The 288358-nt window shown below is 41.5% G+C and overlaps 1 protein-coding gene across 1 annotated transcript; it reads right to left on the bottom strand.

The window, feature by feature from the left end:
- Window positions 1–65059: 65059 nt before the first annotated feature.
- Window positions 65060–275346, bottom strand: TGFBR3 (transforming growth factor beta receptor 3). Its single transcript, XM_070746579.1, has 17 exons — window positions 274895–275346; window positions 228794–228970; window positions 178942–179123; window positions 153949–154086; window positions 123473–123656; window positions 110407–110569; window positions 108012–108159; window positions 99007–99196; window positions 97854–98155; window positions 96467–96619; window positions 92801–92941; window positions 91683–91853; window positions 90307–90606; window positions 85733–85850; window positions 81179–81217; window positions 74685–74792; window positions 65060–67912 (listed from the first exon to the last, which is right to left on the bottom strand). Exons 2-17 carry the CDS (start codon window positions 228852–228854, stop codon window positions 67791–67793), a joined length of 2520 nt encoding a protein of 839 aa, XP_070602680.1. The 5' UTR covers window positions 228855–228970; window positions 274895–275346; the 3' UTR covers window positions 65060–67790.
- Between the last annotated feature and the right edge of the window lie 13012 nt (window positions 275347–288358).

Raw genomic sequence — 288358 nt, 5'->3', positions numbered from 1 at the left:
ATCTAGATGGGATTCCTTTCAAGAGCAGGCTAGCAACCAGCCTTGTCCAGACACGACATTCAAGGTTCCAGACAGACAGCTCAAAAGTTCAAGCACCTCTATTAAGCCAAACTGTTTTTCCCATATCAAGCCTCTGTAAACACAGCTGGATATTTATCTCGTCCTCTCCAAAGACCTTCACAATCTTTTCCAAGTACTGTACAGACCTTCAGACATAGTTACCTTACTGTGTAAGGGCTATTTGGTGTGAGAGCTCAACTGTTTTGTAAATAAAGTTGAAACAAAAATGCAAGCCCTTTGTCGTGCGGAAATTTTCACAGATGTTAGCAGGACAGCATTTCTCTAATCCAGGAAGATGTTCCAAGAGGACTGTCCGTTGCTTGAAATAATATTTATGAATATGAATGCATTTTTGCCTCGTGTAAATGGAGAGTGGGACTAGCCTCTTTAAAAATAAAATAGCTAGTCTACTTCAAAACTCTACTACAAAAAGATATTGACAAAATTGAACGGGTCCAAAGACGGGCTACAAGAATGGTGGAAGGTCTTAAGCATAAAACATATCAGGAAAGACTTCATGAACTCAATCTGTATAGTCTGGAGAATAGAAGGAAAAGGGGGGACATGATCGAAACATTTAAATATGTTAAAGGGTTAAATAAGATCCAGAAGGGAAGTGTTTTTAATAGGAAAGTGAACACAAGAACAAGGGGACACAATCTGAAGTTAGTTGGGGGAAAGATCAAAAGCAACATGAGAAAATATTATTTTACTGAAAGAGTAGTAGATCCTTGGAACAAACTTCCAGCAGACGTGGTGGATAAATCCACAGTAACTGAATTTAAACATGCCTGGGATAAACATATTATCCATCCTAAGATAAAATACAGAAAATAGTATAGGGGCAGACTGAATGGACCATGAGGTCTTTTTCTGCCGTCAGTCTTCTATGTCTTCTATGTTTCCTTTAATGTCTACTAATTTAGAACTCTGTCTTCTCTGACCTATTGTCCTACTGGTGTATTGGGGCTCCAGCAGTGGTGAAATCCAATTTTTTTTACTCGTTCTGTGGTCGTGGCTTGGTGGGCATGGCTTGGTGGCATGACAGGGGAAGAATACTGCAAAATCCCCATTTCCTCTCACTCCTGGGGAAAGGATATTGCAAAATGTCCCTTCCCACTCTACTCTGGAGCCAGTCAGAGGTGGTATTTACTGGTTCTTTGAACTACTCAACATTTTCACTACTGGTTCTCCAGAACCTGTTAGTACCTGCTGGATTTTGCTCCTGGACTCCAGCTGTATTAGTTTCCCTGTTTGCATGGATTTTTGCTGCAGTTCCTAACACATTCTAAGATCACTGTCTCAGAAAGAACTAGCTCAAAATTGTCAATATCAGAGGTGACTTTCTACCAATTTGGACTGGTTCTACAGAACCGGTATTAACTTGGTGACCTGGGTCGATGGAACCAGCAGTGACCCAAGCATACCACACTTAAAAAACAGAATATAACTTCAAGTAAATCAAACTTCTGTGAAATCAAACTGTCCACTTAGGAAGCAACACTGATTGACAATCAATTTCACATGCTGTTGTGCAAATGGAATATTCAATGAGAATATGTCGTTCATTCAGATCTAGGATGTGTTAGTGTTCCCTTTAATTTTTTGAGCAATATAGATTAGCAAAGAAATGTCTGCTTGAAGATAAAACTAAACTGATAAATTCATGGGGCCAGCTGTATAGTTTTCTTGGAAACAAGGCAGAAGTGGGTTAACAAAACATCTTTTTTGGACTTCCCAGTCTATCCCATAGCTCTGATTTTTCATCATCCTAAATTTTAACCAGGTTAAAAAAAACAACCAAAATACAGTAGATTAGAAAAGACAGTTAAACAACTAGGATCTTAATTCCACCTATCACATAATACTAGTCTCTTCCACCCAAAGCAGCTACTCCTGGGCCTATGAGGCACAGGAAAGGAAAATTGATAATAATGTGTATGTGGGCGCACGTACTCACAAAATATACGCACACAGTCTCTTCTGAACACTAGCCAATCTTTATAAACACTTCTGCAGTAAAAGTTTCTCAACACATCCAGATGGAGATGGCATTCATCCATGTCTGCTTTCATTGGGCTTGAAAATATCTCTCATTTAAAAGTCAGCGTAAAAGTTAGGGAGAGTGAAACTTTTAACATCTTCATAATGAGCGTGACAAAAGAAAATATTTTATTTATCATCGACTACGTGAAGCATTTGGTAGTATATGATCCAATTGCAGCATTCTTTGCCCTAAACAAATATTTTATTAGCAGAATTCACAGCTGACATGTTTATAGGAGATCAGCGTTTGACAAAGCTGTGTGCTTTGTATCAAGTTTTATAGGATATATAAGTTATTTCTTTCTGGCAAGATTTTTTTTATGTATATACTAATAGAATCTACAATGGAAATCCTTTAAAAAAAGATAAACATTATCACAGGGTAATACCATATAAGGTCAGTAAAGATCTTTCTATTTAAATAAGTAACCAACTATTTATACTTTTATAAGCATCTGCCCTATTTTAGTAAATATTTGGCAAAGACACTTGATTAAAAGAACAAACTGGCCTTCTTTAAACCTACTTACTTGCTATAACTAAATCCTCCACTTGTTCAATCAAAAGTGAAAAAGAAAAAAAATGCACAGTTTAAGAAAAAATACTCACAATTTGTAATGGCTCTACTTCATTTAGAAAAAATGCTGGCATGCTTCTTGTAATCATAAAATTTATTATTTTTTTATTACTTTGTAGTAAAACACACAATTCTGATACAGTGCTACTATTCTGATACAGTGGTACTAGTACAGTATTGGCAGTATTGGAATATCTACGGGACCGTCTTCTGCTGCACGAATCCCAGCGGCCGATTAGGTCCCACAGAGTCAGCCTTCTCCGGGTCCCGTCGACTAGACCAGTGATTTTCAACCTTTTTTGAGCCGCGGCACATTTTTTACATTTACAAAATCCTGGGGCACACCACCAACCAAATTGACACAAAATGACACCCTAAGACACTCTCCTCTCTTTTTCCATCCCTGTCTCCTCCCCACCCTTGTGTGTATGTGTGTATACACACTCTTGAACCAATTCCAAAAACAGGTGAGGGCTGGGGGTTTTCTCTTATTCTTTGGTTGCTTTTTATCATATGCTTTAAATCAAGACTCAATTCTCTCTCTCTTTTGTTTCTCTCTCTTTCCTCTCATTCTCTGTCTCAATCATTTTCTCACTTCTCTTTTTTCCTCCCCCTTTGGCTCATTTCTCTCTCTCGCTCCCTTCCTCTCCTTTTCTCTTTCTCTCTCTCTTGCTTTCTTTCTCTCTCTCTCACTATTGCTTTCTCTCTCTTTCTCTCTTTTCTTTCTCTCTCTTGATTTCTCTTTCTCTCTCTCTTTCTTTCTCTCTTTCTCTCTCTCACTCTCTCTCACTCTCTCTCTCAGCAAAAAGTCGCGAGACTGGAACCTGAGCTTCCTTCTTCGCGGCTCACCTGACCATGTCTCGCGGCACACTAGTGTGCCACGGCACACTGGTTGAAAAACACTGGACTAGACAATGTTGTCTTGTGGGACCCAGGGGAAGAGCCTTCTCTGTGGCAGCCCTGGTCCTCTGGAATCAATTCTCCCCAGAGATTCAAACTGCCTCCACCCTCCTCGCCTTCCGCAAGACTTTGAAAACTCTATGTTGCCAGGCATGGGGTAACTGATGTATCCCTAGGCAAGTAAGATTTATGTATGGTTATGATTGGGAGTATGGTTGTTTTTTTTAATGATTTAGGGTTTTCAGTCATAGTTTTAATTATTGGATTTGTTATAAACTGTTTACTGTTGCTGTGAGCCACCCCGAGTCTTTGGAGATGGGCGGCATACAAATCTAATAAATCATTATTATTATTATTATTATTATTATTATTATTATTATTATTATTATAAACAGGGGATGGGTTCCACTTACCATTGCCACTGGTTTGCATCACAATGTTTTGCACACGAGCACTTGCTATGCTCAAGCACATGTGCGCACTGCGCAGCATTTTGTGCAATTTTACATCCATACATTCTCCGTTGCTAGAATTGGCCTGCATTTTATCTTAGGATGGATATATGTTTATCCCTGGCATGTTACTGTGGATTTACCAGCCACATCTGCTGCAAGTTTGTTCCAAACACCTACTACGCTTTCAGTTAGAAAATATTATTTTACTGAAAGAATAGTAGATGCTTGGAACAAACTACCAGCAGACGTGGTTGGTAAATCCACAGTAACTGAATTGAAACATGCCTGGGATAAACATATATCCATTCTAAGATAGAATACAAGAAATAGTATAAGGGCAGACAAGATGGATCATGAGATCTTTTTCTGCTGTCAATCTTCTGTTTCTATGTTTCTAACACAACAGAAGAGCTGATCAGCTATGCTTCGGGCAAAGGAATAAAGATTGGTACAGACCCGGGTATGGATGGGAGGGCCCTTTTACAAGCAGCAGAACAGGAAAATATAGTACTTCAAAACAGTAAAGCATTTGCTAAAAAAAAAAAATCACAAAAAAAGATGGCGGTGCCATGGACTGACACCAGTCGATTCACTTAAGTGATGTCACTAGCGGGTTGCTGCTGGTTCAAAAACTGGGAGGAACCCATCCATGGCTATAGATTATTAACTCTTTAAAGTTAATAATAAAAAAAAATTGGGGGAAAAATTAGCTTTGGGAAAAAATGTCCAGGGATGGAAAACGGATGATAGGCTATTACTCCATGACAAAGTTTAACAAAATTGTAATTATTTTTTTCTTTAATACAAACAGGGCACCACAAAATTCCCACATCACTATCTAAGAAATGAGTGAAGTATATATGAGCAGCTTCCTATTTAAACTAGCTGAATTCATGGTATTGATTATTGAGAGGTACTCAATGGAACAGGGCTGGAAAGGTGAGAAGATCAGGTGAGAAGGTCAGTTTAATCACTGGCAGGCTATGGATATCTGCCCAATCAAACTAAGTGTTGCCATTGGGTCTACTGTCCTCTAATCTTTGCCCAACCTGAACAATTAGTCCGATTCAGCAATTGAATTGTTGTCTATAGCTTTGCTGAAGCATCGGTTTGTTGTTAATTCTTTGGTTTTTGAAAGAAATTTGCAAGGCACATATAGATTGATTTGAATCCTTCAGTCACTTTTGGGGCAATTTTTATGTATTTTAAAATGGACCTTCAAGTAGCCTGAAATTATTTATTTATTTATTATTTATTTATTCGATTTCTATGCCGCCCTTCTCCTGAAACTCAGTTAAGATGTGTGACATCAAACTCATCAGAAAAAGATGTGTTAAGAGATAAAGATGACATTTGAAACCAACGGGATACATTTCTTACACAGGAACAGGAAACTCTGAAGGTGGAGCCCAACAGAGGGTATAAAACTCAGGCACTATCAGCATCTTAGCCATTCTTTTCTTCAACATACAGTGATACCTTGTCTTATGAACTTAATTGGTTCCGGGAGGAGGTTTGTAAGGTGAAAAGTTCATAAGACGAATCAATGGAAAACCGATTAATGTGTGCAAGGCCAAAATTTAACCCTTTTTCAAGCCAAAGCGTCTGTTTTTGCACTGGTGGGATTCCCCTGAAGCTCCACTCCATGGGAAACCCCACCTCATGACTTCTGTGTTTTTGTGATGCTGTAGGGAAATCCCAGGAGGGGAATCCCAGCAGCGCAAAAACAGGCGCTCTGCTGGCAACGGAAGTCCAGAGGTGGGGTTTCCCAGCAAGGGAAGCCTCAGCGAAATTGCACCATTGCAAAAACATGGAAGTCCTCGAAAACCCACCTCCGCACTTCTGTGTTTTTGCGATGGTGCAATTTTGCTGAGGCTTTCCTCGCTGGGAAACCCCACCTCCGGACTTCCGTTGCCAGTGGAGTGCCCGTTTTTGCGATCCTGGGATTTCCCTACAGCAACGCAAAAACATGGAAGTCAGGAGGTGGGATTTACCATGGAGGGGAGCCTCAGGGGAATCCCAGGATCGCAAAAACGGGCGCTTCGCTTGCAACGGAAGTCCAGAGGCGGGGCATCCCAGTGGCGGCGGTAAGTTCGTAAGGCAAAAAAAGTTTGTAAGAAGAGGCAAACAATTTCCAAAACCCAGGTTCATATCTCAAAAAGTTCGTATGACGAGGGGTTCGTATCACGAGGTACCACTGTATTTGAGGCATATGATCCTCCTTTTCCCCCAGCCCCTCAAACCATGTGGTCCTGCTGTCCACCATTAAAGCCATCTTTCCAAACAGCCTCCATGTTTCCAGTGTCTTCCCCCCCCCACTTGGAACCAAATTCAGAAGGACATTTCTTTCAACAAAACCTTACCAAGAAAATTTCTGTCCAGGCAGTCTCTAAGATCAAGAGACAATTGAAGAGAAGAAAAAAAAAATAGTCCCACAGAGAGAAAAATAGTTTCATCAAGGAATAAAAGAAATACTCTCATACAGAATTAGTCACACAAAAAACAATTCATATCACTTGGGTTTAACCTCCTTAGTTTATGGTCATTTAATATAATAAATAACCTTTGTAAAAGGCCTACATATTCTCCAGGGCACATTTGTGCTCAAAAGCACCATACTGCTAACTTTGAATTAGCAATAATTAAAATGCTGGTGGGGAGGAAGATCTAAGGAGTAAGAATGTTTTGTTAAGTGAATAAAAAAGAGAAAGATTTTGTTGCTTCATTCCCATAGGAAAGATAACGGCTGTAACCCCATAAACCTCTAACTACCATCACACCCATTCTTCAGCCCCCAGGACATTAGTGATAGAATAAATCAGGGTTACTTAAAAGATAAATGTTGCTATGTAGAATTAATCTCTATTTCAGGAGTAACCGAGATATGGAGGAAGGGTCACCTCAGGAATGAAATATATGCTGGAGCAATAATCTCAAAAATGCACAATAGCAAAATAACACTTTGAATCCTTACAAAGAGGGCCCAGTCACCTCTCCATTTCTCCTACTCATTCTTCTGTCACCAAAAGATTAAAAGCTCTCCCATGTGCCTTGAAATCAAAGTGTAGCGCCGTCTTAAGTTGCACCACAAAACTGATGAGCCTTGAGATTTTTTTTTCAACAACAACAAAACATATCTGAGGGTCGTTTTGGAGAGATATTGTCATGGGTGGGAAGACTGAAGGGCAGAATTTTTGCTGACACATTGTTCTCTTGCTGAAAAAACCACACACACACACACAGAGTTAAATATACACAAATGTCATTCTCAACTGAAGTACTATTATCAATTGTGTTGCTTGCATGACCTTCAGGGTTCTGTAAACTTTTGGATATAGTTTGCAGGCCTTCCTCTTCACAGGGGTCAACTCTGAAGGCCTGGAATGAAGGCAACATGCTATCATGCCTCATATGGATGTCTATGCAATTTCTTAGAGTCAGCAGCAGATGAGCCCTCTGATTCACCCTGCTAATAGTGTTAAAAGTTAACTCTTAATGTATGCAATCTATAAATAAAATGAGAATTTTCTACTTATAAATAGAGATACAGATAATCCTTGTCAGAAATAATTTTATGGCTTGTAACCATGGGAGAGGTTGATGTAAGCCATAACCAGCATGTAATCATGGGTTTGCTAATTTATTTATTTATTTATTATTTAGATTTGTATGCCGCCCCTCTCCGCAGACTTGGGGCGGCTCACAGCAAAACAAAACAATACATGACAAATCTAAATTATAATTTAAAATATTTTAAAAACCCCATTTACTAAACAAACATACCTACAAACATACCATGCATAAATTGTATATGCCCGGGGGAGATGTCTCAGTTCCCCCATGCCTCACGACAGAGGTGGGTTTTAAGGAGCTTACGAAAGGCAAGGAGAGTAGGGGCAGTCCTAATCTCTGGGGGGAGCTGGTTCCAGAGAGTCGGGGCCACCACAGAGAAGGCTCTTCCCCTGGGGCCCGCCAACCGACATTGTTTAGTTGATGGGACCCGGAGAAGGCCCACTCTGTGGGACCTAATCGGTCGCTGGGATTCGTGCAGCAGAAGGCGGTCTCGGAGATATTCTGGTCCAATGCCATGAAGGGCTTTAAAGGTCATAACCAACACTTTGAATTGTGACCGGAAACTGATCGGCAACCAATGCAGACTGCAGAGTGTTGGTGAAACATGGGTATACCTAGGGAAACCCATGACTGCTCTCGCAGCTGCATTCTGCACGATCTGAAGTTTCCGAACACTTTTCAAAGGTAGCAGCAACCTGATTGGCTGTATCCTACATAAGAAGGAACACCCTTGCATGGGTGTGATTTGTTACAGAGGGTGGTTTGATATAGAGTGGTTTGTTATAGAATGGTTTGTAGTTAGTGGTTAGTGCTTAGTGGTTGCAGTGGTGGATATTATAAGAGTTATATGAAAGTATTGTATGCAGTGATGGGCTCCTACCACATTGTGAGCGTGGCTTATGTATTTTGTTTCAACATCTTTCAGTACAGATTGGGTGCTCTGGGGTGGAGCTCCATTTTCGCTACTCCACTGCGTCGTCCCCCCCGCCCCCGGTCCGGGCAGTAGCCTACCCTGATTACACACAGGCACACAAAAATATACATTATCTACTATATAAACTGTATGTGTACATACAACTGTACATACCCAGAACACAGAAGGGGGAAAAAGAAAAAAAAAATCAATTTTTTTCTACCGGTTCTGCGTACCTGACCGTACTCGTAGGAGCCCATCACTGCTTCCATGTTCATTGTTAGCAGGAAAGCAGCAGCATAAGCAAACAGCAAATGAAACTAAGATAGTGCTTGATTGTGACATATACTATACACATGCAGGCATTTAGGTGGGGGTGTGTCTGTGGACCTGGACTCCTGAAAGTGTGCTTTTGCATATCGGCTTCTGGATGGGGAGTACGTTTGATCCAAGTCTAGCCTGTTCCGGCTCAACCTCATCCCCAATGAAAATGATTACATCTATCTGTTTTTCCTCCCTCCCAAATATTCCCAATATTGTACATATAATAAGCAGCCTGCTGGGCACAGCCGGAGGCATATTACAGCTTTAATGAATTCTAAAAGGATATGCCTAACATTTTAAGCACGTTGGGATCAGATATAGTAGTAAGGAGGGAGCTTTGAGCTTAACACACACACACACACACACACACACACACACATAATATTCCTGAAACCGCCCCTGTGCTGTGTTTGTTTCTTATCACAGCGTGTTTCCTTCATGTGAAAAGGTATTTTGTCAGCAGTTTATTGCCATTAGCTTGTTTAAGCTGGGAATGCCTTTTTTATAAGCCAGCATGGTGCTCCCTAGATCTCCAGTGTGCACTTCAAAATAGAGGAGCTGTGTATATAAAATGGTTGCCGGGATAGATGGAATTTTTACAATCCAGCAAAGCCTTTTCTGCAATTAATTGTATGGATTTGATGCATGTGTTCTGCATTAAGTTTCATAAGAAATGAATGCAATACCACACAAAGGGGAGTAAAAGCAATGTTATTTATTAAGCGTCATTTAGGCTGGGTTTTCTAAAATATGAGGGTGTAGTGCAATGTTGACCAGATGGTCTGATCTATGGGAAGCCCAACAGGCCTTTAAAAACCATAAAGGTCCCAGTATACACACTGGTTATAGGAAGATTGTTATGACTGGTGCACATACTGTCTGTCGTTCAAGCTACTCCCACCTGGTCACATGGCCGACAAGCCACACCCACAAAATAAGCCACACCCACACTGTGGCAGTAAAATATTTGGCTCCCCATTACTGGGTGTATTTGTACCTTGCTTTGCAGGATACATAAAAGCAGTGAAGGGCTACCAAAATTTTTGCTACCACACTGTGGGTGTGACTTGTACAAGATGCCCTGCATTTTCTTTCAACTTCTTTTAGTGCAAATTGGGTGCTCTGGGGTGGAGCTCAATTTTTGCTACCTCACTGCGTCGTCCCCCCCTTGCCTGGCAGAAATCCACCCCTGCATAAAAAGGTGACTGGAGCATTGCAACGCAATAAAATTCCTCTAATAGCCCATAAGATCCAGGATTATTTGTTGAGCTGCCTCTCTCCAACAGCATCTGTCTATCCTGCAGGCTCTAATAAAGGGGGTGCACTTTGTATCCCCTATTTGAAACTGCCATCTGATGGTAGGCCTTGTCAGTAGCAATTCCAGACATGGCTTTATGCATTATTTGGAATTACACAGTCTTCCTTTCCTGTTACCAACTCGGCCAACTAATAACGAACAATACTAGACTCAACAGCTGCCTCGATCTCATATTCTGCAACAACAAAAGTGCAATTTATGGACTACAAATAAAAGAACCCTTTTCCAACAGTGATCACAGCATGATAGACTTCAGCCTCAATCTAGACCATTGTAAGAATCACCTTAATATTGGGAAACCAAAGTATAACTTTAAAAAAGCCTATTATGAACTCATAGATGCCAACCTCACAACTCTTGACTGGGAAACTCTATTCCAGTGATGGCGAACCTATGGCATGGATGCCACAGCTGGCATGCAGAGCCATATCTGCTGGCACGTGAACCCTTGCCCTAGCTCAGCTCCAACATGCAAGTATGATTTTTGGCTTACACAGAAGCTCTAGGAGGGCGTTTTTGGCTTCCAGAGAGCCTCTGGGGAGATGGGGGAAGGTGTATTTACCCTGCCCTGGCTTTAGGGAAGCCTTTGGAGTCTGAGGAGGGTGAAACACGAGCCTACTGGACCCATCAGAAGTTGGGGAACAGGCTGTTTCCAGCCTCCTGTGGGCCTCCAGGGGGTGGGGGAACCTGTTTTCGCCTTCCCCAGGCATTGAATTATTGGTGTGGGCACTTGCGCATGCGCGATAGCATGCGTACACACTCTTTCGGCACCCGAGGAAAAAAAGGTTCGCCGTCACTGCTCTATTCTCTGGCTGCAACACTGCTGATGAGCTCTGTAACATCTTCTTTCTCAAAGTCAAAAGAACTATCAGACTCAGTGGCAGATTCTGCTTTCTGCCGCTATCGGTGGGCTTCCTGTGGAGCTCCATAAACCCGGAGCGCGTGTGCTCGCATTGGGGTGAGATTTTGGCAATTTTCGCTGTTTTTTTTAATTCCGCGCATGCGTGGAAGGAAAAAAATCAGCGGAAATTACCGCTTGGGTGCATCTGCACACAAGATTTGGCTTCCTGTGCATGAGTAGGAAGCAAACCTCACTCTGACGCATGAATGCACCCACTGGTCAGCTGGAGATGCTGCCCAGCTCCATTTTCGCTACTGTAACGGCATTTCCTCTGTCCATGCAGCAAACCAATACTCTCTTCACTCTCCCCCATTCTTTCTTTGTCTCTCTCTCACTCACACACATGCACACACACACACACAAGCAAACAAACACACAGCTTATATTTGGGGAGTGGTGGTAGCAATTGTCCTATGGGACTGAAAAGAGGAGAACCGAACTTTAGCAGGCTTGACGATGGGCTTTGCCTCCTTCCATCTCCAGCAAATCTGAAGAAGGACTTAAAATAGAAAGGTAGGTGTAACAAACAGAATAATTGCAATGACATATTTTGAAAGCTGAAAATTATTAGAAGAGCATTCAGAAAGAGGCTGGAGAAAAAAAGCCAAAACATTTATGTCTGTCTGTCTGTCCCTCCGCCGTCCGTTCATCCTTTCGTCCGTCCATCCATCCATCCATCCATCCACCCAACCAACCACCCACCCACACACTCACCCACCCACCCACCTACCTACCTACCTACCTACCTACTGAGTGATGGATTGCCTTTATTATTTCTAAAAGTAACTCAAGGTGGCGAACATGCCTAATACTCCTTTCTTCTCTTATTTTCCCTGCCCTGAAATAAGACCATAGCAATAACATTTAGACTTATATACTGCTTCATAGTGTTTCTACAGCCCTCCCTAAGCGGTTTACAGAGCCAGCATCTTGCCCCCAACAATCTGGGTCCTCATTTTACCCACATCGGAAGGATGGAAGGCTGAGTCAACCTTGACCCGGTAGTGAGATTTGAACTGCTGAACTATAGCTAGCAGTCAGCTGAAGTAGGGCTGCACCACTGGCTCACTATATATTATGAATGTGATTAATAACTTTTGAAAAGTATAAACATTAGTACAGTCGCTGATTTTCCTATTTGTTTTGAACCTTTAAAAACATTTCATCCCATCCAACGGCTACATTCAATTATATTTTATCATTTAACACAGCAGTCCTCACCCTTTCTGACTCCATGAGGGTGGCAGAGGATGATTTCACGTGTGGTCCCACCACTTGTGCACTTTTGGAGCTTCATACATGCATATGCTTGTCTGCTACTTGCATGGCCCGGTTCCCAACAGGCCACAGATTGAGTCCAGGCTTTAAACCAGCGGGTGAGGACCACCGATTTAACAGGCACAAATATTAGCATGTTTTCTCCAGCCTTTTTATGACTCCCATTTATCATCTCTTTGTCAGGTTTTATATTAATTTGTATTTATTTATTTATTTATTTTATTTATTTTGTCCAATACATAATACACATTGAAGAGAATAGATATGTAGTAATATAAATAAAGAAAAGGATAGAGGAAAAGATATAAAAGTATAGGTGAACATATATGAAAGGAAGAAAAGATAAATGAGATATAGGAGAGACAATTGGACAGGGGACGGAAGGCACACTGGTGCACTTATGCACGCCCCTTACTGACCTGTTAGGAACCTGGAGAGGTCAATCGTGGATAGTCTAAGGGAGAAATGTTGGGGGTTAGGGGTTGACACTACTGAGTCAGGTAATGAGTTCCACGCTTCGACAACTCGGTTGCTGAAGTCATATTTTTTACAGTCAAGTTTTGCTCCACAACACACATTATTTTCTGGCTAAGTCTTATTTTGGGGAGAATACAGTATTAAAATGCATCTGTCTGGCCGATGATTTTAATTGGGGCTTATTTTCCGGGTATGGCTTATATTACAAGCATCCTGAAAAATCATGCTAACTCTTATTTTCCAGTTGGGTCACTTTCAGTGAAATACAGTGTTAAACTAAGCAAATCCAAATGAGTCCTCATAGTTCCCTCATTAAGAAAAGGGAACAATGATCTTATACTTGGTATTTTAGACTTACGTCCATGAAATTCTTGGTGCTTCCTTTTCAAATAAAAACTGCATCTCCTGCTATGACCTCTGCGCCCTCTTGAAACTCTTACTCTCCTATAACGCAGGGTTTACCTTCCCGTTCCATAAATATAAATAAAAGATAAATAAATAAATAAAAGATAAATAAAAAGGATAAAAAGCAACCAGAAATAGTGATACAATTGCCTATAGGAGGGTTAGGTTGCATCTCCCAAACCAAATTTCTCCTCTTCGGAAGTTCTGCTGAAAAACTAATTGCAATCAAAAACCACACAAAATCCTTCCTCGTTTAAGTTCCAATTGCAGTTAGAAACCCAGACAGTTGGAATCCTATTCACTGGCTGATGCCTGTGCAGCATTGCATTATTTATCCCAAGTTCCTAACGCTTGCCATCTCTTTTGAGTCAATGTCTACAATTTGGGAAGGAAATGTTCCCAAATGTTAAACCGTTTTCCTTCTGTCCACCTGATGCGCAGACCATTCTCCCCCATTCTTCTGTTCTTTTTAAGCACTTTAAGAGTTTCAAGTAGGAAAAATTAAAAAAAAAAAACCTAGGAAAGATTGCAATAAGCACAGCTGGAAATGATTGAGATGTACCCAGGCAAACTGTTAGCAGGAAGGCTAGTATTTTATGCCAGACACTTGCTTTCAGAGGGGTACACCAATAAACAGCTCTTCCACCTAAATGGAAAATACTTTTGAGTAGAAGAAAATAGCAAAAACAAAACAAAACCAATAGGAGAAGAATAAAAGGAAAATATACCAGCTGCTTCCCTACACCGTATCTGGAATACGACTTGCCAATGTGCCCGAGAAATAATAATTTAAAAAAATTCTAAAAGGGATGAAACAGATCAAAGTAGGATTTGTATACCCGTTTATAAATTGCAAAAGGTATATATGCCGTTTGTAAGTGTGTATCTTATTTCTTTCTCTTATGCCTGTGGAATGTTGGACAGCTATTCTATACTATTTGGGATTGCCAGTGTTTCCCAACTTTGGCAACTTGAAGAGATCTGGACTTCAACTCCCAGAATTCCCCAGCCAGCATTTGCTGGCTGGGGAATTCTGGGACTTGAAGTCCAGATCTCTTCAAGAGGCCAAGGTTGGGAAACACTGGCCTAGACCTATTAGAGAAGGGTGGCAAGAAGTGCAGATTGTTATCAACTGGCTGAATATTTTGTGCATACAATCAAGGGCCTTCCCTCAGAGGTGGAGGCTGGTTAGATGGAATCTGATGACAGAAGCAACGTTTTGCAACGTTTGCTGAGAGGCTTTCAAGGAAATGGGTGGGATGCACTATGATGTTAGTTTTGCCCCTTGTGGCCTGGACCTCTGCCCCATATGAGTCCATTAATCTGCCATTTTGACATCCTGGAATCTATTTTGGTTTTCAGATTAAATACACTCATACCAAGGTATCTGCTTAATTGTTTATTGTTTGGGGGAGTTGAGTCAACAGGGACTGCAGCATGTGTTTGACTCAGCAGCTCACTTAAATCCTTTTTCTCCTTCTCTTTAAAAGTCCTTTGGCTCTATGGTATAATTCAGCACTGGCAGATCAAACTTGAGTTTCAGAATATTTTCAGATGGACATTGTGCGATTATTAAAACTGGTGCAATTTTAGCAATGATTTAATTTGAGTTCTTGGAGCATTAAGAGAAGGGTAAAGTTCTCCAAAACGACACTATGAGTTTTATTTCTTCGATATCATTAAAAAAAAACACATTTGATTTCCATCCAGGTTGGAGAGCGTGGAACCATTTTTGTCTTTCTTGTGCTGCTTTTAAAACTTAAAAGGTTGAGGGGGAAATTAGCATCTTGGATTTAAAATCCATATTGGAGAAGGAAGGGAATACTGTTTGGTTTTCTGTTGAGTTCCCTTTTAAGACCAATTTTTTTAAAAAAATGTTTTGGTCAGCTGTTCACTTACTTCTCTTCCTATATAACAAAATAGATTTATTCATAAATACATTTCTTCCTTAATCCCCCCCCCCCGAACACTTTTATTTTGGGTGAATTTAAAGTAAACCACATTTGAAAGGTTGCAGTTGTCATCCTATGTAATTTAAGCCTGAAAAATCTTAAATCGTTTAATCACACAAAGAGTAATGGGGCCCATGATTAATAAAATTTTGCCTTGCTGACTAATAATACTTGTTGTATTTTTGAACACAGTTTTTATTAAAGTCATATTATGACTCCAGTTATTTAAATCAAGTTATGACTTTAATTTCTCTTTAACATAAAGGCATATTTTTTCATTGTCTTGAACTTTTGCCTCTGAGAAATCAGCATAGTGAAGCAACTATCCTCAATATTTGTTTTCTTCTGAGGCCTGCACAAAGACCCCAGCACCCTGTCAATCAAAGTCATGACTAAAAGTTTATTCACTCATTCAGGAAACAAAAACATCAGAAACCATTTTAAAATGGTTTTGGCATCCTCTTTGAAATGTGCTTTGGCATATAGGCCGTTCCATCACATCGGAATTATTTTCCATAGGCAGCAGCAAAGAAATCCCTGGCAAAAAGACACATGTTTCTTGTTTACTTGAAAATAATTTGGGGTGAATCCATAATGCTAGTACCATATGTACAGTGGTATCTCTACTTATGAACTTAATTCGTTCCGTCGACCAGGTTGTTAAGTAGAAAAGTTTGTAAGAAGAAGCAATTTTTTCCATAGGAATCAATGTAAAAGCAAATAATGTGTGCGATTGGGGAAACCACAGGGAGGGTGGAGGCCCTGTTTCCTCCCAGGAGATTCCTAGAGAGGCCTCATGGAGGCTTCTCCCTGCCTTTTCTTGCTTTGTTTCCTGCCAGGAGATTCCTAGAGAGGCCCCACAGAGGCTTCTCCCTGCCTTTTCCGTCCCTGTTTCATCCCAGGAGATTCCTAGAGAGGCCTCATGGAGGCTTCTCCCTGCCTTTTCTTGCTTTGTTTCCTGCCAGGAGATTCCTAAAGAGGCCCCACAGAGGCTTCTTCCTGCCTTTTCCGTCCCTGTTTCATCCCAGGAGATTCCTAGAGAGGCCCCACAGAGGCTTCTTCCTGCCTTTTCCGTCCCTGTTTCATCCCAGGAGATTCCTAGAGAGGCCCCACAGAGGCTTCTCCTTGCCTTTTCTGATTACAGTTTCAGAAGCTCGGGTTTGTAAGTGGGAAATGGTCCTTGAGAAGAGGCAAAAAAATCTTGAACACCCGGTTATTATCTAGAAAAGTTTGTAAGTAGAGGCCTTCTTAGGTAGAGGTACCACTGTATATATCTTGATGCAGGATTTAAAAGACACCCTAATTCTTTGACTTATATTCTAACTCTAACCTATTTTCTTTTGCAATAGTTATCCATTATAAGGGCAGTCTTGCTGGAACTGAACAGAACCCATTGAGTTTAGTGTTGTTATTCATCAGTAATCAGATGCGTTTGAAAACTAAGAAGCAAAGCATAAAAGTACGGCGAGTTCCTTCTTCCTCTAGGATGAAGCAATTAAAGTCAGTGTATATTACCTTACTAGAACCCTTTAAAACTCCTGTTTTATTCCTGGTAAATCTAATTTTTCTTCCTGTGAGGAAGCCCAAGGAATGTATACAAAGCAATGTATACTGCTCAAAAAAATAAAGGGAACACTTAAACAACAGAATATAACTCCAAGTAAATCAAACTTCTGTGAAATCAAACTGTCCACTTAGGAAGCAACACTGATTGATTTCACATGCTGTTGTCAGCATATTCGACTTTGTACAGAACAAAGTATTCAATGAGAATATTTCATTCATTCAGATCTAGGATGTGTTATTTGAGTGTTCCCTTTATTTTTTTGAGCAGTGTAGAATGATATATCTGAATTGCTCCAAAGAACAGTCAGAAATGTCAACATCATCTTAACTCAAAACTATCATTCTGAGATGTTGTAAAGGAACAGCTCTCTGGAGTGATTTGTCATGAATCTTAATTTTCTCTTGAGGTCAGGATAAACCAGCCTCTTTCATTCCAAGCTTTTAAATATTCTTTTACTTCCAAATTCACCTGGTCTTTCCCACCCCACCCCTTCCAAGCTATTTAATCTTTGAGTCTCATTAGCTGATAAAACAGCAAGTACAGGAAACAGGAACTTAAAGGATTATCTAAATTAAAATGGCTTATCAATTAAATTCATAGTCAGAAGCAAAGCGTAGAAGGAAGAACTCAAATACCGACACTATTAAAACAGGAGAACAAAGAATATGTTAAAAGAGAGAGAGATGAATCAGCTTATGGGGAACAAACTAACAAGATTGCTAGACAATTAATCATCTTGCAATAAAGAAAAAAATTGGCATCTCTTCTAGAGGTATTTGCTGTTCTGTCCGCTAAAAGAAAGCAAGTGATCTGTTCACCCAATCTTGAATGACGGTGACTCAGAAGAGGAGTTATTAACCGAATGTCTTATGTTACATACAAAGGACATCATTGCAACAAGATATGTGAAACTCTTTCTGTTTCTTCTAGGATCATGGGCAAAGTTATTCTTGGAATATTTTGAAAGCCTTCTTCTAAAAGGGAGGGAAGCAAAAAATGATGCATTGAGCAAAACTTTCCTGCAAGAAGAGCAGAGGATGTTTGTTAAGCATTGTGCACAAATGCTCTTCCAAGCACCCCCATATTCCAAGCAGGGTTTTTTGAACAAGTGCTGCTGAACAGCTGCCCACTATTTCAAATCTAACCAAGCTCTTTCTGGACTTAGAGGGGGTCAAACAATGAGCCAAAACTTTGTTACATTTTAGGTCAGCCAGAATCTCTTCCTTCCACATATAAATGTAGTGGTCCTGCAAGATCAAGGTATTATCAGAGGGGGCCAGTTTAATCCCTAATTCCAGAGACATTGCTCTAGAGAATGTAGCCCAGACTCCAATTTTATTTGATGTTTATGATCACAACAAGATACTTGGAGCAAGGCCTTTAAAAATTTGGACTGAAGCTGCTCTGTGGGATTTTGGTCATAGTAGCAAATCATAACAGCTAATAGCTTTACAGATGTTTATGACCTCCTGGATGAGGACACTTTAACTGTAAGGACAAAGCAAAGGATGGTTTTTGAAAGCTTATGAGCCTGAGTAATAATGACTCAATGTTATTTATTCCAGGAAAATGAAGGTATCTAGATAACGTACCATATTTTTCAGAATATAAGACACACCCCGAAAAGAGGCTGAAAATTTGAGTGCGTCTTATACTCCAAATGTAGCTTTTATTTAAAAAGATTTTTGCTCCAACCCTAATAAGTTGCTAATGAACTTTCTGGATTCCTACTCCCTCTGAAGAAGTTTTTTCCCCCAGTCCTAAGTCTTTGCAGGCTTGTTTTCATTCCTACTCCCTCCAAAAAAGGTTTTTTCAGCCCTAACAAGGTGCTAACACTGTTACCTGCTTGCAGGATTTTTTCAGTGCTCCTCCCAAGTGTTTCCCCCCAACCCTAAGTCTTTGCAGGCTTGTTTTCATTGCTATTCCCTCCAAAAAAAGGTATTTCCAGTCCTAACAAGGTGCTAATGAGCTTCCGCTTGCAGAATTTTTTCATTGCTACTCCAAAGGTTTTTTTTTCAGCCTGAAATCTTTGCAGGCTTGTTTTTGTTAATGAGTCAGAAAGAATCAGCAGAAAGAACAGAGAGAACAGAGAGGGAGAGAATCATGCTTTCTGGCTCCCTCTTATGGCGATTTGCAACACTCCCTCTTAAAGCTCTAGTACTTCAATACATATACACATTCATTCTTAGCTTCTTTATATATTGCAAACCCAACTGTCTTGTACAGAGTACTAACATTCTCCCCTTTGGGTGGTCAATATATAACACTTTACATTTTCAGGTTATAACTTTCACAACATTCTTTATGCTTAATAGCACCTTGAGCCTTTGTAAATTGATCTGCAATATTCTTTTCAATTGTACATTATTCTAATTTAATCATGTTACTTTGTACACACTGTCTAACATTGAGATACCTTAGGTCAGTATGCTTTGACCTTGTTTTTACAGGTAAACTATTAGCCATACTAATTGCAAATTGATTGTCTTCATGCACAGTAAATGGCTCCTGTACAGTAATTCCTATATCCTTAAACAATTGTTTATAATACAGTGGTACCTCAAGATACGAACCCCTCGTCTTACGAACAACTCGTGATACGAACCCGGGGTTCAGAAAAAATTTGCCTCTTCGTGCGAACTTTTTTCGTGTTACGAATGCCAAACCCGAACTTCCGGGTTCAGCGTTCGGAGGCTGCTGGAAAGGCGCCCGGCTGTTTTAAAAGGTGACAGCCGGCGGCGGGGCTTCTTTCCGGGTTCAGGAGGCCACTTTGGGGTTTTGCCTGGGAGAGAGGGCAGGAGGTCTGGTGCTGGGGGAAGGAGTCAGGAAGGTCCTCCTGCTCTCCCCGCCCCAGCGAAAAACACAAAGATGGTCTGACAGGCAGGGCAGAGCAGCCTGGAGCAAAGGGAGTCTGAAACTGCCGGCGGCTTCAGCTTCCCATTGCTCCGTGGGCGGCGGCTGACCGCCTTTGTATTTTTGGCTGGGGGGGGGAAGCAGGAGGCGCAGGATCGGCGGGCGTGGGGCAAGGCAGCAGGTCTGCATCCTGGGTGGGCGGCGGGCGAGGAGGCGCGGGCGAGCGGGCCAGCGAGGGTGCATCCAACTTGAGGGGCTGGAGGGAGGAAAGCAAATGTCTCTCTTCGTTGCGCTGCTGCCAGCATGGCCTGGTTGGCAGCGGAAGATGTAACCGAGCCCATGGGGCCGGGCTCCGTGGCGGAGACCGCTGGCCACTCAATCGGGTCGGCAGGGAACAGAATGGAGCCTTCCGCGGCGGGGCTGGTAAGGGGGGGAGCCGAGGGGGGAGCCGAGCCCAGTCCCGTGACATTCGCTTTCCTCCCGCCCGCAGCCGACTGATCGTGGGCTCCTTCGCAACCTCGGAGAGCTTCCTGGGCATGAAAGCTCGCGAATCCAACATGGACGAAAACCAGGAAGCTCTCCGAGGTCGGGAAGGAGCCCACGATCAGTCGGCTGCGGGCGGGAGGAAAGCGAATGCCACGGGGCTGGGCTCGGCTTTCCCCCTTACCATCCCAGCAGGCAGCCGCCGCAGAAGGCTCCATTCTGTTCCCTGCTGGCCCGATTGAGGGGCCGGTGGGAGGAAAGCAAATGTCTCTCTTCGTTGCGCTGCCGCCAGCATGGCCTGGTTGGCAGCGGAAGATGTAACCGAGCCCACGGGGCCGGGCTCCGTGGCGGAGACCGCCGGCCGCTCAATCGGGCCGGCAGGGAACAGAATGAAACCAGAAGGGGCAAGGTGGGGGGGGGGGGAGAATGGGAGGCTCAGCATTCCGTCAGTCGTAGCGCTGGCTGTCAACTTTTCTTTTTAGCACTGGGGAGGCAAGTCAGCTCCTGCCTAGTGCTAAAAAGAAAAGTTGACAGTCAGCGCTGCGGCTGACGGAATGCTGAGCCTCCCGTTCTACCCCCCCCCACCTTGCCCCTTCCGGTTTCATTCTTTTCCCTGCCGGCCCGATTGAGTGGCCGGCGGTCTCCGCCACGGAGCCCGGCCCCGTGGGCTTGGTTACATCTTCCGCTGCCAACCAGACCATGCTGTCGGCAGCGGAACAATCACCTTCCTCCCGCCCGCAGCCGACTGACCGTGGGCTCCTTCCCGAGCTCCCTTCCTGAGCCTCCCGTTCTCTCTCCCCCCCCCCTCGCCCCTTCGCCTCCCTGTGTTCCTAGGAGAAGTGCTGGGGATTGAGGTAAGACAGACCTTCTGCTCCTCACCAGCACTTCTCCTAGGAACACAGGGGGGCGAAGGGGCTAGGGGGCGGAGAGAGAACGGGAAGCTCAGCATTCCGTCAGCCGCAGCGCTGGCTGTCAACTTTTCTTTTTAGCACTGGGCAGGAGCTGACTTGCCTCCCCAGTGCTAAAAAGAAAAGTTGACAGCCAGCGCTGCGACTGACGGAATGCTGAGCCTCCCGTTCTCCCCCCCACCTTGCCCCTTCCGGTTTCGGCGTTCGGGAGACCGCTGGGTTCCCAGCTGTCTCCGAACGCCAAACACCAAAGCCGAACTTCCGCGTTCGGCTTCAGGAGACAGCTGGGAAGTGGCGCGGCTCTTTTAAAAGGTGACAGCTGGCCTGGGGGGCTTCCTAGCACCCCCCCGAACCCTGAACCCGGGTTCAGGGGGGGTGCTGGGAAGCCCCCCAGGCTGGCTGTCACCTTTTAAAACAGCCGCGCGGCTTCCCAGCAGTCGCCGAAAGCCGTTCTTTTGCGGGTTTTTTTTTTGGTTGCACGGATTAATTGACTTTACATTGTTTCCTATGGGAAACAATGTTTCGTCTTACGAACCTTTCGTTTTACGAACCTCCCCCCGGCACCAATTAAGTTCGTATCTTAAGGTACCACTGTACACCAATTCTGTACACATTAATGATAAACTTGAGAATTCTACTTCCAGAGCACATAAACTAATATGTTGTTGCCTAATAGATTTCCATCCTATTAAAGCATTACCCAACATTTCAACTATAACTGATGTTGACTTATATCTGTAGCAAAACTTGTATCAGGATATGCAGTTAACACTAGTTCATTTCTCAGTTCTAAATATAAAGAATAATGTATTGTATGCTTTAAATATCTAATTATTCACTTAGCTGCTTGTCAATGCTTTTCATTTGGTTCAGCATTATATCTAGCCAATTGATTTATGCTGTAAGACAGAGGTCCCCAACCTTTTTTGCACCAGGGACCGGCTTTAAGCTAGACCAGTTTTCCATGGCCCGGTGGGGGGGGGGAGCTAGCTGTCAGCGGCGCCGTAAAAGGGGCGATCAAGAGAGGAATGGGTGAATGAATGGACGGAGGGTGGGAAGGAAGGAAGGAAAGAGGGAAGGGACAGGAACAAAAGAAGGGTGCAAAGGAAGCAAGGAAAGGTGTGAAAGGGGAGAGTAAGAGAGGAAGGAGTGAAAGAAGGGAATGAGGGAGGAAAGAAGGGAGGAAGGAAAAGGAAAGCAAGAAATGGAGGGAGGAAAGGAAGGAAAGAAAGAAAGAAAGAAAGAAAGGGGGAAGGGACAGGAACAGAGGAAGGAAGCAAGGAAACTTATGAAAGGGGAGAGTAAGGGAAGAAGGTAGGAAGGAGAAAGAAAAGAAGAAATAGAGGAAGGGAAGGTAAAAGAGAAAGAAAAAGAGCAAGAAAGAAAGCAAGAAAGAGAAAGAAAGAAAGGCAACTTCAAAGAAAGGCTCACTGAGCATCTCTCACTCTCTCTCTCTTTCTATCCCTCTTTCTTTCTTTCTCTTCCTTTCTCTCTCTCCTCTTCCTTTATCTCCTCTCTCTCTCCCTCTCTCTTTCTCTCCCCCCTCTCTCCCCCCCTTCCCTCTCTCCCTCTCTTGCTATCTCTCCCCCCTCTCCCTCTCTCTTTCTCCCTCTCCCTCTCTTTCTCTCTCCCTCTTTCTCTCTCTTCTTCTCACTTTCTCTCTCTTGTTTTCTTTCTGTCTCTTTTGCTTTCTCTCTCTCTCTCTTTCTTGTTTTCTTTCTCACGCTCTCTCTCTCTCTTGTTCTCTCTCTTGCTATCTCTTTCTCTCCCCCCCTTTCTCACTCTCTCTTTCTCACTTTCTCTCTATCTTGCTGTCTGTTGCTCTCACTCACTCTCGTTCTCTCTCCGTTCTTCTCAGCGATGACGCGCGCACGCCCTGCCCGCCTCACCTTTGCGAGAGCACTTTCGCCCCGGGCTCTCAGCAAGGGGGTTTGCAGGAGAGGCGGGGCCGGCGAAGGTGATATTGAATGTCGGGGGAGAACGGGCGGTTGCGCGCGCTCCCTATCCCCCTGCTAGCCCACTCGGAATATTCAAAATAAGAAAAGCCTTCGCCGGCAAAGGTTTTTCTTATTTTGAATATTCCGAGTGGGCTAGCAGGGAGATAGGGAGCGCGCGCAACCGCCCGTTCTCCCCCAACATTCAATATCACCTTCGCCGGCCTCCGCTGAGGAAAGCCTTTGCCGGCATTTCCTCTCGGCGTCAAGGAGGTGCAGCGGCGGGCGGAGAGAGGGAAGGGGGGGCAGCGGCGTCCTTCCTGGCCTTGGCGGGCCGCCCAACCCTCCCCACCTCCTGCAAACGCGGCGGGCGGTGGGGGCAGAGCGAGGAGCCGGTTCCGGCGGGCGCGGGGCTTGGCTGGCTGGCGGGGGGAGCGCCGCTGGTGGTGCGGAAAGGCCGAGGGGGCCCTGGCGCCGCGGACCGGCTGAAAAGCCCCAACGGCCCGGGCCCGGTCCGTGGACCGGCGGTTGGGGACCTCTGCTGTAAGATATTGCACCGTGCTGATTTTCTTTTAATTCCAAATTTTTAAAAAGTCAAAAACAAGATGGCGATTCATGCAGTGTGTTGGAAACTCAGCTTCTCTGCATGTGCAGAAGAAAAAAACCTGGGAAAAAAAATCATTAAAAAATCATTTTTTTTTTTTTAAAAGATGGTGGCGCCGACAGACCAGTATGGACCGAATCGGTTCTGTGATGTCATCGTGATGTCACCAGTGATTTGCTACCAATTTGGGCAAACTGGTCTGAACTGGGAGAAACCCACCTCTGCCCCCAATCCTTAAAATCCTATCCAAAGAAGTGTTAGCTGAAGCATTTAGGTCCTGCCTAAAGGTAAACTGCCTACAAGGGAAACAATTATCTATTGTAACTTCAAAATGAGCGGAAGATGATTACGGTTGAGTTGCATAATAATTGGAACAGATATGCCATTTTTGCAGTCTGGATGATACCAGACAGAAGTCAATTGTTTGGGCATTTCGTACATGTCAGTACTTAACTGTCTTAATTTAAGCCCAAAACTAAAAGACAGATTTTTCTATCATGCCCAAGAAGAAACAAGTTATGGTAGAAGATTCTATTAGTCTTGTATAACAATAGACAGGGATGGGCTGCTAGCTGGAACACCTAATTGGACTCTCCCCCGCAGCTCTGGAGGTACCGTGAGTTTGAAGGAATTATGCTTCTGCGCCCATATAGGTAGCAAAATTGCAGGTGCGCCTGTGTTCCTTAAACTTTTGTCTCTTAGGACCCCTTCTTTTAAAAATTATGAAGAATCCCAAAAGAGATTTTGTTTATTTCAGTTATATTTATTAAAATTTTAGATTGACACATGTCCTGTCATGATTTTTAAAATCTTAACATTGTATTATTTAGAACTAAGACGCCTTAAACAAGATCTAAGTATTGCCCACAAGATCATATGCTGCAATGTCCTGCCTGTCGGCGACTACTTCAGCTTCAACCACAACAACACAAGAGCACACAACAGATTTAAACTTAATATTAACTGCTCCACACTTGACTGTAAAAAATATGACTTCAGTAACCAAGTTGTCGAAGTGTGGAACTCATTACCGGACTCCATAGTGTCATCCCCAAACCCTCAACACTTTACCCTTAGATTATCTACGGTTGACCTATCCAGATTCCTAAGAGGTCAGTAAAGGGTGAGTACAAGTGCATTAGAGTGCCTTCCATCCCCTGTCCTATTGCTCTTCTATATCCCCTATACCTTTCTTCTATTCCTATATCTCTTTTTCTATTCTTTCTTTGATATGTTCTATTACTATATCTTCTTTTCTATTATTTCTTAGATATATTTCACTATGAGTAGTATCTCCTCTATAACCTTCATCATGTATTTTACTATGTTATACAGTGATCCCCCGATTATCGCGAGGGTTCCGTTCCAAGACCCCTCGCAATAATCGATTTCTCGCGATGTAGCGGTGCGGAAGTAAAAACACCATCTGCGCATGCGCGCCCCTTTTTCCATGGCCGCGCATGCGCAGATGGTGTTTTTACTTCCGCACCTGGGAAGACCCAGCAGCTGAGGAGCCGCCTGCCTGCCTGCTTGTCCGCCGCTTTTCCGCTTGTCTGCCGCTCTGGGAGTTGAAGACCCAGGGAAGGTTCCTTCGGCCGCCCACCAGCTGATCTGCTTGGCAGCGCAGTAGCAGCGAGGAGCCGAAGATGGGGTTTCCCCATTGCCCACGCAAAGGGGAAACCCCATCTTCGGCTCCTCGCTGCTACTGCGCTGCCGAGCAGATCAGCTGGTGGGCGGCCGAAGGAACCTTCCCTGGGTGCCACCCGCCGCTCGAGAGCAAGAGGGGGAGAGATAGAGAAAGAGAGAGAAGGAAAGAAAGAAAGAGATGAGAGAGGGAGGAAGAGAGTGTGAGAGAGGAAGAAGCAAGATAGAGAAAGAGAGAAAGAAAGATGAGAAAGGAAGGGAGTGACGTCATCGGGTGGAAAAATCGCGATATAGCGTTTCGCAAAGATCGAGATCGCGAAACTCGGGGGATCACTGTATACCCACTAAAACCCTCATTGTGTATTGGACAAAATAAATAAATAAAATTATTTTTCAACATACAGTAAACTGGCTGGCAAACAATTATGAATTTGTGGGCCCCTGAGAGAGGGTCTTGAGGAAGCCCTAGCAGTCCTTAGACCACACTTTGAAATACACAGAAATAGTTCCCTTCCTTCCCTTCCCACCCAAAAGGTAAAAGATATATTTGGCAGTTCAGGCCTCTTAAATAGTATATTATAAACAAAACAAAACCAGAGCCTTTTAATAGCAATTGCGACCATTCAAGCTTTGTATCTTCCTGGAAATTTCAGTGGAAACTTTAGGAAATACAAAGCAAATGTCTTCAATTTTGGCCAAGCCCGCACAATGACTATGCTGTAGGGTTATGAGCTTCACATCTCAAGCACAACCAAAGGAGGCAGTGAAGTTAACTGTTTTAATCACTTGCATCATTCATTTATTCTGGGAGATATTAGAAATAGGACAATAAAAGCCACAGGAAGACGGATGACTGGCAGTGATTGTCTTCCAAGTGGAAATAAACATAATCAGCCAAACTAAGCACTGATGTGCTTGGTGAGTTCAGATTGTGCCCTCTTGAGTTTGTTGCATCCAGGAAGTGGACAACTGGAAAAAGTTAGCTCTGTATTTAAACAACTTTGCTTTGCATCTCAGGAAGTGAACTCTGGTGTCTCTCCAGATCATACAGTGTAGACTTTTAGCCTTTTACCAAAGATTTATGTGGGTGAGGAAGCCATACATTGGAAAAGGATTCAGTCTTTCTAAATGGTTACAAAGAAGGAAAGAAAAATAAAATTACTGTATAATAATCTATTAGTTATGAAAATAAGAAAAATGAGATTATTAAAATAATGATATGTTAAAGGTATATATTGAAACAGATGATTTGAATTAATTTAAATATTATAACATTGATTAAAATAAGGCGGTAAAAAACATAACAAATGTATATAGATAAACTAATAACCAGAACTAATTTTTCTATGCCGACTATATTTGCCCTAACAAAAACAAAAATGTGTTTAATGGACTGAAATGTCTTAATTTTAGCATCTTTTCAAAATTTTCTTTTTTTCTTTTTCTTTTCTTGTTTGTTTTGTAGATGTGATTGTGTTAATGTTTGTTTATGTATTTTTATGTATAACTTTTTAATGTTTAAACTGCAATAAAAACTATTTTTTTTAAAAAAGGAAAAGGATTCAGTCAATGTCTTCACAGTTAAGGCAGGATTTCTCTCTCGTTCTCTCTCTGAGCATTCACTGATATATATATCTAAAATTGTAAATACTGTATTTAAATACTGTATCTAAAATAAATACTGTGTGGGAAGGGTTTATAAACACTTAAAACAATGAAAACTTACCAAACAATTACAATATAAATACTTAAATAAGTACTATCAGTCGATAAATTCCCCATCGCGGATTTCACCTATCGCGGCCAGCTCTGGAACATAACACCAGCGATAGGTGAGGGACTACTGTATACCTAAATTGAAAAAGAGAAAAGACACTTGTTGCTGCAAAAAGATTGGTAGGGATTGCTCCCCCATTCTTATCCCTATCCTTACTGTAATAACTGGAACTCACGTATAATTCAGGCCGTTTATTTTAAGAACTCATGCCAGAGCAGGCAGATACACACATGAAAGGTTTCAGCACAAGCATAACATTTTATACAGCAGACAGGCTGAGGAGCCAACCAATACAGAACAGCATAATCTCCCGCCTGCATTGTTACTTAGTAAGCGCGGCCAATCAGCACCTTGGAGAAGGCGCCAATCCCCGCGGCTTTCCCTGCTGCCGGTCGTCAGGCAGATATAACACTCCTTTCTTCTTGGATGGAGCAAACGTAATCCTTCAAATAGGCGGGTCTTTTTGAAATCCTGCTGGAGCGTCTGAGTCCTTCCTGACACGCCGGCTGGGCCTCCCCCTCTGTCAATCTTTCCCTGTGCGGAGAAGCCTCTCCTGCACAGATGTCAGGGGCAGGACTTCCTAAGTCCCTAACTTGGGGTGGTAATGGAAACACCTCTCTTTCCAGCAAGCCTTCCCCTCTCTCTGTGCCCTCCTGATCTCTTGCCCGGTCCACCCTGATTTGGTCTAAATGCCTTTTCCAAACCCGGCCATCCCTTAATATTGCTTCAAAGGAACGAGGCCCTAATGCTCTACTTATGGTTGCCCGCTTCCAGTTCTGCCCCCCTGCGTATGCCCGCACATACACCCTGTCACCTACCTCTATTCTCCTTCCCGCTGGCTCTGGCCACTGTGCAGCAGGGGCATATAAGGGATGTAACCTGTCCAGGGTAATCCTCAGCTTCCTGCCCATTAACAATTCGGCCGGAGTCTTACCCGTTGCCACACATGGCGTGGAGTGCTGGGCCATTAGCAACTCCGTGACTCTCTGGTGCCACGACCCATGTGGCATCCGTTTGAGGGCATCCTTGGCAGAGCGTACCATGCGTTCCGCCTGCCCATTTCCGGCGGGATGCCAAGGAGATGCCAGGGCATGTCTGATGCCCACAGCTGCTAAAAACGACTCAAAAGCCACAGAAGTGAATTGAGGGCCATTGTCCGAGACAAGTATGTCAGGGAACCCATGAGACGCGAACAGCGTTTCCAAAACTGCCACAATAGCCATAGACTGAGTAGACCTCAAGCGGGCCACCTCCAGCCACTTAGAGTGGGCATCCACCACTATTAAAAAATTCTCGCCCAAAAAAGGACCGGCCAGATCAATGTGTAGCCTTGCCCATGGCCCCGCAGGTGGCTCCCAACTCAACGCTTCTGCTCGGGGGGGAAGAGACCTACTCTCTTGGCACACCTGGCAAGCTGCCACCCGCTGTTCTATCTCCTTATCCATGCCAGGCCACCACACATAGTCCCTAGCTAGCCCTTTCATACGGACAATGCCGGGATGTCCTTTGTGTAAAACAGACAGAACATGTGCACGTTGCTTGGGGGGAATTACTACTCTACTCCCACGGAGCACACAACCCCTTTCCACTGACAGCTCTATCTTGCTACGGAAATATAGGGCAAATTCTTCCCCAGGAGAAGAGGCAGGCCAGCCTCGGAGAATCCACTGCTTAACCCTGGACAAAATTAAATCATTCCCCGTCTCCCTGGCTACCTCCGGAGCTGCCAATAAAACAGGCTCATCCCCAATGGCCAAAACCGTGCTGGCTGGAGCAGGATCTGACAGGAGCTCAGTAAGGGGACATCTACTCAGGGCATCTGCGTGAGCAATGTGACGGCCAGGCCGGTAAGTCAACGTATAACAATAATTGGCTAAAAATATTATCCAGCGCGACATGCGCGGAGACAACACAATCGGACTCTGCCTGTTCCCAGCTAGTAACCCTAACAGAGGCTGATGGTCCGTGACGAGCTCGAAATGCCGGCCATACAGATAGTTGTGGAATTTCCGCACCCCCGCAATCAGAGCCAAAGCCTCTTTATCGATATGCCCATAATTCCGTTCTGCCTTAGCTAGAGTGCGGGAGAAGAATGCCAATGGAGCCTCCTTCCCATCTGGCAACTTATGGCTCAGCACCGCCCCCACGCCGAACTGTGAAGCGTCGCATGTAAGAATTAAAGGCAACGTTGGGGAGTACTGGGCAAGTACACTGTTGGAAGTCAGAATTTCTTTTACCGCCAAAAATGCGGACTCTTCCCGCCGCCCCCAATGCCAAACAGCTTCCTTATCGAGCAGCCTATGGAGCGGCTCAGCGACCGATGCCTTGTGAGGCAAAAATACGGCATAAAAATTTAATAAACCTAAAAAAGCTTGCAGCTCTTGCTTTGACTGTGGCCTCGGCGCCTCCTTAATTGCTCTCGTCTTGTCCCCTGTGGGGTGGATTCCCTCAGCATCTACTGTGAAACCTAAAAATTCCACACTCGGGACCCCATAAACACACTTTTTTGCCTTTAACTTAAGGCCAGCGTCTCTAAACTTGGACAGTACCTGTCTCGTTCTCATTTCCAACTCCTCCACCGTCCCCCCAGAAACCAATACATCATCGAAATAGGGGACGGTTCCCCCAATTCCGTAGAGCAACCGCTCCATGAGCCCCTGGAAAATTCCAGGGGCAATAGACACCCCGAATTGAAGTCGGTTGCACTTAAACACCCCCCGGTGAGTAATTATCGATTGCGCCTCAGCAGTTTGGGGGTCTACAGGTAACTGCTGGTACGCTTGCGTTAAATCCAGCCTCGCGAACAACCTGCCCTTCCCAAGTGAGTGGAGCAGCTGCTGCACCACTGGCAGGGGGTAGGAATGATGTGCAAGCGCCCGGTTGATAGAACATTTATAATCGCCACACAAGCGAATTCCCCCATCCCCCTTGACCGCGATAACTACTGGGGTTTCCCATTTTGCCTGGTCAATAGGCTCCAAAACCCCTTGGCTAATTAATCTATCTAATTCTTCGTCCACTTTGGGCCTCAGAGGAATGGGTACACGGCGGGGTTTAAGTCGGACAGCTGGGACACTAGGGTCTAAGCTAAAAGAAATCAAAGAGCCCTTGTAACAGCCCAGGCTGGAGTCAAACACTGAGGGAAATTCCTTGGCCCACCTGTCAAAACCCGTCTCCTCCCTTACAGTATTCACTCCCGTCACAGATAACCCCAAAGCAGTAAACCAGTCCAGCCCCAACAAATTGGCAAAAGGCCCATTCACAATAATTAAAGGTAGTTTGCCAGAAAAAGCCTTAAATTGAACTGTAAAGGTACCCTCCCCCACAAGAGGAATGAGAGTTCCCTGATAGTCCTTGAGGTTGAGCTGACACGGCCGAAGCTGAGACTTCCGTAGCGCAGGAAAACATCGTTTTGCCGTTGACCAGGACACCAGGGACCGGGCGGATCCAGTGTCGACTTGCATCGGGCAAACAGTGTGGCCCAAGCGCACACACACAGAAATCTTGTCCACCGCGGAGGACGTCTTTCGCACGTACGCTGTAGTTGAACGCGGAGAAGTGAAAATAGCATTGCAGTCTTCCCGGCGAGAATACGAGGACCGTCTCTGCCACCGAGAGCCTGAGTTAGAATAGTCTTTTTGATCCCTTTGAGCCGGCGGAGGAGATCTACGGGACCGGCAAACCTTAGCAATGTGCCCTTTTGCACCACAGCGCCAGCAAGAAGCACCACGGAAAGAGCAATTTACTCTGAGGTGTCCCCCTCCGCACCCTCGGCAAGGAGACAGTGGAGCCCGGGGCCGGTTGGGTGGCTGCTCCCGTCCACGACTCGCTGTCAACCGACAAACTTCCTCCTCAGTAGGCGCCGCTGCCCCGTCCACATCTGCAGGAACCCCTGGCTTATCTGGGGAAGGGCTACTTGGCAAGGTGACATTGACTGAAGAGTCCATGGCAGCCACAGATTGAGTGGACAATTCAAATGCCCTGGCCTCTGACAAAGCCGTGTGAAATGACAAATCCTGGATGGCCAATAAACGCCGTTTGAGGCGACCATCTCTTATGCCAAATACCAGTCTATCAAGGAGGTAATCGTTCAAATCCAAAAACTCACAATAAAGAGCTGCTCTGCGTAAGGCAGCTACATAGTCATTTATCGATTCCCCCTCACCTTGATTCCTCTGATAGAATTTATACCGTCGAGCACAACGGGAGGGAGCCGGGGCATAATGATCTTGAAGAGTTTTTAGAAACTCGTCCCAGGGCACATTGTTTATGGAAACCGGGGCAAACAACGCTCGAGCTGTCTCGAACATTTCCGTGCCGCAAAATCCGAGGAAATAAGCCCTTTTGCGGTCACCAGAAATCTCTGAAAATCCATTCGCAATTAGAAAACAGTCAAACCTGGCCACGTATGAGTCCCAGGTCTCCCCTTGTGGATCAAAGGGGGGAAAAGATACGTGGGTAGACATTGTGGTAAGTATATTTACCCACAATAGTAGGAATCCTCGTCGCCAAATGTAATAACTGGAACTCACGTATAATTCAGGCCGTTTATTTTAAGAACTCATGCCAGAGCAGGCAGATACACACATGAAAGGTTTCAGCACAAGCATAACATTTTATACAGCAGACAGGCTGAGGAGCCAACCAATACAGAACAGCATAATCTCCCGCCTGCATTGTTACTTAGTAAGCGCGGCCAATCAGCACCTTGGAGAAGGCGCCAATCCCCGCGGCTTTCCCTGCTGCCGGTCGTCAGGCAGATATAACACTTACTGTTCTCCTGGCATGTCCCAACCACGCATAATTACAGGGTAATTAGTCAAAACAGACACACAGCACATGATAGAAGGAAAACAAAATGTCTTTATCAACAGAAAAGCAGAAACAGCTCCCTTTTTAAATGTCAAAGGGATTTTCTGGTACGCACAAGGCACAGGTTAAATGCAATCCAATTTCTCACCCAGTAACTGGGAAATTGAGTCCAATTCCAAAGTCCAGAAATTATACACACAGTCTTGAACAGGGAAACAGCAAACCACGATCTTGACGAAACTATGAATCAATTAAACTTCCACGAGGCTAAACCAGCACTATCACTAATTACAGCAGCCCCACCCAACCACAGGTGGCCTCACTTATCTCCTGTAATAATCCTTCAGTTGTTCTCTCTTATGCATCACTCTACACGTGCGTGGGTCCGTCATAAGTTCTTGTTCAGAATCCAGGGATGATAAGGATGATTGATCTCCTCCTGGGCTGTCTGCCAAACTCCCCTCTTCCCTGTCACTCACGCTTCCTTCGTCAGAGGAGACTTCGTCGGCAGATTCTATTGGGAGCAAAATAGGCCTGTGGCATGTGGATGTTTCCCCCACCTCCACCTCCATATTCCTTGGGGCAGGAGCTGGGCCAGAGCTAACCACAACACTTACCCATGGCCTTTTCATGTGAGAGATTGAATATATAGAAGGTCCTAGCACTACACAAATGTGCAGGATGTATTTTTTTCTACCATTGTATAATTGTCTTTCGAGCTAGAAAATTAGCACTTGATTTAATACTCCCGCAGAAACCTAAGGGAGCAATTTCAGTTCATTATATATCATCAGCATCAGTCAGTCAGGAGACAATGTAGGTGTAAAGAAGCCTCAGATAACTTTCCTTACAGAACTGAGAAAAAAACTCCACAATTATGGGTGGCTTGGAGAATTGTCCAGGGTTCAGGGACGGGTTCCACTTACCTTTGCCACCATTTTGTATCGCAACGTTTTGCATACGTCCCTTTGTGCGAATTCACTTCCGCACATGCTCAGAAGGTGGTTTCAGCCCGAAACAGAACTGAGGAGATGATTGGCTGTGCTTTGGGCAAAGAAATAAAGATTGGTATTAACTCGCAGGTGGGAGAAGAAGCCGCCCAAACACCAAACAAATCACCGAAAATTACAAAAAATAAGATGAAGGCGCACACAAATCGGCAAAGACAGAACCAGATCTGTGACACCATCACCACATCACCAGCGGGTCACTAACGGTTTGGGCGATCTGGTCCAAACTGGGAGAGATCATAATAATAATAATAATAATAATAATAATAATAATTTATTAGATTTGTATGCCGCCCCTTTCCGAAGATTCGGGCCGGCTCACAACAACGATAAAAACAATATTATACTGGCACAAATCTAATATTAAAAAAACCCAAAACCCCTAAAAACCCTATCACAATTAAAAACCAAACAGCACATACATACCAAACATAAATTATAATAAGCCTGGGGGAAAGGTGTCTCAAATCCCCCATGCCTGGCAGTATAGGTGGGTCTTAAGTAGTTTACGAAAGACAAGGAGGGTGGGAGCAGTTCTAATCTCTGGGGGGAGTTGATTCCAGAGGGCCGGGGCCGCCACAGAGAAGGCTCTTCCCCTGGGGCCCACCAGACAACATTGTTTAGTCGACGGGACCCGGAGAAGGCCAACTCTGTGGGACCTTATCGGCCGCTGGGATTCGTGCGGTAGCAGGCGGTTCCGGAGGTACTCTGGTCCAAGACCATCCCTGCCACAGATGCTGTTTGGTAGCTAGGACGTGGGCTGTGGCAAAAGCATTAGCTTTGGAGTATATATGCCATTACATCATACAAGCATGTTATGTTTCATCCACTTTCACTAAATGTTTCTCAAGAAGGAACCCAACTAGCTGAATTAATGAGTTCTCCTTTAAAGTAATATACCAATAGTATCATCCTTTGCAGTAATGGGCTCCTTACCGGTATAGGGCACACTGTACAGAGCTAGTAAAAACGGCAATGCGCACGTAGCTCTGGGTGACCAGTGGGCAGGCGTGGGCGTCCCATCGAGAATTTGTTTCTGCGTATGTGCAGGAAGCAAAATCTTATGAGAGGAGGTGCGCAAGAGAGAGATGTCAGTGATTTGGCTACAGAAAAAGGGGATATTTTATATCCTAAGCTGCATCAACAGGGGAATACACTCCAAGACCAGGGGAGTCTTAATACCACTCTACTACGCCCTGGTCCGGCCACACCTGGAGTACTGTATTCAGTTCTGGTCACCACACTTCAAAAGAGACATTGAAACTCTGGAGAAGGTGCAAAAAAGAGCAACCAAGATGATTAAGGGATTGGAAACCAAGACTTACGAAGAGAGACTGAGGGAACTGGGCATGGATAGCCTAGAGAAAAGGAGGGCCAGAGCGGACATGATAGCAGTCTACAAGTATACGAGGGGATGTCACAGAGAGGAGGGGATCACTTTATTCTCCAGGGCACCAGAGGGCTGGACGAGGAACAATGGCTTGAAGCTGACCAAGGAGAGATTCAACGTGGAGATAAGGAGGAACTTCCTGACGGTCAGAGCGATCAACCAATGGAACAACTTACCAGCGGACATTGTGAACTCCAACACTCTAGACATTTTTAAGAAAAGATTGAACTGCCACTTGACTGGTGTATTGTAGGGTTCCTGCTTGGGCAGGGGGTTGAACTCGATGGCCTTCATGGTCCCTTTCAACTCTAACAATCAATCAATCAATAAATAAATATCCTGTACCACAGGATATCTATGAGACCAAGGGTCTCCAAAGTTGGCAACTTTAAGACTTGTGGACTTCAACTCCCAGAATTCCCAGGCTGGGAATGGCCAAAGTTGCCAACTTTGGAGACCCCTGTGCTAGACCAAAAGTGTCCTTGCTTTTTATCATTGCTGATTTTTCAGGAATCAGCTAATAGACGTTACAGAGAGAAAGATGATTATTTGTAGTATTGTCTATTTTGTCTGGCAGAGCAACAGGAAGTGATTCTTGGTTTTGTCACACTGCTTTATGTTAGCAAAATTCACATAAATGCTTGATTATTTTTTGCTTGTTCACTTGATTGCTTGTTTTCATGCTATTAATCTAGTTTTCTTCTAATATTTCATCTAAGAGCACTGAACCCTGGTAAGTTATATGTCAGCCAAGTTGGTTTGTTTTAATATGTACATTTTGTACATGCCCACACAGATATACTAACAAAAGACTGGTAATTCTGTAATTAAATCCCAAACAGGATTCCATTGTCCACACTCTTCTCTATTTTCTCATGGCCCTTTTTTGCTCTCCCCTCCTCTCCAAATGTTCAATTCTCTTCATATCTTAACAAATGATTCTCTTTCCTTTTGAGGCTGGGCAGCTCTCAAACATGTCTCTGAAACTGTATATTTGGCAATACCCATCTCAATTTCATAGCATAGCCTTTTCATTTGAAGATATTCAAGGCTTTTAAATGGCCTTTTGTGTAGCTCCTTGCCTGGTTTGATTGTTCCTTTTCTTAATAAATGGCTCTCTTTGTTTGGAAAGCCTCCAGTTACCTCAGGTATTTGGCACTCCTTACAGGCTTAGGAAAGAGTCTCTGAATTAGACTAGAAGATCACCTAAAATCTCAAGCCATTTCAAGGTCTCCATTCCACCCCATGCATAGGGTAGCCTATATCTTGAAGGATAGATTGAAGCATAAAGACAGCTATGTAGGTCACAACAAAAGATTATCTAGTCCAACACTGTACCCTTTGTGATGAAATGGGCAGCCAAATGTACCCAAGGAACTGATAATCCAGCTGGGTGATTTTGAGCCAGTCCTTTTCTCTCAGCCCAAGCCATCTCATAGAGTAGTTGTTGTGGGGAAAATAGGAGGAGGAAGAAGGAATGTGTTTGCCACACTGAATTACTTATGAGGTAATAAAGGCAGGTTAAAAAAGCACACCAAATAAATAAATACAAGCAAGATGTGAGGCTGATGTTCCTTATATAACTATTGGTATTTGGCCCTTACATTCCATTTATTCAATGTTATCCTCCAGCACAAGGGAAAGCAATCATGTGTAGGTCTCCATATTAAAGGTCTCCTTATGGAGCTATTGAACATAATGTTATGCTTATCATATTTTTTCAAGAAGCAACAACATTGTCATTTTTAGTTTATCTTGGAAGAAGATTGTGACAATTTTAATATACATTTTTCCTATCTTTCTGTCTATTATCTATCTATCTACGTATTATCATCACTTGTCTATTATCCATCATCTATTTATTATCTATTTATCATCTATCTATCTATCTATCTATCTATCTATCTATCTATCTATCTCTATCATCATCATTTATCATATATCTATCATTATGTTTGAAAATAGATTACATGCTCTTTAAAAATTGTAAAAAAAACTCTCCCAAAACGCAGTCCAAATTCTTTGCTTGGAAATATAGGATCTATAGTATCCATATTCTACTTTCAATTCATGTCAATTGTATGCCACCCCGAGTCTACGGAGAGGGGTGGCATACTAAGCAAACAAACAAACAAACAAACAAACAAACAAACAAACAACAAACAAAAAATAAACAAACAAACAAACAAACAAATAAATAAACAAATAAATATAAATAAATTCCCTGCATTTGTAAATTATACTAAGCCATTCATTGTTTTAATCGTAGCACTTTGGAGAACAAACTTTTATCCTGATGGGGAAAATAATCTTGATTTGATTTGTTAATTCTTTGTTTCCTAATTCTTCATTTTTTAGTTGCTTTGTATCCGTAGTTTCATTAGAAATGTTGTTAAATTCCCCATCTGGACATGCAATCAGTAAGCCAAAAATAAACCACGAATGTAAGATGTTCCATGTTCTAAATCAAGCCTTTGCCCCCTAGCCCCTATTTGCACATTTTGCAGAAATATAAACCAAAAACAAATAACTACCAGGGAAGAATAGAAGGATTTTTTTTGCATGTAAGAGTCTACATGGGCAAGCTTTAATTCTGACACTGAGAAGAAATCCCTGGACTTAGTGTTGCGCTCACAAGATTCTCATCCTGTAAATTCTGTGTATTCCTTCCTCTTTTACAGATGGTGTGCCTCAAAGATCTAGTGAAAACAAAACAAACAAAAAAAGAGAGATTAACTTAAATTGTTCATACTGCTGGCCTCTTGTAGGGCAAAAAGCTAGAACCACTTAGAAAATTTACCAAGCGTTGTTTCCTATGAAAACATTCTCTAATCAAGCCGCATGATTCTGGCCCGAAGCTGAGACAGGACATGCATCAGCAATCAAAGAAAAATCTGAAAAGAAATTTTAAGTAATACTTTGATAGATAGTCATGAAAGAAACAAATATCTCCCCCCAAGAGCTATATTATTCATAAGATATCAAAAGTTCCCAGGAAGGAATGGTATGGTGTGTCTCAAAACATTAAGATCATTGGAGAACAAACTGTCAACGAGATATAAAACTAATGGCACCAAAAAAAAATTGGGAAGTCATCTTTCCCATTACCGATGCATCTAAAGAATTTTCTTCCAGCTGTTTTCTTTATTAGTACTATAAGTTAACAAATATTTTTGGGCCCCAAATCCCCAAAACTGAGATTGGCACAAACATCTTGCTTAAAGAGCCCAGGGACGAGAGAATTCCAGTCGCCTTTTGAAAGAAACACCTGCATTTGCTGAGGGACTGAGAGAGTAGAACAGGAAAAGGATAAGGAAGAAACTTTGCCAGCCGATCTTCTTGACTTGGGGGCTGACAGCTCTTTGTGAATGCCTGGGATTGCTTTCCTCCTTTCAACAATTTTCTGTGCCATAATTCATCTTTTTTATGTCCTTTGTTCTTTTTAGGCCCGTTTATAAATTAATACGCAAAGAAACACATGCAAAATCTCTGTTAGAATCCTAATTCCCCATATATCTCCACAGCAACGTACCGCAGGTCTGGTTCAAATGTGTGAGTCAGCACAGGGCCCCTTTTAAACATGAGGGATATGAAAGAATTTCATAAATAATTCCACTGGAAATGAAATGGAGAGTTCTGTTCCCACTAGATAACATGGAGTCAGAAATGCATCTAATTTTAATCTTGCCATCAAAGAGATGTCTGAAAAAAGGTACACAATTGAAAGTTAGGTGCAAACAGCGGTAGTTCTCTTTTAAAAGAGAGCTTATATTAAGGGAATTTATATTCTAAAATTCTTCATTAGGAAGATGTACGAATCCCAGGGTAAAAGCGTGGGGAGTTGTATTTTTTTTTTAAATTGGAGTAAAAACTGGGACAAATATGCCAGTAACTAGTTATTCTCGACCTGCGGTCCATGGACCCCTGGGGGGAATGATATCATCACAGGGGGTCCATGAAGGCTTGAAGAAATGTTATGATTTAATAAGCCTTGGGGAGAGTCCGTGGCAGAGGTGGGCTGTTAAGGTGGAACGGTGACATATGCTCACTCCATGGCTCTGAGTGCTAGTGGAGTCCAGTGCAATTCTGCTACTGCACCTGGGCAGGTAGAGAAATCGCGCACGGACACGCAGGTGCACCACACTTCAGGAGATTTTTGAAGGATGGGGTCAAAAAGTAACAGCGTCACTCTCAGCAATGTTGCATGATTCTATGAATAGACTATGTCCAAAAATATATTTTTAAAGAAATTATTGATGTGAAAGAGAACATCTTGGATGCTTTTCAAGAAAAAGAGATGAAACAAATTTTGCCTGAGGCAGAAATATCAGAACATAGAAATAGTGGGAAATGGGGAAAATAAACTATAAGACAGAGCAGAAATACAAATGACAAGCCAAGAGATTGACCAGAATAAGGACTTTTTACTGGATTTACAAAATAAATTGGTTGAAGCCTTGAAAAAATTAGTTGAGATGGGAAAAAGAAAAATTGAAGAAGGGTCAAATCCCATAATAGCATCTGGATGAATTACAGATTGATTGAGAGGAAAAATGAAGGAATACAAAGTTGGTTTGTTTGATCAAAATTAAAATAATATACAGTATAGTGTGTGTGTGACTTACGTTACTTAAAATGAAAATTGTACACTTTGGCTTTGGCTTCTCTGTTCAGAAGATGAAATAATAGGACATTATTTTACCTTTCTACTGGCTTTGAACAATGCTCTGGGTTTTGTTGTATTTTCCAGAAATGATTTAATTGCTGGATTAATAGTAATATGCACATTTTATAAGGCATAATGCAAAACAAAGAAATCAATACAACCATTATAAACTAATCTAAAATTTAATTCATAACTCCTAGGCAAATACTGACATTGAAACAACTACAAGCAGTCCTTATGACAGTTCATTTAGTGACTGTTTTGAGATTACAGCAGCAGTGAAAAAAGTGACTTATGAACAAATATTCACACCTATGAGCCTTGCAGCATTTCCATCGTCACGTGATGAAAATTCAGATGCTTGGCAACTGAGACGTATTTATGACCATCATATGATCAATCAACTTTTGCAACCTTCTGATAACCAAATTCACTAGGGAAACCAAATTCACTTAACAATCGTGTTACTATCTTAACAATTGCAGTGATTCAATTAACAACCATGGCAAGAAAGGTGGCAAAATGGAGCAAAACTCACCTGAGAAATGTCTATGGAGATACTTAGTCATCCAGATGATGTTTCAAGAGGCAATTGGACTTCCAGTTGCCTCTCGAAAAAATCACCTTTGGGATCACCTTAGAAATGTTTCACTTAACAACAGAAATATTGGACTCAATTGTGGTTGTAAGTCAAGGACTACCCGTAATATATTTAAATCAATACCTTGGACAAGATCAAGTTTATACGGATCTACAATCATTCAAAACAGATCTTGGCTTCTCACGGACTGTAATTGCACCAAGTGTAAGCACCTTCTGAACAAGTGTGGTATTGCCCATTAAATCACATTGCTATTGAAAATATAGTTGTCAATCAGCTTTGAAGAGTTGGCAACTTTAAATCCATCTTGAGGCATTGTGCGAAGAGGAATCCATCGTAAGATGGGTCTGTACGTCAGCAGTTCAGAGTCCACAGCATGTTTTTCTCTGTTCAGTTTTAGATGTAGGAGCAGGGATGGGCCAGGCCCAGCAATGGTGGGAACGCCATTACACTAGCAGAAATGGAGCGCGTAGTGTAAGTTAGGCAGTGGGGACGGAGCACTTGGGCTTCTCCTGGTGGAGCCGCTGCTCATGGCAGGGCAGGCAGAGGGCGGGCAAATGGGCAGGGCAGGCGGGGGGAGTAACTTACCTGATTTTCTCTGTTTTTGGCTTTTTTGCTTCTGCGCATTCACGGAAGGAAAAAAAAAGCCAGAAATCGCACGTTCTCGCTGAATCCTGTGCTGTATGTCCACGCACGCTCTCAACCCCATTCTGGGGGCACCGGGAATGGTGGCCTGTCACTGGGTAGGACGTTCGCTTTAGACAATCTTAGCAACAGCCACACTGGTGGGGAAATTGTGGCAATGACAGTCAACCCATCAGAAGAGCTACCAGGATGGGAAAGAATGACCTGTATATCCCCAAAGTCTAAAAGCTACAACGTTGTAGAATGTACAAAGCAGGCATAAAGATCTGTAAATGCCAGGATATTTGGTGCAAGGCCCGAGGCATTTCCCCGTAGCCATTACTGTTTCTGATTCTTCTTCCTGCAGTGCCTGCATATAGGGAAAAAAAATATGAGAGAGATCTCTTGTTACAGAGTCTGTTCCATATCTGACAAGTCAGGCTTTATTCCTGGGATGCCCTGTAGCTTAAAGTTTGTACGTTTTTTCTCCCAAAGGTCAGTGTGCTTTTTGTACATTGCCCAGGGACATTTATTATAGAGGAAACCAGAAAGAACAACTACCAAAAAAAAAAAAGCCGCTAAGAATTATTAGAAGCTGTCAGAAATGAAAAAGAAGGAAGTATACGAGAGAAAGCTGTTTATTGAAAATTGCTGGTGGGAGTGGGAAATTCCCAGTAGAGTTCAAAAGATTTATGTGCATCCAGACACTATCAAATGATGGGAAAATGGATCGCGTTGGAAGGCCAGGCACTGCTTGGAAAGCTGGGGTTTGAAAGTGGATATTAAAGGTCGAAGGTATCCTGCTGACGGTAAAGACCCTAACGATGGAATGTTTTCTTTTATTAGCGTCAAGATACACATCTCAAAGTAAATAGAATAATGTAAGCATTTGCCCTCTTACTTTTCTCTTTCTCCTATGGCAGCGGTTCTCAACCTTTCTAATGCCGCCCGCGACCCCTTAGTACAGTGACACCCAATCATAAGTCTAGCGCCAATTCTCCCAACAGAGGTTTAAGCTGATTGGCAGGAAGGTCAAACACCCCCACTGTAAATGCCTGATTGGTCAGATTGTAAAAATATGTTCCAAGGATCCAGAATAGAAGCTTTAGTTCCTAACACCATGGGAAATTTGTCTTTTCCCATGGTCTTGGGCGACCCCTGTGAAATAGTCATTTGACTCCCCAAAGGGGTTCCGACCCCAAGGTTGAGAACCACTGTCCTATGGAATGCCCAAGTGCTTTCTGGGTGTATTTATTTTAGGCCCTTCACAATAATTGTCTTCCAGCCTAAGATTTAGAACTGGAAGCTCTGACCGGAATAGAATTTAATGAGGTGTGGGCAGGAGTGAAATGCTACGGGTTTGGCCACGTTTGGGTGTACCGTAGCACCGGTGCATCAGAGAACCGGTAGCGGTGGCATTTTTTGGTTGTTTTTAACCCTCTGCACATGCGCAAAGCCTTTTGTATATGCACAATAGGTGAAAAATGTGTGTGACAGTGGTGCACACTCACAAAGGGTGCACTTCCAAACTCGTAGGGAAAGTAAATAGATTTCACCACAGGTTGTGGGGTATACACTGCTGTGGCAACCCTACATCAGAAGGCTGACCTTCCACTAGTGTCGCATTTGTTAATACTGATTTACTTATTTTTATAAAGCAAGGTACACACCGCCTTTCATGAGAAATATTTTCCCGGGACGGCTCAGAAGGTTGTAAAGAATAGAATGGAATGGAATAGAATAGAATAGAATTCTTTATTGGCCAAGTGTGATTGGACACATAAGGAATCTGTCCTTGGTGCATATGCTCTCTGTGTACATAAAAGAAAAATATACATTTGTCAAGAATCATGTGGTACAACACAATGATTGTCAATTCGCAGCTTAACTAAAAACAGCTGTTAAAAATGCCAATGGGCAGACACTAATGATTTTAAGCGGCCAAAATTAAAAAAGCAAAAGCAATTAAATCAGCTACGAATCGACATCGCAGCTCATTCGCTGACTTAAAATATTGGCCTTGGAGAATAAACAGAGGCATCGCCGATAAACTGGGAGTATGTGTCAGAAATATTGAATTTGGGCAAAGCATTACAAGATTTAGGGGTGCCACACTATTCTTGGGAAGTTTTCTGCTTTAAATTCTGCTTTAAATTCACAAAGGCAAGTTTGAGCAGCACACACCCCTCCCTGCAAAATCTACAAAAGTTTGAGAAGTAACATTTGGGACTGTCCATTTATCAGGATACAAATGACACTAAGAAGTAAACTGCCTATGCTTTATTTAAATCTGCTTGGACTAAACTGTAACTACTGAAAGAAAAAGGAACCCCAGTAAACATATTGGACATACTATAAAAATACAGTAAACCATAATATGGACAGATGGATTTTGGGGTTTTGGGTAAATATCTCCTGTGTTTTTTGTAGTATGTATCTGTGTTATTATTAAAAAATTAATAAAATTTATTTTTAAAAAAGTAAATACCTCCTCCTTGATAACTACTTTCTAAATAGAAATTAAACACAACCAAATAAATCAGATAGACTTTGTAATTTTGTATCTCTCATGTGTAATTAATACAGTGATATATAAATATACTTTGACATCATGATTGTTCTAAACTTTCTGTCAATCATGTTTAAAACTGTTCTGTGTTTATTAAGATCTGCTTGGATTCAACTCTGGTCTGTAACAAAGAAAAAGAATTTAATCTATTGCAAGGAACACATACCCCTCCCCGATATGATTCGTCCCAATTTTTGGTAAATATTTACCGTATATACTCGAGTATAAGTCGCTCCGACTATAAGTCGAGGTGCCTACTTTTGCCACAAAAGCTGGGAAAATTTATAAACCCCTGTATAAGTCGAGGGTGGAAATGGCAGCGGCTACTGGTAACTTATAACAATGGAAACCAATAAAATTACATCAATTGAGGCATCAGTAGATTAAATGTTTTAGAATATTTATTTCAAAGAAAGCCAGTAAACTAGCTCTGTTAGTTTAAAAGAGGGTAAACAGGTATATATCCCCCCAAGGCAGGTATAGGCAAAAAAAAATGCAAATACCTAGGTACTTACCTCAATCCCCTGCTCCTGCTGGTTTGGGTTAGGGTTAGGATACTTGACCTCTCCTTGCCTCAAAGAGATACAATTTCCCTCTATATTTACTATTACTGAACATCCAAAATATCCTTAATTCTATGTATATATGCCATATGTGTAAATAAATATTACACACAGGCACACAAAAATATACTGTAAATTATCTACTATATAAACTGTACGTGTATATACAGAGAGAGAAAGAGAGAGAGCTCTTGTAAAATTACGGTATATATGGTACATTCAACCTCACTTACTGTAATAGGAAAAACAAACCCAGAGTCCACTTTCTGCCACACAATTAACCATAACCAGAACATTACACATGTCTTCAGATGTACCGGTACTTCCCTAGCTTGCACATCACTGTTAGAGCTAGGAAATGTCATGGATTGACTAAAATGTGGTGATTCTCACTTAACAATGCTTTTGCTTAACAACAAATTTTGAGCTCAATTGTGGTCATAGGTCTCTGTCTGTCTGTCTGTCTGTCTGTCTGTCTGTCTGTCTGTCTGTCTGTCTGTCTGTCTTCCTTTCCTGTCTGTCTGTGCCCCCCTCCTCTTCCCTCCCCGGGTAAATTACAGAGTCAATACTGTATTGTTTTTTTTATTTAAGGTTACAAAGCAAATGAAGAATCATTTTGAGTATTCTTTAAAATTTCTTCAGTGGGATCCATAGCTAATCTGGCAAAAGATTTTTCACCTGGCAAAACTTTATATTGTTGACATTAGGCACAGCCAGACAGATGTCTTAAAAGGCAAACAAACTGTCAAAAAAGTATGTTTTTTAAAAATATAATATTTTGGTTGTTGAATTTAATTCTGCCTTGGCGCGGGGCAGCCCCGCAGATGAGTGGCTGGCGAGGACCACGCATTCCCATCTTTGTGTCCGCTGGGGTTAAAGGAAAGTTTAGGGACCTCCGCCACTTGGATAAATGCCTCGGTGGTGACATTCTGAGCGTTTTTGCCTCCCCACTCCGAAAACCCCACTTCTCGGCAGCTTGCCGTGGCTGAGAGGAGAGTGATTTTAAAAGGCACTCTCAGCTTGGGGTTTTCTCCCCACTGAAATGTTTCTCTCGCCACTGATAAATTGCTCGCCCGCCACCCTCAACACCCGCTTTGTCCTCGACCCGGCAGAAGAAAACCGCGTCCTTTCCTGTCGCTCTCTTCCCGAGAGGTGGGGGGGGGGGTATTGAGAAGACAGAAGCAAGAATCCACCCCCACACACACACACCGGCTTTTCTTCCCTCTAGCGCGGCATTGGAGTGGTTGGCTGGCTCTTTTGCTTGCGGGGAGAGGGGGGAAAAAGCTGGTAAAGTGGGGGTGGTGGATTCTTGCTTCTATCTTCTCGCCACCCCCCCCACACCTCACTGGCTTAGGAACATCGTTGCCTCCCACAGCCACTTCCCCACGCGCTTCGGATGTTCCTGCCTCTCCTACAGCGAAGACAGGCGGCACCTTCCCGAAGCACTCAGCTAAGTGGCTGGGGGAGGGGCTGGCCATTTGCCGCCTCTCTCCGCTGTAGGAGAGGCAGGCGCAACCAAAGCAATGTTCCAAAGTGGTCTCCGGGAAGCGACCGAGGGAAAGGCAGTCGTCTGCCTTTCCTTCAGCTCTAAAGAAGTGGCAACTGCCCTGCCTTCCCCCAGCCGGTTAACCGAGCGCTTCAAGTTAACCAGCTGGGGGAAGGCGGGGCATTTGCCGCTTCTTTAGAGCTGAAGGAAAAGCAGACGACTGCCTTTCCCTCGGTCGCTTCCCGGAGACCGCTTTGGAACATCGCTTTGGGAGAGGGGGCAACTGCTCCCGGTTAAGAAGCAAGAATCCACCCCCTAGCCAAATGGCTTTTTTCCTGTTTAGCCCATAGGCACAGAGGTAGCTATGAACATTTAAATCAGAGGCAGAATAGAATTCAAGTGGGAAAAAGTCGTTTATTCTCAGGATAAACTGTTAGAAATGAAAGTTTAGATTTCAGAAAGTGGCTAGTAAAGAATTCATCTCCAGTTTCATATATGCATGGGTCATGAAGAAAATGTATTTATGAAGTCATTAAGAGTTGACAATGACTTGATGGAACATCATCAGCAAGTGTGCATGTCATCTTCTCTTTCAAATGCTACAAAAAACCTGCCCTTAAGTTTTTGAGGCCTCACAAGGAAAGACTGCAACAATAATTAGATACTGCCAAACTTTTTGCTGCCACACTGTGGGTGTGGCTTATTTTGTGGGTATGGCTTGATGGTCATGTGACTGGGTAAGAGTGGCTTGCCAGCCATGTGACCAGGTGGGAGTGGCTTGAACGATCATCATCGTTCAAGTGAACTGTTAAGTCATCGACTTACAACCACACCAGTGTTACTCGCTGGGGTGACAATTTGCTTCGCATTTCCCCTGCTCTCCTTCCTGGGTTGCCCCTGCCTCAGGCTGGGTAGATAGGCGAACGGGTGCATATCAGCTATTGAGAAAAGAGGGGGGAGGAAAAAGGCCCCCTGAAACTCCTGACGGTGCTGGTCTCCCTGCCACTTTCTGAGAAGGAGGAGGAGGATGGGAGAGGGGATATTTAAAAATATTAGAAAGCTGAGGGAGAGTAACAAGGTTAACAATGCCTTTTCCTCTCAACTGCGAGTGGAGTGAGGGCTTTGCAAAGGGAAAAAGACCGCAGCCCAGACCGCTTGGGCACAGCTTGGCTCGACTCTCCTTTTCCCCCCTGCTGCTACTGTGTGCGCATCACTTTTTTCCTCTTTCCTCCTTCCTGGCCTCTGGAAGTGACCACGTGAGGCTGGAGGGGAGCCAGGCAGGAGAGAGGGAAGCTCGTCTGAGGCCAGGAAGGAGGAAAGAGGAAAAAAGTGAGGAACGCAGATGCAGCAACAGCAGCAGGGAAAAAAAGGAGAGCCCACCCAAGACCGGTAATCCTGGAAGTGACTGTTGCCAGTCAGCTGGAACTGCGCACACATATTCATTTCCGCCAGTGGAACTGTGTTCCACCCTGTCCTGCCTGCTGGGCACCCCTGGGTGGGTTCCACTTACCTTCCCTACCAGTTCACATTGCGACGGAAATGCATATTTTGCACACGCACCCTCACTTCGCAAAACTATTAGTATCTGACTCTGTTGTTCTTCAAAGTCTATAATTCTTGTCCAAATTTCAACATCTTCATCAATGACCTGAACGAGGACATAGATGGGGAACTCATCAAATTTGCAGATGACACCAACCTGGCAGGAATAGCCAACACTCCAGAAGATAGGTGCAAAATACAGAAGGATCTTGACAAACTTGAACAATGGGCGCTATCTAACAATGAAATTCAATGGAGAAAAAAGTAAGGTTCTACATTTAGGCAAGAAAAACAAAGTGCACAAGTATCTGTGGTATTTTGCTCAATGGTAGTAACTGTGAGAGGGATCTTGGAGTCCTAATGGACAACCATTTAAACATGAGCCAGCAGTGTGCAGCAGCTGCCAAAAAAGCCAACACAGTTCTAGGCTGCATTAACAGAGGGATAGAATCAAGATCACATGAAATGTTAATACCACTTTATAAGGCCTTGGTAAGGCCACACTTGGAATACTGCATTCAGTTTTGGTCACCACAATGCAAAAAGGATGTTGAGATTCTAGAAAGAGTGAAGAGAAGAGCAATAAAAATGATTAGGGGATTGGAGGCTAAAACATATGAAGAACAGTTGCAAGAAGTGGGCATGGCTAATTTAATTTAAAAAAGGACCAGGAGAGACATGATAGCAGTGTTGCAATATCTCAGGGGTTGCCACAAAGAAGAAGGAGTCAACCTATTTTCCAAAGCACCTGAGGGTAGAACAAAAAGCAATGGATGGAAACTAAACAAGGAGAGAAGTAACTTAGAACTAAGGAGAAATTAGAACAATTAATCAGTGGAATAGCTTGCCTGCAAAAGTTGTGAATGCTCCAACATTGGAAGCTTTTAAGAAGATGTTGGATAACCATCTGTCTGAAGTAGTGTAAGGTTTTCTGCCTAAGCAGGGGGTTGGACTAGAAGACCTCCAAGTTCCCTTCCAACTCAGTTGTTATTATTACTAAATGTGGAATTCCTGAGAGCCCTTAGAGAGTAATGCTTTTATCGCCTTGCAGGATTTCTCTTCTTTTCTTCACCTCTTCTTTTAACAGGTTGAGTAGGTATGGCTACACTATACATTTTTAATCTGGTTACTAAATAAGTCCATTGTCTAGCTTTTCACAATGCCATAAACGAAATGAAACATGCCTTTTCCATACAAGGCTAACTCTTAAACAAACATGCTTAACAAGGTTAACACTAACAGAGCTTAGCACATCGTGTGATGGCATCTGCTCAGCTGTTATCCAATCTGTTTAAATGCGTGATATGAATACAACCAGATAATAAAAGTTAAAAATAAAACCACAAAACCTAGATAGTTTACATCATCTATACTTCTTGTCCTTTTTTAAAAAAAAAAAGATTGCTAAGACAAAGAAAAGATTCCTATTTTATAATTATATGAAGGGAATTGAAGAGATAAACTGAATGAATCTGCCTTGTTACCCTGTATAAATTTTAAGGTTTTTAAAATTTATTTTAATAAATTTATATGTCGCCCAACTCCTAAAGGACTCCAGGTGGCTTAACCACAGAATAAAATATTAAAAACATCTTAAGCATTAAAACAATTAAAACCCATACATTTCATTCCATGGTCAAATCTTGCCAATTACTAAGTGCGAGATCAACAGCCTCAGGCCTGCTGGAAAAGCCAGGTCTTAACTGCTTTTCGGAAGGCCAATAGGATGGGGACAGTCCTGACGTCCGTAGATAACTGGTTCCAGAGATCCCTTTCCTTTCATGGTTGCATATTTGGAGCCTGCCTGATCCTATCATCTTTGAATTATCTGGACAGTTCATCACTTAACTCATCTTCTGACTCACTTTCTGGATCTCCTTCACTCTTAAATGAACGATATACCTCTACTATGCATTCCAAGCTTGGGGAGAGTTTTCAGAATGGCTTAGAATTGAAACTGCTAGATGAGGAGTCGGCAACCCATAGCTCCGGAGTCACATGCGGCTCTTTGGGGCACCCTGCTGTTGCTCCCTATCCCATCACTGGCTGATCTCATCCTCTCCCCTCCCTCACCTCGATTGAGAAGGTAAGGGTGATGGCAGGAATGGAGAAGCTGCCGGGGCTGATTGTCCGGCACTGGTTGAGGAACATTAGCCACCCCTGGTGCTGGCTTTCCTTCAGCTGACCCTCCTTCCCTTCTCACAACTCCCTGGCTGGCTGTGGTGGGACTAGGAGGGTGCACATGCGCGGGGAGACTCTGCTGGAAGCCGCGGAGCTGCGAGAACCTTCCTTCTGGAAGTGAGAAGCCACAGGGGGCAGGTGTCTTCTTGCTCAAGGAGGGTCTTTGGATGTGGCTTCACTCCTGCCCCAAGGATTTGGTCCTCGCCTTGCTGTGCACCTGGATGAGGGAAGGAGGGGGAGGAGGCTCACATGCAGGAGTGAAGTGGCCCTGTACCTGCCTTTGTCCCACATTTCCGCATAAGGCAGCTGTTGAATACTGAAGTTCTGTAATTTTCTATATCTAGGTTAACTTGTTAAAAGGTGTTGTTAAGCAGAAATCGTAATAACCCATAGGAATTGTTTACCTGCTTCCTATTGGTCGCTGTAGCAGGCGCCAAAATGGAAGAGCTGTCAGCCGCCGGTTGTTGCTGGGTGAAAGTCTTTAAATAGGAGCGCTCCCTGTCTTACGCGCCTCCTGCTTCACTCGCGCCTGGAGTGAAAATGTTTCAGCCGCTCGTTAAGTGCCTAAGAGAAATAAAGAGTTTAACTTGGAGACCGTGTTTCTCGGTTATTACATTGGCGACGAGGGTCTTAGAGGTGATTTTTTTTTTAGAAAAAAATCAGTATGTCGACCCCTTCCATTATTCAGCCTCCGGAGCTGTTTGACCCAGAGAGGTCCACTTGGTCGGCCTATATGGCCAAATTTGAAATATTCTTGGAAGCTGCAGGTCTGCATACTGCTGAGGATAGCAGAAAACGTGCCTTATTTTTGAACTGTTGTGGCACGCACATATTTGAGTTAGCAGGGACTTTGACAGATCCTGAGCCTCCTAATGCTGTGCCATGGACTACGTTGCAAACTAAATTGGCTGCTCATTTTAAACCTACTAAGCCAGCGATAGTCTACAGACATCAATTCTCGCGTATGGCTCAGTCGGATGGGGAAACAATTAACCAATTCGCTACCCGTTTGCGCACTATTTTGGCGAAATGTCAATTTGACAATCCTGAGGCAAGATTGACGGACGCCCTTATCTTTGGAATGCGGAACGTCACGATACGAAACAAGCTTTTAGCAACTGAAGACTCGTCCTTAGAGGACGTGATTAAGGCTGCTCAAACAGCTGAGGTAGCTGAGGCTGCTGCAGCTGATTTAAAATCTAATGACAAGCTGCAGACAGTTTTTAAGATCTCAGATACTCAGCGTGCCTCTGCCCGCCGCCAGAATGACTATCAGCTCTCCGACTACGACGACTACGACGAACACTGCTGTCACCTGCGAGGACCTCCAGACAGACAAGCCCGATCAACTCTTCCTGCCTGTGCCGGTTGCAAGGGTCAACATCCGAGATCCCGATGCCCCTTTAAGGACGCCTTTTGCCACAGATGTGAGAAGAGAGGCCACATCGCAGCCGCTTGCAGAGCAGCCTTGCCCGATGACATCCCTTCCAACCAGGGTCAACAGCCTGCTTTTTCGTCTCAACGATCCTACCGTCCTTTCCGGCCACAAGGACGGGGGTACCGAAGACCATGGAACGGCAGAGGTAACCGCACTCTCATTGACTCTGGGATTTACCCTCCTGCCCCAAATAAAATTATTGTCCCCCTTTTCTTAAACCATCAGCCATGCCATATGGAGTTGGACACTGGCTCCAAATATACTCTAATGCCATGGCATAAATTGCATCTGTATGTACTGGGTTTGGCACAGGACTCTTTACAGCCTTTGGACATTTCAATCAATGACTTCCAGGGTCACCCTATTAGGGTTTTGGGTAAAACCAGGGTACCTATAACCTTTAGGAACATTCACCATGTTCTGCCTATTTTAGTTGTGGAAGGTGCTAATCACTCCCTTCTGGGTTTGGACTGGATGGCTCCTTTGGGGTTAGGGGTCACCGGCCTGAACAAATTGACCTGTACAACTGTTCCTAATTTTGTGAATGAATTCCCTGAGGTTTTCCGTGATGGCCTGGGTACCTTTAAAGGGCCTCCCATATCATTCTCGTTAGATCCTGCTGTTCCCCCCTTACGGTTAAAGCCACGCAGGGTGCCGCTGCCCTTACTCAGTAAGTTGGATGCTCAATTGACTAAACTGCAAGCACAGGGCATATTGGTACCAGTTGAACATGCTCCATGGGAAACCCCAATAGTAACCCCACTTAAGCCAGATGGTTCACTTCGAGTTTGTGCGGATTATAAGTCAACCATTAACAAGGCACTACAGCACAACTCGTACCCTATTCCAGTAGTGCAGCAGCTGTTGCACACCTTGGGTTCTGGTAAAATCTTCGCGAGGCTGGACCTTGCCCAGGCATACCAGCAGTTAACCGTTGACGAGGCTACTGCTTTATCTCAAACTATTGTCACACACAGAGGTGCTTTCAAGTGTACTCGTCTACAATTTGGGGTTAGTGTTGCTCCTGGCATTTTTCAAAGGTTAATGGAGCGCTTGTTAGGGGGCCTTAATGGGGTGGTCCCTTACTTTGACGATATATTAATTTGTGGTGACAACTCTGACCAACTGCATACTAGGATCAGACAAGTACTCACGAGATTGAGGGACAAGGGTTTGAGACTGAAGCCGGAAAAATGTGTGTGGGGAACTCCCTCGGTGGATTTCTTAGGGTTTCGTATAGATGCTGAAGGCATACACCCCACGGAAGAAAAGGTGAGAGCCATCAAGGAGGCCCCTGCCCCAACCTGTAAGGCGGAGCTGCAAGCCTTTTTGGGGCTATTAAATTTTTACTCTGTTTTTTTAAAACAGAAAGCCTCTGCAGCTGAGCCTCTGCATCGACTCCTCCACAAAGGGACATCGTGGGAATGGGGTGAGAAGGAACAACGGGCGTTTAATACTGTGAAAGATCTATTGTCATCCCATAGTCTAGTGGTTCAATACAGCTCGACACTTCCCCTGAGGCTCACATGCGATGCTTCTCCGTACGGGGTGGGTGGAGTATTGGCCCATATCTTTCCGAATGGTCAGGAAGCCCCGATTGCCTATTTTTCGAGAACGTTGTCTGGGGCTGAGCGCAATTACGCGCAGATAGACAGGGAAGCTTTGGCATTGGTGGCCGGGGTGAAGAAATTTCACCACTATCTGTTAGGGAAACCTTTCCAACTAGTGACAGACCACAAGCCTCTCTTGGGTCTGTTAGCCACGGGACGGCCAACCCCTCCTTTCATGTCTCCCCGCATGTCCCGATGGGCTATCTTTCTAGCTGCCTATGATTACATACTTATTCATAAAGGAGGATCTGCTATCAACCACGCAGACCGGCTAAGTCGCTGTCCATTGGGACAGAGGGTAGAGGACCCAGCTCCAGCATCAGAGGTGCTCCTCATTGAGTTAGATAGGACTCCTTTGGTCACTGCTAGGGAGGTTCTGCTAGGGAGGTTGCCTTAGAAACCAGGCGGGATCAGGTTTTGAGCAGAGTTTTGCATTATATTCTAAAAGGCTGGCCATCAAATGGAGACGACCCCTCAGTAGGGGAATTCAAGACAAAGCGGCTGGAGCTCTCGGTTATGCATGGTTGCATATTATGGGGGGAGAGAGTAGTCGTCCCCGCTGCTCTGAGGCCTCGGGTGATGAAAATGTTGCATGAGGGACATCCAGGGGTGGTGCGAATGAAAGCATTGGCTAGGGGATATTTATGGTGGCCTGGCTTGGACAGAGAAATAGAGAATTGGGTGGCAACATGTGGCCAGGGCCAAGAAACACGGCCAGACCCACCTAAAACCACCCCTGCACAGTGGGACAGTCCCCAAGGGCCATGGTCAAGAGTGCACATTGATTTGGCAGGGCCAGTAGGGAACAACATGTTCTTAATTGTGATTGATGCATACTCAAGATGGCTTGACATAGTGCTGTTAACATCTACCACCGCATCCGCAGTAATAAACGTGCTAAGGAAATTATTTGCAACGCATGGGTGTCCAGACATATTAGTCTCGGACAATGGGCCCCAATTTACGTCTAAACAGTTTGAGGTGTTCTTAGCTAATCTAGGGGTCCGTCACGCACTCACATCTCCCCACGTAGCCTGGTCGAATGGAACTGCAGAACGGTATGTTCGCGTGGCCAAAGAGGCCATTAAGAGGTCAGCTCCAGGTGACATGCAGGAAAGACTAGATACATTCCTGCTGACCCAACACATAACGCCCAGTTTTGCTACCGGAAAAAGTCCTGCTGAGCTGCTTATGGGGAGAAGGTTGAGGTCCTCCCTTGATAGGCTGCACCCCTCCTATATTAAATTAAAACCGGACAATGTGTTAATGCCTGAGCGTGCAGTGGCTGTGGGGCAAAATGTATATGTTAGAAATTTTGATGCTGGTAAACATTGGGAAAGTGGCATAGTCCAAGATCAGAGGGGTCCCAAAACGTATATGGTCAAATTACTGGATGGCCGCCTCTGGAAGAGGCACATAGACCACATTCGGGGAAGAGTGGAAAAAGCCGAGAGCGGAGGAAACAGGGCTAACACTCATCCACTCCCCACAGGGACTTACGCGAGATCTAACAGGAACCCGGAACCAGTGGATTGGGACTTACCTGGGGGAAATGGCCACTCCAGCGCTGTCCCTGCTCTGCCATCTCCTGGGCGTGGAAGCAATGCGTCTGCTGGACGCGAGGAACCATCTTCGTCGGTGGACACGCAGGTCATGAGCGACCCCCGGCGATCGGATCGGACCCCTCGAAGACCAACTCATTTGGACGATTTCGTTACATATTTGTCCGAGTAAATATCTGTAAAACTGACCAGAAGGGGGAGGGGTGTTGAATACTGAAGTTCTGTAATTTTCTATATCTAGGTTAACTTGTTAAAAGGTGTTGTTAAGCAGAAATCGTAATAACCCATAGGAATTGTTTACCTGCTTCCTATTGGTCGCTGTAGCAGGCGCCAAAATGGAAGAGCTGTCAGCCGCCGGTTGTTGCTGGGTGAAAGTCTTTAAATAGGAGCGCTCCCTGTCTTACGCGCCTCCTGCTTCACTCGCGCCTGGAGTGAAAGTGTTTCAGCCGCTCGTTAAGCGCCTAAGAGAAATAAAGAGTTTAACTTGGAGACCGTGTTTCTCGGTTATTACAGCAGCCTTCGCTTTCTGCCGCTTTTTGCTCGAACTTATGTCCTCCCTGCTTGGCCAAAGAGTTGTGGGGGTGGGATGGATACAGCAAGGCAATGGCCAGATCCTTAGGGCAAAATTTAGAGAAGCTGTCTCCAAGGATCCTCCTTAAGCGAGAAACCGTCGGCCCTCCATGGCTTCTCGCTTCCAGAAGAAAGATTCTCATTTCCCCGTGGCTTCTAGAAGGAGAGTATCCCCACGCATTCATACCCTCCTGGCCCCACCCACAGCCAGCCAGGGAGTCACAAGAGGAGGAGGATCGCCCGAAGAAAAGCCTCTATTGTGAGTGGGGATCGTTCCTCAGCAGAGAGAGAGAGAAGGGGAGACAGAGAGAGAGAGACAGATGGGTGGGGACGAAGGGAGAGAGAGAGATGGAGAAAGAAAGATGGAGAGAGAGAGAGAGAGAGAGAGAGAGAGAGAGCTGTTTCCCTTAGAAAACAGCCACAAAACCTCGATAGACATGACTGGAAGTCATGTGACTTGGTGGAAGTGAGTGATGTCAAGTTGGCCACATTCACCCAGATTTTATGGCTCCAGGTATTTTGTTTCTTCTGGGAAACAGGTCCAAATGGCTCTTTGAATTTTTAAGGTTGCTGACCCCTGTGCTAGACTATCAATATAATTTAGAGACTATTGCTCCATGATCAATTGCGTTGACTAATTATTATGCTGTCTCCTAGTAATTCAGTCAAAACTTGTCTTTAATTCCTAGAAAAGGATCATTCTGCAGTCAGTACAGGAAAACCAGCCAAGAAAATATTACATAAAAGAAGGATAGTCTGCCTATTTTTGCAGCACAGAACTTTTGTTTTTTTCAAAGCATAAATATAGCGAAGCCCAAAAGCTCTCAATTCCACTATGACTCTTTGGTTGCACAAGTGCCACAGCTATCTATAGTGGTGGATTTCAATCTGTGCTTTCAAGGCTCTCTTGTTGGCCGGCCAAGACTGAGTTACAATGTCAAGATGTACCTCAAGAAAGCCACATTTCCAATCTCACCCCAGTCTGTGTTTAGGTCAGTCTCCTCCCCACTCCCTCCCTCCCTCCCTCCCTTCCTCTCCCCATGTAACCTAGAGAGAAAGGATGGAATAAATAATAAACAAACATATCACTAGCAGCTGTGGCCAAGAATGCTGGCAAGTCCAAGCCTTCTTACTTGATAGCAACTGTTATTATTTTCTAAAAGCAGACTGACTCCCAAATAATCCATAAGGTGTCATGGCTGGTAACCTATACACACTTCTAAACCTAGGATGATGACACTTCACATTTCCAGGAAATTCATCAACTTTTTAGTGGCATTTTGAAAGGTTTCTGACTGTAATGTAGAGGTGCTACTTGATATTCATGATCCTTTTTGTGTAGCCCTGTAATTTTCGGAGTATAAGATGCACCTTAGTTTTTTGGGAGGAAAATTGGAGGTGAGGAATTCTGTCCCCTTGGTATTTATCTGGCTAGTCGTTAACCTGGTCTGTTGCAGCACATTAGTTCGCTTGCTGGTTTTGAGATTAGGGATGGTGGGTGGATAAACTTCAGCACATTCGTTTGCTCGATGGTTTTGAGGTTGGGGATGGTTGGGGCTATGCTTCTAAAGTACAGCTGATTGTCAGAGGGAGTAGCAATTTGATAAAACGGCAAAACACAGAAGATCACTTAGCGCGTGTTTGGCCTGAAAAACAGCTTCAAGTATCGGGGGCAAAGAAAAAAGGGAGAAAGAGGGAAAGACCTATTTGAAAGGATGTATAGAAGCTGTAAATTAACTGTTAATATTAGCTGTATAAGTATGAATAATTATTATGCCCGGCCGGTGAATTACTCCCCGGCCCGGATTTGTCGCAGGGCCAGGGAGACACAGCCCTTCGGCGTAGCCGCCATCTTGGGGGCCGAGATCTCGCGAGATTTTGCGAGATCTCGGCCATTTCTGGAAGCATCGGCCATAGCCGATGATGTCGTCGGGGGCGGAGCCTGCAAGCCCTATAAAAAGGGCTGTGCAGGCTTTGGGCCTCCTTTTTGCCCCGACGACGACATGTGAAATGTAAACTGACTTGTCACGTAATGCTGTCCACTGTTTTTAAATGTTCTTTGTTTGTCATATATATTTGTAAATAAAAACTTTCATAAACAAAAACATGTTCAAAAGCAGAGCTGATCCTCGGAGGAAGCTCCAGTGACTAAAGCAGGCAAAGTGAAGAAGGGGTAAGAGAAGGCAGCAGCTGTTCCAGGTAGCCATTTTGGGCACCGTGCGAGCGTTTGGAGGTTGAAAATGCAACGCATGGAGACCTAAAACACAAGCCATTGTCAGTGGCAATCTCTGCAGCCAGGAAGGGTAGTGGTGTAGCCCGCCAGGAGCCCCTGCAGCTGGTAAGCTGATGCTGACAGCGAAGAGGTGTTCAGAAAAGACTGATTTAAACTGCATTTGTGTTTGACGACTACTAAGAAAGCTCATTAATAATCCTTAATTAGTAAAATGAGGGTTTGTACAGACTTAGTGTGTGCTGCATTTTTTGTGGTTCGTAGCTGGGGCCGAACAGGTAGGGGGCAGCGAGTGGGCAGGGCTAGATTTGGAGTATAGGTTGCACCCAAATTTTCAGCCTCTTTTAGGAGAGAAAAAAGCACAACTTAGACACTGAAAAATATGGTACTTGAAAGTAAAATGTGCAGTCATTATTATTTGTGTGCTATAGACACATCATCATATGTCTATAGCACACATATGCATGGTTTTTAAGTGTTGGACCTCAACTGTTTTTAAATTGCTTTTAGAGATTTTAATTTGTATGTTTTATTTCTGGTAGTGAGCCACCTTGGGAGTTAGGTGGCATACAAATTAAATAGATAGATGGATGGATGGATGGATGGATGGATGGATGGATGGATGGACAAACAAATAATGTCATTAGGAATCACCTCCATAATCCTTCCATTGGGCACCAATTCAACATGCTGATCTCCTAATCATGTTTTCTCCAGGTTGAAGAACCCCTTGTTGAGTGCATGACTCCAGGGAACCATTCAAAATCAAACCCATTTTTTCTTTTGTCTGTTTTCATTGTTAAGATGTGAGTACAGCCAGCTGGGGAATTCTGGGAGTTGACGACTACCCAACTTCACGTTGCCAAGCTTAGAAAACAACAACTCCGTCCAATGGAAAACTGGCCAAAATAGTTCTTCACTTACGGTTTTCTGCAAAGCTGTAAAACCCTGGCTGCTTTGAATGGCCCGTGGCAATTGATTCTAACATGAAGATGGAAGGCGGCATTTAGGATATTTATATCTTGTTCATTTTTAAAGTATTCCTGTGTTTTTTTATCCGCATTCAATATCACACAGAGCCAAAGGTATACATTTCATAAATAACTAAGCATAAATATTTGTATGCCGCTGTTGTCAGACCTTTAGAGACCTAGCAATGACTCTCAAATTGCTAGTTTCAAAACAGACAATTTGGAAGGGGGGGGTCTCCAACCTTGGCAACTTTAAGCCTGGAGACTTCAACTCCCAGAATCCCCCAGACAGCTCTGCTAGAAGTTGAAGTCCTCCAGGCTTAAAGTTGCCAAGGTTGGAGACCCCTCCTCTGGAGCACCAGGATGGAGCTGTTGCCTTTGGCTTAGTTGCGAAAGACTTGTGTGCCTCTTACTTAATTACTGAGTTAATTTTATTTATTCATTCTAAAAATGCGCTTAATTCTAAATCAACCCCAAGGGCTTGCTTTGCACCTCATGTAAATCCATGAAAATGAAGCCAACAAAACCCCAGCCCAGTTTTATGTGAATTGAGAAACAAATCCAGCAATAAATCCAGTGAAAGAAATCTTTAATATCCCCTTGTGTTGGTACTGGCTATGGGGGTGGGGGGAAGACAATGTGAAAATGTTTTATCAGAGATTGGGGATGGATAAGAATTCCCTGCCCCACTTCCACACTCTTCCATTGCTTCCTTCAACCTGATCCACAGCAGTCTTTCCATGCAAGTGGTGTGCTACAAATTCTTAGACAGCCTTGATAGCACAAATGGGAAACCACCACTATACTGTAGTTTGCTGTTGCACGCATGCAACTGATAAGTCACAGTGGAGTTGACATCTTTTGAGCTTCCTCTATATTTATGCTTTGATAAAAATGGATCTATGCTGCAGAACTAGGCAGAAATCAGACCTGGATTTTCCTTGGCCTGTTGGCAACCTAAGCTTAAGATCGAACCTAACAAAAAACATTTAATGGAAAGGACGTTAACCTCCTATTGATAAGAAGAAGACAACAGATGGCTGCACATCTACCATAATAATCAGCAATGCCACAGTACGATCTTGTTATTTCTGGGTCTACCTCCACATTCGCTATTATTTTTCTTCTGCTCTATTATAAGGGTAATACTATGTTGCTGTGGAGAATGTTATACTAGGACAGTGATGGCAAACATTTTTTTGCTCGGGTGCCAATATACGTGTGTGCCTACACCAGGGGGGTTCTAACTCACCTTACTACCAGTTCGCTTCCTCCTGAGCCTAATGGGTGTGCGCATGCGCAGTGCAAAAAATAAAGTCAAATTAAAAAGTCAAAAAGAAGATGGTGATGCATGTGCGGTACTGGAAACTCGGCTTCAGTGCATGTGCAGAAGAAAAAGGGATTTTAAAAAAATTAAAACAAATGAGAAAAAAAGATGGCGGCACCCAAGGAGCAGCACTGACCGAACTGGATCTGTAATGTCATTGTGATGTCACCAGCGGTTCGCTAACAGGTCCAAAACCATTTCTGCCTCAGATCCATAATGCAATGCCCTCCCTCTCCATGCATGCATGTACAACCCCCCCTTTAAGGTGCACAACCTCCTCCTTCAGGGTGAAAAACGGCCTAACGGGCCTACCGGAAGTTGGATTCCGAACTTCCGGTGAGCTTGTAGGGTTTGTTTTTTGCCATCCACAGATTCCAGAGGCTTTCCTGAAGCCTGGGAAGGGCAAAAACGCCCTCCCTCACCCTCGGGAAGCTCAAAAATCAGCTGGCCAGTGCACTGAAACTGACATAGGACAACATCTCGCGTATCCTCAGATATGGCTCTGCATGCCATATGTGGTACACGTGCCATAGGTTTGCCATCATGGTACTAGATCGTTTTGGACTTGTTTCACAGTAAGAATTTGTCACTGTTTTGTAACTGTAATGTTGCTGAAGAACAACTCTGGTGCACCTCTTGTAAGCACACCAGGCTAGAAAGCTTGATGATCAAATATATCCGTTCTTGTTCAGATTGAAACTAAAGAGCAGAAACTAAGATAGAAATAAGAAACTGCTTTCACTTTTCTCCTTCTCTCTCCAATATGGTATTCCTTTTAGTGGGGAAAGAGCTATCTGTTGGCTCCTACAACACTGTCAAAAGTTCAGCATCACAATGATTGTGTTATTCACAGTATAAAATAATTTTAAAATCAAGCTGAACTGATGTTTCTCTTCCAAGCTCACTATACATGGTTGCATTACGTTTATTTTTTGAATAATTAAACGACAGCTTCTGGGTTTTCCCAACCTTTCTCTTTGGCAACGATCTCCAGAATAAACATGCCCAGTGAACCAATATACGTAAATAAGTTGTAACAAAAGGTCCACGAACACAGAGGCCCCAATTATTGCTTCACTATAAACTTTCCACATGCAGATTCCCTTGTGGCTTCCAACAAATAAGACAATCCTTGAACAAGTAATTTAAGCTCTGGCCCTTTTAGGAGATGGGTGATGTCATTGACTTTTATATGAGTTTGAGCAATCCAATCCATGTAAATGCACTTAAGTGCGGAAGGCCTGGTCTACAGTTATGACACTGGGAATAAAGAACAAAAACAAAGGCAGCAAGCAGGCTTCAGCTCTCATAAATTTTGGCCTTGCAATTACAAGATGACTTATTATAGACCTTTATCAGAAGAACATGGCCTCATATTGTGCCTTCCTCTAACCCAGTGTTATTCTGTATATTTAAAACTTTGTTTAGAGTAAAGGCAGGCTCTGGTCTGTATTCTTCTTGCAGATGACATTTAGTAATCATTTCGATTATCAAAGCACTAATTTATTCACAAGCGTCTGGCAGGAACAAGCACAATGTACTGTACAGTATTTGGTTTTCTGAGCACTGTTCTAAGATATTATTTTTGTATACTTCATTTTAGAAAGGGTCACAACTCAACTGTCCAATCAGATAATTATAAACCATTGTTCTTAAAAAACAAGTTGCATTTTGTTGTATTAGCCTTCCAGTTGAATGCTGCCTTGTAATGTGATGGTCCTGTCTGCAGTTTGGGAAGGTTGGAGAACTGGTATTTGAAGTATCTGGTTGACAACAGGTGGAGAACATCTTTCACCTGACATTTGAAATCATTGGCAAGGCCTTACTTCAGAGTTAATGTATTGTAGCCATTATTTGCAACCATGGAAATACCAGTGTCTTAATTAAATCAATACACAATGGTTAAGATTAGAGGGATACTGTCAAGGGTATTGGATGCTTTCAAGCGGGTGAAAACTTTGAGCTGTTTTAAGCAGTGGAAGTAAGTCAAGGAGATACTAATGAAGAGAGATACACAGAAGGAAGTACTCAACATTATGGCAAATTGTGCCCTTCCCTGGTTTTAATTTTTCCCAAGAAGTGTGATGTAATGGTTATGTGGGAATGACCTTGTGATAATGAAGAACCACAGATTAGACAACAGTCAGACAAGTTGCAGCTGAGTGTTCAGAAAGAAAAGGGGGGGGGGCTGGCAAAAATCTCAGATGGGACCCTCCCTAGTGTCTTGGGTTATAAAGTTGACAGGGGAGAGATGTACTTTCAGGACTTGTATGATTCTATTACTGTAACTTTAAAATAAAGTTAGAATTAGCCCTTCTGTGCAGTTTGTCTTATCTGGATTACTTCCCCGAGCTGATGTGGTTCTCAAGACCATCCTTCTTTTATCTAATATTTCAAGTCCCCTATTGGGTTTGAAGAAATTGTGCTGTTTGAGAATCCCCTTGTACGAGATGTAAGACTCTGCTTAATAAAAGAAACACCGAGTTTTATTAATAATTGAGATATCTTTATTAAGCACAGAGAACACAACGTAACATTACACGGCTTTTTATCAAAACTGTACAACTTATCAAATGCACAAAGGAGGGCTTTTGTATTGTTTTGTTTTTCCTGGAGGGGGGGATTGAACCAGGCATGGACATAAAAGGGGGTCATAAAACTGGCCACAGGGATTTAAAAGGCATATTTTCCAGACTAAAAAATAATAATAATCCCCAAAACCCAGGTTTCTTTTCTTTTCTCTAAAGGTTAAAGTATTTACGTTTGGAAATGGTCGACTCCAAACCGTGAATCAGTCGCTTCACGCACACCCCAGGTCGGACAAACAAAACAGAACAATTGCCTCATTAAAAATACTCTACTCACACGGGGTGCAAACCAGTCTGGGCCACCGCTGTTTATTGTCCGTTTATTCTAATGAGCTTGGCAGGCTAGGACCCCCAAGGCCCCTTTGAAAATGGGGGGGGGGGATTCAGCAGCAGCGGGGCCCACTGAATTGCACTTACAATCAGCAAGAGTTTTTCTTTTGAAGCCTGAGGTAGATCTACATCATAGAAAAGACAAAGACACACGCGTACAGACAGAGACCATTAAGGGGCGGAAATAAGGTAGAACATACAACCTTCTTTTTTTAAAAGAAAAAAAAATCTGCAGAACGTAGTGTCAGTTCTACACAATGCATGGCATGTTGACAGTCAACTCCACAGCCGCCCAACGTGAAAATATTTGAACGGGCGAGAGCTTCGATTAGACAGGTATTATCAACATAACAGGCAAAGCAAGAATGAAGTTTATACATTGCCAAAATAAAGTTTACAACACAACTCTTTTTTTTTCATCTTATCTTATTTTAGTAGTTCTACTATTGGCAAGCTTTATAAAAAAATACGATCGGATGATGAGGCAAGCAAATATTTATAAGTATATCTGGGTGGGAAAGGCGGCAATATAGAAAGTATGGTATTTAAGGGTTGTTTTTTTTAAAAAAGGTATGTCTAAGGAGTCTAATTTTTGCTTTCACTCCTCAGGGAAGGGGTCACTTGAGGTGATATATTTATTGGAGGCATCAGAAGAATTTTGTCAAATTGCGAATAAGGATAATATTTTTGAGCTAGTTGACAAATTTTGAATTAACACAAAGTTGGGCTGGATTTAAACAACCCTTTAAAAAAAATTCAAATACTGTACTGTATTCATTTTTAAAAACACACATACAGACACACACACACACACACACACACACACACACACACTATATGTGTGTGTGCGTTGTTGGTTCAACTTAGCAAAATGGTATACACACTAACCAAATTTAAAAAGTTGAAATAACTGAAGAAGTCTTATTAAAAAGGATCAATTTGGTGTCCCCCAATAGATATTACAAGGATTATAGCTGATTGTACACAAATGTTCTGACAAAATTCCTACAAAATACCATATCATAAATCTTTAAAACCAAGTTTTAAAATGTGTTAGTGTGGCACAATATATTCACAAGAAGCACTGCTATGCAGCATTAAATAGTATACAAGAACTACTATCATAAAAAAACACAAACTTTTAGTAAATAATGAATGGCATCATAATGCAAAGCTTATATCTGTAGGGAAAAATAAAAGACTTCAATGACTGTGAAAAAAAATGCTTGTGGCACAGTTACCTGTTTAAAATAGGAAATCCCTTAATATAGACCTTTATTACAGTCAAAGACCATCAATATAATATTAATAATAATTAAAAAACACTGTTTTTTAGAATTATTATTAATATTATATTGATGGTCTTTGACTATAATAAAGGTCTATATTAAAGGCTTCTCTGTTTAAAATATTCTTTCTTATTTGGTGTCTGGTTTTATAACAGTAGTTACTCCCTTCTTCAATATTACTACTATCAGGACTTCTATAATTCAACTGAAATAGACAACAATTCACTGGACTAAATAGTCTACTACTAACTGATTGCCTCTAGGTAGAACTACAACTCCCAGTCAACATATCCAGGCTGGACATTCTAGGAAACATTCAAACACATCTGAAGGATTGAGAAAGGACTGTCCAATCAACAATATAAGAATTTTCTATTGTTAACAAAGGGCAAATGACAAAATCAATATATAATAAAACTGAGCTTTCTGTAGGGATGTTTAAGTGCAGCAGGTTTGCTCTATTCATTCTATTTTAACCGTTTATATAGGTCCAGGAAAATGTAACTTCTCTAGGTGTTAAAATGGAAATAATTTGTATGTCAGGAACTAAAGAACTTCTTTTTAAGAGTAGTTTTCAATAAAAATATTCATAATGCAGCATCTTTCTAAAAAAAAAAACCATTTAAGCATTTTACACAAAATGTTTAACACTTTACTCCAGGAATCAAATTAATAATAATTCTATACTTCTACTTTTTTAAAATCTAAAAAATCAAAATAGGGGAAATAACTCTTAGACAAAGCCACACAATTCACAGTAACCACTTACCCAACTTATATAAAGCCATTTAGATTTAAATATATGTATTTTTTAATATATACTTATATTTTATGCTCACATTTAATATAATAGAGCTATGATTGATTTAAAGACTCTAGTCTTCTCTGAAGACATTTTAAAGGTTTTCATACATAGAATATGATTGCATAATACATTCAGCTGAAGGTTAGGCAAAGCGCATTCTTTTCAAATACACAGGTAGCATCTTGGCTGTCTGGACCCTTCCCACCAACCCAGTCCTACAAACACTTAGGTGTGGTAGGTAATTGTTTTGTCTGATTTCTTTTAAATACAGTGGTACCTCTACCTAAGAACGCTTCTACTTATGAACTTTTCTAGATAAGAACTGGGTGTTCAAGATTTTTTTGCCTCTTCTCAAGAATCATTTCCCACTTACAAACCCGAGCCTCCGAAACTGTAACCGGAAAAGGCAGGGAGAAGCCTCTGTAGGAATCTCCTGGGAGGAAACAGGGCCGGAAAAGGCAGAGAGAAGCCTCCATGGGGCCTCTCTAGGAATGTCTTGGGAGGAAACAGGACTTCCACCCTCCCTGTGGTTTCCCCAAGCGCACACATTATTTGCTTTTACATTGATTCCTATGGGAAAAATTGCTTCTTCTTACAAACTTTTCTACTTAAGAACCTGGTCACGAAACGAATTAAGTTCGTAAGTAGAGGTACCACTGTACATTCCAAATCTGCCCAAATCTTCCCATTTGATCATTTCTGTACCAGAATTTTATTTTTCATTCATTTTTATTTGTCTTTTAAAAAACCCTGCGCCTTGGATTTCAATTATGAGTAGTAGTCTTGAGTATTTTAAAAAACAAAATGGGTTCTATATTTGGTACCACCATTGGTAGTTTACCTATGCAGGAAGTTAATTACAAGGCTGCATGAAATGCAACCCCAAAAAGTGGTCCTCTCCTAGGTACCAACTTTGGAATATGCTCTTGGAGCTGAACATTAATAAAATTGACAATTGAAAATGTTCCCCATCACCAGGTGAGTACATTCCATTCGAAGGGGTGGAAAAGCTATACCTACTTTAGTTGGAAGAGAATTTGTAGCTCAGAGTTGAACTGTAGGGTCTTTAGTGCGCTCAGAGCTTGATATACCTCCTTAATCTGTTTCTTTAGCTACTATTTTAAAAAATGGGATCAGAACTGACTGCTGTAATTGGACTTTTGGGAGTCAGCTAGCAATTCGTTTGTGCCACGGACAGAAGTAATTTTAATGGAGTGGAGAAGTGGGGGTGTAAACACCAGCTTTCTTTGGACTCTACTATGAGCAAAACCCATCCGGGCATTGTGCATTTATAGCCACTCTTGACCTCTGAAATCCTAGCGCACAGTTTCACTCAAATTAGCTAAGGAATCCTTTCCAACACAGAGGTCATTACTAATCTATACAGCTCTTACAAGTCTCCAATGGGGACACAAAACAAACAACAAGCTAAGACTGGAAGCAGGTAATCCTTGCTTACTGATGGCCTCATTTAACAACCATTCAAAGTTAACAACAGTGTTAAACACTGATTTGCGACCAATCCTTATATTTACAACAGGATCACCATTCAGGTGTTTTGCAACCTGTGTGAATTTACAACTGTTTGCCATTTGCATGCTTCACAACTGGCTTGCAATAGTTAAGTAGAGAAGCGGAAGTAAAATCATAAATTGTGGTCACATAAACTCAATGACTATGGCATCTAGCAAAGGTGTCTCAAAAGTGGCTTGTTAAATATGGAATACCTATGTCAGACTTGGGCAAGGGGTGGCCTGAGGGCTGCATCTGGCCTGCCCGCTGTCTGTGACCGGCCTGCCCGCTCTCTGTGACCAGTCCGTGGAGGTCGGGGTCCATTCCAGTGCGAGGATGAAAGAGTTAACCGCGTCTGCCAGGACTCCTCCGGTTCCTGCTTTCCTCAGGAAATCAAGAACCGGAGGAGTCCTGGCAGATGTGGTGAGCTCTTTCATCCTCGCACTGGAGCGGACCCCTACCTCCTACCAAGAGTGGCCGAGCACAGAAACCATGCAAACACTCCAGTGCAGTGACTGTGGTACACTGTGTTGCCGTAAAGCAAACAATTAGGGGTCTGTAGAGTGGGTCTGGGTGTTTAGGCCAGGCCAGGGTTTGGCCCTCTAAAACCATCCCAATTTCTCATGCGGCCCCTTGGCAAAATTAATTGCCCACCCCTGACCTATGTTTTGGAAGGGCGAAAATCTCAGGAAATTTGCTACATTCACAAGACTTTTGTTTCCTCCTCATAAAATTTCAGGCGGGATTACCACAGTTGTACAGTATTTTTACATGTTTAAAGCTTCTGATGGTGGCAACGGTGATAATAGTGATAAAAACAAACTGATTCATACAGAAAGTGTTTGCAAGCACTAGTCTAACAATTTGTGAGGAAAGGAGTAGCATTTATAGGACCTCAACACATATTTAAATACCTGTGTGGAAATATTTTTTATGTGGCATGGTTCCAAGCATCCACCAATATGACCATGCAAACTGAATGTATGCCATCTGAGCTTAAATGAGCACAATTTCTGATTCTCTTGCAACTGACTAGTAAGTTGCTGTAGTAAAAATTCAGCTACAGAAATATGAAAAAATGCTAATGTCTGAAGCTATTAGAATAATGTTTCTGATAATCTGCAAAGGAATAACTGTGCTTTCATTCTCAAAATAACAACATAATATTTTTATAATTTCATGCCACAAAGTGTTACTTTGATGCATTTCCAATCCCGAAGCTGAGATGAGTTGGAATCAAAACATAAGAAAGCTTTTACAGGGGACATCTTATAGCTCTCCATGGTATAAATCATGAACAATAGCATGATTCAATAGTTGCCTCCACTGAGCACTAAACAAATGGAAAACATGATAGAAAACTGGATCCACCATATTTGACCTTAGCGTTTTTCAATAACTTAAAGTTAAAAAAAAAGCTATCTATTTTGAATGCAGAACATTCTCACGGGGAACAGAACTGAATCTGAATATTATTTTATACTTTTAGAAGTGAGCAATATATATTGAATGTGTCATGTTAAGCATGGCCACATGTATTCTACAAATATCTTCAGATCAAAATCCAATAAAAATGAATGTCTTATGATAGACGTCTTTGAAAAGAATGTAAAGCTATCTAAAAAAAATGTATCAGGGAACCATTTTAGTTTTTGTAATCTCCCTTCCTTTGGTGAAGCCTATTCAGGCATGCCTAAGTTCAAAATTGGCCAATGAAATAAGCCCATCCTGAACTTCCAAGTGCAATCATAGTATAACCCACCCATGGATGCATCGCTGGGCACGGCCTTTACAGAAAAAACAAGATTTCCCCATGTACAAAAGCTGTGGACCATCCTGCAGATTCACTCAGTGGAAATACATCTACGGAGAAATGTCTAACACAGCAGTGAGTAGTTAAATCTGCAAGCACATCTCACATCAGGAGGTCTCCAAACCTTTTGGCAGCAGGGACCGGTTTTGTGGAGCACAATCTTTCCACGGACTGGGGTAAGGAGGGTGGGGAGGAGCACGAAACTAAGATCCCACGCATGCGCAATTTAGAGAAGGGGTTGCACACCTGTGAGAATCTTATGCCTGACGATCTGAGGGTGGAGCTGAGGCTGTGACACTAGTACTGGGGAGCGGTTGCAAATACAGATGAAGCTTTGCTCGCTCACCTCCAGCCGTGCGGCCCAGTTCCTAACAGGCCACAGAGTGGTACCATTCCGTGGCCCGGAGACCCCTGCCTTTCAAGGCTGTGAGACAACACCATGTGATGGCTTAACGCAAATCGCCACAAAACAACGAGCAGGTGAAAAGCATTCAGGATACAAAGAGTGCCTTGTAGAAAAATGTTAGGTTGCAAAGGTGAGGCTAGCTGCTCCGTCCTGGGAGGGAGGGGAGGAAGGTAGTACTCAGTAAGGGGGGTGGGGAGAACTGGAGCAACCATTAAAGCTACCCTAAGTATCGAAGCAAGCTTTTGGATATATGAGAAGGAAGGATAAGTAATTACAAATATCTAACCAACATGTATTTTTAGCCCCTGTATGCTCCTTTCATTTCCAAAGCTTCGGTGGATACCAATCCCTTCGATGGAGAACAGCACAACCAGGGGCAAAAGGCTTTCCAAAGTCAAGCTCAACAATTTACACATTGACATAGCTATGGTGACTTGCGATGGGTATCAGAGGCAATCAGTTTCAAACACGGCATTTGAAACCACCCTACCTTTGTGCCCAATGGGGTGGGGGAATGAGGGAGGTTAAGGGGGGGGAAACACCAAACCCCCTTCCCCAGCTTATGAGACTGAAATCCCTTTGCCAACACCTGGCATCTCCTGTACGTTTGCAAAAACTCAGCCCTGGGATTCTCTGGAGACAAAGCAGCATTTACAGGGGGTTGGGGGAAGTTGTGTTTCACATTGAGAACGCGTGGACCTTTGTACCCAGTCCACAGCTGCACAAAAGGAGGAGCTCCGTCACATGTTGCCCTAGCATGCGGCGGGAGATTCAAGGACCGCGGCATTTTTCCGGAAAAAGCCGGAGGGAGGAGGGGAGAGAAGGAAATGCTTTCTTCTCATTTTGCCAAAGAATCCAAACCAATGGAAGCAAAAGGCAACAAACAGCTGTTTTTGAACCTCTGGTCTCCGATGTCACTGCAGGTGTTTCCATCCCGCCTCCTGTGTTAGGCCCTGCTGTTGCTGGAACAGGGGGTGCTTTGTGTGCTGCCCATGCTGTGGCCTGCACTGCTGTTTTCAGAGGGTGGTGGCGATGTGGGGACCTGCTGGTGACCTCCTTCTGGGTTGCCTGGAGGAAAAGAAGAAGCTCAGAGTTACTTCTACTGTCCTCATACTCTCCTGGCCACCCCTGGAAGGGGAGGGGAGAGAAGTTAAGAGAAGGGAAGCTAAGGAAAGGGAAGGGAAGTTAAGAGAAGTTAAGGGAAGGGAAGTTAAGGGAAGTTAAGAAAAGGAAAGTTAAGGAAAGAGAAGGGAAGGGAAGTTAAGGAAAGGGAAGGGAAGTTAAGAGAAGGGAAGCTAAGGAAAGGGAAGGGAAGTTAAGAGAAGTGAAGGGAAGTTAAGTGAAGGGAAGTTAAGAAAAGGAAAGTTAAGGAAAGAGAAGGGAAGGGAAGTTAAGGAAAGGGAAGGGAAGTTAAGAGAAGGGAAGCTAAGGAAAGGGAAGGGAAGTTAAGTGAAGGGAAGTTAAGTGAAGGGAAGTTAAGGGAAGTTAAGGGAAGTTAAGAAAAGGAAAGTTAAGGAAAGAGAAGGGAAGGGAAGTTAAGGAAAGGGAAGGGAAGTTAAGAGAAAGGAAGCTAAGGAAAGGGAAGGGAAGCTAAGGAAAGGGAAGGGAAGTTAAGAGAAGTTAAGGGAAGGGAAGTTAAGAAAAGGAAAGTTAAGGAAAGAGAAGGGAAGGGAAGTTAAGGAAAGGGAAGGGAAGTTAAGAGAAGGGAAGCTAAGGAAAGGGAAGGGAAGTTAAGAGAAGGGAAGCTAAGGAAAGGGAAGGGAAGTTAAGTGAAGGGAAGTTAAGTGAAGGGAAGTTAAGTGAAGTTAAGAAAAGGAAAGTTAAGGAAAGAGAAGGGAAGGGAAGTTAAGGAAAGGGAAGGGAAGTTAAGAGAAAGGAAGCTAAGGAAAGGAAAGGGAAGCTAAGGAAAGGAAAGGGAAGTTAAGAGAAGAGAAGTTAAGGAAAGGGAAGTTAAGGGAAGTTAAGAAAAGGAAAGTTAAGGAAAGAGAAGGGAAGTTAAGGGAAGTTAAGGAAAGTTAAGGAAAGGGAAGGGAAGTTAAGAGAAAGGAAGCTAAGGAAAGGAAAGGGAAGTTAAGAGAAGGGAAGTTGCACCGTTTTATGTAACTTTATGTGCAAAACCAATATAAAAATATATTGAAAAAAAAGAGAGAAGGGAAGTTATGGGAAGGGAGGGGAGAGGAGGGGAAGGGAAGAAGGGTTTTCAATTCATTATCATTTATCAAGGTATCTTTGTCCTTGTTCCAAGCAGCTAACCATTGACAGACCAATTTCCCCCATGTTTATTTCCCCAAGGACTCTACAATTAATGTAATGGACTGCCCCAAAGGTATTCAGTGGGATGCACAAATTGGAAGGCATTCGAATCTGTAGGTCCTGGGTCCAAGTCCAGCCTTTTGCCCCTCCCTCCCTCCCTCCCTCCCTCCCACTGTCTAAACAGAAAATGCATGAACAACTCTCTCACATTATTTAGTGAAATATTTGGGGGCTCATATGTTTTTGGTAGCAGGGAATAGAATTAAGGCTGATTTTTTTAAAAATATTATCTCTTTTCAGTGTAACCAAAACAAACTTTGGACTGTATCCTGGGTTTAGATCAAGCGTCTCATTTGTGAGGTTACTTTAGGATTATTTTTTCAATCCCATAACTTTAGGCGCACAAAGCTTTTCCTCACTCTCCTTTTATTTCCTGAGAACTTTGTAAAGCTTTCTTAGCTGAAATCAAAACAAAACACGAGAGCGTTGAGGAGAGAAAAGCCACGATTTCTATATATTCAAGTTTGCTGCTTTCATTCCCTTAATAGGGCCCCTTCAGCCTCTCTCTGCCAGGAAAACGATCTGCAAAATGTAGAACTGGCCGCATCCCCTACCGCTGGGTCCTATTACAGCGATGTTGTCACCCAGGCTACAAACCACTCTATTACACAGCGTTGTGCACCAGCCTCGGCTTATCAGCTGCAATCTGTATAGATTTTGCTCCAACTCTGTGTCTGGGAATACCTTGTCGTCTTTGGGGAAAACGGCACGCACAGCTGTCAATATCTGGATGCCAAAAAAATAACCGTCTCGTGTTTTCGCCCTCCCCTGTTTCCTCTTGCTAGCAAACTTGCAACAGATGCATTGTTTCCCCTTTCAACTCTGGGGTTATGCCCCCTTTTCTCCGTGGCACGGATCTCTGCTGAAATTTAAATCTTTCTTCCAGCATTTCCTCCTTTTATAGAAAACAAATCCCTGTTTTTTCTGTTGAACAGCCTGTATTTTTTGAACTGCTCACCTATCCGCTCTTAAAATACATAAAATACAGGCTAAATAATAAGTTTGGTTAATCACCACTGCATGGAAAATTGAGCATAAATAGATGCTACAGTTGAGTGACAGCCCAAATTTCATCCCTTCCTGATCCCATCGTGCGGCTTGTCACTGGGAATTTGAGTCTTCAGAAATAAAGCAGGTGAAAAATACAGGTAGTCCGCCACTTACAACAGTTCATTTAGTGACTGTTCAAAGTTACAACGGCACTGAAAAAAGGTAACTTACAACCGTTTTTCACACTTACTAAATAATTATTAATTATTAAATTAAATGGCAGCATCCCCATGGTCGTGTCATCAAAATTAAGAGGCATGGCAACTGACGTGTTTATGACAGTTGCAGTGTTCCAGGGTCATGTGATCACCTTTCGCAATGTCAATGGGGAAGCCTGATTGATTCACTTATGAACCGTGTTAAAAACGAAACGACTGCAGTGATTCGCTTAACAACTGTGGCAAGAGAGGTTGTAAAATTGGGCAAAATTCATTTCATGCAGCAGAAATTTATTTATTCATTCATTCGATTTTTATGCCCCCTTCTCCTTAGACTCAGGGCGGCTTCCAACATGCTAGCAATAGCACTTTTTAACAGAGCCAGCATATTGCCCCCACAATCCGGGTCCTCATTTTACCCACCTTGGAAGGATGGAAGGCTGAGTCAACCATGAGCCGGTGATGAGATTTGAACCGCTGACCTGTAGATCTACAGTCAGCTTCAGTGGTCTGCAGTACAGCACTCTACCTGCTGTAAGCCACCCCGGCTCACGTGTGGTCGTAAGCCAAGGACTACCCGAATGTCGGTTTATGAGTTGTGACAAACAATGAATCTTATCCACAAGGATTTTTGCAAGCAACTATTCCTACGAGTAAGCTATTCCTTTATGACCTATACAGCCCTACATGGCATCGGACCAGAATATCTCTGGGACTGCCTTCTGCTGCACGAATCCCAGCGACCGGTTAGGTCCCACAGAGTGGGCCTTCTCCGGGTCCCGTCGACTAAACAATGTCGTCTGGCGGGACCCAGGGGAAGAGCCTTCTCTGTGGTGGCTCTGACCCTCTGGAACCAGCTGCCCCCACCCTCCTTGTCTTTCAGAAACTCCTTAAAACCCACCTCTGCCGTCAGGCATGGGGGAATTGAAACATCTCCCACTTGCCCATGTAGTTTCTGTGTATGATTCGACTGTGTGCTTGTTTTTTATATATTGGGGTTTCTTTTGGATTTTTTAACCTAAAACTGTAATTTAGATTGCTAAATATTAGATTTGTTACTATGTATTGTTTTTTACCATTGTTGTGAGCCGCCCCGAGTCTACGGAGAGGGACGGCATATAAATCCAATAAATCTAATCTAATCTAATCTAAGCGTCCCCTGCTGCAAATTTCTGAGGACAAAATGTACCATTTTAAGCCGGTTGGAAAGGAAGATTTGTTTCTGAAAAGGATTCTTGCCACCGTTTGTCCGAACGCTATTTAAAGGGGATGTTTTGGTAAATGTCTCTATCCCAGCTACAGGCTGAAAAGAATCTTTAAGCCACTTATAGTCATATACATCTGAGTGCAACAGCATGTTCTTTATTATTCACACTGATGAAGCCTGCCAATATGGCTCCCTTTCAAGCCAATCTGTTTGCTTTTTCTACCCTCAGTACACTAAGTTCGCATACGCCAAACGTTATGTGTTGCATTCTCCCTTTTTCTTCAGTCAGATCTTATGAAGCGGTGTCTTCTAAGTTTCCCATCAAGTTGTTTGGGGGCTGGGGGAAGGGATGGGAAGAGCAGGTTGCATAATCTTGTTATTTGGAAGCGAGAGATCTTCAGAGGTGAGAGTTATATACGTCTTAAAACGGCTTGCTTTGAGTTCCAGACTAATAAATAATAATAGACTGTTCTTGGCCCTTTGCATTAGCTGGATGGACTCGTCACGTACAAGGAAGGGGGTGGGAAGAGGGGACATGTTTTCTGTACCTATTTGTTGAGAACTCCTTGGACAGGAGCATAACTTTGACATCTGAAAGAGTCCCTTGTATTCAAACTAGGGACGGGAAAACTAATAAAAGTTCAGCCAGTGAACTAAGTCACCGCTGAATAAATTTCTCAAACAAGGCTTATATGTTGTTTCCTCTCACCAAACAGGTGAAGAGGGCTTAAGAGAATTATTCCAAATTGCCTCATCTCTTCCCACTATATAGTTGTTATTATTATTATTATTATTATTATTATTATTATTATTATTATTATTAATTGGATTTGTATGCCGCCCCTCTCCGCAGTAACATGTAACAATCCAATTTAATAAAACAACTAAAAACCCTTATTATAAAAACCAAACATATACATACATAACTTGTAATGGCCTAGGGGAAGGAATATCCTAACTCCCCCATGCCTGGCGACAAATAGTTGCAGCAGGAAAGGACATAAATACATTCAAATGATCAAATATTACCTCAGAAAACCAGATATACAGTATAAGGCTCAAATACATGCAAAGTCCCATTCCTTTCTATTTGTTTCTCACTTAAACACACAGATCCCGAGTGAACAAGCCACAATTAATCGGAATTTTCCATCATGTCTGATTCAGGAAACCATGCTTAATAACTTCAGGTAAGACAGAACTTGCTATTATAGTTTAAAATTGTTTACCACATCCTGGTTTGTTTGGCAGCCATTAGTTTCTGATTTAAACAGAATTTGAACTTGCAATTTTCTGGCTTAGTGATCCGGGGTGGCTTACACTTGTAGGAGAATTACAGTAAGTAGGAGATTGCTCAAAACTGGACACTGCTTTTTCCAAACTAACTGTGATTCATAAATGATAGGAAACAGGATTCAGATGTATCAAGGCCAAGCTGTATACTTTAGAAATCAATGAGGCATTTAAACAGGAAAGTAATGTGTTCTAACTCTTGTTAATCTGTGGCAGATGTTCGGTTTTAAATGGACCTTCTCCTTCTATTACTGTACTGCAAGCACAGCAGAACGAATTTCTTAACTGAAGTGCTTATTCTGTTGCACCAGAACTCTTCTACTTTATGATTTTAGGAAATAAAGATTGTCCTTGCTAATAATTTCTTCCACAGAGGACCAGCAATTTATCGCCCACCTCCCAAATACAATATGCACAATTTCTACCCAATAAATAAAACGGATTAAGGCAGTAGCGGGTTCTAAAACCCTTTACTACTGGTTCGAATGTACAGAAGTATCCCGGGTGAGTGGGCGGAGCCTGTCACTGCTATCAGTTCTAAGAAGTGGTCCAAATTGGGAGTAACCCACCACTGGATTAAGGTAATGCAGCAATCTAGATACAAAGGACAAAAATGTGATTTGGAGCATGTTTGGGCATGCATCTTACATCTGTGGAAAATACCTTAAAGCCAAGTATCTCTTCCTAAGATCTCATTTCAGCTGCAAAAGATAGCCACAAGAGCCCAGGAAGAGACCATGTTTGAAAATACTCATATTTCATTCTTTCAAGCAGGTCTCTGCAGAGCCCTATTGTGAACATTGTGGGAAAGCACAAAAACTGCATTGGAAACTGATTAGAAAGTTAATTTACCCACATCAAATTAAAATCCCAGTGATTGATACCAGAGAGAAACATTGAGAGGTGCTCTCTTTTTATCCAAAGAACTACAGAAAGATTAGGATCAATAAAGTCATTGATAGTATGTCTCAGTTTTCAGTTATAAATCAAACTTTCCTTTATGGGATCTGAAGGGTCTGTGAAAGAAATTTCAATTCCTAAGAAATGTGTCTACACAGTTCCATTCTTTTCCAGAGATCATTTGCGTACGATTATTTGATTTGTTCATATTCAATTTTATGTGTCAAAGTTGAGATGTTGTACTTCCATATGTAATAACAGATCAAATCAGAGTATAGCAACCCCTTGGCTAATCTTGCCTTATTTAATCTTGCCACAATCATCTTCTGAACACATACTTTTTCTTAATGGATCTGTAATGTTTGTTTATTTGACTTGGGTTTTCTCTACCAACTTATACCCAACCATAATAAGGATCTATCATTATATCCTTCACAATGAAATGAAGAAGTTACTGTACGTATGATTGTTTGAAAGAAAGTCTCAGGAAATTCAGATATTTGGCTACAGAATGGTTGCCTCAATCTCTACTATGACATATGAATGCCAATTAACATATTTAAATGGTTTTTCATTTTCCATTCAGATGCAAGATACAAAATTCCACCCCTACTTAATGATAGCTACATTTTTCTCTGTCCTTTCAGTGTGTTAGCTGCAATTCATACCTCTTAAAATTGCCATGTTTGGGGAAAAAAACACTGCTATGGTGGTCATTTCATGTAGTTATATAAATATTCTCCATACTTGAAACTCTATTGTTTAAAAAGAAATCCTTTTAATGAGAAACTATTGATCAGGATAGGCATCTATCGTGATCCTTCAGAGGCTTTTAATTTTTCAAAGTAAATAAATGGCTAGTGAAAATGGTCAGTGTTACAGATACACAGTGCAATTTGGGGAAAAAAATCGTACTCACCTGTGCGGGAATAGATAAACCATAAAGCTCCTGTCAGCAGCGCACCTATCATAAAAGCTGCAAAGGCAATTCCCACAACCGTCAATGTGTCCAGGCCTTGCACAACAGCTGTGGAATTCAGAGATTAGAGAGAGAGAGAGAAAAATCAACACATTGGCAATGCAAAATCAAAGACATTTTACTTGCATTCAGAAAAAAACAAATAATAATGGGACTTTTCCTCCCCTCAGTGGCATTTTGTAATCAGGACTCAGCACCTTTTGGGGCTCAACAAATTTACCTCAAGGTCTTTTTGCCTCAAGTTGGAATGTTCTGCTCCTTCTCTCTTCCCGACCCAGATCAGTACAGGTAGTCCTCGATTTACAACCAGTGTTGCTGTCTTTGGCACTACTGGTGTGCCCTCTGAGGCCGTCGCAGGCGCATTTGGCGAGCGTGCACGGACCCGGGGGCATGAGATTTGGCTTCTGTGCATGCGTAGCACGCGAAATCTCATGTAAACATGTGCATGAGAGCGAGATTTTGGTGATTTTCAGTGATGTTTTGGCTTCCGCATGTGTGCAGAAGTAAAAAAATTGGTGAAAGTCACCAAAATCTTGCTCTCACGCACATCCTCACATGATATTTTGCTTGCTACGCATGCGCAGGAGCAAAATTTTACATGCACATGTGCGTGCATCAGGGACGCACAGATGTGTGGACATCCTGGAATTTCCAACCGGAAGGAGCCCTGGACTGTGTAAGCAGCAGCCCATCACTGCTCGCAACCATTCGCTTTGTGACTGTTTGAAGTCACAACAGCACTGGAAAAAGTGAATTATGATTGTTTTTCATACTCCTGAGCATTGTAGCATCCCCACGGTCACGTGATCAAAATTCGGACACTTGCCAATTGACTCAAATTTATGATGATTGCTGTGTTCCCGGGAACATCTTTTGAGATCTTCGTCCATGTGGATGTCAGATTCACTTAACAACGTTACTAACTTAACAACGTTACTAACTTAACAATTTTCTAACTATTAACTATTTACGGAACTGCCTCCTCCCTCATAGCGACCAGCAAGGCCCCACAGAGTCGGCCTTCTCCAGGTCCCGTCCGCCAAACAATGTTGGTTGGCGGGACCTCGGGGAAGAGCCTTCTCTGTGGCCGCTCCAACTCTATGGAATCAACTGCCCCCAGAGATTTGCATTATCTCCTCCCTACCGGTTTTCCAGAAAGCTGTTAAAACCTGGCTTTTTCGGCAGGCCTGGAATTAAGATTGATTGTTAGCAAGTATGGTTTTTTTTAATGATATATGTGATTTTAGTGATGTTTTTATTGTTTTTTACTTGTATTGTATTTATAACTGTTGTTAGCCACTCAGAGTCTATTTTGGAGTGAAGGGCATATAAATTCAATCAATCAATCAATCAATCAATAATAAACAAACAAACAAACTACAATGATTCACTTAACAGATATGGCAGGAAAAGTCATAAAATGGGGCAAAAAAATAACTTAAGATCTGTCTCGCTTATCAACAGAAATTTTGGGCTCAGATGCAGTTGTAAGTCAAGGACTCCCTGCAGATGTTCAAGCTGCATGCTGATTCTGGCAACCCAACCAGGAGAAAGCTGGGTTGAAAAAAGCGAGCATGTAGATTTGGGATCACATCATCAACTGAAAGGAAATTATAAACAACACTATTTAATATATCTAGTGCGGCCCGTTATTTCACAAGAACAAAGCAGAGAAGCAGGATGCAATTTTAAAATGTGCCTCTCCCATAAGCAGCTTCAGCCTGGTGGGTTTCCTGCTGATTTCTGCTTGTTTTTAAGTTGGAAAGACCAAAAATAGCTTACTTCTCTAATTTTAGCCTCCTTAAGTTTTGAGCGCATGCACCCCCCACGCTTTGTGCCTTTGAGGTAGGGCAGGATAAACTCATTCAAATAATGAAAGAAGGCCTCTGCCAATTCCCTTCCGTCTCCCCAACAGCAGCATAATAAGTGGGGAACGGAAAGGCTGTCAACCAAGCAGGAGTGCCAGCTTGAAAGTCAGCAAATACATAAATAGAAACAATTGTGTTCCACGTTTTGGCAGCAGTTTTAATTACGGAAATCGGTTCCAGGTTGTAACATGGAGCCCGCACTGGGAGAGGCAGGATAATCTGTGTGAGTGTACATCTGGTTCCTGAAAGCATGGCTTTGAACGTGTGCTGAGCAACGGCGGTCACTCCCAGCCATTCGCAACTTTCACTCCTTTTATGCGAGGAGTGGAGCTACGGGGTGGAGCCCCATTAATTTTTATTGAGGTTTGGCTCTAAGCGGCATATTTCTGGGGCAGGAGTCAAATGTTCCTGGTTCTCTCATGCCTGTGGGTCTTTGAGGAGCTGGACGCAAAGGGAGCATCAGGCTCTGCACACCCATCCAGATGCCATTTGGGTTCTTTTACCCTCTGCCCATGCGCAGAGGGTAAAAGAACTCAAATAGTGGCAACTGGGAGGGTGGGTGGAGCCTCACGCTCCTTTCGTGACTAGCTCTCTGACAACCCACAGACACAAGTGAACTGGGAGCATTTCACCCCTGGTCTGGTCCACTGTACCCTCTAAGCTGCGCGTGTACGTGCACATGCATCCCAAAACACCCCCCTGTGCACCCTTTTCCAAGGGTGTGCAAGGAGCCGTGGCCGCCCCTGCCCCTCCCAGAGCCTCCGGCCCCCTTGCACCCCTAGCTTCTTGTCGTTGCCCCCTGCCCGCCCACCCGATCCGCCTCTCTTTCTCCTCCGCTTCCTGCTTTGGGGTGCGGTTCCTCCTGCAGTGGGAACGCCCGCCCCTCTTGCAGTCCCTTTGCTGAGAGCGCTTTTGTCCCGGGCTGTCAGCGAGGGGGGCTGCAGGAAAGGCGGGGCAGGCGTTCTTCTCACAGCGGAGGCAGGCGAAAGTGATTTTCAATGTCGGGCCGGCGACGGTTTTTCTTATTTTGAATGTTCCGGGCGGGCTGGCAGGGGGATGGGGAGTGTGCGCACCTGTGCGCCCAACATTGAAAATCACCTTCGCCGGCCTTCGCTGTGAGAAGAACGGAGAGAGAACAAGAGAGAGTGAGAGCAACAGACAGAGCAAGATAGAGAGAAAGTGAGAAAGAGAGAGAGAGAGAAAGAGGGGAGAGAGAGAGAAAGAGAGAGAGAACAAGAGAGAGAACAAGAGAGAGAAAGAGAGAGAGAGAGAAAGAAAACAAGAAAGAGTAAGAGAGAGAGAAAGCAAGAGAGAGAGAGAAAGAAAACAAGAGAGAAAGTGAGATAAAGAGAGAGAGCAAGAGGGGAGAGAGAGAGAAAGAGAGAAAGAAAGAGAGAGAGAGAGAGAAAGAGAGAGAAGAGAGGAAGGAAGAGAGAGTGAGAGAGAGCAAGAAAGAGAGAGAGGGAGAGAGATGAGAGAGGAAGGAAGAGAGTGAGAGAGAGTGAGAGAGAGGAAGAAAGCAAGAGAGAGAGAGACAGAGAAAGCAAGAGAGAGAGAGAAGAGTGGAAGGAAGAGAGAGAGAGAAATGATAGAAAAAGGGGAGAAAAAAGAGAAATGAGAAAATGATTGAGGCAGAGAATGACAGGAAAGAGAGAGAAACAGAGAGAGAAGTGACTCTTGATTTAAAGCATATGGTAAAAGCACTTAAATAATAACAGAGAAAAAAACCCCCAGCCCTCACCTGTTTTTATTAATAGTTATAGTTTTGGTTTTGCTGGTTGTTTTAGTTTTAATAGAAATGGATTTTGGTTTTTTTAAATTATTAATTTCTTTTAACAAAAAAGAAGGGATTTTTTTCTTGTTTGTTTGTTTGTTTGTTTGTTTGTTTATTTATTTATTTATTTTTCTATGCTGCCCAGTCCCAAGGGGACTGCCGCTCAGACACTATACTTTTCCGCCCACACCGGAAAAAAAATAGAGGGAACATTGATCTGGTCACTTTTATTTGCCATTAGTTTCATTGGATGGCCATCCTAAGACGGAGTGCTGGCCATCTCTACCCCTGCTGGATTCCCTAAGCCTACTGTCCACAGTGACGCCAGCACCACAATATTATGTATACCGGTAGTCTTCGACTTACAACAACAACTGGGACCAGAATTTCCACTGCTAAATTAGGCTGTTGTTGAGTGAGTTGCAGCTGATTTTATGTACTTTTTCGACATGGTTGTTAAGCAAATCACCCTGGTTGTTAAATAAATCATGAGGCTGTTAGTGAATTATGCAGTTGTTAAGCAAACACAGATCCCCCCACCCCCGCCCCAATGATTTTGCTAGTCAGCAGCCAGCTGGGAAGATCACAAATCGTGATGACATCACCCCAGGATGCTGTAACCATCTAAATCACAGATGTCAAACTCACATGACGTATCATAATGTATTTTTGCCTTCGCGGAGCCAGGGTGGGCGTGGCCTGCAAATAATGCATCTGGCCCATGAGACACCTGTGCCCAGTGAAGGGCTACCAAAATTTTTACTACCACACTGTGGCCGGGGCTTATGCATTTTCTTTCAACATCTTTCAGTGCAAAATGGGTGCTCTGGGGTGGAGCTCCATTTTCACTACCCCACTGCATTACCCCCCCATCTGGGCAATAGCTCACCCCTGCCTGTGCCTGTGGGGAATCTGTGATGATCGTAAGTTCAAGGACCAATCGTAAATCACTTTTTTCAAGGGCCGTTGTAACTTCAAGCGGTCACTAAATGAATAGTTGTAAGTTGAGGACCATCTGTACTTTGTTTTTAATTCAGGAGGGTGTCGTACAATTTCGTTTCTACATGGCCTGTGCAAGCCTTATTTATTTATTTGTTTGTTTGTTTGTTTATTTATTTATTTAATTAATTAATTAATTTGTATGCCGCCCCTCTCGATAGACTTGGGGCGGATTTGAAATAAATAGCATAAATAACAAAGTAGCAAGCAAAGATGGAGACTATGGTTCTAGTTATTGGGTGAATCCCATCCACCAACCACCATAGTTTTGTTAATTTAGATATTAGTTTATTTTACGGGTAACATTTTGTATATTTACTTCTACAGCCCAAGAGGGAGAATCCTTGGCTTAAGCCGCTTTTCTGGAGCAAATATCGTGAGACTAAGCTGCATTCCAAGATAAAATGGGAATTTGAACCTGAGGGCCTAGTGCTGCTTGGGCAGTTTCCCCACATGGTTTTCCCCCTAAACAAATTAATAAACAAACCCTGCTTCTCTACATAACTCATACATACAAAGGGTTTACAATCATTCTTAGTTCAGCCAAGAATGAAAGAGTGAAGAGAAGAGCAAGAGAAACTAAATTGAATGGTTACTGGACTAAGGCAGGGATGGCGAACCTTTTTTCCCCCGTGTGCCGAAAAAGCGTGCAGGCATGCTATTGCACATGTGCGAGTGCCCACAATCATAATTCAATGCCTGGGGAGGATGAAAACAGCTTCCCCTACCCCCTAGAGGCTCTCTGGAGGCGAGAAACGATGAAAACAGTTTCCCCTATCCCCTGGAGGCCCTCTGGAGGCCAGAAACGATGAAAACAGCTTCCCCTATCCCCTGGAGGCCCTCTGGAGGCCAGAAACGGCCTGTTTCCCAACTTCTGGTGGGCCTAGCAGGCTTGTGTTTCACCCTCCCCAGGCTCCAAAGGCTTCCCTAGAGCTAGGGGAGGGTAAAAATGCCCTCCCCCACCTCCTCGGAGGCTCTCTGGAAGCCAAAAACGCCCTCCCAAAGCCTCTGTGTGAACCAAAAATCAGCTGGCCGGCACACACATGCACATTGGAGCTGAGCTAGTGCAATCGCTCGCGTGCCAGCAGATATGGCTCTGCATGCCACCTGTGGCACCCGTGGCATAGGTTCGCCATGACTGGACTAAGGGAACTAGGTATGGCTACCTAATGAACAGAGGGCTTAAGGGTGACATAATAGCTATCTCCGGTACTTGAGGGGCTCTCACAGAGAAGAGGGGATGGACAAGAAGCAATAGGAGGAAACTCATCAAAGAGAGATCCAATCTGGAACTAAGGAGGAATTTCCTGATTGAGAGAATCAGTGGAACAGCTTGGCTCCCAGATTTATTTATTTATTGGATTTGTATGTCTTTCAGTATCCAACCTACCATAAAGTAGTGTGCAATAGTAGTCTGATGTTAGAAATAATTAAAAACCCATTAATATAAAAAACCAAACATACATACAGTACATACATACCATGCATAAAATTGTAAATGCCTAGGGGGAAGAGGGTCTCAATTCCCCCATGCCTGACAGCAGAGGTGGGTTTTAAGCAGCTTACGAAAGCAAGGAGGGTGGGGGCAATTCTAATCTTTGGGGGGGAAGCTGCATCATTGGAGTTTTTCAAGAAAAGATTGGGCAATCATTTGTCCATGGTGGTATAAGGATTCCTGCCCTAGACAGAGGGTTGGACTAGAAGACCTCCGGGAACTTAATTTGATTCTCTTCTCTTCTACTCATTTTTCTAGATGTAGTTCTTTAAAAATAAGAGGGATTATATATACTTACACGGTGATCCTCTAGAAGGATTCAATGAGGAGGATTTATCTGCCAGGAGAAAAAAAAAAGGATGTTTTTATACCCAACAGAAATTCTTAAGTAAAATCTGTAACCTAGTAAGAAATCCAGTTAAACTGATCAAATCTGAGTGAGAACATAAAGAAAAAGAAAGGAAATCCTTTCTATCTCATTAAGTGTCTTTGGTGAAATCATCTTGAAAAACCCAAGCCACAAAAGTTACCAGGTGCTGTCCAATTATTGCCAAATCACAAGTATTGGTTTTTTGTGTAAAGAATTCGATTTCGCCCTTGGGGCATTTATGGTAAAACAGATGTGGTTATCCCAAAGACCAAAGAAGTAAGATTAAGTTGGAGTCATGCAAATCCAAGGCATTGAAACAATATAGAGGCAAACTAATTTTATCCCCAAAATAGTTTGCATAAAACAGTTTCTCCCAATCGAGACACTTTTCAGAAATGAGGATTTCAAAACCCAGGATTTCCTCGGGCACAGCTCACAGATGAAGCCCACAGATTTCTGATTGCAGAAGACAGGCGGGACATCAACCTAGATCTTAACCGTCATATTAATATTAATTAATATTAATAGATATTTGCTTGTTCTGCAATCTATCATATCCATGAACCATGGTGGCGCAGCGGTTAGAGTGCAGTACTGTAGGCTACTTCTGACTGCCGACTGTCTGCAATTTGGTAGTTCGATTCTCACCAGGCTCAAGGTTGACTCAGCCATCCATCCTTCCGAGTTGGATAAAATAAAGACCCAGAATGTTGAGGGCAATATGCTGACTCTTTAAACTGCTTAGAGAGTGCTTGAAAGCATTGTGAAGCGTTATATAAGTCTAAGTGCTATTGTTATGTTGCTCTCCGCAACCTTGGAAAGCAAATGAGTGATGCCAGAGTAGCAGAAAATGCAAACTAACTAATAAAAGAAAACCATACAGTAGCCGACAAGTCAAACGTTTCCAAATATGCTTCTAATTTCACTAGGATTGAATTCCCCATAGCGATGGCATCGCCTATGTAGCCCAACCTTGTAACATTAAAAAAAAATAAAATCTGGAAGAAATTGTTTTCTTTTAAACATGCAACAATACTATCCTTGATCATCATTCATGGCAGCCACGTGTGTAACATGTGGAGAGAAAAGCGAGTTGTGGAACTGAACGTTCTGTTCTGATTCTGTACCTACGGTACCGCCAAGTTTCTTTATTTGGCTTCTAATGCAGATCTAATAATAATAATACGTTTTGTAACAATGCACACAACAAATGACCTGTTTTGCATCAAAATCTGTGACAACTAATGCAACTCTTATTTATTCGCTAGCATTTGTAAGCATTATAATCTTAGTTCATAGTGACAATTAACCTCAAGGGCTTGTGTTGTGGTTAGCTCTGGCCCAGCTCCTGCCCCAAGGACTGTGGCTGTGGGGGAGACATCCACATGCTGCAGGCCTGTTTTGCCCCCCTGGTGGAATCTGCTGATGAAGGCTCCTCTGACCAAGAAGACATGAGTGACAGGGAGGAGGAGAGTGTGGCAGACAGCTCAGAAGGAGATCAATTATCTAGCTCTTCCTTGGATTCAGAACAAGAGTTAATGATACAGCCACGCATGTGGAGAGCGATGCATAGGCAACAACAACTGAGAAATTATTATCAAAGAAAATGAGGCCACGTGCGGTTGGGTGGGGCTGTGGTCATTAGTGAGGCTGCTATAAATAGCAGCCTGTGGGTTTGGCCATTGTGGAGGATTATCTGATCGTTGTGTTTCGTGACTGCTTTAATGACTTTGACCTTTTGTGCTGATTTTTCCCCGCTTTGAAACTAAACCAGAGCAAAGTGTGTTTCACTTTGTGAAAGAAGAAGGACTGTGAATTGCCTCACAGCTGCAAGCTAAATATCACAGAACTGATAAGGGACTTGTACAAATTAGCAGTTTGTTTGGAGACCAGTGCTCTTTGCTATACCAAAAGAGGGATTAGGTTAAATGAATTTTCATTATAAAGAATATTGTTTTGAATTTTCAAACGTGTGTGTGTCTAAAATTTGTACCTGTGAATTTTTGGGAGGAGTCTACCAGAGAGCCCGACAGAACAGGCTTGATTCATAATCAAGAGGGTAAGTGGCAGCAAAGACACACTTTGTGTATGCTGCATGCTGGTGCCCATTAAGCTGAATGTCTGAAAAATTCTAGGACACTTTCCAGTATGCATTGCACGATAAATCTTATCAGCCTTTAGTTCACTATGTTTATAACCACACACTTTTATCTTCCAAAATATGAAACATCTAAAAAAGATCCATAAAATATTTGGTTCAATTTAAACTACAGAGGTACTAGATTCCTTGGAGAATTGAGCCCAAATGACATCCAGTCTGGCTGATCCAATGAGGCATTTTGTTAGCTATTGAAATTCATGAGAGATTATGGACATGGCCAGAAAAACACACAAAATACCAAGCGTTTTAATTGCATTGTGCATGGAGACCAAATCTTTCAGGGTTGTCCTCGGTGGATTTGTGTCAAGAATAAAGATTTGCAAAAACTCCTTGCAGTCTCAAACAGCTAAGCAGAAACAGTTGTCCTTCTGGGACCCCAAGCAGTGCACAATGGTATACCATCAACTGTTAAATGCCAAGAAACGCTCTCTATGTGACTGAGGTTAAGGGATTTCTGATCTTCATCTTTTTTTAACAAAAATCCCTTAGAAAGCATTCCAGAATTTCAAACAGCCTTTGCATAGAAATGAAAGATTTTGCTCTCCATCTGAAAGCACCGAAACTCTATAATTAACGTGTCATGTCAACACCAAATGGGAGTGTGCGAGGCTAAGGTTTTAAAAATAAGTATAAATACTCATGCTTGCTGATGTTGTTAGAAGGGCTCAAAAAAAGATTATTTTCATGCATTGTTAGCTGGACCCCTGGGTTTTTGTCATCCAAAAACAACAGTAAACTTAAGATCCAACTTCAATTGGTTAGCATTGGCTGTGGCGCTTGCCAGGTTTAATCACCTACTGCCTTTTAAACTCTATTTTATATTCATTCTTTATTACTACATACAGCATGGGGAGATTATATTCTGTAACTTTCTACCATTTTTTCCAATCATGAAGCATGGTGGAGGGGGGGTGGCGGAGAGAAAGGAAACACAACAGGGATTTATTTAAACCAAACAACAACAACCAATTCCAATTTAGGATGAAGAAGGTAATGTTGGCTTAAATAGCTCTTTCCAAGTTGGCCGCTATTCTGCTTTGCGTGTTTTTCTGTCTCTCTGTGTGTGTACACATGCGTGTGTAGGGGCTGTACATTCCCGAGCTAGCAATAATGCCTGAATAATTTGGGGCAGAAATCAGATTTTTGGATTTAGCTTATATTCTGGCTTATCAATGTGCTCCCAACTACACAATGAAAAGAACTTTGATATACAACATCATTTATTAGGAATGTTCATTGCAGTCAGTTATGAAGAGGCAGATTTTGGATTTCTGGCAGCTTCAAATGAAAAAATAAATTAATACATTGCATACGATTGTTTCTTTTCTCATACGGATAGAGAGAAAGGGGGGGAGGTTATATATTGAGGGAGACAAGGGTTTCTTTGTAGTGCAAACCCCTTCTTACGTTTCTACCTGTACAAATAATTTTGGGTTATCAAAACAACTGCAAATTTTCTTAGAACATATGAAACTATTAATATGTTAATATCGGATGGCTCCAATTAACTAGTTAACTGAATTAGGTTAATTTAATTTTGCGGAAGCCTTGCATATCTTAGAGAACTAAATTCTAAATATTATGAGAACAGCTGTTTTTAAGGAAAGTAATTATGTGGGGAAAATAAGTCTAAAGTAGAAATGTGGTTTGTGGGCTGTGATGTGATGTGAAGCACCAAAAAGCAAATTGCATAGGGTGGAAAAGTTTTATCCAAGCAGATGGAAGGTAAGGAAGCTTTAATATACAAATAAGGATAATAGAGGATAGATCACTCCAAGGATCATCTAGAGATTTGTTAATTTCTGTATATATTTCCTCCTCCTGAAAACATAGGTTAATAGTCATACAGATTCAAGGAGGAACAAATGATTTCCTTCAGGCAATCATTTCTAAATATATACAGCTATTTTCTTTCTGGTCGTAGTCTTTAGTAATAGAAATCTACTATGCTACGGAATATTTTCAATATATTTGAAGTTTTGTTACAATGTTTAATTAAGTATTTAAAGCCCCAAAGGAAAAAAAAATATACAGCTTTCCCAAAACCTATAGCATAATGAACAGCTGGAATCAATTGTGCAGAATTGCTTAATGTTTATGAATTCCATATTGTTACATAGAATCAAAATACATTCCTCTAGGAATCCTTGGCCAAATTGCATTTGAAAGAAGATTTAAGGAAAATATGAGTGCAAACAAACATTAGTGTTTAAAAATAATGATGTCTTATAAATCAGGAATAATAATATCACCAGAATGCAAAATTGTTTGTGCCTGGAGAACAAAATTTTTTATACAGAAATTGAAAATATGTTCAGTACCTTCTGGTCTCCCTTTAGCTATCACAGCAAGAGGTTTGGTGAAGGTTTTCTTATTCTGTATCATTGCAAAGATCATATCAACGTGAAGAAAGGTACAAGCTTCATCTGGAAGGACACACTGCAAAATGGAGAGAACAGACAGCTTGTAAGATCAGGGACCCACTGAAAATATTTATATTAGCACAGCAGGTGTGCATCATCATCATCATCATCATCATCATCAATATTTAGTAATATTTACTCAATAAGAAATGAAACTTAATAAACATATTTCCATGAATGCTTGTATAAATTCATCTCAGTTACATTTCAACTTTTCTTCGGTACTTGAGTTACTTAAAACTCTACCAATCCTCAAAGCTGCAGATAATCTCTTTTGGGCAATGTCCATACAAATCCACACGTTGCTTCACAACTGTGTTGAAAAAGTTCTTCTGTTTCCCACCCCAATCGCTCTCTTCCTTAACACAACGTACACAATAGATTATTGAAGATGACTGTTCTTTTCTGCTGTAAGACTGTTCAAAGTTTTCCCATCCTCTGAGTGGACAGCTAATATTGCCCATTTAGAAAAGGTGCTGGTTATTTTAATGTTTTGGAACAAAGAGACATTTAGCTTGCTTAGAGATGTTTACTAAATCTATAAAACAAATATTCTGAGATAAACAATTAAAAAAAATGCAGGAATTAATTTTCCTTCAAAATCCTCTGAAGCAGTTCAACTAATAATTCACCAGTAGAAGTTCAGAAACAATAGCACTATTTTATCTCAGCAGGATCTGGAAAATTAATGCTAATGCATTGTTTTCAACAAATATGATGAGCACTGAATAGATTCGGTAAATCTGAACCACTTAACACAATTTCTACCTATCATCTATAACAATTTAGCAGAAAATATATATTATTCTATCAAAAATGACAATAGTTTCCATTGGGAAAACTAAACGTATGTTGTCCTACTGTTGTTAATTGCAATTATTCCTATGTTTATTAACCTTTTGGAAGCTGGAGAGAAGTCCCCAGGGAATGGGCTCCAGAACAAGTCTTAAAGCTTGGAAAACTAAACCTCTTTTCCCAGTGACTGACCCAAATTGGATCCTGCAAGTAACTTCACTTCACCTATGTTCAAATGAATTAACCTAGTGGTTAAGATTGTTCTCTTAATAAGAGAATTTTCCACCTCCCAGAAATGTCCAGCTAACATGGTACACTGGTACGACTGGATGACTTTTGTCCAACAACAAGAAACACATAGGTTGGGCAAGATGAACAGATTATTAGGAAAATGAAATAGGCATGTTTTATATGCCTGAGAATATCCTGGGAAAACACAGAATATTCTTTAGGCCAGTGATGGTGAGTATATTCTTTCTCGGGTGCTGAAAGAGATTGTGTGTGCGCTATCGCGCATGCGCGAGTATCCATACCCATAATTTAATATCTGGGAAAACCGAAAACATCTTCCCCTGCCCTCCAGGAGGCCAGCTGGAGGTTGGAAACGGACTGTTTCCCAAATTCTGGTGGGCCCAGTAGCTTGTATTTCGTCCTCCCCAGGCTCCAAAGGCTTCCCTGGAGCCAAGGGAGGGTAAAAACACCCTCTCCCATCCGCCCAGAGGCTCCCTGGAAGCCAAAAATGCCCTCCCAGAGCCTCTGTGCAAACCAAAAATCAGCTAGCCGGAACACACATGCATGTTGGAGCTGAGCTAAGGCAACGGCTCGCTAGCCAGCAGATATGGCTCCATTTGCTACCTGTGGCACCCGGACCATAGGTTCACCAGCACTGCTTTAGACTAACAGCCTAATCTTACAAAGGGGAAAATGCTACTTGGCAATTACAGTGTAAAGTCTTTCTACAGAAGATCTTCCAAAACCAATGATCCCTTCTGACTCAAATGCCTTCAGGAAACAAAGAGTTGTCTATATTATTCTTTTTAGAAAGTTTGTTTTTAATGTAAAGAAGAATGAGGCGGAGGAGGAAGCACAGAAAAAAGGGAGCAATGACAACAAAATAGGTTACATACAAAAAACACCATTCAGCCACATTTTTAGAAAAACCATTAATCCTTGACCATATGAAATTATATTCATCGGTCTTTCCTTTATGCTGGAAAAGAGCCAACTCACAGACAGAACATTCCTATTAAGCCATACCTCAATATTACAACAGCTTCAAATGCAGAGGAGTAGCTTCATATATATATAAGCTATTCTGGAAAAACTCACCATCAGTCATATAGAAAATGTATTGGTTAACATTATCTGTTGCAAATTGGTTTCACCAATCAGTCACACTTATAACTTCTTTGGCTGCACTATCGTAAAGTAGCTTCCAAAACTTGGCACTCTCCAACCATGTAATCCCCAGCCAAGGGCTAAGGCTGGGTTTCTTAAACTTAAGGGCCCACATAGGAGTCACATGGCCAGAATCACATTTTTAAAAAATGACAAATGGGCTTGCAGAGTCAAAGGGAGAGCATGGCAAAATTTTGTTCCATGCTTTTTCTCTGCAAGTTTGTTGTTGGTTCATCCAAGGCAGAACATGAGCAAGTTTTGACAACATAACCTTAAGGGCTGTCAAACTCCGTCTGCATACTGATCTCTACCTTCCTGGTTCAAATCTGTAGCAGGAATTTGCAAATTGCCAAATTTGTGACTATCTGCAACTTATCAATTGAAATTACATTATCTATCTATCTATCTATCTATCTATCTATCTACCTATCATCTATCTATCTATCTTATCTATCTATCTTATCTATCTATCTATCTATCTATCTATCTATCATCTATCTATCTATCTATCATCTATCTATCTATCTATCTTATCTATCTATCTTATCTATCTATCTATCTATCTATCTATCATCTATCTATCTATCTATCTATCTATCTATCTATCTATCTATCTATCTTATCTATCTATCTTATCTATCTATCTATCTATCTATCATCTATCTATCTATCTATCTATCTATCTATCATCTATCTATCTATCTATCTTATCTATCTATCTTATCTATCTATCTATCTATCTATCTATCTATCTATCTATCATCTATCTATCTAGCTATCTTATCTATCTATCTAGCTATCTATCTATCTATCTATCTATCATCTATCTATCTATCTATCATCTATCTATCTATCTATCTATCTTATCTATCTATCTATCTTATCTATCTATCTATCTATCTATCTATCTTATCTATCTATCTTATCTATCTATCTTATCTATCTATCTATCTTATCTATCTATCTTATCTATCTATCTATCTATCTATCTATCTATCATCTATCTATCTATCTTATCTATCTATCTATCTATCTATCTATCTTATCTATCTATCTTATCTATCTATCTATCTATCATCTATCTATCTATCTTATCTATCTATCTATCTATCTTATCTATCTATCTATCTTATCTATATATCTATCTTATTCATCTATCTATCTATCTATCTATCTATCTATCTATCTATCTATCATCTATCTAGCTATCTTATCTATCTATCTATCTATCTATCATCTATCTATCTATCTTATCTATCTATCTATCTATCTATCATCTATCTATCTATCTATCTATCTTATCTATCTATCTTATCTATCTATCTATCTATCTTATCTATCTATCTTATCTATCTATCTATCTATCTATCTTATCTATCTATCTTATCTATCTATCTATCTATCTATCTATCATCTATCTATCTATCTATCTTATCTATCTATCTATCTTATCTATCTATCTATCTTATCTATCTATCTTATCTATCTATCTATCATCTATCTAGCTATCTTATCTATCTATCTATCTATCATCTATCTAGCTATCTTATCTATCTATCTATCTATCATCTATCTATCTATCTATCTATCTTATCTATCTATCTTATCTATCTATCTATCTATCATCTATCTATCTATCTATCTTATCTATCTATCTATCTATCTATCTATCTATCTATCATCTATCTATCTTATCTATCTATCTATCTATCTATCTATCTATCTATCTATCTATCTTATCTATCTATCTATCTATCTATCTATCTATCTATCTATCTATCTATCTATCTATCTATCTATCTATCTATCTATCTATCTATCTATCTATCTATCTATCTATCTATCTATCTGATTTGTAGGCCACCCCTCTCCATAGAGTATATATGTTTATTTCTTGCCCAGCTCTAGCTTTAGTAAAATAAATAGCGTTCTTCATTTGACATTTTAGCTCTGATATTGGAAATCTGAGAATTTTGGCTTTCTCTATTTTTTTTTTCAGCGATTGACATTAAAGAAGCAAGTTTCTTCACCCTTGTAAGCCTGCCAGAGTTGTTGCAGTGTAGGTATATCACACTGTACATAATTGATGCTCTCAGAAAACAATCTATGCCCACCTCTTTTTTGGCAGATCCACAGATAAAAACACAACCAACGAAGTTCTGGCCTAAGTTTATTTTAAATTCTTAGTGGACGTGTAGATCGTAAAACAATGTAATTACAGATGTGAGTTTGTATGTGCCAAAAAGAGAAAAAGGGGGAGAAATCTTTTCACAACTTACCTGAGCTAATCCTGGAATGTTTTTTTCTTTTTTCGTGCATAAGGTCACTTCACAGTGTAGAAAGAGAAGAGAGCTGTTGAATGTGGATTTGAATAAGAAGCTAAACCGTTTTTTGTCAGTGTGTGCATCTGGCCCAGGCAAATTAGCCTTTGGAACATTGAAGAATCTTACAGACTCATCTTTAGGACAAACGTTTTCAATAATGGTGTATTCTGACATTTGGTCAGGATAGGAACTGGGTGAAATAAAGCAAGTCTGGATTACAAAGCCCAGGGATCTTTCATCCTTTGTCAGAGAAATCTGCATGAGAAAAGAAAAATAGATCATGCTACATTGAATGTTTTGAAGATTGCACAGCAGTATAATGAAGTCAGTCAATCAAATGTTGAGTACCTTGGTTACCCCTCCCATTTAGATAATCTGCAGAATTAGGAAATACTGGTGTCTATCCTCCCCCCCATCCAACGTCACAAAGGATTTTAAGAGCTATAATCCAAAATATTCAGGAGACATTTCTTTTCTCCTGTGGTAACCACCATTTTAAAGAGTGGAATAAGGAAACAGACTTTTATAGGTGTAATATCCTCAAAGTCTTTGGTATGCTAAGTTATGGTTTCTTTGTAGTTTGTTCAATAAACCTGAATTGGCTAGGTTGGTATATAATGCCAAATCAAATGAAAACTAAACGCATTCTATTTTAGCATAGGATGAACTCATTACCAAGAGGAGCTGCACTCTTATAAAGTGTGGTGACACAGACTGGACCGTCTGTAGTCAGTTGTGATTGTGAGTTTTTACAGAGAATTTTATCTTCTACCCCTTACAGAGAGGGTAGGAGAAAGAGAGGGTTATTGTTGTACATTGAGAGTCTGCATATGATACACAGCAGTTCTTGGAATTAAGTTCATAGTTCTTGGTTGTTTGAAACCACACAGAGATAGTTGAGATGGACGGCCGTATAAATCTTTCAAATAAATTAAAAAGGAAAGAATTGTGCCTGCTTATTTTTTAAACTGTGCGTGCTCATGCATGTGGAATCAGTTTTGCCGTCAATTTGAAAGAAAAAAAAAACATGAAACAATAGGGCTTTATTTTCATGAAGGACTCTTATTTCATAGAGGACTTGATGAGGAAGACACACATTTTGCTCTGGGCTTGCCATATTACTAAGATTCCTTGGTCCTTACCACAAAAGTATTATTTTAATTCGAGATCGGTACAATTTCCTTCTTGCAGAAACCACAAGTGGACACATCTGTCTGCCAGAGGCAATTGAACCATGCCAGCTTAGGATGTACGAGAACAGCCTTTTCTCAGCTACCATGTTCCTGAAAAACACAGTTTCATCGATCCCTAGTTCTACTCAAGTCGATTACCTCAACAAAAATCTGGCTGTTGTCTGCGGCAGAGAAGAATCCTTGAACTGGGCTACGGAAAAGGTCCGTCTCGTAGAGTTCCATTCCAAAGGTGGCATTGCCAACATGCATTTCAGGTGGCCAGAACTTGGAAAACTTTGAATCCCTCGGTTGATGGAATGTGCAATTGAACTAGTCCAAAAACAAGGAGATAAATGTATTGAAGAAGGTAACAAAATATATAAGGGGAGGCAACAACCACTCTGAAATCCATATAGCCTCCCAATTACATTTTTATAGGCCCTAGAATCCCTTATGGTCCTGTGGCCAAAACACCATATTTCAGCAGCCTAATCTTCTGTCATTTTATTTTTAATATTTCGAGACTTAGGTTAGATCTAAAATATCTGAGTGATTTGGTGGCCTAGTTCCATCCAGTCAGACAATGTCTCCATAAAGACCCAGACACACACCACAAACATATTTCAAGTATGACTGATTCACAAGCATTTTTGAAAGGGAGGAAAATCAAGTTTTCTTCTAAATTTGACTTATCTCCCCACTGCTTTGGTTCAAAATGTTTTCTCCTTATCTGATTTTCCTGTCTAACCCTCTCATCAGTGGTACCATAAAGTCCTCATGAACACACACAAACAAACAATAATCTCTGACCAGCAGCAATGTAAATCTTCTTCACCAAATTTATGGCAAGGAAGACATACATTCTTAGATAAAGACAACCCAACAGAAATAAAACGTTTTGGGTGAATTTATCATTTTGAACAAGGAACGGATTGTGAGAGAGGATAAATGAGGAAAGCTTAAAATATTGGGAAGTTGCTTCTTTTTTTAAAAAAAAAAAGTCTATTCGAAAAGAAAAGGTTAACTGGGAAACACAGAAACTATTCACACCTTAACAGCATGAAAAACTGATACTGTTTTGAAATCGGAAGGGAGGAGGTTAATACTCTGGTTCTTGATCGAATAAAAGATATATAATTCACAGGCACACGGAAAAGTCTTTCAATCGGCCCGTGCATCATAAATGTTGTTTATCACATACTTTAAAAACCAAAGTTCTAAGAAATGATATCAGTCTTCTATATTCTCAAACCAAATGGTGTCTAATCAATACATACCACCACAATGACAGGCCGATTGATAAAGGTGATATCCGATTCATCTGTGTCCCCTGGGAAACCATTATCTCCTGATTCCATGTCTTCATAATCAAGCAGCCAACCACTAGCTTCACTTGATGGGGACACATGGATAACAATCTTTAAACAAATGGAAAAGGGGGGAAAAACAGTAACTGTTAGAGCTATTTGGGGTTCTGATTCCATCTCACGTGATTAGAAACATGCCAGAAAAGTTAGTTATGGGAAGGATCTAATATTGATGGTAGAGAGTACGGTCAGTTACCTGCTGTTTTAAGCTTATCTTAGTTTCCCATGCAACCATTGTTTGAAACGTTAGACCAAATGATAACCACTTTCATAGGAAATGCCCTCTGCTTTCCCAAATCTTAGCTTCTTCCTGGGGATATGCTGACTAGGCAGTTTCAAGAGGTTTATAGATTGGGAAAAACTTGCTTTGGTTTGTGTATGCAAACCGAGTCTATGCAAAAGGCTATACAGGTGGTCCTTAACTTACAGCAGTTCATTTAGTAAACATTCAAAGCTTCAACGTTACTGAAAAAAGTGACTTCTAGCCATTTTTCACACTTACGACCGTTGCGGCAACCCGATGGTCATGTGATCCAAATTCAGATGCTTGGCAACTGACTCATATTTATGACAGGGGTCATGTGATCAGCTTCTGTGACCTTCTGACAGCAAAGTCAATGGGGAAGCCAGATTCATCTTACAACCGGGTTACTAACTTAACAACTGCAGTGATTCACTTAACACATGTGGCAAGAACGTTCGTAAAATGGGACAAAGTTCACTTCACAAATGTCTCACTTAGCAACAGAAATCTGAGCTCAATTGTGGTCATAAGTTGAGGACAACCTGTATGCTCTAGTCAGCAGGACAGCTTAAGAACAGTTTGCCTTGACTTTCGTAGTTGATTACGGTTTATTTAAACTGTGATTGCTAGTTTGCACAGAACTTGTTCAGAATTGATCAAAGGTAAATGAATGCTGAATGATTCCTATTCTTTTTAATAGAGAAAAAAGGAGGAAGCATATATAGTACAGCGGGTTTCTATATGATGCTGAACATTGGTCTTGTAGGAAGATACTGAATATTACAAATAGAAGGGGCTACCCCAGGATCTAAACCCCTGTATCTTCCCTGCCAGTCAATTTATGTATCTGCATAATGGTAAAAATAGGCTTATTGTTTGACTTCCAAACCTGGAGTGTAATAGCAGTAACATATTGGCTTTAAATGAGTATTGGCATAGAAATGAATATACCAGCAGTTTTACTTCTTTTTCTGGTAAAACTATAACATATACTGCATTTCAAAAAAGTAATGGTTCATTCAACTGGGGTTGCATATATCCTACTTTTTAATAATGATCACAGCATTCAGTAGGCAAAGAGCTGTAACTTTATACTACTTCAGCATTTCTTTTTTTGAAGAACACATAATAACAGTGAGTGGTGTTCTTTTTACTTTTCTTTTGTATTTTTTCCTCCCTGCTATACACATTAAGTCTCTACTGCTTTTTTTTTTTTTTAAAAACCCAACAAAATAAAAACCCTTTCTCAACTCCCCTATTGAGCATATTACTCATTTTTCTACTTGTCTTTCATACACAAATGTTCCCTGTATATTTTTCTGTGTGTTCCTGATGATGCAGCATTTCTTCAATTTAACTCTACCTTTGTTCACCCGCATGACGGATAGTTGACACACAAAAAATTGGCGTTTTTCAGGCATTTGCTTCATAATTCACTGCTAGTTTCAGTGATTTAGAAATTGGTCCGAGTACTAAGAAAAATCTGTGCTTTTGAGATCAATTTAATGTTTAAAGATAGCAGTCCAACTGCTGAATTGAGATCCAGATGTATTTTTCCACAGCCTGTTGATCTATAGTTTTTGTTGGGTACATCTCTAGATCAAATGCCAAAAGCTCTAGCCAATAAAGGATTTTAAATGGCCATTTGAAAAAAAAAAATTGGATAAGGTTATGTCTGATTAGGTTGCCTTAGCTATATTTGAGTTGGACAACAATTTTTTCTTCATCTGCCAAAATTGTCACTATGTGCTGAATTTACAAAAGGCAATAGCTATGCTTGTTTACCTGAACTGGCCAACATCCATCCAAATCATAGTGAAAATGCTGAAGCAGACTGAAGGGAAAAATCTTACTTGGGCACAATAACTTCCATAGCTACTTACACACTTGGAAAAACCAATTGGATTCAAATTTCCAGCACCAATATTGAAAACATATTTGAAATAACTAGCATACACCAGGAAACAGCCCCCACAAAAGTATATACAATATGATTTAACTTAAAATATAACTTATTTTGGAATTACCAAGTTACTGTATTTGGTTTACTTCCAAATAAGTTCATGCTTGCAACTCGTATTGAAAAATTACTGCAATTATCTAAATACTCTCACCCAAATCCCATATAACAATGGTCAGCAACTGAAAGATAACATACAGTTCTATTAAAATATTTGTCCTTGTTCAGACAGAAACATAGAAGATTGGCCGCAGAAAAAGACCTCATGGTCCATCAAGTCTGCCCTTATTTCTTGTATTTTATCCTAGGATGGATATATGTTTATCCCAGGCATGTTTAAATTCAGTTACCGTGGATTTACCAACCACATCTGCTGGAAGTTTGTTCCAAGCATCTACTACTCTTTCTGTAAAATAATATTAGATTGTTGCATATTTTTGCCACTGAATATTATCAGATATATATTCTCTACTGAAATAGAATATGTGACAAACTAATATTAAAGTTGCTTTGTATATGTCTTTAAGAAAAACCACCCAATTGACAAAGTGCTAGAATGAAAAACTAAAATTTGTAGATTCCTTAACTGCACCATTTTAGTTGTTATAACTGCAACCACAAATTTCCAGTTCTTAGTAATCCGTTTTTTTACATTGTTCTGTAGGAATTTTGGCCCTTTCCTCCATGGCAAACTGCTTCAGAAACATTTGAGGGTGTTTTAGCATCCTTCCAAGGTCAGTAAAATGAGATTGTTTGGAGCAAATGCTAAAAAGGGCTGTGAAGCACTGTGAAGCGGTATATAAGTCTAAGTGCTATTGCTATTTTGGATCCGGCCAACTGCAGGTTGGATGACTTTGTTTCATAGTCTCCCCGAGTCTTTGGGGAGGGGCGGCATAGAAATCGGATAGATAGATAGATAGATAGATAGATAGATAGATAGATAGATAGATAGATAGATAGATAATATACAAAAGATCAGATTCTGTCAATAAGTTATTAAGATACACATGAAGTTGGTGGGGGGAGAGTTTTAATTCACGTACATACTTATAGCCATATTTGAAGAATGGGATGAGATGGTGCTACTATCCCATTGTCTTTTCTTAGAAGTCAACATTATGTATGGTTATCATATGTGTCAGATGAAAGATATTATAATGGTAACCTGTGAACTAAAAAGCTGCTAGGAAATATTCATCTTCACTATTTTTTAGCTATAAATGTGGAAAAAAATGTGGAGCAGATTTCACTAGATTTGCATCGGAGAAACAGAACTAATCTCTGCTGCTCCTCCTGATGCCTTCTAAGAGCTGAGGGGCAGAAAGGGAGATTTGGGATTCCTTTTCAGCATTCTAGGAGATAAGAGACTTACAGAGTTGAGATAGACGATGTTATCCAAAGGATAGGGAATCTGTCGGGTACCACAATCGTGCAAAGATGACTCCAGAATAAAATGGGTCCTGTTTGCTTTAGCTCTGCAATTAGGATCCAGCAGAGAGAGCTGTGTCCCAACGAAACCGCTAGCCTAAAAGGAAACGGAACAAGACAAATGGTTATACCAGAACCACTGATCAGAACCGCAAAGGAAAGTGATAAAAAGCAACAGCTGGCACCAAGCATTATCTCCGACACTGAGAAACTCTATACCAGAAATCTATTGTTGGATTATTTGTGCTGTCACAATGAGTCAAGTAGGAAACCAGCAGGGCAGATATTCAGCTGATAAACACCTGGATGGTTTACCCATTCAGTAGAATAAAATTTCAAGATCCTGAGATTGTAACGTAGACGTTCATTTCAGAATATAATACTGAAGTTCCCATCCAATAAGAAACAGAATAAAGCTTCTTTACATGTATAAAAGCTATGATAGAAGTGAGAAAGGCAGTAAACTTTTCAATTTCCTCTCTGTGGGATTTCTATATAGAGTAGAGTAGAGTAGAGTAGAGTAGAGTAGAGTAGAGTAGAGTAGAGTAGAGTAGAGTAGAGTAGAGCAGAGCAGAGCAGAGCAGAGCAGAGCAGAGCAGAATTCTTTATTGGCCAAGTGTGATTGGGCACACAAGGAATTTGTCTTTGGTGCATATGCTCTCAGTGTACATAAAAGAAAAAGATACATTTGTCAAGAATCATGTGGTACAACACTTAATAATTGTCATAGGAGCCAAATAAGCAATGTGGAAGCAATCAATATTAATAAAAATCTTAAGGATACAACCAACAAGTTACAGTCATACAGTCCTAAGTGGGAGGAAAAGGATGATAGGAATGATGAGAAAAAACCAGTAAAAATAGAAGTGCAGACTTAGTAAAAAAGTTTGACAGTGTTGAGGGAAGGCATTCGGGTGGACTTTTAAATGGGGAGAGATTTTCCAAAAGTGACCAGCTATTTGAAATGACACAGTCCATTCTGCTATCTCAAAACTATCACTTTATTCTCTTGATCAGACTATTAGTCCTATCTGAAGAAAAGCTGCAATGCTGAAACTGTGGACTCAGCTGAGTGTCAATATTTTTTTAGGGGCCAGTGGAATATGAAATGGCCCCTTAGATCACATGACTCTTGCTGAGTTGACGAGAAAAACAGCTTTTGCCTTGGCTTTTGCTTTGAGGTTCAGCAGAACCATCGTCATCAGAACAACAAGGAGAACCCCAAGCAGTACAAAGCAGTTGTGATGATACCAGCCTAGCACGGGTATCCATAAGACCATCCAGAATTCAAAATAATTCATTTTGAAATGAAATTAAAATAGCAGACTAACCTCCAGTGAGTCTTTTGCTACAGCTACCATCATGGACGTATCGTTACATATCACAGACATGGCAACATCAACGCTACCCTGCACTTCTTCTGGTTCCGTGTCTTTTGGAAGAAGCTGATCAAAACCCTGGCTGGCCATGATTGGATCAACAGTATCGTCTGAGGGCGAGGAGCCTTGGTTGTTCTCATGAAGGAAACCAAAACGCATTTCTTTGCTCAAACTTGAGTCTGCAGGAGATTTAACGCCATACAGTAGTAACTTCAGCGCTGGTGGAAGGGAATCGTATTCTTCATACGTTTCTTCTGCAGAAAGACAGAAATTATGTCATCCCATGCGACTTATTCATAACTAGAATCATGCACTGGTTAGTTCACGTGGCATGTGAAACCATTTCTATGGAGATTCTCAGTCATCCAGGTCATGGCTTTTTCATGGCCGAAAAATCACCTTGATATTATTGTTTTTTCCTTTTATTTCCCAAGAAATAGTTTCTTTGCCCTATTTTTCTTGCACCAAGTCAATGTTTGATTCAGTAATTCCCAGTTTGTTTTAACCATGATTACTTATGTCCGAATGCGTAACAGTGGCTTATTCCAAAATTTGTCTTTAACTCAATTTAGCTCTTGTTGTTCCTGGCAGAAGTTAACAAAGAGAAAAACCCTAGGAATTTACCCAGTAATTCTTAGTGGCAAAACTGGCTTTGGCTTGTTCTTGGCTTTCTCAACAAATCATGGTTATAACAAATGCCAATTTAGCAGAATGAGTGAAACAGACATTTAAGTTAAAAATGCTATTTAAAGTACAACTAGGACTTCTTTTTCTTCACAGAAAACAACAATGAAGATATTTCATTTCCTTTCTTCAACTCGCCTAGTGTTGTTTCCCTCATGAAAAACTAGCTTCCTTTTCCTGGTATGCAAATATAAAAGCCTGTATTCGCTCAGCATCCTTAGCTCAGGACAACAGAATGTTTGAAAAATAAAGCACAAAGCTGAGAATTATCTCACAGATGTAGCATTCCACACTATAACTTCCGGGAGCAACCCCCCCGCCCCCCAATCAAGTATCTTCTCAACTCAAGACTTTTGGAAAACGGATCAAAGGGAAGAAAAGAATATTGTTGTATTTAATACAATCTGATGTTCTTCCTTACCTTCATCCAAGAGTCGTAGGTGAAATTTATTAGCAAGGGGTGCTTTTGTATAAGTAGTAACTGGGGAGTAGCCGTGCTCATATGCCCAGGCAATCAAATTCTCATGGGAGGAAGGCATATCCAACACTATGGTTTTACTCATTTCCATAGAACGTTCGGCTTGTTTTCCAAAGCCAACCTCATTTAATGTCTATAAAATAGAAAATATTTTTTTAGCCCTAGATAAAGTTTTGTTTTCTTAGAAAACTTAATTTGTTTGTAAGGTTTAGTAGCTATTATTATTATCACTATTATTATTATTACTACTATTATTGATACTATTATTGATGTTATTATTATTATTAATTAGATTTTTATGCTGCCTCCCTCCGAAGACCAAACTTTGCTTTCATTCATTCATTCATTTTGTACCATTCAATCAATGTTTTCTTGTTCACACAAGGAATTTTATCAAAAGGGACTAAAATTAGTGGGTAATGTGTAAGATACGTCCTAACAATTTTAACTGAGGAATATCTACATGACAGAATCTCACCACTTCATGAGATGCTTCTATTGATACCGTGTTTCCCCGATAGTAAGACCCCCCCGATTGTAAGACATATGGGGGGTTTCAGGGGGGTTGGCTAATATAAGCCATACCCCGAAAGTAAGACATATGTCTTACTTTCGGGGAAACACGGTACTAAAAGCAAGCGAGAGAGGCGTCGGAGCAGTTCGCGGTGGGGATAAGGACTCCTCGGCCGGCAGAAGAAGCGCGGCGGCGGCAGCAGGCTCCGGAGGGAGCTCGGGCGGTGGCGAGAAGACGGGATTCCGAGTGCCGAGCGCCACCTGCCCGCCGTTCATGCCAAGGACAGGCAGCCCCAGTTCCAGCACCTCGGCCTGCTCACCCAGCCTCTTGCCCGGCAGGAAGAGCAAAGGCGGCGGCGGGAGTAGTGGAGGCGAGGCGGAGAAGAAAGAAGCGGCGGATAGCTGGCAAGGCGCCGACTAGAGGGCTGGACCCCGCCGCTTTGCCGCCGCCGCCTTTGCCTCTTGCCCGGTGGGAAAAGCGACGAAAGGGGCTATCGGGTCCCTTCCAATTGCCCAGCCGGCGTCGCCTTAGTCAGCAGCGGAAAAGCAAAGGAAGCAGCAGGAGAAGCGAAGTTCTTGAATGGTGGCGGCGGCCCTTGATCGCAGCCGATGAGGTTCGGCTTTCTTCGCTTCTCCTGCTGCTTCCTTTGCTTTTCCGCTGCTGACTAAGGCGACGCCGGCCGGGCAATTGGAAGGGACCCGATAGCCCTTTTCGTCGCCTTTCCCGCCGGGCAAGAGGCAAAGGCGGCGGCGGGAGCGGCGGGGTCCAGCCCTCTAGCCGGCGCCTCGCCAGCTATCCGCGGCTTCTTTCTTCTCCGCCTTGCCTCCACTACTCCCGCCGCCGCCTTTGCTCTCCCTGCCGGGAAAGGCGACGAAAAGGGCTATCGGGTACCTTCCAATTGCCCGGCCGGCATCGCCTTAGTCAGCAGCAGAAAAGCAAAGGAAGCAGCAGGAGAAGCAAAGAAAGCCGAACCTCATCGGCTGCGATCAAGGGCCGCCGCCACCATTCAAGAACTTCTGCGAAAGACGCAGGAGCGGCGGCGGAATGCTGCTTGAACCGCCCCCGCCTTCTGCTTAAAACCCTCGGTTCGTGCCTTTCCTGCCCGCCTCCACTCACCCGCGCTTCTGCCACTTCTAGATTTTATTTATTACATATTTTAAAATAAGAAATTAAAAAATTGCCCGAGACAATATAAGACATACCCCCAAAGTAAGACACAGTGGGGCTTTTGGGGGTAAAAAGATAGTAAGACACTGCCTTACTATCGGGGAAACACGGTAGCGGAAACATATAAAATGGCTCTAGGGGTTGATTGCATCATATAGTGCCTTTTACTACAGCTGCACTTAGCAAACAAAATGAAAACCTCCATGCTAAGGGATAATTGAGAGGAAATATGTATTGCAACAGCTTTCTGCAACCTGATGCTCTCTAAGTATGTTTGAAGTTCAATTCTCAGAATTTCCAGTCAATTGGGGAAAGGAGAGAAAAGACACGTAATGATTCTTATGGCTTATAATTCATTAATGATTGGCAGGATATAAGATCCTCTCACTAGAAAAGAAAATAAGGAAGGAAGGAAAGAGCAAATATCTCTCCAATTGTTATTTTATTTTATTTTTGTAATTCTAAAATTCTTTTTGTTTTTCTTCTGTTATGTATTTTCTTTTTTTCTCTTTCTTTGAATGTGTTTATATCTGTTTTTGATTTTAGTTTTTGTATTGTGCATTTAAAAATATTTTTTTTAAAAAAAGATCCTCTCTCCTCTATCACCTGCCCCTATCAGGCAGCAGGATTTGAATTAAATTGTAATGGTTGATGTTAGAATGGACAAACAGGGGACCATCTGCAAAACTGAAGACCATCCCCAAGTAATCTTCAAGTCTTTGAAAAACAATATTATTTTTTCACTAGGACAATATGTATATTCACTAGGACAATTCACTAGGACAATATGTATATTAAAGTGCAATAAAAATAAAACACTATATATATCCAAGTTCCCTTAATGTTTCACAAAAAACGTCTGAGAATCCCCACACCAGATCACATTAGCAATGTTGCATTTAAGCAATAGTTGGAAAATTGTTGCTCCGAAATCATATTTTGCTGCACAAAAGGAATTATATATAGTACTGAAGATAGTGGGATAACACTAAGCCTCATTTGAGTACGATGGGTTCCGGTGGGGGAGCAGAGAGGAGGGCGGAGGCTGCAGCTCCGCCGGACTACGGCTTTAACATCTAAAATTTGGGAAGTTTTGACCCGGCGGAACGCCGAAAGAAAGATCAGCTGGGAGGCGGAAGATGGCAGCCGCTAGCTGTCATTAAGAACTCTGACAGGACCAGGAGCTGGCTGGGGCTCGTTGGAGCCAGAGATTGAAGAACTGAGCTGGGCGGTTTTGGAGGACGACTGCCCCTTCCTTTCCTCCCCGATGGGCCCAGGAGTCGAGTGCGGTATGGTGGGAACGCTCAGCGTCGGAGGGGCCATCGGGCGGAGGACTATTATGGAGGAAGTGGGGCGCCCGGTTTGGTGGAGGAAGCCGGGGGAGTGTGGTGGAGGCCAGTGAGTTGTGGCATGGCTTCGGAACGAGAAGGAGGTCATCCCTTCGGAGGCGGAAGCCGAGGAGAATATTGTGGAGGCTGCTGGCCTGGGCTGAGGTTTGCAGCGTCTGAATGGTGGCGATACGGCTGTGTAGGGTTGCAGAAGGATTGGAGGACTGGAGGTGTCACCCGACAATTACAGAGACACAGGGAAGAGGCTAGGCCGAACATTGAGAGCCAAGCAGTACTGCTGAGTCAGAGGGGCCGAGATTGGTGGCTGATACATAGAGAACTAAAAAGCCTGCCTCGGAGACTTTGGAGGACAGAACTCATATACCTGGGAGAACCCAGAGAAAGACCTGAGGGTGCCAGCCTGTGGCAGGGGCTGTCACCACAAACCTGAAGAAAAAAAAAATACACTAGGACTTTTCTCCTGAACATCTTTCCCCTGAACATCCCTACCCCAAAAATCCTCCCCCCCCACAAAACCTCTGTATTGCTGACCTGATGGACAACTGATCTTTAATTACTTCCTATTTTTTAAGCATTTTAAGCATTTTAGAACTTGCACTTTACAATATTTTTTCTATTTTCTATTTTCTATTGTATATTGTGAGACTTTTATTAGTGTTTTTTATGACTGTTAACTATTCTATTAATTTAATCTATTTTTTAACTATTGGGTTTTTTTTAACTAATGGCTGATTGGGATGTATGTAGCACTGTGCATGAGATGAATGATTGGTATGAGTGGGATGACTGGGGGGGGTCACGGTATGGATGGGATGAATGGTAATAGTATGAATGATAGACTTGGCCCACCTGACACTCGAGAGGTGGGAGGGGAAGGGGTATCGATCTCTGGGCTGGCAGAGGGTCGGAATATCCCGGTACTGCTGGGGAGAGGCAGATATGGTGGGGGCCACGGAGTTAGCCGTTCCAGGGGAACGAGGGACCGTTGCTTAATAACGATCCCTTGTTCTGGCTCTGTGAGTCCAACCTTGGACACTGGTGATGAGTGTAATTCTGGCCCTGGGCTCAGGTTGCTGCTGCTCAATGCCAGGTCGGTGGTAAATAAAGCTCTCCTCATCCGGGATTTGATCCTGGATGAGGAGGCCGACCTGGCATGTATTACTGAAACCTGGCTGGGCCCGGAGGGAGGAGTTCCTCTCTCTGAAATCTGCCCAGCCGGGTTTCAGATATGACATCAACCTCGATCCCAGGGAAGGGGGGGGAGGAGTGGCTATTGTAGCCAGGGAGAGTTTTTGTCTACGTTGACTCATTGCTCCAGAGATTGCAGGTTGGAGGCTCTCTTGATGAAGTTGGACTTAGGGGTTCAGGTGGGCTTATTTCTCACGTACCTGCCTCCCAGCTGCGTGTCAAAAGCCCTGCCTGCGCTAGCCGGGCTGGCGGTGGAGTTCCCCAGACTTATTGTCTTGGGGGACTTCAACCTGCCGTCACTCGGCAAAACCTCTGGGTTGGCACAGGAGTTCATGGCCACCATGACAGCCATGGACCTGACTCAAGTAGTTCAGAGTCCGACTCACGAGGGAGGACACGCACCTGACATGGTATTCCTCTCCGAGCAATTGAATAATGGTCTGAGACTAAGGGGCTTAGAAGCATTGCCTTTGTCATGGTCAGACCATTTTCTACTACGGCTTGACTTCCTGGCTCCAATCCTTCCCCGCAGGGAGGCGGAACCAATTAGGAGGTTCCGCCCCAGACGCCTGATGGACCCAGAGGGCTTTCAGACGGCGCTTGGGGTTATTCCAGATGCACTTGTCCACAGTTCGGCGGAGTCTCTTGCGGAAGCCTGGAACAAGGCTGCAGCGGAGGCTCTTGATCGGATTGCGCCTTTGCGACCTCTCCGTGGTGCTAGACCCCGTAGAGCTCCATGGTTCAACGAGGAGCTCCGGGAGTTGAAACGCCAGAAGAGATGTCTAGAGAAGCGTTGGAGGAAGAGTAAGTCTGAATCCGATCGAACACTTGTAAGAGCTTTTATTAAGACTTACAAAGTGGCGCTCAAGGCGGCAAGATGCGCGTATCATGCCGCCTTGATTGCATCAGCGGAATCCCGCCCGGCCGCTCTGTTTAGGGTGACCCGCTCCCTTCTTAATCAGAGGGGAGTTGGGGACCCCTTACAGAGTAGTGCCGAGGACTTTAACACGTTTTTCGCTGATAAAATCGCTCAGATCCGGGCGGACCTCGACTCCAATTGGAAAACAGAGTCGGCTGACAACGAGTCAGTTGAGGTGACTGGGGCCCGTACTTGTCCACCTGTCTGGGAAAAGTTTGATCTGGTGACACCTGATGAAGTGGACAAGGCCATTGGAGCTGTGAGTTCCGCCACCTGTTTACTGGATCCGTGTCCCTCCTGGCTGGTCTCGGCCAGCAGGGAGGTGATACGGAGCTGGGTCCAGGAGATTACCAACGCTTCCTTGGGGAGGGGAATTTTTCCAACACTCTATAAAGAAGCGCTCGTGCGCCCCCTCCTCAAGAAGCCTTCCCTGGACCCAGCCGTACTTAATAACTACCGGCCAGTCTCCAACCTTCCCTTTATGGGGAAGGTTGTCGAGAAGGTGGTGGCACTCCAGCTCCAACAATCCTTGGAAGAAGCCGATTATCTAGGTCCTAAGCAGTCGGGTTTCAGGCCCGGTTACAGCACGGAAACTGCTTTGGTCGCGTTGATGGATGATCTCTGGCGGGCCCGGGACAGGGGTTTATCCTCTGTCCTGGTGCTTCTTGACCTCTCAGCAGCTTTCGATACCATCGACCATGGTATCCTTCTGCACCGGCTGGGGGGGTTGGGGGTGGGAGGCACTGTTCTCCAGTGGTTCTCCTCCTACCTCTCCGGTCGGTCACAGTCGGTGTTAGTGGGGGGTCAGAGGTCGACTCCGAGGTCTCTCCCTTGTGGGGTGCCTCAGGGGTCGGTCCTCTCCCCCCTGCTATTCAATATCTACATGAAACCGCTGGGTGAGATCATCCAAGGGCATGGGGTGAGGTATCATCAGTACGCTGATGATACCCAGCTTTACATCTCCACCCCATGTCCAGTCAACAAAGCAGTGGAAGTGATGTGCCGGTGTCTGGAGGCTGTTGGGGCCTGGATGGGTGTCAACAGACTCAAACTCAACCCGGATAAGACGGAGTGGCTGTGGGTTTTGCCTCCCAAGGACAATTCCATCTGTCCTTCCATTACCCTGGGGGGGGAATTATTGACCCCCTCGGAGAGGGTCCGCAACTTGGGCGTCCTCCTCGATCCACAGCTCACATTAGAGAACCATCTTTCAGCTGTGGCGAGGGGGGCGTTTGCCCAGGTTCGCCTGGTGTACCAGTTGCGGCCCCATCTGGACCGGGACTCACTGCTCACAGTCACTCATGCCTCATCACCTCGAGGTTCGACTACTGTAATGCTCTCTACATGGGGCTACCTTTGAAAAGTGTTCGGAAACTTCAGATCATGCAGAATGCAGCTGCGAGAGCAGTCATGGGCCTACCTAGGTATGCCCATGTTTCACCAACACTCCGCAGTCTGCATTGGTTGCCGATCAACTTCCGGTCACAATTCAAAGTGTTGGTTATGACCTTTAAAGCCCTTCATGGCACTGGACCAGAATATCTCCGAGACCGCCTGCTGCCGCACGAATCCCAGCGACCGATTAGGTCCCAGAGTGGGCCTTCTCCGGGTCCCGTCAACTAAACAATGTTGGTCTGCGGAGTCTGCGGAGAGGGGCGGCATACAAATCTAAATAAACATAAACAAACATAAACATAATGTCCTTGGTAGTCCCTGTAGTGGACTAATCTTCCCTTTCTGACATTCCTTTTTCTCCTTTCTTTTTATTACCAAAACCATCCTTTCTCTCTTCCAAGCAAGCCTGAGACTGTAGGACATCCCATCCCAATTCACGCAATGCTTCTTCTTTGCCTTTCACTTCAGTAAAAGCCCTTCAAAGGGTTATGGATTTTAAACATCCATCCGAGTCTAAAGATATAATCGCACTTCTTATTATGGTGTGATTTTACTTTTTCTTTTTTGAATACCAACACTTTGAATTGTGACGGAAACTGATCGGCAGCCAGTGCAGGCCACGGAGTGTTGTAGAAATGTGGGCGAATCCAGGAAGCCCCACGATAGCTCTCGCGGCCGCATTCTGCACGATCTGAAGTTTCCAAACACTTTTCAAAGGTAGCTCCATGTAGAGAGCGTTGCAGTAATCGAACCTCAAGGTGATAAGGGCATAAGCGACTGTGAGCAATGACTCCCTGTCCAAATAGGGCCGCAACTGGTGCACCAGGCGATCCTGGGCAAACGCCCTCCTCGCCACAGCCAAAAGATGGTGTTCCAATGTTAGCTGTGGATCGAGGAGGACGCCCAAGTTCCGAATCCTCTCTGAGGGGGTCAATGGCGTAGCCAACATGGTTCTGTTAATAAATCAAGCTCTGATTGAGAGAATTGGACTGGGACTTGATTTATTTCTCAAGTGCTATTTGGAACGCTGACAGATGGTTTCATTTATGAATGCATTCTTGGGAGCAGAAGGAATCTGATAATCACTGAATTCCTTCAGCGTTTAGAACTGCGATTGGAACAACACAGGAACACAGGACCCTTCCCTTTTCAATTGCTATTAATATTTAAATAATGATATTATTTAACAACTTGATACTTGCTGAATGAAGAGCTTGAAAAGAAAGGTTCAAAGTCAACAGGTGCACAGAATAGGATGCAATGCATCCCTGGGGTTTATAAAGGCTTTCCGTAATGAACATTAATCATAATAAGTGCACCAGCGTGCCAACCATCCCTGTCCTAATGTTCCCTTTTATTTGAATGAATTTCATGTGTTCAGTTATTTTTATACTTATATATGTTATCTAATGCATGCTTGATGAAACAAACAAACAATCATTTATACCAGTGGTGGGGAATGAAGGCTCTATTATGACTTGTGGACTTCAACTCCCATAATTCCTGAGCCAGCCAGGAATTCTGGGAGTTGAAGTCCACAAGTCATAAAAGGGCAACTGTCCCCCACCCCTGCCTTACACGGTGGCAGGCTGCTTGGTAGGTTAGGAGAAAACAAAATGCCAACAATATTAGCAAAAGAGGGGGCAGACATTTAGTCAGCCATCTATTATGACAGTCTCAAAATGGGTGAGCAGAGTGGTCGGGCGGTAGGAAAAGCAAGTAGGATGCTTGGCTGCATAGCTAGAGGTATAACAAGCAGGAAGAGGGAGATTGTGATCGCGCTATATAGAGCGCTGGTGAGACCACATTTGGAATACTGTGTTCAGTTCTGGAGACCTCACCTACAAAAAGATATTGACAAAATTGAACGGGTCTAAAGACGGGCTACAAGAATGGTGGAAGGTCTTAAGCATAAAACATATCAGGAAAGAGTTAATGAACTCAATCTGTATAGTCTGGGGAGGACAGAAGGAAAAGGGGGGGCATGATCGAAACATTTAAATATGTCAAAGGGTTAAATAAGGTTCAGGAGGAAAGTGTTTTTAATAGGAAATTGAATACAAGAACAAGGGGACACAATCTGAAGTTAGTTGGGGGAAAGATCAAAAGCAACATGAGAAAATATTATTTTGCTGAAAGAGTAGTAGATGCTTGGAACAAACTTCCAGCAGACGTGGTTGGTAAATCCACAGTAACTGAATTTAAACATGCCTGGGATAAACATAGATCCATCCTAAGATAAAATACAAAAAATAGTATAAGGGCAGACTAGATGGACCATGAGGTCTTTTTGTGCCGTCAGTCTTCTATGTTTCTATGTTTCTATTATCAGGCCATTCCTTGTTCACAGCAAGGCACGAGCTATTAACAGACCCGTAGCCCCTCCAGACCCCAAAGCAGCACAGCATCTACTTACAATGGCTTCCAAGCTCCCTTTTACGTTATGGGATTTGATGACCCAGTTGACAGACTTTCTGCACTTGAGGATAAGTACAAGATTCCTGTTAAGCGAGATGTCTGGCCGAGATGGTCTGATGTCAATGATGATATCCACCTGGAAAGCACTGGATGTGGAAAAGCAAGGCAGAGTCAGCCAGCATGCCAGAAAATTCCTGCTCTCAACCTTCTTCCAATCCATCATGTTCCCAATGTCTGGCCAGTAGATTAAAACACTGGAGGCTATCCCAGACGTCCAGCATGTGCAAAACAGACTGTTCCGCCACACTTGCTAGAACAATTTTAAATAACAATGGAAACAACATACTTTTTACGCTAATAGTGCTCCTCAAAAGCTTGTCTTTCCCATTTAAAGAGTGCACATTTTCTATGTTTTGGTGTCAGTTCAAGAAAACCACTCAGAGCTGGCTTTTCACATCAGCATGAAAGAGCTATCTTCTTTTGCGCCAGAAGTTTTAAATGCATATTTTATATCTCTGTTCCCTTTGGTACTTGGTATGAAGCAAAAGTCACTTTGCTGTATCTTCAAAACCATGGTTTGGCAAACAGCAAAAAAGACTGAAGAGTTCAATCTGCTTGCTGGATTTTAGAAGCAAATTCTACATATGCAGAATCACTGAATCTTTGCAGCTTTATTTCATATTTAAAATGACAGAGATATGACAGCTTTGTTGACAAAGATTTTGTTGACTGTTTTAAATCAATAGCCAATTTTTGGTTTTCCAACTCCTAACGGTGAGCCCAATTCCCTCTTCTCAACCCCTTTATAACTTTATATTATTCCCTTTTATTCCTTGGAATACTATTTTCTGTCTCTTTGTGCCAGCCCCATAAAACCATTCAAATTCTCGGTGGATAACTTTTTTTTAACAAAAATGTATATGTGGTCTCTATATCAACTTATGCCATGATGTTTGATTAATTTTCAACATTTTCCAGTAGTTTCCTATCTAGTAGGAATCATGTCCAACCCTCCTGAGTTTTTCTGAGTTAAGAATAAATAGATACCTGTCAGACCCAGGTGAAGGTCCAGTTAAACTGATTTATTGCTACTTGTGTCTTTGCACAGGAGTATTCTCAACTAATGGTGCCTGCTTGGATTTAGATAAGGAACAACAGGATTCAAGGAGGGGTTGGATTTAGTTCTCTTGTGGCTATGTAGGAATTCTAGGCTGATTCCTCTTTTAGCTCTGCCCTCAAATTCTGGCACTCACTCTCCTACAATACCAACCTTATTGTCACTAGCTATGACAGCTTCTTATAATTAAAAGTAAAAGCTCAGGATACAATCCTAATTATGGTAGAATTTGGAAGCAAAGAGTACTTTGAACAACTTTTAATCTTATGTCCAATTATTGTGTTATATATGATGTTTAAGCCAGATGTCCAATCCTTTATATTGATGACTTTTATGCTTATTACAATTTGGCACTGAAACCATCATTTTACAAGAAAATACCACATCTAATTTGATTTGCTTCATTAGATTTATCCTGTGTTTGAAATGCTAGGTTGAAGATGTTGAATTATGACTTTAAAATATCAATATATCAGTTCCAATTATAAAATGGTTGGTTTTCTACTTATTCTCTTTTACAAATGCATATCAAATGTCTATTGAATCTAGTCTCAATCTGAATATTTTGTATTTTTTATATGGCTTTTACAATATGAGGCTTGATGCCTTTATTAAGATATGCATGAACTAGGAGAGCTATGTTAACAAGGCCAGCTAAGGAATACATATAGCAACTAAGTCAGCCAGTGGGAGCTTCAACACTTCTGAGCCTGGGCAGAGAAATCGAAACTGAAAACTTAAGCTTAAAGCTGGGCGTGGCTCAGCCCACTCTGCTCTCTGTACTCTCAGCCCACTCTGTGCTTGTCTGCTCTGCTGAAATGAAACCAACTCTCCTGCTTGTGCTTATTGAAGAAATAATCTAGTTGTGGTATTGTATATATACTGTTCAAAATAATAAAAGGAACACTCAAATAACACATCCTAGATCTGAATGAATGAAATATTCTCACTGAATACTTTGTTCTGTACAAAGATGAATGTGCACAATATCATGTGAAATTGACTGTCAATCAGCATTGCTTCCTAAGTGGACAGTTTGATTTCACAGAAGTTTGATTTACTTGGAGTTATATTGTGTTTCCTTTATTATTTTTTTTAGCAGTGTATATTACTATGTTTATAAAGAAGTTAATGAATCTAGCTGAATCAGTCATCTGTCCATGCTTCTGGTTTGGATTTTTTATGCAACAAATTCTGATAGCCTTTAAAACTGCTGCACAGCTGAAATCAGTTCCTTTCCAGTTTGGAGAAATATAATTTGATTTAAAACTTTTACCTGTTTGAATCAGGTGCAATAAGTTCAATTATATGAACTTCTTTTTTGTTGGTCATATGAGAGATAATGCATCCCTCTGCTGTCTTCGGTTGTAGGTATCCCGCAAGGTAGTTTAAAGAAATAAAGTTCTTTTCTATTTTGCATGTTGCAGGAAAAAATTGAACTTTAAAAAAAAGAGAGAAAAAGATAAATTATTTCATACATTGGTTTTAATTACCTGAGATTGTAAAATGCAATTGTACCAATTACATTTGCAGTGATGCCAAAACTAAATACGATATTCTTTTGTGTTCAGAATTGATTCTTCGCTTTTGTACATTTTTCACAATTGTAATCAATTTTAAGTCATATCAAAATCTCATGTGTGCTAAAAGTCAAAATTCTCCTTCCATTTTCTGTTTGATTTTTTTTTTGTTCAAATGCAGAATAAAATGCCTGGAGAAAAATCTAATTTTTGGCATTTTCTTTGTCTGCAATTCATGCCTTTTCTTCTGCTTATAGTATATTTTCCTTAACAGAACTGCAATTGAAGAATTAACATGGAGGTCCAAAATTTTTATATTACAGAATTCATAATTAAGGATAAAGAATAGCAAAGGTTAGTCCAACTTAAATATGCACATCAGGTGTCAGAATAATGGATACAATTTCTCACACCATTTCAAATCTCAAGCAAATCTTTGGTGCCAAAGACACCAAAAGACTGAGAAAAACAAATCCCCTTATTCCACCAAGGCATTGTTTCCACATTTGCCTTAACCCAAGCTTGCAATCACAGAGAGAATGACACACTTTCTGATAGTTCCACCTAATGCACACATAGGATGATTTATCTTAGGGATCAGTCAACTTAGGCCACAGATGCTCAACTTTTGACCTTTACCTATGAAACACTTTCTCCAAAAATAAGAACTCTACCCACAGAGCTCAAGTTATTTATAATAACACACACACAAAAATGCAACCAGACAAATATCCCCAAATTCAATCCCGCACCAAGAATACATGCAAAGACTGTACAGTGGTACCTCTACCTAAGAACACCTCTACTTAAGAACTTTTCTAGATAAGAACCAGGTGTTCAAGATTTTTTTGCCTCTTCTTAAGAACCATTTTCTACTTAAGAATCCGAGCCTGGAAAAATTTCCCAGGAAATTTGAGAGCAGCACGAAGGCCCAGCCAGTTTCCTGCCATTCCCCCTTTAATCCCGGCCACCTCGGGCTTTTCTGGGTTGCCAGAGGAGCCTTTTGATGGCGCTCCCCATCTGGCCCACCTGGGTTTCTCTCTCTGGCGCAGTGTATGGAGGCAGCCTCGCGCCGGGTGTATGGGAGGTGCATGCTCCTCCTTGCCGCCTCATAGTCTCTCTTTTTTTTTAAGCCTTAAAGTTTTGGATTTTTTTTACCTCATCTCACCTCATCTTCTTCCTTCGGCAGCGACTGTCCTGCTCCTCTTCTTCCTCCTCCTCCTCCCACCCAAATTCCGAGCTTTATTTCTTTCCTAATGGGTTTGCATGCATTATTTGCTTTTACATTGGTTCCTATGGGAAAAATTGCTTCTACTTACAAACTTTTCTGCTTAAGAACCTGGTCACAGAACGAATTAAGTTCTTAAGTAGAGGTACCACTGTATTTATTCTTCAATGTTAGAAGGACAAAGCAACCCCTAGATTTATAATCTGGAAATTACAAATTCATTTTCTCGTTACAAACTAGCTCCTGATCTGTGCAATAAATTAATTTATGCACTCAAGATTTAATTATATGTTTAGAAATTAAGCTGTTTCCTTACATGAAAAATACAATGTTTTCTTTTTTTTTTCTTTGCTTTCCTCTCTGTTTACTTTTGAATTTTTGTTACTTTCCTTTTTTGTTACTTTCCTTTTTTTATCCCTTTTCTCCATTTTTGTATATTGTTGATTAAAGCAATAAAACATGTTATGCATGTCTCATTATTCATTGGCTTTTGATACAACTTCCAATACTTACAACTCCTTGACTTATGACCAACAATTAAGGCCAAAATTTCTGTTGCTAAGCAAGATAGTTGTTAAGTGAATTTCTTGCCAGTCCTGTTAAATGAATCACTGCATTTGGTATGAATCTGACTTCCCCATTGACTTTGCTTGTCAGAATGTTTCAAAGGAGGGATCACATAACCCAAGGACACTGCAACGGCCATAAATACGAGGCATTGCCAACTGCCTGAATTTTGATCACGTGATCATAGTCGTAAGTGTGAAGGTTCCGGGGCACACATATATACTGGTCAGCTGGTCCTCACACGTGCAAGAGAGCTGGAAACAAGAAGTGCATCTGGAGTCTTCGGAGAGGGGCGGCATACAAATCTAACAAATTATTATTATTATTATTATTATTATTATTATTATTATTATTATTATTATTATTATTATTATTATTATTATTCCGGTTTCTGGTGCATCTTCACATGCTGGAAACTGGAAGCTCCAAAACTACTGCTTCTCTGATTTCTGGTGCTTCCACCCATACGCGCCAGGGAGCTGCTCTTCCAGTTTCCAATGCTCCCCCGCGCATGCGCGCTTCTATTTCGGCAAAAGGTTTACCAACATTGCTATAGGAGAATTCTTCCGGCTGTTTGATTGGATGGGTTGACATTTTCTAGTTTACCAATATCCAATTTGAGGTTGAGATTGGCATTTTTAATTTTAATCTTTTCCACCCTAACTCAGTTTTACTCTCCCTTTGCCTTCCTCTCTAGAGGATCCTTCTGTGTAAGCCATGAGAAAGTAAATCTATTCATGGAGTCTGACAGAGCTCTCCCCAAACATCTGTTAAGTATCCTGCCAGATGGGATCTCAAAAGCTGCAGAGATATTCTGCCAACTCCTCCCATGCAGACAATGGAAAGTGATCCTGAAAAGATGTCCAGCTTGCACTCAAATTAATGTATTCAAAAGGCACATGTGCAAAATTGATTCTAAATGCAAGCAGCGCACGGTTTTTAAATGGGCAATTGGCTTTCCAACCGGTTCTCTAAGAATATCGCCACACGTTTGAACGTGAAACACTACAGGAGATTTTTTATCATTGCTGTGTGTTTCCGTCATCAGGACTAGCAGATAAATAAGTAAAAAAGGGGACAGCTTCTTTCATCTTGTTGATATCACCTTAAATCATTTGCTGTTTGGATTAATTCAGCTGCAGGGGACAATCATAGTGTAATAATAAATTACCCACATTGTAGATAAAGGTCAAGACTCCTTTGAGCTGAACTAGAATCGAATAGAATCAAATAGGAACAGCCCTATTTCCAAGATGGTGCTGAAGAAGACTGCCTTGGTGAAATGCTCTCAAATTATGATTGTAACTTGCTACTTGTATCCTTAGGCTTCATATTAATACAGACAGGTCCCACAGAGTCAGTCTTCTACAGGTCCAGTCAACTAGACGATATTATTTGGCAGGGCCCAACGGAAGAGCCTTCTCTGTGGGGGGCCCGGCCCTCGGGAATCAGCTCCCCCCAGAGATTCGTACTGCCCCCACCCTCCTCGCCTTCCGTAAGAGTCTCAAGACTCATCTATACCGCTAGGCTTGGGACCACTAGACTCTAGTCTCCTGGCCGATTAATGTGTTGAGAGTAAGTTGACCGAATGGGAGTGACAGTCTTTTTATGTTTTTGGGGTTTTTGTTAGATTATAAATTTTAATTAATTGGATTTAGGACGTTATATATTGTTCCGTTATATTTTGTAAGCCGCCTCGAGTCCTCGGAGAGGGGCACCATAAAAGTCGGCATAAATAATAAATAAAAATATTGATTGTTTCCTGATTGCTTATTTGTACCCTATGACAATCATTAAGTGTTGTACCCCATGATTCTTGAAAAATGTATCTTTTCTTTTATGTACACTGAGACCATATGCACCAATGATAAATTCCTTGTGTGTCCAATCATATTTGGCCAATAAAGAATTCTGTTCTGTTCTACTCTACTCATGAATTCTGTCCCTTATCTTTGTTTTTTGTTTTAGCTCCCCTAAGCTGGTTTAGTGTGTTCTGCATTTAAAATAAAAAAATACAGATGCTGAGTTTTGTTTTGGCCTTAGAGCACAATTTGCTGTTGTGAGTGGCATAGCAATAGCACAATTTATATACCACTTCACAGAGTTTTACAGCTCTCTCTAGGCAGTTTAGAGAGTCAGCGAATTGTCCCCAACAATCTGGGTCCTCATTTTACCAACTTCAGAAGAATGAAAACTGTGTCAACCTTGAGCAAGTCAGGATCGAATTCCAGGTTGTGGGAAGAAATAGCCTGCAATACTGCATTCTAACCACTGCGGCATCATCTTAAGTACAGGTAGTCCTTGACTTACAATAGTTCATTTAATGACCGTTTGAAGTTACCACGGAAATGAAAAAAGTGACTGATAACTCTTTTTCACACTTATGACCGTTGGAGCATCCTCAAGGTTCATGAGATCAAACTTCAAACACCTGACAAGTGGCTCGGAAACTTCAGATCATGCAGAATGCAGCTGCGAGAGCAATCATGGGCTTCCCTAGGTATGCCCATGTCACACCAACACTCCACAGTCTGCATTGGTTGCTGATCAGTTTCTGGTCACAATTCAAAGTGTTGGTTATGGCCTATAAAGCCCTTCATGGCATCGGGCCAGAATATTTCCGAGACCGCCTTCTGCCGCACGAATCCCAGCGACCAGTTAGGTCCCACAGAGTTGGCCTTCTCCGGGTCCCGTCGACTAAACAATGTCATTTGGCGGGACCCAGGAGAAGAGCCTTCTCTGTGGCGGCCCCGACCCTCTGGAATCAGCTCCCCCCGGAGATCAGAATTGCCCCCACCCTCCTTGCCTTTCATAAGCTCCTCAAAACCCACCTCTGTCCTCAGACATGGGGGAATTGAGATACTCATTCCCCCCAGGCCTATACAATTTATGCATGGTATATTTGTGTGTATGTTTGGTTTTTAATAAGGGTTTTTAGTTTTTTAAATATTAGATTTGTTATATGTTGTTTTATTACTGTGGTTAGCCGCCCCAAGTCTACAGAGAGAGGCAGCATACAAATCAAATCAAATCAAATCAAATCAAATCAAATCAAAAAATATCTTCAATGTCTCATGGATCGTGTGATCACCCATGGTGACCTGATGAGCAAAGTCAATGGGGAAGCCAGATTCACTTAACAACCGTGTTACTTATTTAACACCTGCCGTGATTCACTTTACAACTGTGGCAAGAGATTGTAAAATGGGGAAAACTCACTTAAACGCCTCATTTAACAACAGAAATTTTGGGCTCGATTGTGGTCGTAAATCGAGGATTATCTGTATTTCAGAGGTGGACATTAATTAGGTAGTTATTTTGTCCCTTGTGACTGGGTTGCAAAGTGTATGGCCACCACAAGCAGCTTCATCCACGCTGCTATTGAATTAGGCTGGGACAGGTGATAGACAAATGGAAAGCACTGAAAAGAGATTATGCAGAGATGTCTACTAAATTAGAGCTTTTTTAAAGCTATTACTATGGGGAAATTAAAGTGCATATGAGTGGGAGGGCTTTATGCATACTGTGTTTTATTTTGCAGGTAGTTAGTGGAAAAGTGGGTGAGTGAGTGGTTGGATATGTGCACTACGCTGCTCTGGTGTCTTATTACTTTAATGCTATTCATATAGTTAAGGTATGTATGTGTACGTATCTACTTTCAGCAGTTACTCCTATGTGTAAGCGAAAGCCTTAGCAAAAGATTGCCTCAACTGCTACTTAATTAACCCCTAGTTCAACTTATTCCTTTTTCTCTATATATTTCCCAATTAAAATGAGGGTTTTTCAGTTTTCATTTTTTAATCTACACTGTACCTACTTAAGGTGATATGCTACTCCAACTGGAAAAAGACCTCAAGGATCCCCCTTTACAGAAGGGAGTAAACAAGGCGATGAATAATGACAGTCATTTACCCTTCATCAACAGCTAGCGGTACTTCCTTTGTTTAAGCATTTTGTCAGCAAATATCCTCCAGGTAACCCTGGTCCTGACAGCTTTCTGAAATACCACCAGGGTTTCAGCCATCCGTATCTATGTAAATGACTCATCTATGTAGCTAATGTCTTCCAGAGAAATGAAGGAGAAGGCTCACCACCAGGTCCCTGATGATAACACCTCCTTGGGGTTGGGACCCATAGCAATCTGTCTCTTCGACACCTCACCAAATCAGCAGGTACCACTAGAAGAAGGCATCCTATACATACTGTTCCTAAGATACAAAGGCTGTAAAAGTAATGACCTACACCTTTAACTCTACTCAGAAGCCAGGTTTTCCACAACTCTACCAATTGGGCCACTATAGAACAGGCAAATTAGTCTTAAACTATTACTAATCAGACTACTGTGTTCTAGGAAGCATGAGTTGCAACCCTGAAATGACAGTCAAGGGACATTATTTAACAAATCTTCCGGATTCAGGAATAGCTAAATTGATGCCTCAGATGGAGCTGTACAAATGATTTCAATTTGCACTTCTTGCAGAAGTTGTGAATCCAAGGAGTATAAAACAAGTAATATAACTATTTTACTATAATACTCATGCAAACTTGTTAAAAACGTGTATATTCTAATGTATATATATATATCTGTAAACATGATATAATAGGGATGAATTATTAAACGGTTTGTCAAGAAGTCTGTGATTTTTGTCAATGGAGAAGAAAAGTTTGGAATCTGGGTAAATGTTAACGACATTTAAAGATTAGATTACATTAGATTTATTGGATTTATATGCCGCCCCTCTCCGCAAACTCAGGGCGGCTCACAACAACAATAAAAAACAGTACATAATAACAAATCCAATGCCCACCAATCTAATTACAATTTAAAATTAGTAATTTCATAAAACAATCCCAATATATATTAAAAAAACAGGCACACAGTCAATCAATCAACAAAACAACATGGGCAAGGGGGAGATGTTCTAGTTCCCCCATGCCTGACGACAGAGGTGGGTCTTAAGAAGTTTACGAAAGGCAGGGAGGGTGGGGGCAATCCTAATCTCAGGGGGGAGCTGGTTCCAGAGGGTCGGGGCCCCCACAGAGAAGGCTCTTCCCCTGGGTCCCGCCAGACGACATTGTTTAGTCGACGGGACCCGAAGAAGGCCGACTCTGTGGGACCTAACCGGTTGCTGGGATTCGTGTGGCAGGAGGCGGTCCCGAAGATATTCTGGTCCGGTGCCATGAAGGCCTTTATAGGTCATAACCAACACTTTGAATTGTGACCGGAAACTGATCGGCAACCAATGCAGACTGCGGAGTGTTGGAGTGATATGGGCATACTTAGAGAAGCCCATAATTGCTCTCGCAGCTGCATTCTGCACGATCTGAAGTTTCTGAACACTTTTCAAAGGTAGCCCCATGTAGAGAGCGTTACAGTAGTCGAGCCTCGAGGTGATGAGGGCATGGGTGACTGTGAGTAATGACTCCCGGTCCAAATAGGGCCGCAACTGGCGCACCAGGCGAACCTGGGCAAACGCCCCCCTCGCCACAGCTGAAAGGTGTTTCTCTAATGTGAGCTGTGGATCGAGGAGGACGCCCAAGTTGCAGACCCTCTCTGAGGGGGTCAATAATTCCCGCCCCAGGGTAATGGACGGACAGATAGAATTGTCCTTGGGAGGCAGAACCCACAGCCACTCCATCTTGTCTGCGTTGAGTTTGAGTTTGTTGGAAGGTTGGAGACTGGACGGTAGTTATTAAGCACGGCTGGGTCCAGGGAAGGCTTCTTGAGGAGGGGGCGCACAAGTGCCTCCTTATAAAGAGGCAGAAAGGACCCCCTCCCCAAGGAGGCGTTGACTATCTCCTGGACCCAGTTCCGTGTCACCTCTCGACTGGCCGAAACCAGCCAAGAGGGACACGGATCCAGTAAACAGGTGGCGGAACTCACAGCTCCAATGGCCTTGTCCACTTCATCAGGTGTCACCAAGTCAAACTCCTCCCAGACAGATGGACAAAGACGTTTAGCCCCAATCGCCTCGACTGACTCGTTGTCCGTCGACTCTGTTTTACAATTGGAGTCGAGGTCCGCTCGGATCCGAGCGATTTTATCAGCGAAAAACGTGTTAAAATCCTCGGCACTACTCTGCAAGGGCTCCCCAACTCCCCTCTGATTAAGAAGGGAGCGGGTTACCCTAAACAGAGCAGCCGGGCAGGATTCCGCTGATGCAATCAAGGCGGCATGATACGCGCATCTTGCCGCCTTGAGCGCCACTTTGTAAGTCTTAATATGAGCTCTTACAAGTGTCCGATCGGATTCAGACTTACTCTTCCTCCATCACTTCTCCAGACATCTCTTCTGGCGCTTCAACACCCGGAGCTCCTCGTTGAACCATGGAGCTCTACGGGGTCTAGTGCTGCGGAGAGGTCGCAACGGCGCAATCCAGTCAAGAGCCTCCACTGCAGCCTTGTTCCAGGCCTCAGCAAGAGACTCTGCCAAGCTGTGGACGAGTGTATCTGGAATAACCCCAAGCGCCATCTGGAAACCTTCTGGATCCATCAGGCGTCTGGGGCGGAACCTCCTAATTGGTTCCGCCTCCCTGCGGGGAAGGATTGGAGCCAGGAAGTTAAGCCGCAGTAGGAAATGATCTGACCACGACAAAGGCAACACTTCTAGGCCCCTTAGTCTCAGATCATTACTCAATTGCTCAGAGAGGAATATCATATCGGGTGCGTGCCCACCCTCGTGAGTCGGACCCTGAACTACTTGAGTCAGGTGCATGGCTGTCATGGTGGCCATGAACTCCTGTGCCAGTCCAGAGGAACCGCCGAGCGACGGCAGATTGAAGTCCCCCAGGACGATAAGTCCGGGGAACTCCACCGCCAACCCGGCTACCTCCTCGAGTAGCACAGGCAGGGCTGTTGACACGCAGCTGGGAGGCAGGTACGTGAGTAATAAACCCACCTGAACCCCTAAGTCCAACTTCACCAGGAGGGACTCGCAACCCGCAACCTCTGGAGCAATGAGCCTACGCAGACCAAGACTCTCCCTGGCTATAATAGCCACTCCTCCCCCCCCTTCCCTGGGGTCGAGGTTGGTGCTATACCCGAAACCAAGCTGGGCAAATTTCAGAGAGAGGGACTCCTCCCTCCGGGTCCAGCCAGGTTTCGGTCACACAAGCCAGGTCGGCCTCCTCATCCAGGATCAAATCCCAGATGAGGAGAGCTTTATTTACCACTGACCTGGCATTGAGTAGCAACAGCTTGAGCCCAGGGCCAGAATTACACTCATCACCAGTGCCTTGAGTTAAGCTCATGGAGCCGGAAGAAGGGATCGCTACTAAGCAGCGCTCCCTCCTTCCCCTGGAACGGCTAGCTCCATGGCTTCCGCCATACCTGCCTCTCCCCAGCAAGACCGGGATATTTTGACCCTCTGCCACCCCAGAGACATAAACAGTATGTCTCAGAATAAGACTGCACCCTATAATCTTACAAAATCTTTTTTTCTCATTATGGAAAGTAAAATGCATGTGTGTACCTTACTTGCTTACCTGCTGGTCACTACTTTATTAATAAATGTAGATTTCTTTATTTATTACTATTATTACAAACCAGTACATTGTTACAGCAGTAGTGCAAGAATTGTTTGTGCTATATTTCTAGTCTTGTTGTGTATGGATATAGTAGTCCTTGAGCAACAGTTGGCCTCAGGCAAGTAGTAAAAACCTTTATAGCAACTTTATAGCAATTTATGGCAAAACAATGCATAAGCAGACAAATTAATGTGGATGACTTATTAATTTCGATCATTTTTTACAATTTTTTTTTTAAAAAATTCTTATATGCTGTGCTATGTTTTTCATTACACGAAAGGGTGAAAATTACTGTTCAGTTTGTTGGTCTTCAGCTTTTGTAGATTTTAATTCTCCTTTAGAAGAAAATTAATGCAAACAACCTTCACCTGTCCTCAACTTCACTATGCCACTCACATAAACATTGCCAGCAATTGAACAATAACAGCAAAACATCAGTTTGGAATAAGTGATTACCTGGAACAATTGCTAAGAAAAAGGCTGATTCCAGGAAAAGAAAAAAAAACAACAACTGATAAATAACTTTTACCTCTTTTGGATGTTGCCAACTTTCTGGTCTGAACCGAGAAAGCATGTCCTGGAACTTTGTGTGTGTGTGTGTGTGTGTGTGCGTGTGTGTTGCACCTTTGCTTAAAAATGGGAAAGGCAATACGGTACTTTGTTATTAATTTGGTTGTTATCTTGATATCCCTATTCAACATGACCCTACACTGGTGTAAACTTTAGTTCTTTTGGCATAACATGATAAGCTTATTTATCAAAAATGTTCATCATGTATCAACTTTGTTCAATAAATTATTGCTGCCAAAAGTCATATATCAACAGTAAAATTCCCTGCAGCTGGAAGGTATTTTAAAAAGATTTAACTCTAGGATAAGGGGAAACCAAAGGGATTACACTCTTGGGGTTCCACAGGTGGCACATGGAGCCATATCTTCTGGCACACGAGCCATTGCCCTAGCTCAGCTCCAATGTGTATGTGTGCGGCAGCCAGCTGATTTTTGGCTCACATAGAAGTTCTGGGAGGGTGTTTTAGGCTTCCGAAGAGCCTCTGGGGAGATACAGAGGAGTGTGTTTTTACCCTCCCCCAGCTCCAGGGAAGCCTTTGGAGCCTGGGGGGAGCGAAACATAAGCCTACTGGGTCTATCATGTCCAGTCAACGAAGCAGTGGAAGTGATGTGCCGGTGCCTGGAGGCTGTTGGGGCCTGGATGGGTGTCAACAAACTCAAACTCAACCTGGACAAGACGGAGTGGCTGTGGGTTTTGCCTCCCAAGGACAATTCTATCTGTCCGTCCATTACCCTGGGGGGGGAAATTATTGACCCCCTCAGAGAGGGTCCACAACTTGGGCGTCCTCCTCGATCCACAGCTCACATTAGAAAAACACCTTTCAGCTGTGGCGAGGGGGGCGTTTGCCCAGGTTTGCCTGGTGCACCAGTTGCGGCCCTATCTGGACCGGGACTCATTGCTCACAATCACTCATGCCCTCATCACCTCGAGGTTCGACTACTGTAATGCTCTCTACATGGGGCTACCTTTGAAAAGTGTTCGGAAACTTCAGATCGTGCAGAATGCAGCTGCGAGAGCAGTCATGGGCTTCTCCAAGTATGCCCATATCACTCCAACACTCCGCAGTCTGCATTGGTTGCCGATCAGTTTCCGGTCACAATTCAAAGTGTTGGTTATGACCTATAAAGCCCTTCATGGCACCGGACCAGAATATCTTCGGGACCGCCTCTTGCCGCACGAATCCCAGCGACCGGTTAGGTCCCACAGAGTTGGTCTTCTCCGGGTCCTGTCAACTAAACAATGTCGTCTGGCGGGACCCAGGGGAAGAGCCTTCTCTGTGGGGGCCCCGACCCTCTGGAACCAGCTCCCCCCTGAGATTAGGATTGCCCCCACCCTCCCTGCCTTTCGTAAACTCCTTAAGACCCACCTCTGCCGTCAGGCATGGGGGAACTAAATCACCTCCCCCTTGCCCATGTTGTTTTGTTGATTGATTGACTGTGTGCCTGTTTTTTATATATACTGTTTTTATGAGATTACTAATTTTAAATTGTAATTAGATTGGTGGGCATTGGATTGGTATTATGTACTGTGCTGCTTTTTATTACTGTTGTGAGCCGCCCCGAGTTTGCGGAGAGGGGCGGCATATAAATCCAATAAATCTAATGTAATCTAATCTATCAGATGTTGGGAAACAGGCCATTTCCAGTCTCCAGAGGGCCTTCAGGGTGGGGAAGCTGTTTTTGCCCTCCCCATGCATTAAATTATGGGTGTGGGCACTTGCGCGTGTGCAATAGCACGCACGCATGCTCTTTCGGCACCCAATGAAAAAAAAGGTCCGCCATCACTGCTCTAAACGCTAGCAAAGTGCTAACAGGGAAAAACTTTCAGCATTGAAAAGAGAAAACTTAAATTCATCAATGTAGATTTTGAAAGACTGTTAACTAATTAATGCTTGATGAAATAACGGCCTCATAATACAGAAGGCAAAATGGCAAATCAGAAAAGTTGGAGAGAAAATAAGCAGCTCAGTTGCTCGGAGAAATAAACGAAAATACAATATCTGTAATTAAATAGCATGGCAATTTGAAGTAATACAGAAGCCCAAAATTCACATCACATTTTCAATCATCTAGATATGGATGCATACAGAAAAATATGACACAAAATTTGACCATCTCAATCGCTATAAACTGGAATCTCAAAAGATGGCAGTCAAAACCCTTTATGCTGCTCTCTGAGAAAAAGGAAATAAAAGGCTAGCAAGGGAAAGTCCAGGAAAGGATATGAAGAAAACAATTAAATGAACAAACCCTAAAGCTCCAGGAAGCCAAGGAAAAAACGTCCATGAGCTGAGGACTGGATTGAACGACTGAGGAACATCTCCAGGGAGGCGGATCCTCAGAAAATTCAACCCAGTCCATAGAGCTATTCGGACTAGAACAACCCATCCTGGACTCTCTCTTCGATACGAGGGGAAATGAACTTGTTAGCCTTTTGAACGTGTCTGCCTCAGTTTGTATGTCTTCTAAGACATATCACTGTGTAAATTAACCCTTTTTAATTTAATTAACCCTTTCCACAATTGACCTCTTCAGGTTCCTAAGAGGCCAGTAAGGGGCGTACATAAGTGCACTGGTGTGCCTTTCATCCCCTGTCCAATTGTCTTTCCTTTCTTTCACCTATCATATATATTCTCTTCCTTTCATATATCCTCTCTTCTAAGTTAACTTTTACCCTTATATATATTACCACATGTCTATTTTTCTTCCTATGTATTTGTGTATTGGACAAATGAATAAATAAAATAAATAAAATAATAAAATAATACACTGCTTTCCCCCAGTGGCAACAACAAGAGTACAAAAGAAACAGCTTTCGGAGTGATTTTCTTATTGTTAGAAAACCAAGGAATGTCCCTCTGATGAGACTGAAGGCAAACATTAATTAAATCCCATTTCTTATTAACAGTCATACAAGCTTCAATAGACTTACCTTCACCCACTTTTATGTAAACGTTACTGGATATTTTAAATTCGGTGAAGGATGTTACTGCTCCATATTCCTTTTCAGCCCACTGTAACAGATGCTTATTTCCTTGAGGAAGGGGTTTCTCTTCTCTCTTTGCTGAGGAGGAGAAATGGGTCATCTCAAACTGCACGATGGAGCCTGCTGAAAGCTGAAGAGATCAGAAACTATATTTAATGCGATAGTCACCTGCTACGAAACAATCATCTCTTCAGAACTGTAAAATCATAACATTAAAATTGCGACAGTCTCCACTACCTGTTAAATCAGTGGTTGTCAACCTGGGGGTTGGGACCCCTTTGGGGGTCGAATAACTGTTTCACAGGGGTCACCTAAGATCACGGGAAAGGACAAATTTCCCATGGTGTTAGGAACTAAAGCTTCTATTCTGGCCCTTTTGAACATATTTTTACAATCCGACCCATCAGACATTTACATATGGGGTGTCCCTCTGACCTTCCTGCCAATCAGCTTAAAGCTCTGTTGGGAGAATTGGGGCTAGACCTATGGTTGGGAGTCACTACAGCATGAGCAACTGTATTAAGAGGTCGCTGCACTAGAAAGGTTGAGAACCACTGTGCTAAATAAATTATATGGCAATAATTTGGACAGTCTGAAATCCCTTTAAATAGACTAGCACACCAAGAACATGGATTTCAATTCTTCTCAATTAGCTATCAATGAAAGCTTTACTGTGGGTGAGAACTTAGTACCTTCTAGAAATAAAACATAGGAAAGATGCATATGGATTTGAAACACGGATCCAAGTGCTAGTTATTTCTTAACTCTTTTGTATTAGATAATAATGATGATGATGATAATAATAATAATAATAATAATAATAATAATAATAATAATAATTTATTAGACTTGTATACTGTAGATATCATAAATAGCAATAAATAGAAACCCCCCCCCCCCCCAGATATTACATAATTGAGAAAATAACAACAAAAATGCCGATTCATTATAGGGCTACCAAAAACTCTTCCTTAAAGAAAAATAGTCTGTGACAGTCTTCTTCAAGATGTCACTTCCCAGTTGTGGTAGGACACCTCTCAGAACCCACAATAATTGCAGCTTTAGGAAAGCTGAGCTAGGGTAATATAAAGAAGTGGATAAACCACTAAAATATCTGCTCCAGGCTGAATTCCCAAACTAGAGGCACTTCAATGGCTCATTTTTATCAAAACTGCACAAAACAGTTTAATAAAGAGTAGGGGAACCTTTGCTAATGGGAGACTCCGTTGTACAGTACACTATACCTCCATATTGTACTGCATATGAAGATGAATGTTGATGTAATATTGGGCTCCTGTTCACTATACAAGAAAACAGAACAAGGTTGTTTGTTTGTTTTTTGTTTCATATGGTGAATGAATAAAATTCACTCAGATATACATGCAGTGATGGGCTCCTACGGGTACGGTCAGGTATGCAGTACCAGTAGCAAAATTTTGGTCAGGTACACAGTACCGGTAGCAAAATTTTGATTTTCTTTTTTCTTTTTTTCCCTTCTGGGCTCTGGGTATGTTTTTCCTATTGCAGTAAATGAGGTTGAATGTGTATAATTTTAGAAGAGCTGTGTGTGCATGTGTGTACATACACTTTAGTAGATAATCAGGGGTGAGCTACTGCCCAGATGGGGGGGAAACAGTAGGGTAGCGAAAATGGAGCTCCACCCCAGAGCATCCAATTTGCATTGAAAGATGATGATGATAATAATAATAATAATAATAATAATAATAATAATAAAAAAAAAACAATTAATTAGATTTGTATGCCACCCCTCTCCGAAGACTTGGGGCGGCTCACAACATAACAGCAATATAATATAAATACAAATACAATGTTAAAAAACTTAAAAAACTAATATTAAATTACATTGTTATAAAAAATGTATCTGCTACACAATCATACACACTCAGTCCGACTGAACATAAACATAATAAAGGTCAGGTAAAAAAGGGGGGGGGAGATTAAACCCCCCATGCCTGGAGGCAAAGGTGAGTCTTCAACATTTTACGGAAGGCGAGGAGGGTAGGGGCAGTTCGAATCTTCGAGGGGAGTTGATTCCAGAGGGCCGGGGCCAATGTTGAAACAAAATGCAGGGTGTTCTGCATAAGCCACGCCCACAGTGTGGTAGTAAAAATTTTGGTAGCCCATCACTATATACATGTATGTTGAAGTGCATGAACAAATATGGGCTTATTCACCATTTATTTTTTTTCTTTTTAAATATATACTTTTATTAAAGTTATCATACTATAAAATACAAATGAAAACAAAGATACTAGAGAAGTGGAGAAGGGAAAGGAAGGGGTAAGAGAAGTTTCTGTACTTTTTTCAGTACATTATGTATGTGTATGTGTGTGTGTGTGTGTGTGTGTATTGCCTCATTTTTTAAAAAATTACATGCTTAATGTATATTGTCCATTTCCATAATAAGCATATCTACCGGAATCAGAAATCCCATCTTCTCTTCCTTTCTTGAGCACAAAGCCTAGAAGCAATTACTGAGTAGAAACAAAATCGTGGATCTATGCTTTTCTTTAATTAAACTAGACAATGAGGCCACATTTCTATATTGCATTCAAGGTATCGTTCCAATGCTTCATTGTCATTTCTGACCTCCAAGTTCACAAGACATTCTAAAGCAACTGAAACATTCAAAGCCCGACTCTCGGAAACAGCATCAGAGGATATGAAGTCAACCAACACAGGAAGCTGCCTTACATTGAATTAGAGGATTGTCAGTCCATTGATGAGAGGGAGCATTGTGCAATGAAAATTGGTGTTTTCAAGGCCAATCTGATACAAAAACGGCTTTCATGCTGTATGTAAGCCCAAGCAAGTTAACTGTTGCAATGAATGAAATAGGCACAATAGGACTGTACTGATCCTGCAAGACAGAACCTTCTTATTCTTAAAGCTGCTTTCTAAAAAGTCAATGATAGTAGAAAACATTTACTGTAAACTACTATGGAGGAGTTCATGTAATATCAAACCATGTAATATCAGCTCCCTCCGGAGATTAGAACTGCCCCCACCCTCCTTGCCTTTCGTAAACTCCTTAAAACCCACCTCTGCCGCCAGGCATGGGGGAATTGAGATATCTCCCCCGGGCCTATACATTTATGTATGGTATGTCTGTGTGTATGTCTGCTTAATAACGGGTTTTTTTTAAAAAAAATGTTTTTAAATTATTAGATTTGTCATGAATTGTTTTATTGCTGTTGTGAGCCGCCCCGAGTCTACGGAGAGGGGCGGCATACAAATCTAATAAATAATAATAATAATAATAATAATAATAATAATAATAATAATAATAATAATAATAGTGTTGTGCCTATCCACAAGAAGGGCAGTAGAGAAGAAGCTAGTAACTACAGGCCAGTTAGCTTGACATCAGTTATAGTTAAAATGATGGAGACTCTACTCAAAAAGAGGATAAATCAGCACCTAAAAAACAATCACTTATTGGACCCAAATCAGCATGGCTTTACTGAAGGCAAATCATGTCAGACTAATCTCATTGATTTCTTTGACTATGTCACAAAGGTGTTGGATCAAGGTGGTGCCCTTGATATTGCCTATCTGGACTTCAGCAAAGCCTTTGATATGGTTCCACATAAAGAGCTGATAGATACACTAGTGAAGATTGGACTTAATCCCTGGATAGTTCAGTGGATTTCAAGCTGGCTGAAGCATAGACATCAGAGAGTTATTGTTAATGGCGAGTATTCTGAGCAGGGTCAGGTTACAAGCGGTGTGCCACAAGGGTCTGTTCTGGGTCCTATTCTTTTTAATATGTTTGTGAGTGACATAGGGGAAGGTTTGGTAGGGAAGGTTTGCCTATTTGCTGATGACTCTAAAGTGTGCAATAGGGTTGATATTCCTGGAGGGGTCTGTAATATGGTAAATGATTTAGCTTTACTAGATAAATGGTCAAAGCAATGGAAACTGCAGTTTAATGTTTCCAAATGTAAAATAATGCACTTGGGGAAAATGAATCCTCAATCTGAGTATTGCATTGGCAATTCTGTGTTAGCAAAAACTTCAGAAGAGAAGGATTTAGGGGTAGTGATTTCTGACAGTCTCAAAATGGGTGAGCAGTGTGGTCGGGCGGTAGGAAAAGCAAGTAGGATGCTTGGCTGCATAGCTAGAGGTATAACAAGCAGGAAGAAGGAGATTGTGATCCCCTTATATAGAGTGCTGGTGAGACCACATTTGGAGTACTGTGTTCAGTTCTGGAGACCTCACCTACAAAAAGATATTGACAAAATTGAACGGGTCCAAAGACGGGCTACAAGAATGGTGGAAGGTCTTAAGCATAAAACGTATCAGGAAAGACTTAATGAACTCAATCTGTATAGTCTGGAGGACAGAAGGGAAAGGGGGGACATGATCGAAACATAAGGTCCAGGAGGGAAGTGTTTTTAATAGGAAAGTGAACACAAGAACAAGGGGACACAATCTGAAGTTAGTTGGGGGAAAGATCAAAGGCAACATGAGAAAATATTATTTTACTGAAAGAGTAGTAGATCCTTGGAACAAACTTCCAGCAGACGTGGTTGGTAAATCCACAGTAACTGAATTTAAACATGCCTGGGATAAACATATATCCATCCTAAGATAAAATACAGGAAATAGTATAAGGGCAGACTAGATGGACCATGAGGTCTTTTTCTGCCGTCAGTCTTCTATGTTTCTATGTTTCTATAATAATAATAATAATAATAATAATAATAATAATAATAATAATAATAATAATAATAATCTCAAAGCTCCTTCAGTGGGAGAAACGGATCAGAGAAATGCTTTATGACATGTGCTCGGGGTTAATGGAATTTGATCTTTTGGATCACTACCACTGCTAACCAACGTCATTTGGGTAAATCTTAGATGGTATATGAATTGGTAAGCTAACCAGGAAGTGAAATGATCCCGAAGTACTGGAATTTAATGCACTCTGGAAAACTGCCTAACAACGTTTTTCATGGACTTATGTATGGGAGCTAAAATAAATCAACACGAGAATCCTCATTAGCATTGTATTTAATAGTTATGGATATCAAAGAATAGTGCAAGCTATGCACACTATTTTAAAACAGTTGTCAGCAGCACATGTGTTCCTAATCAAATTAAATCCTATCTCAGAGGGATGAAAATTGGAAAATTGATAACTTGTCTTTCATGTTGTCAGATCTCATAGAAGATTGCCTCATAGGAAACTTATTCTGGTGGGAAAGAAGGAAAGAAACTGTTTGAGAATTGCCCCCAGCAACCAAGTGAAATAGAATAATGTGATTATTTCCATAAGACACTTTTTCTGCTGTAAAACACTGTGACCAATGACTTGTCATGGCAATTTTGAACATCACCGACACTCAATAGAGCTTTGTTTCAAATAACAACATGTTGCAATAGATATGAAGGTACTTCTGGATGACTAACTGGAACCATACTGATATATTCTTAAACAGTGACTCTGGGCAGGGTACATAGCAATAATCAAGGAGTTATAAAAGGGTCTCAGGGACCCCCCCAGGATCCTTAGACCATACTTTATAATTGCTATCCTACATAATCAAAGTAGAAGAAATCCTGTAGCATTCTATCCATTTTTGTTGAAATCATCCTCATCCTCATCATCAATTTGGTTGATACCTAAGACACTGGCAGCAACCTGTATCAACCATTAGCACCAGTCAGTGATATTTATGATGCATTTTTAAATGTCCAGTTGACTGAGTTTCATGTTTAATGAATAAAAGATACAACAACAACAACAATAACAATAATAATAACCAGCTGCTGCAAGAAAATCGCACAGACTGTTTACAAATCATGTACAGTATTTAAGTCTTGGTTTTTGTTTTATTTATTTATTCATATATGAACATAGAGTTATGTCAGAAGAGCAAGAAAAATATTGATATGAAAAACTGCATAATGTGTAAAATTTTATATAAAGTAAAATAAGCAAGGGAAGAGAGATTAAGATATACATTATCTCTACTTTTTGCACGTACCTCTGTTTGGTTTTATGAATTTTCAATAAAAGCTTTTTAATTTTTTTTTAATTGAATTTTTCCCCCAGGTTTTCCCCCCTTCTTCTGCATATGCGCAGAAGTCGAGTTTCCAGCACTGTCGATGCGTCGCCATCTTGTTTTCACCTTTTGGTGGGGATATTTTTTTTATTTTTTTATTTTTGCCACGCATACCGCACCCACGTGGCGCGGAAAAAAGCAAACTGGCAGCGAGGTAAGTCAGAACCCACCCCTGATCCACAGTTATTACAACAATGAAAGTCCAGTGTTGTGCTAGATCTGCAGTTCCAGACTGGGACTACAGAGCCACCTCCATTTCCATAAATGAACTGCACAATTGAATGTCTTCTTCGAACCTGAAGAACTATCACATATCTTACACAAAGGAGCGTCTGCTGGAGAGATATAGCATATCCAGACTGGTAAAGACATTCCCTTTAAAACAAATCTTATTTAGGTCAGTCAAATCCCAACAAGCAATATAACAACCATTCTCTCTTTATTAGATTAGATTGTGAAAATACAGACCAAATCCACTTGAGAGTTAAATGAGCTTTTTTTTTTGATGGTCATGTGACCACATTACATCATTGAATTTTTAAAAACAAATTATATTCACTGCAGTGTTTCATATATCAATTTTACTAGGGGGCTTATAAAAGAATAACCAGATTTGTATAAAAAAGGAGCCCCAACGCCATTAATCTACATTTCACTAAATTTTATTTTGTCCATTTGTCACCTGATAGTCTTAATACATCTTCCTTATGTTTGGCAATGTGCAGCATTAATAAAAACAAACCTCAGTTTAATGAAATATGCTTGTAACCTGTGCTACAGTTTTTCACGAGATATGGAACATTTTTAATTGACGTTACAAGATTATTGGTGAGGAAGCAAAAATATTTACTCTCAATTCACACATCATGCTATGCTAGTTTGCACTGCACCAAACTCCTGGACTCATCTTGCACTTTGTTTCACACACAGGCCCCCGACATATAAAATAGGCGTTGATTGCTTACCTGAACGCCTCTTCTCGTACGGTGAGTGGGTACAGCAGTCACATGGGTTGCTCCTGTCCAATCCGGTGGAACTGAGCCTAGTATTAAAAAAGACTGCTGGATCCGCCCCTTCCCCAGAATTCGCGAATCCGTAGACTAGGCTCAGTAGTGAAGCTCTTTAATGTTCAACTCTCATGTGTTATAAGAAAATAGAATAGAAGGTACAGAAGACCACACATAGGGAGGGAAGTGACTGCTGTACCCACTCACCGTACGAGAAGAGGCGTTCAGGTAAGCAATCAACGCCTATTCTCCGTACTGAAGGAGTGGGTCCAGCAGTCACATGGGACATACCCAAGAGATAGGTCCCTAGGGTGGGAGTACATTGCTATCGTGAAAGATAACGGATTGGAGTACTCTACTGCCGAAGGCAGCGTCCGCTGAAGCGTACGAATCGATTTTGTAGTGCTGCATGAAGGAATTTGATGAGGCCTAAGTGGCTGCTTGCAGACTTCTTCCAACGGAGCCTGAGTCGCCCAGGCGGCAGATGTGGCAGCGCTTCTGGTGGAATGCGCTGTAATATTCCTTGGAATAGAGAGGGAAGCTGTCTCGTAGGCCTTAGAGATGGTCCCTCTGATCCAACGACCTATTACTGTAGAAGACACTCTGGATCCCAAGGATCTGGAATGGTCGACCATGAAGAGTGCTTCAGACCTCCGGATGGATCTTGTGCGTTGGATGTAAACCTTTGGCGCTCTAGGGAGATTCAGAGTGTGCCATCTAGTAGCCAGGAGATGCTCTCGTTGGAGACAGAAGGAAGGTAATATGATATCCTGAGATCTGTGAGACATGGAACTAACCTTTGCGTCGGGCGGATGTAATCGCCACCAGGAATGCTATCTTAAAGGATAGGTACCTGAGGGACGCAGAGCTCAGGGGTTCGTAAGGTGTCTGAGAAAGAGAGTAGAGAACCCGTGGCAAGACCCAGGTAGGATATCTGTGGATTTTAGAAGGCCTGAGGTGGCCACTCCCCTTAGAAATTCTTGGATTTCTGGGAGGGAGCAGAGGGGCTGCCTGCGAGGCCCCGCCAAGACGGAAGAAATGACAGCCAGGAGTCGGCGGATGGAGCTGGTAGAGAGGCCCTGGTGGAAAACCTTTCCCGAGGAAGGTGATTATCCTGTGGATGGGAAGACACAGGGGAGAAAAACCCTCCTGCGAACACCCTGATGGAATTTGGACCAAGAATGGTCGTAGATCCTTGGTAGACCCTCTTCTAGACTTCAGGATGATTTCCACTGAGTCCGGGTCAAACCCTCGCAGGTCTAAGTCCCTCCGGATAATAGCCAGGCGATGAGTTGGGACCACTCAGGTCCGGATGGAAGGAGGCCCCCTGTTCACAACCCATCCTCCGAACTGGGAGTCGCCAGGGGTCCTGGACGGACCGTTGTTGGAGGTCCGCGAATCATGGTCTGCGAGACCCGTGAGGGGCAATCAGAATTACTCGGGCCGTCTCCAGGAGGATTTTGTTGATCACGTCTGGCAGAATTGGAATTGGAGGGAAGGCATACAATAGATCTGGAGGCCAAGGGTTCCTGAGAGCATTGATTGCCTCTGCTCCCGGAGACGGGAACCTGGGGATGAAGCGAGGGATCTGGGCATTGGCTTTGGCCGCCTATAGATCCAACCCTGGATGGCCGAACCTGAGGCAGATTTGGTGGAATAGTGACTGATGGAGATTCCACTCGCCTGGATCTAAGGTCGCTCGCGAGAGCCAGTCCGCTTGGACGTTGAGGCTCCCCGAGATGAGGTCGACTAGAAGCGACTGGAGATTCTTCTCTGCCCAAAGGCCTAACTTCAGGGCCTCCCTCATGAGGGCCTTGGATCTAGAGTCTCCGTGTCTGCCAATATAGCTTTTGGTGACTAGATTGTCGGTGAAAATCAGCACATGCTGGTTGGAGTGTGAGACTGGGATTGTTTTGGAGCTAGAGACACGGCTCTTAATTCTAGCCAATTGGTGGGCCTGGAAGCCTCCTCCGGTGACCAAGTGCCCTGAGCTAAAAGACCCTGGGCGTGGGCTCCCCAGCCCGAGAGGCTGGCCTCTGTGGTGACTACAAACTGGTCGGGGCACCGGAAGGAAGATCCCTTGTCTAGGGCTGGATAAGTCCACCACTTGAGGGATCTGCGAACCGTCGGTGGAATGGTGAGGCGACGATTCGAGATACTGTGGCCCGAACTCTGGAATGGTAATAGAAGCCCCTGAAGGACCCTGGCGAGAAGACAGGACCAGGGGACAATACCAAGACATGACACCATTAACCCAAAAGGGAAGATAGGGTGGCAATGGAGGTAGATTGCTGGGGCAGGATGCGAGCAATGAGATCCAAAGGCTGCGTTTTCTCTCAGAGGAGAAGAAAACCTGGGATATCTCAGAATTAATGATAGGCCCCAGATGCAGGATGGGTCAAGATGACTCTTGTTAAGGTTTATGGAAAAAAACCATGGTTCTGTAGAACCTACATGGTAGAGGAGAGGTCTGCAGCTACACCAGCTCTGGAATTACTATGAATTAAAAATGTCATTTAAATAACATAAAAAATGAAAGGGAAGGGCTCGGATATGAGCCGCCAAGGATCCCAAAGGTTTAGTGAAAACTCTGGGAGCTGAGGAGAGCCCAAAAGGCATAGCCCTATACTGAAAATGCCTGCTTTGAAGGCTAAGCGCATAAATCTCCTATGGACCTTGGCAATGGGAATATGGAGGTAGACCTCAGTGAGATCTAGAGACACCATAAAGACTCCTCGAAGAAGAGCTGGTAAAATGGAAGATAGGGAGTGTATTTTGAATTTACTAAATTTAATGAAGCGGTTTAATTTCTTTAGGTCCAAGATGGCTCTCCAGCCTCCAGAAGTCTTGGGGACCATAAGGAGGGTGGAATAGGCCTAAACCTCTCTGGAGAGAGGGGACCGATTGAATAGCTCTAATGGTCAACAATGAGAAATAGCCTCCTCCATTCGAATACGAGATGGAGAGGAACTGGGAGAGGAACAAGAAATAAAACGGTTAGGAGGAGAAGAAATAAACTCTAACCTTAGGCCCCTTTCCACTGAGTCAATGACCCAGGGGTCCTTACAAGAGCGGTGCCAGGCGGAAGAGAACCAGGCTAGGCGACCGCCCGAAGGCGGGTGAGAAACTTACCATCTGGTTCTTTTGGAAATTCTGGTAGAAGAGGATCCTCTGTGATAGCGGGACCCTCTACCCCTGGAGGTTCTAGTTTGGGATCGAAAGCGAGGGGAATACTGACCTGGGCTCTTGCGAAAAGCGAAGCCTTGAGCCTGCTGACGCCCGGTGCGCCGAAAAGACTGCGGTTTCGGGGCCTTCTTGGTGGTAGGTCCCAAGACCTATTTCTTGTCTGCGTTTTCCGTAAGGAGAGGTTCCAGAAGATCTCCGAAGAGGAGGTTACGTTTCAGTGGACTGATAGCTAACTGCCATTTCTGTCTTGCCCCCGCCTGCCAAGGGCGGAGCCATAGAAGCCTTCTGGCCGTTGTGGAGGCTGCTACTGACCTGGCTGCAAATCTGGAAGATTGGAGAGAAGCCTCTGCTATATATTGGGTAGCCGCGAAGATTTTGTTGAAATCCTGTTGGCCCCGTAAGTCATCTGGGGGCAGGTGTGGTTGGGGCTGACGAAGCCCTAAGAGCATAGCTCTGGAAAAGGAGGATGCCGCAGCAGCACTCTTAATGGCCCATGAGTCTGCAAGAAGACTTCTTTTGAGCATTTGATCAAGTCGTTTGTCCTCTGGCCGGAGGACCTCCTCTGCCTCGCCAGGCATGGCAGCAGTTGAGTGGAGCGTCTTCACTGATTCATCTGGCCTGGGACAAGTTAGGAGTTCCTCATAGGAGGGAGAGAGCTTGTGGAGCTTCTTGTCCTTGGAAGTGGGAGTGAAGCCTATGGTTGGGGGGTCCCACTGATGAAGCAAGGCATCCTTAAACAACTTGGGCCTAGGAATTACCTCATTGTCTTCCTGTTCCTCCATGAAGTAAGGAGGATTATCCTCTGGAGGGTCTGTGGAAGGAGTAGTTTGCTTCTCTTGCCCGGCTAGCCCCGTAGATACTCTAGCTTTTAGCAGGAGGGATTTGAAAGCTGCGAAGGGAAAATAGCAGCTGGGGCTGGAATCTTAATCTGAGATTCCTCATCCTCCGACAGACGTTGAAAGGGTCATCATCCTCTTCTGCATCCACGTCCTCATCCTCTTCCTGAGAGGAGTCAGAGGCCTCCATGACTGGGGCTCTGTAGGAAGGAGAAAAACTCACGGGACGGGAGGAGCGAGAGGAAGGATGAGACAGAGGGGGTACATTTAAAGATGAGAGTCTAGCATCAATAGTGTTAGTCAGAATAGTCAAGATAGACTGAAACTCCAGAGGCAAGGAAGAAATATCAGCCGGAAAAGCCTGAGGATCCCTGAGGCCCTGAACAGGTTCTGCTGGGGGAAATCCTCGGTAATAACTGGCTCCTCTGGACCTAAAACCCCATAGGTTAGATAGGGGTGGATTTAGGTTTGGCTCATCCAGGGATAGCCCAGGTACCCAGGAGGGAGGCAGGTTAGAGGCCTCCGGGAGGTAGGGTTGATATGCATTTGGGCCTGCACCTTAAAACGTTAGGCTGATTTATCATTATTTTTTGTAGGGCTAGGTCCCTTCTCTTCTCAGCCCTAGTGGGCTTGGCTAAAGGTTGAGAGCCTGAGAAAGAGGAGGAAGAGGCCTGGGGAAGCTCAGAAGGATTACCAGTAGGCCTCACCTCTTAGGAACCTTTGGTAGTGCCTCTCTTGGGAAGGGAAGCCATAGTCTGAGCAATTACAGAAGACAAGGCTTGAGCCAATAAAAATAGGGGGGAGAAGAATTATTTTGTGGAATTCCCAAGAGGATAGGTGACCCTGCTCCTAGGCTCAGGAGCTGCTGCGCCTTAAGAGGCAATCCTGGACGGTACCAAGAGTTCATGTCCTTAAGTGCAGCGTGGCAGGCCTCGCTAACTTAACTTTAAGAAAAACCAAGGCACACTGGTTGGAGGCCACTTCCGTGGAGAATAGGCCCGAGGGAACTCACAGCGACGACTCCAGGGTCAGGCGGCGGGCTGTAGGCACTAATGGCCGACCCCTTAGGGCAGAACCGAAAGTGCAACTTACTGGGCGTCAGAGCCTTGGCGCCAAAATAACTGCTCCGTTATTTGAAATAGGAGCGACTAAGCCCGGGAGACAAATCAAGTCCCACACCGCGGGAGGTAAATAGCCCTTAATTATTTTTAGTCGAAAGAATAAAGCTTGCTCTCGGCAGGACCTCCAAGGCCGGAATTAACAAAACGGCCGCGGCTGCAGCACGGAGGGAAAAACCGCGAATGGCTGAGCCGCTAACTTCTCCCCCAACTCAAAGCCCTGTAGGGCTGAGAAAGAAACTGCCGGCAAGCTAAGTAATGGAAAAATCTTACTTGCTATTGAAGAGAGATCGAAGGGAAGGTGTTTTATAGAGAGGAACGAGCATTCACACAACATCCGAGGATGCGAACTGAGCGAATTCTGGGGAAGGGGCGGATCCAGCAGTCTTTTTTAATACTAGGCTCAGTTCCACCGGATTGGACAGGAGCAACCCATGTGACTGCTGGACCCACTCCTTCAGTACGGAGAACATGCCACTGCATGCACATGCACAAATACAATCACATAAACCATAAAAGTCCGCTTTATTTTTAAAGTGTGAGGGTTGGATTGTCTGAGGCAATATCCTGCAGTTGTTCATTTTTTATTCTTATTTTTCCTGTTTCATAGGTCACCACTGAAGAAGTGGAGAGAGGAAACTGGTGCATATACATTTATCACACATCTTCATTTCTGTTGTTCTGGGCAGTGTCTTAAGAAGTTACATGGATGGAGAGCTGAATTATGGGCTAATCTCAGGTTAGAACCAGGAACCCCCACCTTTCACCTGCCCTCCCCCCCAGAAATAAAGAAAAGAACCCAAGTGCAGGATACAGCAAAACCTTATCCTAAACAAGAAAACTGTTTTAAAGCCCTTCCTGTTAAAAACAACCAGTATCCAGTTAAATGCCTGGGAATCCTTTATCACCTAGAAAGTTATTTGAATCTTCAGCCCTGGTAGCTTGCTAGTCTTCAGACAAAATAACATCAAGCAGTCTGGAGGATATTAGTTAATGAGCCAATCATCTATTCAAAGTTTTAATATTTTGCAAGATTTATAAAGTGTTAGGCCAACAGCATAAATGCATCAAAAGACCATACCGCAGTGTGTAGGCTAAAGCAGTGTTTCCCAACTTTGACCACTTGACGATATCTGGGGAATTCTGGGAGTTGAAGTCCAAACACTGGGCTAAAGTAAATGCCGCTCTCATTTGACCCCATCAAGGACAGCCACACTGCCCTTCTAAGGCTACAAAATGGAAGGAAAGCCATCGCCTGGCGAGTCAACACATTGCTACGCCGCAGTTTTCAACTTTTGAACAAAATAATTAATTCTAATTAAGCTTTACGTGACTGCATAATTTACAAATAAAATCTGGAATCAAGTGACGGAGTCGAGAGCAAAGGAGGACTCTGCTGTGCCTGCCAGGTCTCAAAAGTTTTACTACGAGGACTTAAGGCTACATTAAATGAGCCAAGCATGTTATTTAGGTTGGATCGTGTTCAAGAAGTTCTTTTTCAGAGAGGGAAAGAAAAGGCAGCCATCACTTGGTTTCACTCCTTTTCACCAGACATTAACTGCTTCCTCAATAGAACTGATGTCTTTCAGAAGAGTTAGGGCCACTATGGAAATCTCCAGGATGTGACAGCACATCTGGCTTGAGAAAGTAACTTTTGAGGCTAACAAGTGGACATGCCTGAAATGGCATGAAGGGACATAGGGTTGGGCTACATGGCCAAGCATCTTTTCACATACATAAAGAGCCAAACTGAATGGAGAGCAAGGTGGGAACAGGTTAATCACACAGGTCTGAAGAGGAGCATTTTTATGAGCAATATAGATAAAGTGTTTCATCATTCCATCAGATGTGGGCAGGGGTGGGTTCTAACTTATATAGTTTTATGTGTGGTATGTTTGTGTTGTATGGTTTTTAAATGATGGGTTTTTAGATGCTTTTTTAAATATTAGATTTGTTACACTGTCATATTGTTATTATTATTGTTGGGAGCCGCCCTGAGTCTCCGGAGAGGGGTGGTATACAAATCTAATAAATTATTGTTGTTGTTGTTGTTGTTGTTGTTATTATTATTATTATTATTACCTGGCTGTTGGTTTGCTTCCTCCCTCGCGCATGGGTGCGCCTTGTGAGTGCACATGCACTTTATTTATTTATTTATTTATTTATTTATTTATTTGTTTGTTTGTTTGTTTGTTTATTTATTTATTACTTAGATTTGTATGCCGCCCCTCTCCGAAGACTCGAAGACTTTGTGTGGGCACATGTGCGAAGTGCCAAAAATCCAGGGGGGGAAAAGCCAAAACCAAGATGGCGACCACATGTGCTGGAAATTCAGTTTCTGACCATGCTCAGAAGGAATATACATACATACATACATACATACATACATACATACATACATACATACATACATACAAAATGGCAATGCCTACGAACTGGTACTGACTGAACTGGGACAGTGACATCATTGTGATGTCACTAGTGGGTCACTACCGGTACGGGAGAACCGGTCCTAACCATGAGGAAACCATCACCCCAAAATGACCACTGAAGGTTGATTCACTGATAGATAAGGGAGTGACTCAGAAAAACCTGCAGGGCTATTTTGTATGTGTGCGTACATCCAAATACACATCTGAATCCTGGACAAATTCCTGCCATTTTCTTGCCAAGAAATTGTTTGCCATTGCCTTTTTCCTGGGGCTGAAAGAGAGGAACAGGTCCAAGGTCACTCAGCTGGCTTTGTACTTAAGGCAGGGCTAGAACTTCCAAGTATTAATCTGCTGCCTTAACCACTATACCAAACTGGCACTGTTGCAATGCTATAAAAATAATAATTCCTTTTCTGAATGATGGGTGTAACCCGCCTGAACTTTATTGAGTTTTCATTCTGAAACTGGATTTAATCACTATAATGACTCTGTCAGCAGTTATTTTCGTCACTTACTTGGTTCCTCTTTGTGGCAGATGAACTCTTGTTCATTGCTTGCCTAACGGAGCAGAAAAAAATATCCTAACTAATATTCTATATTACTTAACCCCCCTCTAATTATTTGCAATATTCCTTGTCAATATGCGCTTATGTATAAGCATGTAACTGCTGCAGGCAAAAATATGACAATAATCTATAGACAAAGGGAATTATACTTTCCAACTGGAAGACAAAGTTGTCTAGTTCCACAAGACCCGAAGTTGTCTTTAAAATAAATCAGAAAGTTATGCACACTATTTGTCTGAAGATTACTTGCCCAGCCAACTGGCTAGCCAACAACTCCTCTGCCAAAGCCCGTAGTTATGAAAGTGTCTGCCTATCAGTGTGACAAACTTCACCTGTCACCACTTGGCCTTCATTTTTATAAACAAGCCCGTAAGGAAGCTAAGAAATGTAACCATCCACAACTATTGTGAACTTTATAAACTATTGTGAACTTTATAAACAAGGAGCTCTATATAAGGATCTGTTTCAACATATTCTCTGGTCTTCTGCAGTGACCTCGTTCACTCTTCTCAGAACAATGACTTGGCTAAGGACACCCTTCCTTCCCAAACAAGGCATTCTGACTACGATGAGAAATTATCTTAATCCTACAATTTGGGCTAGTTTTTTAAAAAACATTCATCTTTTGGGGGAAATGAAATCTTTCAAGTAAGATTAAATCCGAAGTAAGCTGACACATGTCTTAACACTCCTATTCTCTCTGCCCAAATAATAGTTTCATTTGGTCCATGGAGGGCCACCCACACATATTCCAACTGGAGAGATGCCTTCAGATGGAATCCTCCCCAGTGACCACGATTTGAAGGGGAAACTGAAGTTTGAAATACTTTACCCTTTTCACCTAGTGAAACCATGTCAGAGTCCTGGTATCTATTTGGTGTCTATTAAAAGTAAAGGCTAATGTTCTGCATAGATTCTTTACTTAGATGTGGCTTTGATGCTATCGTATTTGCATGTATTTGTATTAACACACGCAGAGATACATACAATGTTCTTTACATCTCTGATCTTGGGTTCTATTCTTACATTGAATTAATTATTCTACATGGTTTTTATAATGGCTCAGGGCCAGGTTATCTTCCAGACAGCCTTCTACCTCATAGTCCCCAATGACCGGTAAGATCCCACAGAGTTGGTCTCCTTCTGGTCCCATCAGCTAAACAATGTCGGCTCGTGGGTTTGCAGGGAAGGGCCTTCTCTGTGGCTACCCTGACTCTCTGTAATCATCTACCCCCCTGAGATCCAGACTGCCCCCACTCTACCGGCCTTCTGGAAAGCACTAAAGATCTGGCTTTTCCGGCAGGCTTGAGGCCATTGATCTTGCAATTTATGAGGTCCGGCCTTGAATATGTATGTGTGTGATTTTTTAAAACTGTTTTATTCTTTAATCTTTCATGATGTCTTAAATGTATTTTTTTATATCCTGTTGTAAGCCGCCCAGAGTCCTTCGGGAGTTGGGTGGCACAGAAATACAATAAATTAAATTAATACGTTTTCATCCTTGGTTTTACTGGATGCTGCTCGGAGTCATCTTTTGTGAAATGGGTGGCCACATAAGGTTGATAAATACAGTAGTCCTTGACTTACAACAGTTCATTTAGTGCAGATCTGAAGTTACAATGGTACTAAAAAAGTGACTTGTGACCATTTTTCACGCTTAACAACCACTGCAGCATCCCTATGGTTACGTGATCAAAATTCAGATGCTTGGCAATGGGCTCATATTTATGATGGTTGCAGTGTCCTGGGGGTCACGTGGTCACTTTTGCAACCTTCTGAAAGCAAAGTCAATAGGGAAACTAGAGTCACTTAAGAACTGTGTTACTAACTTAACTGCAGTGATTCATTTAACAACTGGGGCAAGAAAGATTGTAAAATGGGACAACTGTCTCACTTTGCAACTGAAATTTTGGCTGTGCTTGTAAGCCAAATATTATCTGTAAAGCATCTGACATGAAGAACCAATAGAATCAGTGGTTTGCACTGAATGTGATTCTCAGTAGTTCATGACTGCATATCTGACCACCAAGCAAATCACCAGTATGTACAAACTGCCAGGCAGGCTTCCTATTGCATGTTAGGCCTGCTAGGTACTTTACTATGTGCTGAAATAGCCCAGATGAAGACAGCCCACATATGTGTTTATCCAAAAAATAAGACTGGGTCTTATTTTCTTGTGGGTCCTAAAATAAGCAGTGTTGTGGTTAGCTCTGGCCCAGCTCCTGCCCCAAGGACTGTGGATGTGGGGGAGACATCCACATGCTGCAGGCCTGTTTTGCCCCCGGTGGAATCTGCTGATGAAGTCTTCTCTGACCAAGAAGACATGAGTGACAGGGAGGGAGAGTGTGGCAGACAGCTCAGAAGGAGATCAATTATCTAGCTCCTCCTTGGATTCAGAACAAGAGTTAATGATACTGCCATACATGCGGAGAGCGCTGCATAGGCAACAACAACTGAGAGATTATTATCAAAGAAAATGAGGCCACCTGTGGTTGGGTGGGGCTGTGGTAATTAGTGAGGCTGCTATAAAGAGCAGCCTGTAGGTTTGGCCATTGTGGAGGATTATCTGATCGTTGTGTTTCGTGACTTCTTTACTGACTTTGACCTTTTGTGTGCTGATTTTTCCCTGCTTTGAAACTAAACCAGAGCAAAGTGTTTCACTTTGTGAAAAAAGGACTGTGAATTGCCTCACAGCTGCAAGCTAAGTATCACAGAACTGATAAGGGACTTGTACAAATTACCAGTTTGTTTGGAGATGAGTGCTCTTTGCTATACCAAAAGAGGGCTTAGGTTAAGTGAATTTTCATTGTAAAGAACATTGTTTTGAATTTTCAAACGTGTGTGTGTCTGAAATTTGTACCTGTGAATTTTGGGGAGAAGTCTACCAGAGAGCCCGACAGAACAAGCAGTAGGGCTTATTTTTAAGGGGGGAGAGGAGCCGAGTTTTCTGCTTGCTTGTGGCAGGGTAGGAGCTCATGGTGTACCAGTGCTGCCACCACGACACAGTGGTGGTGGTGGAGCCGCCACATGCACCCTTCACCGGCTTACCTCAGGGCCACATTGCCAGGCCAGCCACTCGCCCCGGCTGTAGGGGCCCTAAGATAAGCCGGTCCAGGATGCTTGGGGCAGTTCCACCACCGAACATCTTGCATTATGGCTGCAGTCCCACAAGCAACCAGACGGAATGACTGAGCGGTTGGCTGTAGGGCTTATTTGGGAGTAAGGGTGATATTAGGTGCACATATAAAACATGCTAGGTCTTATTTTTGGGATAGGTCTTGTTTTCAGGATACTTTCAAAATATGACAAGATCAGTGGGTAAGACAACATCCAATAAAACTACTTCCCCCCCCTTTCATTTAAGAATGACCACTCTTTGGAATCTCTTGAAGAGAGAGTGGGGATCTTTTTAGCATACAGCATTCTAATCTCTCTGATAAGTGTAGAAAATAATGCAAATGTTATTCTTTCTAGAGAACTACCGGTAACATCTTTCCCTTATTGAATGTTACGCAATTTAGGTTTTTCCTTTCTCTTATAATAGACATATTTATTTGGTGGTGAGCAGAATACGTAGACCTATTAACCAGTAGAGGGAAAGAAGTGTGCCGAAATAGGAACACTCATCACACTGATTAGTCCATGATCAAACAACCTCTGGTCACCAAATTTAATGGTGTCTACCCTTCTTTGTGTTTTATATATAGACATTAGGTTTTTTGATATTGTAAATATTCATTCTGTCCATGAATACATTATCTGTCTTTCTCTTGAAACATGTAGAGTTTTGATAAAGAAGTGACTAAAAAAAGAATATAGACCTATTCTCATTAATATGGACAGAACAATGTACAATATATGCACTGGCAATTTTAGATGTTATTAGATATTTCAAATGTGCAGATATATATTTTATACTTCAATAGTAAATTTCTTCCCACCTCCCCATTTCTTTTGGCGTTAGTAGAATCTAACAAACATTTTTCTTTCTTTCTTTTGGTATGGTATGTCACTTCAATTTCATTTGTAATGCAGCAGAGGAAAATACTAAAAGATTGCCTAGTGCCAAAGATACTTTTAAAACAAGCTAATCTTTGGTTTTTAAGATAGACTGAACTAAAACATGTTTTAAGTGTATTTAACGTATCGCTGCTGAAAGCAAAAGATTTTTTAAGCAGATGGAAACAAGGGATGGAAGTACTTTTTTCATGCTAACAGGGCCTCAGTTACATTACTGTCTTTGGGATGGGATTCTGCCAAAGCATTTATTTGAGGTCATACTGCATATGCTTCTTGTAAAAGAAGCAACAATTATTTAAACTTAAATCCCTAAGGAAGAAAAAAGGAAATTTACACTCTATGTGTATGGATCCCTTTCAGTAAGTGGTGGTCCCTGAATATTATGATGAACTTAAGCTTTCCGAAACAGAACTTTTAATACACTAAATCGAAAAACAGCTTTTAATACAATGAATCAATCAACCATCCTCCAATTGGTCAATTTGGAGAATACAAAACCTACTTTAAAGATGCTTAGAACAATGCAATAATTTCAAATGGGAAATGGAAGAATTTGTCAAGAACTTTTCACTTTTAAACTTGTTAAGTAACACCAAGCTGTGTCTTTTTTCAGGTAAACATGAGCAAATATACTGATGTTGTGATCTATTCATTTTTTACATCTGAACCGTTCAATTCTTCACCAACGGTTTAGCTTCCCCCTCCCCCAGAATGTGAGTTAATCACAACATACACAACCTGGGAAAGGTTCCCAGAAATAATTATTTCTCACTTGATAGGCACAAGTTTGTGTGGGGTGGATGGATGAGTGGGAATGCGTTTTGTCTATATTTTATTACATGGCAATAGCATTTAGATGTCTATTGAAATTCTCAGTCATCCAGATCATGGTTGTCCCAAAGGTGCTTCTTGGATGAGAAGCGAAAAATCTTTTAAGAAAAACTAAAAAGTCCAGCTGCCTCTTGAAAAAACACCTTTGGGACGATAATACTTAAGACTCATATACCACTTTACAACCCTCCCTAAGTGGCTTACAGAGTTAGTATATTGACCCCAGCAATCTGGCTTCTCATTTTTACCAACCTCGGAAAGATGGACGGCTGAGTCAACCTTGAGCTGGTGAAAAAAAGCAAAAAACCGCACCAAAACACGGGTGCACCTGCATCTCCACGCGCGATTCTGCTACCTGCAAAATTGAGCTGGACTCTGCTGGCACTGAGAGCCACAGGGGCAAGCAAATGTCGCCATTCCACCTTAGTAGCCCACTTCTGCTCAGGAGGCAATCTGGTGACACACGGTGTAGTGATTAATGTCCCATGAGACAAGGCAGCCAAAGCTCGCTGCAAACACATTCACCCAACCCGATATGGAAAATAGCGGAGGCAGACTCACAAAAAACCCGAACTAAAACCAAGCAGGATTTCATGGTTAGAACTAGCATTCAGAAGCCACGTCTGTCCTCTCTGAGGACTGAGCTGAAGCTGGGCCAAGATGGTGGACGGAGCTTCAAAGATGATTGACAGACTCAGTCCTCACTCTGATTGGACGCAGACAACCCATTCTGAATGCTAACTACACCCTACATGAAGAATGCTGCAGCTTTTCCAAATATACTTTAGTTTAAAGAAGTAATCATTAAAGTTGTTTGCAAGCTGAATAATGATTCCATTGTGAATGTTAATAAAATATTAAGTTTTAATGCCTACTTTGGCCAGTATATTGCAGCTCTTTCTGCTAAATATTGTGCAATAGTTATTGAACATGCTGTATTGTTCAAGGTCACCAAGCCCTGACAATATTTGATTTTTAATTAAAACACTTTGGTATACTGAAAATAAGACAGGATTCATCATCCTCTTTCTCTTTCCTTTTTAATCTGGTTGAATACTTTAATATAATTGTGGGGGAAAGCCAGAGTAAACAATTCAGTTCCAAGCAAATGATGAGTTATGTTTTGTATTGCAGATAAACTGGAATGTTTTATTCCTAATTTCATTTCATTAGTACTTGAGTCAGATATCTGCCAGAGTTCATGTCATTGGTTCAAACAAATGATGCTAGCAAGTACAAGGATTAGATTTTAGAATACATGTTGTTTTCTTTATTTATCTTATCAGTATATCCAGGAAACTTTCAGAACTGGTAAATTAGAATATAGCTCTTGCTTTGATATAAAGTACAAGAACGTCTACAGTTTCTTTGGCTGTTTAGGAAAATACAAATGTGATCAAGAAGACTACAAGTTCCCCAGCGCTGCTTTGAACCACGAACAATATTTGCATTTAATTTAAATTGCAAAAGGTATGTAAATAGTTCTTTACCTGACAGATTTGTCAGAGGCCAGTTTCCATTTTTGACAATTTATTTGTTTAATTCACGTCTCACCTTTCATTCAGGGACACAGGCCATTTCTGGACACCAGAGGGCCTCTGGAGAGGCAGGGGAGGCCAATATCAACCCCCCTCCCAGGCCTTGAATTATGGGTGTGGGCACTCACATGATTTTGGCACTCGAGGGAAATAAGGTTCGCCCTCACTGTTCTAGACCACGCATATGAACCTCCAGGTAGATGCATTGCAATAGTCCAACTGAGAGGCAACCAAGGTAGGATTGACTTTGATCCAGGAAAAGATGCACAAGATATATTTGTGCAAAATTCCTTTCCTCGTGGTTGCCATATACATTACTTTTTAATAGTAGCCAAGAGTTCAATATGACTCTTCAATTGGGTACTAATTTTGGCGGATGGAGTGCAACTCTGTCCAGAACTAAAGAGGGAAGGTTCTCAGATCCCGTCCTTAAAACCTACAGCTACTGAGTATTTTTAGACTGAAGCTGTTCCTTCCCCATCCAGACCCTCACAGCCTCCACACATTGACAAATAACCTTGACATGATCTCTTTATTGGCCAGGAATATTGCTGCATAGTTGGCCATCATGAGCATTGTCTCCAGAGAGTCCTTGACTACAACAGGAGGGACATGGATCTATTACACAGATGGCTTTGCATAGAACTCCAAGGTCCCAGTCTATTTCCTCAGGGCTATCGAGCTGAAAGTCTTGCCAGATAACCAAGCCAAACCATGCCTCAGACAATTCCAAAGGACATAGAGTTAGAATCAAACTCAGAGCAACTTTATCTAATAAATGCCTTGAAGAGTCTTCTTTCTGCAGAGCTCTAAGCCCTCCCTACCTAACAAAGCCAAGTTACCTTGAACAGAACTGCTACCTGGTTACCTGCTGATGCAACGAAAGCAGAAAATAATTATGTTTTGCTACTCTTATCACCATGAGGCAAACCTCGATAAAAGATTTTTTTATCAATCAGATTTATTAGTTATTCTCCTCTAGCAATGCTTTAGGCATATTTTCTACTATTTCATCTTCTGGAATTCCTGTGAAAACCAGGAACCCACTGGGTGGGGTTCTCTGGGATTCACACAAAAAGAGATCCCATACCAACAAGAATGCGACTTTTTAACAAGAATTCTAAATTAGGCTGAAAGTTGATCTTTGCACAAACAAAAAAAGGCCTGTTAATTTATATTAGCCAAAGTACTGCAGATACATTCTTAGGATCACAAATGCTCTGATGCTCTGTTTTTATATGCCACATCTTTTGTATGTAGCTTTGATGAGTGAAAGGAACACTAATAAAACAGTTGAGCCTGTACTTGTATTTTCATTAGAGAATTGGTCATAAAGTTTCTCCCAAAGAGTTTCAGGAGGAAAATGTGTGCTTCTCTATTATATGCTTGAATGTAAATCTTTTAAATACTATATTTCTGTTTACTTGAATACCTTACTTTTCTTTAATGTTTTTGTCCTATGGATTGCAGGTAGCCCTTTTCAGCTACAGCATAACCCATAACTGAATTGGAATGCCGAGTTAGAACAGTTGAGATATCTATACAAAGTGCTTTGCATGTATCTCCAAGGAGAAGTAGATACAGGGATAAAAAGAAACAATAAGTGATAGCTGCTTTCAGAGTGAAATTCCAACACCAAAGCAGACAAATTTAGTTTCACAATTTTACATCAATTTCTATGCAAGATTCTGTTATCAGTTCCTAAAAGTGTAGCTACGTTAATCTGTTGCACTATAAAGAGCAGCCTGGTCACTCTATAAAGATTAAAAAGGTTTAATGAGGTTGCTAGTCTTCAAGATGTTGTAAGATTCTTTGAGGTTTCTAGATCAATTATAGTGGAATAAAGGGATATCTCTAATATGTTAAGAATGTGCATTAATATCCTGTTTCCCCGAAAATAAGTCACTCCCGAAAGTAAGACAGGAGAGGTTTTGTTTTGCAGCATTCCCGAACAGAACATATGTTTGAAGAAAGTATAATTGTTGTACATGGAAATAATGATACGGTAGTAATAGGAAATTCTTGATAGGATTCACGGTTTGCCTAGTTATTATTTTTTATTATTTTTATTATTTATTAGATTTGTATGCCGCCTCTCTCCAGAGACTTGGAGCGGCAGTTATGCTGGTTTGTGATGACAACTACTGTACAGTATATAATAAATGTTCCATTTTTTGTTCAGCAATAAATGTGAATTCTTTTTCATTGAAAAAAAATAAGACATCCCCTGAAAATAAGACATAGCACATCTTTGGGAGCAAAAATTAATATAAGACGCTGTCTTATTTTTGGGAAAACAAGGTATGCATAAAATCTATTGAGGTAAGAATGATGTAGACCCAAGAAATAAGGCAATTTCATTTGCATGGATTCTACCTAAATAAAGGCTACGAAAGTAATATAGAGAATCTGAATATATTCCAGAGTGTTTCCTGTTTCCCTTATAGCAAAAGTACCACGTTGTAGAACTATGTATTTATGGAATCAGTTTCTGTTAAACTAGTAGGCAGCAAAGCAGATGAAATTCATTTCAGAGAGGAATTTGCCTATGGCTCAGAATTAGAGTGTGACAGATTGAAGAATCAATATTCTTGATTCTAGTCTGTTTTGAAAATTCTGCAGATTTACAAAAATATGCCCCTGTGTAAGTGCATCAAGGACATGTTCAGCCTGAATTAGTTAGTATACAGTACTAGAATCTGAAGAAAGTACAGACCCTGGATCACATAACAAAGTCCCATGGGAGGCACTGATTATGATTTTTCATTACTTTCATTTTTTTTCTGTCCTTTTATTTTTCTTGCTATATTTATCTTAACCATTATATATAATTAGCTAAGTGGTTAATGAAGACCACACTGCCAGTCCAAAGAAAGAGACAGCTAGGCAACTAATACTTGGCAGATAAAATAGTAGATGCTGCTATGTCGCTGAGGCTTCCCTCGCTGGGAACCCCCACCTCCGGACTTCCGTTGCCAGCCGAAGTGCCCGTTTTCGCACTGGTGGGATTCCCCGGCAGCATCGCAAAATCGGGAGGTGGGGTTTCCCATGGAGGGGAGCCTCAGGGGAATCCCACCAGCGCGAAAATGGGCTCTTCAGATGGCAAAAGGGGTGAATTTTGGGCTTGCACGCATTAATTGCTTTTCCATTGATTCCTATGGGAAACATTGTTTCGTGTTACGAACTTTTCACCTTACAAACCTCGTCCTGGAACCAATTAAGTTCCTAAGACAAGGTATCACTGTATATGTAACACTGAGTTTATTCTAGTATAAGAGTCCCCAACCCCGGCCAACTACAGAGCCATGGCTTATTTGGAACTGGGTCGCACAGGCGCGTGAGTGCATGCATGCACACAAAGCTCCCTCATGTAAGCGGTGGCCATCTTGCACTCACACGTGAAACTCTTCTTGCACGACCAGTAGTCGCTTGCACTCGTGTGCAAAGCTCTCTAGCCCACCTACCATTCAAAGGTATTATCCCCTCTCTCTCCTGCCAGGCCACAAAGACAGAAACGTTAGGGACCACTGTTTAGTACCTTGTTTTCCCCAAAATAAGACATCCCCTAATAATAAGCCCAACTGAGCTTTAATGGTGAGGAACGGATATGTTCGTGCCTGTTCCCCATCATCACATCAGTCAGCAATGGAATGTGTAGCTGCTGCTCAAGGCTGTTGGTATCTATTTAGAGTCAATCGGAGCATGAAGCTCCTGTGGCCCAATGTGTCGCTTGAGCATGTAGCTCCTGTGACTAGCGGCTATAGTCCAGGTGGGCCAGCTCCAACAAGACACCCTGACAATGTGATAAGTAGTGTGGAGCCCCTGAGACAGCTCAATCGAATGGTGTGCAGCTGCTAAAGGGGAGCGCAAGGCTCCTGGAAGATCAAATCCGTTGGCGGCTATCTGTCAATTATTTTTGACTATGCATACAGGTTTTAAAACCTCACAGCTAAATTTTAGCAAAATTGTCCTTCTCTTAATGTTTTTTCCTCTTGGAATCATGTCAGGTCACTAAGTACCTGTGTTTTATCAGCCCAACTTCAAGAAGACTAGTTTTCAGACATTGCCTAACCTAGCTTGTTCCTCTCTTCAACCTCCTGTTCAGCTCACATCTGGATTGGCTTAACAAGTAATTGGAAATGAAGCCTCCTGATTTCCCGTTAAATGCTAGGCACAGGAAAAAGGAATAACACTTGTTTTTCAGTGAGCTTTGACTATCATCCAAAATCCAGCGCAAACCAAAAAAAGCTGCCTGTGGTTTGATGGCAGCCACCCAACATTTTTGAAATCCATTCTTGGGGGAAGGGAGCAAATCAAAAATAACAACACAGGTTTGCTTTTTAAGAAATGCAAACCAGGTTTTTAAATTACCAGCATTAAGCTGAGTAACTATTCTGTCATTGTAGATGCATGTTTTACAACTTCAGATATATAAGTCATTTCTTTAAAGCTCAGGGGGTTACTTTGTAAAAGAAGCTTGTACCCCTCAGCATTTTCAGATGCTTGTGGTCCTTTAAAAATCAATACTGGTATGAAAGGTATAAAATGTTTTCCAGAGAGCAGACTCAGATCTGTAAACTCTGCAGAAACAAGGGCTACAGCTGCAGGATACCTCTTCACTTCAACAGGTGTATCTCTACTTATGAACTCTTGACCAGAGGTTGGTTCCTCTGAGTAAAAACTTGTAGCAAATACAGTATATTGTGCCCCTTTCCAAAAAGGTTTGTGGTCAAAACTGTTTAACATAGTAATCTATTATACAGGATCTTAATTGAGTATTTAAACCTAGGATGCTGTGCAACCACAGAAAGAGGTATATAAGGAAGTTTTATTGTAGTTTCCATAACAACCAGTTTCAGTCCAGCAGGAAAGATCTAGAGCCATGAAAGTCAAAGGGCCCACTGCTTGAAGCAAAAGTTTCCACCAGATGAGCAGCACCTGGAAAGGCCACCTCTTTGACACAAAAATAAAACATTAAAATATGGCCTCCTGCCAACATTTTCTTGTGGAAACTAGCTTGATAAAAAAAGGGGAGGGAGGAAAGAGGAGAGGGGGGGATTAGCCAAAGTAGAGGGGGATTTCCCTTTCCATCTAAAAAAACCAGTGCTATAGCTTGGAGATACTTAAAAGAGAGAGAGAGGGAGGGAGACACAGAGAGGGAGACGGAGAGAGAGAAAACCTCCCACCACCAGTGGGAGTTTTAAGTAACTCTAGATTTTAAAAGTTCTGGTAATAAAAACTGTTTTGTACCATGAGCTAGATATCTCACATACTTTTGAAGACATAGGTGTAATTGTTTAGGTTTTCTCGTCTATGGATTTCCTTTTAACTCCACCAGTGAGAATTAAGATGGGAAGATAGAACATTATCCTCTAATGAAGTTTAATTTCTTCCCTATTTGATCCAAGGATGACTCTTCTGATTATGTGACTAACGGGATCAATAGAGCCATGAGGACTGAAATTGAGGTATTAATTTGGCTCTCTCTCATTTAAACTGGGTTTTTAAAAAAAACGTTTGTTCATTGAGGATCAGAAGCTGCAGTCCCACAAAAACTACTATTCCTAGTTAGCGTGGCAGAGCAGAGCTGCTAGAAGCTGTAGTTCAGTGGTTCTCAACCTGGGGTTCGGGCCCCTTTGGGGAGGGGTGTCTAACGATTATTTCACAGGGGTCGCCTAAGACCATGTGAAAAGACAAATTTCCCATGGTGTTAGGAACTAAAGCTTCTATTCTGGCGCCTTGGAATATTTTTATAATCCAACCAACCAGGCATTTACAGTGGGGATGTCCCCCTAACCTTCCTGCCAATCAGCAGGGAGAATTGGCACTAGACTTATAGTTGGGGGTCACCACAACATGAGGAACTGTATTAAGGAGTCACAGCATTAGAAAGGTTGCGAACCACTGCATACTTCATCAGAGCCAGTTTGATCTAGTGGTGAAGGTATCAGGCTAGAAGCCAGGAGACTGTGAATTCTAGTCAAGCCTTAGGCATGAAAGCTGGCTGGGTGACTTTAGGTTAGTTACTCTCTCTCTCTCTCTCTCAACCCAACCCACCTAATGAGGTATTGTTATGGGTGAAACAGAAGGAAGGAGTACTGTGCCTATTTGCCAATTTGGATAATAAAGATGAAAAATAAAATTTAACAGCTAACATTAACTACCCTGCTCCTAATATACTTAGATCACTGGAGGGGTGGGTGGGTAAAAATACAATCTAAAGAAGAAATAAAAGTAACTGAAGAAGTTGAAGGAAAAAAATACACAACCATCAATGAACTGAGGAAAACTCATGAGACTTAGAGATAAATAATTGCGTATGGAAAGAATGATCTAGCTTCATGTTCACAGTATCAAATCAAACTAATTAGCTTATTTTTATATAAAATTGGTAAGGAATAGGAATTATTCTTTCTAACTATTCAGCTGTAGCAGGTATTAAAAACAAAAAGAAGGAACGGATAAAACTTCCAAAGGGAAGTTTGATTCCTAAAAGGCTGAAAAATATGTTTGATATAATCATGATAACTCCAGTCATAAAACTTTACTGTAGAAAGGCCATCAATACCCTGATTATATGATCCAGGTTTTGCTTTCAAGAGGAATTGAGTTTTAAAACCCAGGAGATTCCATGCTCAGATTAATGCAGCTCAGGTGCTAGTATGTTATGAAACATAATATCCCATTACGTGAATTAATTTACAGCACGGTCTAGGCATTTTAACACAGAGCTATGCTCCATTAGACATATTGAACTGCAGCTTCCTTTTGATTGTCTTCCAACTTCTGTTCAATTCACTTTTAAGAATATTTGATGCACAAGTAACTAAAGATAGCAATCTTTCACAGTGATTTACTACAGCTATTAAATTAGTCCATCAGTATAGGTGAGCATAATTTATTTGCTATTAAGTTAGAAGCTGCGATGAGAAGCTACCTACCTTTTCAGTGCAAATAGGATTAACCTCTTAAAATATACTAAATCCAAATTCTTTTTAAAAATTGATTTCAACTCCCAGAATTCCCCAGCTAGCATGCAGAGAAAGTATTTTGGGTAAGGATACTCCAGGGAGTCTGTAATGTAGAAAAACATTCCATTGGATGATTCCACTTCTTCATACAAAATTGTATGGCTTCAGGAGAATTGGTCCATGTGATTTCTCTCTTATATTTTAAGTCACATTCTGTAGAGCTGTGTCTATGCCTCACACAGTTATTCAGGTTAATTAAACTTACCCAAAATACTTTCTATGAGATTTGGATGGAAGAGACACCACGTTATAGTTTTTTCCATCAAAAGGTAACAGTGAAAATTAGGGATTTCTTTTTAAGCAATGTGTTGTCCAACAAAACAGAACACTTTATGGACTGGCACATTCATTCACCAAATCCACCAAAAACAGTCTCCCTCTATTTCTCAACTCAACAACTGTACATCAAAAGTATGTATTTTATTTTGAAAGCACAGGGAAAAAGCATTCTCATTCCCTCCCTCCCTCCCCCTCTCTCTATACATATCATATATTTATATCTATATTTTTTTCCCTCCCCCTACCTACCTACCTACCCATCCATCCATCCATCCATCCATCCATCCATCCATCTATCGTCTATAACATATTTTTGCTGAATTAAAAATGAAGGGATAGTGTAGATCTATTTTGGCCTTATTATGGCCTCATCAGCTAGCCTCATTGAGATTTGAACCTGCAGCCTATATATATCTATATATTTGTTCTCATAAATCCATCATCAGGCTGAAGTTATTGGCTTTGTGCTGTTTTGAGTATGGTTGAGTATACTAAAAGCAGCACAAAGCCAATAACTTCAGCCTGATGACGGCAAATGTGATTTCACTGAAATGTCACAAAGACACTCAAAATATTACATGGGTGAAAAATCCGAACTCATAACAATCTACATATATATACATATCATATTTGGGTAAGTACTCATAATAGTTTTCGGAGATTTCTTTAATAGTTTTGTTATTTTAAAAAGTATTGTTTTTTCTTTTAAAATCCAAGACAGACTGATTCCTTATTGGCAACACATTTTTGTAAAACTGTCATACAATATTATATTTATTATTTTGGAGAATGTCCCTCCAGGTGCCAGATGTGACATTTTTCAGAGATTACTTGGGACTTTTATACACTTGTATAATCCATTAAATAATGTTTGTTTCAGAAATTGGGATGTTAAATAATAAAGTTGTAAGGAGTCATCATGAGACATGATATCATAGTTTAAAAATTCAACCCAAACGGCCTGTCTGGTCAGCTCTACTAACAGCACACCCTGGCCAATGGTCAATGTGTATAATTTATTAAATAGTAGGTGGCTGCTGGACTGTTCTTCAGAAACATGCCATGGTTTCATGCTGGAATTAAGCTTGTGCCTTTACCAAAACCTCAGCTCAAACTTTCTCCTGATCACAAGGGGTTCAACTCAACCGGAGACCACACAGCAAGCAAGCTTCTTACTAGTTTCTTACAGTGCTCTTGATCTTTGACATTATGGCTACTGCATCTTCTAAACCTAGTGATCTGTCAGAGGTGCCACTATTGATCAAAGCAGAGAGCCTACTGTAGTCAGTAATCACACAATAAGGGCAATCCTATAACCTTCCTCTGCCACCACCCATGTTAAACAAAAATTCAGATAAGCCCACACGGCCCCTAAAAGATTTTTCCTGAAATGTGAGAGTTAACTAACATTTATATTTCTCTGCCCATATCCATCAATCAAATGTGAAACATTACTACACAAGGTCAGGATATTTCAAATACTTACGATGAAAAGTCTCTCGACCCCTGTAATAAATCTTTCTGATTTCACTTTCCATCTGAGAGGCACAGGAGAGTTCAGGACGAACACGAATGGCTTCTGATGAAAATGCATTGAAGCAATTGGACTCAAATGCAAAGTAACCTGTAAGATATAAACAAATAAGACACTACAATAACCAGTTGATCCAATTGAGCAATAAATTAATAACAATTAGTACTTCTGCTGTAGGGGCTTAATTACTTCAGGGGCCACCTAATAATTTGCACATAGACTTGCTCACAGATTTGATTTTTTTTTTCTATTTTCTACAGAAAGAGTGAGGCCAAATCTCAAAGTCAACAGCACTGAAGGGTTACATAAGTGATGAATGAAATGTCAAGACTGGTATCATTTGGCATGTGCTAAACGGAGGCTTATGTCTTTTCCAGGCAAGAAGATAGGGGTGGAAGAATGGGGGAGAAGAAAAACCTTCTTTGTATGTTACTCTCTCGAGCTCTCCTCCTCCCAACAGTGGCAAGATTAGACATGCAAGTAAGGAAATGTGAAGAGCAACAGGATGGAAGTGAAGGATGTGTTGTTCTCAGGGAGATGCCCCTGAAGGCAACTTGCCAAATAAAATTGCACCGTGTCTCAAAAATATGGGATTTTCTAAATTATAGACAGAGCTGGGGGTGGGTGGGTCGGTGAAGGTGAGTGGTAGATTTAAGGACTTCCAAATCATAAGTTTTTACATCCTGTGCATAGTTCTCCTCAAGGGCCAGGGCTGTCAAGAACATCCTTGTTCAAACTCACCCAACCAGCTAATTATAATGAGCAGCAATTGTAAAGACACTAACACCTTACTCATCCTTTGTCCCAGCACTCTAGGACTTAAAAGGGAAGCATTGTCTTATGTAATGCAAATATCAATAATATAATATGATGAAAAAAGAGAGGAACGTAACACGCAATGTAGCAATCTGACAACATTCCAGACTCTACGGGAATGTTTCTCAACCAAGCTGGCTGTGGAATTCTGGGAGTTGTAGTTCACACAGCACAAAAGTGCCAGGAAAACAATGCCCCTTCCAGCTTGCGACCTGGTTCCATATGTACGAGCTGATTTTCAGATCGTTCCCTTGAATTTGAAATCTTTGATATTATAAATTCCTACAGAATCAAGAAGCACATAGATCTTGTGACCATGTTCAGGGCACAAGACAAGGATATCATTTCTGCAAAGCATGGGTTGGAGAGTCTATAGAGAAAAAATCTAGAAATAATCTAGAGCAGTGTTTCCCAACCTTGGCAACTTGGAGATATCTGGACTTCAATTCCCAGAATCCCCCAGCCAGCGAATGCTGACTGGGGAATTCTGGGAGTTGAAGTCCAGATATCTCCAAGTTGCCAAGGTTGGGAAACACTGACCTAGAGAACCTTAAAATGAGGTTTGCTAATTAGAAGAATCATCAGAAAAGAGATTTTTGGATCTGTGAATGATAGCTATGGCCCAATGTAAGGGAGACCTGTTCAAGGACACAAAAAAATCTTCTGTCCTGGAAATTATCATAAAAGCTCTCCTTATTTGTAAATCAGCAGATGTGTTTGCTTTGTTTTGGAGATTTTTTTTTTTTTGGCCCTATCAATGTTTGGAATACAGAACATACTAACCCCCACATAGTGGCATGTTTCCTTCAAGGGCCTGTGTAAACAAGATTTATTATTATTATTATTCAACTTCCCTCTTAACTTTGCTAAAGAATTAAAGATATACCAAATAAAACAGGACACAATCAGCAGATAGTGTGAAAAGGCAAAGGACAAGGATAGATTTGGGAGTAAATGAGACATAACACAATTAATGTAATGAGTCAGGATTATGCTAAGAAAGGCAAGATAATTAAAAGTCAGGGCCACTTTTCAGCAAAAATTGTGATGTACCTTAGACTATAATGTTTCAAAATTTGGGTAGAAAAATCCCATGTTTGTCTACCATTTAAATAGGCATTCGCATTTAGACAAGTTATGTGCCAAAGAAAATATTAGAATTATTTTTTCATAACTCTCTAGTTTTCTCCGGTCTGTTATTTTATATAAAAAACATCAAATCATACCATTCATCTATCTATCTATCAATCAATCAATCAATCTATATTCTGAAACTCTTTTCTCCCGGAAAGATCATAATTGTCTTTTAAAATTCCATTTATCAGCACTTAATCAAAAGGTAAATGCAAGTTCAACATTGTAGTTTAAACATAAACGGCCATGCCTTTAGAAAATTCTCATATTTTTTTTCTAGAGAGGACACTGACTTTATTTTGTACCTTAAACATGGGCATTATCTATATATTTCAGTGCAAATTTATACAATTAGGCATTGCTTTCGGAAATGTTCTACAAACACAGACAATAATATCAAGTTGGTAAAGACAGCAACAATTTTGGTCTCCCTGGAGATGCCAGGGTTGTGGAAGGCTGAATATTACCACAGCAACCAGATTACAAAAACAGACTGAGGGCTCATGCCTATTATTCCAGCGGAGTAATTTATATTACAAAGAACAGACGAGGGCACAAATACTGGAAAATGATTAAGAAAACAACCTATTAGCTTTATATAACTTTAGGAACTGAAATCCCACACAATACACAATTCCACACGCAATGTCATTATAAAAGTAAATATCTAAGTTTTTGAAATGGTGAAGCACCTTGTTAGTGTGAAGGACTCCAGATTAATTCACAGGATAGGGTGGTTTTTTCCCAAAATAGCCATTACAAAATCGTGCTTAATAATTCAGGGTAAATTATATCAAATTACAGGGCCCATATTGAGACAGCTGTTCAGAAAAGCATGGGAGAGGGGGAAAATGAGTTGTAAGCCTGAGAAGTTTATCATCAAATAACAAAATTCAAACATTATGTTTTGAGGGAATTTTTATATGAGCCTGATTTACTGGCTGGATAAAAACTAGTCCATTGCATCTCTAAAGCAATCTGCTTAATTTGTTGCTTTCCAGATGTGTTGGACCACAATTAATTCTAATAATCTCAAGCGAAAATGGCCACTCATAGAAACTGTACTTCATTACACAGGATTAGATTTTCCAAATTACCTTGAAAAAAGCTGTTAAAATGATTGTCACCGAATTATAAATCCAACTCCACCACGTTTTTTTTTTAAAAACTAGAAAATATATATGGCTGCCCAGCTTGTATGAGGGTGATTTTTGGCAGCATAAATCCATAGAACTGAAGGAGAAATCCAAAATTATAATTGGAGTCAATACTGTCATCCAGAAGAATGCAAAATTTGATGCACAGTAGCATATAGATGGGAGTCATCTAACATCATTCTACCGTAGGCTTGGCTATCCTCTGACTCACGTAGGTGGTACCACTAGAGTAGCATTTCTCAACTTCGACAACTATAAAAGATGTGGCCTTCAACTCCCAAAATTCTCCAGCCAGCATAGATGTTGAAGTTTACTTTCATTACAAAATCCAAAGTTGAGAAACACTAGCCTTGAGATAGGACAAATTGATAAATCTGTCTTGAATCACCTTCCATGGATATCACTAGAATTTCCTACCAAAGGGAGATATTAACTCAACAGTATGAACAACAGAACTATTCTAATTCTCAGAAACTGGAATTGGCCCAGGTTTTTACCCCCAAACGCTGATCTCTAAAACAGGCTCCTTCACCAATGTGCTAAATATTTCTGATGTTGTTTGGCTTTTGTTTACCGTATATTGAACAAAGTTTAGCAACATAATTGTTTGCTCAGAAGCTCCATATATAATATGTTTTTGCAAAAGAAAAAAGTTTTAGATAAAAATCAAATGAGCAAGAACCTGACACAAAGCTAAACCAGCGATTAACAAAAAGCATTCTGTTTTAGATAATGCACCAAATCCATATAATGTGTCCTAAAACAGTAGCACTCAGCTATGTTCCAATTAGGCAAAATTGTGGTTAGCAACTCAGAACCATGAAGTTTGGCCAATGTTTAAGCCCCGACAAACCAAGACAAATAGATATATACAGTTCATAATGTGGTTTGAGCATCTTGTGAACTACAAAATGTGTCTGTCTGCATTATTAGTTCCTTGCTTTGCTAAATTGTAAAACAAGTAATATTGAACAGGTCAATCATGATATAACTAAGAGCAAAAACAAAATCCTGGTCTTGCTTTTTAACCCAAGAGTCCCATCAAACTTACATAAAAATAACTAGAATAAAGATTTAACTGTCAATTGCTGAGGAAATTCAGCCAAAATAGTTTTCCATTTAAGCCATTTTGAGAAGAATGGGGGGATGGGGACTGAAAAATGGGAGAGGAGAAAGACCAAAAATATTTTTCAAATAACGATATTCAATCTGAGAACTATTAAAGTCAATAGTTGTACAAAAGTTTTGAATACATGCCATGCCCTGAATTTATCCCTTACTACACAATGCATCATAAATAATTTCTGTTCAATTATTTACATCCAGATGCTAATGATTTATTAATAATACACACATAAATCTTAAAATTGGTTCTGGAATCAAGTTACTGATTCCTGTACATTTTGGGGCCTAAACAAGAACAGTATGAATCTCCCAGGGTTACTGTATGTCAGAGAATTATCTGTGGTCTGTTCTCTAAATTCCATTCCTTGTCTTATTATTTTCTTTAGACACCCAATCCTATCACTCCATTCCCCCCCCCTCCCAGAAAAATGAAACTATCTTAGGAACCTAATTAATCTCTCTCTGCATTATACCAGAACATTCAAACCCTAACATCCAAGTCAAACAGCCTAGAAAAACCCAAACTGGTAATCATATTATGTCTTGAAAAGGGTATAGCAGTATAGAAAAAAACATACTACATAACAATAATTGTATTCGTCCATATATGAAAGCTATAATGCACACTCCTAACTCTTAACAGATGTTTACTAGGAAAGAAGTCCACATTTGGCAAGTGTTGATTGGACATATAAGTTTTAGAATAACAAACTGAAAACGCATAGCAAGGAAATAGGTAAAGAGGTGTCATTTTAGGCTTTTCAACATTTTAACTATGGAAAATTGGGAGAGCTGTTATAAAACTAGTTTATTTTTGGTCTGCATATTCCCCAGATCTAAAAATATGTACTTTTTCTGGTGGAATAGTTACAAGATAGCTTGAGGATGAAACCAAACAGTACATCATCCTTCAAAGTTAAGTCTTTTTTTTTCCTGTTGCTGTTGTTATGTTCCTTAGAAGCAACAACAAATCAGAACCAAAATAGTTTGAAAAACAACTGTCAGCTATCCAAACATAACAGGATGAATTAAAATTAGTCTCTATTAAATCAATTCAATTTAGGATTGATTTATCTGGTGATTAAACATGTTGAATCATATCTCTCACTGATGATTTCAAACTTTCCATCTTCTAGCAAGTGTTTCATCAGTGTTCTGTTGTTGATAAACCCATGAAATCTACTATGGAAACCAAATGCGTTTTAAGTATACAGCAGATTTTTGGACATACTGTACTTGCAGCACATTAGGAGCACCAGCTGCACCAAAAAGAAAAAGTCTAGAAATCACCATTAAGCTCTAATCAAAGAATGAACATGAGGACCCATGGCCAGCATAAAATGCATCACCAAATGAGACCACACATCCCAACCTTACAGATAGTGTATTCCGATTTTAAATTTCATAAAATTAAAATATAGACTCCATGCATAAAGGAACCCAAATTTTATATGTAATACAGGTTTCTATATTTAACTGTGATTTAGAAATGGTTTCCGGTCTGAATTAAATTCTGTCAGATTCTTTCTCCTCCTCCTCCTCTTCCTCCTCCTTTCTGACAAGGGAGACACAAAGTTATGGCTTTTGCTCTTCTGGCAGTTTAAATGTTAATGTTAATTCATGTTGTTATAATGTGTCTTTGATGGTGTCATTGTCAGATTAACTTTTAAAATATAAAGTCATTCTAAGCATCAAGATATATTCCCATAACTTGGTTAAATCATTCTTCCAATGGAGAAATCAAAGAACTTTTCCAGAAAAGAGCATATTGTTGCAAACTTTAATATATTTTTAGAAAATAGGTTTAATAAAGTTTTATTTAGAAAATAATAGAAATGAAATTCAAAATTTTAAGATGTGTCTCATTTGGGTAGGAATAATCTTCCAGAATTGTTCAGCTTTATCCAACTGCCACAAAATAAGGAAGAATGACCCAATCTGCTCAGTACTTTTTCACATTTTTTTAGAGAATGGACTGTCCATTTTGCAATCAGGACTGAGTAATATATCAATCTTATTCAATGATCTCTACTATTTGGAGTGAATAAAATGTTCTTCCATTGACAGTATAATTGTTGCTTATCTATTACTACAACCAAATTTAGCATCCATTTAATCATATAATCTTTGACTTGTTTCGTTTCTAAATCATATTTCACTAGCAATTTATAAAAAATGCCCAGATGTTATAGGCTGCAAGGGTTTTTCTTTCACTCGTTTCTCTAAATACTTTTTTAGTTTCTCAAATACTTTTAATGCTATGCTAGGTATTTGAACATAATTAGGTGAACTAGATATTTTGAAGTAAGTATAAAAAAAGATTATAACTTCATTTTATGTCAGATCTTACAATCCAAATGAATTACAATCTCCTCACTGAGCAAATTTCATAGGTTTGTGATTTTGTATGCATGGCTAGGCCAAATACATACTTACACAAACTTACTTACAGTGTTCCCTCGATTTTTGCGGATTCGAACTTCGCGAATAGTCTATACCATGGTTTTTCAAAAAAAAAATTAATTAAAAAATACTTTTTTTCTATACCACGTTTTTTCCTGCCCGATGACATCATACGTCATCACCAAACTAATAAACTAATAATTTTTGTAAATAAATAACAAAAAAAATAATTATTGTTAATAAATAATTATGTTTATAAATATCAGGATCGCTAAGTGTCTTATTCAATCGTGAGTACCAGTAATAATGGTGAGTAAATGGTTGTTAAGGGAATGAGAAATGGTAATTTAGGGGTTTAAAGTGTTAAGGGATGGCTTGTGATACTGTCCATAGCCAAAAATGGTGTACTGTATTTACTTCCGCATCTCTACTTCGTGGAAATTCGACTTTCGTGGGCGGTCTTGGAACGCATCCCCCACGAAAATCGAGGGAACACTGTACTTCCTTATTGGATTTCTATGCCGTCCCTCTCCAAGGACTTCTCTGCCTCATCAATGCAGTCTACCTGAATAACTCTATGTTTTAAATAACAATATTTTTGAGGGGGAGGGGGAAGAGTAAATTTCAAGTAAAGACAGTAAAGCCACTTCTCAGTTAGCAATTCCCTTGGTTGATGAGCATTCAGAAATAAACTAATAAAAAATAATTTTCTGACAAATTTCATGTATCTGACAAATTCTCAATGGGAAATTGATTAAGTTCCAATCAGTTTCAAGCAACAGCTGAGCAACCTGGAGGGTTCTTTTCAACTAATTAAGATCACAAAGCTCAGCTAATTAAGTTGCTCAGCCACCTAACAGTTTAAAAAAATATCACTTTTAGGAACCAATGTACTGCAAAGAAAAGCAGCTCAGGAAGACAAAGCTTCTAAAAGCGATCTCTCTGCCCTGTGATGGGGCAAAAAAGGGAGAGTGGGATTGGTAAGGCATAGGACACCGTACAAGAGACGTTATCTGAATGAGATGGCAACATCTCATTCATCTTCAGTGATCTCCTCAGTGTGTGTATCTCTCCCTCAGCCATGTCTTCTCTTTGCTTAATGACCAAGTTTTTGGAACACTAATCAAATAGAGGGTGTAGTTCAGGGGTGTGTTCCACTTCACCACCGGTTCTCATTGCAACGTTACACGCATGCGTGCTTGCTCTACTCGTGCATTCATCCCATTGTGGCACAGGGGTGGCACAGCAGGTAGAGTGCTGTACTGCAGGCCACTGAAGCTGACTTGTAGATCTGAAGGTCAGCGGTTCAAATCTCATTATCGGCTCAAGGTTGACTCAACCTTCCATCCTTCCGAGGTGGGTAAAATGAGGACCTGGATTGTGGGGGCAATAGGCTGGCTCTGTTAAAAAGTGCTATTGCTAACATGTTGTAAGCCGCCCTGAGTCTAAGGAGAAGGGCGGCATAAAAATCAAATAAATAAATAAAATAAATTGTGCATTTCCGTTTCCAGCCTGATAGAGCCTGAAACACAACTGAGGAGCAGGTCAGCTGTGCTTCGGTTGAAGAAATAAACCTCAGGATTAACTCGCAGGCGGGCTTTTTTTCAAGTAGAAGAAGAGGAAAAAATGGAAAAATCTGCCACAAATTCTAAAAAAATGATGACAGCACCCACGGACAAGCATCAACCGAACAAGATCCATGAAGCCATTGTCACATCAACAGCGGGTCGCTAATGGTTTGGGAAATTTGATCCAAACTGAGAGGAACCCACCCCTGGTGTAAGTAGATAGGTGACTTGAAGCCATCAACTATTTCTCTGCCTAACCTGATTCATAAAGATGTTGTAGGAATAAAAGAGTGAAAGAAGAGATAACTTTCATCAAAGAAATCTCAAACTACAAAGCTAACCTTGAAGATATGCCAGAATAGTTAGGTAAACATCAACTTAGCTTGGGAAAGACCACAGGGTGAAACTTAAGATAGTTCAACCTTTATTCTCATAGTATAAGAGAGAGCAAAGGCCATCTCTATCAGGCTTTCAAGATTGTGTTATTATATCTACGGTATTGTTTTTCAATCTTGGCATATTTAAGATGTCTGAACTTCAAGTCAAAGAATTCCCCTGCCAATACTGAATACAGTAATTCCAGCTAATGCAGGATCTTTGTTTGCAGGAAAACAATTAAAATGCTATTGTTCTAAACTGAGTATACCTTTCTCAGTGATCCCATCTTGAGTTAGCTCTTAAAAAAGGCTTCTTTCTCCAAACATGTTTTGTAAATTAAAGCTTTAGGACTCTTCAGAAACAAAACACCCAAGGAACTGTCATAAATGTAGCTCTTCTACTGGCAGTAATTGCAAACACTATAAAACATTACCAGTATCTTTATCCATGTCTACTACAAAAAGCTTTCCATTTGCACTGAATTCTAACAAATGTTTTGCACAACATATTTTTCTTACTCTGGACCTATTAATTTTATCAGTACTCAGAAATAAAAAGTTTAAAGTTAAAAAAAACACATAAACCCTAGACCCGTGATGGCAACGCGTGGCACACGTGGCACACTGAGCCCTCTTTGTGAGTACGTGTGCGTCACCACCTGGTCTCTTGGTTTCCAGTGCGCACATGTACACCATCTAGCTGATCTTCACACGCAACAGAGCCCTGGACACTCAAAAACCAGTTGGTCTTCCAGTTTCCAATGTCTGCATGTACACCAGCCTACTGGTCTTCGAATTTGTGGGGCTCCGGCACATGTGTGTTCCGGTTTGTGCACTCGGTGCCGAAAAGGTTTCCCATCACTGCTCTAGACCAAATTTATATTAAGACCTATATATTATACAATGGCACACAACTGTTAAATTGGGAATAAATGAGTCAACTTCTGGGTTTATTTACTTTAGAAGGTTTATAATTTTAATTGTATCAGCAAAGCAAGACTGAGAAAATAGGAGACAGATTGAAAATTTGATGCCTATGCAGAAAAGGCAGAAGTGGGGAGGGAAGGAGGCAGATAGCGTTTATAATGGGAGAGTTAGATAACTTTGATTCTTGTATTGATCTTTAGTGTGCACAGAAATGTGAACGTGTTCTGATTATATATGTATCGCAGCATGTGTGTTTATATACGAAACATGCTACATATATACATAGCATGCAGGTACTGTATCATATAATGAATGCTATATTTTAACAATAAAATAAAATCAACATTTGAAGCTATGCACTTTCTATTAAGTCCTTTTAACAATGGGAAGAAACAGTATTGTCTGTTGTATTCCCAAATGCTTGTGTCACCTTGTTGCTCCCCAGGTAGGAATACTACAGGTTCAGGCCACTAGACCCGGGGATAAATATATGTGATTGCTCTGGTCTACAAGTTTCCTTCCTACTTATTCCTTTGGTTCTCATTCAACATTCAGGGAGCACTGCTTTGCTTTTCAGAAACATAAATGTCTTTGCATTCAAGATGGCCATTCACAATTTCAGAACCCTACCCTTGTTTCTGTGTTCCTGGAAAAAGTGCTAAAGGAGTGCAGTTGCAATGTTGTAATTGTCAGTGTATGCACACGCTTTTGTATGCTATCACGAGCATTTGTGGTGAGAATACTTTAGCCAGTCACAAGCTGTTGCTGTCTGCATTTTTCTGACCATAGTGCCAGCTGCACAAAGTTGTGACTGGGCGGGACAGTGACTTTCTCAGGTCATCCTGAAATCTTTATTAGCATGCCAGCAACTTTCTTTTAGGATTAAATAATAAAACACAAGGAAAGAAGAAGGATCACCACCTGCTGGATAGCTCTAGTCTTTCTGTAAGACCCTATAACTTGCAACCTCATCTGACGATTTAAGGAGAATAGAGCCACTAATTCACAATATTCCTTTCGCTTCCCTCCCCCCTTCCATTCAGCAATTACTACTAGGATGCAACCTCAAAGTAAAAACAATAGGATTGGTGAGAATAAGTGAATTTAACAACTTTGGGGTCATTGCTCACTAGTTTTTCAGTACAGTCCATATATGATCCAAAGCATATGGGTGGACTCATTAACGTCTACCAGAATAGTTCAGCAATTGGAAATAGGATTGCAGTTTTGGTTCGCTGTTGTTAGCAACTGCAACGTTAAAAGAGTAAAGATACTGGATGTATAAAACCAGTAGTTTAAACTAAAGCTACCAAAGCCATTCCTTCTTCATCTGCAAAGCAGATATGGATTTATGTGTTTAAAGTAAAATGCAATCACCTGTAAAAACATTGGCTTTACCGAATGATTGCATAAAACCCAAAACAATCCACATCTCTCAGTTCACTGCACAGGGAAAATATAAGAGTTGTACCATCCATGGGAGGCAAAAATGGCCTGTTTCTTATTCAACAGGAGAATGTTAAAAGTCTCATAGGCAAACAATGCCAATTATCCCATGGAGACCGAGAAGCTGTTGTCTAAAAACTAACCCATGATCCTCAGCCATTTGTTTTTGCTAGTTTTTCAGTAACAAACCTGACCTTCCAATAACCTTATCTTGATTAATCCACTAACAATAGACAATAAAGAATACTAACCCAAAGTCCCAAACACTTAAGCAATTAACGTGCATGGGGACGCACAATTGTACTTCTGAGATATAAAGGTAGTCCTTGACTTACAACAGTTCATTTAGACACTGTTCAAAATTGCAATGGAACTCGAAAAAGTGACTTATGACTGTTTTTCACACTTATGACTATCGCAGCATTCTCATGGTCACATGATCGAAATCCAGAAAACTTAGCAACTGGCTCGTGTTTATGATTATTACAGTGACCTGGGGTCACGTGATTACTTTTTGCAACTTTCTGATAAAATTAATGGGAAAGTCAAATTCACTTAACAATCATGTTACTAATTTAACCACTGCAGAAATTCACTTAACAACCGTGGCAGGAAAGGTTGCAAAATGGGGCAAAACTCACGTAATAAATGTCTTGCTTAGCAACAGAAATTTGGGGCTCAATTGTGGTCGTATGTTAAGGACTACCTGGTTATCCTTGTATTGCGGCATCTTCAACAGAAGATCTGTGACCACTTTTAGAAATGAAAAGTCTTTATTTCATTTATGTCTAAGCATTTTTAAGTGCTGCTGGAGATCCAAGAGCAATTGCATAAGCATGTCCAGGCATGACTCAAACAATCCATCAAAGTTAAAAAGAAAAAAGAAAGAAAGAGCATATATCATTATTTTGGAGATAAAGTCTTTGTGAAGTCAATTAAGGGAGCTTCACCTATCATAAATTTGGCAGCTCCATCAATTTGGGATGCATTCTCTGCAGAAGAGAGGGTGTTAATTCTTGGGGCTTTCCAAAGAAAACCCATATTTTCTATACAAAGCAACTGGTTAAAGTTAGTTAATTACTGGTTCTGTTAATTTTAGTTATGTATTCAACTTGTTTAACTTGATTGGTTTAATTTTAAATTTTAATGTCAAGTTGCATTTTGTACATTACTGCTGAGAGACCTTGGGAATCTGGAGAAATATTAAGCCAACAAACAAACAAACAATAAATAAAATCAGCATTCCTAAAAAAAATTTAATAGATGTTTGCAATGTGAGCTGCTTCTTAGCTGCTTGGAAGTTTACCTAAAACTTCATTAAACTGATTTACTCCCAGTTTAAGCGGCAGAAGACACCAGTCCTTTCTTTATCAAACGCAAAGTATTTTTAAAGTTATTTTAACTAATTCCTCATGACAGGCCATTTAACAGGGGGATGCTTTTGGATTAAATATGGAATACTGTTTTAAAGTAGGAAACAATAGCCACATGGCTGTAAAATAAAATAACTCAATGTACAAATTAGCATTTCTCCAGCAATTTGAGAGAGATTGATCAGTTAAAAAGTGTGCCTCAGAAGAAATACAGGAAATCTCAGATTTAGAGTGAAAAATTATGTTGGAAACAGAAGTCGGCATAAAAACAAGTATATGAGCCACAAAACTGCCCCCAAAATTTGAATTTAAAACTAGTAAGAGGATGTCTGTACTGACAGTATTAGAGGATGAGATGAAACAGAATATGTTAGAGTAGCTTTTGTCATGGCAATATATGTATTTGTACTATTCTCTCCCCACTGATATAGAGTAGGCATTCAGCTTAAGCTATCCACATGTTTGAAGCATGTTTAATACTTTCATAAAACAAACCATGGTTTTCTGTGAATTCAAGTGCACCTATTTATAAATATGTCTCAAAAAATTGCTCCCACATAGATGAAGCAAAACAGCAAAAGGAAGACAGATTTATTTATTAAACTGCTTGAACTTCTTGGCCTCAACCCTCTGAACAGCTGTGGTGAAAGCAAACTCTGCTGAAAATAATTGGTTCTTATCTCGTTAAGACTAAACTATGATTACAGTAATGTTTATTTCCCTTGAAAATAAAGCTCAAGACAAACTGAATTGTGGCCTCACACAACTTCTTCTAAAAGTTCTGGAGATTAGACTTCAAAAGAATGTCAAGTGATGACCGGTAATTTTTGAAGTAGTTTAGAAAATAATCTCAAAGACAAATCTGTCCAGAATAAATAAATTGAATAATTGCTGGATAAACGCTAAACATTATCATTAACAATACTGAATTCACACTGAACAAACCAGATTGGCTGTGCAGGCAAGTTTTATTAATTAGATTAGAAATAAGGCTTTATAAGTACAAATCAAATAAAAACAAATTAATTATTATCATTAACAGATATAGTAGTTCTGACAGCTATCTTCAAAATTAGTGATTCTGAATTAAATTAGAAAATGCTTCTCACTATAGTCAGTGAGTAAATTAATGGAACAGCAAATCTCACAGAAGTATTATCAAATCAAATATCTTGATTAGTCTTTCTTTCATCAGCTTTTACAGTACAAAGAGAAATAGTTTAATACAACAATCTGTTATTGGAGAAAGAACAATAGGACAATAAAAAGTTATATCTAATTAAAAGCTTTGTGCGCTTGTATGAATTGGTAACTGGCCACGTGGTATGTGAGTGTGGAGGTAGCATTCCTTAAAAAGTAATAACAATATAAGCAAGTTTTAAGAAATAAGCAAGATTTAAGAAATAAGCAAGATTTTCTACCTCCCTGGATCCACAAAGGCAAAATCTCTGTCAATAACTTACTGAATTGTCTTAAAAAAATAACCAGCGTTGAATTCCTTAAAGACAGTTTTGGACTCAAGCTCTATTTGAGAAACCAAAGCAGAAAATGTGCCCAAGGAAGAGGATAAGAAGAAGAAACAAACTTCTGTCATAATGTTGCTCCACAGGAAACAACCATTTGATAAACACTGGTTCATAATTTGGGAACACTTTATCAAGTGCCATCAGAGTTTGACAAATCCTCTGCAAAGTTTGTCTTGCTCCCTTCTCATACCAATTATAGCATTTCACAAATGTCTCAAAAAACAGTTGCAAAAATTAATCATAAGAAATTGAATTTCCTCCAGATAAACATTATCACAGATATCAAAAGCTCCAACATGTTTATCTCCCTGGGAATTTTTGTGCCTTCAAGTGAAAATATTTCAAATCGTGAGCCAGGAAAGGCAATCTCTATTGCAATCTGCCATGCTTTTAGCTATTGTAAACAGACGCCACTCAAATCACCTGCCTTGTTTCTCTGTGCAGCATTACCAGCTTCTGTCCTAAAAGAAAACCTTATTTATTCAACATTGAATGTCACATTCTGGCATAAGTTGTCTTTTCAATGGCTGTTGTTTTCAACTCAATATTTGCTTTTAGCTGATTTGTGCGCTGTCGAATGATCAGACTCCAAGTCCAATTTTGAGGGCCTTCCTGAATAAACTATTTTTGTTGCTGTTCTACACAGCTAGTAGAATTTGGTTCCTAAACATGTGTCAGCTACTACACAGGCCCCCAAAGTGTTGGTGGCTGATGAAGCTATCAGTCTTCCCCAAGTAATCAAACAGGCCATGCTGGGGAAACTTACAAGGGCAGAAGACTAAGCTAGTGATCTGTTCCGATCAGCATACACAGTTGCCGTCATATTATTATTATTATTATTATTATTATTATTATTATTATTATTATTATTATTATTATTATTAACAACAATTTATTAGATTTGTATGCCGCCCCTCTACCACAGCACAGCAATAGGCAAATCTGATAGTGACTGGACAGTATTTTAGTCAGTCTCCTCTGTTCATCTATAACAGGGGTGTCAAACTGGCGGCCTACGGGCTGGATGCGTCACTCACAAGCCACACCCACTCCTCCACGAAGGGGAAAACATTGCAAAACATCACATGGCAGCAATGTGACACCGCGACTTTGACACCCGTGATCTATAAAGATATTTAATCATGCAGGTGACAGATTGAAAGACGTTACAAATGCCCTTGAAAAAATCAGATATGTTCTCAGAATGGCCAGAGACATATTGACTATTGTTCTTCTTCATTCTGATGGTGCATATCCTCACTCTTTCCAGGAAGTCTGAAAATGATGGGAGGCATAGGAGCAGAAATACAAATGGCATACATCACGTAGTTTTCTCTAATTCTGTCCATTACATTTTTAATGCCTTCCCCAACTGTAATGAAGTTCTATGCGTTTGCACTGAATGGCACTGTCTGTGGAAATTAAGGAAGATTTAAAAGATGTAATCCTATTCTGGGGCCAGCCAGGAGTGGTATTTGCCAGTTCGCCGAACTACTCAAAATTTCTGCTACCAGTTCTCCAGAACCTGCTGAATTTCACCCATGTATGTATGTATGTATGTATGTATGTATGTATGTAGGTAGGTAGGTAGGTAGGTAGATAGGTAGATAGGTAGGTATGTTTATTTGTTTGTTTGTTTTGTCAATAATGTATTAGATAACAGATACAAGTATAAACATGATTATGAATACATGAAATGGATACAAATAAAAGGAAATATTAAGACAGGGACAGTAGGCAGGCTGGTGCTCTTATACCCACCTCTTAAAGACCTCTTAGGAATGGGGTGAGGTCAACAGTAGACAGTCTAAGGTTAAAATGTTGGGGGTTTGGGCAAGAAACCACAATCAAGTTGTGCATTCCAGGCATTGATAAAAGGCATCCTGCCTTTATTATTCTTTACCAATAACTCCAAATGGCAAACATATCCAACACACTTTCCTTCTCCTATGTCAAATATACTGCAAAAATAAATGATTCCACCTGTGGTATTTTTAGTTTGCAGTTATGGAGTCATTTATCTGGGAATGAATGAATTCTGTGAAACTTTATTTCCCTCCTGGGTAAATAGGTGTAGCTTTGCATTAATATATCTTAAATAAGCTAAATTTCAATGGTGTTGATAAATGAAGGAAAATAGACAATGTTTAATGGAAGGACAACCTGCTATCTCATGGCAGCATGTTTCTTACACATTGGAAATGCCTTTTCACAACATTTGAATGAACGTTTCTTGGTAATAATCTAAAATGCAGAAATAAAAACATCTTTATTCACTTCATTAGAAGGCTAGTTTTCTATTCTAAGAAAATACATATTATACATGTGATATGTCTGCGGAGTCTGCAGAGAGGGGCAGCATACAAATCTAATATATTATTATTATTATTATTATTATTATTATTATTATTATTATTATTATTATTATTTATTGGATTTGTATGCCGCCCCTCTCCGCAGACTCGGGGCAGCTAACAACAATGATAAAAAACAACATGTAACAATCCAATTTAATAAAACAACTAAAAACCCTTATTATAAAAACCAAACATACACACAAACATACCATACATAACTTGTAATGGCCATGGGGAAGGAATATCCTAACTCCCCCATGCCTGGCGACAAAGGTGGGTCTTGAGTAATTTGCAAAAGACAAGGAGGGTGGGGGCCGTTCTAATCTCTGGAGGGAATTGATTCCAGAGGGCCGGGGCCGCCACAGAGAAGGCTCTTCCCCTGGGGCCCGCCAAACGACACTGCATTATTATTATTATTATTATTATTATTATTATTATTATTATTATTATTATTATTATTATTATATATCTATGAGAATTAGTACAGCACAGTGATGGCAAACCTTTGTTTCCTCAAGTGCCAAAAGTGTGTGCATGCTATTGCACACACAAGAGTGCCCACACCCATAATTCAATGTCTGGGTAGGGTGAAAACGGCTTACCCCACCCCATCTAGAGCCCAGAAATGGCCTATTTCCTGACTTCTGGTGGGTTCAGTAGGCCCATTTTTCGCCCTCACCAGTCTCCAGAGGCTTCACTAGAGTCTGGGGAGAGCAAAAATGCCTTCTCCTGCTCCTCTGGAAGCCCTCCGGAAGCCAAAACGCCCTCCCAGAGCCTCTGCGTGAGCCTAAAATCAACTGGCCAGTGTGCACATGCGTGCTGGAGCTAAGCTAGGGCAATGGCTTGCGTGCCAGCAGATATGGCTTTGCGTGCCACCTCTGGCACGCATGCCATAGGTTCACCATCACTGGCATAGCAGAAAAATATTTAATGCATGAAGACTTTGAAGGATTTACTGGAAGAAAATAGGCGTTGATCGCTTACCTGAACGCCTCTTCTCGTGCGGTGAGCGGGTACAGCAGTCACGTGGGTTGCTCATGTCCAATCCGGTGGAACTGAGCCTTGTATTAAAAAAGCCTGCTGGATCCGCCCCTTCCCAGAATTCGCGAATCCGTAGACTTAGGCTCAGATGTGAAAGCTCAAGTATGTTCAACTCTCGTGAAAAGGAATAAGGTTAGGTTATAGAAGATAAGAAAGGAAAACACATAAGGGAGGGAAGTGACTGCTGTACCCGCTCACCGCACGAGAAGAGGCGTTCAGGTAAGCGATCAACGCCTATTCTCCGTGCTAAAGGAGCGGGTCCAGCAGTCACGTGGGACATACCCAATAGATAGGTCCCTAGGGAGGGTTCAAGTTGTCATTGTGAGAAATAACGGATTGGAGAACCCTTCTACCGAAGGCGGCATCTGCTGAGGCATATGTATCGATTTTATAGTGTCTGATGAAGGAATTAGGTGAGGCCCAAGTGGCTGCTTTACACACTTCTTCCAACGGGGCTTGAGTCGCCCAAGCGGCCGAAGTGGCAGCACTTCTGGTAGAGTGTGCCGTAATATTCTTTGGAATGGGGAGAGAGGCTGACTCATAGGCTTTAGATATGGTTCCCCTGATCCAACGCCCTATCACTGTTGAAGATACTTTGGAGCCCATGGATCTGGGGTGATAGGCCACGAAGAGTGCTTCAGATCTCCGAATGTGGCCTGTGCGCTGGATGTAAATCTTCAGCGCTCTAGTCAAGTCCAGAGTGTGCCATCTAATAGCTTGGAGATGATCCCGTTGGGAGCAGAAGGAAGGTAAAACAATATCCTGGGATCTGTGGAACATGGAACTGACCTTGGGTAGGAAGGTGGGGTCCAAGCGTAGAACCACCTTGTCCTGATGGAACTGGCAGAGGTCCTGTCTGATTGAGAGAGCAGCCAATTCAGAAATGCGTCGGGCGGATGTAATCGCCACCAGGAATGCTACCTTGAAAGATAGGTACCTGAGAGACGCTGATTTCAGGGGTTCATATGGTGCCTGAGTAAGGGAGTGAAGAACCCGAGGCAAGTCCCAGGAAGGGTATCTGTGGACCTTAGACGGTCTGAGGTTGGCCATACCCTTGAGGAATTCTTGGATTTCCGGAAAGGAACGGAGCGGCTGTCTCCGAGGTCCTGCCAAAACCGTAGAGATGGCTGCTAAGTGCCGACGGATAGTGCTGGTGGAGAGACCTTGATGGAAACCTTTCATGAGAAAGGTAAGTATCTTGTGGATGGGAAGACACAGGGGGGATAAACCCTCCTGCGAGCACCACTGATGAAATTTTGACCAGGTATGGTCGTATATCCTATTGGTCGATCCCCTTCTGGCCTTCAGGATGATTTCCACTGTATCCGGATCGTACCCTCACAGGTCTAAGTCTCTCCGGATAACAGCCAGGCGGTGAGGTGGAACCACTCCGGGTCTGGATGGAATGAGGCCCCCTGCCGTAACATATCCTCCAAAACGGGGAGTCGCCAAGGGTCCTGGACGGATAGTTGTTGAAGGTCTGCGAACCAGGGCCGGCGAGGCCAGTGGGGGGCGATCAAGATCACTCGAGCTCTTTCTAGGATGATTTTGTGAATCACCTCCGGTAAGATCGGAATTGGAGGAAAAGCATAAAGGAGGCCTGGAGGCCAGGGGCTCCTGAGGGCATTGGTTGCCTCCGCTCCCGGGGCTGGAAATCTGGAGATGAAGCGAGGGAGCTGGGTATTGGTTTCGGTCGCAAATAGATCCAGTACTGGAAACCCGAACCTGAGGCAAATTTGGTGGAACAGTGTCTAATGGAGGTTCCACTCTCCTGGATCTATGGTCGCTCATGAGAGCCAGTCCGCCTGGACATTGAGGCTTCCCAAGATGTGATCGGCTAAGAGCGACTGGAGATGTTTCTCCGCCCAAAGGCCTAACTTTAGGGCCTCCCTCATGAGAGCCTTGGATCTCGTGCCTCCCTGTCTGCAAATATGGCTTTTGGTGGCTATGTTGTCGGTCAGGACCAGAACATGTTGGTTGGAGATGTGAGGATAGAATTGCTTTAATGCTAGAGAGACGGCCCTTAACTCCAGCCAGTTGATGGGCCTGGAGGCCTCCTCCAGAGACCAAGTGCCCTGGGCTATCAATCCTTGAGCATGGGCTCCCCAGCCCAGGAGACTGGCATCTGTGGTGACCACAAACTGGTCTGGGCACCTGAAGGGGGAGCCCCTGTCCATGGCTGGAGAAATCCACCATTTGAGAGATCTGCGAACTGCCGGTGGAATGGCGATACGCCGAGTCGAGTTGCTGCGTCCCGATCTCTGGAAAGGTAACAGAAGCCACTGTAGTTCCCTGGCGTGAAGGCGAGCCCAGGGAACAATCCCAATGCATGATACCATTTTCCCCAGCAAGGAAGATAGGGAAACTATGGGGACTGATTGATGGGACAACACACAGAAAATCAGGTCATCTATGCTCTGCTTCCTCTCAGGAGAGAGAAATACCTGAGATATCTCAGTATTAATAATGGATCCCAGATGCAGAATGGCAGTAGATGGTCGAAGGTGACTTTTATCGAAGTTTATGGAGAAACCATGGTTCTGTAGAACTGACATGGTGATAGAAAGATCTGCGGCCACTCCATCTCTAGAGTTCCCGTGAACTAAAATGTCATCTAAATAACATAATATGTGAATGGGCGTGGACCGGATGTGAGCCGCTAGAGCTCCCAAAAGCTTGGTAAAGACTCTTGGGGCTGAGGAGAGCCCAAAGGGCATAGCTCTATATTGAAAGTGTCTGCCCTGGAAGGCAAAACGTAAATATTTCCTGTGGTGTTTGGCAATGGGAATATGGAGGTACGCCTCTGTGAGGTCCAGCGAGACCATGAAATCCCCCGGATGAATGGAAGCTAAAATGGATGCCAAGGAGTGCATCTTGAATTTTCTATACTTGATGAATAGATTCAACTTTTTGAGATCTAGAATGGCTCTCCAGCCTCCAGACGTCTTAGGGACCATAAAGAGGATGGAATAAAAACCCCGGCCCCTTTGGTCGGGAGGGACAGGTTGAATGGCTTTAATAGATAGTAAATGAGAAATAGCTTCCTCCATTCGGGAACTGGATGAGGAGGATCTAGGGGAGGGACATGAAATGTAACGTTTAGGGGGCAAGGAAATAAACTCTAAACAGAGACCCCTTTCTACAGTGTCAAAGACCCAGGGGTCCTTGGAGGAGCGGCGCCAAGCGGAGGAGAAATGGGCCAGGCGGCCGCCTATCGGATGTGAGGGGAGATTACCATCTGGGTTTCTTTGAAGCCCTATTGGAAGAGGCTCCTCTTTGGAACCGGAAGCCTCTGCCCCTGGCGCCTCTAGCTTGGGAACGAAAGCGGGGGGAATACTGACCTGGCTGTCTTTGAAAGGTAGACCCCTGCTCCTGTTGGCGCCCTGGGCGACGAAAAGGCTGTGTTTTGGACGCCTTCTTGATGGTGGGGCCCAAAATCTTCTTCTTGTCTGTGGTCTCCGTGAGCAGGGGGTCCAGGAGATCTCCGAAGAGGAGGTCACGTTTCAATGGCCCCATGGAAAGTTGCCACTTTTGGCGTACTCCTGCCTGCCAAGGACGGAGCCATAGGAGTCTTCTGGCCGTTGTGGAGGCCGCTATAGATCTGGCTGCAAATCTGGAGGATTGAAGAGTGGCATCCGCCACGTACTGGGCAGCAGCAAAAACCTTGTTGAAGTCCTGTTGACCCCTCAGATCATCGGGAGGAATATGCTGTTGAAGTTGACGAAGCCAAAGAAGCATAGCCCTGGAGAAGAAGGATGCAGCTGCAGCACTCTTTATTGCCCAGGAGTCAGCGGTGAATCCCCTCTTGAGCATTTGCTCAAGTCGCTTATCTTCTGGGCGAAGCACCTCCTCTGCCTCACCAGGCATGGCTGCAGCAGAATGGAGAGTTTTGACAGGTTCATCAGGTTTAGGGCATGATAGAAGCTCTTCGTATGAAGGAGAGAGCTTGTACAATTTCTTGTCTTTGGTAGTGGGGTTGAGGCCAGAGGCTGGATGATCCCACTGTTTGAGTAAGGCATCCTTAAATAATTTTGGCATAGGAATTGCCTCATTATCTTCCTGCTCTTCTGAGAATTATGGCAAATTTTCCTCTGGGGGGTCAGTGGAGGAAGCAGTCTGCTTCTCCTGTCCAGCTAAACCTGTGGATACTCTTGCCTTGAGAAGGAGAGATTTGAAAAGTTGAGAAGGAAAAATAGTAGCTGGAGTAGGTGTTTTGACTTGAGATTCTTCGTCCTCTGAGAGACCCTGAAAGGGGTCCTCCTCCTCTGCCGGGTATTCATCCTCATCTTCGTCCTGGGAGGAGTCTGAGACCTCCTCCATTGGAGCCCTAAAGGTTGAGGGAGAACCATGGGGGCGGGAAGGACGCACAGGTGGGTGTGACACAGATGGCACATTGATGGCTGAGAGCTTAGCATCAATGGCCTTGGATAAGACAGAGAAAATAGATCGAAATTCTGGTGGTAGAGAAGAAATATCAGCAGGAATGTTAGAAGAGTCCTTGGGAGCCTGAGAGGTTTCTGGCTGGGAGGAGTCTTCCACTAAATCTGGTTCCTCTGGCCCTAGACCCCACAGGTTAGGTTGGGGTAAGTTTAGGTTTGGCTCATCCAGAGATAAAAAAGATGACCCAGGGGGAGGCAGGATAGATGCTTCTGAGGGGTCAGGATTAGGGTGCACTTGGGCCTGCACCTTTAAGCATTTAGCTGATTTGTCATGAATTTTTTGGAGGGCTAGGTCCCTTCTCTTTTCACCTCTGGTGGATTTAGCCACATGGTGAGCTCCAGCAGGAGAGGAAACAGAGGCCTGGGGTAAAATAGTAATCTCATCACCTGTAGGCCTGGCCTCTCTGGGACCTTTAGCTGTGCCTCTCTTGGGAAAAGAAGCCATAGTCTGAATTAGCAGAAAACCAGGCTTGAGCCAAAGAACCTAGGAGGGAGAAGCACTTTAAAAGGGTTTATTCCCAAGAGGAACGGGATCCTGCTCCTAGGCCTAGGAGCTGCTGCGACTTGAGAGCAATCTGGGCGAGACCAGAGTTCGTGTCCTCAAATGCAGCGCGGCTAGCCTCCCTAAGATAATTAATTAACCAAGGCACACTGGTTAAAGGCTTAGCCGGTGGAGAATTTAGCCTGAGAGACTCAAAGCCCACTCCAGGAACCCAGCGGTGGACTGTAAGCACTAAACGGATGGCAGAAAGCCAAAAACGAAAGTGCGCAATTAAGGGGACACGAAGGCCTTCGCGCCAAAAAAAAAAAAAGTAACGCTCCGAAGTTTAAAGAAGCGATGACTAAGTCCAGGAGACTGACAAGAGAAACTTGAGAACGTCTCACACCGCAGGAGGTAAAGCCCTCTAAGTAAAAGCCTCTTGTTTATAAAGAAAAAATAAAACCTCCAGGCCGAGAGGATTGAAGGGAAACAATCCAAGCCAGCAGCAGCAGCCGGCTAGCGGCGAAGGGAAAGCCGCGGGGGGCCAGGCTGCAGGCTTCTCTCTTAAAGGAGCCAAGCCGGTTACGGCTGGCTATATACTAAGTAAAAAATAGAGAAATATGCTTACTGTTCTAAGCAGAAGGAGTCAAGGGAAGGTGTTATGTTGAACGAGCGTTTCACCGTACCGTAGATACGAGAACTGAGCGAATTCTGGGAAGGGGCGGATCCAGCAGGCTTTTTTAATACAAGGTTCAGTTCCACCGGATTGGACATGAGCAACCCACGTGACTGCTGGACCCGCTCCTTTAGCACGGAGAACAACAGTGTCTTTTCTCAGCATATAAAATATGTATATTTAGCAGAATTAGGGTTAAGTTTAAGGACCCAAACAAAAACTAATGGAACCTGCAATATGGAATCTAATTTTAAAAACCTTTAGTGTTTTCGATAAGGACGTGGTAAACTGGATTGCCTTACGTTTCCATGTTAGCCAGAGTACAAATAAAAAAACAAAACTAAAAGTGCTATTTATCCTCCAAGATGCTGGAAGCATTGTACAATCAACATATAAATCTTGACTTTTGCCGGATGCATCATCCAGTTCAGGAAACGTAAGAGGGACAAAGTAAGACTGTTCTTGATATAAGTTGAAGGGGGCTGCAAAACATGGGCTCTTTTTGTGCAGAAACAAAAATAAAATAAATTAATGATAACCTTTGCTCTGCTTTGTTTCCAGGCTTCTGGAACATTAAGGGGAAAACTGGCCTAAACTTGTTGTTTATACGCTTACTATTTCCCCTGTTGTCATGAAGTCTTTTCCTAACTTCCTGCTCATTTTCTCAAGGGGCCATCGCAAAAGGTACAGGAACCCAGCTTTTAAAAAAAGAAGCAGGAAGCAAAGGAAAAACTGAAGGCATGGAATGTGCCATAAAACATTGTCAGAAAGACAGGAAGGATGGATTACTTGGGGAGCTTTCAGAGACCTATCTCAGATAATGATTCTGAAACACAGTAGCTGCCTCAGATCAGATAACAGAGCTGACCATTCATAATCTGTGCCACAGTAGTGGAAAACAAGAGGGCTTACTACACAGACTCAGATTTGCTTCAAAATTCAAAATATTTAGAGAGGAACTAGGTCGGGTTTCCATGACACAGTAACCTCTACATAGGTTAAATTCCAACTCTGCAACATTCCAGGGGATCAGCAAGTTGAGGAAAGGCTGGGGTTTTCCAAGATGCAAATCGCTGTAATTCCCACAGATTTGGTTGGTATCTCAGCCCATCTTAAAGATCTCTGGTGACAAATGTTTCTGCAAGAATGCAGTCCTGCAAGCAACATCTATTACTTCTGTGTGTGGATTAGGCAGGCTGAATGTTTCATATCAAAAATTCAATTGTAAACAGATTTCCTGGAAAGCAAATGGCCTTGGAAGCAGGGGAGCTATTGCACAGTTCATTGGCTGACACGGCTGCTAGTCATAATTCTAAAGAATTACTCTCTCTTTCCTTCTTCACGGCATTGCTATTCATTCCTATTATCTATATGATAGTGCCAGCATCTCTGAAATTAAATCTTTGTACCTTGCTATTTCCTCAGCCATGGAATAATAGCAACAGCATTTAGATTACTATGCCACCCCACAGGTTGAGAATTCAATCCTAGGTAGCAGATGTTTCTCTTCTAGTGCACACACATACAACACACACAAGTGTGCTGCGAACTCCAGGAAGGTGTCAGAAAGGGAATCCAGCCAGTAAACACTTAGGTACATCCAGTTTCCCTGACTCTACTCCAGGTAGGGACTACAAGATTGTTTTTTTAAAAAGGAAAGTGCTTTACAGCATTCTCTGGGCAACGTACAATATTTTCATATTGCCCACAACAATCTGGGTCCTCCTTTTACCAACCTTGGAATGATGGAAGGCTGAGTCAACCTTGAGCCCTGTCAGGATCAAACTCGAGATTGTTGGCAGAGTTAGGCTGCACTTCTGCACTTTAACCATTGGGTCTCCAGGACTCCTATTATAACACAATAATGGTTGTGTTGTCTTTTTAGGCAAAGTTGTTTGAAGTCTCCCCTCTCCAAATAAAGAAACCTTATTAATCTAGTCTGCTAAAGTTGGGTTCCACCTTGTAACTCAGAATTATGAACCAAACCAATAAAATGCTATGGTAGATTATGAGCGTTGGTATCTAAGGCAGTTAGAAAGCGACAGATTTGGAAATATGGTGATATTTAAGGCCAAGATACATAATGATTTCTTCCATACCTCTCTTTCATGGTGGCCAGAATCTTCTGCATTCCTAACATTGAGGATGTGAACTTCTTGTGGCAATCCAGCAGTTCCTTTGCTTGCACAGCCAGATAAGACACTAAAACTTTCGACGAAGGCTTGGACTGGATGTGAACTGTTGACCTGAGACAATGCACAGCCATTTCTAGGCACAGGACCTGTAGAATAAATGGCAAGGAAGATTAATTTGAGATGAAAGGCTGTAGCAAAACCTGAATTACAGCAAAGTCTAAGCCAGTGATGGCGAACCTATAGCATGGGTGTTGCCCTAGCTCAGCTCCAACATGCATATGTGTGCTGGCCAGCTGATTTTTGGGGGATGGGGGAGGGTGTTTTTACTCTCCCCCAGCTCCAGGGAAGCCTTTGGAATCTGGGGAAGGTAAAACACGAGCCTACTGGGCCCACAAGAAGTTGGGAAACACGTCATTTCTGGCCTCCAGATAACCTATGGGGGGGGGACTGTTTTCGCCCTCCCCAGGCATTGAATTATGGGTGTGGGCACTCATGTATGCGCAATAACATGTATGCTCTTTCGGTACCTGAGAAAAAAAGGGTTTGCCATCACTGGTCTAAGCTATCTCACCAGCTGCTTGGTATAACCTGCTATCGCACAAATTATATGAAGTACCAAGTTGATAGCATACCAATTACAAATGGAATGGAAGGGATTAAGATGGGTATACGAGGAAATGCTATGCATACTTCTTATTCACTGAAATTTATTGAAGGGTTCAATGCCCTGATTTCTGCCTAAGGATGTAATCCTACCTACCGTATCTTATATCTAGAATATAATCTGTTGAAAGCAATGAAAGCGATCTTCAAATAAGCCATTTTAGGATTACGATGTAACCTAAAGTGCCTTCTTGGAAATAAAACTATGGTATTTATCTATATTAATTTTTCTGCAAGTAAACATCAAAGCGATAATCTGTGGAATTACACCTCAACCCTAAACTGATGAAGAGTGTACGATTGGAATTTATATAGGATTATAGATTTAGATTCATTTGAGTTACTTTGGACTGTGTCCAAATTCTTATAACTATAGCCTTCTACGATGTGGCCTTCCAAGGTAGCTAGTTAGTCACTCAGTTGTTCCTGGAAACAAACCAGCAACTAATGCAGTTCCTACAGTCCCAGTGTTACATGGCAATAACTGATTATCCCTGTTAGTATACTAGATATTGCATTATGCATTAATTGGAAATCCTGGATAGCCTTCAAGGGCCGTCCTTTGTAGCCCAGTACAAGGCGGCAAAGGTTTGAATGACCATAGCCAATGGCTAACTAAATGGCCATGGTGCATCAGCCAAAGCAAACGTACCATACTAACTAAGTAATATTTTATCTTAGTACCATACATACTAAGTAATATATGAAAACATGCTGCATTTAGGATAGACAGGAAAAATGAAGACGATTAAGGACAATATGGTAATGATGCATTTATCAAATCTGCAAATTGGGGAAAACCAAGTGTCCTTACTATCATAGTTCCCTCTAAGCTGAGCAGTGAGCAATCGCTCACTTAAAAATCATCATCAACTCAGAGTTTTCCAAACCTGCCCAGAAGCCGAGAGGGAAAGAGTGAGAGGGAAGAAGAGAGAGAGGAAGAGAGGAAGAGAGAGAAACAGATAGAAAAAAGAGAGGAAGGAAAAGAGAAAGAAAAAGAATGGGAGTAAGGAAGAGAGAAAGAAAATCAAAATCTAGTTTGAAACTAGCTCAACTATTTAAGTGGCATTTTGATATTGATAGAGTTGTCCTATTATGAGCTCACTGTTATAGACACACAGTACAGTATTTTATTTTGAAATTATCTGAGGCAAAACAGGGTGGGTTTTTATTTATTTGTTTGTTTGTTTATTTATTTATTATATCTGTGTCGCCCAGTCCCAAAGAGACTGCCGCTCAGACACTATACTTTTCCGCCCACCCCAAAAAAAAATTAGAGGGAACACTGCTTACTATATGTTCACTGCACTTTTTTTTGATGTTACATTCACCTGAAATGCAAGGATTACTAAGGTGAGTTGGCTAAACACTGATAGGATTGACCATGACTGAAAATACCCATTAACTGAATCTAAAAGCAATTATCTTAGACGATAACTACACTCTTTAGCTCGAGATGTCCTTCCAAATAATCCCCAGCATAGTCTTGCACTTTTTTTCAAGGCATTATTTATCTTAGGAGATGGAAATATAGCAGAAGAGTTCAAGGGCACAAAAGAGTTTTACACATTAAATACATCTGCAGGAAGCTAAAACTAAGCAAATGTTTACAGAAAATGGCCCTGGCTTGTCCAACCTATATAGAAACTCTCACTGCATTGCAAAACACGTTGAAGAAATGCCATGGTTTAGTTACTCCTTTAACACATTCTAACTCCAATTTGGAATTCATTCAGTGTAGCTGAACTTTATTAATCTTAAACGGTACTTTGGACTTCAGAAAAATCTACTTATATCCTGAATACTGGAGACTACAGTATCATCTACAGAGATCCTATTCCGTTTACTGCTTCTAATAGGAAGTTGTGCTTTGATGCTCCTCAGCTTTCCGAACCATCTACAAGGCACCAGAACAAAATCACTTAGTTTTAAGAGGTAGGCAATAGTTAATTTCTTCTTCCACTGTTTGGAGAGCAGCTGGTTTTCTATAGTTTTCTATGGTTAAGTAATTTATAGAAGTTAATTATTACTGCATTCTTTAATGCAACCACATACTTTGAAGGCACAATCATTCTTTCTCATGTTTTTGTACATTGCCATGGGCATTATTCTCAGAAATGGCCTTTTCAAAATCCCATGCATCACGAAATATGAAAATGAACCAGTTTCTCCCAGACTTTTATGGATAGGAATAATTTTTCACTACAAAGCCCATGCTCCGCCACAGAGCAAAGATACCCTCTTGCTACAACAAAATGGTTACAAACTGACCTACTCAGCTTGATATGTATTTATCCTTTCATTGATTTCCCCCCCCTCAAACCGTGTCACACTTAGCACAACCAAGAGATAAAATGGATTTAAAACAACAACAACCAGAAGTCTCCATAAGTAGGGTTTATCCCACACCTCAAAGGCACATTCCTTCATTTCTCTACCATAACTGACTTACAAGCGTATGGACTCAATTGTAGCTTCTCCAACATGCATCTGAATGGAACAATAATAAAATAGGCAATTCATGCGCAATAAGTATGGATAAGAACCCTGGGGGGGGGGGCTGTTCTACTGCAGGTCCTTAGGGCAAAAACTCCCTGAGTCCTTAAAGCAAAGGTCATTTTGGGAGTCCATTCTGTTTGCCACACTCCATCGTAATAACAAATGGCTCAGGGTGTTATTAAATAAACAGGAGAAGATTCCCAGTAAGCTCAAAGGGAGAATGTTAAGATGTTGCAAATGACGAAGATGTTGGAAGGGCAAGTTTTCTCAAGCAACTGGGGTCATAAGGCCGAGGGAAAGATACTCTTCCCCGATATAGTCCAAAAAAATGCACTGAAAAAAACCCGTTCTCCCATAGATATGAATGGCTGTCATTCATTCTCTTGCCAAGTCTAGATTGTTATATATTTTTTCTGTTTTAAAAAGCATTTGGCTAGCCTCTTGTTTGATTATTGGTCTCCTGGTTACACTGACCTCTCTTTTTCTTCTAGAGAATTCCACTAGCTACAACACAATCGTACGGAAGACTATTCAGAATTAATTTTCTAATAAGTACAGAAAGAAGTCAGTCTTAATGGGACATGATTTTCATATATTCCTAATCATTGCTTTTATGTCCTCTACCAGAAGCCCACCACCACTGTACTCTCTTGGGAATGGAGAATGACGATTTAAATCTTCCAACTCAGTTCCAGGAGGGTGAAGAAGATGAATTATCTGGGAGAGGGAGCAATTATATTACTTGCCCTCAGTAAAAACAGGACTTTATGTGCCCTTTTGAGTGCGTAAGAAATTATATTGGCAGAACTCAGAGACATACTGTGCTCACATTTTACTGTGACATCAGCAAGGCCGATTTCCTGGTTCTCTGTTTTCTGAAGATGGCGTTTTATTTGTCTGGCAATGCGTCTTCAGTGACCTTCTTCTTGAGAAATCTGCCTGGTGTCAATTTTTGTCATCACAACACTAGATAAATACTTTGGGCTATACTTTTTTTTTTTTTCCTTCCAATTAATTCCATGGTTGTAATCTTAATATTTTCTATAAGATACTAAATCTATCTTCATTTTATTTGCTGGCATTCTTTAAAAAAAAAATTAAATATTCCCTTCCCCTAGGCTTATAAAATTTATGTATGGTATGACTGTATGTATGACTGATCTCTTAAATTGGGGTTTTTAGATTTTTTAATATTAGATTTGTTTACGTTGTCTTTTTATTGTTGTTAGCCGCCCTGAGTCTGTGGAGAGGGGCGGCATACAAATCTAATAAACAAGAAACAAACAAACAAGAAAAAACCACACCTAAACCAGGGGTGAAATGCTACTGGTTCTGCCCAGTACAGGCGTACTGATAGGGGCAGCGGCCCGTGGTTAAGAGAATCTGTAGCCATGGCAGAGTGAGGCTCCGCCCACCCACCCCCATTCTGTTCTTTTAACCATCTGTACATGCGCAAAGCCTTCTGCACATGTGCTGAGAGTGTGAAAAAGTGGACATTACAATGGCACACGCATGCAGAGCACACACTTCCAAACTGGTAGGGAAGGTGATTTTACCACTGACCTAAACCTTTGTTATTTTCTTTTATTATTGCATTCTATGATGATCATTTTATCTGAAGGTTAACAGAGAAACATATAACTGGAGAGAAATCTAGTTTCTTAATTAATTAATTAATTTAGAGGAAATTCCCTCTATCTATATTTGATTTCAAAACAAAGCATGCCTAATTTTTGTCCACCTCAAGAGTAATCCATTATTAATGTCTTTCTTACACCAGATATACTTCTGACATTTAAGAGGGGGGGAATTGTGGATTGGGCAAAAAAGTATATAATGCAGATACAAAAAATCGTATTTTAAACAATAGGAGCTGAAGAAAAGGAAATACAGTGATCTATTATCGCGAGGGTTCCGTTCCAAGACCCCTCGCGATAATCGATTTTTTGCAATGTAGGGTTGCGGAAGTAAAAACACCATCTGCACATGCGCGCCCTTTTTTTCTATGGCCACGCATGCGTAGATGGTGGAGTTTGCGTTCCCCGCCGCCCACGCAAAGGGGAAACCCGATTTGGCTCCTCGCTGCTGCTGCGCTACCGAGCAGATCAGCTGCTGGGCGGCCGAAGGAACCTTCCCTGGGTCTTCCCGGCCGCCCATGCAAAGGGGAAACCCCAGCTCCTTGCTGATGCCCGCCGCTCGCCTGCCCGCCAGCAAGAGGGGGAAGACCCAGGGAAGGTTCCTTCGGCCGCCCAGCAGCTGATCTGCTCGGCGCAGCAGCAGCGAGCAGACGAAGATCGGGGTTTCCCAGCCGCCCACGCAAAGGGGAAACCCCGGCTCCTCGCTGATGCCCCCGCTTGCCCGCCCGCCGCCCGCCGCCCGCCAGCAAGAGGGGGAGAGATAGAGAAAGAGAGAGAAGGAAAGAAAGAGATGAGAGAGGGAGGAAGAGAGTGTGAGAGAGGAAGAAGCAAGATAGAGAAAGAGAGAGAGAAAGAAAGATGAGAAAGGAAGGAAGAGAGTGACGTCATCGGTGGAAAAATCGCGATATAGCGTTTCGCGAAGCTCGAGATCGCGAAACTCGAGGGATCACTGTACTGTACTTTTGAAAGGGTAGCCAATCTGATTGGTTGTAAAGTGGTACCTCCGTACTCAACTGCTTTGAAACTCATCAAATTTGGAACTCTTCGGAACCTCAAAATTTGTCCCAGTACAGTACTTGTCATTTGTCAACACACAAGTTAGAAGTTGTTGATATTGATTGCCTCGTGACTCGCTAACCTTTCCAGCCAAAAACAAAGCAGGAAATCTTAGTTACATCTGGTAAACTCGCAGGATTCATTTTTTCTTGTCATGTAGAATAGAATAGAATTTTTATTGGCCAAGTGTGATTGGACACACAAGGAATTTATCTTGGTGCATGTGCCCTCAATGTACATAAAATAAAAGATAGGTTCATCAAGAATCATAAGGTACAACACTTAATGATAATCCGGGTACAAATAAGCAATTAATTATATTAGGAAATTGTAAGAATACCAGCAACAAAGTTACAGTCATACAGTCATTAATGGGAGGAGATAGGTGATGGGAATGATGAGAAGATTAATAGTAGTGAGTGCACACTTAGTAAATATTTGACAGTATTGAAGGAATTATTTGTTTAGCAGAGTGATGACATTCGGGAAAAACTGTTCTTGTGTCGAGTTGTTCTGATGTGCAGTGCTCTATAGCGTTGTTTTGGAGTTGAAACAGTTTGTGTTCAGGATGTGAGGGTCCTCACATGAAGCTGATCACTGTTGTGTCAACTTCGAACTTCAGTAGTTTAACAGATGGATCATTTAGAGATGCAGTCATTGTATAGAGAGAGAAGTGGAGAGAGCACACAGCCTTGGTGGGGTGTGTGTGTGTGCTAATTGTACAGGTATTTGATGTGATTTTGCTTAACTTCACCCGATGCTTCCTTTTTGTTAGGAAAATTATGATCTACTTACAAGTGTATTCAGGTACCGCTAGCTCGTTCAGCTTAGTTAGAAGACCATCTGGAATGATGGTATCGAAGGCAGAACTAAAGTCTACAAAGAGGACCCTTGCGTAGGTCTTTAGAGATTCAAGATGTTGTAGCATATGTATTTATTTTTTCATTTTGTTTGTCAAGTACATATTTGTAATATACATAGATATAACATTGTTTATACTATATACATAAGGTGGGTACTGATAAGAGGGAACAATTGGACTGGAATGGTAGGCACTCTGGTGGGCTTATGATGCCCCTTACTAACCTTTTAGAAATTGGGTCATATAAACAGCATCATCTGTTAATCTGTTTGTTCTGTATGCAAATTGCAGGGGGTCTAACAGTGGATCTGTGATGGTTTTCAAGGGAAACAGCACTAGCCTTCCAAATGTTTTTATAACTACAGATGTTAGAGCAACTGGTCTATAATCATTCAGTTCCTTGATAATGGGCTTCTTCAGCACTGGGATGAGAGTGCTTACAGCAAGAAGGAACATAACACATCTCTAGCGATTTATTGAAGATTTGGGTGAAGATGGGAGCCAATTGGTCAGCACAGACTTTTAAGCCACAAGAAGTTATCTTGTCTGGGCCTGGAGCTTTTCCTGGCTTTTGTCTAATATACATGTTTATAAGCATAATTTTGTATTTGTTTGTTTATTTTGTTGTGTTTATGTGGTGTATATTTAGAGCTTATATGCAACAAAGTTTCATTTTAATGTATGCTGATTAATGTACAAAGTGACAATAAAGTTATTCTAAGTCTAAGTGGTAGTTGTTGCTCTGTGCATATCACCTGGCCCTCTGTGTATTTTTGCCCTTTTTTCTCATCAAAACTGGTAACTTTTAAATTTTATTTAATCTAAGTGTTAGTAATTCTTAGGTTTCTTTCTCATGTAATGACATACAGCCCTATCTTTTTACATTGTGCCTTAAAAAGTGTGCATTCTCTTTGGTTTGGGAACACATTAAATTTATTTACATTATTCCTCATAGGAGAAATTCGTTTGGTGTTCGTTATTTTTGGTACCCATTGTACCTCATTATTTTAATACTCATCATGCAACCAATTAACATCAACTAATTAACAACTACCAAAGGACCACTAGATTATCCTGCCCCATTTTTACCAAGGATCTTAGGTATCAACCATCAATATCAATATCAATTCAGTTGATTTTTAATTTTAGAATTCAGCAAGGAGAAAAGTAACACAATTATGAAATGGGGAAGGGAGCGAGTGATGGATTATTAATTTTATTTATTTTATTTATTGGATTTGTATGCCGCCCCTCTCCGAGGACTCAAAGAGGGGTGGCATACAAATCGTGGATTAAAGACTCTTTTCTTTTGTTATTGCATCTCAGGTGAAAATCACTGTCCCACTATTAGATGAGGTTCACATTTTATAGGCAGATGTCACAGGTGAGTCATTACTGAGCTATGCTACTCATGAATGCCTCTAACTGCAGGAGTAGGAATAATATCTTCCGATCTAAACTATACTTTGTTTTTCACTTTCTACTGAAGTTATTTTTGTTACACTTTTTTTTCACTTATCCCTCTGGAATTGCCTTGGTTATCTATAAATGTTTGTGTGAGTCTGTGCCAGGGGAAGAAAAACAGTGGCCTTCCCAGCAGTTGTTGAGCAACACATAGGAAACTGACCCACAACAATCCAGATTGTCCGTGATGTTAAAAATGGATGTTTTACCACATCTAGTTGGATGCAGGCTTTCTACTTCTGAAATCTAGACCATAAGTTTGGTACATCAATTATTTGGTGGATTGGTCCAGTACAGTTGACTGAACGCCCTAATTGTTCTTACAAGTTTACGCTTGTGGAAGCAAATACTATATAATTGCAGGCTGACCACCTAGGACTATGGTCTATGACTCATCTTCCCCAACTAACTGAATTCAGAATCAAAATAAACTCTGGATATAGCAGCTTCCTTGTTCGTTGCCAAACCCTGTACCAACTGCTATGCAAAGCAGGCCAATATTTAACTCGAAGACCACATTCTGGTCTTTTCCCCCCATAAACCATGCACAGCCACTGACATCTGCTTCTACATATACAAACCAATTCACCATTCATAAAAATCCCCCCTTGATGTTGATTACGCGTAATCGTTTCTCTTATTTTCTTGCTTAACAAAATGTGCATTTGTGGGTCAAAGAACTGAAATTTCCACTTCCCTTGATATTTACCCATCCGTTTCAATGTGGTGAGAGAACTTTCTCTGGCTGTCCTCAAAAAATGCTGGAAAAGCTCAGCTCTAGTGTTAAAAACAATAACAATCATCCTGGCAACTTCAGTTCGAGGGAAGTAAAAGTCAATGAAATGAGAATTAATGAAATAAGTATCTTGTTCTTCCCTACTTATCTATATTAATTAATGTAACCAATTCATCAATTATCTTCAAGCCTAATGAAACTGGAAAAAGACACAGGAACACCAGTGTGTATCAAAAGAAAGAATCCACCTTTAACAATTAAACAGCTAAACAGTTGGTTAACTGTTAGATTTTCCTTTTGATTAACCATTAGATTTTCCAATTAGCTACACTATTATTGAATATAGACTACATTATATTCAACCAATGGATTATTTATTTATTTCATCAAATTACCATGACTGATCATCTCGCGGAAAGTGACTCTGGATAGTTATAGAAATTCAATGAAATAGTAAAATAAATAAAACAATCATTAGCTAAAATCATCATATAATCATTAAAAAATATTAAAAAGTATAAAAGCAGAACAGAAAATAAATCTAGGGGGAAAAACAGGCTCCTTATTTTCAATGTTCTTTATCCCTTGGTTATAAATTGGCCACTTTCTAGAAAAATTGGGTTACAGCTCTTAAAAATTTTCCAGCTTTTCCCTTGGAATTCTTGTTCCAAGTTTGCTGTCCCAAAGCTGCTGCAGCCACCAGACTGTGGATGTCTGGAATTATGATATAATATAAACACAGAGAATTAAAGGCTTTCCACAATAACTGCCATTAAAACAAACAAACCAACAAACTAGGGTGTGGGGTGGGGAATCATTTTATTATTTCCCAGAAACAACTCAAATTTATTTCCTCTCCAAAGCTGTGTGATCCTAAACAAAACACCAACTTCTTAGACTCACATCTAGAATTTATTGGATATAATTTCAACACCTTGATTTCTCATATCATTAGTCCCTAATATTTACTGGGTGCCAACCCTATCCCCAGAAGCTGATCCAGTTTAGGGAGATTCCAGGGAGGAATAACAGGGAGAAAAGTTACTGTTGTTATTTTTCAGTCTCAACTACACATGGAAAGGACCAGAAAGAAAAAGGGCAGAGGAAAATTCTGGGAGACGATCCATTTTTTTGTGTGTTTTTTCCTAGTCTGCCATATCTCTAGCTCATCAAAAGCCAAATATTTATAAATGGTATCTGTTAGATTGAGTGATATGATTCATGCAATTCTTTTACGATTAAGCAGCTATTTATAACACTGTTTTTAAACATGTTTTGCAGTGGTTGGTTGATATTTTTTTTAGTTGTGATACCCACACACACATCATATACATACACACAAACATATTAAAAGGGACTAAAACTAAAACTAGACTGTGGATGTCTGGAATTATGATATAATATAAACACAGAGAATTAAAAGCTTTCCACAATAACTGCTATTAAAACAAACAAACCAACAAACTAGGGTGTGGGGTGGGGAATCATTTTATTATTTTCCAGAAACAACTCAAATTTATTTCTTGAATCATGTGTGATTCTAGAGGAGAGGTACTTATCTCCATTTGTTAGCTAAAGGAGCCAGCATTGTCCGAAGACACTTCTGTGGTCATGTGGCCAGCATGATTATTCACCGAGGCACATGGAACCAATATTGGGCTCTGGTCGGAATGGTTGGAAACACCTTTCCAGTATTGAAAATGGTCCTGTGCATGCATCTCCATGTCCCAGACGCATGTCCGCGTGTGCCCATGTGAGATTCGGCTTCTGTGCATACGCCGGAAGCAAAATCTCATGCGAGGCCACGCAAGCACGTGAGATTTTGCCAATTTTTGGCATTTGTTTGCTTTCACATAAGCACAGAAGCAAAGAAATCGCCAAAAATCAGCAAAACCTCACATGCACGAGCGGCCTTGCATGAGATTTTGCTTCTGGCGCATGCGCAGAAGCAAATCTCATGCAGGCGCACGTGCACCCGCCTGCTAAACACACATGCGCTGGTCAACAGGAACATAGCAGTAGCGCCAGAGACAAGGGCCCCCTCACTGCATGGAACTGTTACCTTCCCACCAAAGTGAAATCTATTTATCTATTTGCATTTGCATGCTCTAGCTTGGCAGCAGCTGGAGAAAGTAATGGGAGCTCACACCATGACACAGCACTCAGATTTCAAACCTGGGCTGTCAGCTCTCCATATGACAAGCTCAGCATCTTTAATTATTGAGCCATTGTGGCCCCCAGAATAAAACTAAAAGTAAGAAATGAACACTGTCTTCACATCTCTCTTCAACCCTACTCCAGAGCTCTCTAGTCATTAGACCACATGGCACTATCTATATAAAGTGTCAAATTCAAACAATGCCCTTATTTCAAGTACTTTTAGTAGTACTGTTTGTTCGAATGTAACATAGCTCCATAACAAGAAAAACAATCTAATAAAATCAATAAAAAATTAATTGGGGGTTTTCTTGTTTGTTTCATTATATAAATTAAACACATCGTGGAACTCAGACCAGAAAAAGTGGCTTGTATCAGAACAATAACTGGAAGAGTTTCATCATCAGGAATTGTTATTTCCAAAATATGTGCATGAGGAAAAATAAGGTGAGAAATCATGTTTGATTAAAGTGGGGCAAAGGCTTTGAAAAGGTTGGAGATAGTCCTTGTATAGAAGACCAGCAGAGTGAATTTATCCTCAAGATCAAATACAGTTGGGATCAATCGGATTTTCTTGCCTTTTGGCTTTTTGGGTGTCTTTGACTGCAATTTCAATCTTCCCAGCTCATATCCTAATTGAGAGGAGGCTGTAGCTTGACCATGTGAAGACAGGACTGATGATCTACACTGTTAATGATTTCATTTACTCTAAGTTCTTTCACTAAGATAAAGGGTTTGAAACGAAGGAAAGCTTAATATGGAAAAGTTATACTTGATGTTTCTTTGATAAAAAGAGAGAGGAACGTGAATTAGGCAGGCACCCAACTTTCAGCTCCTCAAAACATTCTAGCAGCCTAGAATTCATCCGCAACCTGTCACAGGGAGATTTACTTCTTGCAATTATTAGGTAGCATTGAACATTATTTTCCATATAAACTTTTCTAAGTTTTTATTTCACCAGAAAGATTCTGAGAGAGCCATCTTGAGAGAAATATATGGCTTGTTATAAAAATGGCCAAACTTTGTTAGTCGAAAGAAATTTCTGGCAATCTTCCCTTTGACCAAAGAAGCAAATTTGTGGTACTATAATATGAGCTGAGATAGAGTATAATTTATGTGAAAATGCCAAAAGGAAACTTTTCTTAACAGGGGAGTAAGCTACACATCACAAAGTACTCATTATTAGGCAGTAAACCATTTCAAACCATAGAGTGAAAGATTCTTTTGATTAAAAAGAATAGCATGTTGTCAATTTGAGAATATCAGGACTGAGAAAATGGGTGCCTTCCAGATGTTTGAGATTTTAATCTAGCCAACTAATCAGAGACATCTAATTCTAATTCCCAACACCATATTGCCTATCCTTGCAGAATATTAACCACTGCTAATTATGCAATTCTATAAATGACTATTTAGCATCATTACTCAAAAGTAAGGTGTATTAAGTTCTTAAGAATTTACTCCTAACTTGCAATCTTGGCTATGAATTTTAAACATGTAACCCACAAAGGGGAAAAAATATCAATGCCTTAATTCCACATCTGCTTTGTGTAGCCCATGTGACACAACCCAAGATACAACATCTGCAGTAAGTAAACAAAATAAACAAAGGAATATTTGAGAGCAAGCAGATGTTGCAAGCCCCCTGCCAAGGCAGTGAATACTCTATTCTGATTTGCGCTGTTTATTGTATTTCCGCTGATTTATGAAAAGGCTATGGAGTCTCAGGTTCCATTATATTATTAGACTAAGCAGCTACGTTGCTCTTAAAAGCACTGTGAAGTTGAAGATCTTTTTTGTTGCCCTATCACTCTTTGCCTTTAAGAAAGAAAACAAATACAATTTTCCCCTAGCTCCTTGCTGTCTGATGTTTCCTCCGGCCTTTTACAAGTGCTTTGATAGTGCTGTTGTGCTTTTATTGTTTTTTTAAAAAAATATGTTATTGCTATTTGCTTTAAATGCCTGTAAGCTATCTTATCATCTTTTTTTAATACTCAGATGAAATGAAAACATATCTGGCTGTAGAGAGCATGGCATAGAGATATCTGTGGAAGGGGGCAATTAAAATATTCAGCCTTGGTTTTGAGGAAGAAGAGTTGAATGGATAATATTTAAAAGTAAAACATATATACTAAATCTTTGGGATTTAGAGACTCTTGTTCCTTATATCAGTGTAAAAAAGTAAAACCCTAGCAATCACTTTTAAGAAAACTAATTTGCATGTTAGGTAAAGAAGTGACTTCAAATTAAGCAGCACTCTAAAACTGTTCCATTAGGGCTGAATTAATATCCCAAGGCCATTAACAGCTTTGCCTATGGCAAGGCACTTCCGAGAAAGTAAGTTATCCAAGCCTAGGAGGTCCTTTTCCCCCATGGACCAATAAGCAGAATTATATAATTCTCCCTGACTTCTATCCAAATCACTTGTTAATTGGAGCATCAAACAGATGTGTTCTTTCTAATTTATGGATAGCTTTTTCTGTCCCTGATTCTGCCCCACCTGCAACTTTATCAGCCCCACACAATTTCTCTATCTTTTGCTTTCCTCCTGACATGTATCTGAAGCCAACAGCCATGACCTGTGCAGGAAACAATCACATTTCATATTCTTGCAAATGGAAGGATTTAGATTACTCTGCAATGCAGCATCTGTTTATCTTCAAGGGTAGGATAGAAACAAAAGAGAGAGGAGGAGGCCCCAAAATATGTATTTAAAAAAAAACAAAACTGGAAAAAGTTAAACACATCTAGAAATCAAATAGATCCATAAAACCGATGCAAAAAAAATATGATATTATTATGCAGTTTTGTTTTGTTTAAAAAAAACATTTCCTGCTTTGAATCCCCACCTCTAAGGACAACCTATACATGTCTTAGATTTAGATTTGAACCTTCACAGCCACAAAAAGGATAGGAAGTTGAACAGAAAACAATAGATGGAAGTGTTTTGTTTAAGTAGCAAGGGCTGGAATTTCAGCCTGGACTGTAACAAGGGGTGGAATTATCAGTTACATATTAGGATAAGAGAGAATACAGCAGGAAAAAAAATTCCACAAATCCCCAGAAAAAAATATAAGCTCAACTCTGTATGAAAAAAGCATAAATAAGTGAACTGAATCTTTTATAAATGAATTTTAAAACAATGCAACTAAAATACTTCAGCCCAATGCATGGTAATGTTGTTTATTGCAGTGCAGAAAACTGAGTCATAATAAACCGTTTGGTAAACTGAAGACAATAAAAAAGGAAACATTCAACATTACAGAATTAAGCAGCGTGAGCCCAGGATTGAACTGTATTTATTTTTACACCGAATTGTGCAGGAATTCATAAATCAGCAAACAAACTCTCACACACAAAAGTAAACACATACTAGGCCTCAATCTCTACAGGGTTACAGAAATAAATATACATCTGTGCCTTTCTTATCCTGGATATGGAAAAAACACCTGTGAGACATGCAACTCCTTTGTTCTTTCCATACCGTGGTTCCTGTTATACTCTCCAAACACATTAATATACAATTCTGAAAATCAGAACTGGAAAATTAAATATTAAGGATCATTAGATCTGTGTAATTGGGTAGAATATTTGCTCTCCTGGCTTATTGATGTAGTAAAACAGGTGTCAAACCTAAGGCCCGCAGGCCAAATGCGGCCTGTAGGATGCTTAGATCTGGCCCACGGGGTTGCCCTAGAAACAGCGAAAGACCCGCCTGCGGTACCTCTGCCAGCGAAAATGGAGCTCAGAAAGGCGCATGAGTGGCCTTCCCAGGCTCCGTTTTTGGCTGTGATGGTCTTCTGCAGCCCTCTGTCAGCGCCCAAACTCGGGCTCTGTTTTCTCTGGCAAAGTAAAAATAAAACAAAAGGAGAAATGTTCCCCTTTTTGCATTTGAGCATCCAAGAAGAGACAGGAAAGGAGAAAGGGAAGAGGAAACACAAAGAAAAATGGAAGATGGGAAGAGAACAAGGAAAGAAAAAGAAGGAAAGAGGGGAAGGAAGAAGAAAAGAGAATGAAGAGGAAAGGAAAACGAAGAAAGGGAAGGAATCGAACTCCTGGAGTGAGCAGTGAATTTTTACAGTACTCCATTCTAACCACTGCTGCTGTAATGGATTGACCAGGTCTCTATCCACCATAACTGCACAAGTATGGAATGCAAACATTATTCAGCTCTCTACAAAACGTGTTTCATTTGTTACTTTGCTTTAAAAATAATAATCATGGGACGATGGGGGGGAGGAGAAGACAAAAGGTAGTATTTTACATGGATAGATGTCCACAAGATGACGGGGGGGGGCAGAGAACATCAAGAAACCTAGATTTGTGAAGAGAGAGGAAAAATCTCAGGACTCAGGAGGTTGGAAAAGGAGGAATTGCTGCCAATAAGCAAGTGCTTACTCGGCAACCTCAGAGGAAATGCTGCAAAAATATGTACACTGCATTTTCTCCATAGATTCAGCTAATTACTGTAAATTGTGAAGATAATCGCCTCTGCTTACAGAAATTTAGAGAAGTATGGAAAACACAGGAATGCAGCACCTTTCTCAGACGTGTAATTCTTTTCATATGGAAGTGGCTGTAGGACCACTACCAGTCCTTCACGTCCACTTCATAAGCTGCAGAGAACTACTACTTTCCTACATAAACTCATTCTCTATAAAAATAGCCATGTGCGATCCTAAAGTCAACATGCTGCTTCATAAAAACCTTCCATATTCAGCTAAAGTCTGAATTTCTATAACAGACTCCCTAAAAGTCCACGGAGAGGGGCGGCATACAAATCCAATCAATCAATCAATCAATAAATAAATGTATTTTATTGATATTCGCCAATATAATTGTATTAAATCTGAAAGGTGGGCTTTACCTCAAAAGTTTAAACCAGTGTTGCTTTTGTTTCATCGGGGGAAATATTTTGCTAAAAGTTAACCCTTCCCATCTCTGTCACCATCATCCACAGCAGTTTTACTATACTAATTAAATGATAAGGCGGTTCTCAAGACTAGCTCACAAAAGTAGAATTGGGACTCCCCAAAGATATGTGGTCACATTGCTGCACTTCTTTTTACATTTTCTTCCGTTAAGTTCAGATGTTTTGTTAACTTCAAAAATGAAGATGTTCTGTTCCATTTCTCCTGCTGTTCAGAATTTCTTCCCCATTTCCAAATATATATATAAAAAAACCAAAACAAAACACGAACTATATTATGGAGCTGGAGAAGGAAGGATGTGAAAGGCTGAAGTTTCAATCATGTGTGGAAACACAAACACACTCAGATTTCCCTGAATACAATTTGGAGGCTGTATTTCAAGTCTTTGCTTTGTTCCAGATTTTATTGGCTACAATCCAGCCATAGTTGAAAAGGAAGACATATATACTTCCAAAGACAGTAGCAGAGATACATATTTCAAGAGGAAAGTACATAGACCTATATTCACATTTAGTGAGGTCTTTGCGTGGGTTGCAATACAAGATAGCCTTCGAATTATGACTACAATTGAGCCCAACATTTCTGTTGTTAAGCGAGACACGTGTTAAGTGAGTTGTGCCCCGTTTTACCACCTTTCTTGCCACAGTTGTTAAGCAAATCACTGCAGTGGTTAACTTAGCAACAAGGTTGCTAACTGAATCTGGATTCCCCTCTGACTTTGCTTGTCGGAGGGTTGCAAAATTGACCACATGGTCCTGGGACACTGCAACGGTCGTAGATATGAGTCCGTTGCCAAGCATCTGAATTTTGATCCTGTGACCATGGGGATGCTGCAATGGTTATTAAGTGTGCAAAACGGTCGTAAATCTTTTTTTTTCAATGCTGTAGTGTCTTTGAACAGACACTAAACGGAATGTTGCATGTTGAGAACTGCAACATAAATAAATAAATAACATACATACATACATACATACATACATACATACATACATACATACATACATACAAAAAATGTTTTTGGAATTGCATGGGACGATCCCTACTATGTGTGATGCTTGAGCTGATTTTTTCGTGTTCTATGCTAAATAAAATGGCAAATAGAGAACTTAGCTGTTACTTAAGATGCCACGGAGTCTTACAGAAACAATTTTTAACACTTCTTCCTTCTCCCCCCTAACCCGTACCTAAAACTCTTGATCATTTATTAACAAAGCTCTACAAATTATACAGCTCCGGATTTTCAATCACTTCATAAATATGCATGAAGTGTGTAAACCATTTAGAGATTGGACTATGGCCAAATGAAGCAGTTACTAAAACCATCTTAATGTAAATCATTAGGGATTAAAGCCAGATTTAGCCAGATTTAGAACAGGACCTCCTATAGCCAAAGTGACTTGATTATGAGAACTTCATTCTTAACGCAATCAATAATGTTCTAAGTCAAGAATCTGGACTCAGTTAAGTGTTTTGTTTTCCTTCACATAAAACAGTAATGGCGAACCTATAGCATGCGTGCCACAGGTGGCATGCGAAGGCTTGTTTGTTTGTTTGTTTGTTTGTTTGTTTGTTTGTTTGTATGCCGCTCCTCTCCGTAGACTCGGGGCGGCTCACAACAGCACACAAGCCGTTGCCCTAGCTTAGCTCCAATGCACATGTGCACTCGGGGCAGCTGATTTTTGGCTCATGTGGAGGCTTTGGGGGCCCTTTTTCAGCTTCCAGAAGGCCTCCGGGCGAATGGAGGAGAGCATTTTCGCTCTCCCCAGGATTTAGGGAAGCCTCTAGAGCCTGAGGAGGGCAAAAAATGTGCCCACTGGGTCCACCAGAAGTCAGGAATGGGCCATTTCAGGCCTCCAGAGGGCCTGGGAGCAGGGTAATCTCTATGATAGATAGATAGATAGATAGATAGATAGATAGATAGATAGATAGATAGATAGATAGATAGATAGATAGATAGATAGATAGATAGATAGATAGGATTTGTATGCCGCCCCTCTCCATAGACTCGGGGCGGCTAACACCAGTGGTAAAAACAACATGCGACAATCCAATACTAAAACAGCTAAAACCCCTTATTTTAAAAACCAATCATACATACAAACATACCATACATAAATTGTAGAAGCCTAGGGGGAAAGAATATCTCAGTTCCCCCATGCCTGACAACAAAGGTGCCTTCCCCAGACATTGAATTATGGGTGTGGGCATTCTCACGAGTGTGATAGCATGCGTGCAGACACTTTTGGCATCTGAGGAAAAAAAGGGTTGCCATCACTGACATAGAACATCTTGTATAATGGTCAGGAGGGCATTTTTCTAAAATCCACTTACATTCTGGACTTCAGTTTAAATATATTTATCAATATTTTTAAAAAAACTTCAGTTCCTTTGTTTTAAAACAGATTCGTCTATGGATACAAAAGGACAACATGCTGACAAATACCCCAAAAGGTGTGGGAGGGTGGTTTAAATTCACAGCTGTATTTTCCATTTACAGTAGAAGATCCATGGAAGAATGAACATAAAAACGATCTTACGTTACCATGGCGATCTTATTTGCCTACACAACTCAACACCACATTTTCATCCCTGGGGATACTGTGTGTTTTTTAAGTGTCTGAGCACAACAAATGTTGGCCCACTTTCCCAGCAAAGCCACAAATAGTCTGAAGGTCAGCAATAAGCAAGGGTTGCTTTCAATTAGAAAGCCTGTTATGCTGGAAGATTGCCAGAAAATATATAGCTTAGCATAGTGCATTCAAAAACCAGAAAAGAAAGCACATTTTACATTTTGACCCGGTAAGTATTCAGCTATGCTTACTTAAGGGGCAGGGAAGAAGACAAGAAAGGAAATCTGGTTTGGTGGCCCTTATACAGATGGAGTCGTGAAAAGAAAGGATTACACTGAATAGAAATCCGAAACTATTTTAACCAATACAATTAATCAAAATAAATCTTCTTGAATGGCCTCTAAGGTTCTATCATTCTGCAGTACTAATAAGGTTAGCCCCATTTCTTTAATGATGTCCAAAATATGGCTCTCCGAGCAGCCATAGTCTATCTTCTTGGCACGGGTTTCAACCAGTTGAACTAAACAACTGCATTTTTCACTTCTTGTAATCAACAGCTGCTTCCTGGAGTGAGGAGCGTAATTCAGCTTGAACTAGTGGTTAAGACCCCAGAGTAGAAACCGTGAGACTGTGAATTCATGTTCCGCCTTAGCCATGAAAGCTGGGTGACTATAGGCCAGTCACTCACTCTCAGCCCAACCCACCTCACAGGATCGTTGTTGTGGAGAAAATATGGGGAGGAAGTTGTGCTGAATATGTTCACTGCCTTGAGTTATTTGTAAAAATAATAAAAATGGGATATAAAGAAAATCAAAATAATCCTTAGAAAATTAAGAAAACTCAATTCTACCCCAGTAAACATGATCAGTGTTTCTCTATCATGGGAACTTTAAGAAATAAGGACTTCAACTCCCAGAATCCCATGGCTGGCTGGGGACTTCTGGGAATTGAAGTCCAAGTTTTTTAAAGTTAGGGTTGGAAACACTGGTTTAGAGGTTTTCATTGGTGAGCTTGTACTCATATAATGCCCAAAACATATAGATTATTCTCTCTCGAGAGGCAACTGGGAAATTTGTTGGAAGGAAAATTGTATGAAACAGTTGGAGGTTTTATTACAGGTAAATATCCATCTGGGATAGTCAATCTTAGGAATGTGGTACAGAAGTCTGCTTAACCATCACAATTTTTCTAGGTCTCAGGAGGTTTATGCTTAAAAAACACAGATATGGTTGTTTAGAACAGCATGTGGCCTAAACAGAGTTGCTTAATATTTTTTTTAAAAAAAAATAGACACTTCTTATTCCCTGACTTCCAGATGCAATTTGTTTGACGTTGACATCTCTCATTTTTGCAACAAAAACAGAAAACCGTTCCCATGGTACTATACTTTGCCACGCTCAATAAAAAAAGCCTCATGTAGGAATTGAATCTGAACTATAGATGCCTAATTATAGAAAACAGATGTTAACTACAGAATTAATTGAAACATTTGTCAGGCTTTTAAATCTGATTGGTTCTGTTACCGAATATGCACAAAAGCTGGACCTTTCTCTGCAAAAGTTTGCCTAATAAAATTCTGTTCAGTTTGCTTGCTCAAAGGGGAGGAAAAATGCTGGTTAAACTTTTACACACACAACTTTTGCCCCTTGAGTAGCTTGTCAGAGTGACCACCTGGTGCAATAAGATCATGATTTGTGAAGCAAAACTAATTCCAAAATGAAAGTGACTTTTCCTTAGGAAATTACTTCAAAGGGATTTTTTTTAAAATTTAAAAGAATCACATTAAAATCCTGTTTACCAGTTGTTCTCAACTTATAACCATTTGTTTAGCAACTGTCTGAAATTACAACAGCACTGAAAAAGTAACATATGACTGGTCCTTACACGTATGACTATCATGGCATCCCCACAGTCACATGATCACAATTTACTATGTATTTATGATGCTTGCAGCATCCTGTGGTCATGTGATTACCATTTGCACCCTTCTCAGTCAACTTCCAACAAGCAAAATCAATGGGGGAACCTGGATTCACTTAATGATTGCCTGTTTCACTTAACAACCAGCCCAAAAGAGAACTAAAAGACTCAAACACCCCTCCACCAGCAATCAGCATAAATCAGGGGTGTCAAATTCGCGGCCCATAGGCCAGATGCATCAGGTCCTGGCCTCATCCGCCTCAGTTTAGCAAAGGGGTAAAAAGTCGCGATACATCAAGTGACAATGTGACACCGCAGGTTTGACACCTCTGGAATAGATTAACTTCAGATCAATAATCAAGTCAACAATACCCCAATCAAGAGACAGCCCAAGAAGCCAGCAGCAAACAAGCCCAATCAAAGAATCTTTAAGACCATCTCCACCAATACTGACAAGCAAGCCACTGCAATAACTGTAAACTGGCAGCAAACAGCACTCCTTACTATCAGTAGCACTGATGATGTTAGTATATGTTCTGCCAGGCTCTCTGGTAGGAGCCTCCCGAAAATTCAAGGGTACAAATTTCAGACACACACAAGTTTGAAAATTCAAAACAACGTTCTTTATCACAAAATTCAAAAAAAACAAAGGTATTGCAAAGAGCACTCTTCCCAAAACAACCTGGTACTGTAGTCTGTACAATTTCCCTTAAGCAGTCATTAAGTACTTAGCTAGCAGCTGTGAAGAAACTTCACACCCCTTCTTCTTCCAACAAAGTGAAACATACACGTACACATTGCTCTGCTTTGGTTTCAAAGGCGTGAAAAAGCAACAAAGTCCAGCAACACAAGATTCCTGATGAACTCCGATCAGATATTCTTCCACAACGACCAAACCCACATGCTGCTATTTATAGCAACAGCCCTAATTACTGGAGCCCCACCCAAACACAGGTGGCCTCACTTATTTCCTATAATATGTTCTTACTTGGTCTCTTCTACGCATAATTCTGCGCTTGCGTGGGTCCAAAATGTCATCATCTGAATCAACAGAAGATAAGGGAGATTGACTGCCTGGGCTGTGTGCCAAGCCCTCCTCTGCCGAGTCATTCCCACCTTCTTATTCATTCGAGGAAACTAAACTCTGAACTGATTCTGTCGGCAATAACACAGGCCTGTGACATGTTGAAGTTTCCCCTGCATCCACCTCCCCATTCCCTGGGACAGGAGCTGTGCAGAGCCAACCACAACAGTATGTCTGCAGGAAAACAAGCAAGAGCACCAAGGACCCCTCCCTTAAGAACTGCAGCGATTTGTTTAAGAACCATGGCAAGGAAAATCAAAGCTCATTTAACAATCATTCAGATTTCTACTCCTATGCTTAATACCGCCAAACTTGTAGCAGCTACTGGAATCGCTTCCAAAAGGACTCAAAGGAAAGGATCCTCTATTCTTTTCCATGCAGGCTTAGTGGGAAGGATTAAACCCAGCAAACTTTCTGAAATTAACCAAGCTAAATCAAAAAGCTGAGTGGCAATCCCAATTCTGCTGCCTTGTATTCCCTGTGGGAGATACAAGGGATAAAAACGGAACTAACTTCCTGCAGGCCAATACTCTAGAGATGTCTAGTACCCACAGTTCCTTTGACATTTGCAGACATCTGCAGAGTGCTATGTTAATCCTGGCTGCAAACCTCAATGGCTAGTTTCCCACCTGTAAACTAATTTTCTAAAGGCAGAGGTGTGGAGACAAATCTTAATCCTAATTAAGGAAATCTCCCTAAGGCTTAGAAGTTGGCAATCACTCCTAAATGGCTCGATTATAGATTTACTGTTGTAATGGCATGGGCAGAAAAGTTTTTATTGGAATCGAAAGCCACTGCTGGAAGATCCTAAATCCAGACAGTGTATATACAGGTAGTCCATGACTTAACAACCATTCATTTAGTGCAGTGGTTCTCAACCTGGGATTCGGGACCCCTTTGGGGGTCAAATAACCATTTCACAGGGGTCACCTAAGACCCTGGGAAAAGACAAATTTCCCACGATGTTAGGAACTAAAGCTTCCATTCTGGCACCTTGGAACATATTTTTACAATCTGACCAATCAGGCGTTTAGAGTGGGGGCGTCCCTCTAACCTTCTTGCCAATCAGCTTAAAGCTCTGTTGGGAGAATTGGCGCTAGACTTATGGTTGGGGGTCACCACAACATGAGAAACTGTGTTAAGGGGTGGTGGCATTCGAAAGGTTGAGAACCACTGATTTAGTGAATATACAACATTACTGAAAAAAGTTACCTATGACCGGTTTTTACACTTACAACTGTTGTAGCATTTCCACAATTACGTAACCAAATCCAGGTGCCTGGCAATTGGCATGTATTTATGACGTCCGTTGGTCACCTTCCCAGCTGGCGTCCAACAAGCAAAGTCAGTGAGGGCAAGGCAGATTTGCTTAATGACCAGATGGTTCACTTAACAAACGCAAAGATTTGCTTCACAACTCTGGCAAAACAGGCCGTAAAATGGGTCAAAATTCATTTAATCAGCTGCCTTGTTTAACGATTTGAGCTTAATTGTAGTTGTCTGTTGAGGACTACAGTATCTCTAAAAGGTTCCATATGTTTAATGTCTGTATCCTTTACATAAACGGTCACTAATTGGTGGTCCCTGGACCACTAGTGGTCTGCAGAAAAAATATTTGCATGTTTTAAATTGCACTAAATCAGGGGTCCTCAAACTAAGGCCCCTGAGCTGGATACATCCAATGGACGTTTGTGTTGCTGCAGAGAGTCACCCCCTTTGGGATCTTTTTGTGCTGGTCAGAGGGGGGGGCAGAAATTCTGACTTGGGGTCTGCTTCAGCCTCCTGGTGAGGGGCTTTGGGCGAAGGCTGGAGGGAAGCGCCGCTGGTGGCAAAGAGCTGGAGGGCCTTGTTCCAGAGGGACTGTATCATGGCCTGGAACTGGCTGACCATCTCAGCCTGCTGAGCATCCAGCACCGGAACCTGGCCTTGGACTCGACAGGTTTTCCCTCTGCTTGGAAAGCCTATGCTCGTAATCCTCAATGAGGTGCTTCTGTTGAGTCTCCTTCTTGGTCAGATCCAATTTGAACTGAGCCAGCTGTTTTGCCAACTCTTTCTCGTGGTGGCTGCTTAGCTCCCACAACTGCTTCCTGTTGGGGCTCTGAGGAGCCCGGGTAGACAGGCGAGGAGTGGCTGGGCGAGTAGGGGCCAATGAGGTGGCCCTCGACATGAGTGACATCAAGTTGGCCACGTCTACACAGACAGTCATTAGGCAGATAATATTAATGGTCTGTGGGATTTAAAATTATGAATTTAATAGTCCCTCAGGTCTAAAAGGTTGGGGGGGCCTGCTTTACATGGTAGATTCTATAATTACAAAGTGACCTGTCACTTGAATATGTAAAGCAATTGGTGGCACAGTGGTTAGAGTGCAGCACAGCAGGCTACTTGTACTATTTGCCGGCTGCCTACAATTTGGCAGTTCAAATCTCACCAGGCTGAAAGTTGACTCAGCCTTCCATCTTTCCGAGGTGGGTAAAATGAGGACCCAAATTGTTAGGGGCAAAAGGGTGACTCTGTAAACCAAAGAGAGATGTTAAGGACTGTAAAGAGTTATATACCCTGTTTTCCCCAAATAATAATAATAATAATAATAATAATAATAATAATAATAATAATAATAATTTATTGGATTTGTATGCCACCCCTCTCCGTAGACTCGGGGTGACATACAAATAACACACACCCTGATAATAAGCCCAATCAGGCTTTTGAGTGCATGGCAATAAGGTCAAGCGCTTATTTCAGGGTTCAGGAAAATATAAAACAGGGTCTTATTTTGGGGGGAACACGGTAAGTCAAAGCGCTCTTGCTAATCATCAGATTGATATCAGCAATCACACCCACCTTCCAACCCATCCCGGAATTTTCACAACAATGTAGTTCTCATAATTCATGAAGATACTGATACAACAGCTTGGTATTATGTTTCATGCTCTCCCCCCATCCCCAACAATGCTTTTTCACAAACAAAAAGGAAATCCTAAGTATTAAAAACACAGCTTAGCTTGTAATGATCTCTCAATGATTCTTCTGGGGATTGGTACTGAAATCATGCAAATAAAATTTTCCTGTTTGGGGATGCGACTGACTCCAACAAAAACTAGTTTTTCAAACTTATCAAGGAAGTCAGATCTTTGGAAAACAAGCCATGTAAAGAATAAACCAACCCATTTTCTTTCCATCTTCCTAGGTTTTTGTTTTCTTTAGAAATCGCTGTAATATCAATTTCAGTTCTCAATGTTGCTCTGGCCTCCTTAGCAATTTAAGTACATAGGAAAGAAAAATGTGCCCCCTTTCCTATTTTGGTTAAAATACCTCTTTTAAAATGTAAACCCATTTTACGTAAATTTCTATTGCATCCAAATGGAAACATTTACAAAATGTTTCTACATATTAAATTTCAAAAAAATATACAGGCAGTCCTCGACTTTATAATACTTCATTTAGTGACCGTTCAAAGTTACAACAGAAATGAAAAAAGCGACTTGTGACTGTTTTTCACACTTATGACCACTGTAGCATCTCAATGGTCATATGATCAAAATTCAGACACTCAGTAACTGATTTATATTTATGACGGTTGCAGTGTCATGTGATCAACTTTTCAGGGCTTCTGACAAGTCAAATCCATAGATGAAATTCAAAATTTTTCCCTACTGGTTTTGTAGGCGTGGCTTGGTGGGCATGGCATGACAAGGATACTGAAAAATTCCCATTCTCTCTCCACTCCTGGAGGAAGGATATCCCCATTCCCACCTCCCTCTGGGGACAGCCAGAGGTGGTATTTGCCAGTTCTCCAAACTATTCAAAACTTCCGCTACCGGTTTTCCAGAACCTGTCGGAACCTGCTAAATTTCCCCCTGGGGAAACCAGATTCACTTAACAACCTTGTTGTTAACAATTGCACTGTTTCACTTAACAAATATGGAAAGAAAGATTGTAAAAAGGGACAAAACTCACTTAACAAATGTCACGCTTAGCAAAATACATTTTGGCTGAATTGTGGTCCTAAGTCGAAAGCTATCTGTAATTTCAAGTGTAGTTCACTTAATAATTAATTAACTCAGTGACCAGTTATTTTTATTATTATTTCAAATTAATTATTATTTCAAAATAATTAATTATTATTTCAAAATAATTACAAACCATTCCCTCCAGAAAATGGTTACTGTTCAAATAAGTTGGTGACAAAGCAAAAAGAAACACCTGAAAGTATTTCTTCTTCAGTGTCTGCTCTTCATCAAATAAGGAAATAAACTATTCTTCTGTTAATTGGCAGCATATTTCTTCTGCAAAAATACAAATTGTTAGAAAGAAAGCCCAGAATGGATTAATTTTGAAGCTATCTATTAATTTTACTTAAGGTTACAACCTATCAAAGAGTTAAATCACACATATAATAAAATAAGCATTAACAATAAAACATTAAAATAAGCTATCTTCATATTCAAGAAATGAATATCTATTAGAAAACGTATTTCTTTTAATATCCTCCCTAATGAGCATGTTGCTATATTTGTTTTCTTAAACTAGAAAATAAGAAACAATTAATTATTTACCCATCCATTTTTCCTGTAAATTTATATGAGAGACCGAAAAACTGTATCTAAGGTAAGTCCTCAACTTATGACCACAATTGAGCCCAAAATTTTGTTGTTAAGTGAGATATTTGTTAAGTGAATTTTGCCCCCTTTTTACGACTGTTCATGCTCCAGTTGTTAAGTGAATCATGGCAGTTAAGTTAATCACACAGTTATTAAGTGAATTTAGCTTCTCAATTGTCTTTGCTTGTCAGAATGTCACAAAAGTTGATCATATGAGCTGAGGACACTGCATAAATATGAGTCATTTGCCAAATTTTGATCACATGTTCATACTGCAAAGTTTGTAACTATGAAAAACTGTCATAAGACATTTTTTAGTGCGGTTGTAATTTTGAACGGTCACTAAATTAACTCTTAGGACTACTTGTACATTTGTTTCCCTACATGCACACTCTTTCTGTTGTGGTTCTGCCAGATTAATTTTCAAATTAATCTTGTTGTACAAGTTTCACCCTCCAGGAGAATTATCAATTATCCATAAAAGAGTCAAGCATACCACTAATTCAAAGGAGCTATTTTTAAAGAAATAAGTTATCATAATAAAACATTGCAATTAATGTGCCCTATTAATTAACGTCCCCAAGTTTCTTTTTCTATAGCTACCTGATAAAACTTGGAAGGAAAGCTAGCTTTTATGGTCTTTCAGAACACACAAAAAAACAGGCAACATCCAATCTTACAGAAAATAATTTCAGATTCTTAACTAAACTCAGCAGTGGTGCTTGCATTACATTTTAAACTTTTTTTTCTGGAGCGCATAGTTCTTTGGAATTCCTTCAAGGTGACCTTAACAATTGAGATTCCTGATTTGGAGGTAATATCTTTGGTTTCTTTTTACAATATTTTGAGACAATTGCTTCTTCAGAACATGTACTTTAGAATAACAAGAATGTATCTTTTGTTACAATGGCTCAACTCCTTTAGCACCAACAATGGTTCAATACTGTATTCAATTAATCTTAACCTGTAACTGAGCAGTCTGGTTTTTTACTAAAACATTTAATACTATAATTTATTTATTTTATTTATTTTATTTATTAGATTTGTATGCCGCCCCTCTCTGAAGACTCGGAGTGGCTCACAACAACAAAACAGGTAGGTTGTTAAGAAGGTGGTGGCGCTCCAGCTCCAGCAGTCCTTGGAAGAAGCCGATTATCTAGGCCCTCAGCAGTCAGGATTCAGGCCCGGCTACAGCACGGAAACTGCTTTGGTCGTGTTGATGGATGATCTCTGGCGGGCCTGGGACAGGGGTTTATCCTCTGTCCTGGTGCTTCTCAACCTCTCAGTGGCTTTCGATACCATCGACCATGGTATCCTTCTGCGCCGGCTGGAAGGGTTGGGAGTGGGAGGCACTGTCCTTCAGTGGTTCTCCTCCTACCTCTCCGGTCGGTCGCAGTCAGTGTTAGTGGGGGGTCGGAGGTCGACCTCTAGGCTTCTCCCTTGTGGAGTGCCTCAGGGGTCAGTCCTCTCCCTCCTGCTATTTAATATCTACATGAAACCGCTGGGCGAGATCATCCAAGGGCATGGGGTGAGGTATACCCAGTTGTACATCTCCACCCCATGTCCAGTCAACGAAGCAGTGGAAGTGATGTGCCAGTGCCTGGAGGCTGTTAGGGTCTGGATGGGTGTCAACAGACTCAAACTCAACCCTGATAAGACGGAGTGGCTGTGGGTTTTGCCTCCCAGGGACAATTCCATCTGTCCATCCATCACCCTGGGGGGGGAATCATTGACCCCCTCAGAGAGGGTCCGCAACTTGGGCATCCTCCTCGATCCACAGCTCACATTAGAGAAACTTCTTTCAGCTGTGGCGAGGGGGGAGTTTGCCCAGGTTCGCCTGGTGCACCAGTTGCGGCCCTATTTGGACCGGGAGTCACTGCTCACAGTCACTCATGCCCTCATCACCTCGAGGCTCGAGTAATGTAACGCTCTCTACATGGGGCTACCTTTGAAAAGTGTTTGGAAATTTCAGATCGTGCAGAATGCAGCTGCGAGAGCAATCATGGGCTTTCCTAAATATGCCCATGTTATACCAACACTCCGCAGTCTGCATTGGTTGCTGATCAGTTTCCGGTCACAATTCAAAGTGTTGGTTATGACCTATAAAGCCCTTCATGGCATCGGACCAGAATATCTCTCGGACCGCCTTCTGCCGCACAAATCCCAGCGACCAGTTAGGTCCCACAGAGTTGGCCTTCTCTGGGTCCCGTCGACAAAACAATGTCGATTGGCGGGACCCAGGGGAAAAACTTTCTCTGTGGCGGCCCCGGCCCTCTGGAACCAGCTCCCCCCAGAGATCAGAATTGCCCCCACCCTCCTCGCCTTTCGTAAGCTCCTTAAAATCCACCTCTGTCGTCAGGCATGGAGGAACTGAGATATCCTTTCCCCCTAGCCTATACAATTTATGCATGGTATGTTTGTGTGTGTGCTTGTTTGGTTTTTAATAAGTTTTTTTTAAGTTATTTTAAATATTAGATTTGTTATATGCTGTTTTTATTATTGTTGTTAGCCGCCCCGAGTCTACGGAAAGGGGCGGCATACAAATCTAATAAATAAATTAAATAAATAAAACAGTACAAATCCAATGGTTAAAACAATTTAAAACCCTTAATATAAAAAAAACCCAATCATACATTTCATACAAACCATACGAAAAGCGGAAACAGCCCATGGGAATCAATTTCACAGATCCTAACAGTTCTCTATTTGTACTAACCAAACATAATTGAACATACTCTATGTCCTAACAAGAGTGCGTCATTGTTTTAAGTATTCCTTATACTGCAAACAGTTATATATGTCATTATTAAATCTCACACAGTTCCTTTTTTAAGGACTTCTCTAGTATGCAGTATTGATACAATCTCCTGCCCAAAGACACAAATGTGGGATTCTGCTGACATTTTTTGCTCCCCTTTAAAAAAAAGAAAGATTAAGCTAAGCAGAACAAGGAACAAGAAAAATAAAACCTGAGGAAAAATGATTTATACATCAAAAAGAAAAAACATAAATTGACAGCATGAACAACATACTGGTAATTGTATAGTTAACTACAAAAATGGTAAAATCATTATTCTATATTTCTACACATCCTATTTAATACTTCTATACAAAAGTATTTTGTGTACTGGTTGCTATAACTTAAAAAAGACCAGTGACCAAATCTAATTAAGAGAATACTTAACTCACTAGCTCCCCAACCAGCTGATAACAAAACCTTTCTTATCTTAATAATTACATGAACATATTTTATTTGATTTTGATGGTGTCTGACTTCAGTTGATTCTGGGCAGTTCACAAAGAACAACATTAGAAACAAAAAGAAAATAGGAATGCAATAAAAATTAGTCCAAAAAGAATGGCAAGGTAATTTTTATTTTATTTATTTATTCATTTGTCCAATACACAATACATATGGAAGAGAATAGACATGAAGTAATATATATAAAGATAATATGTAAAAATAGAGAAGATATATGAAAGGAAGGAAATATATATGATATATGAGATAAAGGAAAGATAATTGGACAGGGGACGAAAAGCACACTAGTGCACTTATGTACGCCCCTTACTGACCTCTTAGGAACCTGGAGAGGTCAATCGTGGATAGTCTAATGGAGAAATGTTGGGGGTTAGGGGTTGACACTATTGAGTTTGGTAATGAGTTCCACACTTCGACAACTCGATTGTTAAAGTCATATTTTTTACAGTCAAGTTTGGAGCGGTTAATATTAAGTTTGAATCTGTTGCGTGCTCTTGTGTTGTTGCGGTTGAAGCTGAAGTAGTCATTGACCAGTAGGACGTTGCAGCATATGATCTATAATTACAGGAAAGCAATGTGGACTTCATAGCAAATGTTACAATTGCTAAAACAGACTGATCCATCCACCTTACCCCGAAAAAATAATTTTGAGGGCATTCCAGAAAGCTATCAGGATGGTAGCCATATAGATCTCAAAGGGCGACTTAATTCTACAGGGCAGGCACTGCTAAGAATATTGCACATTTTGTGGGTCAGAAATGATGGGACTGTTTATTCAAGGGAACCCCCTCCATGCCTACTATCAGTTCATGTCAGCCAAACAGAAACCATGTGATGCGGAGGACAACCAAATCACCTTAATACTTGTTAAGTATGACTTTTATTCATTATGAACGGAAACAGATATAAAGAGAGATGAATCAAAGCCCTTTTTCACACTGTGCGGCAAAGAGAACTACTTGCATGACATTGTTGAGGTTTAACATTCCATAAGATTACCACAGAGATTACAAGTCTGGTTGTTTTTAGAGTCTACTTAATTTGACATCCACTGAGTCCCATAAATGAATTTTAGAAGCAGTACAAGATAAAGAGGATTATAAAAAATATTTATACAAGAGGAAAAAGGGGCATAGTGCAGGTAGACGGTATCAACATAATTCCCCAAATCTGGATCATTTACTAATTTTACTGACGAAGCTTTTCTTTTTACTGGTTCACTCTACCTCTTTTTACAGCTATTCAAAAAAAAAAAAAAAACCCACCAGGTACTGAACACATGGAATGTTTGCTTGGAGCATATGATATAGAGCAGTGTTTCCCAACCTTGGCAACTTGAAGATATTTGCACTTCAACTCCCAGAATTCCCCAGCCAGCAAATGCTGGCTGGGAAATTCTGGGAGTTGAAGTCCATATATCTTCAAGTTGCCAAGGTTGGGAAACACTGATAGAGAGAATATAGAGGATATTTCATTTAGTGGAGGGGGGATATAAAGATGTCTAAGATATATTCAGATCATGTCTAAGACACCATGACATCAAGCCAGGCTCAATTCTCGTAGAGTTTCCACTTATGGAGAATATGGAGAGCCGGGGTGGCGCAGCAGGTAGAGTAATGTACTGCAGGCCACTGAAGATGACTGTAGATCTGAAGGTCAGCGGTTCAAACCTCATCACCGGCTCAAGGTTGACTCAGCCTTCCATCCTTCCGAGGTGGGTAAAATGAGGACCCGGATTGTGGGGGCAATAGGCTGGCTCGAATGAATGAAGGAAGGAAGGAAGGAAGGAAGGAAGGAAGGAAGGAAGGAAGGAAGGAAAGAAAAAACAAACAAATAAATATCACGCATAGGACCTACAGCCATATTTTTTTCTTGTTATTCATAAACAGAATTCAAACATAGATATTGAATAACTACGTTCTGCATTTAAACATAGGAAAGGAAGGTGCTTATAAAGCAGAGACCTTCTCCTGGGAATATCACATGGTGAAGTTACTGGGAAATGGTAGATAGAAACAATCATTATTTGAACCAATAGGTAAAAATTTGCAAGAAAGTTTCCGGTTTAGAAATACAGACAGAAAAGAGGAGCAATGGTGATGTATCTGCTTCAGTCCTCTTTCGCTTGCCTCTAGGAACACAGCAAAGAGAAGTTCTCATGAGATGCAATATCTTGGCCCATTGTAGTCACGTGTTGCTACAGATTCTAGAACTCTGTCATCAGAGCACTGACTCTTATTCCCTCCAGGCTTGAACGTACTACCACAAACAAAAACCTGTAAATTAGAAAAGGGATACTGCAAAAAATACTGTGCTGTGTCTTGGGTGCCTTTGAATGTCTGTGTATCTACAAACATCTCCTTTGGCATTCAGGCGCTCATCTCCCCAATTGCATACATTTTGCTCCTTTTTTTAAGTTTAAAAATTAAATGAGGAATTGGAACACTGCAGAGCACAAGCACAAATGTCTAGCATTACCTTTATTCCCAGTAACTCCTTTGGACGTCTCGTAGGTGTTGTGGTTGGCTCTGCCCCAGCTCCTGCCCCAGGGAATAGGGAGGTGGATGCAGGGGAAACTTCAACATGTCACAGGCCTGTGTTATTGCCGACAGAGTCAGTTCAGAGTTTAGTTTCCTTGGACGAAGAAGAAGGTGGGAGTGACTCGGCAGAGGAGGGCTTGGCACATAGCCAAGGCAGTCAATCTCCCTTATCTTCCATTGATTCAGATGATGACATTTTGGACCCACGCAAGCGCAGAATTATACGTAGAAGAGACCAAGTAAGAACATATTACAGGAAATAAGGGAGGCCACCTGTGTTTGGGTGAGGCTTCAATAATTAGAGCTGCTGCTATAAATAGCAGCATGTGGGTTTGACCGTTGTGGAAGAATATCTGATCGCAGTTCGTCAGGAATCCTGTGCTTTCTGGACTTTGTTGCTGTTTTACCCTTTGAAAACAAAGCAGAGCAACGTGTGTGTGTGTGTGTGTGTGTGTGTGTGTGTGTGTCTCACTTCGTTGGAAGAAGAAGGGGTGTGAAGTTTCTTAATGTACTTAAGTATTTAATGACTGCTTAAGGGAAATTGTACAGACTACCTGGTTGTTTTGGGATGAGTGCTCTTTGCAATACAAAAAGAGTGCTTAGTTTATTTTGACTTTTGTGATAAAGAACATTGTTTTGAATTTTCAAACGTGTGTGTGTCTGAAATTTGTACCCTTGAATTTTCGGGAGGCTCCTATCAGAGAGCCCGGCAGAACAGTAGGTGCCATTTGTTTCATTAGATACTATGAACAATGGGTTCATAGTATCTTTCTTTCTCTCTCTAGAGAAGTCTACGGAGGGAGAAGGGCGGCATACAAATCTTAATAATAATAATAATAATAATAATAATAATAATAATAATAATAATAATAATAATTATTATTATTATTATTATTATTATTATTATTATTAGACCAGAGTCCTCCAACCTTTTTGGCTTTCTGGATCAGCAGGGGAAAGAAGGGGGGGAGAGGGGATGGTGCCTCGCAAGCGGACGGCAACTACAAATACATGCTGTTCCATTTGCGTGAGCGATAGGCATGCGTGTCTGCCACTCGCACAAATGAAGCCTGCACACATGCGCTTGCCCACTTCACACAATTGTGGACGTATGTGCACACATCGCTTCTGCAACCTGGTTCTGAAAGGCTTATGGCCCAGTAGTGGGCCACGGCCCAGAGATTGGGGAACCCAACCTTAGACTTTAAGAACAGCTGTAGTCCAGGGCTTTTACTGTGCTCTATTGGGGGAGGGCAAGGAAAGAGAAATGGAAGAAAGCATCCCATAATGTCACAAATATAGTTAGTAACATCCTCAAGGGTCATACCGTGATAAATAGGTGGTCTATAACCAGCCTCACTCCCCATGGCAGCCATTTTATGGAAATATCTATGATACACATTCAAAATGTTAAATGTGCTTATAAATAGAGAAAGCTGCCATCACATTAAGTTCTAAGCTTTACATCGGAAGGATCTTTAACAGAATTAAATTCAGAGATCCTGCTTTCTACATTTCATTGCTCTAAATACACATGTAAGCTGAGCAAAACATATTCCTGGCACACGAAGTATTTGTGTAACGTTTACTTGCAACATTTCAACCAAACGAAGAAACCAGAGAATCTTCTTGTATGTCTCCTCGTATGCAGAAGACTGAATCACTTCATTAGGATTCTTTTCTTTTGAATCATATCCATAAAACCCAAATTTGTCTGAGAGTCTTGTTTTAATTTATTTGCATGGTTTTCATGCAGGCCTCCTCTTAAGCTCTGGTTAACCTGAGAGAGGGATTAATGTGATAAGGCTGCATTATTCAAACTGATAGGGATGCTCCGGGTGTGTTTAGATTTAGAATTTGAAGATATACTTGTGGATTCCAGTTAAGCTGTGAAGTTTAGAGAGCTAACAGAAAGCCATTGTATATTTTCTATAAGTCAGGGTAAATAAAATGGGGCAAGGATAGATACTAACAGTATCTGAAGAATTAAAATGGCAGAGTAAAACAGGCCAGTATTACCAATAATCAAAATATTGTTCTACTAATAATCTGTGAATGGCTTTGAATACACTGTTATAATTTATGAGCTAATTTTTAGCTTAAAGATAATATTTGACAGCCAACGTGCTGGTCATTTTCCTAATTATACGGCAGAAAAATGGTAAAGGTTGTAAGGAGAAATGCAATTACTATAATTGACATGCCATATAATTAAAATATTTTGGCTTTTACTAACTGTAGCAAAACTGATGGTTCTGGAAGGTTCTGCCAAAATTATTTTATTTTATTGGCCACTGTTTTTTCTCAGGTCAAGTCTTTAAGAATGAATGGTTATAAATGAGAGATCTGAAAAGAGAGAGCTGCAAAGGAAAATTAAATCAAAGGAAAAGAAATATTAGCCCCAAAGACTACTGATGTTGGGGAGTGCCCAATTCAATCAAGAATCAATGCATACAACTTGTTACCAATATAAAATGACAAGAATGAACAGGAATGAACTTACACACACACAGTGCACAATTCTTTGCTACTCAACAAGATGATTTGCAATGAAATGCTTTAAAGTTTAAATTGAAGGGGAAAACATTTAAGAAAATCCACTAATCAGCTCACTCTTAGCAGACCTTTATTCACAAACAGCCATTAAATTCCATTCAGCATCTTTATTCGGGAGCTTAAGATTAGCATGAAGAGAATGGTTTTCATACTTCAGCAAAGTGCAATTTTTAGCATTCCTATCTGTCGAGCAATTGTTGAGGCACAAATTAATGCAAATGCGCAAAAGGGGCATTGGTGTTACTTGACATGCCTCTTCTCGTGGGGCGGAGCTAGCATTCAAAGTGGGTTGTCCTTGTCCAATCAGAGTGAGGACTGAGTCTGTCAATCATGCTGTGAAGCTCCATCTGCCATCTTGGCCCCAGCTTTGACAAAGCCGAAGAAAACAGACCCAACGTCGCAAAATACAAAACACTGTCATTTGGGAGAAAAGAGTCCCAACGCCCATCTGACTGCTGGCAAAATCTGGACCTAAGCTACAGGAAGTGGACCAGGAGAACTGGGCAGTAGAGGCTTCAGTAGGATGGTTTTACTGGGTGCTAAAAGCGCAAGGTTAGCGAACCCAGAAGACTCCCAGATGTTAGGGACTATAACTGCCAACCCAGGGCTATCAAGGGCCAACTGGTCCACCTGGGCCCCAGCTGAAGCAGCAGCACTTCCAAGTGGGGAAGGATGGGCGGAGGCATGTCTGTCAGCGCAGGATCAAAGCTTCTGGAGAGCGCTGTCCCTCTACTTTCACCCCTTTTGACCGCCCGAGAAGGCCTAGACTGCTCATGATGTCCCCTCGCACGAAAGGAAGGATGATGATGATCCTCCATGGGGTCGTCCCGGGCAGACTTCCTCTGCCTTTTGCCTGAGGCCTTTTGGCCTGAAGTGGAAGGAATGGTATCAGCCATCTTAGATTTCAGTCACTGATTGATCAATGGAAAACAAAATGGCCACCCCCTGTCTCAGATTGCCTCAGTGAGATAGTAGGAAAATCCATTGGTGCGACTTAAGAGCAATCTCTTTTGCTGTCCAGGCACAAGGCAGCAAGCAATCCAAAGAACAGGAATCCCTTCCCTCGTGTGACTTCTCAATTCATAGGCTATGGCAACATTACTAAGAATATAACGGTGCAAGCCAATGGCGAGCAAGCTTGAATATTCCAATATAGGCTCCCCTTGCAGCCAAAAAAAAAAAGGTGGGAAATGAAGCCACCCACCGGCAGCCCCATGGTGGAGCAGGGAACATAATCTGGCTCTCAGAAGCCTTGCCATGCGAGCACAAAGCTCCTGTCAGCAACGGCAACCAATTTGGATCCAATCGGCTCGAGCCGTGCCCCTACCAATCATCTGATGTGGGGGGGGGGGTAAAGGCTCTGGTAGCCAGCTAATAGACTGCTTATTCAATGTCCCGGCTGCTGCCCCCAAGCAAGCGCTAGAACGATCAGAATGGCACATGAGACAGGCATCCACTGCCAGGGCAAGGGCCAAAGTCCCAAAGCCGACGCTCTCCTCCTGGTAGATGGTAGCAGTAACAGGGGAGGCATACACTCACAGTCAATGAAAATAGGCACAAATAAGCCACGTCTATCCTCTCTGAGGACTGAGTCGAAACTGAGGCCAAGATGGCGGATGGAGCTTCAGAAGATGACTGACAGACTCAGTCCTCACACTTACTGGATGAGGACAACCCACTCTGAATGGGTGAACTCCACCCACCATGGAGAATCACATGGCATATGCAATCACAGGGTTCATAGAGTTCTCTCACTGCTCATTAAGAGAGAGAAACAGATCACAGGTAAAAGTCTCATTAAAATGGCAACATCTGGTACTTTTGTTGTTGTTGCCATTTTAATGACAAATTTTTAATAAACCAAGATGAATGATTGAACACCAATAACCCAATGCCAGATGAAAGACAAGATAAAAACTTAGGGTTTTTTTCTTTCTCCTCACAAAGCATGAAATAAATATAATTTAATATATTGTTATTAAGTACTTGTTGTGATTAGATTTTTTTCTTTTTTTGTATTTGTTTTTTTTCCTTTTTCTTTTTGATTATGTATATTTGTGTATTATATTTGTGTATTGTATGAGGGGTTTTTTATTGTATGTTATATGTTTTTTAATGAAGAAATTTAATAAAAATTATTTAAATAAATAAATAAAATGGCAACATCTGTAGTAAATACTTCCATGTCTCCCCCCCCCCCCCGCCCCCTCTGAAGTGCTAGTGTAGCTTGGCACAAAATTGTATGCAATTCAAAAAAAAAGACAGATACCTCAGTCCCTGAAAACAGTCCAGCATCTCTCTGAGCTTCCCTTTCTAATGTTAAAATGGAAAAATGTTTTCCCACTTAATGAGTCAATTGTCTTTGTGAAGGCAATTAACCGGGGGGGGGGGGGGGGGGAGAGTAGAAAAGCAAACTTTTTTCTAGGAGATGTAAAGCAAAGCTTTTGCAACACTTTCATGATTTAAAGAATTCCAGAAGTATAGTCATTGCCCATCTAGAAAGGGCAAAATTAAGGAAACTGGATTTAAGGAATAATAACCACAGCTATTGCCAATGGAGAGAAATCTGGACAGCTTCATTCCAGAATTTTCTGTCACAAATAATAAATCATTTCTATTTTTTTCATGTACTACTAGTCCTCGACTTACAATTGGGAATTTCCATTATTAAGAAAGACGGTGGGTAAGTGAGTTGTACCCAGGTTTGTAACTTTTATCTGCCATGGTTTTTAAGTGAATCATGTGGTTCTTAAGGAAATACAGCTTCCCGTTTAACTTCACTTATCGGAAGCTGGCTGGGAAAGTAACAAATGATGTTATTCTGGGATATTGCTGTCACTGAAATGTTGACGAGTGCCTGAATTAACACTCGTAAGTCTTAAAGTCACTTTTTTCAGTGCCACTGCAACTTGGAACAGTATAAGTAGTCCTTGACTTACAACAGTTCGTTTAGTGAAAGTTACAATGGCACTGAAAAAAATGATTTATGATCAGGGGTGGCTTCCATTTACCTTCAACACTAGTTTGCACTGTGTTGTCCCCTCATGCAAATTCACTTCTGTGCATACTCAGAAGGTGGTTTCAGCCCGAAACACAGCGGAGGAGCTACTCAGCTCTGCTTCAGGCAAAGAAATAAAAGTTGGTATTAACCAGGGGGGTGGGCAGGAGGGCTTTTTTTTGACAGCAGAGAATTATTATTATTATTATTATTATTATTATTATTATTATTATTATTAATTGGATTTGTATGCCGCCCCTCTCCGCAGACTCGGGGTGGCTAACAACAGTGATAAAAAGCAGCATGTAACAATCCAATACTAAACAACTAAAAAAAACCTTATTATAAAACCAAACATACATACAAACATACCATGCGTAAATTGTAAGGCCTAGGGGGAAAGAATATCTCAGTTCCCCCATGCCTGATGGCAGAGGTGGGGTTTTAAGAAGCTTATGAAAGGCAAGGAGGGTGGGGGCAATTCTAATCTCTGGGGGGAGTTGGTTCCAAAGGGCCGGGGCCGCCACAGAGAAGGCTCTTCCCCTGGGTCCTGCCAAACGACATTGTTTAGTTGACGAGACCCGGAGAAGGCCCACTCTGTGGGACCTAACTGGTCGCTGGGATTCATGCATGAGGAGAAGCCATCCAAACACTGACAAAAAATCACAGAAAATTCCCCAAAAAGATGGCGGCACTAACGGACCTACACAGACTAAATCAGATCCATGACGCCTTCTTCAAATCACCAGCGGGTCACTAACGGTTCGGGTGATCTGGTCCAAAGTGGGAGGAACCCACCCCTGCTTATGATTATTTTTCACAATTAAGACCATAGCAAAATTCCTATGGTTATGTGATTTACATTTGGATACTTGGCAACTGGTTCATATTTATGACGGTTGCAGTGCCCTGGGGTGGTGTGATTCCCCTTTTGCAACTTCTTGATGAGCAAAGTCAATGGGGGAAGTCAGATTCACTTAACAGCCTCGTGCTTAACTTGCCGACTGCAGTAATTTGCTTAAACAAATGTGCTAAGAAAAGTAGTAAAACGGGACAAAACTCACTTAACAAATGTCTTGCTTAGCGGCATAGATTGGGGGATCAACTGTGATCTTAAGTCGGGGACTATCTGTATTAAATAAATGTTGCAAAATGAAAGCTGCCCTGTGGAATGAAAATGAATGAACAACTACACACTGTTTATGGTAAGATTTGGTGGCCTGGATGGAGTTTATGCAATCCCTACAGCTGACATTTCTAGAAAGTAGTCAGAATCAGAGATAATAGCTTTTTCCTACTGTTGGTACAAATACTTTTTCACAGCCGTGAACTGCTGACAGAATATTGTAACACAAATGGAATATTCCACTTAGAAAGTGATCAACAAACAGCATGGGGCATGAATGCTTAAAATACTGGCGTGATGATTGTATATACCTAAATAAATGACAGCTTGTTAAATACTGCCTTCTGCGTAGGGAATAGGCATACCTATCCACTCCTTCTGCAGACAATCCAGCTGTTTAAGTTACACATGAAATGCTGTAAAAAAATAAAGCCCCCAATGTTTTGCTTCAAAATGAAGCATCTGCTGTCGGAAAAACAATTGCTGTCCTGATGTGCTCATTAAAAAATTGCTATTGAACTCCCACAGTTCTTGCAAACAATAAAACTTTTCCACTGGAATATATTTGCATGTGCCAACACTGTTGTTTAATGCTACTCAAGGTTTTGATTATACAGCTAAAAGGCATGAAGTGCACAGATTTCAGATGCATTTTATTTTAAAATAGCTTCTGGGGTGAGCTTTCTTTTATAGATATTTATTTTTAAAACTTTCAATGCACATATTTATGACATCTTTTTCAGTACATGGCTATTGCTGTTTTATTTATGCGAAGCCATTTTTTTCTGCCGCAGAATTTCTTGACTTATCAAATCTTGGCTCTTCAAATATTGTTTAATGATAATTCCTGCTGAGAATCAGTAAAGGCACTAGGAGAGAAACTAGGAGACCATAGACCAATGTGTCTAGCGCTGTGATGGCACAGTGGTTAGAATGCAGTACTGCAGGCTAATTCTGCTGACTGCCAGAAATTCGGCCATTCGAATCTCACCAGGCACTAGGTTGACTCAGTCTTCCGTCCTTCTGAGGTCTGTAAACTGAGAACCCAGATTGTTGGGGGCAATATGCTGTCTCTGTAAATCGCTTAGAGAGGGCTGGTAAAGCACTGTGAAGCTGTATATAAGTCCTATCGCTATTGATGGTTGTTTTTTCTGAATACCAGGCTTTCAGGATTTCCCTAGTCTTTTGGGATTAGGTTTGATGTACTGTAGAATGCTATTTTTTTTTTTTATTATTATTATTATTATTATTATTATTATTATTATTATTTATTAGATTTGTATGCCGCCTCTCTCCGAAGACTTCATCAAAGTTGAACCTGTGATTGAGCATATGTTGTAAGAATAAGGAGTTTTCAAAATATTTTCTGACTGCTAGTTTGTATTGATGAAATCACTCAGCTAGTCTGATATAGTGGCCGTTTCAGTCCTCACACGTTATGTTAATAATAATAAAATTTTATTTACGGTCAAAGACCATCAATATAATAATAATAATTAAAAGGAAAAAGAATAGGAAAAAGAACTTTTGGCTGAGCAACCAAGATTGACCCATTGTAACTATACAAGAGATGTACATGTCTCGCTACAAAGGCACACATTTGCGACGAATCCCCGCTGCTGCTGCGACACGTTATGTTGTAGTTGACTATTATTTTTTCTTCTTGGGCAGTTGGATTTTTGTTGTTGTTGTTTACTTCAATTAAGTTGGCTCTACAATGATGCCATAATGTCTGTAATAGTCTGTTAGTTGTTTCTGAAATGTTTTTATTAGATGTTTCTGAGATGGGTTTGATCACTAGACATATAAAAACCACATTTACAAATCATTCAAAAGAGAGAATTTTTTTTAAAAACCAAAAAGGAAACAAGAACCGTTTTATGCATGGTTTGTATGAAATGTATGATTGCTTTTATATTAAGGGTTTTAAATTCTTTTAACTATTGAATTTGTACTGTTTTTATTGTTGTGAGCCGCCCCAGTCTTCGGAGAGGGGCGGCATACAAATCTAATTAATAATAATAATAATAATAATAATAATAATAATAAAGAACACCAGAAAAATGCTGTCCTGCAGTCAAATGCACAGTTAAGCAGGGATTAACACCAGACAAACAATCAAGTAGAAAACAATACCCTTATCAAGGAACTATCAGGAATTCATCAACACTGGTATGGCAAGCTACTACTATCTAAACAGGGAGAAACCCCCACATTCATTAGCAATTTGACCTCATCTGCAGCACATGATTTGCATTTTCAAAAGCCTCTTAAAAATGTATTTTAGGAAATGAGGTTCCCAATCATTAAAAAAATTGATGGTAATTCTGTGATAATTCTGTCCTTTTTATTTGTTATGTATACTGTAATGACATTCTTCTCTGAAGAACAAATGCAGCAAAGCCTACTCCTTCTTTAGATCCAAAATTCCTCACCCCAGGTCCACAGCAGAAAATGCCAAATAACTCAGATCATCAAAAGGATTTGAGCCACTAGAGCATTATTTTTTATATAAAATGAGAACTTATGTGGTCCTTAAAAGAAATGAGAATATTAAATTTGAGGGGAAGGATAACCTGCTCTCCATCTCTGACAGTTGAAGGCTTAGTTCTTGATAATATGGATTACTTATACAGACAAGGCACAGTGTTTTTCTATACAACACATATCTTAATTTCTTTCAGTTTCTCTTCCTTCGGCATTTGGCTTAAACATTATCATTGTAAAGAAATAGTATTCGTGACTTATTTCATACTTTTCATTCTTAAGCTAACTACTTTGAGTTCTTCAGCAGATAGCAGGGATAAAAACAAATAAGACTGAAAATTTATCTAATTGCAGAAACAGAAAGTCTGCCTCTTAACAGGTATAGATTAGTTTTTATGTACAGTGTGTGTTACCTTTTTGAACTACAGTATTTCTAGCAGCTATTCATTTATGTCCAGTTTTTATTTAAGGCCACACTCGCTCTAAACCATTTTATATCTTCAATTCAAATTATATTTTCAATTAATTGAAAATTATTTAAATGACTGAATTCTTATTGATTTATCAGTTAACGTATTGTAAGCAATACATTCACTTCTGTAAAATAAATCCATTGTATTGATCCTGCATGTCTTTCTCAATTTCTGGCTCTGTTCCGGCTAAGGGACACGACCTAATTGTCTACACGTTTCCTTCCATCCTATACTTTCCTTTAAAAACAACAACCACCACCTATTTTTAAACACTCAAAGTTCATTGAGTGGAATCCGTATATTTATTAAAAACTAGAACAATGTGAATTAATCATTCTGATTATTCTCAACTTAAGGATTTCGCAACTTAAATTCCACTTTTTTAAAGTCAGAACTACGTGGCAAAACTCTGGTTTTCGGGAAAGGAAGTATTCTCAACTGTCTCTAAATTTCCAACACCATCTGTATTAAATATAATGGATGAAAAATGAAATATAATTAAGAATTGAGATTACTCAATAAGGGAAAAACCAAAAACCAAACAAGCATGGATTTCTTTATTTCCATACAGACCTAAGATGCAATTCACTCTATGGCTAGGACAGTGATGGGGAACCTATGGCACATGTGCCAAAAGTGGCACGCAATGTCATTTCTGAGGACATGCACACCGTCATAAGCTACTTTTCTGGTTTCTGGCGCACTGGCTAGCTAGTCTTCACGGGCCTGAAATCAGCCAAAAACCAAGCCGTTTTTCATGCTATTTCCAAGCCATTTCTGGGCTATTTCCAGGCAATTTTCAGGCCATATTCTGGCTGTTTTTCAGAAACAACCAAAAAATGGCCCAAAAAACGGTCTGGGGGAAAAAAAACACCCTGTAAAATAGCCCCAAAACAGCCCCCCCAAAACAGCCTGAAAATGACTGAGTATTGGCCCCAAAACAGCCCCAAAAATGACAAACAAGAGCCAAAAAAAACCCAGGCATGTGTGCGCCAGCCAGCTGGCCTTCAGGTTTCTGGTGCTCCAGTGCACATACATGCATGCACGTTCCAGTTTGGGCACTTGGTCCTGAAAAGGTTCACAATCACTGAGCTAGGGTCTGATTTTGTAATTTATTTGGAAATACCACTGCAGGCCAGTGAAGATTGTCTTCAATTAAAAAGGGGTGGTGATCAAGTGGTATTCCAGTTGTTTTGGGATTGCCCTATTACTACTGGTATTCAGGGGTGGGATTCAAAAAATTTAGCAAACAGTTCTCTGCACAGTTGCTGGGTGGGCGTGGCCATGGAAGTGTGGCCTATTCAGCCTCCTGCACCACGGGGAGTGCATCTTCACCCTTCCCAGACTCTGGAGGCTTTGTTCGAGCTTCCAGGAAATAAAAGACAGGCCCATTTTTGGACTTCCAGTAGGCCAGTTTTTTGCACTCCCCAGGCTCTGATGGCTTCCCTCAAGCCTCCAAGAGGGCAAAAACAGCCTTACCAGTCTCCAGAGGCCCTTCGAAGGCCCATTTCTAGACTTCTGATACTTCTAAAAGACCCATTTTTCATCCTTCTTAGGCTCCGGAACAGCCTCCCCCAGGCTCTTAGAGGTCCTCCTGAGGCTGGAAATGAGTTGATTTCAAGACTTCCAGTAGACCTGTTTTTCACCCTCCCAGAGTCTCCATGCGTGCCCTGCACTTATTTGGCATCCAAAACAGGCCGCGTGAAGACTCCTGGGAAGGGTGAAATGGGCAGGGTCAGCCAGTCCTTGCAACTACCAGTTTGGCAAACCAGATGTAAATTAACATCCGGTTCACCCGAATTGGTCCGAACCGGCTGAATCCCACCCCATTACCTTTGCTTGATTTTGCCACAGTCATTCTATTTCAATTTTCTGGTCTTTGTTATTATATTAACAAAGGAACTGAAATTAATTAAGAAAACTTTCCATAGATTTCATGTTTTTCTTCAGTACACATTCCAGAGATTTCATGTGTACACATTAATCATGAACATATGCATGGCTGGTTTCTGTAATTAGCCAGTTATTATTTCCCCCTGATTGGCCACATCATATCCAATACTTTTTTTTTTTGACAAACATCTATTGCATTTGTGCTGCAAGCCTCAGCCACGACAGGTTTTACAAATTCTTGCCTCCAAGTATTTAGTTTTTCCAAGCCTCACTATTTGTTTGACATACCACTGTTTTGATTTGTGACAAATAGCTGTTTGTTTACTCCCACCATAATACAGTCATAATACAATCTGGATAAAACTAAGAAACTATTTGATAGTATTGCAATATAAAGGATTATTTTTTTATTTTTTTATTTATTTTGTCCAATACACAATGAAGGTTTTAGTGGGTATATATCTATATACACATAGTAAAATACATGATGAAGGTTATAGAGGAGATACTCATAGTAAAATATATCTAAGAAATAATAGAAAAGAAGGTATAGTAACAGAACATATCAATGAAAGAATAGAAGAAGATATATAGGAATAGGAGAAAGGTATAAGAGATATAGGAGAGCAATAGGACAGGGGACGGAAGGCACTCTAGTGCACTTGTACTCGCCCCTTTATGAAAGTTCTTATCTCCTAGTCTGGGTTCCAACCTATAGTTTTTTAGAATAATAATTCTGTTTTCCAGTTCAGGGTTATTTGAAAGTTAAGTGAGAGAATGCATATGAAGCAATCTGAACCCTTCTTGGAGCATTAAACGTGACTATTCATAGGCAATGCTCTGCTTTACGTCGCATTGTATAGCACGCCTACTATCAGCATATGTATCTTATTTATATAAGGGCTTGTTGCAAAACAAAATCATTACAACATCAAGGCCTCATGCAGGGTAACCAAACAAAGTCCATACTGGCCCTATGCCTTTAGTAAAGTTCAGTGCTGGAGAAAGTCCCAGAAGATTTAAAACTCATTCTTCAAAGAGTATTATTTTCCATGTATCTGATGTAAAACGAGGTCAGACTGTAATGTTCTCTATTCCTCCCAAACCAGATGGTCATTATTTCCATAATGAGGACATCCCAGATTTAGAGCAAGTCATCTATCTACTATCCTGTCTTCCCCGCACTACATCATCTCCTCTGGACCATTTCTCTGATGACCATTCCTGCCCTCGATATGTTGAGCCAGAACAGAACAATGTAAGTATCTTTATACTGGTTGACGTCAGTATATATTTTTTTAGAATGCCATCAATTAAGATGTCTGCATGAAGTTTACTGCAGGTGGTAGGGATCTAATCCAAACATATATTGTTGTAGCTTCAGACAACACTAAAAGCAAATGACTTTGTGTCTTAATTATGTGCTTCTTTCATTTTCTGTGAGCACTGAGGTTCAAGCGATCGCTCTCGTGTTCTTATGAACTCACATGGGGCTGCCCTTGAAGACCACTTGGGAGCTGTAGCTAATTCATAATTCAGCAGTATGGGCTGTAATGGAAATGGCATGGTATGATTATATAGTATCACTGCGCCATGAACTGCATTGGTTACTAGTCATTTTCCAGAGACAATTCAGGATGATGACTACCGTCTATAAAGCTCTTTGCATACGACCCATTTATTTCAGGGACCAGGATACTTGCATAAGGATTGCCTATCTGGAATAGTTCCTGGTTAAGAAAGAGTATCAGATTTCCTTAAGATCATCTATTAGGATCTTGGAAGCATACATTTTCTGTTGAAGCCCCTGTCCCCTGCAAAACTATCCCCTCTATATATCCATTTGGCTTCCACTCTGGTGATGTTCAGAAAGTCACTGAAAACCTGGCTCTTTGCCCAAGCCCTGAGTTGAATGGTTGCTGAACCCCTGTGGGATTTCAATTTTTATTTTTTGCCTGCTAGATATGGTTTTCTTCTAGATGTATGTGATATGTTTCTCTATTTTATTGTTTCCTGCTTTTAAAACTATGAGTCGCTAAGAGCTACATAGAGTCAAGCAAAATCTTAGATAGATAGATAGATAGATAGATAGATAGATAGATAGATAGATAGATAGAGAGAGATAGATAGATAGATAGATAGATAGATAGATAGATAGATAGATAGATAGATAGATAGATAGATAGATTAGATAGACAGACAGACAGACAGACAGACAGACAGACAGACAGATTCATCCATCCATCCATCCATCATAAATCCAATCTCTCATATACAAGTCATTATTTTAGTATATTTTAACACTACAGCATTTCCCAAACTTTATAACACAATACTCCTCCCACCTACCATTCCCTGCAAAATATGAAATTAATTTAAGTTATTCTATACCACAAATAAAGCTAATAATTTCATGGGGATCAGAGCTGGACAATGCATAAATATAACAATCATTTTAAAAGATATGGCTTCCTTAAGTTAATTCTATTTTTATCAGTTAACTCCTACTTACGTGGAGGAAGTCTTAAAAGCCATTAACTTGGTTTAAACAAGGTTTCACTCACCCCCATTAAAATCAAATTGCCCAACTGTGGGGTGCGGGAACCACATTGGAAACCACTGCTCTAGAGCAGGGGTAGGCAAAGTTGGCTCTTCTATGACATTAGGACTTCAACTTCTAGAATTCCTGAGCTTGCATGATTGGCTTATGAATTCTGGGAGTTGAAGTCCGTAAGTCACAGAAGAGCCAACTTTGCCTACCCCTGCTCTAGAGTGATCATCCGTAGCTTTTATCTTACAAAGCTTTTTCTGTTTTGAAATTTAGAACAGTCACATGCAGATATCCTTCTGCAGACATTCTGAAGACTTTGGATATACAGGTAGTCCTAGACTTACAACCACAATTGAACCCAAAGTTAAGTTGCTTAAGTTGCTAAGTGAGAACTTTGCCCCATTTTACGACGTCTCTTGACACAGCTGTTAAGTGAATCACTGCAGTTAAAATCTTTGATTGTCGGAAGGTCACAAATGGTGGTCACATGACCCCGAGATACTGCAACTGACATAAGTATAAGTCAGTTGCCAAGCGTCTGAATTTTGATCGCATAACCGTGAGAATGTCGCCAGGGTCACTTTTTTCAGCGCCGGTGTAACTTCAAACAGTAACTAAGCGAACAGTTGTAAGTTGAAGACTACTTGTATTACTACATGTCATGCTGAGTGGCCATCTGATGAGAAACCACTCCTAATCAAAACTTTGCTACGATTGGTGAACGGTTCTGACAATAGCGAGACTGACATTAAAATTCTTTCTATTTATTAATCAGATTTATCAGATCTATGTTGCACTGGATTGCCCTAGAGGTAGAATAGAGTTGAATAGAGACATAGCTGCAGTATTTTCTACTACCTTGGATTTGTTCTACCATAAAGCTTGATAAAATGAAATAGATACAACATCTAACTAGGCCTTTGCGTAAAGTTGCTCTAAACAGTTAAATGAATTCTTTGTGAAGAATTTCTCTCTGAAATGCTGTGGTGAGCCACCTTTCTGGATGGCCTGATGCAGCTGCTTTCCCAGGTGGTCAGTGTGTAGGTCTCGGCCTAAGTCTGAGTCTGCACAAACACTTCCACTGCGACCGCTGGCAGAGTGAAGGGGTTGTGCGACGAACTGAGAAAGCCTTTGACGCAACTGCCTCAACATTTTGAGAACGGACTGTACCCTTGTGCCAACACACTGCAAAGCAACCTTTCAGGAGATCTGCCCTGTCTAGCAATTCAGGACAGAAATGGCTTAATTTGTGATCCACAGAAATATGACAGAGAACAGCCAAGAATATCTGTGTTTGGCTCTGCCCTTCCATTTATTTTTGAACAGACACAAACAACTTTTTTTTTTTTAAAAGAGAGACAGGTTTGTAAACGAGCTAGAAGTATTTGCTTAATTTTCCTCATCGGCACCTTAGTTCGTATTCTTATTTTCCATTACAACAGATCCGCGCTCATGTCCCCTTGCGCAATTTGACTTTCATGCATGCTCAGAGAGCCGAAAAATTGCAAAACATTACCAAAAAAAGACCAGCAATGACAGCACCGGAGTTGTCGCACCAAAATTGCCTCATCAGCGGGCCAATACTGCACCAGACCACACCCGTAGAAACCCGGCTATAGGGGAGACCCTCCCCAAGCAAGCACAGCAAAGCACAGGAAAGGCGCACACAGAGGGCAGCCAGCCGCTTGCTTAAGGAAAGTCTTTGGGCACGGCTACTCTCCTGCCCTAAGGCTCTGGCCATTGCCTTGCCCTTCCACCCACCCACTGCAGCACTTCGGCAGAGTATAAGCTCCAGCCCAAAACAGCAGGAAGCAAAGGATGCCTTAAACACAAATCTGGTGTGAAAGCAGGTACAGGGCCACTTCACTCCTGCACTAAGACTCCGATGGCCCTTCCACTCCTTCTCCTCTCACACGGGTGGTGGGGCACGGCAAGGCAAAGACAAAGCCTTACGGCAGGAGAGAAGCCGCATTCAAAGACTTTTCTTAAGTGAGCACCACCCACCCTCAGTGTGCGTCTTTGCTGCACTTTGGTGCTTGCTTGAGGAAGGTCTCCCTGTGCGTGCGCACCCTAGTGGCCCGGCCACAGCCAGCCAGGGAGTCAGGGAAGGGGGGAGAAGGGGGTGGCAATCGGTCCTCAGCAGAGAGAGAAAGAAGGGGAGAGAGAGGGAGAAAGAAAGATGAGAGAAAGAGAGTGATGAGGGAGGGAGAAAAGAAGCAATGAGGAAGAGATGGGAGAGGAAGAGAAAGAGATGAGGGGGAGGAAGGGAAATAGGGAGAGAGACAGAGAGAGAGATGGGAAGTAGGAGGGAGAGAGATGGGAGAGGGAGAAGGAGAGGTGGGAGAAAGGGATAGGAGAGAGAAAGAGACCAGGGAGGGAAAGGGAGGGGGGAGGGATAAAGGGAGCAATGAGGGAGGAAGGGAGAAAGAGAGATGGAAGAAGGAGTCAGAAAGAGATGGGGAGGAAAGGAGAGAAATGGGGAGAGGGAATGGGGCAGATGGGAGAGGGAGAAAGAGAGAGATGGGAGAAAGAAAGAGATGAAGGAGGGAAAGGGAGGGAGGGTAGAGAAAGGGAGCAATGAGAGAGGGAGGGAGAAGGAGAGATGGAGAGGGAGGGAGAGGGAGGGAGGTGGAAGAGGGAGAGAGAAAGAAAAGAGAGATGAGACAGATGAAGAGAGAGAGAGAGATGGGGAGCTGGAGCTGGAGGGAGAGATCTGGGAGAGGGGAAGAGATGGAGAGAGACAGAAAAAGAGAGGGAAAGAGAGATATAACTGTTTCCCATAGAAAAGAAAACAGAGAGCCAACCTGGGAAGTTATGTGACATGGTGGGAGTGAGTGACATTGAGCTGGCCACGCTCATCCAGGTTTTGTGGCTCCTGGTGTTTTATTTTCTCTGGGAAATGGGTCCAAATGGCTCTGAGTGTTTAAGGTTGCCAATGCCCGGCCTAGTCCAAGAGCTGTGATTCTTATCTACACAGCCAAGGACTGCTAAGATGGAGAACTCCGCAGCCAAAACTGTCTACAAAGAGCGTTCTCTGTCACAACTTACATAACAAAACCTTAACAAACATTTCCTGAAGAGATTTCAATATAGAAAAGCTCACACCAAAAAATCCAATTAATAGGTAGACAAACTTCAACTTTTCCAGTACAGAAAATTAATTCAAGCACTTTTTTCCCAGATCAAGCCATTCTTACTCTTTGAATGGCATGCAGTGGCACATTGAGAAAGGAAGGACAGGAGAACAAATAAATCAACCTTTATGTATATTTAATAACTTTTCCCTTTTGTTCCATTAAAATGAAAATTTAGGATCCTAGGAGTCATAATCAAGGCACTCTAAGGCATCAGACTGTGCACTTCGTTGTATACTGATCTAAGTTTTTTAATGTTACTTCCTGTTATCGAGCATGGAGAAATTTCCTGACATTGATTCCTAATCAATGGGTCGGACTTGCCTCCAGAAATTGTGGGTGTTCCAACACTGGAGAATTTTAAGAATATATTGGACACCCATTTGCCTGAAATGGTGTAGGGTTACCTGACTGAGCAAGGGGTCAGACTAGAAGACCTCCAAGGTCCCCTCCAAGTCTGTTATTTCAAAGTACTGTATATGTATAATTATGTTTGTGCCTTTATAGACAATTAACAAAATACTTCACAGTGATTCTTTAAAAAGCTATTTTTCAGACTAAGTGCTCATTATATAAGTTACACTAAAGCCCAAGTAAAATTAATTTATCTTACCTGGAAATGCTAAACATCCAATCATCAAAGCAAATGCTGGAAGGATATAATATGAAGTCATTTTTGCCACACCCCAACTTCCACAATTATCTCCTTTCAAGTCGCACTTCGTACTAGCGCTGATCTTAGAAAAAGATTAATGGGGATTCTTTGAAAGTTGTCCAGCCTTTTAATAACCTGCAAAAACGTTCAAAAACCAATTTTAGAACATTGCTTAAGCAGACGTGATGTTCCGTTACCACTCCACAAAAACAAAGACAGCCAACATATTTTTTTAAAAATTACTTTATAAACCATCAGAGAGAGCAACAGATTGTCTTCTTGTCAAAAACTTAGTTTTCTCTAGCTTCAGGGTATAAGTTGGGCTGTCTAATCTTGGCAATTTTAAGACCTGTGGACTTCAATTCCACAGAACTCCCTAGCCAGCCAATGCTTTTAAAATTGCCAAAAGTTGGACAACCCTGGTATAAATCAAAACCTACTACTCTTCTGTGTTCCTGATTCAATGGAATGCCATAAATGAGAAGGTAAAAAAACTTCCTTCGATATGAAAAATGGTTATACAATGGGTCTCCTTTTAATAACATATTGTATGGAAATCACTATGGTGTATAAAATATTTATACTTAGATGTCTAAATTATAAGTGACCTAAATGTCCTTCGTTGGTTCAAAAAATCAATTGGAGCACTATAATTATTTAGATTTTTTTTTAAAAAAATCCTTCTGAATACCTTATATAAATTATAGAAAATTACAATATTTTAAAGCCTCTGTGTTATAAATAGGGCACTTTTGTGGCCCCTGAGATGAACTTGATTTCCATCCTCAGAAGCAGTATTCAATTATCTTATTTTATTTTTGTGCACGAGATTTTATCTGTACTGGTTTTGAAAGATGGTGAACCAAAAAATTACCTATTAGCTATCAAAACACTTCTAAAATCCTATATTGCAGGGATGATTAATCTTCAGGCCACGGACCACTAGGGGTCCATAACCTGTTAAGAACCAGGTCACACAGGTGAAGCTGAGAGGTAGGTGAATGAGCAAAGCTCCCCAATGCTACATCACTACCTCAACTATACCTTAGATCAATCTTTCCCAACCTTGGCAACTTGAAGATATCTGGACTTTAACTCCCAGAATCCCCCAGCCAGCGAACGCTGGCTGGGGAATTCTGGGAGTTGAAGTCCAGATATCTTCAAGTTTCCAAGGTTGGGAAACACTGCCTTAGATCATCAGACATGAGATTCTCATAGAAGTGAGAACCAGAGGTGGATTCCTCTCGGTTCGGACCAGTCCGCCGAAACCAGTAGTGGCCCGCTGATGACGTCACCAAACTGGATCAGTGGGAGCTGGTCCGTGAGCACTCCATCTCTCTTTTTTGCAATTTTTTTGCATTCTTTTTTTTTTTTTTGCATTTTTAATTTTTTTTCCTCCTGAGCATGCGCAGAAGCTGAGTTCCCAGTACTGTGCATGTAGTCAATGTCTTGTTTTTGGCTTTTTGGGGGAGGCATTTTTTTCAGATTGTTCAGCACTGTGCACACAAGACACGCCCACACAGCGAACCGGCAACGAGGTAAGTTGGCACCCACCCCTGGCGTGAACCTTACAGTAAACTGTACATGCGAAGGATCTAGGTTAAACGATCTTCCCTCCATCTCCCTCCTTCGGTCTGTGAAAAAATTGTCTTCTGCGAAACAAGTGCCCGGCTCCAAAAAGGTTGGGGACCACTGATGTGAGATACAGTAAATATCTTAATAAACCAACTTTGATGCTCCTTTCACATTTTATATTTTTATTTTGCAGGATATTTATTTATTGTTTGTTTGTTTGTTTGTTTGTTTGATATGCCGCCCTTCTGCGAGGACTCGGGCGGCTTATAGCATAGAAACAGAAGATTGATGGCAGAAAAAGACCTCGTTGGTCCATCTAGTCTGCCCTTATACTATTTCCTGTATTTTATCTTAGGATGGATATACAGTAATACCTCGTCTTACAAACTTAATTGGTTCCGGAAGTAGGTTCGTAAGGCGAAAAGTTTGTAAGATGAAACATTGTAAAAGCGATTAATGCATGCAAAGGAGGAAAAAATCGCAAAATGGCGCTCTGCTGGGCGCCGCAGCCCGGCTGTCACCTTTTAAAACAGCCGGGGGGCTTCTCGGCGTTCTCCCGAACCCAAACCCGAACTTTTCGGGTTCGGGAGGCCGACGAGAAGCGCCGCCGCCAGGCTGTCGCCTTCTGAAACAGCCGGGGGGCTTCTCGGTATTCTCCCGAATGCCGAACCTGGAAGTTCAGGTTCGGGTTCCAGAGGCTGCCGAGAAGCACCCGGCTGTTTCAGAAGGTTACAGCCGGGCGGTGGCACCCAGCAGAGCGCCATTTTTGTGATCAGCGGCGGCGTTTTCAGCCAATCTGGAGGCTGGAAAGGAGGTGGGAAATCCCAATAGGGAATTCCATGGGCAGATCTTTGATGTCACGAAGACGTCCTTCCTGCAGGCCACACTATGGAGTCTGTTAATGAGTTCCACGCTTCGACAACTCGGTTACTGAAGTCATATTTTTTACAGTCAAGTTTGGAGCGGTTAATATTAAGTTTAAATCTGTTGTGTGCTCTTGTGTTGTTGTGGTTGAAGCTGAAGTAGTCGCCGACAGGCAGGACGTTGCAGCATATGATTTTGTGAGCAATACTTAGATCTTGTTTAAGGCGTCTTAGTTCTAAACTTTCTAGGCCCAGGATTGAAAGTCTAGTCTCGTAGAGTATTCTGTTTCGAGGGGTGGAGGAATTGATGTATTGTTCATGGATATACTCAAGAATCTAATGGTCAGCACTAAATTAATGCTAGGTAAGAGTTAATGGAATTCAAGAGGATATTGGACTTTGACTGCTTATGACAATGTAACAACTCCAGGCTGAATCCTCTCTTAACTCTGCCTCCATGTTCTGCTTCCTCTTTTCCTATAAGCATGCCATAACGAATTCAAAAGGTTCCAACAGTATTATAAATCAAACCAAATCAGTCAAGTAATAAACATAGACATCAAAAAGAGCAATTTTGCTATGGTAAGGGTAAAAAATGTTTCTTCCAAAACCTAGCAATCTAATGCCAAATATGAATGCGGTACGTGATTTTCTTTTTTAATTGAGCCAAACACTTCCACTTGTTTTGAGTTGTCCCGTAAAATGATAACAGGACATGTCTCAGAGGTCTTTTTTTTTTTAAGGACAACCTTTAAAATCTCCCTTCTGAGTTGTGTTTGGATGTTTTTGTTCTCAGTGACTTTAGTTTCTTTCTTGATAACCTCTATAGGTATTCTCTTGTACTGGACAGGTAGTCCTCGACTTAACAAACATTCATTTAGTGACTATTTGCAGTTACAACAGCACTGAAAAAAGTTGGCTTAAGGCCACTTTTTCACATGTATGACCGATGCAACATCCCCATGGTCACATGACTTATATTTGGATGCTTGACAACTGACTCACATTCATGACAATTGCCGTGTCCTGGGGCCATGAGATCACCTTTTATGACCTTCTGACAAGCAAAGTCAATGGGGAAACCAGATTCGTTTAAAAACTGTGTAACTCATTTAACAACCGCAGGGACTCACTTAAGAACCGCAGGGACTCACTTAAGAAAAGTCATAAAATGGGGCAAAACTCACTTAACGAATTTCTCACTTAGAAACATGACTTTGGGGTTCAATTGTGGTCATTAGTTGAGGACCACCTGTAGTTTGTTGTTTTATTATAACAAGCTTGTTATTTTATTATAACAAACTTCAATAAAGTTTTTATTTTAACTCATTTAATAAATCAATAAATGCTAGGCGGCTAAATGGTTGAAAGGTATTTATGCAAAGGCAAAGGGAAGACTCAGAGAAAATCCCAAGATTTCAAACAGAATGCTAATTGCGAGTATGGTGATATGCATGATTGACTTTTCAACACATTCCCCAACACACACACACCAAACACCTGGAAAGCTTACAAGGCAAGAAAAGACAAGCCTTCGCCTTGATACATTCAGTTCTTCTTCTCCTCCCTTCTACACACACATGCACAAATTAAAACCATCGTTCTGTCCATATGCAGTAGAAGAACGTTTTGCTGTTGACTTTAGAACAAAATAATATGTTCTTCGCAATGCATACCAAGCCTAACCACAGATTTACTGGAAGTTCATTGATGGGTTTCAAACAAAAAAAGTAAAACCATGTGAGGTACATGAGGCTAGATATGCTTCTTTTTTTTTCCTTTCAGAAAAATAAAATCCTTTTCCAAACAGGAAGGCTGCAATTATTCTCCTAACTGAATCAGAATCAAATCTAGAAAATTGATTTTTTTTCCACTTCCCTGAAATCCTATTTGAATGAAGGTTGATAAGTAAATGTTTTAAGAACACACACACACAGGAAAATAAATATAGGTCGTCCACTATTTACAATCATTTGTTTAGTGTCCATTCAAAGTTACAATGGCACTTTAAAAAAGTGACTTACCGTTTCTCACACAACTCTTGCAGCACCTCCATGGACATTGAGATGCTTGACAATTGATTCATGTTTATGACGGTTACAGTGTTGTGGGCTCCTGTGATCCCCTTTATGACCTTTTGACAAGTAAAGTCAATGGGGAAACCAGATTCGCTTAACAACTGTGTTACTAATTTAACAACTGCAGTGATTCACTTAACAAATGTCTCACATAGAACAGATTTTGGGCTCAGTTGTGATTGTAAGTTGAGGAGTACCTGTACTGTTTTGATGCAATCAGAGGTGGGTTCCTCCTGGTTCGGACCGTGCTGTGGTTAGCTCTGGCCCAGCTCCTGCCCCAAGGACTGTGGATGTGGGGGAGACATCCACATGCTGCAGGCCTGTTTTGCCCCCGGTGGAATCTGATGATGAAGGCTCCTCTGACCAAGAAGACATGAGTGACAGGGAGGAGGAGAGTGTGGCAGACAGCTCAGAAGGAGATCAATTATCTAGCTCCTCCTTGGATTCAGAACAAGAGTTAATGATACAGCCATGCATGTAGAGAGGGATGCATAGGCAAGAACAACTGAGAGATTATTATCAAAGAAAATGAGGCCACCTGTGGTTGGGTGGGGCTGTGGTAATTAGTGAGGCTGCTATAAATAGCAGCCTGTGGGTTTGGCCATTGTGGAGGATTATCTGATCGTTGTCTTTCATGACTGTTTTACTGACTGCTTTACTGATTTTGACCTTTTGTGTGCTGATTTTCCCCCGCTTTGAAACTAAATCAGAGCAAAGTGTTTCACTTTGTGAAAGAAGGACTGTGAATTGCCTCACAGCTGCAAGCTAAGTATTACAGAACTGATAAGGGACTTGTACAAATTACCAGTTTGTTTGGAGACCAGTGCTCTTTGCTATACCAAAAGAGGGCTTAGCTTAAGTGAATTTTCATTACAAAGAACATTGTTTTGAATTTTCAAACGTGTGTGTGTCTGAAATTTGTACCTGTGAATTTTTGGGAGTCTACCAGAGAGCCCAACAGAACAGACCGGTTCACCCGAACTGATATCAAACCACTGGTGATGACATCACGGAACCGATTTGGTCAGTGCCAGTCCGTGGGTGCCAACATCTTTTTTTTTAAAAAAAAATTCCCACCACCACTACCCAGGATTTTTTCTTCTTTACATGCACAGAAGCCAGGTTTCCGGCTGTGCATGTGTTGCCATCTTGTTTTTTGCTTTTTAATTTTTTTTTGCTACTGTGAATGTGAATCCGTGAAAGAGCGCGCACCCATTAGACAGTCACAAGGCGTGGGGAGGAAGCGAACCGGCAGGAAGGTAAGTTAGAACCCACCCCTGGATGTAATGAATGTTGGGCTGGAAGGTGGAATGATGAAAGTGATGCTAAGCCATCAATCAAAAGGTGGCATCTCAGGGAAACTTGATTTTGAAGATTAGAAGAAATAAGAAGACAAGGGAAAGGGAATGTTGGAAATTAGTTGGACTGGGTAAGATTGAAAAAGAAAATTAGGAAGGACATTGAATAAGGCAGTGGATTGACTATTGCAGTTCTAGAAAACGGTGGTAGTGGAAGGGAAGTCGTGATTTATATATCATAGAGGAAGCAAGGTGTGAGGAAATAAGTGCTTACTAAATGGCAAATATCAGGATAGTTAGATTAGTGCTGGAGCCTGACAGATTTATTTTATTTATTTATTTAGTTTGCCATACATGTACAATAAAAGAGGTGTAAGTGAACACAGGAAATGGATACGAGTAATGGGGACAGTAGGACAGGGATGTAGGTACACTGGTGCACTTATGCACGCCCTTTACAGACTCTTAGCAATGGGAAGAGGTCCACAGCAGACAGTTTAAGGTTGAAATTATGGAGTTTTGATGAAGTAACAACAGAGTCAGGTAGAGCATTCAAGGCATTGGCCATTTTATTGTTGAAGTCATATTTTCTGCAATTGAGTTTAGAGCCATTTACTTTGGGTTTGTATCTATTGTGTGGTTGTGTATTATTGCGTGTATTATTGTGTTGAAGCTGAAGTAGTCACTGACAGATAGGACATTATATCCGATAATTTTGTGTACTATGCTTAGGTCAGACAGATGGAAGACTCTGACACAATGCCAGAAAGATACCCAGGATATTCCAACCACATGAGTTCCCCAGTGATTTTGGAGGCAAACTCTGGACTCCTCCATCCCGAGTGAGAACCAGGGGTGGGGTGGGGAGGGGAGTGGGGAGAGGACTGTGCTTTCTGGGATGATAATTCTTGAGGCAATAATTGTGGAAATTGGATGGTTGGAGGGACTTTCCTTCCCAGGAATGAGAACCTCCAAGGTGAGGTTTTCCTGGTAGCAAATATCTGATGAGAGCAAGTCCAAGGAAGGTATAAGAAAACTGGGGTTAAGAATGCGGTTCATCCAGCGGAGGCAGCTAAGTAGTAAACCGCAGAATGGGAATAGGCGTTGATTGCTTACCTGAACGCCTCTTCTCGTACGGTGAGCGGGTACAGCAGTCACATGGTTGCTCATGTCCAATCCGGTGGAACTGAGCCTAGTGTTAAAAAAGCTTGCCGGATCCGCCCCTTCCCCAGAATTCGCGAATCCATAGACTAGGCTCAGCTGTGAAGCTCTGTAGTGTTCAACTCTTATTGTTAGAGGAAAAAGGATTATAGAAGGTAAAGAAGACACATACAAGGGCGGGAAGTGACTGCTGTACCCGCTCACCGTACGAGAAGAGGCGTTCAGGTAAGCAATCAACGCCTATTCTCCGTACTGAAGGAGCGGGTCCAGCAGTCACATGGGACATACCCAAGAGATGGTCCCTAGGGAGGGATTAAATTGCTATCGTGTGAGATAACGGATTGGAGTACCCTTCTGCCGAAGGCAGCGTCCGCTGAAGCGTAAGCATCAATCTTGTAGTGCCTGATGAAGGAATTTGGCGAGGCCCAAGTGGCTGCTTTGCAGACCTCCTCCAACGGGGCTTGAGTCGCCCAAGCGGCCGAGGTGGCTGCGCTCCTGGTGGAATGCGCTGTGATGTTCCTTGGGACTGAGAGGGAGGCCGATTCATAGGCCTTAGATATAGTCCCTCTGATCCAACGGCCTATTACTGTTGAAGACACTTTGGTACCCATGACTCTGGGGTGATAGGCTATAAACAGTGCTTCTGACCTCCGAAAGGGTCCAGTGCGTTGGATATAGATTCTCAGCGCTCTAATAAGATCCAGGGTGTGCCATCTAATTGCCAAGGGATGATCTCGTTGGAGGCAGAAGGATGGTAGGACAATATCCTGAGTTCTGTGGAACATGGAACTGACCTTGGGTAAGAAGGTGGGGTCCAGTCGCAAGACTACCTTGTCCTGATGAAATTGACAAAGGTCCTGCCTGATCGAGAGGGCAGCCAACTCCGAAATGCGTCGTGCAGAGGTAATAGCCACCAGGAATGCTACCTTAAAGGATAGGTACCTGAGGGACGCCGATTTTAAGGGTTCGTATGGTGCCTGCGTGAGGGAATGGAGAACCCGTGGCAAATCCCAGGATGGGTACCTGTGGACCTTGGAAGGTCTGAGGTTGGCTATGCCCTTGAGGAATTCCTGAACTTCAGGGAAGGATCGGAGAGGCTGTCTGCGGGGACCCCCTAGGACAGATGAAATGGCTGCCAGATGACGCCGGAGGGTGCTGGTGGAAAGTCCTTTATGGAAGCCTTGCATAAGGAAGGAAATGATTCTGTGTATGGGGATGCACAGAGGGGAGAGACCTTCCTGTAGACACCACTGGTGAAACTTGGACCACGTGTGGTCGTAGATTCGATTGGTCGAACCCCTTCTGGCCTTTAAAATGACCTCCACTGAATCGGGGTCATGACCACGCAGTTCTAAGTCTCTCCTGATAACAGCCAGGCGGTGAGGTGGAACCACTCCGGGTCTGGATGAAATGAAGCCCCCTGCCGCAGCATATCCCCCGAAACGGGGAGTCGCCAAGGGTCCTGGACGGACAGCTGTTGGAGATCCGCGAACCAGGGCCGGCGGGGCCAATGAGGGGCGATTAAGATTACTCGGGCCCTCTCGGTGAGGACCTTGTGAATCACGTCCGGGAGAATTGGAATTGGAGGAAATGCGTAGAGTAGGCCTGGAGGCCATGGACTCCGGAGGGCATTGATTGCTTCCGCTCCCGGGGATGGAAATCTGGAAAAGAAGCGAGGGAGTTGGGCGTTCGCATTGGTCGCGAAGAGATCCAGGATTGGTAGGCCGAATCTGAGGCTGATTTGATGGAACAGGTCTTGATGGAGATTCCACTCTCCTGGGTCTATCGTTGCTCGAGATAGCCAATCCGCCTGGACGTTGAGGCTCCCCGAGATGTGGTCTGCTAGGAGCGACCGAAGATGTTTTTCCGCCCAAAGGCCTAACTTGAGGGCCTCCCTCATGAGGGCCTTGGATCTCGTGCCCCCCTGTCTGCAGATATGGCTTTTTGTGGCAATGTTGTCGGTGAGAATGAGAACGTGCCGGTTGGGAATGCGAGGAGAGAAATGCTTCAGAGCCAGGGAAACGGCTCTTAACTCTAGCCAATTGATTGGCCTGGAAGCTTCCTCCGGGGACCACGTGCCCTGGGCTATCATCCCCTGGGCGTGGGCGCCCCATCCCGATAGACTGGCATCTGTGGTGATGACAAATTGATCCGGGCACCTGAACGGGGATCCTTTGTCCATGGCCGGAGACTTCCACCACTTGAAGGATCTGCGAACACTTGGTGGGATGACAATGCGACGATTTGAGTTGCTGTGCCCCGATCTCTGAAAGGGTAATAGGAGCCACTGGAGTTCCCTAGCATGAAGGCGAGCCCAGGGAATGATGCCTATGCATGACACCATCTTCCCCAAAAGGGATGACAGAGTTACTATGGATACTGAAGAATTAGATAAAATGTTAGAAATTAACTCCCCTATACTGAGTTTTCTCTCGGGAGAGAGAAAAACCTGGGAGGATTCTGAATTAATAATGGATCCCAGGTGTAAGATGGATGTGGAAGGTTGGAGTGACTTTTATCAAAGTTGATGGAAAATCCATGGTCCTGAAGGACTGACATGGTGACAGAAAGGTCTGTTTTCACTTTCTCTAGGGAGTTCCCATGAATCAAAATATCATCAAGATAACATAAAATGTGGATGGGAGACGCCCGGATATAGGCCGCCAGGGACCCCAAGAGCTTTGTAAAGACCCGAGGGGCCGAGGAAAGGCCAAATGGCATCGCCCTATATTGGAAATGCCTGCCCTGAAAGGAAAAACGTAAAAATTTTCTGTGGCATTTGGCTATAGGAATGTGGAGATAGGCCTCAGTGAGGTCTAAGGAGACCATGAAATCTCCCGTGTGGATGGCGGCCAAAATAGAAGATAAGGAGTGCATCTTAAACTTCCTATATTTGATGAATAGGTTTAGCTTCTTTAAATCCAAAATGGCTCTCCAACCTCCGGAGGACTTTGGAACCATAAATAGGATGGAGTAAAAACCTAGACCCTTCTGACCGGAAGGAACCGGTTGAATGGCTCTGATGGACAATAAATGAGAAATGGCCTCCTCCATACGGTTACAATCTGAGGAGGACCTGGGAGAAGGGCAGGAAATAAAACGTTTCGGGGGAGGAGAAATAAATTCTAAAAGAAGGCCTGTTTGAACAGTGTCAATGACCCAGGGGTCCTTGGAGGTGAGACGCCAATTAGAGGCGAAATGGGCTAGGCGACCCCCTATGGGAATTGAGGAAAGATTACCATCTAGGTTTTTTTGAAGCCCTGTTAGAGGACGCTCCCCTTTGGAAGCGAAAACCTCTGCCCCTGGAGTTCCTACCTTGGGAACGAAAGCGGGGGGAATACTGACCTGGAGATCTCTGATAGGACGCCGCTTGATCTTGCTGGCGCCCTGGGCGACGAAAGGACTGCGTTTTGGTAGCCTTTTTTGTGGTTGGACCCAAAACTTTCTTCTTGTCCGTGGTTTCCGTGAGGAGTGGATCCAGAAGATCACCGAAAAGAAGGTCGCGCTTTAAGGGTCCCTGGGATAACTGCCACTTCTGGCGTACTCCCGCTTGCCAAGGGCGAATCCATAGGAGTCTTCTTGCCGTTGTAGAAGCTGCAATAGACTTAGCAGAAAATCTAGTAGATTGCAAGGTGGCATCAGCCACGTACTGGGCAGCTGCAAAGACCTTGTTGAAGTCTTGTTGACCTCTCAAGTCATCGGGAGGAATATGCTGTTGAAGTTGGCGAAGCCACAGAAGCATGGCTCTGGAGAAAAAGGAAGCTGCTGCAGAACTTTTAATGGCCCAGGAATCTGCGGTGAATCCTCTTTTGAGCATTTGTTCAATCCGCTTGTCCTCTGGGCGGAGGACTTCCTCCGCTTCGCCTGGCACAGCCGCTGCCGAGTGAAGGATCTTGACAGGTTCATCCGGTTTGGGAAAGGATAGAAGCTCTTCATAGGAAGAGGAAAGTTTGTACAACTTTCTGTCCTTGGTGGAGGGATTAAGGCCAGAGGCTGGGAAATCCCACTGTTTGAGTAAAGCATCTTTAAACAATTTAGGCATAGGAATTACCTCGTTATCCTCCTGTTCCTCTGTGAAGTAAGGTAAATTCTCCTCCGGGGGATCAGTGGCAGTGGAGGCTTGTTTCTCCTGGGCCGCTAATCCCGTAGAAATTCTAGCTTTGAGGAGGAGAGATTTGAATAATTGAGAAGGAAAAATAGTAATTGGAGAAGGAACCTTTATTTGGGATTCCTCATCATCTGAGAGGCCTTGAAAGGGATCCTCATCATCCTCCATATCCTCATATTCGTCCTGAGAGGAATCTGAATCATCCTGAATAGGAGCTCTAACCGCTGGGGAAGAACCCAAGGGGCGGGAGGGACGAGGAGGAGGAGGAGGTAAGGGAAGCTCATTGATGGTGGAGAGTTTGGCATCAATGGCCTTGGACAACACAGCAAAAATAGATTGGAACTCAGGAGGTAAACTAGAAATATCAGCAGGAAAGGCAGAAGAATCCCTAAAGGCCTGGGAGGATCCTGGCTGGGGGGAATCTTCAATAATATCTGGTTCCTCTGGACCTATGCCCCATAGGTTAGGTTGGGGTCTGTCTAGGTTAGGCTCATCCAGAGATAACACAGGGACCCCAGAAGGAGGTAGATTAGAAGCCTCTGGGGGGTCTTGACTACTGAGTACTTGGGCCTGTACTTTCAAACGTTTTGCTGATTTGTCATGGATTCTTTGTAGGGCTAGGTCCCTTCTCTTCTCGGCCCTGGTGACCTTGGTCGAGGGGCGGGCCCCTGGAGAAGAGGAGGAAGAGGCCTGGGGGATACTAGTAATCTCATCGCCTGTAGGCCTGGCCTCTCTGGGACCTTTAGTTGTGCCTCTCTTGGGAAAAGTAGCCATAGTCTGACAATTAACAGAAGACAAGGCTGAGCCAATAACTGAATAATTAAGGAGAAGAATTTCAAGGACTTCCCAAGAGGAATGGATCCTGCTTCGAGGCCTCGAAGCTGCTGAGACTTGAGGGCAATCTGGGCAAACCCAGAGTTCGTGTCCCCAAATCCAGCGGGGCCAGCCTCCCTAAACTTTTTAATTAAGTAAACCAAGGCACTCTGGTTGGAGGCTTAGCCGGTGGAGAATTAAGCCTGGGCGTCCCAAGGCCCGCTCCGGGATCCACGCGGTGGACTGAGGCCTACGCGGCTGGCAGGGGGCCAACACGAGAGGCCTAAATTTAAAAAGGGCGCGAAGGCCTTCGCGCCGAAAAATCGCTCCGTAATATTCTTAAAGGGGAAGCGATCGACTAAGTCCAGGAGACTAGAAAGACGTCTCACTCCGCAGGAGGTATTTTTTAAGCCCTTTAATAATATACAATAATGTTTATAATCAATAAATCAATAAATCAATACTTGCACCAAGACCTCCAGGCCAAAGGATTAAAAGAATCCACAAGCGGCAGCGGGAATCGTAACCGGCAAAACCGCCGGGGGAAAACGAAACCGCAACTTCTCCAAGGAAAAAAAGCCGAGCCACAAACGGCTGGCGCTATTAGTGCAAGTAAATAATAAGGATAAAACAATTCTTACTACTTTTGAAGGAAAAGATCGAAGGGAAGGTGTTAGAATGTTGAACGAGCTATCACAATACAACCGCAGGATATGCGAACTGAGCGAATTCTGGGGAAGGGGCGGATCCGGCAAGCTTTTTTAACACTAGGCTCAGTTCCACCGGATTGGACATGAGCAACCATGTGACTGCTGGACCCGCTCCTTCAGTACGGAGAAATGTGATACAACAGTCAGTTGAGCACACTTCTGGGAACTTGAGTCAAGGAACAGCAGATGGACAACAGAGAGTACCAGAGTTGGAAAGGGCAAAGGAAAGGATGAAGGGCGCACGGAGAAGCTTTTATGAGAAAAAGGAACTGAAAATTTGGGATCAAATCCCTATGTTTCTTCCCAATGTCCTAGACATCAGAGGCTCTAGATATGAGGTTAGATATCAGGCAACCTAGGAGTACTGCTGATGTATCGCTTGCCCTGATGCCTGACACTTTAGCTACCCAATGGGACCTCATCATTGATCTGCTAGGGGATTCCCCGCTGGCATTAGGCGGTGGGGAACCTCCAACCCATGGGATTGAGATTTACTTGTGTTTTCACAGCCTCCATGACAACCTCAGGCTTGCGTCAAATCATCACCCAGCATACAATGGGAGGGAACACAATTAATCTACCCTCTACTTTGGAGCAGCTGGAACTTGTTTGGAAGGAGGAGAACAGGATGGTAACATAACTCACTCCCTTTTGAGAAATGGTGAGTCAGGAAAAAAAATTGTCGGGCTTCTGTGATTATTTTGCTAGGCACTTGTAGACAGATTTGTTCATAATATCTGTTGTGGATTTGAATTCTGCTGAAAAGAATCCAATGAGACAATAAGGGTGATGTCTTGCAGGGTTATCTGAGACAGGATTCTCTATGGGGTGAGCTCCACCAGTGTGAGATGGATCCTTGGCCATCTTCCCTGGTTTGAGCTACTAGGGAGGGAACTGAGTTCAGGAACTGGTGAGGGCCTCTTTGAGAGAAGAAGTCATCTTTCTGATAAACCTTTCTTCAAGAGACCATTCCTCAAGCCCAATTATTTTAAGCAACCACTGCCCAAACCTTCTTTTCGGGAGATACATTCAGAGGTGGTATTCAGACGGTTCTATCCGGTTCAGGAGAACCGGTAGTGGCGACTGTGGGTGGCCCCACCCACCTGCACATATATAATGATGTCCCATTTATCCATATTTTCAAGGCTCTGGGCATGCGCGGAAGGCCCTGTGCGAGCACTCACATTTGAAAACCGATAGGGAAGGTAAGTGAATGGCACCCCTGGATACATTATAGAGAAGGTGACAGGCATCCATGAAGGAAATGAATTAACTGGATGTCTTCCAATCAGGTCCAGACCCAAAGAGAGATCAGAAATTATAGAGGTTACTCTTTATGATCCAATGTGAACACCTCTCCTTGTCTTGCCTGTTCTCTCAGCAGCATTCAACACCATCTTATCAATGGAGGAACTCTGGAAAAAGCGGTTTTGCTCTTTCCAGAGTAAGGAATGTATGTTTGGGGGAAGGCCCCACTCCTAATTCTTTCAACAGCTTTGTAAAATCGCTGGGGGAGACAATCCATCAGTTTGGGTGATTTAGCGTCAACAAGGTAATGATAGCTGGTTAGACATTTCTATCTAGGTTGATCAGGAAATGTGATGGAAGCGTTGATGTGCTGGCCTGTGGGAGACAGATGGGATGGAACAAGCTTAAAATGAATCCCACTCTCTTTTGTCAAATTTTCCATGGTTCAGGGCAGTTCCATCTTTAGCTTTAGAACGAATACCTCTTCCCCAAAGAAACAGGTGCCCTAATGGAGTTTTAACTGGATTTAAAATTCTTGCTAGACCAGAAGATGGAGGGATGGACCTTGTATGCTTTCTAGTAGTACATTGATTGTGACTTTTCCAGAGTGCATTTTCTGGCAATAGTGCATCATGCCCTTTTTATCCTACATTTGGATTACAGCAATTTGTTTTACATCGGGTTGCCTTAAAACAAATCAAAAGCTATATTGACACAGAATGCAGCAGCTGATCTATTGTCTGGTTCCTGTTTCAGCAGAAGCTTCACTGGCCATCAGTTGGCCTCTGGGTCCAATTCAAGATGCTGTTCATTACTTACAAAGCTGCTTATGGTTTTGGTCCGCATTACCTTTGGGACAAAGAGGAATCTGTTCATTGCCTGCAGATTGCATGCAGGTCGGCAGGGGGATACCTCCCCAGGAGGTTAACTGGGCATAGGCCTGGCTACAGTGCTTCTCAGTCACAGCCCTGTCCCTCTGAAAGAGTATGTCCTGCAGATTTGGAACGACTCCTCCTTGCCATCCTATCAGGCTGGCTTTTTGGAGCAGAAGATGCTATATAGAATAGAACAGAATGGAATGAATGGAATGGAATGGAATGGAATGGAATGGAATGGAATGGAATAGAATAGAATAGAATTCTTTATTGGCCAAGTGAGATTGGACACACAAGGAATTTGTCTTGGTGCATGCAGTATGCTCTCAATGTACATAAAAGAAAAAGATTGGGAACAGTTCTTTGGATGATGATAGAGCAGTGTTTCCCAACCTTGGCAACTTGAAGATATTTGGACTTCAACTCCCAGAATTCCCCAGCCAGCTGGCTGGGGAATTCTGGGAGTTGAAGTCCAAATATCTTCAAGTTGCCAAGGTTGGGAAACACTGCGATATAGGGTGGTAGAAGGATATAATTTTTGTGTCATTTGTTGTGGTGGTTTTACTGCATGATTTTATGAGTTTGACAAGGTGGCCTACAAATACTGTATATGGAATAATTAATAAGGAAATAAAAATAGTTCTCAAGCTATTGAACAGGTTGCTAGTGCTCATCCTCACGTAAACTCATGTCGATGTACATTTTAAAGAAATATATCAAGAACAGAAAGGCAGCCACCAAAGACTGGATCATACAGCAGGGATCCAATGATGTCAGTGGAAGGGCCCTAACGTAATTGCCAAAGGAACGCTCTTAAATTATACTCAAGGGGCAACATTGAACTGATTTATTAAAATATATACAGCATATCGTTATGATGAATGGATTGTTATAAAGTCGTGTTTCCCAATTTTATTCCCTCCGCCCCCTCATCTATGGCTCAGTAACGTTTATATTCATCTCCCCTGCTTGCTAAGGATAACCACCTGAAAAACATTAAGGCAATTTTGCAGTTGCCCACCTTGCAAATGACATCTTTTTGTTATTAGTAATGAACAAAAAATATAAAGTCTGCAGAAAAATGAACGCAGCCTTCCCAGAAACACATTTCCAAATAGCCTTTTAAAATTAAAACCAGCCCAACAGCTAAATCATATTACTGTTTTTAAATTTGGAAAGACATTAACCTTGGCCCATTTTAATGCTCTTTTTAACCCAGTCCTGAAAGAGATTTTTTTTAAAGAAAAATCCATATTTGTATGAATTATGCCACGTAGTCCCAATATCATCAATTCAGCATTTTATGTGCTCCTACATTATTCACTTTATATGGACACTTGTCTCTTCCTTATTACTGCTATTGTTAAAAGTCATGGGGATATGGTGGTTAGGATGCAATATTGCAAGCTAATTATGTCAACTGTCAGGAGTTCGATTTTGACCAGCTCAAGATTAACTCAGCCTTCCATCCTTCCAAGGTCCATAAAATGAGAACCCAAATTGTTGGGAGCAATATGCTGACTCTGTAAACCACTTAGAATGCTGTAAATTATATAAGTCTAAGTGCTATTGCTGTTAACAGATTTCCCTGCATATACAGACTTATTTAAAACACCTATCTTCAGGTAAGAACTCTCCTATCCCTCCAAACTGCAACACATTTGCAAATGACAGAATTAATGGAGTGCTTTTCCTTTATAGCATTATAAATCCACCTGTGGTTTTTTTCACTCCTTTTCTTTGTTATTTTACATTGGAATTTCATTGTTTGCAATATTCTCCCACCCTAATAAAGTTAATCTAAAATTAAGTGGAGGGGAGATCCACTTGGAAGAAAATCTGTGAAAAACTTTCCAACCCACTTCACGGTTCTCAATGTGAACATTTTTTAATTGTTCAGGGGTCAACTTGCAACATAGAATGCATATGTCCCTATCAATCTATGCTTGATGAGTGGACAAGCATTTCTTCTTTGGTTTTCACTTCTCAAAAAACTGCTCTTATTCAGCACTGATTTTCAGAGAGATCAAGAAAGAAAGAACGCAGGCTCTGTAGCTAAATGATTAACCATACAGCTATACAAATTATCTGCTGTTACACTGGGTTAGTGAACCAAACACCTCCAATTTTCACATCAGAAATCACCATTTGGTAAATAAGAATCAAAAGAGAGCAAAGAGCTTCAAAGCTGAGGAGAGCAAACAACAACCAAAACTCTCTTGGCTCAAATCCCAAGGATTTGAACGTTACGATTGGATATCTAGGCACATATAAGGTAGTGTTCAACTATCTAGGCATATATAAGATAGTCTTCAACTAACAATCATAATTGAGTCAAGAATTGGTCCCATGCCATGAAAGGTTTTAAGGGTTAAAAACCAGAAGCTTGAATTTACAGTACCTTCAACTCCTTTTCTAGCAGAATCCAGGTAGGTTCATTGGATTTGCTCTTCTCACATATCTTCTCTTCACTCTCTTAGGTTGGCTACATGCAGATAACGATACGATGATCAATGCGGAGGAATCAATAGGATAATCAATGTGGAGGAATCAATACTATAATCAATGCAGAGGAATGTAGTTTGGCAAATTGCAGTTCTTGAATTAGCCTCTTGGCCTAACCTCAAAATCTGTCTATAAAGGACCAGCCAATTCCTCTGTTAAGAGATCTCTGTTTTCTCCTTGTCTCTAATGAAAAGGGGGGTGAAAGGGTTCAGAGCAGAGGTGATATCACTTATTTTTCCTAATTTTCCCTTTCCATTCACAAATATGAATGCGTGCACACATACGCCCTTGCTTCGGTCATGTGCGTGCCTTCTGTTCACATGTGTGGCCTTCCACATATGCACTTTGCTCTAGTGGTGGGCTGTTACCGGTTTTCCCCAGTTCAGATGAGCCAATAGCGGCAGCAGTAGGCTCCTCCCACCCACGCGGACATCATGACAAGATGATTTGCATATGTGCAGAAGGTTCTGTGCAGACGCATAAGTGCCACTTGCAAGCAAAGCCAACATATGCATGCACTCACAGTTCCGAACCCGTAGCGAAGGTAAGTAAAACCAACTACTGTTTTACTCATGTACACAGCTTGCACACATGTACATGGCTTCAAAGTGTGTCTAAATAGGGCGGCATAGCGCCAGAGTGGGTGGGCAGGCCCATCCGCAGGTTGCAGCTACTGATTTGCCCGAAGCGGCTGAATACAACCTCTGGTTCAAAGTTGTCTTCATCTGATTTTCCTTGTCCATTTGTCATAAAACTCTCAACAGGTTATCCCAGAGTGAATGCAGCCCTAACCTGGTTTGCTTCACGGCTACACCAAAAATCCAAGAATCTCTCTTAGGGCAAACTCAAGATTCTTCTCACATTTAAAGACATATTAATGAAGTGAGATTTTCATCGATTGGAATCTACTACAAGAAACAACGTAGACTTTTCAGATGGCATAGGTAACGCTATAAACAGCTGAGAAGCAGCAAAGAAATAACTAATTTATAAATTATCAAAGCAACCTTCACAGCTTCTTAGTAGGGCAAGTGGCCAGATATTCTTCAGCCCATGAATAAAGCCATCAGAAACACTAAAGTTGACACCCGTGTCAATTTTGGAAAACAATGAACAGAAGAGAAGAATAACTAGCTACAGAAGTTCTGAGCAGAACTCCTTGAATGGGAAAATTGTAACCAGGGCTTAGATCACTCTTTCCTTAAGATCAATGTACAATACAGCAATGCATTTCTTTGTGGGACAGGAAGCCCTTTTGAGGAGGCATAAAGAAAGGAGTGGTTATGGGAGATAATGCTCTTCTGACACTCATTATTAAAGGGCACAACTTTACCACCAGTTGGCATCAATAGGCTTTTACCATGAATGCCTTTTAGACGCCGCCTCGGCCAATAAACTACTGTCCAGGGGAAAAAATGCAGCTCACATATGGTGACACCCTACTCCCACGTTTTTGACCTGATCTCACGCAACCGCATTTCTGGGAAAAAAAGTTCCTGTTTGCTTCCATAGTTCTCTTAATATATTTTTTAAAAAATCTCTAAAAAGTCTAAGTCCAGGCATTTTGCAAAGAAATTCTAAATGGTAAGAGTGCAATCCAAAACAGATTGCAATGACATATGTGCTTCCATTCAAGGCATAATGCAAGATTGGGATAGAAAGCAGTGTTTTCATATGCTCAATTCTTCGTATTTGCAAATAGTAGCCATGCAGTGATAAAATTCTTATTCTCCATCGTGGATGGAGCCATCACTCAGGTTAGGATGTCCTGGTCCAGTCAGAGGTAAGGATGAGAAGAGGCATATCAGGTAAGTCCAACACCCCTTCTCTCTGCAGCCAGAAAGATCGGCCAGATGTTCTCCTGGCTTAAAGATGCCAAAAAGAAGCCAGCCTATCTTCTCAATCCAAGGTCCACCAATGGAACTCAGGACAGAGTCAAGGCACATATCATTACTGTTCAAAGAGTCATCTGAAATATTATGCCTAATCCTCATTCAGATTTTGGCCTTTATTGGATTTATTACAGTGGTTCCCAACATCTCTAAGCATCTCTAAAATTCTGAGGCCTCCACCCTATCCCACCCCATGACATATAATTTTTATTATTCAAAAAGTGAACTACTCATGCGGAGGAAGCCTAAAAGGCCATTAACTAAGTTTAAACAAGGTTCCAATTGCCCCCATTAAAAATGAAATTGCCCCCCTGTGGGGCGTGGGCCCCGGCTTTGGGAACCAGGGATTTATTAATTTCCTTCCCATGTTTTTTAAACCATTACAATTTGTGCTCAGAATGAGGTTTTTTTTCCCCAATGGGATGAGAATCCAATGGTAGCCTTCTTTTAAGCATTACACATTTCTTACAAAAGGTTTTCTTGTAGTAATTGATGCTGCTTTTCCCCCCCAGAGAACATGTTTCCTACAGTGATCTTTTTAACCTCTTTTAGAATTACAGAACAGTTCTACATAGAATCTAATTTCTTTTAAAGAATTGTTAAAATATGAAGCCTGGTGCCACCCAAGCCCACCATCAGCAAAGAAGAAACAAAACACTATTTACAGATACTGGTATATTTTGTTTACCGGTAGATTATGTTTTTAAGCGAATTAAGTCAATTCGTATTTCCCAGACTAATACATGAAACAGAAAACAATTATTTGTGTGTTTTACTCTTCTCTAGGCTTTGTGATACAATTTTCAGTTCAAACTCTGGCAAGTAAATTGACATCAAAAGAAAACAACCTGATATCAAGAGATGGATGAAAAACAGATCTCCTCTCTGAAAGGAAATGTGCATTGCATAGCTCAGATGGAAGCTAGAGCTAAGAACCAATGGTGGGTTCTGAACAACTTTACCACTGGTTTGTGCGCACACTTGCTTGACTGCACAATATTTTTGCACATTGCCATGAGCCTCCCGCCACCATTACTACCGGTTCTCAGAACTGGTCTGAACTGGGAGCAACTCACCAATGAGAAGAACCCAGATTTCACTATACAGTGGTACCTCGAGATACGAGTTTAATTCGTTCTGGACCTGGGCTCTTAAGTCGAGCAGCTCTTATCTCGAACGACTTTTCCCCATAGGAATTAATGTAAATAATTTTAATTGGTTCCAGCCCTCAAAAAACTCACAAAGTTAGTCTAAATTATGCAGAAAGACATGTTTTTAATGAAGAAATGTACATGTACATATAAATGAATAATGAAGTTTCTTTCACTTAACTTGTAAACTTTCTTAAACTTTTAAATTTACATATGTTCAACTTCTCTGCCACCCAATCCTGTAGGACAGAGGTCCCCAACCCTTTTTGCACCAGGGACCGGCTTTAAGCGATCAAGAGAGGAATGAGTGAATGAATGGACGGAGGGTGGGAAGGAAGGAAGGAAAGAGGGAAGGGACAGGAACAGAGGAAGCAAGCAAGGAAACTTATGAAAGGGGAGAGTAAGATGGGAATGAGTGAAGGGAGGGAGGGAGGGAGGGAAGAAGGTGGGAAGGAGAAAGAAAAGAAGAAATAGAGGAAGGGAAGGTAAAAGAGAGAAAGAAAAAGAGCAAGCAAGAAAGCAAGAAAGAAAGAAAGAAAGAAAGAAAGGGGGAAGGGACAGGAACAGAGGAAGGAAGCAAGGAAACTTATGAAAGGGGAGAGTAAGAGAGGAATGAGTGAAGGGAGGGAGGGAGGGAAGAAGGTGGGAAGGAGAAAGAAAAGAAGAAATAGAGGAAGGGAAGGTAAAAGAGAGAAAGAAAAAGAGCAAGAAAGAAAGCTGCAAGCACCCCCCCGACCCCCCCAGGCCGGCTGCAACCTTTTAAAACATGCGTGCCGCTTCGCAGCTGTCTCCTGAAGCCGAACGCGGAAGTTAGCGTTTGGCTTCAGGAGACAGCTCCTTGGCGCTTGTATCTCGAATTTGGGCTTGTAAGTAGAACAAAAATATCTCTCCCCTCCCAGCTCTTATCTCGAGTTGCTCTTAAGTAGAGCAGCTCTTATGTCGGGGTTCCACTGTACAGTAAATAAAACTTCTATTTATTTATTATTCAGATTTCAATAGTCACCCATCTCATATATTACATTCTGGGTGGCTTACAAACAATTAAAACAAATATAAAAACAATGATTTATTTTTAAAAAGTATAAACACATATTAAAAACCCATCATAAAATGATCGTAAAATTCACAGCCAAAGCAGTCACATTTACCAGTAACACTCCACATACCCACTGTACTAACTCTGCCAAATAGTCCCTATTCTCCATGCCTGTTGGCAAAACCATGTTTTCATTCTTTTTCAAGAGGCCAGCAGGGTTGGGGCCAATCCCCATAGGCTCTGCCAAGTGATGCTCCTAAGCTGATAAGACCCTAAGCATGTCCCTCCTGTTAGACTTGATGGGATGGTAGATGTAAAAAGCTGCGAGAGCAATCATGGGCGTTCCCCAAAATGCCCATGTAACACCAACACTCCGCAGTCTGCATTGGTTGCCGATCAATTTCCGGTCACAATTCAAAGTGTTGATCATCACCTATAAAGCCCTTCATGGCACCGGACCAGGGTATCTACGAGACCACCTTCTGCCGCACGAATCCCAGCGACCAGTTAGGTCCCACAGAGTGGGCCTTCTCCAGGTCCCGTCAACAAAACAATGTTGTATGGTGGGGCCCAGGGGAAGAGCCTTCTCTGTGGCGGCCCCGGCCCTCTGGAACCAACTCCCTCCAGAGATTAGAATTGCCCCCACCCTCCTCGCCTTTCGTAAGCTCCTTAAAACCCACCTCTGCAGTCAGGCAAGGGGGAACTGAGATATTTTTCCCCCCTAGGCCTTTACAATTTATGCATGGTATGTTTGTTTGTTTGTTTGTTTGTTTGTTTGTTTGTTTGTTTGTTTGTATGTATGTTTGGTTTTACAAATAAGGGTTTTTTAGCTGTTTTAGTATTGGATTTACATGCTATTTTGTATTACTGTTGTTAGCCTCCCCGAGTCTACGGAGAGGGGCGGCATACAAATCCAATAAATAAATAAATAAATTGGGAAGAAGAGGTAGTCTCTTAAGTAACCCAGACCCATATGATGTGATCCTGAATAGTTTTGTAACCGCTTTTCGCATTTTTTCTATAAGTTTTTACTTATCAGCAATCTTCAATACTTAGGCATGTTTAATTGGGAGTTTGCCCAGCCCATTGGAGAATATGTAATACATATACTCAAAGATGCATTGCTTCAGGATAAAACATATGTAAAGATGTGACATTAAAAAATAAAGTGCAACTGGGAAAGTCACACAAAACTGATAAGGGGAATATAAAGTCTCGGAATTTCAGTATTTGGTTCACGTTATTTTGAATTATTCAATTGCAATGTGGAACTGATGTTGGCATTCAGAATTATGCAACCATTTATATGGTTAATCTATGCTCTGAAAATGATGACTCCAGACTACATGGAGAAATATTTACAGATTTTGTCATTTTTAAAAATATTAGCGTGAATTATAAAACAGCTGGGTGAAATATTTCTTTAAAAAGCAGTGTTTTCCTAATATGCAATTCTTAAGTATAGAGCCAAAGTATTCTTTAGTCTGTCTTTGTATTATATTCTTAGTTCTTCCTGCTGAATCTGCTTACCGAAGAAGCAGATAAGCCAAATAATGTGATTATTGGTTATTACTAAGAAATTGCAAGCAGGCTTCCTTTCAGACTGAGCTTGATCACCAAAATCATAAACAGAAACTTTTATAAACTCTTGGGAAACAGGCTGAACTTTTCAAGACTGAGAACATTTCATTTCTACGAAGCTAAAATAGTTCTCAATTTTACTAGCAAAATCCCAAGGAGAGAATTGCACTGAGGCTGAGAGTTACTCAGTTTCAGCTACATATAATAAGACATTTCCACAAATCTCAGCTAAAGGCTATGGGAACTGGAGGAGTGCCAAAACTGGATCTGTTATGTCAGTCCAAGATCTGCCTTCTTCCACTCTCACATGATGCTTGAAATTTTTTTTCCTTCTTATAGGTAACACACTGCTGTGTGTTCTGTCAAATTGCAGGAAGCCACAAAATATACATAATTATACCCTAAGAAAAAAATAGAGGCTTTTCTTTCTCCTCCCTGCACTAACTCAAATTCATCCTGTTCTGCAAAATATACTGCATCTAATCAGCCGCTCCAAGGACAGTTTGTAAATTTTTATTTCTGTCTAATAGCATCTCTTTTGTACAAAGAGATCCCAGGTGTCTCTTGAGTAGGGGAAAGAGGAAAAAAATGTTCTAATCAATCCAAGAACAATGGTTAGTATATATATACAGTGTTCCCTCAATTTTCGCGGGTTCGAACTTCGCAAATAGCCTATACCACGGTTTTTCCCACCCGATGACATCGTGTCATCGCCAAACTAATAATTTTTGCAAAAAAAAATAATTATTGTTAATAAATAATTATATTTATAAATATCAGGATCACTAAGTGTCTTATTCAATGGTGAGTACCAGTAATAATGGTGAGTAAATGGTTGTTAAGGGAATGGGAAATGGTAATTTAAGGGTTTAAAGTGTTAAGGGATGGCTTGTGATACTGTCCATAGCCAAAAATGGTGTACAGTGATCCCTCGAGTTTCGCGATCTCGATCTTCGCGAAACGCTATATCGCGATTTTTTAAAAAAATATTAATTTAAAAAAAAACCACTTCCGGGTTTGGCTTCGGGAGTCAGCTGGGAAGCGGCGCGGCTGTTTTAAAAGGTCGCAGCCGGCCCGGGGGGCTTCCCAGCACCCCCCTGAACCCCCAACCCAGGTTCGGGGGGGTGCTGGGAAGCCCCCCAGGCCGGCTGCGACCTTTTAAAACAGCCGCGCCGTTTCCCAGCTGAGTCCTGAAGCCAAACGCCAAAGGCGAACTTCCACGTTTGGCTTCAGGACTCAGCTGGGAAGCGGCGCGGCTGTTTTAAAAGGTCGCAGCCAGCCTGGGGGGCTTCCCAGCACCCCACGAACCCCCAACCTGGGTCTTCCCGGCCGCCCACACAAAGGGGAAACCCCGGCTCCTCGCTGATGCCCGCCGCTCGCCCGCCCGCCAGCAAGAGGGGGAAGACCCAGGGAAGGTTCCTTCGGCTGCCCAGCAGCTGATCTGCTCGGTAGCGCAGCAGCAGCGAGGAGCCGAATCGGGGTTTCCCCTTTGCGTGGGCGGCGGGGAACGCAAACTCCACCATCTACGCATGCGCGGCCATAGAAAAAAGGGCGCACATGCGCAGATGGTGTTTTTACTTCCGCAACCCTACATCGCGAAAAATCGATTATCGCGAGGGGTCTTGGAACGGAACCCTCGCGATAATAGAGGGATCACTGTATTTACTTCTGCATGTCTAGTTCGTGGAAATTCGACTTTTGCGGACGGTCTCGGAAAGCATCCCCCGCGGAAATCAAGGTAACACTGTATATATGAATCAGCAGAATTAATCTAGCTGTTCCTGGACCAAGATAACTAACCTGGTTCCCTTGCCAATGTATGCCTCTACCCCAATGTTCTTCAACTGTGGTAGTTTTCAGATGCTGATAGGTGGACAACTCCCAGAATTCTCCCATAGCCTTCAGCTGAGATTTGCAGAATTCTGGGAGTGGAATTCTGAAAACTGGCAAAGTTTGAGGAACGCTTCTCTACCCTAACAAAAGTAGGAAACATTGTAGGGCCTCAAAAAGTTAAAAGACAGCAAAGTTACCAATTCCATTTCTGCAAATGGATACTTGTGAGAGTCTCTACAACATCTTCTCAAAAATCACAATATGGGCCAAATATTAAAATTGCCCACTCTAGGCTAAATGGAGGAAAATCTAAGATCATATAAAGTATCCTGCTACATTCCTAAAGTTGATAGTTGGAAAAGTTGGCCTGAAATGTTTGTTTAATAGCAGGAGACTTCAATTTATTAGGGACAGGAAATATGTCTTGCCCAAATCTGCATTATGGGATTCCTACCAGATGCTTTTATGTCAGTAATGCTCTCAATGGGTGTGATGTAGTTTAGCTCAGGCTGTAAGACAATTGGGGGTTCCAACAGAATGATTTAATACGATATTAACATCTAACCCAAAGGTGCTTTTTAAAAAAAACAACTGGACTTTGGGGGGAAAACAAAGTCCAGTTGCAGCTTGAAAAAGCACCTTTGGGTCAACCATGACCTGGATGACTGAGAATCTCCATAGATATTAACATCTAACTTAGTACAATAACAGTGGAGGGGAATACATTTCTAGAGTAATGTTTACTGCTGCTAGCACAACTTTACAGTGCCTAATGATGTATTTTCTCAGGAATAAAATTCCATCCGTATTACTATTTAAAACTAGAGCAGACAAAATTTCCACCACCAGACAACACATACACAAACACATATATACTGCCATTGGCTTAGTTCATTTAAATTTGTAACACTAATTTTCTGAACTTGTGCACTATTTAACAATAGAAGTAGCTTCCCACAACCTTCAGTTTTATTCCATTATATTTCTCCATAGTTTTTTGGTTTAGAGTGGTACAGATATGACTCTAGTGAAACTATGAAGTGAAGGTTAGTAAAAATGTATATCAATGCATGCTCTAAGCTTGAGAAATAAAGAAAACTTTAGAAAGAAAAACAGATTATTCTGTCCTATCCCCATGAGGTATTTAAAGAGAGAAGAGCAAAACACTGATTCTGTTACTTAGCCTAAATTTAAAAAATATGGTTACAAATAAACTTTTAGAGTCAGTTTTTTGGCCTACGTTAACATAGGCAGTATTATCTTAACCCTGCTGTTCTGTTTAAGAAAAGTAACAAATCTTCTGTTCCCGGGTCACCCTGACCCGGACCGAAAACTCTTCATTTGCAGTGCTTATGTTTGGTCAATTTGAATACTTTTTTCACTTGGAAAGTAGTCTGAACATTTCTGCACACAATGATATGAAAATTGAACTGAAGAAATTAATCCTTATTGGTTTATTTTGCACATAAATATGCCTCCCCCCCCCCCGTTTTTGTGAATTTTCTTTAGGTTTATTGATAATTATGCCTGCAAAATACATTCTATTTTACTAAAGTTGGTATGGGATTGGTAGCTTGAACATTTCTGAACATAATGATATGAAAATTGAACTGGAAAAATTGATGCATATTGGTTTATTTTGTTGATGAAATGCACGCCCCCCCCCCCGTTTTTTTTAAATAGTCTTCACTTTATGGATAGTTTTGCTAGAAAAATACATTCTATTTTACTAAAGTTGGTGTGGGATTGGTAGCTTGAACATTTCTGAACATAATGATATGAAAATTGAACTGGAAAAATTGATGCATATTGGTTTATTTTGCACATAAAGTATGCCTCAATTATTTCAATTTATATAAAAATTATGCTGTTAATTTCAAACTTACATACTTTTTTTTAGTAAAATGGATTTGTTTCATAAAATTAGTTCTCTGGCTACAATGTGGTTGATTTTCAAAAGGATATTCCAAATATTTCTAGACAAATATGTATAAACAGTGACAATAATGGCACACAGCAAGGCCGAGGGGGGGTGGCCCTTTTGTGGCAAAAATAAACCAATAAGAACCATTTTTTTCAGTTCATTTATATTTTTCTTATATTCAGAAATGTTCAATTTAGTATATCAAACCTTTTGGGGGAAAATTCCTTAGGGATTTGTAGCCTTAAAAAATAGAAATTGACACGAAATTAAAAAAGGATGGGGGGAGGGGCTTTTTGATCAAAATAAAAATATAAGTCTCAATTTTTCCAGTTCAATTTTCATATCATTATGTTCATAAATGTTCAAACTAGTTTTCCAGTTGAAAAAGTTTGCAAAAAGACCAAATTCAAGTACCTTAAAAAAATCATTTTGGTCCGGGTCTATATGACCCGAACAGACTAAACGTGACTTTTTTTTTGCCCAGAAAAAAATTTTCCCCCCACCCCCACAAATATTTTTTTGATGATCAGTATTGTTAAATTGAGTAAATGAATGCCTAAGATTTTAAAGAATATTTTGGATTTGGAGCATAAAAAAATAAAAAGTGAAAATGGTTGCAAGCAGCCAAGGGGGGGGGAGAGGCCTTATTTCTGATGTTAAAAAACCAATAAGAATCATTTTTTTCAGTTCCTTTATATTTTTCTTATATTCAGAAATGTTCAAGCTACCAATCCCACACCAACTTTAGTAAAATAGAATGCATTTTGCAAGCAAAACTATCCATAAATTGAAAAAAAATTCACAAAAACGGGGGGGCGTGCATTATATCCGCAAAATAAACCAATAAGATTTACTTTTTTCATTTCAATTTTCATATCATTGTGTGCAGAAATGTTCAGACTACTTTCCAAGTGAAAAAAGCTTTCAAAAAGACCAAACATAAGCACTGCAAATGAAGAGTTTTCGGTCCGGGTCAGGGTGACCCGGGAACATAAGATTTGTAACTTTTTTTGCCCAGCAAAAACTAAGCCCCCCACCCCCCCAAAAAAATTCTCATAGAGAGAACCCCTGAAATGATGAAACTACATGAAATTTCAAGTTTCAGATATGCAGGGAAAAATTTTTACAGGGACTCAAACTTGGCTTCGGGTCACATACGACCCGAACAGAAAAATCCTGAATGTGCTCATTAGCTTTTTTAAAAAGACCCCATTTCAAACCTTCAAGGATGATGCATCTTGCAACAATAGAAAAAGTATATTGCTTAATAGTTAAAGTAGATGAGAGACAAAACCCCTTAATTAAGTGCATATTTGCATATTTTAAAGATTAATTGCAGTCCTGAGAATCTAGATATGGGTAAGTGTAAAGACAGCAGCAGCAGAAAATTATTCCTTCCTGGCATGCTTTTTTCCAAAGTTTGAATCACCCAGTAAATGTATTTAGAGTGTCTGTTTAGAAAACATCTACAAAGAAGATAGCACAATCTCTTGTTAATGTATCACCAAGCTTGGTATTTGGCACATGTGTTCACACAACTGCGCCTTTCTGCCAAGAAGTCAGTCTTCAGGATTGAAATACATTCTCAAGTATTGTCTTAATACGATTATGCACACATGTATATATTTCTGGCATTCTGGTTTTGTCCATTGATTTGTATCTAAGTTCCTGGTTTTTGCATAGCATATGCTAAATGCTCGTTATTCTTCTTTCGATTTGGCTCAAATCAGGACAACACATATGCAATTAGAATCCCAGCAAGGGATTTTATATTCATGACAAAACCGGCAACACCCACATGATATATTTTACCATGTTTATTTAGTTAGGTAAAAAGGTCTTATCTAAGTCACTGTCTCATAACCTTTGATGCAATTAATTTCCAGAGATAAAAGCTCCTAATACTGTCTAAATAAAGTTTCTATGGGAAACTCCCTATCAGAGAAACAAGCCAGCTTAATCTTTTCCAGATTGGCCTCTCCTTCTGTTTTCGTACCCTCTTTTTTACAGTCTTGCAAATTCGCACCCAAAAGTTGTGCACAAACAAGGAGGAGGCCCGCAGATGGATTTTGGACATTAACTTTTGCAGCACTGGGTTAAAGATTAGAAAATAATGCTATGTTACACTCATATCACTTTAAACCTTTTTCTTCCACAGGCATCTCAGGAACAACTAAAGCTAACTTTCCCGGATTAAGAAAATAATAATAATAATAATAATGATAAAACAATCAGCTGAGCAACTTTCCATAAAAATTTTTAAAAGCCTATAGGAATTAGGAATCTTCTTGCACATAGGTGGAAAAGTCTTTTAAGTGCAACACTTCTGAAACAATGAGTCAAAAGGAACTTCCTCTACGAGAAGAATAAGCCTTTCTCACAATTGTGCCTCACAAATCTAAAAGCGAAGCACTTGCTTTTATATTAGAGCCAATACAGAAGGTGATCAATCAACTTGGTCATCCTCGATCATGGAAGAGAAGCGTGCCAAGACAAAGACTTCTGGGAATGGACCAACCTTCTCTAGCACAGGGGTGTAGCTTTAGTACTTTCCATTAGACAGATGTTCAGCACATCTGGAAGGCACCAGGTTGGGGGGGAAACTGTGACCCTATTTTAGATCAGAGGCAAAAATGTAGTCAATGCTGAGCTGGATAAGAAATGTTCTTCCTTTTCTCATAACAGAATATCAGGTTTTGTGTGCTTTTAAGAAAGCTGGTTGTTAGTATTCCAGAAAACATAATGAACCAAACTGAGAAAACAGTACAGCGAAAAATGAATGCTAAACAATTTTCTGTCCATACAGATTTTTTTTATGTGCAAAGTCTATTTTTATCTCCAGAAGGTTAAGAACCACAGAATATGGTTTCCCTCCAATGTTATCTTTATGCTATTAATTGGGCTGAAAAACAGTGATTAGTTCAAAGTCCTCCAGTGAACTTCTAAAAACTCAGCATGGACATGGATCTCTCAGGTCCTTGTCTAAAATCATAACCACTAAATTTGCTTCTGGGGGCTGATCTTTCAGAGCCTTGACAGAATTGCACAACTTGATCATGGACCTTCATGCTTTCAAATTGGCTCGGAGCCCACCCACCTAGCTTATTCATTGGCAGTTCATTTCGATGGCAGTTAATTCTGGCACCATAAAGCGATAAAGAGCATCCCTTGACATAAATTTTGAGTGGCTGTTCCATGCCTGTTACAAGATGAAATGAGAAGGAAGTAAAATAATTTGAGTTCTCTATTCAGATTGGCAAGAAAATCCCCCTTCTGACTTAAGTGCAAAGGAAGAGCTAAATATGTTTATGGCATCATTATAATGCACCAAAACCTACTGGACAGTACATATACAGTATATATGCTGAATGACAATCCCTTTCTACCCCGAAGAATAGAGTTGGTTAAGTGGGAAATATTTCACTACTTTCTAAATTGATATAACTGTGATGCAATTACTAACCCAATTCAATCACCCAACCAAAGCTCCCTCGTTGGTTATTGTACCCTGGATACAGGCCAATATATACAGTATCTCCTCCTCCTTTTCAAGAAAACTCGCTAGCTGCAGATTGTGACCATCAGATAAAGTATTCTCTTACAATCCCAAAAGCCTTTTTCAAGGTCCAAGCATAACCAATTTAATCTCACAGCCTTAACACTAAATCATCCTTACTAGGAAATTGGCTTTGAAACTAAGAAACTGGCTTTGGCCACCTGCTCTAACTTGAGCTCAGGGCTTCCTATGGAAAAGAGTACGACATCACCAAAGAAATACTCATTTATGTTGAGAAGAGCTCCTACATCAGGGATGCTGATTTTTTTGGGGGGGGGGGGGGGTGCTAGCATGCATGTACATGCCCACATCCGTTCTCTCCCCATACACATGTGTGCACCCCCATGGATTCACACAATTCCCCCCCATCACTGCGCATGCGTACAGGCCTCACTGAAGCCTGGAACATGAAAAAAACAGCTTCCGGTTTGCCCGTTGTGCTGTTTTTTGCACTCCGGAGGGTTCAGGGAAGCCCCCTGTAGCCCTAGAGTGCTAAAAACAACACAACTGGCAAAGGGGAAGTTTGGAAAATGCACTTCCGGTTTGCCTGTTGGCTGTTTTTTGCACTTTCCTGAAGCATCCAGAGGGCGAAATGGTCTTTTCCAAGGCTAAAAATCAGCTGGCCAGCACGCACATATGCGCTGCAGCTGACATAGGGCAACGTCTTGTGTGTCCTCTGATATGGCTCTGCGTGCACCTGTGGCACATGTGCCATAGGTTCACCATCACAATCCTACATTATACTGACAAATGACCGCTATCATTACCATTCCAGATAGAGTTAATTTGTTGCTCTTTTCTTCCTTATGGTGGGCGCAAAGGGTTCAACCCAAGAACCTTCTTATAGTAGATCAGAGGCTTCACATACTACGTAGCTACATCTAGAGCTTCATCAGGAGGTTTCATGCTGCTCTCTAACTACAAGGCGCAGATCGTCCAAGTTGATACTCCCAGAGAGAAGTATTGTTTTTAGTGGGGAAAGGCCAAGAAACGGATCCAAAGACAACCCCCAAGAATGCTTTCAAAGTTTTTGGTCAAGTAAAACTGTAAGTCTTACCGCTTGAGAGAACAAACTGCAATTAAATGATCACGGTGCGGAGTCCGCTGAATTATGTTAGAAGAAAATAGCATGCAAACATTCTTCTAGCCTGAGCTTCCCAAAATTGGCAGACCACAGCCACATCCACAATACGCAAATGGTTCCTCACCTACAGTGGCTTGCACAGCAACACACAAATCTACGGACATTTAACACTGCCAACACCTCCACGATCGCTCTGCAAAACTGCAGGAAAAGAAGATACCACAAGAAAGAACATTTGCACCTGGCTGACTCACAAGGGTGAGGCTCTTGTAGCTTCTGTCCCGGAGGGTGCAACATAGCGGCTTCCCTCTGTTTCTCCCATGTCAAGCAAGGTCTGCTGCCAGTTGCATACCTGGCATGGGTTGGAAATCCCCCTCTCGTTGCAATGGCAAAACAACACAACACAGAAACCCAAATGTTGTGAACTTTTCGAAGATCTTAAAAACACGAGCACCTGATCACATACCACACTGCAACACACTGTGCTGCTCCTTGAAAAACAGCTTTGCCTTGCCTCTCGGCAGAAGTGGAGATGATTTAATTGAATGGTAAAAACTTTCCAATCTTTTCAGTTTTAGCCCTCCAGACTGGCTTCCTGTTTAGTGGAAATTAGTTGCAATCAAAGACAGGAACTCTCCCAGTGAGAATCTCCACTGCACTTTTACTCTGCAGTTATCAAACTAAGAATGGCACATCAGGTCTAGAGGCTAAGTGGAAGCCATGTCATTAATCTTCAGAAATTACTGTGTGTATCAAAACTTCTACACATGCTGGAGAAAAGAGATATTGTTGTTACAAATTTTGAGAGTTTCAGAATGTTCTACCTGCTCTATTGTAACTCATTTTAGTGCATGTGCAACAGACACAATGCAGAATAGAACAGAACAGAATAGAATTTCATTGGCCAGGTGTGATTGTCTTGAGCATATGCTCTGTTTAGAAGGGAGGAGGAGAAAATACCAATTTAAATGGGAGGTTCTTGTAAAAGCAGGGTGGATTTAATTTAAATCAAGTTGATTTAAATCATGATTTCAATCACTGGTAAAAAGGCTTGATTTAAAGTAACTCGATTTAAATCATAATTTTTAAAGAGCAACAGTCATCTCTGTCCCTCAGCAGTCCTCCCTCTGCTGTTGACTCACTATCAGTCCCAATATTGGAGAATATAGGCCACCATGCTACAAAACTAAGCTCCATTTCATGCTGAACAAACTAAATTATTAATGTATCTTGAATAGAAAACTATCTTTAGGCAGATTTTTCCCCCAAAAGCATTTTATTAAAATAAATTTTATAAAAATAAAAACAAATCCAATTGAAATAAAACAAATCTGATTTAAAAAAAATTCTACACTCTTCAAAAAAATAAAGGGAACACTTAAACAACACAATATAACTCCAAGTAAATCAAACTTCTGTGAAATCAAACTGTCCACTTAGGAAGCAACACTGATTGACAGTCAATTTCACATGCTGTTCTGCACATTCAACTTTGTACAGAAGAAAGTATTCAATGAGAATATTTCATTCATTCAGATCTGGGATGTGTTCTTTGAGTGTTCCCTTTATTTTTTTGAGCAGTATGTTTTTATCCACCCTGTGTAAAAGGGACAGGTAGAGGTACTATAGTTTCCTGCAGCTACTCTATAATAAAAAATCTACAGACTGTAAGGACTAGGCTGGTCTCTTTGCAGTGATGCTTCTGAGGTCCAGCCTCCTAGTTAGTGATGCTACTTCTTCAGCTAGCGGGCAAAAATAGAAGGCATGGTTTTCCTTTTCAAAATCTTCAGTATGGAATTACTCCATGATATTCTCAACAGATGCCAGGAACTGGACCTGGTCCTTTGAACATTCAGAACACATGGTACCAAATCTTCTGCCAGTTTAGCAACAGAGACTACAGGTAGTCCTCAGCAATGGAGCCTGCCCATCATGGTTGTAAATTACAACAGTTCTAAAAAGAGTCACCCATGAAACCGATCTGGTTTTACAAATTCTTGTGCAGAGCCATTAAGCAAACACCATGGCCATAAAGCAAATGCCAGAGTCATCAAGTGAACCAAGTGAATTTATGAGCCAAGGTGGCACAGTGGGTAGGGTGCTGTACTGCAGGCCACTAAAGCTGACTGCTAGATCTGCAGGTCAGCAGTTCAAATCTCATCACCGGCTCAAGGTTGACTCAGCCTTCCATCCTTCCGAGGTGGGTAAAATGAGAACCCAGATTGTTGTGTGCAATATGCTGACTCTGTTAAAAAGTGCTATTGCTAACATGTTGTAAGCTGCCCTGAGTCTAAGGAGAAGGAAGGCATAAAAAATTGAATAAATAAAATAAAATAAAATAAAATAAAATAAAATAAAATAAAATAAAATAAAATAAAATAAAATAAAATAAAATAAAATAAAATAAAATAAAATAAAATAAAATAAAATAAAATAAAATAAAATAAAATAAAATAAAATAAAATAAAATAAAATAAAATAATAAAATAAAATAAAATAAAATAAATAACCAATGGTCCACTATGAGTCAGTTTTGCAAAAAAAATCCATCTGGAAGTAAATGCTGAGTTTTGGCAAAAGTATCATAGGATGCAATCATGTGACCCACATTGACGCTGCAAACAGGTATAAATAAAAGCTTATTACCGAACATCCAAACGCAATTGGATGATGGAGGAGGGGAGGAAACTTCCAGCCATCAGAACTTCGGAACCACTTGTAAGTACCCCAGATAGGTCAAATGATTTGCTAAGCAACCGGTCATAAATCAAGAACTCCCCATGTTGCATCACATAGAACCATTCAATTGGTATACTGGTAGACTTACAACACTTCACTTAGTGAGCATTCAAACTTAGAATGGCACTGAAAAAGTGACTTATGACCATTTTTCACACTTATGACCGCTGCAGCATCCCCATGGTCACGTGATTTAAAATTGGGTAATTTAACAAATTTCTCACTTAGCGACATAAATTTTGGGCTCAATTGTGATTATATGTTGAGAACTATCTGTATTCAGGAAAAGTGTCCCCAACTGCAAGCAAGACTACCATGATTTCCAGTTAAGAGGGCCAAAACCACCAGTTTGTGAAAGGGCACTTTAGAAAACAAACTAACTTGTTAGTAATATCTCCCAGACACATCCACATCATCTTCATCTTCTTCACCTTCTCCTTCCAAGGCTACGGGTGATAATTACTCATATAAAATAGAATACTTGATGATTTTTTTTTATTTTGCTAAGTTGCCCTTCACAAGCATATGCACACAGAGATAAACACAGAAATATCTTTTCTAGATATGTTCATCAAGGCTAACCACATATTACTTTTGCTCTTTTTGGCTTTTCCTTGAAAATGGAAAGGCCGCTGGGGTTTTTACTACGATGTGTCATTGAATTTCAAGAGAACAAGAACAGAAGGGTCCAGGGTTGAGTTACTAATCCCTGCTTTAGAACATTATTATTGCATTGTGTAAACTGAAGCTTTCAAGGGCTATCCCACTTGCCCGTATCTTTCAGCAAATTACTATTATTGACTATCTACCATAGTCTTTACATTAATTCAAAACTTTTGGATGCATATAGGATAGGATAGGATAGGGTAAGGTAGGGTAGGGTAGGATAAGGTAGGGTAGGGTAGGATAGGATAGGATAAGGTAGGGTAGGGTAGAATAGGATAGGATAAGGTAGGGTAGGGTAGAATAGGATAGGATAAGGTAGGGTAGGGTAGAATAGGATAGGGTAGGGTAGAATAGGATAGGATAGGATAAGGTAGGGTAGGGTAGGGTAGAGTAGGGTAGAATAGGACAGGGCAGGGCAAGGCAGAATAGGAATTTTTATTGGCCACGTCTGATTGGACACAAGGAATTTGTCTTGGTGCATATGCTCTCAATGTACATAAAAGAAAGATAAGTTCATCAAGAATCATAAGGTACAACACTTAATGATAGCCATAGGGTACAAATAAGCAATCCAATCATATTAGGAACTAGTCAATGTAAATCGTAAGGATACAGACCACAAAGTTACAATCATGCTGTCATTTGTGGGAGGAGATGGGTGATGGGAACAATGAGAAAATTAATAGTAGTGCAGACATAGTAAATCGTTTGACAGTGTTGAGGGAATAATTTGTTTAGGAGAGTGATGGCATTCGGGGGAAAACTGTTCTTGTGTCTAGCTGTTTTGGTGTGCAGTGCTCTGTAGCGTAGTTTTGAGGGTGGGAGCTGAAACAGTTTGTGTCCAGGATGTGAGGTGTCTGTAAGTGTAACTCTAAATATTAGAGTTTATTGCCTTTGTGAAATAAAAGAAATATGTAGAGACCTTCAAATTTCTAGGTTCTATCATATCTCAAGACCTAAAATCATCACCTAACATCAAAAAATCATCAAAAAAGTACAACAAAGAATGTTCTTTCTGCACCAGCTCAGGAAGCTCAAACTGCACAAGGAGCTGCTGATATAGTTCTACAGAGGAATCATTGAGTCTGTCATCTGCACCTCTATAACTCTCTGGTTTGGTGCTGCAACCCAACAGGACCGACACAGTCTTCAGAGGATAATCAGAACTGCAGAAAAAACAATTGCTGCCAACCTGCCTTCCATTGAAGACCTGTATACTGCACAAGTCAAAAAGAGGGAGGGGAAAATATTGACTGACCCCTCGCATCCTGGACACAAACTGTTTCAACTCCTACCCTCAAAACGTCGCTACAGAGCACTGCACACCAAGACAACTAGACACAAGAACATTTTCCCCAAACGCCATCACTCTACTAGACAAATAATTCCCTCAACACTGTCAGACTTTTTACTAAATCTGCACTTCTATTTCTACTTGTTTTTCTCATCATTCCTATCATCCTTTTCCTCCCACTTAGGACTGTATGACTGTAACTGTTGCTTGTATCCTAAGATTTTTATTACCGGTAACATTGATTGTTTCTTCATTGCTTATTTGACCCCTATGACAATCATTAAGTGTTGTGCCACATGATTCTTGATAAATGTATCTTTTTCTTTTATGTACACTGAGAGCATATGCACCAAGACAAATTCCTTGTGTGTCCAATCACACTTGGCCAGTAAAATTCTATTCTGTTCTATTCTATGTGAAAGCTGTTGATTACTTTGCAGGGTTAACTGTGCTGATTACAATTACTTCAAGTGTTTGCTTTCTACTGCGTTTAGAGAACATTACATAAGAATGTACTGAAAATATATTTTACTATTACTGCCTGGAGGCTGTTGGGGCCTGGATGGGTGTCAACAGACTCAAGCTCAACCCGGATAAGACGGAGTGGCTGTGGGTTCTGCCTCCCAAGGACAATCCCATCTGTCCGTCCATCACCCTGGGGGGGGAATTATTGACCCCCTCAGAGAGGGTCCGCAACTTGGGCGTCCTCCTCGATCCACAGCTCACATTAGAACAACATCTTTCAGCTGTGGCGAGGGGGGCGTTTGCCCAGGTTCGCCTGGTGCACCAGTTGCGGCCCTATCTGGACCGGGACTCATTGCTCACAGTCACTCATGCCCTCATCACCTCGAGATTCGACTACTGTAATGCTCTCTACATGGGGCTACCTTTGAAAAGTGTTCGGAAACTTCAGATCGTGCAAAATGCAGCTGCGAGAGCAGTCATGGGCCTACCTAGGTATGCCCATGTTTCACCATCACTCCGCAGTCTGCATTGGTTGCCGATCAATTTCCGGTCACAATTCAAAGTGTTGGTTATGACCTTTAAAGCCCTTCATGGCATCGGACCAGAATATCTCCGAGACCGCCTCCTGCCGCACGAATCCCAGCGACCGATTAGGTCCCACAGAGTGGGCCTTCTCCGGGTCCCGTCAACTAAACAATGTCGGTTGGCGGGCCCCAGGGGAAGAGCCTTCTCTGTGGCGGCCCCGGCCCTCTGGAACCAACTCCCCCCGGAGATTAGAACTGCCCCTACTCTTCCTGCCTTCCGTAAACTCCTTAAAACCCACCTTTGCCGTCAGGCATGGGGGAACTGAAACATCTCCCCCGGGCACGTTTAATTTATGCATGGTATGTCTGTGTGTGTGACTGTTAGCATATGGGGTTTTTTAAATATTTAAATATTTTAAATCTGTCTGATTGCTTATGATTTGTTTTTTACATGTTGTGAGCCGCCCCGAGTCTTCGGAGAGGGGCGGCATACAAATCTAAGTAATAAATAAATAAATAAATAATAAATTATTGTTTGTATATTCCAAAAGAAAAGGGGATCTGCACTTAGAGACATAAAGAGGCATAGGCTCCTTCTTGGCCCAATTACAATGTATAAACGGATGTATGAGAGAAATGGCCATCACCTTGCCAGCCCACCATGCTTTTACATGGTGGAGAAACTTCTATTCTACAATTCGAGTTCCCCACAATCCCTCCATTAAAATATGTTTACATTTTGCCTTTCTTCCCTCTTTCTTTCACTGGCTTGCCTCAGGGTGAGGACAAACAAAAAAGTTTTGCCTAAGAAAAGGGATATTTGTTTACTTAAATAGCTTTTCTTGGTTTAGGAAACTCTGATAAAATTGGAGGCCATCAACTTGAGATGAGCACATAATGTGAAAAACACAGCAGATAGCATAGATTAGCAGCCTTGGACATTCTGATATACAATCAATGAGCTGATAAGGTGGCAAAAGGGCAAAATGATCCCTGTTCTATTTTATTCTTCAATGTGGCTGAATCCACATGCATCCACAATTATTTTAATCAGTGACAGATTAGATTTCTTCTCAATTAAACCCACAAACTAAGCAGATTGCGCAGGATCAGACATAGAGCACTGCTAAAAGCAACCATGGACACCACCAGAAGATATTAGAAAAGGTTTCTGGTTTTAGAGATCCAGCCTTAGGCACAAAACCCGTTGGTTGGTTGGTTGGTTGGTTGGTTGGTTGGTTGGTTGGTTGGTTGGTTGGTTGGTTGGTTGGTTGGTTGGTTGGTTGGTTGGTTGGTTGGTCGGTCACCCTCTCTCAGCTCTAGCGGCTTAACAATGGCAAACCACTTCCCAAAAACCTTGCCTAGAAAATTGCAGGGACCTGTTCAGGCCATCATAAAGAGTTAAAACCCAACTCAAAGGCATTCATCCTTTTCTCCACTCTCCTTTAACACCAAACAAGCTGGATCCCTCAACCTTAAGGTTTTCTTCTGCCATCTCTCTCTCTTTTTCCTTCGCTTTCTTTCCCATCATCCATGCTCCAAATGAACATTGTGCAATAGCACCGGAAAAGAGTTTAGCACTCTTTGTCCTCCTATAGATGTTAACATGGTCCCTCCACCCTACAGTTGATCTGTGAGTGCAACAAAGCTTTAAGGATTTAAGCACACAGATCTGCTATTGTCCTGTCCTGTTTGACCCAAAGATTCTCCCCATTCAAAGAAAACCCTTTTTTTTCCTCAGAGGAAGCCTGGGAGAAGAGATAAACTTTGTAACATGCCCTCAGGGTCAATATCTTTCTGCTCAAAAAACCTACTTGGGGGGAAACAAATTCCAAACTCTAAGATCCTTGGCTGCAATTTTCTTCAAAGCCTTATTGCAAAGCTCTTCCAATGAGCCAGTAAACTTCTTGCTCTGATTTCTCAGCTATTCATGTGTGTGTGGCTGCAAAATATGAAGTAGGGAATTAACTAATTTACAAATATCTGCCATTCAGCAACTAATATTACAGCGGCCTAAGTTAGAGGGCAGAATTATTGTCGTGGGCTTTTTATATTATAACTTTAAAAGCCCACGATAAATATAATTTTTAAATTATTGAAATACTATAACGTTTTTGAATTACATCTCCTTTAAACTGTATATTAAATACCCTGGGCATGTATGAGCTTATTGTTTAACCTGGCAAGTAACCTGGTATTGTTTAACCTGGTGTATTAAAGAGAATTATGGCTAATTAAACACTGTCAACTGAGAACAGCAACTTTGGAATATTGCCTGAATACATTAAAATAATTATTTAGTAACTATCAAAATAATGAGTTGGGAAATCATATCCAACATAATTATGACAGTCTTTAACAGCCCATATTATTTGCGGAAATATAGAAGACTGCTTTATAATAGGTAAGGGCTGTATTGACCTGGTTCTCATGTCGGATAAAGCCATAAATTGGTTTGCTTGATTTCAGCACAACATACAAAGCAACTCTAGTTATTATAGTTTACAGGCTATGATATAAGATACTTAAATGTGGCTTATCAAATAAACCATGGCTAAGTTTATTGAATAAGCCACCGTGTCTGTACTTATTGCCACCTCCTATCCACACAACCTTTCCACTGCAATTCTTTGTATGTGACTAATCCAGATTGATAGCAGGTTTTTATAACGTAAAGCATATGAGTTATACTGCAGTCCTCTCACTAATTAGCTCTTCTTAGAAAAGAATGAGATACAGTGATCCCTCGATTTTCACGATCTCGATTATCGCGAAACGCTATACCACGGTTTTTCAAAAAATATTAATTAAAAAATACTCCACGGTTTTTTTGCTATACCACGGTTTTTCCCACCCGATGACGTCATACGTCATCACCAAGAGTCACTTCTCTCTCTCTTTCTCTTTCTTTCCTTTTTTCTATCATTTCTCTCTCTCTCTTCCTTCCACTCTTCTCTCTCTCTCTCTTTCTTCCTCTCTCTCACTGTCTTCCTTCCTTTCTCATCTTTCTTTCTCTCTCTCTTTCTCTATCTTGCTTCTTCCTCTCTCACACTCTCTTCCTCCCTCTCTCATCTCTTTCTTTCCTTCTCTCTCTTTCTCTATCTCTCCCCCTCTTGCTCTCCAGCGGCAAACGGCGGCCGGGCGGGCGGGTGAACAGGTGAGCGGCAAACGGCGGCCGGGCGGCCGGGTGAACGGGCGAGCGAGCGGCCAGGCGGGTGAACGGGCGAGCGGCGAGCGAGCAGCCGGGCGGGCGAGCGGCGAACGGCGGGCGGGTGCTGGGGGGGGGCAGCCGGCATTCAAAGCAATCTGTCGGCTTCCGCACTCTCGTCGCTCCCCGCCTCCACCATCTGCGCATGCGCGGCCATGGAAAAAGGGGTGCGCATGCGCAGATGGTGTTTTTACTTCCGCACCACTATACCGCGGAAAATCGATTATCGCGAGAGGTCTTGGAACGTAACCCTCGCGATAATCGAGGGATCACTGTATTATCAACAAAATCTTGTGCAATCCAGCACATTTTTTTTATTTTTAGAACGACTACGATCCCTGCACAAGGATATACACTGCTCAAAAAAATAAAGGGAACACTTAAACAACAGAATATAACTCCAAGTAAATCAAACTTCTGTGAAATCAAACTGTCCACTTAGAAAGCAACACTGATTGACAATAAATTTCACATGCTGTTGTGCAAATGGAATAGTTGTGCAAATTCATTCAGATCTAGGATGTGTTATTTGAGTGTTCCCTTCATTTTTTTGAGCAGTATACAGTGGTACCTCTACTTAAGAACTTAATTCGTTACGTGACCAGGTTCTTAAGTAGAAAAGTTTGTAAGTAGAAGCAATTTTCCCCATAGGAATCAATGTAAAAGCAAATAATGCGTGCAAACCCATTAGGAAAGAAATAAAAGTTCGGAATTTGGGTGGGGAGGAGGAGGAAGAAGAGGAGGAGGACAGTCGCTGCCCAGACCGAAGGGAGTGTTTCTTTTCTCTGGGCACTGGCAGAGGTTTATTCCTTCTCCAAGCGCCTAGAGAGAGGAAAATGCTTTGTTCGCTCTGGACTGCCAAAGCCTCCTTAAGCGCCATCAAAAGGCTCCTCTGGCAGCCCAGAAAAGCCCGAGATGGCCGGGATTAAAGGAGGAATGGCAGGAAACTGGCTGGGCCTTTGTGCCGCTCTCAAATTTCTGGGCTCAGGTTCTTAAGTAGAAAATGGTTCTTAAGAAGAGGCAAAAAAATCTTGAACATCCGGTTCTTATCTAGAAAAGTTGTTAAGTAGAGGCGTTATTAGGTAGATGTACCATTGTATTTTGTATGCTACTGGGTATATACCAAGTGTGAGTTCTACTTACCTTCCACACCGGTCCATATCGCAATGTTTTTCGCATTGCAACATTAGCATGTTCGCGATGTTTTGCGTGAATCGGACTTGCCTCTCACAAGGATTGGCTTTTTAGTAATAAATGCAATTAAAAATGTACTTCAAAAGCTAATAAGTTATTATCCCAGCAGGGCTCCTAAGTTTGTTACATCTGTGTGCCAAGCAGCTGTTTTCTGGGTAAAGCTTTTCCATCCCCATATTTTCAGCGGCTGGAAAATGTTTTCTCTCCACAATATCTACAATTGTTGCACATACACTCTACTTTTTGGACAGGGTGAGGAGGGGAAGTTGTCAATTCTAAATGAAATGCATAAAAAAGTACTAATATGAAAAAAAAGACCAGCTATTGCTTTCTGAGCCAGGGAGTGCCAATGCTAAAAGTGGACACAAGAACCTCGGCAGACAAAATTCAACAAGTCTTTAGAAACCTTTGCCCAGCAATATGGTCAACGCTGCTCCAGCTTCTCATCCTTAAAGCAGCATTACTTTCCTTGACTCTCCTAGGTAATGGTAAAACAGTAAGAGAAAAAATTACCTTCTATTTAAAGACAGATGTTCCAATATACACTGCTCAAAAAATAAAGGGAACACTTAAACAACACAATATAACTCCAAATAAATCAAACTTCTGTGAAATCGAACTGTCCACTTAGGAAGCAACACTGATTGACAATCAATTTCACATGCTGTTGTGCACATTCAACTTTGTACAGAACAAAGTATTCAACAAGAATATTTCATTCGTTCAGATCTAGGATGTGTTATTTGAGTGTTCCCTTTATTTTTTTGAGCAGTATATTTTGATCCACCAAGAATAAAAATTACCTTCATGGTTAAAAGATAAAAGGCTTGCCACGCTAGAATTTTATCCACCCAGCAATTCTATTAACATCTCCTATCCTAAAATTACTCCATATAATCTAGCCCAGATGTTGGTACATGCAATGCCAATATGTCCTTCTCTGCATTCGCATAGCCCTTTAAATGGTGTTTTAGTTAATAAGGATTAGCAAAAGCAAACAAACAAAAAACAGCCTGGATTCACATTTTGGCCTTGCTTAAAGCAGGAATCCCCAGTTAGTTAGTCTGAATGCCCTGAATGGAAGAGAGGCTGTTTAAAGCCAGGGGACATGGAAACTTTTAAGACTTGTGGACTTCAACTCCCAGAATTCCTCAGCCAGCCATGTTCAGCTCCATTCAGATTCTACTCCAATCCTAACTTTGAGCCGGCAATTCCCTTTCAACCCAATCTACCACACAAATTGGAGAAAAAAACATTATACTCAGGGGTGGGCTACTGACAAGACGGAGGGGGGGGGGAAACGCAGTGGGGTAGCAAAAATGGAGCTCCACCCCAGAGCACCCAATTTGCACTGAAAGCTGTTGAAAGAAAATGCAGGGGTAATGCATAAGACAAGCCCATAGTGTGGTAGTAAAAAATCTGGTAACCCTTCACTGATTATACTCCATCTTCAATTCCTAAACGAAAGGCAGGATATTTATCTAATTAAATGAATGCAGGTAGCCTTCGACTTGCAACCATCTGTTTAGTGACCAAGTGGGTCATTTTCTGAACCACCGGCAGCCACTGCTACTAGTACACTCAAACCAGGCCCAACCGGTAACATTTCACCCCTGCTTAACGGTCCCCTTCCAACTCTGTTATACAGTACTATGCATAAAGGGGGTCCTTCTGACAAGCAAAGTCAATAGGGAAGCCAGATTCACATCCATGTTATTAACAACCACAGGGATTCACCCAGCAATTCTGGCAAGAAAGGTGGTAAAATCAGGCAAATCTCACCTAACAACTGTCTCACTTATCAACAGAAATGTCACCTCAATTGTGGTCATAAGTCGAACTGGAACTGCGAAGAAGTTCCTGTCCAAAACATGCAAAGTTGTTTAAAACTACAGCACAGTGTAGCATTAACAGCAGATACTGCCACAGGAATAAATCTTAAAATCGCCACCACGCTTTTGTTATCTAAAAAGCATCTTACTTTGAGTCATCAAACCACAAAAGCCAACGTCAGCCCAAATATTAACCCACAAACCCTTTTGTCTTGGGATGACACTGGTGGGATGTTTGACTATTTAGCTGGTTGTATTTGTAATTGTCTCTAGAGGAGTATTTATCACCACCTCAGGCGTACTGATGTCACAGCACTGTTCTATACATGTTCATCCCACACATAATGCCTCCCTGAAAAAATGGGGTTTACAACCCCATAAACTGCTCCCTTGTAAATTTCACCTCGCAATTGTAAAATGGGCATCTAATTGTCTGTGCCCCTTTTAGCTTGCATGAATAAGTAAATTCAATAAAGCTTGAACTTGATTGTTCAATAATAATAGTAACAACAACGATAACTCTAATAATAATCTAATCTAAAAAGTTTATTGCAACATACAGTATTTCCAAAAGAAGTGGACCAAAGATTCTAGTTTCATCTTTTCCAGAATTGCCCAGGGAGACACAGGAAAGCCAGGCACCTTCCTGAACGCAGAACCTGGGATTTTTCAGGAAGTGTAATATGAAGTTAGAATAGATCACAAAGCCATTATGATTTAACAAACCCAGGAACCAAATTGCAGCATTTTGTAGTTTTTGCTGCATGGTTTAAAAACAGTGGAGGAATCGCTGTTAAGTAAGAGGTCCCTGAAGTTTAAGAGCATTTATCGAGATCTAAACATAGTAAGAGTGGCATAGTTCAGATGCCTTCAAATCAAGCCTATAATCATAACCAAGAACTCAAGTGCATAGTGATTGTGTAATAGTAAATAACATGCTAACACAATGCAATTGCTTTGGGGACTTGTCTAAATCTGTAAAGATGTGATACAATCAAAATAAAGGACCAATTAGCTTATGTAAATTACCACAGGCCACCTGAACTCAGCCTAGGCTTATTTTTAAGATTAGGTTTCCCCTAAAATTTGGCACCCTGTAAAAGGATTGTATAACTGACTGTAGATCTGTAGGTCAGCTGTTCAAATCTCATCACCAGCCTTCCATCCTTCCGAGGTGGGTAAAATGAGGACCCGGATTGTGGGGGCAATATGCTGGCTCTGTTAAAAAGTGCTATTGCTAACATATTATAAGCCGCCCTGAGTCTAAGGAGAATGGCAGCATTAAAAAAAAAATCGAATAAATAAATAACATTCATTCTCTTCCTAGATAGGAGTTGCAGCCCACCATGCACTGTGCAAACACCTTGATTCCAGAGCAAGCCCGCATACATAGGTAAGTAATAATAATAATAATAATAATAATAATAATAATAATAATAATAATAATAATATATTAGATTTGTATGCCGCCCCTCTCCGAAGACTCAGGGCGGCTCGCAACAATAATAAAAAACAATATTATAGCGAGACAAATCTAATATTAAAAAAGAAGCATATAAAACCCTATCATATTTAAAAACCAAACAACATATACATACCAAACATAAAATATAAAGAGCCTGGGGAAAAGATGTCTCAACTCCCCCATGCCTGGCGGTATAGGTGGGTCTTGAGTAGTTTACAAGCCCACCTATAGGTAGGCTGCACTGGGGGTGGGGCGGTGGGAGTAAGTAGCATGTATCTAACAGTGCAACTTTTTAAAAAGATATATTAATACAGTATAATTGCACTTTTTCGTTGTGAGCCGCCCGGAGTCCCCAGGGAGTTGGGCGGCATACAAATTAAACAAATGAATAAACCACTGCTGCAAATGTCTGCAATCCTACTAAGGGAGTAAAAGCGGAATACGCAGAATTGCCTCGCGATCTATTAGAGTCAGATCGTTTGGGGAGAAGGGAGAAGAGGGGAAATATTCCAAGAAAAGGTGCGTAGACGGCGGGACTCTAATGGCAAAGCCGCCCGAAAAAAAGCACATGCCGAGTTGGCAGATCGCGCAAAGCCTGGGTTTATTTTAAACCACGGTTTACCGAATAACCCACACAACCCGGCTTGCACTCCCAAGGAAAGCGATCTCATAGAAGCGCAGGTCCCGGCAAAGACGCGATCCTAGCCTCCGAGGGAAGCTGTCAAAAAGTCCAGGTTTTTTTTCAGGGGGGGGGGGGGGCGGCAGTGGAAGACTTTCCAAGCTTCTCCGCGGATCAAGATCCAAGATCAGAAGCCACGTGAGGAAATATTATTTGACTGAAAGAGTAGTAGATGCTTGGAACAAACTTCCAGCAGACGTGGTTGGTAACTGAATTTGAACATGCCTGGGATAAACATATATCCATCCTAAGAAAAAATACAGGAAATAGTATAAGGACAGACTAGATGGACCATGAGGTCTTTTTCTGCCCGTCAATTTTCTATGTTTCTATGAATTTATCGAAGCGCCCCGTCCAAAACAACTTCTCGTGTATGCGTGTGCGTGTTTGTTTGTGTGTGTGTGTGTGTAAGGCCTGAAGTCTGCTTCTCCTGTCCCCTCATAGGTGGGGAGGGAATATGGACCCCCAAAGACCTTCAGCCCCCCCTGACCCACAGCCCGAACCCCCTTTCCCATTGCCGTTCCCAGTCCCCGCGGGACCCTCTCCTCTCCCGCCGGCTCTCAACAACCCCTCTCGGCTGCTGAAAAACCACGAATCTCGGACGTCCCGCCACCCAATTTGGGGGTCCCCACGTGTACAAGGAAGCCGCAAGGGACGGTTCCTCTTCCCCACAGAAACAAACCCCCGCACCCTTTTTCTTACCACGCAGGAGGGAAAGAAAAACACAAAACGGGGATTCCCTTCAGAGAAGCCTCGGGTCAGCTTTTCCCTCGCGGGCGCAGGGACCGGGACACGCTGCTGTTGCCTCGCCTCCTCCTCCTCCTCGATCTGTCAAGGCAGAAGTTGGGAGTCGGAGGAAGCTGCTTCCTTCAAACTTTTTCTTTCCCCCCCTCTTGTCCTCCGCGGCGCTTCCACGCGCAGCAGCGTCGCCCCTCCGCCTCCTTCGCCTGGTTGGTGGAAGTGTGTGTGTGTGTGTGTGTATGGGGAGGGGGAAAGCACCGGAGAGGGAAACGCCACAACGCTCGGATGCTCCGTCCCAGTTTGGGGCGAGCGGGGGGGGAGAGAGAGTGAAGAGAGGCCGTCCGGGTCGAGCGTCAAAGACAGGCGCACCGAGTTGTTGCTGCGGCCGGACTCTCCCCCCCCCCTTCCCTCCCTTCCCCACCCTCGTGCTAAGGAAAGAAACATTCCCTGAAGGAGGGGAGACAGGAGGGAGGATTTGCGCAAGGGCCCGTCAATCAGAGCGTCCCGGAGCTTCCTATTGGTCGAGGGGGCGGGGTTTGGGGAGATGATGGACACCCGAGAGCCCGAAGGAAACGCCTCCTTCCTTTTCCTCCGGAATCCTCGCTTTCTCTCCCCCTCCCTCCCATCTGATGAGCCCTTGAAGCGCGCGGTACCGGAGCTGGGGAAGGTGGCTTCCTCGCGGTCCGCTTGGCCCGGATCTGGCTTCGGGAGGCAAAACTTGATCTTTTTGATCCATTTCGCTGAAGTTCGGATCGCCAGTCGAATACTTTTCCCTGTGGAGGCAGTGTTCGCTTCTTTTTTTTTAGAAATGGCAAGCCAGGTTTAATTTTTTCCTCCTAGTTCTGACGTTACTTGAGATCGCTATTATTAACAGGGTGTATTATTAATAGGGCGTGTTAAAAACCGCGATCGGCGCCTCCCATCTTTCTTAAGCTTCAATCGGATTGATTTTGATTCTGGCTTCTTTCTTTTTTTAGTCTCATGTAAACCCGCTTTTTTTCTCCCCCGCTTTCTGCAGCACGTCTGAACCTGCCACTTGAAGATGGGTGCATCTGATCAGACTTCTATTACTGCTAAGCCACTCTGCCAAGCGGCTTAGGGATCATGATAGGCGTTAAGAGTCCGAAGTGTTTGTTGTTTGTCTAATTTATATGCCCAACTCCCAAAGGACTCGGGCAAATTACAAGGAAGGAAAACAGCATTTAAAACCAATTTAAAAGTAATTTAAAACCATACATATCTCTCAATTTTCGGAAATTCATAATAAATGCGCAATTTAAAAACAAAAAACAAGTTCTTAAAAAAATGTTTTGACTTGCAACCCATTCATAACCGCTTCTAGAAATGATATTTTTGTTTTGTTTCTGTCCCGTTAACGCTCCCCTAAAAGAAAGTCATCAAGCTATCCAACTGTTCCTGACACTGGAATTTGAAACGCCTTTGTTTGAGCTGCATCATGCCTGTGCAGCGCAAGATTATATTATGTTTACTGAAGATTAAATTTCACTCTTGCTCGGAAGTGTGCTTGGAGGGATTGCTGATTGAACATCAACATCGGGATTGAGAAAAGGATTGTCATCCCAGCAAAGTTGCTCAAGTTTTCTCCAAACAGGAACTGCATATGCAACTAAATATTCAAACCACGCACAGATGGATTTTTATATGAATGTGCGGTTAAGACCGCAAGCATTTACAAAGTGGTTAATTTTTGCTGTATCCTGACACTCACAAGCATAGACATGCACACCCGTTAAAATTGTGAAACACTTACCTAACGGGGAAGAAAGTCGAGGAGTGGTTCCAAGCACCAATGGAACTTTCGGAAGGATTGCATACTTTTAATTGCATTTAGGTTCATCCCCCTTCCGTCCCTCCCCCTCATTAAGAAATCAGGGACAAACTAGATTGCTAAGGGCTGATTTGCCACCACAGGCCCTCCCCTGATTCATGACCATCTGGAGATGAACAAGGGCTCTTTTAGGTTTGCCACTACTGAAGTCCTCCAAAAGCATGGGTCTAGTTATGTCTGAGAAAGAATGTACTCTAGAAACAGCATTTGGAAACTCATAGTGGGCCAAAGGGAAGAGGAGGTATGAATTACTACTGTGGAGCAACTCCTCGTTTCTCATCATCCAAATGTTCCTGCTGGATTCTACTACCACCACTGCCATCACCACCCCATCCAAATGCTCTTTTGAGCTTCCTGTTGCCACACTGCTAGCTTAGGTAGCTACTTGGAGTTCAGGGATGATGAATAGGACTGCACAACTTCGGACGAGATCAAATGTCATCCAGAAAAGGGGCAAATATTTTTGGACACTTCCTTGGGTAAACACGACTGCAACTAGCAGTCAGTAATGTAAATTGTATATAACAGTTTTTCCTTGCCATGCTGCTTTTCGTTTGCAAAGAGGGACGAGATTTATTTGGTTGGTCAAACAAGGAGGGAACAGACAGCATTCCAAACCCACAGTATGAACTCAAATTAAACACTGTCACTTAATTGTCCTGTTCCTCCAGGCCAAAAGCTCAAGGAGAAGTCTGTGCTTGAACTAGAAAGTAAAACTCGAGAGTTCAGGTGGCCAGTCTTTACTTTTATTTATTTATTTTATTTTGTCAAGTACATATTTATTTATTTATTTATTTATTTATTTATTTATTTATTTATTTGATTTGTATGCCACCCCTCTCCGTAGACTCGGGGCGGCATACATGGTAGTGGCAGTGTACATAGATATAATGCTGTTTATATATATGAGATGGGTACTAATAAGAGGGAACCATTAGGATAGGGACAGTAGGTTTGCTCGTGCACTTATGCACCCCCTTTACTGACCTCTTAGGAATCGGGTGAGGTCAACAGTGGATAGTCTAAGGGTAAAGTTTTGGGGGTTTGGTGACGAAACTTCAGAGTCAGGTAGTGAGTTCCAGGCATAGTGAGTTCCAGGCATTAATTACTTGGTTGCTGAAGTCGTATTTTCTACAGTCAAGTTTGGAGTGGCTTACTTTCAGTTTGTATCTGTTGTGTGCTCATGTATTGTTGTTGAAGCTGAAGTAGTCGTTGACAGGAAGGATGTTGTAGCGGATGATTTTATGAGCTATGCTTAGGTTGTGTCGAAGGCGACGTAGTTCTAAGCTTTCTAAGCCTAGGATTTCAAGTCTGGTTGCATAAGATATTTCGTTGCGAGTAGAGGAAGGCTCTTCTCGTAAAGTATCTCTGGAGATTTTCTAATGTATTTATGTCCAAAATGCAGTGTGGGCTCCAGATAAGTTATTCCAAGGTCTTTTACAGCAGTGTTTCCCAACCTTTTTTGAGCCACGGCACATTATTCCGGTTTTCAAAATTCTGGGGAGCACTGAACGGGGGGGTGGGGGGGCTAAAGAAAAGTTTGGACAAAAAAAATATCTCTTCCTCCATTTCACTCTATTTCTCCCTCCCTCTTTCTCTCCCTTCCTTCCCTTCTTTCTCTCCATCCCTCTTTCTTTCTTTCTTCCTCTCTTTTTTGCTCTCTCTCTCTCCCTCCTTCCCTCCCTCTATGTCTTTCCCTCTCCCTCCTTCCCCCCTTTCTTTCTCTCTCTCTCTTGCTTTCTTTCCCTCTCTTTCTCTTGCTTTCTTTCTCTCTCATTCTCTCTCCCCTCCTTTTTCTCTCTCTTTCTCTCTCGTTCACCACGCCAGCAACAGAGAGAAAAAGAAAGAGCGAGAGAGAGCCGGAGAGAGAGTGGAGTGCGCAGCAGCCATCAGCCTCCTCGCCCTCCCAGACGTCCCCAGCGCCCGGCCTCGCGCCGCCTCCCGTTAGCCTGGCCGACTTTTCCCTGCTGCCGTTTTCTCTTCAAGGCGCAAAGCCACACAGTCCCGGACTCCCGGATCGCTCGCTTCTCCTTTCACGTAAAAATAAACATGGAGTCCAGGAAGTGATCACCTTGGCGCCCTTAGCAACCTGCCAGTATACGTGACGTTAAAGCTCAGCCCCCGGAATCTCTTGGTGGGATTCCCAGTTCGGGTTTGGCCGAATTTTGCATAAAGTTTGTCCAAACTTGCTGAACCCGAACACCGTTGGGTTCGCCCATCACTACTTGTGGACTTCAACTCCCAGAATTCTGCAAGTCCACAAGTCTTCAAATTGCCAAGTTTGGGGACCCGTGCCCTACACTATATGACAATAACTTGTAAATGCTAACGTTGCTTTTGACTTGTTCTGCCTTTTGCTCTATCCTGGTTGTTTCCCGCTTTGTGGCAGACGGATCCCTTTGACTATCCCATCTAAGCCATCCAGATGCAGCCAGCCCTGAGCAGTTCTGTCCAGAAAAGAATGAGCCTTGCCACAAGTAGAAAGTTCCTGAGCAGTTGCCTAGATGGAAAAAAAATTAAAGAGCTGGACATCAGGGTGGGCCTCCACACAAATTGTAACCGCAGAAGGAAGACATAACACTAAATGAGCACTGAAAAAGAAGTACTGTATATATATATATTTTTTGAAACAGTGATCATCACCTAATACCCTCGGAAGGCAAGTAAGAGTACAAGCCAAAATTCTTTCTTTTAATAAAAGGGGGGAGTTTTCTGCAACTAATCATTTCCAAGCTGACTCATGTTAACGGAATGACTCACTTTATTTTGTAACAATGAAGGAGCATGCTGGTCAGGAGTAACCCTGTCTTGCAAGTGGGAAGTTTCACTGCCAAGCAGATTCCAGAATGATTTTTTTTCCTTTTCCCCCCCCATCCTCGTAACATTGCAAATTAAATTGTAAGCCTGTTTTAACTTGTATAGCCATATTTTGTAACAACAAACTCATTCGTTATACATTACATAATATAGATATACAAACATAGACACATTGTGTGTGTATTTGTGCGTGTGTGTACAAAGTATAAGTGGGCACTTGCCATTCAAATTTTTGTAGCCAATGTCTGGTTGGTCCTAATGTATTGAGGATTTAATAGTTTGCTTTTTAAGGGAAGCACATGACTTCGTGACTGGAATAGGGACACAGTGTATGAGAAATGAAACATTCTTCTGTGTGACAAAGCTCCACTCAAAACACACAATGCACTTTTAGCCACAAAATGTAAAACTAAATGGACGGACGGATGACTAGATAGATATTTTATTTATTCATTCATTTATTCATTTATTAGATTTGTATGCCACCCCTCTCCGAAGATAGATAGATAGATAGATAGATAGATAGATAGATAGATAGATAGATAGATAGATAGATAGATAGAGATCAGATAGATATGCATACACACATGTGCCTTCAGGTTTCTCTTTTATGCTTCATAGGAATTCCAGAGTTGTAAGATACCACTTTCTCCTTTCACACAACCCTCATTCAAATTAGGGTCTCTGTAGCAAAATTTACGAAAATACAGTTTATATCAAGAGTTCCAACTTCAGAAATGGCTTGAACATCATGCTGTGTTACAATATGGTCATAGCTAGCTGGCATCATAGCATTTAGACCAGACTTGGGCAAAGTGCGGCCCAGGGACCGGATGCGGCCCACCCGCTATCTGTGACCAGCCCTAGGAAAGAAGGAGGGAAGGAAGGAGGGAAGGAGAAATGGAGGGGGGAAATAAGGAGAAAGGGAGGGAGGAAGGAAGGAGAAATTCTCTTTCCATGCCCTTTTGAAAAGTCCAATAAATGCTCATTTTTTAATTGTTCATTAGTTTCATTGGCCTTTCCAAAAAATTTAGAGCAACCCCCCCACCCCACCTCTCAGGGGGGGAAAAGGGAGGAGAAGGGAGAAAAGGAATCCAAAGCTACTTTCAGGCAAAGCCTCCACTATGTTTTCTCAACTGACAATGTAGGTCAGTTGAAGAGAGGCACCTGAAAGGAATATTTTGAAAGAGAAGCAAATAACTGCCCAAAAGCAGAAATAAAAGCCAGAGAAAATCAGAGACAGAAGCTTCTCTCCATCTGGAGAAGGAAGGAAGGAGAAATAGATGGAGGAAGGAAGGAAGGAAGGAAGGGGTGGGCAATTATTATTATTATTATTATTATTATTATTATTATTATTATTATTATTATTATTATTATTATTTTATTTATTAGACTTGTATGCTGCCCCTCTCCGTAGACTCGGAGATTATAAATTATTATAAATTATAATTATAAATTATAAATTAATTTATAATATAATATAACATAATATAATATAATAAATAATTATAATTTATAATTATAATATAATTAACTCCATTCTACCCAATAATATACAGTATTGGGTAGAACTGAGTTAATTATATTAATCCGGCCCTCTAAAACCATCCCAATTTCTCATGCGGCCCCATGGCAAAATTAATTGCCCACCCCTGATTTAGACTTATATACTGCTTCACAGTGCTTTACAGCCTTCTCTAAGCGGGTTTACAGAGAGTAAGCCTATTGCCCCCAACAATCTGTGTCCTCATTTTACCGACCTTGGAAGGATGGAAGGCTGAGTCAACCTTGAGCCTACTGGGATTCGATTTGCCAAACTGCTGGCAGCCCGTGATCAACAGAAATAGCTTTGCAGTACTGCACTCTAACAACTGCACCTCCGAGTCATACAACAAGGCTAACTTTACACTGTACACCAACCGTAGCAATTGTGCATCTAGCCCTGTGAATCCGGCAATCTAAGGAAACCACCTCTCGGATTTCTGGAAAGCAATTTACCCCACTATCTGTAAAAGAACTTTGCAGATAGTGGAGTAAAGAAGCAATACCTTGAAAGCCTACCAAAGTAATCCTCCCACACAAGTTGTACCTTGTGTAATTAAGGTGGAGTTAGTCTGGGAGTCAGCATCTCTTTTGTAATGGTTCAGTTTCCTTCTTAGCTGTCTTGCTGCCCCCACAATCTGTTAGGCATTCCATCACACTGAGTTCACAAAACATTACTAAGCCAAACCAGGCAATAGCAGTGTAGAGGCAGTGTAGTTTAGCATGTGTTGTATAAAATAGGCCAAAATGTATTTGGATCAGGTTTCCATTGAGTGAAGCTACAGGATTGGAGCATAGATGCATTTATAGGCTTGCAGTGAAAACTGGGAAGGCTTAAGAATTCCCTGAGCCTGTTTGCATTTCCTGATGTGTCAGAATTATTATTAAGCATGGTGCATTTTCTCCTGTCATCCTCACTTCTACCAGTGGGGGTAGCTCAACCCACCAGACCAAGGAACATCTCTCTAAAGTAGGGGTCTGCAAACTTGGCAGCTTTAAGACTTCTGGACTTCAACTCCCAGAATTCCTCAGTGAGTTTTGCTAGGGAATTCTGGGACTGTTCTATAGGTGGCAGAATGCCACATATGGAACATTTGATACTGGTTTTCCTTGAACGTCATAGACTTTGTCATCTGCCAGTTATGAATCCAGAGCGTTTCCCACTTTTCTATATCTATTGTGTATCCGAAATTCTTTCCCCAACTCATCATAGTTTCTTTTATAATTTCCACTTATGTTTCGTACCTTATCAAATATTTATATATTTTGCCAATTAATTTTTTGTCACTCCCTAGGAGTATCTTGTCCAGGTCTCCCCTTCCTACCTGAAAATCATATTCCTTCTTATCCTTTTGGTATGCATCATGTCCACCAGTTTAATATTCTGCCACTTTGCTCTAATTCTTCCTTTAATTTTAAATTTGTTTGTTGGTCTAATAGTTCTTTGTATCTAATTGTATTTTGAGGCCTAATTAAACTTGGATGGTATTTTAATTCGAATGGCATGACCCACTCTGGTATCTTTATATACTGTTGTTTTTTTATTTCTTTCCATATTTGCATAAGTGAAGTCTTAAAGCTGCAGACTCCTCCTCTAAAGTTTGTTCACTGTTGTCTTCAGACTTTAAGAACTGGGGCTGTCTTTACATAATAACCATATCTCAAGACCCTGGATGGTAGCAGGATGTGGTGAGATTGACTGATCTAGTTTAATTAGAGCAGGGGTGGATTTCTGTTAGTTCAGACTGGATCACCTGAACTGGTAGTGGCTCGTTGGTAATGCCACAATGGGGTCACGGATCCAGTTCGGTCGGTGCCAGTCCATGGGCGCCACCATCTCTTTTTTTGGATTTTTTTCTGAATTTTTACTGTTTGGAAGTTTTTTCCTCTGCTGCTGCTTTCCCACTGCCCTCCGGGTTTGTTTGTTTGTTTGTTTGTTTGTTTGTTTGTTTGTTTGTTTGTTCGTTCATTCATTCATTCGATTTTTATGCCACCCTTCTCCTTAGACTCAGGGCGACTTACAACATGTTAGCAATAGCACTTTTGTACAGAGCCAGCATATTTCCCCCACAATGCGGGTCCTCATTTTACCCACCTCGGAGGGATGGAAGGCTGAGTCAACCTTGAGCCGGTGATGAGATTTGAACCGCTGACCTTCAGATCTACAAGTCAGCTTCACTGGCCTGCAGTACAGCACTCTACCTGCTGCGCCACCCCGGCCCAATCAATTATACTTACTTTTATTCCTCTGCGCAAAGCACGTTTGATCAGCTCCTCAGCTGTGTTTCAGGCTGATTAGAGCTACTGAGCATGTGCAGAAGCAGACATGCATGAGGGGACACATGTGTGCGATGTGAACCGGTGGCAAAGGTAAGTGGAACCCACCCCTGAATTAGAAAACTGAAAGACCCAGATTGATTCTGAGATAATAGAGAACAAATCTGAGGGTTCCTGGATTGTTTAACCTCTGTTGATTACAGCAGAATCCAAACGGTGGCATCCATTACACAAATAACAATAACAACAACAACAACAACAACAACAATAATAATAACAAGAAGAAGAAGAAGGAGAAGAAGAAGAAGGAGAAGAAGAAGAAGAAGAAGAAGAAGAAGAAGAAGAAGAAGAAGAAGAAGAAGAAGAAGAAGAAGAATTTATTAGATTTATTAGATTTGAATGCCGCCCCTCTCCGACGACTCGGAGCATTGAGGTCTGAATGGCAACGTATACATAATATCATCATAGCCAAAAGGCCATATAAATGTAAATTGCAACATTCTGAATACAGTGACATTATCATGTTGATGATCCTTTCTCCTTTATCCTCTGTACAAACACTTTCAGAGACAGTTTGAGACACAGGTAGGTTTCACCCCATTGTGACAGAATTCGGGGGGCCGTGGCGGGAGCATCTGCTTTATTTTGACACACAAATTGACACTGTGCATTAGCTGGTGATGAATTAGTCTCAGCATCCAAACTAATCCACTTCCTTGTGTAACTGTACAAATTGTTACATTTCAGCTTTTTTAAATGAATTAGTCTGGCCTTCAAGGGTCTCAAATGCCAAATTAAAGCTAATGTGTCTGTAGAAAGAAGATACATTCTTCCCAGCTATTCTTGCAGCTCCATTCTGAAGAAGGGGCACAACATGTAGAAGAAACCATGTTTATTGCAATTGTCATTGGGTGACAGCTTTACAAGAAAGAAAGGACCTGAGTAATAAGAAAGCAATTTTTTTTTTAAAAAAAACAGAAGCTGAGGATTACAAGGGAAGAAATCCTAGGGGTCTGATTGGTTGGTCCATGGAGAAGCTAGGCAGATCCTTGTGGGTATATTTGGGGTAATTTCTATTACAGGGTAAAGTGGCCCTTTGAAGAGGACACCACAAATAGGGAAGCCTATTGTTAAAAAGGTGGAATGTTGAGGTGCTCAGTTGAGGATTGAATTAGGTTGGGATTTCTCTTATCTTGCCATTCACTTGGGTCATGATGTGAGCTGTTGAGGTTTAATAAAATGGGATTGGGGGCTTTGTCTGGAGACAGAGTGGGTCCATTTGGTTTGATGGAATTAGGCAAGGAGAAGTACCAGGTAATATCTAAAGAAAAGGGAGGAGGGTACAGCTTCCATTTTGTTGGTTAGCTCAATTTTCTCCACTGTAATATCTTCCGTTTCTAACATATTCCACCATTATTGTCACAATCAATAATTTCTATTCATCTTCTGGGAATGCAGTTAAAATAGAACTGACCTTTACATATGTGGAAACGTTGCACCCACCCCCCTCTCCTAGAAGAATGAAATATTCTAGGAAATATTAAAAAGGCAGAATATTTCCCCTAAAAGAGAAATAGAAATCTTAAGGGACACAGAAACTCAGCCCCAGAAGATATTTTGGTGCCATCTTATCTACAAATCAAAAGGCCTTCAGGATTAGCCCTCACTCAACATCCAAACCAGGATTAGCCCTCACTCAACATCCAAACCAGGAAAAGGGCGTTGAGCCATAATAGGAACTGCCCCAAGCCCCTTCACTACATCTCCTTGCAAGATTCAACCAAACCTGTGACTTAGGACAACCTACAAAGTTATCCCTGCATGGCCCCATGGGAGTCTGACAACCAATCAGAATACATTTCTTTCACAGGAACTGGAAGCCAGCTCAAAGCCCAAAAGAAGGTATAAATCTCTCTCTTTCTCACCCATGTGCTCGATTGCCCAGGTCTTCATTCCATGTAGTCCTGTCCATCATTAAACCATATTTCCAATCAGTCTCAATGTTTCCAGTGTCTTTCTTCTCATTTGGAATTGAACCCAGATGGACATTTCTTCCAACACATATATGCCTAGGATATACAAAGAGATCAGGTTTGTTTTCACTTATAGTTTCCTATTCCTCTTTCTCCACTTATCCCATTCAATTCTACACTTCAGTCTATAGTCACATTCCCACTGTCTAAAACCATGGTGAAAGAGAGAATGCTGCCCGGCCGGTTGCATCCTTAATACTATGTCTAAACTTTATTTGGATTATTATGGCAGAAAGGAAATAGCACTTTCCCCCCAAAAGAGAAAAGTGTCTTGTTAAATTGGGGGAGAGCATTGGGGATTCGTGCTGTCTTATTAAAGTGGATGTGAATGTCCTGTTTTAGAATGTATATGACTGTCTAGTCACTTTCAGTTCCCCTGGCTGTAAATGTTTCAATTAAATCCTAAGAGAAGACATCAGCAAAGAACTCTTCCTATGGACCTTTAAAAAGAAAAAGTTCAAAAAACAATGGAATGGAATGGAATGGAATGGAATGGAATGGAATAGAATAGAATAGAATAGAATTTTATTGGCCAAGTATGATTGGACACACAAGGAATTTGCCTTGGTCCACATACTCTCAGTGTACATAAAAGAAAAGATACATTCATCAAAATTCATAAGTTACAACACTTAATGATAGTCCGCTTACAACTAAGCAATCAAATCATATTAGGAACCGATCAATGTAAATTGTAAGGATACAAGCAACAAAGTTACAGCTATACAGTCATTAGTGGGAGGAGATTGGTGATGGGAACTATGAGAAGATTAGTAGTGCAGACTTAGTAAATAGTTTGAGGGAATTATTTGTTCAGCAGAGTGATGGCTTTCAGGGAAAAACTGTTCTTTTGTCTAATTGTTCTGACATGCAGTGCTCTATAGCGTCATTTTGAGGGTAGGAGTTGAAACAGTTTGTGTCCAGGATGTAAATAAAAATGGTTATAATAGTGTTTTTCAACCTCAGCAGCTTTAAGATGTAAGGACTTCGACTCCCAGAATTCCCCAGCCAGCGCTGGTAGTTGAAGTCCATATAACTTAAAGATACTGATATTGAGAACAATGATTTACAGAATGATGAAGAAACAGCAACCATGTTCTGACTCTTAAAACAATAAATGCATTTTCAAGCATCCCAAGAATGAGGTGGGAAAAATTGTGCTTGTTTTAACAGAAAGGTTTAGAAATTGCGGGAGAAATTTCAACACAGCCCTGTTGAATTTTCAACCAGGATCATAGTACATCATAACCCCAAGCGGGAGAGTTTGGCAGCTAATGCGTAATTGTACTTCAACAACACCCAAGGGCAATCCATTTGTGATAGAGTAATTCAACAAAGCGTATCGCTAAGAATGATATCAGCACGAATCCATCTAGTTTGATTTAGGATTAAAACTCACGGTTATGGTTCTGCATAGGGCTGAGAGAAATAATGTGATGTAATAATCGAAGACATGGTGCTCTCTTGGGTTCATTTTGGAATACTAGATATAACTCACGCATTTTCAGAGCCAGAATAACTATGTCCTGATCTCGTCCAACAGCTACTTACCCTTGAAAGTGATATCCATAAGCTTGGAGGAATTCCAGAATATGCAAAACTATAGGAGAGAATGAAGGAAATGTATTTAGTTATTGAAGTTTTATCTCACCTTTATTACTTGACAAGTAACTCAAGGCAGCAAACATACCTAATGCTCCATCCTTTCCTGTTTTTCTCACAACAGGAGAGTTGTGCAGAGAAGAGAGACTGGTCTAAAGCAATGGTCACCAACTGGTGGCCCATGGACCACTAATGGTCCACGAGAAAATTTTGGTGAGCCGCAAGAAAATTATTTTCATTTTTTATATTGCATTGAATCAGAGGATGGAAACCCCCAATTCAGTGCAATATAAACTCAAACTACACACTCTGGGGAAGATATATGCAATGGATGTTTGTGTTGCTGCAGAGAGTCACTCCCTTCGGGGTCTTTTTCTGTGGATTGGAAGAGGGCAGAAATTCTGACTTGGGGTCTGCTTCGGCTTCTTGGCTTTGGGCGAATGCTGGAGGGAAGTACCGCTGATGACCAAGAGCCATAGGACCTTATTCCAGTGGGATTGTTTCATGGCCTGGAATTGGCTGATCATCTCAGCCCACTGAACCTCCAAGTGCCAATACTTGGCCTTGCATTCTTGCAGGTTTTCCCTCTGCTTGGAAAGCCTATGCTCGTAGTCCTCAGTGAAGTGCTTCTGCTGAGCCTCCTTCTCAGTCAGATTCAATTTGAACTGAGCCATCCATTTTGTCAACGCTTGTGCTGACTGCTTAGCTGCAACAATTGCTTCCCATTGGGGCCCTAAGGAGCCCAGGCGGGCAGGTGAGGTCTAGCTGGGAGGGAAGGGATGAGTAGAGGCTGTAGAGGCACCCCTCAACGTGAGTGACATCAAGTTGGTCACGCCCATCCAGTCACATGACCACCTAGCCATGCCCACCAAGCCAGCCATTAGACAGATCATATTAGTGATCCGCGGGATTTAAAATTATGAATTTAATGGTCCCTGAGGGTCCAAAAGATTAGGGACCTCTGGTCTAAAGTTATCCAGATAGTTTTGCAAACCTAAATGGGGGAAATGAAGAAGATGGTCCAATTCAACAGTGTTAAACATAATCAGTGGTTACAAAATAGCATCTATGGGAAAGGAATTAAAAAATGGAAGGAAAGTAAGACAGAGGGTCTTGAAAGAAGCCATCATTGATTGGTGGGCTTATCCACAAAGAGCCACATTCCCTACTGCAGCAAATGCCACTTGTATTGCTGTTTCTCTAGGGCAGTGTTTCTCAGTCTCGTGTGGACTTCAAAACCAAGATCTTTCCAGCCATCTTAAAAGTAGGCAAGATTGAGAAACCCTGTTTTACAATATGGAGCCA

The sequence above is a fragment of the Erythrolamprus reginae genome, chromosome 3, assembly GCF_031021105.1.
Source record: "Erythrolamprus reginae isolate rEryReg1 chromosome 3, rEryReg1.hap1, whole genome shotgun sequence".
Lineage (NCBI taxonomy): Eukaryota > Metazoa > Chordata > Lepidosauria > Squamata > Dipsadidae > Erythrolamprus > Erythrolamprus reginae.
This window is presented reverse-complemented; position numbering and strand designations above follow the sequence as displayed.

Coding starts and splice junctions, on each gene's coding strand:
- TGFBR3 (XM_070746579.1), bottom strand. CDS start 228,854: ATGACTTCATATTATATCCTTCCAGCATTTGCTTTGATGATTGGATGT. Junction 123,657..153,948: donor GGGTCGAGAGACTTTTCATC/GTAAGTATTTGA, acceptor TGATCTCTTCAG/CTTTCAGCAGGCTCCATCGT. Junction 96,620..97,853: donor TAGCAAAAGACTCACTGGAG/GTTAGTCTGCTA, acceptor GTTTCCTTTTAG/GCTAGCGGTTTCGTTGGGAC.